The 288,358-nt window shown below is 46.8% G+C and overlaps 1 protein-coding gene and 1 long non-coding RNA gene across 4 annotated transcripts; one reads left to right on the top strand and one right to left on the bottom strand.

The window, feature by feature from the left end:
* Positions 1 to 7,968: 7,968 nt before the first annotated feature.
* LOC142847767 (uncharacterized) lies at positions 7,969 to 215,081 on the bottom strand. Of its 2 annotated transcripts, none has more exons than XR_012910300.1 (4): positions 214,855 to 215,012; positions 129,207 to 129,291; positions 126,855 to 126,928; positions 7,969 to 8,197 (listed from the first exon to the last, which is right to left on the bottom strand). It is a non-coding gene; the product is annotated as an uncharacterized LOC142847767 (long non-coding RNA). The 2 variants fall into 2 exon arrangements; XR_012910299.1 differs by lacking the exon at positions 7,969 to 8,197 and adding an exon at positions 124,871 to 124,989 and having other exon boundaries at positions 214,855 to 215,081.
* Positions 215,082 to 215,190: 109 nt separating this feature from the next.
* Spry4 (sprouty RTK signaling antagonist 4) lies at positions 215,191 to 229,892 on the top strand. 2 transcript variants are annotated; one of them, XR_012910298.1, is made up of 3 exons: positions 215,192 to 215,381; positions 225,540 to 229,174; positions 229,273 to 229,892. XR_012910298.1 is itself a non-coding variant. In XM_075968791.1 (2 exons), the coding sequence occupies exon 2, from the start codon at positions 225,587 to 225,589 to the stop codon at positions 226,487 to 226,489; it is 903 nt and encodes a 300-aa protein (XP_075824906.1). In that variant the 5' UTR covers positions 215,191 to 215,381; positions 225,540 to 225,586; the 3' UTR covers positions 226,490 to 229,892. The 2 variants fall into 2 exon arrangements, 1 of the variants encoding a protein (XP_075824906.1); XM_075968791.1 differs by having other exon boundaries at positions 215,191 to 215,381; positions 225,540 to 229,892.
* The last annotated feature ends 58,466 nt before the right edge of the window (positions 229,893 to 288,358 follow it).

Raw genomic sequence — 288,358 nt, forward strand, 5'->3', positions numbered from 1 at the left:
TTTCGCTCATCCAATCTTCCATTGTAGAAACTGTGGCTGTTTCTGGGACTTTTTAGAGTAATTACAGGAAAAAAAAAAGATATGAAACCTGAAAATCGAGCTCCACATAGCAGGCAGAGAAGCCCTGAAACTTCACCAGCAAAGGTTAAAAGGATTCAGGAGGGTGGAAGATGGGATCTGGACTCAGGATCCCTAGCAGGCTATGGAGGCCAGAAAGGTTTTGGTGGCATCGGGGTATCTTTACTAAGTGGGGAGGTAGCAGCAGGGTGAGGGGTCAGGGATCACCCTGGAGCTGGAGCTCCAGACATTTGTGAGCCACCCTAGGTGGGTGCTGAGAATCAGAACTCAAGTCCTCTACAAGAACGGTCTAGGACTGGAGAGATGGCTCAGAGGTTAAGAGCATTGCCTGCTCTTCCAAAGGTCCTGAATTCAATTCCCAGCAAGCACATGATGGCTCACAACCATCTGTAATGGGATCTGGTGCCCTCTTCTGGCCTGCAGGCATACACAGACAGAATATTATTATACATAATAAATAAATAGATAGATAAATAAATAAATAAATAGAATGGTCTAGGCTCTTAAATGCCAAGCCATCCTCATCCCCAATGTCTTAGAGTTCACGAGAGTTGGGCTGAGTTAGGAGAGTACGGTACTAGCATGCACCTGGCCCTGGGTTTACTCTCCTGCATCATATAAACTGGGCATGGTAGTTTATACCTGAAGTTTCAGTACTCAAGACGTCACGTATAATCCATGTCTCTAAAGAATTAACATGAGACAGACTAGCCAGGTTCTCTGAGAGTCAGTTTTGCTCAGCGAATAATGAGGTTCCATAGTGGCTAGAGATGCTCTCAACCGCAAACTGCTATAAACACTGTCATAACAACTACGAAAATAGCATTATATTTATAAAGACAAGTGTAATATTAAGTTGGGAGCATTACCCCAGCCCCTGGTCTGGGGTTGCATTGGTCTGGACTCCAACCCCCAGTCTGCCAAGTGCTTGTACTCCAATTCCCAGCCTGCTAAGCACTGACCCCTCTCCAGGGAGGGTCAGGACCACTCCCACAGGGTATTTAGGCTCATGCTGGGAAAAGGAACACGTGGTCTCTGGGGTTTGCATGGGCTCCTCTCCCCACCTTGCTGTCCCTGTCCACCCAGAAGTGTGGCATTTATTAAACATGGACATTTTTGATTGGGTCTAATCTGGTTTGACTGGAGTTCTTTGTGCTGATAGAGAGGCTCTTTTTAAGAATTATTTTTAACAACAAGTGTCCCCCTGACCCTGTGTCTGTGTCGTGTATGTGTGTATGTGTGTCGTGTGTGTATGTGTGTGTCGTGTGTGTATGTGTGTCATGTGTGTGTGTTGTGTGTGTGTGTGTCTGGATTTCCAACTCAAGGTCTCACACATGGAAGGCAAGTATTTCACTATTGAGCTAGAGTCCCAACCCAAAACATTTTTCTTTTAAAATTCTTTAAAATATTTATTTTGGGTGTGCACATGCACACATGTGTACCATTGAGCCTGTGTAGAAGTCAGAAGGTAACCTGTGGACTTTCCTTCTACCATGTAGGTCCCAGGGATTGAACTCGGGTTGCCTTTATTGCTAAGCCAGATACGAAGCTAGATCATCAGCCCAAGATATTTGTCTATTTTTATTAACTTATTTTTATTTTACATGTATGAGTGTTTGCCTGCATGTGTGTCTTTATACCACATGTGTGCTTGGTGTCCCAGGAGACCAGAAAAGGGCATTGAATCCCCAGGAACTGGAGTTACAGACAGTTGTGAGCAATATGGTTGCTGGGAATTGAACCCAGGTCCTCTAGAGAAGCAGTCAGTGCTCTTAACTGCTGAGCAATTTCTCCAGCCCCAAGATAGTATTCTTTACAAGAAGTCTGAAGTTGGAGGGTTTCAGGATTCATGAAACAGCTCATCCCCTTATTGAAGGCTATGGGGGGAATTGTGCTTGGCATAAATAGGCTTCTTCTACGGTTAGAGACTTGCTTCAGATCACAAGATAACCAGGGCAGCCTGGGCATCATCATTCCTGGTGGCTGAAATGCAGCCACGAACACGAACGCTTCTTCCCAAGGCCCTGCTGATCTGAAAACATGAGCTCAGGACTCAGTGACGAAGCTAGGCGGGGTCTCTGCTCTAGGCAAGGCTCTCCCTCTAAGAGTGGAGACTGTGACTGTATTTGGTCTCAGGGCCTTTAAAGAGGTTCAAACCAGGTTGTGAGGATAGGCCCTGTTCTAGTTCGCTTCTCTCTATGCCATGATAAAACACTGACCAAAACAAATTTGGGTAAGGAAGGGGTTATTTCATCTTCTAGGTTACAGTCCATCATGCAGGAAAGCTAAGGCAGGAAGCCATGGAGGGATGCTGCTTACAGGCTTGCTCACGCTGGCTTGCTCAGCCTGCTTTCTTATATATCCCAGATCTGCCAGCCAAAGGAGTGAGTTACCACACTCATTTTATTGAAGATCTGGGAATCTACATGCCATGCGGCTAAGGACTTCTCAGGAAGAACCTTGAGTCTTGGACAAAGGAACACAAAGCATACATTCCTCATGTCCTGTGATTCCACCCATATTGGTTTTTATGCTGCATTACAACTATCAACTATCCAATAACAAGTTTCTCTTTTTCTATTCTTTTGAGAAAGGGCTCTACTATGTACCCTAGCTGGCTAGGCACTGACTAAATAGGCCAGACTGACCATGAACTCACAGAAATCAGGCTGCCTCTGCCTTCTAATAGCTGGAATTAAAGGTGGGCATCACAATGCCCAGCTAACAAACAACTTTCTTTGAAAGACTCAATTAGATTCTTCTTTCCATAGATTTCCAAAGCCCTAGCAACCCCCAGTATTTTAATGGCTGCACATATGCACGCACACACAAACACACACACAATGAATGAGCTGACAGTTCCCTATGATATTGTATTCTTCCAGAGGGCAAAATTATAGGTAGTATTTACATGACCCCAGAGGCTCCGACATGTAGGATCATGAGCTTGGTGAATGAATGAATGAATGAATGAATGAATGAATGAATGAAAAACATGATCTCTAGGAGCCTATCTTATGAGCCCTTCATTTTGCAAATAGTCAAAAGCTAGCAATTTACTAGTTCTTTCTGAATGATGACTCTGGCATCTTTAAGTCAGCTAAGGGGTGAATTTTTCTTCTCTAAAGAGCCTTATACATTAGGAAAGCTTTACTTATGAATATAAGAAGTGTTTTTCTTATATTAAGACATTTTATTTCTAGAAGTACTTAGAATGCATGATAGTTAATGAATACTACATGAGCAACTGATTAAAAACACAGGACATAAAGTTCTACTTCCACCGTGTGATTTATTTTTCCTTTAAAAATGTGTTTATTTTCAGGTTTGGTGGTAAATACCTTCAATGCCAGCACAAGAACACAGTGGACTACATAGCAAGCTCCAGGCCAATCAGAACTACACTAAGACTCAGGCTCGCCAAGTAGTAGCAACAATAATGATTAAGACTTATTTAGAACTTTTGAGGCAGGGCCTCACTATGTAGACCAGCCAGGCCTGGAGCTCACCATGGAGGATGGACTAGTCTCAAACTTGTAATCTTCCTGTATGTCCCTCTCAAGTGCTGGGATTATAGATGTATCCCACCATGCCCAGACAGATTCAGGAATTAAATGTTAAAAAAATTAATGAATGATTAAAAGAAAAACTTAGCTCATAGAAGGGAATGTAAGCATACTGGAAAGTAGAAAGTGGGCGCAGTGGGGGTGAGGGGACACTGGGGCACTGGGGACAATAGGGGTACTGGGGCAGTGGGTATAGTGGGGGCATTGGCTGCAGTGGGGGCCCTGCAGGGGTACAGTGTTTGACTGGCATTCATGAGGTCTTGAATTTGCTCTTCCTAGCATCAGAAAAAGGAATTAAGTTACTTCAATAGAAAATTGATGTTTGCTTGTTTTAGTGGTACTGGGGAGCGAACCCAGAGCCTTAGACACACGCGTGACAGTGCTCCACAGCTAACCTGCTTCCCTAGGCTCAATGTTCCAATTGTTATTGGGAAAACAATTCACAAAAAACAATGGCTCTAGTTTAGAAGCGATGATAGTGCTTCTTTTTCTTTCTATAGACAGAGAAATTTTCAAATCAGTAAGATGTAGACAAAAATAATAGCTTTAAAAATGACCAAACTTACTTACAGGGAATGCTTAGAGAAAAAAAAAGTCATTATTGTTTAGGAAGGTTGGAACCTGAGGCAGATGGTACTCTATTACTGCCCCCTTGCCTAATCCTCCCCCACCCCCCAAAAAGGAGGGAAGAGAGACAAGGTTGGATGCCCACCTTAGGGAAATATTAATTTAAATATTAAAGTTGCCACGAAGCTGGTAGGATCCGAGGTTTGTTGGGGCCTGTGTTTGTGATGGGGCCAGCGGCCCTGCTGAAGTCTGAGGTGGAATAGTCTTTCCCTGGCACTATTTGTTGTCTCTCAAAACTGTGACTGTCCAGTCACTTTAATCTCAGAAGGCAAGCTATCATAAAAACACAGGATTTACACATAAACGTCAGATACTATGAGCACTGTTTGCAATAAAGCAAAGTAAACGTTCAAATTTTATTAATAGTGGGTTGATTAAATATATTAGCATAGTCACAATAAAATAGTAAAGACTGACTTTCACATAAACCTAAATGCGTTGAAAGGGCAACTTCTCCAACGTGCCAAGCGAAAAACAGCAAGCTGTAGAAAAAGGTGCATAGAAAGATGCTTCTGTTTGTATAAGAAAAGGGGGGAGGGGCTTGGTGGAACAGGCCTTTAAAAGGCACTTGGGAGGTGGAGGCAGGTGGATCTCTGTGAGTGGGAGATCAGCCTTGTCTACATATGGAGATCCAGTCAAAAGAAAGAAAAAAAGCTACAGTGGTATGCCGGCCTACTCACAGGGTCTTCCTGGAAAAATACACAAAATGTTGTTACTGTGGTTTCCATCTGAAAACGATCTTGTTTGAAATTTTTACTGTGATTGTGAATTTCTTCAGTAATAAAAAAGTATAGTTAAAGTATAAAAAGCCACAGGCTGCTTCCTCGGAAATTCCTCAAATGGGGAAAATTAAACTCAAAATGTTAGAATTTAGCACTTCCTCCTGAGAATGCACTTTTGAAGGAGAGAGAGGGAGAGAGAAAGAGAGATAGCCAACAAAATTACGAGTCTCTGGGAGGAAAATTTGAGAGCTGGCTTTTATGAAGGACTATATTGGAACCGGCCGGGTTTGGGCATGGAAGGTATACCGGAACCTCGAACTCTCGTCCCACTCTCTCCCTGACCTTAGGTGCAACAGGAGCAGGGATGGGGGGAGGGTATATATGAGGTAGGGGGAAGGGGCATCAAACAGATGCAGGGACCTGGGGGTCAGGATGTTGGCAGCCAGAGCCCACCCGGGGCGCTGGAAGCCTATTGCGAGTGATTTAGGAAATTGCCAGCCTGGGGCTGCGGGCAGGAAAGCCGTGATTAAGGGCGAGGAGAAGGGAGGAACACATTTGGACGCAGGCCGGAAGGGGGCAGGAAGCTGTGCTCATAAAACAATCTGACAATTACGTGTCAGTGGAGGAGAAGGGCTCTGGAAATTAGTGGCTGCCTCGGGCAGCAATGATCTGCGAGAGGAAATTCTATTTGGTGCCAGGTGTTTGTCCCTCCACTTTTGGGTTCAGTTTGGGACTATGGATTTTATGCTCACGTGCTGCAGGAAGTGATTCCCCGGAGCCTTTATAAAAACTCCCCACTCCTCACAGCCCTGGTCCAGCATAGCGCTCCACCCCCACCCTTGCTGACCCGGCCAGGTGCTCACCTGCAAAATTCTTCAGTATGCCCAGGCCCAGACAGGTGAGTGGCCAAAGATGGCAGAGCAAGAGTTAGAACCAAGACGTTGTGTCTCCAAAGCTTCACATTCCCAGGGTCCTTTTTGTCCGGATCCGAAGGGAAAGGCTTTCTAAGCAGCCTGTTATCCCAAACCAGGAGCTTCTTCACCTTGTCTGTGAGCCCTACAAGATCCACCCCTGCTCCTGAAGCTCACTGGGGAATGTGAGATGCTGGTTTATGTTCAGATCCACCTGCAAGTCTTTCCTGAACCTTGGCATGATTTCTTTTGGGTTTGCTTCAGGCAGACACATACTCTCAAATCTTCAGGACCAGAGGTATTCCCAGCTACACATTTGACCCAGTCCTAATGCGATCCTGCCCTTCCTCTTGCCTCCCACCCTAGCCAGGGAGATCCTCTGTATGGCAGGAGTGTTCAGAGGCCCATAAGAGAATCTGAAGGCCGCAGAGGGGCTCCAGTGTCCGGCCTCTGTTGAGCACTACCTGTGAGACTTTGGCAAGTCACTTCACCATTCTGAGGCAACTCTGTAAGGAGGGGCTGTCACGAGGAGCAAATGACAGTGTGGCCCAGACTTTAGTGCCCTGCCTACATGGCAGGAGCATCCATCCAGGTAGCCCTGCTTTGCTGGCAGAAATCAGCACACCTGATTTCAAGTCCTTTTCCCTTAGTGGAGTTCTCGCAAGAGGAGGAGAGCACAGGGCTTCCACCTACCCCGACTACCATGCCTCCAGCTCACTTGACTCTCATTCAAGGAGCTCCATCTGCTAACATAATGCTTTCTGTTAGATCTTTATAAGCGTAGGTGATCTCCTTAGCCACTCAATTACTGCACATTTACTATAGACTCGTGGCTAAGACAAGCAATGTACACGAGACCTCCAGAGCTAGAATTCCAAGCTCAGATTCTATCTTTGTAGTTGGGGTGTTACTTGACACCACCGAACCTTATTTCCACATCTAGAAAACTCATAACAACAAAGATAGATATTCAGACTATTCATCTATCTATCTATCTATCTATCTATCTATCTATCAGAATAATATATAGTTACTATGTGTTTAGTTTGGGGTAAAGATTGAGTGACAGCTGTTATTGATTTTTTTTATTGTTATTATACTAAAATGTGAGCAACCACCTTGGACACAATTATTCACTTACAAACGAACAAGCATGCAGAGTCGTTAGAAACAGATAGGGTTAAATATAGCGGGTGTCTGTGTGTCTTGACAGGAAACGTTTTGATGAAACAGAAACTGGAGTAGTGAGTAGAACCAATGAGGAGCCATCAAGAGTCCTCCTTTTCGTAAATGTCATTGAGAAACAAATGCCTGGCGGGTGAAGAGTACAGGAGATGGCTGAAGATGGGAAGAAATCCGAAAGACCAAAGCTGTGGAGTTTCCGTTAACTGGTTCCATTAAAAAAAAAAAAATTCTAATACGTTTCTTTCCAGAGACTTCTCGGGAGTGAGGACACACTTATTCCTTAGGCAACTCCTTTCCAATGTCTGTGGCTACATGAAAAGACTTCTAGGTAATGTGTACACCTCTGTGCCCTGGCATCTTTGCCAAATACGGAGATCTCCATCAGTCCCCACATTGACAACAGTTCTTCAAAACAATATTTCATATACAATAGAGCATTCATTCTTCATGTTTCCTACTACCTTGATCATAAGGTTTTCTAATAATCACAGCCCTACCCTGTGTCTTCAACACAGGATTCAAATAAGTTCTTGATTCCATAGAGATCTTCATTAGTCTCCCATGTTGACTGAATTCACCAACAATCCAGTGAGGCATTCAAATAAAATACACAAGGGGCCAGAAGGGGGCAGTGATGGGGCAGGGCTTGCTGGAGAAAGACAAATGCTGGCAGTTACATCCTAGATGGCTTCAGGACACGCAGAAAACATTTGGATTGAGCCCAGGAGAGGGTGCTACCTCCTTCCAAGACAGATGCTCCAGGAAAGCCTGGCAGGGTCTGTCACCTGAAGGAGGCTGGAGCCAGGGCTCCCGGACAGCCCTTGCAGGACTGCTGACAACAGGTCTCTTGCATGAACCTCCTCTGGTACAAAGGGCTCCTCTCCTCATCTAGATGGGCAGCAGGCAGGAGTCTAAGGAGCATGAGAATGGCAGAACAGATACGAGAGGACACAAAGGCGGACTTCAGATGAGGATTCTTGCTCCCTTCCTTGTTGACACAGCACTGCTGGACCTTGGCGATGGTGTGGGAAACCCTCTTTCCCCATACCTCTCCCGAGGCATGCCCTGCGGCTGTTTGTTATTGTTGTTGTTTTCCAAAAATTCAGAGCTAGGGGTAGAGAGCACAGGTCTCACCTAAATCCTAACTTCTTACTTTCTCCAAGCCTGACACCCTCCCTAGACTCTGTGGTATGTCTAGAAGAGTGGTCTGTCCTCTCTTTGTGACATTCCTGATGCTTCTTCCCCAAAGAGCCTCAGCGACTCCCCTCACTCCTCAAGAGTATTTACTTTCTGTCCATACCTTAGTTGGCAATAATCATGACTGTCTTGGTAACAATAAGAGGGAAGTTCTGCCCATAGTGCACACACAACGTAGAACACCTCCACCCCCAAGCTGAGTATCCACCTCCTTCTCATTTGTCTTTTGAAAGGTCACGTGTCCTGCTCTTTCTGAACAGAAACTGAAATAACCTAAGAGGTGTGAGCTGTGAGCAAGAAGCAAAGAGAATGCCTAGCTGTGGTCCACTTGGGAATCTGAGCTAAAAGCAGCGTGGGCTGTGCTGCCCGAGGAGTAAATGCAGAAGGGACTACTTACACGGTTCGATGTTCATATACAGCAAATGCAGCTCTGGGTGCGCCTCCTACACATGCCCTGGCAGCCGCCTTGAGTGTAAGACGGATCTGCTGTAGCAATGCTTCTAGCAACAAAACTGCCAGCAAATGTCTGCTCATGGAAAGTGGCTAAATAAATGTTGATGCACCTACTACACAGTGGAATACTGTAGATTCACATAGTAGTGTAGTCGGCACATTTATATTATTTTAGAAGATCGCAACAATTATAATTAAAATTAAAAAGCAATGGAGTGTGGTGGTATACACCCGTAATCCCAGAACTAGAGGTCAAAGGAAGGCCATTGAAAGTTCGGGGCCTGCCTGGTCTACATAGTGAGTTCCAAGGTCGAAGCAAGCCCTTGTCTCAAAGCAAAATGTAAAATATGTATTTGTGGTGCTAGAGATCAAACACACAGTCTTGTACATACATGCTAGGCAAGGGCTCTATCATTGAGCCGTACACACCCAACAAAAGACATTATAATATGCAGCATACTCTCATTTATATGATATAATTGAGATTTTCCATAGATGATGAATGTTATATAAACGGAGTGTCTTTCGAAAAAGGGGCTTTACACACATGGAGATTTTTCCAGCAGACACCCTGAAAGCTGGAATTTGCACTGCTGGAATCTTCTACCCATTCTACTTCTGTAATAACACGAAACAGCCTCAAGGAGTGGAAGGCACCTCCCTCAGCTGCCAAGAAGAGACTCTGTTGCATCTCTTCATCCTTGTCTGGCTTTGCCTAGCTTCCAAGAGACAGAAACACAAGTACAGAGGACAGTGGTGTGTACAGGGACAAGTTCCTGGCATCGTAGAGGGAACCTGTGGGCTCAGGTCACACTAGCCATTCAAACACCCTTCACCTGACGGAGACTAGAACAGACTTCCTGGAAGAAGCTGCAGGATCTTGGGGCAACTAGAAGTTCTAGGGCTTGTGGGTAGGGGTGGGTACAATGCTCCCAGTAGCTGAGAACGACACCATGGAACACAGCACTGTATGCCCTCAAGGGGAAGTTAGCCAGCTGAGTTAGCTAAGATTAGGGTCATCTGTGAAGATCTGCAACCCTCAAATGAAGCAAAATGAATAAATAAATGTTCCTTTTCCCCCTCGCAGGAAAGGCCTTGGTAACAGTTGGGATGACGACTTCGCCCAATCTCTGGGTACTCCATCATTCCTAAGTTCAACTGAAAAAGTGTGTCTGTGTTTCAGACATCAGGACAGAGGAAGAGTAAAGCACACACCCAAGGTCTCTTCAGAAGGGGCTGCTACTAGGCAAATTCATCTACTCTCATGGGTCAGAAACCAGCTTCAGCCTACCTAGCTGCTGGAGAAGCTGAGAAGTGCAGACTTAAGGCCAGGTGGCTGCAGGACCGGATTGGCATGGAAGTCCTGGTATTGCTCCGCCAAAGGTAGAGGACACCGGTTCTCTATAACACGGATCTTACAGATCCTGTTCTCTTCCCCACCAACCAGCTCTCTAAAGATTAGCTTGTCATCCCACCACCTCTGCAGACGGCACAGGTCGGAAGAGCATCCTGCTTTGTCATAGATGTCAATGAGCCCAGGAATTATTTAGAGACAAGTTTTGCTAAAACACTGACATTGAAGACAGTGCAACATCCTGGAATTTTTCCCTGTGCTCTTCCCACGCTGACATTGGCTCTAGAATCCTGAACATAATAGGTAGGATATACTAACTATGTGGGACAGGAACCATGCCATTCCCACAATGGTTCCATAATAAACGTCAATGGGATACAGTAAAACTGGTCTGTGATGTCATTCACACACTATTTCCTGCGAATGAGACAATATGCACGGGAATAGCATGCTATTTATGCTATGGGAAAAGCCCATGGGGCTTCAGATTTAGGTTCCTTGCAAAAGGAATTTGCCAACTGATTATACTGGGTCCCTGGGGACTGGCACGGAAGAGTTAACAGTCATGAAGGAACTGGGGCTGCAGAATTCCCCACAGTTAGGAAGCACTGATACTCTACTCCCCGCAGACAGTGACTCGCTGCCCAGGTCCAGCTGCAACCAGCCTTCAGCATCACCAGATCGACGCTTACAGTGTCTCAGCAGAGGGGACTTGGGCCTGTCTGCCCAGGCCGAGGCTAGCATTTTCTGACAGCCTTCAGAGACATTGAGGGCTCTCCCCTAGGCATATGGAGGAGGGGGTTCTTTTATGCTTCCCTGCCTATACGCCCCCAGTCAGTAGCAAAAAGCTAAATGCTTAAACTCTGAAGTTAAACCTTCATGCTGTCATCTCTTGTCTTGTTTAAAAGAAAAAAAAAGTGACTTTATGGTTCTTCGATCAATACATAACAGAGGGCGAGAAATAACGAAAATAAAAAACATTAGCAGGAAGTCAATAGACAAAACAAGGCCCTTGCAGATGACTCAGAGGTGGGCTCTCCGAGCTTGCTGGCAGATCTCTCTGGGAACCACACAGCACTCATTGCTTTCGGCTGGAGGCTCCATGGTCACTCAGCTCCAGCGTCTACATCACTTGACATTGACCCCACCTGGCCCTAGCCTCTTGGACCTTGGCGAGTGCTGTGGTTATCCTTGCCAGAGAAGGTCACAAGTTGGTCCTTCATCCTCATCTATGTATTGACCTAGGTGGCCTCTTCCCAGAGCATCGACAAAGTTTCAACACACCCCAACATCCGTTCTTCTTATACCTTTTCCACAAGGCTTCTGTTCCCACCATTCTCTCCGTCTCACTAAATGGCCAGGGTGTCTAAGGGCCTTCTGACCTCACATCCCACTTCAGTCCTCCCGCACTTCCTACTGGCCCTGACTACAAAGCCACTTCTAGACTCTGCCACTAGCCCTGAATTACTACGCAAGCTTTAAAAATGATCCTCAGGGACTGGCGGGATGGCTCGTTAGTTCAGAGCACTGGCTGCTCTTCCAGAGGACCTGGATTCAGTTCCTAGCACTCCATGGAAGCTCACGACTGTCTGTAACTCCAGTTCTAGGGGGATTCGACACCCTCATACAGACACACATGCAGGCAAAAATACCAATGCACACAAAATAAAAATAATTAAAATGGTCCTCACCAGGGGCCCTGGCTCTACGGACCTCAAGGACCTCATTTCACAAAGAGTAAAAGTCGAAGCATCATGCCTTACTTGACCCAGCTCTCTGATCAGCCTCCTACAACCCTCCTGCTTCCTGGCTTCACCTCTACCTTCTTGCCAGGGCCAACTAGGCAGTGTGTCCGAGGCTGTGTACTGAGTTATGCCCCCGTCTGCAGCCTTGTAAGGACAGCCCCCCCCCACTGATGTTCTTCCCAGATTCCCTTCAGCAGACTCCTGTACCCTTCACCCTGCTTTCCTTCCTACCCCACTTGGTAGAGAGTACATTTCCTTTCTCCAGTCTGGCCCTCGCCGCTGGAATGTAAGATCCATGGATACAGCATTTTTTTTCACTTGAGAACCGCGCCTGGTACAGAGCGAGCAAATATTTTAAAAATGAATAATGTCGTGTGTAGCCCAGCTAATATGCAGCTTAAGGCAAAACAAACAGCAACAATGACAGAAAACCAAGTCACCTATAAGAATATGTGTGATGTCTTTTTTCATAACTGCCCTTCTGAAAAACAGTTGTGGGGCTGGCAAGATGGCTGAGGGGATAAAAGTGCTTTCCACCAAACCTGATGACCTGAGTTTGATCCCTGGGAGCCACAGGATAGGAGAGAACAGACTCTCACAGGTGCACCATGGCAGGGAGGCCATACCCCAAGTAAATAAATATAACTCTAAAAAAATATGTTAAGGGATGAAAAAGAACTGTGGGTGAAAGGGATTCGGATGTGCACGGGGGGATCGGGAGTTTGAGCCCCGTCTGGCCTACACAGTTGGTACATACTAGCCTGAGCTACACGTGGAGACGGTGTCTCAGTGTTCTGCCTGCATATAGGCTTGTGCACCCAGAGAGGGCACCAGATCGCATTTCAGATGGTTGTGAGCCATCATGTGGTTGCTGGGGATTGAACTCAGAACCCCTGGAAGAGCAGTCAGTGTTCTTAACCTCTGAGCCATCTCTCCACCCGGAGACTGTGTCTCAGAAACCTAAGGTCAGGGGATATAGTTCAGTGGCGGAGCATGCTTGTTTGACACGCATATAGCCCTAGGTTTGATTCCCAGCACTGAGGGTTAAGAGAAGATGGCAAGAAAGAGAAAGAAGGAAAGGGAGCAAACCCCTTGCTTGTTGAACATAGAAAGAAAGTTATTAATTAAGCATCTACTTAATTAGAAACATTAGTAGATGCATTAAGTATCTACTGCATCTCAGGCACCGTTCCAGTTCTGGAGATACAGAATCAAGACAAATGGTCACCGGGGGGGGGGGGGGGGGCTTAAAGGAGGAAGCAGAAGTCCTACAATGAATAAATAGATAATTTCAAAGAGTTACTAAGAACATGTATTTTCAAGAAAGCCTAATGAACACCCACCTGCTTTGTTCATAGAGGCTTTTGAGTCTCTGGCCCTTCCCATCCCACCTGAACTCAATATCAAAAACATATATTTGGACTTTTATATAGTAATGCAAGCTACGTATCAGAAAATAGCTAACTTATGTCATAGTAAATGACAGGCTCCACTTTTTGTGTGTGCATGTGTATGCCAGAAGTGGGTATCCCGTGTCTTCCTCTATCGGTCTCCACCTTATTCTCTGAGACAGTCTCCGACTAAACCTGGAGTTCACAGATCCTGCTAGATTGGCTGGCCGGCAACCCCCTGGGCCTTCCGCCTCCACCTCTCCAGCACTGGAATTATAAATGTGCATAGTCATACCCAGGCTTTTACACTGGTTCTGGGGACTGACTATAGACCTTCTGTGTGGCAAGCACTTTACCAAATGAGCCATTTCCAGCCCTAAATGATGAGCTATACATCAAAAATAATATCCTGGGCGGAGAGTGAAGCTCAACTGTAGAGCCCTTGTGTGGCACGCATGCAGCCTTAGATTTACTTCCCAGGACCAGGGTGCAGCGATACCAGGGTGGGAAGGGACTGTCTGCTGCACAAAGACTTAATGATTGGCAGTTTCCTCTGTTATGTGTCCAGGAGACACCCATTAGACACGAGCAGATGAATTCTCACAGGGTCTTCACAATCAAATGTCTGTGACTCCTTCTGACCTGTGCCTGTGCCTGTGGCTATCTCGGGGAACCACTGACAAGTAGCATGCTTTCGTTATGTTGGAATCGCTGACTATTCCATGTGGATTCCTTGGCTCACAAAGCTGAATGAAAACACAGAGCCCCTTAGAATAAAAATAGATGTGCTTGGAAATCGCAGGGGACTCAGCTTCTGCTGTTCCTCATGGTGGGAACCCACACTGTCATTCCAGTTTCCTATACACTTGGCAGGACTCTGTGTCCATTTGGAATAGTAATTCCCCAGATTTCAGTTTGGGAAGGAAGGAAAAAGTCACTGCATTCCACCAGCGTCGCTCAGCAGAATCTCAAAAATCCAAAGCTTAAATGTCCATATTCTCCCAAAAGAAAGGAAGGGCTCCTGGTGACTTTACCTGGCTAAGAATCCGCCAGGGCAGACACTCCTGCTCATTGGACAGAATTCTGGTTCCTGCATTAGGCGTCCTCCCTGACCCCTTACACATCAATTTTTTTTTTCCGAAGTCCAGGTCCAGCAGCCTAAAACTTCCAAGATGTGCAAATCCTTTCTGCTCCTCCTCCGCCTCTGCATGCTTCCTGGAAACGGCAAGGCAGGACACCAGCTCGCCCTCAGAGACCCTAATCTTCTGTCACAGTCAGACAGAGGGTATGAGTCTGTGAAGGCGGGAACAACAGGGTAGGAGGCCGAGGCTCTCACATGTCATCAGGGAATGACACAATCCTAGGGTTGCTGAAGGCTGACAAAGCTCCGAGTCCGTGGATCCAACTTCCCTCGCCTCCATTTTTGGTTGGAACAAAGGGAATTGCGTGCACACAGTTACATTCCACAAGCAAGTCATTTCCTCTTCCTGTGGGAAGGCAGGAGGAGGAGAAGAGACACACCACAGAAATTCAGGACTGTGGTGAGACCGCCATATCCTCCTTCCCTCCCAGGGCTCCCAGCTCTTCTCCACTTAATGCAAACATTTACAAAACTCATACATTCCTTGTAGAGATCCTCTGTTTTCTCCAACAAAATAATGGAAGGATTGTATTTGTAACTATAGCGTGAGGTGCTAAAGATAGACCCTGGGTTTTCACAAATTCTAGGAAGCTCTCCACCACTGAACTACATCCCAGCCCAGAAGAATTTTTAAATTCTCCCCTCCAAATTTATTTGGCTCCACGAAACGGATGTCTAAGCAATCCTTGGGAAATGAGAAAATTTAAGGTGCAGATTGTTTTCAAATGCAATAAAGCTTTAATGAACAATAAACTTAGGAACTATTTGAGTAAAAACAATGCTAGCCATTGTTGGTATCGAGACATTGACTAATTTAAAAGCTGCTAGTTTATTTTCGTACAGTGGAAAATATATCATTTCCCAAATACATTATATTTATAAATACCCCATATTTGTAATGGTTTTTTCTAAGATGAAATATGGCCATACATGCTTAAAACTAATTGACTCTGAGCTCTGAGCCCATGGCACCTCGCAGAGACAGCAGACTGGGAATAAGTAGTTCTCTCTAAAGCAAGACCACTAACTGTAATGGAGCCTAGAGTCACCGTAAATGCCAACTAGTGAATGGAACTTGAGCAGAAGGCCAGACCATTGGGCCACCCTTCCCAGCCAGAAGGCTCTCGGACCAGTCGGCTGTGCCTGCACCCTCCTCACCTCCCTGCTATAGGGAGCAGTGATCCCACCACTGTGGGTTATATTTCAGAAGTGCTCTCTGTCCCTGGGGACTCTCCCCCAGGCTGGCCTTCCTAAACCACTTGAATCTCATTTCTTCTGCAGCTGATTCCCCCCCCCCCCAAGATGTTAACAATTTCTGTGGAACCATCTGGATGTTATTAAGAAAGTGTCCCGAGTCCTCTGAGGCAGCTGGCTGTGGCCTCTTGCCTTGTTTCCTGTGTCCTGGATGTCTTAAGTTGACTTTCATAAGAAATTTGGAATATTAACTTAAAAAAAGAAACAGTCGGTATTTTTCAGCATTGAGCTCTTGCAGCTTCATTTCCCCAGTTGGGACGTCTCATTCTGAGTTCCCATCTTTGGCCCCTGCTCTGGGAAGGATGAAGCTCATCTATTTTAAAAACAGAAGGCGCCCGTGGTCAGGGGTGAACCAGAAATCCAATCTTCTCTGCTTTCCCTACTTAGCTTCTCAAAACCCCATTACGTTCTTGCTGCTTTACCACCTTCAACAGCCACTACCACTGCTCCAAGCCCAGACCCTGGAATCCCCCTCTATAAGGTAAACACCAGTTGGTTGAATCCTAGAATGCTTTCTCCTAGCATATGGGTGAAATTCATTCCAAGAAAGAAGGGAGGGAGGGAGGGACACGGGGGGGGGGGAGGGAGCCAGGCAAGTGACAGGTCCCTGAAGTGTATGCAGTGCTAATGTGAGGAGCTGGAAGACAGAATATGTCACTTTTTTTCTACCCACTAGCCAAAAGCACCTGGATAAAGATGTCCCATGGTTTCAGTTTACTAAAGTGGGGCTTGGGCATTGGCTTCCCTCATTCTTGTGTATGTGTTCATCTGCTAAGCCTTGAGTTTCAAGCCTTGACCATTTGGGTTCCTCCATGCCTATAAGACACTCATGCCCATCCGTCTTTTCCTATGCCATCACCTCAACCAACTCATCAGCCTTGAGTTCACGAATGAAGTCAGTATTAGCACTCTGTGAGGTTTCGCTGGTTGGTAGGGGTGCTGCAGATTGAACCTAAGGCCTCATGCATGCTAGGCAAGCATTCCACTACTGGGAAATTGTGTCACCCAGTCGATGCTATGAAGTCACCCATGAGCCTGGAGCAACCATTTTACTTTGAAGCATAAGACACAGCAGGAACTTCATGGACTGCCTGACTCTCTCCCTCTCTGTTGCTGGTGGGACCAAGCGAATTACAGACGGGAAACGGACCATCGACTCTCCATTTTGAGTCCCTCAGAAGGGAGATGGTTGGGGCTTCAACGTTCCTGGCTTCTCTGTGACAATACACAGGAATTTAGTGTCTCCCACAAGCTTTGTAATAGGTACTCAATAAGTGGTCTCACACCCCAGTATTCCTATTTTAAGGTAAATCAAGGTATAAAAAGAATTAAAAGAATAACACAATGAGTCAGTTATCAAAATATTTTCAAATTTGCCTGCCCCTAATATATTTGTTCCAATCCACTTGAAATTAATATAAATATGATATCACTTTCTCCCTAAATACTTCCTTAAATAATCTCTAAATAGTTCCACAGTACCATTATCAAATCCAAGCTAAATTTAGCACAATTAATAAAAACCCAGAGACAGAAACTGGGATTCAATCTGAAGGTCAGAAAAGCAAAACAGCCATTCATTGGCTCTTAACTCTACCTCAGTTCAAAATGGCGATCCAGCCTCCAGGAATCCTCAGAATGAGCCTGAGCCTGAGCCTGAGCGCTGTCTCCTCCCATTTTATATTCCTCTCTAGAGCTAGGATTAAAGGCGTGCACCACTACTGTCCAGTTTCTATGACAAACTAGTGTGGCTACTGGGATTAAAGGTGTGTGCCACCACTGCCTGGTCTGTAAGGTTGACCAGGGCGACTGTTTTACTCTCTGATCTTGCAAGTTTTATTTATTAAAATGCAAATGAAGTATCACTACAAAATTTAATATGAATGGAAAGAAATTAATACACAATTCACTCAAATTTCTTCAACGGCCATCTCAATGAACATCTTTTCTAGGGATTTGTATATTTGCATGTGTGTGGTAGACACATTTATGCACATGTGTGTGCAGGTGTGCTTCACCCGTGAGTGCCCAAGTGGAGGCCAGAACTCAACTTCAAGTGTCTTCCTTGATCGTTCCCCCCTTTTAAATGTTAATTTTGATTTGTGCATATGTGTGCGCATGTGCATAAGGTGGGAGTGAGTATGTGTGCATGTGAAGGCCGGAGCTTGACACCTGTCAACTACTCAATAACTCTCCACCTTATCTTTTTAAAACAGGGTCTCTCGCTAAACAGCATTCGCTGGTTGGCTAGAAGGGCTAACCGTCAGTCTGGGGACTCCCCTGTTTCCCTTCCCACTCCACCAGAGTTGTGGGTGGTTTTATGTGCCGGGAAACTCAAGTCCTCATGATTTCAAGGAAGGCACCTGGCTGCCTAAGCCATGTTTCCAGCTTCTACCTTATTTTTTGAGACAAAGTCTCTCCCTGAACCTGGTGCTTGCTATTTCCTAGGCTTGCTAGACAGTGAGCCCCCAGGATCCTTCTGTTTCTACCCTTCTAGTGCTGGGCTGCAGGTGCATGCCACCATGCCTGGCTTTTATGTGGATGCTGGGCGATCTGAACCTCAGCACAAGTGAGCACACTGAATCAACTCTCTAGGTCTACAGTGCTTTAAGAAAAAAGCATATACTTCAGAGACCAAATGTTCCCTCTTCAAGTGTACAGTTCATGTTTCTAGAACATTCACAAGGCATGCTACCAAAGCATTTCATAACTCCAGGAATAAAGTCTGCATCCTACTTTCTTCTTCCTGGTACTTGGCACCAACAAATCCACTCTGCATTCTGGCGCGTGCATTTGCATGAAGCACACATTCAAGGTTCTTGGCATGGCTCCAGAGATCACCATGTTTTAGCCAGTGTCTGTTACTCATCTTGACTTCTGATTGTGAATTTTTTTTTGAGAGGAAGGGAGGAAGGGAGGGAAGACGGGAGAGTGAGAGAGGGAGAAAGAGAGAGAGGGAGAGAGAGAGAGGATCTCGAGCTCTGAATTGCTAAGTTGTCAAGGATAACCTTGAACATCATCTGGATGATTCTTCTGCCTCCACCTCCCAAGTGCTGGCTTGACGAGCATGCACCTCCCTGCCTGGTTTTATATAGTACAGGGATGGAATTCATGGTTTTGTACATCCTAAGCAAGCTGTTCATCAACTAACCTAGATCCCCAGCCCAGTAGGAATCCTTCATTCCTACTTCTCACTAAATAGTCATGGATATGCCCCATTTTATCAGTTTATTGCTTGATAGACATTTGGATTGCTCTATAGACTGTGTTTGTGTTTGTTTGTGTTTGAACCAGGATCTAATGAAGGGCCACACGCTACATTTAGCTGTCATGACACCTAGTTTCTTTTAATCTACATTCTACATCATTAATTCTAGAACATGAATGCAGACCCTGTAACCTTTTCCTATCTGTTTTTCTCTTCAGCGGTGCAATTGTAGAAAAGCATAGGCTGGTGGCTTCGGAGAGTGTCCTCGTAGACTTGTCTGCTTTTACATCCTAGTGTGCCACATCAGTACGCATGTGGCATCTAATCAGTGACCCTAAGCTCCGCCGTGGGTTAGTTAGCAACATTTCCCACTGGGAAGACACGAGGGATGAAGGGAGATGCTAACGAAGCCCTCTAGCATCACTTGTGTTTATCAGCAAGTGTAGAGATCACGAAGCTGAAAGCAATGGACTCCATTACTCCGCTGCCCACAACATCTCTGCAGATGGTCATGATGGTAAAGTTTTACTGAACTGTTTTTAAGGAATTCGTTAACTCAAAGCAACTCTGAAAGCGTCCAGTGGGGTGGCCTTCTTATGTCAAAGGACCAAAGTCTACCCTCAAAATGTGCCAATGCCACTGATTTCTGAACATGGGTCCTAGAAGAGTCATGAAATTTAATGGCATATGTGCGGTCCATCAGTGACTCCACTTTTTCTTACCTCCTGTCACCTTTCCTCACACCATAGGTTACCCATAAATAACCCACAGTCCTAATCTTGGGAAGGTAGACTTGAGAACTGGGTTTTCCATTTCCTTGTACTTGGTCTCTTTGTGAATAAATTCACTTTTGTAGTGATTGGCAGACTACAGGGTAATGTGAGATTCCCCTCTGTAAGCTGTGACTATGTTTTATTACCATTGGCTAATAAAGAAGCTACTTCAGCCTATGACAGGGCAGAATAGAGCAAGGTGGGAATTCCAAGCAGAGATAGAGGAGGAAAGAAGGTGGAAGGAGATAGACACCTGGGAACCTTACTGGTAAACCACGAACCTCATGGCAAAATACAAAATAAGGAAAATGGGTTAATTTAAGATATAAGAGCTAGCTAGTAATATGCTTAAGCTATTGGCCAAACAGTATTATAATTAATATAGTTTCTGTGTGATTATTTCAGGTCTGGGAGGCCAGGAAACGAACATTAGCCTCTGCCTACAAAAGGGTAGACAAAATGGGCTTGGTTCAACAATACACATTTTTCTTTTGCATAATAATAATCTAGGCAATACTGTGTGAATATCATTTTCCCAGTGGCTCTTATCACCACCATCTCATATGGATAAGTACTCTAGATTAGCACTTTGCAGCTGAGCTAGATCTGCAACCCTCCAGCAATGATTTCAGCTGCTGCAGTGAACACTGTCTGAACCTATTACCACCACAAGATTCATTGTGCCAACATCATGGAGTGTACAGTGTACTTAGACAAATCAAGATGAGTATGATGTCTCTAGCTGTTCTCTGTCTCTGTCTGTCTGTCTCTCCTTTTATCCATCCATCTATCCCTCTCTCCTCCCACACAAGATCTTGATATGTATCTTGTATCAGTCTGTCATTGAACCCCTGGTCCTCATGCCTCAGCCTCCTGAATTCTGGATTCCAGCTATGCCCCTCATGTCCACTTTCTGGGCAATTTAATCATATGGATCGGCCTGTTATTAACAAAAGCATCATTATGCAGCTCATAACTGTATTTTAAAAAGCTCTAAAGCCAGAAATCTGACTCTGCTGGCTCTATAAATTCCTCCACATATATACCCTGATATTCTGTGAGAAGAAGAAATGAGAAGGAGGGGCATTTCCCCTAATCATCCCATCCCTTTCACCAACCACTCTGAACTCAAAAGATGTTTCTTCTTGAGGCTCAGTCTTGTATAGACCTCACTGGCTTAAATTCACTATAGTCTGGCCTGGCCTTGAGCTCATGAAAGATCCAGCCTACTCAAAAGATTCTTAGGCACTCAAATGCAAGCCAGATGTAGTTGTGTACACTTCTAATTCTATCTGATCCTTCCTTCCTTCTTCCCTCCCTCCCTTCCTCTCTCCATCACTCCCCCTTCCTCTCTATGTCTCTCCCTCCCTCCTTCCCTCGCCCTTTCTCTTTCCCTCCCTCCCTCCCCTGTTCTAGGGCTCAGTCTGGGGCCTCATATATGCTCATTCTACCACTGAGCCACACCCTCAGGCTTTTCTCTCTCACTTTGTACCTGTTCTTCTCTATCTTAAGCTCCTACCCCAGCGTCCCTTTGCCAGGTTTGCCTTCCCTAAGGCCACGGACACAGCCAGCCCCTCCCGTGACCTGTTCCCATCATATCCTGTGATTCTCCACAGAACACAGAAACCTGACAATTATACAACTTCAGTTGGTAATTAGATGCCTTGTGTGATCTTCCCCTGGTGGAACAGAAACACCCAGGGCAGTAACCAGGGCTTTTTGCCACATGCCTTGTGCCAACACACACAATGTGTGCACATAGTGGGCAATCAAGAAATGTCTGTTCCTCAAATGCACAAATGAGGGAATTAAAAGGAAGAGCTAACTTTATTACTGAACACGACTGAACAGAACGCAGAATTCATACATAAATGAATACAGAATCAAGTTCATTACTGACATGAATAATTGGAAACCCCATTTCCTGTTCTCATCATCTTTCCTGGGGTCCTTGAAAAGATAGTTTGCATAGAGGAAATTGCACTTTTAATGACAAATTTGGGGACAATCTGCTCAGAATAGGCAGGAATTCATAATGAAATTAGGCCTGCTCAGACCACTCTCCTCCCACTTCCTTCCCTCCTGGCTTCAGCTGGCATCCTCCACTGCAGCAGCAGCAGCAGCAGCAGGAGCAGCAGCAGCAGCAGCAGCATCCTCTGCATGCTGTCTCTTGTCAAGTTCATCAAACTGGCACTGAGCAGGAGAGCACCTGACTAGGAGAGAGAAAGAGTGCTTCCCTTGGGCCAGCATTAAAGATGTGTATCCCCTGAGTTATGGGTATTTATTGTCCTCCTAAATGGGTCCTTAAACCTCCCTCACAATCTAACCTCAGGCTAAAGAAGCATCTAATTTCACAACCAGAGTCTATGTACTTGTGTTTGTGGCAAGGTCTGAGGCGAGGCTGTTTTTTTTTTTTAAACTTGACTGCAGAGTCTGTCCTGAAAAACTGAAAGAAGAGCAGTAACACCTCCACAGACATCTCCAGGACTGGATTTACCCTGAAGTTGAGGTAGCACCACAGAGCTTACTTAGTGTGGGCCCTGAGAACCTGATGCACCCGAGGATTCACCCTGAAGACTCTCTTGCCAGCCCATGAGGGAAAAGAAGGACAAACCTATCAGGAAGTTTCAACTCTTTGGTTTTAACCAGACAAAGGGGCATCACAGCAAATGAAACATTTCTGCATCTTCAAACTCAAGAGAAATCTGCCTAAAACCCCCACATACCTGGGCGATCTTATTTTCTTGTGAAACTCTGGTTTTGGCAACACGCTAAATTCAGAACTTTGACACAGCAATGACCATGGTGACCTGACATTGAGCTGTGTTTTTAGTCCCTTTGCTAAGTGCAGGAAGGTGCTGCGGCTCACTGGGTTCAAGTCCCTGCTCCATCACTTTTTGAGACATGGAGGATACATAGCCTTCTACTCTGTGTCTCTGCTTAACTAGAATATGGGCATATTTCTAATGCACCATGTAGATAATATTTGATACCTCATGATCACACCAAAAGTTTGGAATGGGTGTGACGTTCTTACTTTCAACAACAAAATAACAACATATATATATAATGTTAACAGTGGTAGAAGCAATTACTAACATTTATTGAGTACTTACTGTGTGATCAAGAATAAGCTAAGCCCTTTATATGAATTATTTTAAATATCAAAATAGCCCTTGAAGGTAGGTACTATAAAAGCTTCCATGTTATCCATGGGGAGACAGAGGTGCAGAGTAATTAACTGGCCAGTATACCAAGTAAATAAATGGTAAGGGCAGGATTTACATTGTGGGGGTGGGTGCAGGTGGTGCCAGCAAACACCAGGAGTAAAGCTTGGTCCATCTGACTGTTTTCTGAGTTCTGAATATCAACTGCCCCTTCTATGAGGCTCTCAGCCATCTGGGAGCGAGGGGAGAGCCTAGGGAAAGCAAGCACGAGAAGAAAATGAGAAAACTGTGATCGTAGAGTTTCCCATACAATTACAATATGGAGTACACTGTGAGAGGGTTCTAGAAAGGGCAAAGTGCCACTCGGTGAGGCTGTGAGTTACCAGCAGGAGCCCTCAGGGAATTCCAAATGCGAGGAGCAGAGTCAGAGCAGGGGAGCACAGGGCTCATAGGACAGTGACAGGGAGGAGGGGATGCCCATGAGCCTGAGAACCGCACTAAGAACAATGCACGTTTTCCACGGAGCATTTAGTTGCCTTCAGGGTCTTACACTGAGGGAGCAGGTGTGAAGGAGGAACAGAGAACCAGCGCAAGTAGGATGCTTAGATTGATGACACCCAAGGAAAGGAGACAGTATAGGTGGGGGAGCTTCTAGAACAGTCCAGACAAGAGGCACATAGGACCAGAACGAAAAGGTCATCAGAGAAACGAGAGAGAAGCTTCCATCTGTATAACACTGGAGAAGGCTGAAAGGCTCAGTAGTGAGACAGTGCTGGCTTAAATGCCCATCATCACACGGATCCCTTCCCAAAGGCCTTTGAGTTAGGTAGCATTATCATGGCAGCAAAACAGAATGGAACGAGGTTCTGAAAGATAAAGGAGTTCTCAGGGACCGGGGTGAGGGGGAAACAGCCAGAACCGGAAGTGGAGCTGCCTCACTGCAAAGGATCCGCGCTGCTATTGAGGGAAGAGGGGGAGCAGGAGATGAGACGGGACGCTGGGCTTCAGGCTCAGGAGGCCAGAGGAGTGGCAAGGCCATTAACACTAAGTGGTAAGGATACATACGCAGAGAGAGATGGCGAGGGAAAGGGGAATAGGACATACTGCTGGCATCACAGAGTACATACTGCAGATACAGGAGAAGCTGAGCTGGGAATGAAGAATAATCTTTCTGGTCAAAGCCACAGGGATAGACGAAATCAGGAAGACTGAGAATGGAAAGAGCTGAGCCCTGAACCCCAGGGAACCCCAATTGCTAAGGGCTTACTACGGAACCAGAGGAAGAACAGACCTCAGAAAGACTGGGGCAGAAGTTCACGAGGAACAAGTTTCACAAAGGGTAAATTGGTCAACAGAGTCTAATGCAGCACAGAAGACCGGAAAGACTCACGGGGCTCCCTGAGGCTCGCAACTAGGATGTCACCAGTGGCCATGGTGAGAACTCAGTGAACCCTGCCCTTCAGCAGAGGCCACCTCTGCAAAGGATGGCAGATGGAGGAAATCAAAGGCCCCCTGAGACTTCTGCTGGCTTATTTAATATGTGGTGTACAAACATGTTTATAGGTGGAGGGGAAGAAGCCCACAGAGACAGAGGAACTTAATCAACAGGAAGGACCAGAAGTTCCGGGGAGAGGATGGGAGGAGGAGGGAGAAAAAGAAAACACTAAGATCAGCAACTAAAATGCATTCAATAGTTAAGATGAACAAAGACGTTATGATGTTATAAATAACTGTCATATAGATGAAGAGAACAGAGATTAAAAAAAAAACCCAGCGACTCTGTGTGCACACATGCAGGCATCTGAGTACACTCCAGTGGAGTCTGAACTAGAATTTGTAGAGCTAGGCTCAGTCTGGTAAGCTAGCACATTGGGTGAGCTATCATCACTGGTATGTGAAGAAGGGGTAGAGCAGAGGTATCCTGGGGCAATCTGACTTGCCTGGTGGTACAAAGAAAGGCCTTCAGGGAGAAGTTAGAATACGGTGGTAGGGAGAAATTAACAGAAAGGCATGGAAGGAAATGCACAGGGTGGCAATGAGGCACAAAAGCTACCACACACACCCCCAAAGATAGAAGGGTAGAACAGGACATGAAGCAGTAGCAACCAACCACGGCCGTCACAGGCCGGAAGCTTCTCATGGACTTGAGGCTGGTACCACAAAGCATAAGTTCGTTAACAAAGGTTTCACAGGGAAGATTTGGTTAGAGTAGCATCCTAGTCTTCAATTTCCCCCAGATCCCCACATAAGAACATGTCTATTCTAAAATGGAAGACTAGGAGGATAGCAAAGAGATACTGGGCTAAATCAAGACTGAAGTCCAACAATGAAGATATTAAATTCTGTGACTCCAGGGGTAGCACTGGGGCAGATGGCGTCATGACGTGGTAGCCGGTGGGCTTGGGTAGCCCTGTTTTATGCATTGTTCTTAAGCCCATGCTGCTTGGTGCCTAGAGCTTGCTTCAGCAGGCGTCCCAAGTTCTTGGCATCTGTATTCCTGGGGTCTCTATCGCATTTTAAGTTTTGTCCAAAAAGCTTTATGCATAGACTACTCAGGAGCTCCCTACAGGGAGTCTGCTGTGGCTCCCTGTCATCCGTACCCACAGGTTTCTCTCTCGAACTTTCTTGACCCCATCACTTCTTTCCGCATATCTGCAAAGGCAGCACCAGGCGGCTCATGCTGTCTTAGTTGCTTTTCTATTGTTACGATCAAAACACCATGACCAAGGCAACTGACGAAGAAAAGCGTTGAGTTCGGCTGATGATTTCAGCCTACAGATGCCAGTGTGTAAGGAAGACCTTTGGAAGTGCCATACACGGAAACCTACTACTGTAGAAGCTTCTGGAAATACACATGTATGCATATATAAAAGGAGTTGTCCTAGAAAAGGGAGAGCAATGCCTCTCACGGACACCACAGTGTGGAGAATGGATGAGGTCCTGAATGAATGTGTGCATTACTGTTGTGAGCGTGGCCATGCCAAGGACCCTAATTGCCTCAGATCCACAGGTCAGGCTGTGAGAAGTGGCAAAGCCTTTCCCTGGGCTGAGGGTGTTGATGACCGTTGATCTTTAGCTAAAACCAGTGTGTGGAGAAAGTATTACCTGAAGCTTTCTCCTCCCAGCTGACTGTAACCTGAGGCTGCTCTCTACAGAGACTTCCCAATTAGTTTAGCCCACCTGGTTCAATGTAAATGCTAAATTCACTGGGTTTCCCAACTGCTGTTGGTACATCACCAGCAGATCCCATCTCCCACTTGATCCCAGACTTTTCTGTATGAGTGTCTGTCATTTCTTCATTCCCATTTACCCCAGTAGGCCAATCCCTACCCAAGCCATGCAGGCCATCAAATAAAAAAGCTCAGTGTCAGGTCTGGGTTACCTCTCTTTAAAGTCTTGGTCAGTGGATTCCCCAAACATGACAGGCCATTGTCACTGTTCTTGGTTATGTTCCAGATCTGATAATAAGATCCAATTGCTGAAAACAGCACTTTAGTTATAGGATGTGGAGGAAATAAGGAAGCTTACCAACCTGGAAGCTGCACCCCTACTGTCTAGCATGCTCTGCATGCTAGCAGGGAAAAGTCACCAACAGTCTTACCCAGCTATGAACCTTGCTATAATAACTGACCTAGAGAGATATGCCTACCTGTGCAATAGTGGCATGAATGTTATCGGACCAACCATTTTCTGATATAGATTTAAGGCCTGCTCCACACGATAGAATTCATGGTTAGTACTGTTGAGTAGGCCAAAATATCATGACTAGCTAGGTCACATGCTCCAACTGAGAACCTAATACTGCTATTAGGACATAGCACTAAATGGCCCTCTAAGTTCCTGTCTTCACACCATAGATTAGTACATTTCTTACTCCTAATTAAAGAGTAAGTGGATGGGACTTAGTTCAGAGATCTAGGAATGAGAGATAAAAGACTGAAGTGCTCAGATATAAATGCAGCATCTCCACTGCACTCCCCCTCCCAAGGCTCAGAAATCACTTGATGGAGGAAGGTCATTGGTTAAGTAATAAAGAAACTGCTTGCCCTGATAGGATAGAACATAGGTGGGTGGAGTAAACAGAACAGAATGCTGGGAGGAAGAGGAAGTGAGCTCAGACTCGATAGCTCTCCTCTCTGGGGCAGCCGCGATGAAGCAAGCCGCCAGGTCAGACATGCTGAATCTTTTCAGGGTAAGACTGGTGCTACACAGATTACTAAAAATGGGTTAGGCAAAATATGAGAATTAGCCCATAAAAGGCTAGAGCTAGTGGACCAAGCAGTGTTTAAATGAATACAGTTTGTGTGTTGTTATTTCTGGTGTAAAATAAAGCTAGCCGTGCGGGAGCTGGGTGGGACAAAAAGCAAGCCCGCAGCTCCCACGACAGTCACTGTAGCAGCAGGCATAGAAAGACTGTAAGATGCAGAGGCAGTGGATGGCTACAAGAAAACAACGTGTTCCAGACACAAGGCAGTCACACAAGTGAACTCCTATGGTTGTGAGAGTGCGTACAAGATCAACATGGAGTGGTAAGCACAAGCCCCACCTCTGACTGGGGGGCTAAAAGGAGGAGAGCCCAGTTGAGTGCAGGCCTCTGCTATACCTACTATGCCCCTGTAGAAAGCCACAAATCCAAGACTATATGGGTGGCATAAATGGGACTTGATAGGTTATTTTAAAAAAAAAAAAACAAAATTTGGTGGGCAGGGAAAATGGAGTTGAACATGGAGAAGTTTGGAGAAGGGGTGAAGAAAAACACCTTGTGGAACTTTCACATAACAAATGAAAAAATAAGCATGAAGAAGGAAGACATCAGTATAAAATATTTTTTCTTAAACATATTAGGCAACCCAAATCAAATATTTTCCATCAGATAAACTCCATCTTCTCTGTGTGTGTCTATCTCTGTCTCTCTGTATCCTCTCTCTCTCTTTCTATCTCTCCCTGTGACTCTGTCTCTCTCCCTCTCTCTCTATGAAAGCATAGTATATTGAGAATATTGCACCATAGCAGGTTGCTCAGTGACCCCAGTCTTCAGTCTTTAAGGAACATAACTTAGTGAACTGTTTTGGAGCAGTCCTGGATCCCTAGCCCCCAAATTCTACAGTCCTACCATTAGGGTCATCCAACACCCTTTCCCCCTGACCCACCAGAAAACCATTACAACACTATTTTACTTCTAGGTAACTGACTTCCAGGGATGGAAAACAAAGAAAAGCTAACGTGGACATCCCTGTATAGCAGATACCAGCAAAAGGCCTGGCTTTGGTTCATTTTTGGTTTTTTTGTTTGTTTGTTTGTTTTTTCTGAAATCTTCTGAGAAGAATGAATGAAGAGACTTGCCATTCTATAGTTTGAAAGAAGAGGGGTAAATTGCCTTTTGTTCAAATATCCATGTTCAGAAGTCTTCAGCCAGCTCTGAAGAGGCAGATCTCTTTAGTCTCAATCCTGATCAACCCCAAAACCTCCTCTTCAGCATTCCTTGTAGTACTGCAAGCTAACCATAAATGCTCTTCACATTACTGACCTAAAAATGACCCCCTTCAACTCCTTCCCCCTCTTTTCTATTTTTTAAGATTTATTTATTTATTTGTTTATTTATTTTGTATACAGTGCTCTGCCTGCATGTATCCCTGCAGGCCAGAAGAGAGAGCACCAAATCTCATTACAGATGGTTGTGAGCTACCATGTGGTTGCTGGGAACTGAACTCAGGACCTTTGGAAGAGCAGGCAGAGCTCTTAACCACTGAGCCATCTTTCCAGCCCTCTTTTCTATTTTTTGTGTGTCTGTTTTCTATAATGCTGTACCCCAAACTTGGGTCCTTGGATGGCATGTTTTCTATAACGCTATATCCAAAACTTGGGGCTTTGGCTGGCATGTTTTTATAACGCTGTACCCCAAACTCGGGGCCTTGGATGGCATGTTTTCTAGAATGCTGTATCCCAAACTCGGGGCCTTGGATGGCATGTTTTCTAGAATGCTGTATCCCAAACTCGGGGCCTTGGATGGCATGTTTTCTATAACATTGTACCCCAAACTCGGGGCCTTGGATGGCATGTTTTCTATAACATTGTACCCCAAATTCGGGGCCTTGGATGGCGTGTTTTGCCAGCCGTTTGCCACTCAGCTGCACTCGCAGCCTCTCCTTTTTGTTCTGGGAGGCATATGATTCTGGGACGAAGATGATTATATTTTAAATTTCTGTACTTGAAGTTAGTATTTACTGTCCTCACATGGCAGAAGAGAAGGCAGTCCACAACCATTCTGACTTCTCTCTGGCTGCTTTATCCTTTCCTTTGCCGTAGATGGCTGTGCTATCTGGGCGCAGTTTTCTCTCTGCTTAGTCTCCTCATTGGAGGTCACTGGATCTCATAAATGGTTAAGTGAATGCAGTTTACTGAACATCTGCCATAATTCCTTCAGTTGTTTTTTCTAGTTCTTACTCTGTGATTCTTCAATTGTACCCTAGAGAATGAGAATCAAGTACACAACCTTCCGAGCCTAATATTTCTCCATGTAGTATATGCTGTTTGTTATCTTATTCTTTTAAGATCTTAATTTGAATGCCTAAATTCCTAGTTCTTGTCCCCTAAGAGGTGACAGCTGATGTTTTGTTTGGCTGTGCACACCTGACTCTGCCCTGCACGGAGAGACTACCCCATACATGCACAACTCAGAGAGCTGCAATAATCTTGTATAGAGTTATGGAGTTTTGAACACTTCTGCTTTCGCCTATTCCGTTTTGTAAGTATAGACTTCCTTCCAACCATGTTTGCCAACTCTTGTTGATATATCTCCCCTGACCCCGAGACAGTCTATGTTTGTTATCTGTGTGAGTTGATGTGAGCAGAATGAGTTTAGTACTATTGGAAATGGTTCGTTGTTGTTTTAGTGGGAAGACTGACAAAGACTGACAGAGATTATTTTGGCTGCGGGGTTAATAAATGTTATCAGTGGTCAATGGTGGCAGCAAGGAAATCAATCACGGAGCGGCAATAACGTGCCGAGAGAGAGTTGGCCACACGGCTTGTACAAAGGTAGAAGAGATGGAGAGAGGTAAACAGGGATTAGGTCTGAGTGTGAAGGTCAAATTAACAGGACTCACTAAGGGACTAGACGCTGAATGAAAGGACAGAGGACTTTGAGACATTCCTGGGGTCAGAGGGAGCACACACTTTGTCTTTCAATAAGACCCACAAGGTTCAGGCAGAAGCTGTAACTGAGGTAGGCTACAGTGAACGATAAATACTAAGTTTGAGACACCAGTTAGATATTAAAGACAAAAGATCAAGAATGTGGCTGGATCTATCCCCTGAACACTGGAATTCGGGGCCCTGGAGATCAAGTCACAGAGCTGAAGTCTTCATATGCGGTATAGAACAGAGTAAGGTTCGTCAAGTTTAGTGGAAGAAAATAGGACTTAATAGTAGACACTCACCTAGCATGCCCAAGGCCCTACATTTGGTTCCCATCATAGAAAATAATAATAATAAACTTTTGTTATCCTCCTCCTGATCATTATTATATGAAAGGAAAGGGCCCTGCTGAGAAAAATAAAGATGAAGAAATGTGGTATCAGGAACAATCTTGGATTTTCCAAAATTTTTGATCCGAAAAGAGTTCAACAAAAGAGAAAGGCAAAGAAGGTCCAGTGAAGCAGAAAGAAAAGCCCTAGCAGGGACAGCAGCGTTGGGAGGAGCGGCACTGCTGTGTCCTTACGGACAGTCACAATCACGACACAGGGCGACTACCATCAGAGTCCTGTCTGGAGAGGGCTGCTGAAGGGGGTAGGCCAAGACAGCAGAAAAGGAGATGATTTTGAAGGTTTTCGTTGAGTAGGAGAGATGTGGACAGTGGCTGAGGGGGACCAGGAGAGAGGAAGCTCCTTCGGTTTACTATCAGAGCCACCAGGGCAAATCTGTACACTAACAGGAGACCTTCACCCCTTCCCTGCGCTGTGTGGGCACAGCTGAGTCTGCATGCAGCTGCCTGTTCTTGGTTCCTTTTTCCTTACTCCATCTGTCCCCCCAAAAGAGAAAAGGACACAACCACTATCTTCACTGAAAAAGGCTCGTTAACTATGCAATCATCAATGAGAACCAAATCTCACTTCCTACTGTTATCTGATTCTAAACCACCACCTTGTGAGTCTACATTTAACACCTGTGTAAAAAATTAACCCTTTGTATACACAGCAGAAAGCTTTACATAATGAGGGTGTTTCCTCTGGGTGAGAAGACAGTCAATCCTTTTAGTGACAAATCAGAAAGGATTGCTGGGCAGTGGTGGCTCACATCTATAACCCCAGTACTCGAAAGGCAGAGGGCAGGTGAATCTCTGAATTCAAGGCCAGCTTGGTCCACAAAGCAAGTTCCAGGATAGCCAGGGCTCCACAAAGAAAACCCTGTCTCTGAAAACCAAAACCAAGCAAACAAAAACAAAATTACAAAGGATTTTTCCAAAAGTGTCACTTGTACCTAAATTCACACTGTCTCTGTTTTTAATAATACTGAACATATTTTTAAAGATTATAAAACACAGACCATAGACAAAGTTTCTTGCGTCTTCCAGGCTTCGTTAAGACCATTGATGCATCTGCTTTCCACTCCTGTGCTCAGGGACCACTCTGAATATTTCCCTGCAGCTAATACGACACAACCACTTTAAGATCTACCTCAGCACTGGGAAGTCATGAGCACAAGTGACCCGAACTGGCCTCGCTATCTGTGCTGCGGATGTGAAGATAGCCCACACCTCCGGCAGCTTCCGGCTACCAGGGATAGCTAAATTGCCTAAGCAGGTGTCCGTGCAAAGTCCAAAAGGTTAATAATGAACAGCGCTGCTTTATCTGCGGCCAGGAAGGTGGACTCGGCATTGTCAGCACCGGGCAAACACACAGCAGAGCGTTTCCCAAGAGAGATAAGTCAGAGGGAGGTGTGCCTGCTACGAAAACTAGCCTTCTTCCTGTCTGCTGCTTTCCCAGGAACTAGCCTTATCTGGCCACAACAATCACTCTCTGTCCCTCTGCCTTACTTACGTGAACTAACAGTACTCTAAACAAGGGCAAAAATTAGACATTTAAACTTCTTCTCAAACCTGGCACAAGATGGGCAATCCTCCTAATCCATGGGCCACGCCTTTAACATAAATTAGAAGGGAATACTGGCTTAGCATGCAAGGGCTCGAGTTCAGCCTCTAACACCATCAAAAGAAAGAAAGAAAGAGAGAGAGAGAGAGAGAGAGAGAGAGAGAGAGAGAGAGAGAGAGAGAGAGAGAAAGGCCATATTTCCCATCTGCACTCAAAGTTTTGAGAGCTGTGACACTGGTTTCTAGATGTGACATGAAGAGACATTTATTTAAAGGCCGGACTCCCCATTGTTCTCACATTAGGGTCTAGAATTTTCCCAGTGATAAAGCAACAGAGGGAATAGCTACTTCCTAGTGGGTTGCATGATTGTGGACGCTGTCCCAACAGGCAGAAGCATCATAGCATTAACCCACGAAGACACTGCAAAATGAAAAACAGAAAGGAGCACTGTGTTTACAAGTTAAAAGGAGATGAGCCTGATCAGCATCCCCGTGCTCACCTAGGCTCTGCCTTGCTCCGAGGAAGCAGAATGTGTCCTCTTGCATAAAGCACTCTTCCTTTCTAGGTTTTCCAGTCCCTTTGTATGTGTGTGCATGTGCAGGGGCTGGGGGTGTTGATATAGGGTGCTTTCCTCAATTGTTATCAACCTCATTTTGGGGGATGGGGCTTCATTGAACCTGGAGCTCACCAACTGAGCCCCACTGGCTGGTTGCAAGCCCCTGTGGTCCTCCTGTCTTCATTTCCCCAGAGCTGGGATTACTATGTGCACCACTACACCTGGCTTTTCCCCCTCCTCACTTTGGAGACAAGGTCTCACTATGTAGTAAAACATAGACCTGATTGTCCTGATTGTCCTGACTGACTTAAGTCAGGCTGGCCTTGAACTCACAGTCTCTCAAGTGCTGGGATTAAAGGTGTGTACCACCTCACCCAGCACATACCTGGCTTTTCACGTGGATGCTGGGAATGAAACTCAGGTTCTCATGTTTGTTCAGGAGGCTCTTTACTAACTAAGCCATCTCCCCAGGCCCTTCTCTGGCATCATTTGAAATAGTAACTCTGCCATACTGGCCTTTCCATGTGCATGAATACACAGCAGGTATGAGACAGGCCCAGCGCACAGAACATAAAAGGCAGCACATAAGAGAAACAAGTCTGGGTAAGAGCTAAGTCTTTATTTTCCATGCAGAAAAAGGAAAACTAAATCCTACCATATCCTACACAAAAAAATTCTTTATCATTCTTTATGACAGAGAAATCTACCTATGAGAACACAACCATCCATCCCCTCTATAAGAAAGGAGAGGCAGATATGAATAAGATGCTAGGAAAGAATCTCTTTTTATTGATTATTTTTTGAGCTCTACAGTTTTCTCCGCTCCCCTCCCTGCCTCTCCCCTCCCCTTCAACCCTCTCCCAAGGTCCCCATGCTCCTACTTTACTCAGGAGATCTTGTCTTAGGAAAGAATCTCTTGCACAAACTAAGAAACACAGTGTCAATCAGGCCTAGTGGTACAGGCCTGCAATTCCAACTGCTCAGGAGGCTAAGATAGGGCCAAATGGTTTGAAGTGTGCTGAAATTCAAGGCCAGCTTAAACAACTTAGTGAGACCTTGTGTCAAAATTTAATTAAAAGAAAATGTTTAAGAAAGGGTTGTAGTCATGCGGGGGTGGCACAGGGCTTTAATCCCAGCACTGAGGAGGCAGAGACAGGGGGATCTCTGTGAGCTCGAGGCCAGCCTGATCTACAGAGGGAGTTCCAGGACAAGCTACAAAGAAAACAAAAGGTTGTAGAGAAAGGTTGTACAACTCAGTGGTAGAGTTCTTACCCAGTGTCCAGGAGGCCCTAGTTCAATTCCCAGAACGGGGGAACAAAACAAAAAAGGAAGGTGTGTTGGTATAGCCCTTTAACCTCCACACTCAGAAGGTAGAAGCCATCCTGGTATAAACAGTGAGTTCTAAGTCACCAGAGCTATATGGCTTTCTCTCAAAAACAAAACAAGCACACAAACAAAGAAAAAGCAAACAGGACAATGTATAAAGGAACAGTATATTAATTTGGCAACATGAAAAAATTTGTCTTTATGATAACTTAAAATATAAAAGACACGCAAGCAAGTGAGGGGCACAGAGACTGTTGCTATCCACGATTCCTTAAGAACTGCAATCGGCAGGAAATACACAACTAAACACAGACATGAGGAAGTTATGTAACCAGCAACTTACTGACAACACCAAAATGTCCTGTATACAAACAAAAAGGAGCTTATTAGAATTTTATTAGTAACCTAGTATATGTAAGCATTTAAAAATGTATTTGTGACTTATAATTGAAAAATATTTCAAGTATTATAATACTATAATACTGAGTGCTCACAGAAGCATGGAAAGTTGCTCAGTTTAATTGGTCTGGAGGACAGTTTCTTAATCTCTGGCCTACTGACTCCACATGGCAAAATCCACATTGCATGAGGTTAAAGCATGTTTCAAAAGTGTACACAGGGCTGGGGTGGGGCTCCCTGAGTGGAGTGCTTGGCTAGCGTGCAGGATGCCCTGAGCTTGACCCCAGCACTGCACGAAGCAGGCATGACAGCACACAGTTCGAATTGCAGCACTCAGGAGGTAGAAACAGGAAGAGCAGAAGTTCAAGATCATCTTCTGAGACATAGCGAGTTCAAGGACAAGCTGGCTAGAAAGCCTGTAAAGGGAGGAAGGATAAACGAAGAGGAAGGAAGGAGAGAGGAGGGGGAAGAATGCGCATATACAATGATGCTGTCTAATAAACTGTTAAAGTAAAAGTAGGATTTTACACTGTTATGGATTAATCAAGTGTAAATAAACTGCACACACAGAAATGTCACCCAGTAATTGGTTTCTTATAGAGAAAGAGGGAAAAGGATTTAACTATGAGGCTTCATGTCTAAGGCTCAGAACAGCGGGGGAGGGAGGAAGGTATTTTTGTGTAGGCGGAAATATTTTACAATTGGGAAACAGCAAGCACAGGATGTCTCTGGGTCTGGTGAGCCTGATGGATCCTATTCAGATTACTGCGTGCAGGCCAGTGCTCCAGGTAAGCTTGGACTGATACTTCTGTCTCATCTGTACTTCTCACAATACCTGCCGGAAGTGCAGGGAATGTACCATCCTTTGATAAGGAGCCGGCTGGTACAGCCCGGGCCCTGTTCCAGCCTAGAGACAGGATGTCCTCTAATGCTTTGTCCCAGTGACTCACACAGCCCTGGGGTATAAAAGCCATGCCAAGCGGCTTTCTGGGTCTCTTGCCACTCTGAAAAAGGGACACATGCAGGTGAGACTCCATCACCCCCAGGCAGCTTTTCTGAGCCTTAATGGACCAGGTCGTAATGAACTCCAGACGCCTGTGGTCCCTCTATCTACACTTATCTTGGGTAATAAATCCACTTCATGTCACCCACCGTGTGCATGGGTGCTCGGTCTCACTAAACAGAGCAAGCTGGAATCTGGTGTCTGGGCATGTTTCCCACCGAGATGCTCAGGAAGAATGGGTAAAGACACAGAGGAGAAATGAGACACTGGCCAGGGCTAACTCCTGAAGGATTTGGCTAAAGCAAAATACGGGAAAGGATATTCACTCGTGTTCAGCAGACGGCAGTGCTGTCAACCTCATAGGCAAAGGGCTATTTGCAACTAAATGTTTTTAGCAGATAGGAAATGTGATTAGAATTTTTCTCACTATTTAGATGTGTCAAGAAAACAGCATCAAAGAAATCAAAGAGATGAAGACAATAATTAATGTGAAACAGTAGAGTATTCTTTATGTTGTCTTAGAACAGCACATTTGACCAAGCTATGTGCTGTTAAAGAATTCAAGCAAATCCTATTCCAAGAGCCAGGTGGTGTCACCCTCCCGTGGGTATACAGTTTACCCCTAATAAAAAGCTTCCTGCACTGGTTAGGTTTTGTTTGTTTGTTTATGTTTTTTGTGAATTCGATACAAACTAGAGTCATCTGAGAAGAGGGAACCTCGGCTAAGAAAATGTCTCCATCAGGTTGGCCTGGAGGCAAGTTTGTGAAGTATCTTCTTATATTCCGTTGTACTTGGTGCCACCCCTGGGAAGGTGGTCCTGGGCTAATAAGAAAGAAAACTGAAAAAAAAATATGGGGAGGCTGGGCATGGTGGGATCCTAGCACTTGGGAGGTAGAGGCAGAGGCAGGTGGATCTCTATGAGTTCAAGGCTGGCGTAGTCTACAGAGTAAGTTCCAGGGCAGCCAGGAATGTATAGAGAGACCCTGTCTCAAAAAACAAAAAAGCAAACAAAAAAACTTGGGGAGCAAGCCAGTAAGCAGCATTTCTCTGTGGTGTCTGCTTTACTTCCTGCCTTGATTTCCCTCAATGACAGGCTATGATTGGGTTATATAAGTCAAACAAACGCTTTCCTCTCCAGGCTGCCTAAGGTTAGTGTTTTATCATCATGGCAGAAATTGGTCCCAGCGTGGGGCATTGCAGTGACAGACCTGACCTCACGCTGTTTTGGAGAGGACTGGGGAAGAGTTTGAAACTTTGAGCTGGAAAAGCCACTGGGTGCTCAAAACTTAATGGGATTATCTGTGAGAGACTGGAAGAGAAGTGCAGACAATGGAAGACGGGCTTACAAATTTCAGAGAGAAGCGAGAGCCTCTCTCTGCCAGAGCCATTTGTGTGATAGCTTGTTTTAACTATCTGTGGTTCCTGGACAGATGGGGCTGAAGAATCAGCTGTGATGAACAAGAGACCAGTATGTTTCCTGAGAGTCAGCATAGAGAAGCTGTGACCTTGAGTGGTCAGGCTAGGGCTCAAGTCAGCAGCTGACCTGTTGTGCAAGAATCTTCTGCATCATACTGGTTTGGGCAGCACCAAAGCAGTAAAACTGAAGGAGGTGGAGAGCAGCCTAGCTTTAGCACTGTGAAAGGCCAGGACGAGCCGTTAGTTAGTTACTTAGTTAGTTACTTAGTTAGTTAGTTAGTTAGTTAGTTGGTTAAGGTGTAGGCTCAGTTGCAGCAGGGACTCCAGGACTAAGGGGGTCATGGAGGGAAGCTGAGAGTTGGTACAATGGGCAGGACAGGGCGGGGGTCCCTGGAGAGATCGTGAAGAGATGCAGCCCCGGCTGCGGTGGAGACTCCAGGATCCTGGAGATGCCGGGACTGTGCTAAGGATGACAGCTGATGTGGAGGAGAGCAGACTGGACACGCTGTGTGTGCTGTGCATGATGGAGCCAGGGACGGGGAACTGCCCAAGCCCTTTGGAGCCCAGGAGATCATGAGTCCCAGACGCTGGAAACTGGGATTTTTTTACATTGCAGGATTTTGGGTTTGCTTTGATCAGACTGTAATTGTGCCCTGGGGCTCTTCCGTCTTGGAAGTAGAAAGCATGTAACTTACTTTGGATTTTATAGGAGCCCACAGTCAAAAGATTTTGGGTATTTTGAAGAGTCCAAGCTTTTAAAGTGTTTGAGTTTTTGAAAAGTATGGGACTTTGACAAGTTAGGAAGTGAACTGTGATATAGAAATTAACATGAGATCTTGGGGATGAACAAAAAAGGAAAGATTTTGATTTAAGAGTTATGTGTTTGTGTGCCAGGCTGACAAGGGGTCACTTCCCTTGACGTCATGGACCAGGAGCAGTTAGGTTAACATGAGCATCTCTGGTTTTGGAAATCTTAGGTATACTCTACCTTAGCATGGTGATCACTAGATTTCAGCAAGAGAGCTACTGGCCAATACTGATCTATGAAGAATATCAGTCAGGGACACTTACTCCTTAAGAGGTTTGCAGGCTCTCTTTCCCTGGACAACATTTTAGAAAGCAGTCACTCCGTGACCAAGAATGGCAGGCTCTGCCCAGACATGGGTGAGTGCCCATGATCCCAATACTTGGGAGATAGGCGCAGGAAGTTCAGAAGTTGGAGATCATCCCTAGATACATAGTGAATTTGAGGAAGACATGGGATGCATAAGATGCTTCCTAAAAAATTAGAAGTCGGGCTGGGATGTGGCTCACTTGGTAGAGCGTTTGCTTTGTATTCAGAAAGCCCTGGGTTCCCCTAGCACCATAGGAACTGAGCACGATGATACACATCTGTAGCCTGGGCACTCCAGAAGTGGAGACATGAAGACACGAAGAGTTCGAGGACAGCTTCAACTGCATACTGAGTTTGAGGCCAACCTGGACTATATATGAGACCTTGTCTCAAAATAATTACCTAATTAAAATAAATAAGAAGGGGGGGAGGACAAACCTAGAGCTCCAGGAAAGAGTTCACTGATCAAGCACTGAATAAATTAACAAATCTACAGACTTCCAACGGTAGCGAGTGATCTGAAACAGAGGGCACAATCAGCAGTGACCAATGGGAGGGACACATGGGACATCGTGGTGGCATAGGTTTATATGAGAAAGCACCAAATGAATGCGAATCGGAGAACCAGTCAGATATGAGACCTGGGGACAGAGTGTCTATAGCAAAGCAAAGGACCCTGTGCAAAGTCCTAGCATGAGCAGGAGGAACTCGAGCAGAAAGCGCATGCATGTGGCTGGAACGGGAGGAAGGTGGGTATCAGTGGATGAGGATAGAGAAGTCAGCAAGAACCAGGTGAGGTAGGATGCTGACTGCAGTGGTGTCTAGATGCAGAGGAAAGCCATGGAGCCATTTTCCAGCAAGGGTACCACAACCCTTGGTCCAAGTATCAGGAGGCTGTGTTGCAGTCTACCTGTTTAGACCCAAAGATAATGCCCCCCCCCCACACACACACGCACGCACGCACATGCATACAGCAGGGCAGAGCCCTAAGCAGAGAATCAGAATGCCTCAAGACCCTGAGTAGAAAGAATAAAAGGAAGGAAGCGGCCTCAATGCCCAGACTGTCTATTTCGTCCGATCCTCATGCAGGCCCTATGGAGGTTGGCTCATCTCCATAAGGGACACGTGGAATCTGACATATTAAATAATGCGGGGAAAAAATACATACAAAACCCCACTTCTTCAAGCTCATTCCCTTGTTCAAGGCCCCACAGCAAGCAGCAAAACTTTCTTTTCAAAAAGAAAGTAGGTCAGGGTTCTTCTGTCTCGTAGCTGGGGGCACACTGGGCAGCCTCCAAAAGCAACTGCCCCACTTGGAGGTCTCCATTGAGCAATTCCAGTGATGTCAGCAACAGGGGCCCCAGGAGCAGAGAAATTTCTGAACCTGCCCTCACCGGTGGTCTTCCTGGTAACTTTTTCAAACCGTTCCTTCCTGGCCTGGGCTTTATTTATCCCACGTGTTTACTTTCTATACCGCCTTCTCCCAAACAGAGTTCTGTGTTTCCAGGTCACCATGTCCCATCAGGGCACACTCCACAGATGTGGGTGGCACTGGGAGATAAAGCAGGCCGTCCCTGCCACCCATAACAGGGTTGCTCATTCGGCTGAAAGTCATGAAACGTCTACAATCGGTAGGATCCGATCTTCTGTGAAGGTCATGTCCATGGGCAGGGCAGGCTCTCCCAACTTCTACCCCCAAGATGCCTCTTGCTAACAGACACAACTTGATGGGGGGGGGGTGTCAAAACAGTGTCCCAGGCCCCGGAGAAACCTGCTTCAATTTCTTGTTTTTCTTCTGAGGGCACCAGCAATTTCGTTCCGTTTAACTCATTCTCAGGGTCTCTCAGAACAGTCTGCTGCTGTCATGGTAACGGGGATCAGCAAGGCTGCTCTCTGAGGTTAGGGCTCTCTATGGCCCACTGCCCACAGGGTTCTGGCCCTCAGCCCCAGCAGGTCGGCCTGATCCAGGTCAGCCGCTTGCACACTACCAAAATCACAAGGGCTGACTGAAGTTTCAGGCAAGATTGATGTCCCTCATTCCTCTACCAGATCCCAACAAATTAGAAGAGTAAAAAGACTCCCTAGAAAACCAAACCACAGACCTTTGAACTCAGCCTTGCTAAAACTAAAATTGATCTTTTATGCTTCTGAAACCACAAGCAAGAAACTTGGTCTCTGCTGGGTTGATTTCTGTAGCCTCTTCCACAGGACAACTCATCCCTCAGCGTCCCGTGTTGGGGCACCCCGGTACTACAAGGCTGGCATCCACAGGGGTAGCCGCAGTGATATTGCTGAAAACAGTGTTAGTAAAACGGGGTACATGCATGGTCAAGGGGGAAACCTTGTGTGATCTTATTAATTTTCTTAGTATGGACTGTTTATTGTACTGTATTCCCTGAACTTAGACCAAGTACCTGGCACACAGTAGGCCTTCCCTGCTGGCTTGTTAAATTAACCAAAACTAAATTTCCCAACCTCTTAGACCAAACCACCTTGCACACAGTAGGGCCTTCCATGCTGATTTGCTAAATTAACCAACTGGATTTCCTGAGTTCTTACTGTGTGTACACCAGACACTGTTCATTTTACACACAGGTATCTCCAATTTTACAATAGGATTGCTGTAACATATATGAGAACACTCAATTCCCCCTTATCACTTGCAAGGCCTTATCACAAACATCTGATTCAAATGATTCTCATGACAGCCCTAGAGCAGGACCTAAAATGATACGTGCTTACAGCTTAACTCCCGGGACCTGTGAATGACAACTTATTTAGAGAGGAGATCTCTGCAGATATAATTAAGGGTCTCAAGCTGACATTTTCTTAATCAATCATATCTTAAATCCAATGACAAGTATTTTCCAGGACAGAAGAGGCTATGTGAGGATCAAAGCAGAGAACAGAGCTGAGTTTCCACAAGCTGACGGCTACCTGGAGCCACCAAACTGCAAGAAGCAGAGAGTTCTTCTCCCTGGAGCCTCAGAGGGGTTTTGACTCCGCCCTAGGAAAGAGACACAAACCCTATCTCCTTCCCCAAAAAACTGGGCTCTAAAGATGAAGTGATTAGCCAGGGCTCACAGTGTCGCAGGGAGCATATGGGGCTATGAACCCAGTGCAAAGTTCTGGCTCTTACCTCCTATATTCATTCCTGCGATATGTTTATTAATCACTTTAGATGCTGGGGGTGTGGCTATAAACAAGAGTTTAAGCTTCACATGAAGCTTATGAGGGAATTAATGTTCCAAGGGGCGAAGTATTTGTCTAAGGCTTTGCAGTTGGTGGAGCTAAGATTTGAACTCAAGTATCTGCTTCCAGAGACTGCCTTCGACTCAGTAAAGCCAAGTGGGAGCCAGGGCTTCATGAACCAGAACAATGAATGAATGAATGAATGAATCAATCAATCAATCAATCAATACAGGGAATGAGAAAGTGTAGTGGACACCAGCTATGGTCTCCTATCCTGAACCTGTCCACGAGCCCCATCTAGTAGTGATATAAAGAATGGTAGGTACATGACTGGGCATCAACTGGTCTACCATGAGGCAGGGGCGGAGACCCTCCTCTATCTGTGCTGCCAGGATGACCCAACATCTGGGAACAGCAGCCGTGAATGGGTGGACACTGATACCACCCTTCCAGGTGGAAAACAGGCTCAGACATTTGACCTAACCCTGCCAGCACCCAGGGCAGGTCTGCTCCTATGTTCATCCAAGAATAATCTGTATTCCACCTGGGAAACAAAATGACTTATAAAGTGAAAACAGACGCCACTTTCCAGCTCCAAGGGCTGCAGTTTTAAGTAGTGTATCTGTATTTTCAATGAAGCAGAGATGTTGGGTCCTGGGACTTCCGACACCTAAAGACAAACACATTTGAGAGGATGAAGGTGCCAGAAGGAACCAGAAATGTGTGTTTTTAATTTATTTTGCTTCCTCGGAGACGAAAAAAAGCTACACGAAAAACGGAAAAGAAAGAGAAAAGGGCAGCTTAACCTGAACAAATGTATAATTTCCTTTTCTGAATTGAACTTTAACTAGGTCAGTTGTAAAAACAGAGGGGACAAAATGCAGACGGGTAACAGAGAGGGGGAGGGGCAGAAGAGCAGACAGAGAAAAAGAACTAAAAATGAGCAGCGATGAGGGGCAGCGACTTAAGATAGGGAGGAAATGGCAGGCAGAGGCTAAAAGTTACCACAAGCAGGCAGAGAGGAATCACTGCACCACAGATAGTGCTTTTCTGTGTGCATTTCCCAAATGACCCTCCACCTGGGTTCTGGCACCCCTCCCCGTGGCCTCTGCTCAGGGGACTGGCTCTGTCAGTCTACCGAAGGGGCAGGAGGCTATCAGTTTACAAGAGAGGAAGCGGAGCGAGGGGAAAGAAAGCAGACAAATTACTAAATGAGGAAGCCAATTACCCAGGGCACCATACTTCAAGCTGTCAGCAGGCCACCTTTGGACAGAGCGGATCAGAGACTTCGAGACTCTGCTGCCATCTGGCCTGTCCAACAAGACAGCCTAGCAGATACCCCTTGGCACATCGACCTCAGCTTGCTAGCCTCTTTCCACACAAGAGGCCAGCATCATAGCACCACTGGGTTCAAGAAGCAGAGGAGCCCTCCAAAAAGAGCTGCCCAGGAGTCACTCTGACTTCCGATACGAACAGCTACAGGCTGATCTGGAGCTATCTCTGATTTCCCTAACAGAACAAAATGTCAAAGATCAAAAAGCAACAGATGTTTGGATGATGAAGCGGAGGAGGGTAAGACTCCGTAAAGGGCTTCCTCTGACTGCCAAGGACTACTACATGGAAATATGCAGCACTTGGTACCTTTAAAAAAATTCTATTTTGCCGGGTGGTGGTGGCGCACGCCTTTAATCCCAGCACTTGGGAGGCAGAGGCAGGTGGATCTCTGGGAGTTCGAGGCCAGCCTGGTCTACAAGAGCTAGTTCCGGGACAGGCACCAAAAGCTACAGAGAAACCCTGTCTCGAAAAACCAAAAAAAAAAAATTCTATTTTATAGATCACATTTCAGTTTTACTTTATTTTAAAATTCATTAATTCATGTTTGACCAAATCTCTGTGCAGGAACCATCAGAAGTCAGAAGAAGGGGTTGGATCACCTGGAACTGGAGTTCCAGCTGGTTGTAACACACAGCGTAGGTCGGGGGACTAAACCCAGGTCTTCTGCAAGAACAGTGAATGCTCTTAAGCCCTGAGTCATCTTGCCAGGTAAAGCACCTGGTGTCTTCTAAACAGAAAAGTCTTTGCTCCCAGTGAGACTCTGACAGTCACTGATGCAGAGGCAAGTCAATGCCTAGTCTAGCCAAACCAGCCAAGGGGATGCAGCCATACAACAACAGGTTGGCAGGGCAGGATGGGATGTGGAAAGCCAAAGACAGACCATACCATCGTTCTGGACTTACCAACCCCCATGCTTCACTTCGGGCAATGCAGACTCAAAGATCCACTGTGTTCTGATTGAACGTGGGTTGAAGGGCACTCTCCTTCCTGCATTCCAGGCATGTCCCGTTGATCTCCCCTTTTCCATGACAGCCCGGGAAACCTCTCGTCACCTTCCACATGCTCTCCTTCAGCTCTCCATGACTTCAAGACTCCCTCACAGGTCTTTCCCATAACCTGTTCCATTACATAGCAGTGGCCTGGACCTCCCTCACTTTCCTCCCTGCGGCTTCTCAACCGTCAAAAGCTTTCAAATAAGAATGATGCAGACCCCCATTTAAGCTTTGTACCTGTTTTAACTCTGCAGCTGAATGAAGGAAACAACTGGAATCAAACCACATTGCCCCTAGAACATTCTCATGAGGAATTCTAGCGTCTTCCTAGACAACAACAAGGCAAGCACCATAGCACAACTACACTGCAGTTCCTGAGCTGTGGAACCAACTTAACCAAGAATGGAATGGTCAGGAGGGAATCCTGTCTGCCAGCTATTAACAAATTCAACTGTGTGTTAAGAAACACTGACTTCCTATGAGGAAGGAGGCTGTGTATAGTATCAGTTGGGTCGTACAGCAAGCAGGCTGTGGGAAAAATCCACTGGCCTTATAGTGAGGTGCTGTCAAATTGCCTGCCTGCCTTCCTTCCTTCCTTCCTTCCTTCCTTCCTTCCTTCCTTCCTTCCTTCTCCCCTTCCTTTCCCCCCATACTGTGCTCCACAGTCATCTTCAGCATGTGTCTATCCTAATACCTCCACACCCTCCCTGTAGACTGGGATTTCAGACCATGAAAAATAACTACCAGTAGATGAGGTTCATGGTGCACTCCTATCAAGCCCCTGGGAGGCTGAGGCATTTGACGTGACATGAGCTTCAGGACAGCCTGGCCTATAGAATGAGTATGTGTCTCAGAAAAAGAAAGTATCCCTCTCAGGCTGGGGAAATGGCTCATTTGGTTAAATCCTTGTGAGGCAAGCTTAAGGGACTGAGTTTGGATTCCAAGGGCTGAGATTAGATCTACAGATCTCAATGAGGTGGCATGCATCTGTCATCCCAGGACTCTAGGGCTAAAATGGTCAGGATGATGGGGCCTTCAAGGTCAGCCTGGGCTTAGGTACAGGCTCTAAAACCTCACTAAGTTGCTCAGGCTGGCCTGGAACTCACAGTCCTTCTGCCTCCATCTCACAAATACCTGGAATTATAAACCTGAGCTACACAGTCCTCTTTTGTCCATACTTTGACCCTGTCTTTTAAGGGAAAGCAGAGCGGGTAGTGAGATGAAAGGTTCAGTAGGTAAGGGGCCACAGGGTGGAAGGAAAGAGGGTCAGCTCTCAAAGCTGGTCTCTGACCTCCACACACACAAAATAAATAAATACAAATATATAAATAAATGCATTCAAGGAGAGAAAACAGAAATAAAGGGGAAAAGAACAAGAGCAGGAACATACAAACAACAACAAAAACCACCGAAATTTCAAAACCACGATGACAGCCGTCATCGTTTTCTGGGTTATGTAAGCCAAAGGCAGAAGCTGAAAATGGAAAGAGAGAGAGAGGAAATCTCCCAGCCCGGACGTGGCTCACTGTGGACCACAGCAAGGCGGCTTGAAACCTCCTCCAGCTAATGCAGGCTCTGGGAGTCATCAGTACTGGGGCCAGCCTGGGCTGGAGAAACGCCTTTGCGGAGAGACATTTCAGCCTCTCTCTGTTCTCTTGATTTATAGAAAGTAATTTCTTAGAATAGCCCCAGCAACTGATACCAACAGGAAGAAAACCCTCCAAAGACTGAGGCCCTTGTTAGTCATGGTCTCTGCTCCATCAGAGGCTCTGCAGGTCTTAAGTTCGGGGACTATTTTTAACCACCTCAGCTGGTCACCTCTGTCACTTGTCATAGGCAGCCGGCTTTGTCACTTCAGGGAGAGATTAATGAATGGGCGGACGTCCAATCTGTTCTATTGAAGCAGAAGACCCAAAAAACTCCCATACAAATACAAATGTGTGGGTTATTGGCATAAACAAGGGGTGGGGCTGGGGTTCCGCTGTATGTGATGGAGCCAGGTTTCAAGCTGATGTCTTTAACTCAGAGCCTGGACACTTCATCAGCACAGGGAGAGGCCTTGGCCCTACTGAAGGAGGAGAAAGAAGAGCATAGGAAGATGTGAAAATCTTACCTCCAAAGACGGCTAAGGCAAGCCAAACCTAATGATTTGGAAATGGACAAAAAAGGCAAATAAAACTGGGAACAAGTGCTATGGGTCAACACAGTTCCCGAGTGTGCTGTGGGTGCGTGTGCTTTGGAAGCTTGGTCTCCACTGTAGAACTCTCCGGGGCAGAACGCTTATGGGGCAGACTGTACTGAAGATACAGCTCAGTCACTACAACATTTGCCTAGTATGAATGGAGGCACCGAGTTCCATTCCCAGCAATGGATACACTACCAGACGTAGTCGTGAACGCCTCTAATCTCAGCGCTATAAAAGTAGAGGCAAGAGGACCAGAAGGGCATCCTTAACAACACAGTGAACCTGAGACAAACTTGGCTATAGGAAACCATGCTTCAAAACACTATAATAAATAATAAATAAATAATAAAAGAGGTGGGAGCTACTGGAGTTGCATGGATCAGAAGGGATAAATGCTTCTCTTTTCATTTCACAGTAAACTACTCTAGGAGAGAACACTGTTACAAAGAGAGGCTACCCCACACGGCCCCTTCTGCACATAGCTGCTTCCCATACTGATTTCTATGATGTACTGATACAACCAGGGGAGCCTATAGCAATAGAAAAAAAAAGCACCAAAAGGCTCCCCTGGCAGGTTTGTTACAGTAAACTCGGTTGCCTAGGAGACGTCTGTCAAAGACTACTGAAGATGGGAAAACTGATAACAGCACGTCTTTTGATGTCATCTTTGAGAATCTCTAAACAAAAGCCAGGTGTTATGGCAAATGCGTTTAATCCCAGCACTAAGGAGGCAGAGGCAGGAAGATCTCTGTGAGCTTCAGAGAGAGAGAGAGAGAGAGAGAGAGAGAGAGAGAGAGAGAGAGAGAGAGAGAGAGAGAGAAGGAAAGGAGGGAGGGAGGGAAGGAGAGAGGGAGGGAGGGAGGGAGGGAGGGAGGGAGGGAGGAGGGAGGGAAGAAATAGAGACTCTGTAAATGGTATGGTTAGAAGTGATCATAGCAGAGGTGTTATCGACAGGAGAATAATTCAATCTGCTTGTCCTAGTCATTTAAAGACCCTGACATTGCCAGTGACCTCTCTCTCAGCCTTGTCTCTTCAGCATCAAGCTCACTGGATCAGGGTACCAAGTCCGCCATATACCCATTTACTCATCCACAGGGATAATATGTTACAGAATATTGTAAAGAAAGTGAGGATGGTTGAGATAGAATGAGCAACTTGGGCAACAAATGATCTACTGATCTATCATTGGGCAGCACAGAGGCTATGACAGTTTGGAGGACTGTATGGAAAACAGCCTGCTTTGGGTTGACCAGAGATCATCAAAGAGACTTTCTAAATCTAAAAACGGAACCACAGTCTTTATTCAGTGGAGTGAGAGAGAGCTGGATCTCCCCGATGACAGCTTGGACTAGAACAGAAAACCAGTTCTATCTACATCATGCAAAGGAGTCCAGTGCCTTCAGAAACACTCCCCTGAACACAGAGTGACTACAGACAGTAGATTCGGGGTTTTTTTTTATTCTGTTTTATGTCTTATTCTGTTGGTGTTGCTGCAACAGCACCACAGCAGGTCTCATTTATAAACAACAGAAATTTGTTTCTCATAGTTCTAAGGGCAGGAAGTCCACAATAAAGGTGCTAGTGGTTTTGGTGTCTGGCAAGAGTTGGTCTCTGTCTCCAAAATGATGTCCTGCTGCTGTATACTCTAAAGCAAAAAAAAAAAAAAAAAAAAGGCAGGCAGGCTAAGCAGGCTACATCTACATCTTCATTGGGCAGAGGAATAAAGGAGGTGAACACATTCTTTAAAGCCCTAAAGCCCTCTCATCTCCTAAAGGCCCTCAAACACAGCTGCACCGAGCAGTCAACTTCAACATTTAAATTCAAGGCCACAGGAAACAAACACACACATGCATTCAATACCACTGCCACACACAGACACACATAAGACAGCAGCACGCACCAGCTTCAGCAATGTCACAGATGCCAGTCAGAGATCAGCTTCAGGGCAGTGTGAGGCTAGAAGGAAGCCAACCAGAACGTAAGCAGGGACGAGAACATGGCCTACTAATGCAGTCTTCCATGGCTCTGCTCACAGCAAACCATGATACCTCAAATGAATGATAAAAGACACACGCTCCCCAGCTGTGTCTTCAGCAAATGCTACCAGGGGCGACTCATTTTCCTCCAAAAACCTGAGCCTTGAAGTAGCTATTTTCTTTCTTATAAGGTCTCTATTTTGCTCTTTCCTGGTACAACCAACTTACAGTCAATTGTCAAAGTTTAATACGATTATATTAGGGAGGGCTAAGCATCTCAGGGTGCCAGCCTTGCTCCGGATGAGTACTGGTTTGTCTTTTTTTTTTTTCAGATGAGTAATTAATGAAATTAAATCCACATGCTTTCCAAGGAGGCATGTACAGGGGTATTCTTCGCTACACTGGGAACAGACTAAATGTCCATCACATACAAGCAGTTCAGTAAATGGTAGACCAGAAAACCCAAAAGGCACTGCGCGGCAAACTAGAGAGAATAAGGTACCTTAGGACAGAAAAACAGAGAGAGAGAGGTCTCCAGGTCACTTTGCTGAGTGACAAAAACAACTGGCAGAATGAAGCCATGCCATTTACATGTCATCATTCCTCCCCAGTAAACAAAGTGATGTCTGATGTGTTGAAACGTCCCTGTACATCAAACCTTGTCAGGAGACAGCAAACAAAAACGCTAAGACTAGAGCATAAGGAGGGCCCTGGGATCCAGGCTAGGCACAACACACTTGAGTCTTTCTTGAAATGTTCCGGGATTGCTTATTAGAACAATGTGTGGGGCTGGGGAGATTGCTCAGGGGTAAAAGCACTTGTGTAAGCCTGGAGACTGGCGGTCTAATCACCAACACCTATAATTTTTTTTTTTAAAGAAAGGTCAGGGATGCACATGCCTGTCAATCCAGCATCCAGGGATGGAAACAGGCAAATCCTGGAATCTTGCTGGCCAGCTGGCCTAGCCAAATCAACAAACTTCCTGTTCACTGGGTGATCCTGTCTTAGCACAATAAGGTAGACATTGATAGCGAAGAAACCTGCTATCTTCCTCAGGCCTCCTCAGGCACACATATGGGCACGTATACCCACACACTCACATGCATGCAAAACATGCGTACACAAGCATATGCAAATACAGCTTATGAAATTACAATAATTTTGAGATGTTAAGACACTTAACAAAATAGTGTTAGCGGTTTGTCCTAGCGATGGGCTACTCTTCCCAGCACACACAAAAGAAGCAACAAAAAAAAGAATCAAATTAGTTCTCTATCTATCACATTCATTTATTCATTCAATAAATATTTCCTAAGCACCTACTATGTACCAGCCCTGTTCTTCAAGGTCTGGACTGAACTATCTATAATTTCTTTGTTCTTTGAGTCTCCCCGTAGCCCATCTCCTAACCTTGGGGACTTTGAAACTCAGGGACTTCCACACGTGTGAGGCCCCAACCCTCTCAGGGTGTCGTCCTTCCAGACACTGCTCCTCTTCAACTACCAGAGCTCTGAGCCTTTGCATCACCTCCCAACCGGTCCCTTATGTCATCCCCTCCCTGATGAGGGCATTTCAAGGCCACGGGGGCTATCAATGGGAAGGAGCATTCTTCACAACTGTCCCCAGGGTCCCACTGTAGAAAAAGACACCGTAAAAGGGAAGTGTCATGTGGGGAAATGTCCCCACACCTGTCATGAACAGAAACGGATAAGGATGCTGAGGACAGAGCTCCCAACAGCCCCACCCAATCTCCTGCTTGAGTTCTGCTCTGGCTACAGACGGCTAGAACGGCTCTAACAGTGTGGTCTTGTCTCTACTCTCCTGGCCCAGACTTGGATTCGCACTGACTTTTCAAAAGGTTGATGGAGCTTGTACTGAATGCTCAGTTTCTCTTTATTCTCTTCCTTTCTTTATTTCTATTTTTCTTCTAAAAAAGGCCTCATGTCGCCTAGGCTGCCTTGGAAATTGCTATGGAGTCAAGGATGGTCTTGAACTTCCCATCTTCCCAAGTGCTAGGGTCCTAGGCATAAGTCACCAGGGCTATTTTGTGCTTCTGTGGTACTGTGGATTGAAACCAGTGTCTCGTGAATGCTAGGTAAGTACTCTACCAACTGACCAGCACCCCAGTTCCTGGAAGCTCAGTTTCTATTAACCTCTTTTTCTCCAATTGTCTCCCAGATGGGGAAAAAAAATTGAAAAGCAAAAGCAAAACCCAAACTGCCCAGGGGTGGTTTGGCAAGCTTCAATTTCCTCCCAGGGAGAGGGAAAGTACCCGGGAAAGGGTTAAATATTAACACACTTCCCTGGAAGGTTCTTTCTAGCTTGTTAATGGAACCCAAGTCAAACCTTGGCAGGGATCAAACATTAGCTCATGACAGGTGTAGGCTTCCTGCTGGCTGCTGCAGCATTTCCAGCGAAAATGCCGGGGACATGGGGACCACTCCGTGACACAGCAGGATCGAATGGATTGCTTTGCAGACAGCTCTTCCGGCTGGAATAATTCTCTGTAACAACTTCCTTGACACGCTGTCAGATGGCCTGTTTCCAAGGTGATGGCCGATGCCTGGGGACATAATAGACATCATCTGTGGTCTTCCGGAGATGCGGTCCCCAGAACGGCCCTGCTGCATTCTTCTGGCACTCGTCAAGCCGCTGTCTCTATGAAACCGGGGCCCTGTGCCTGGCTCCCCAGCAGCCTCTGCTTGTATCCGCACCAGAATATTGTTCCCTTTGCCTGCAGGACTGGATCACAAACTCGAATGTCTTTGGGAGCCAGCCAGACAAAATAAATGACGGAAGTCCTCTAAATGACAACTGGAGCACACCTGCTTGTCCAGGGAGCGGCCACTGGTGGCTGCGGGTCACTGGTTTCAGCTTCAGGATGCTCTGAAACAGAGCTTCTTTGCAGATCTCTTCTGGCTGAAATAATTCCATATGCAATGTCCCGAGGAGCTCTCAGGATGCTGTGTGCTGCGCCCAATCCTATCTCCTAGAACCCTCAGAATATGACCTGACTGGGGGACAAGAGTCATTACAGATGTGATGAGTTAAATCAAGATGAGGTCATCCTAGTCTGGGGTGGGCCCTAATCCAGTGACCAGTGTACAGGTAGGAGATAGGAATGAATGAATACACCGAGAGAGGAAGAGGCCACGTGAAGACAGAGGCGGCAACTGGAGCTTTATTATCTACCAGCCAAGGAATGCCAAGAACTGTCAGCAACTGTCGGAAGCTGGGAGGAGCAAAACCTTTTATGAATGGGAACAAAAGCAAACATGTTTAGGAACTCTATATGGCAAGATCTTTCATTTGTATAGTTAAAAGCACCCTAAATCTATGCTGGACCCTTTCAAATCACTGTTGCCAGAGGGATATTTAGAAAGTTCAAATCCTACAGTGATGCTGCTCACCACCCTAGCCTCCCTTACTGATGCCCTACTATACTTTAAATAAAGACACCATCAGTAAAGCCGCTGGGTCCTCTAGACCTTGGCTTCTGGTTCTAAGTCTTACTCTTACTGGATTCCTCTGGAGATTCCCGTGTCCTCTTTGTCTCATTGTATGCACTGGGCTCTAGCCCTCAAATATTTTCATGTCTTCCCCACAAAACATATGCACACACACACACACACTCCCTCTCTCTTCCTCAAAAACACTTGTCCTGACTCCTCGTCTAAAGTTAGTCAGATGTACCCTTTTAGATACGTTCATGGTGCCATCTCCCTTTGAACCTGAGCACCTCCTACCAAAATGTGTGATCACTTGACGTCATCCCCCAGTGAACTGCAAGTGCCTTCCCATCATGCTCTACACAGTGCCTGCTGAACAATCAGGTTCCACAGAAGGCAGAAGGCGGTCTGGAGTGTCCCTCCTCGCAAGCCTGCAATGTCCTCAACAGCCATTGCCCTACGCCATTGGTGTGTACTTCCCTTGTGATGGAGCCTGGAACCATGATTGAGTGCCAGCCAAAAGTCAGGAGAGAGCAGCTTTGGACAAGAAGGCTACAGGGCAATGATAGGCCCAGTTTCATAAGTCTCTCACTACAGACACCATATTCCCATCACCACAGACACCATAGTCCCATCACCACAGGCGCCATATTCCCATCACAGACGCCATAGTCCCATCACTATAGATGCTATAGTCCCATCACTATAGATGCTATAGTCCCATCACCACAGGCGCCATATTCCCATCACTACAGACGCCATAGTCCCATCACTATAGACACCATAGTCCCATCTCTACAGACACCACAGTCCCACCACATGAATTCCCATCTCTGACTTAAAACCCTGCTCAGATAAGTCTAAACTCAAGATTTTCTCAGTTGTTCTCAGACAAGAACAATTCCCCAGCCCAATCTCCCAAAATATGTGTCACCATGTGGGGACAGTTTTTATTATTGCACCTGAGATTAGGTGGCAGATGTGGACTGCTCCTGGCCTCTCATACCTGGACCAAGGATGCTGAGGAATGTCCTGCAAGGCACTGATGACACAGCACCTCTTTCCTCAGCAATCAGTTATCCAACTCACAGAAGTGGCACCACAAGGAAGCAGCATACCACTGCCATCCTTCAAACAAGGGCCTGCCCTCCCACTCATAGATGCATGCCATGGGCTTCGGTCAGTTCCATCCCCAGGGCATTCCGGTTGCTCTTCTTTCCATAGAAGAGTCTTTAACCATAATTAATGTGCTTTTAAACTTTGAAGACCACAAAACAGTTTGCTCTGATTCCAGCAATCTCTTGTCCAGGCCCCCAAATTCCCTGTCCTGCCCATTGGCCTAAAGTAGGAACTGTGTGACCTCAAGGGACTCCCAGCAGCCCAAAGAACGCAGGAAACGTGTGGTTAATCACTTCAACCTGCTTCACCAACGACTCTCTGAGGCCTGTTTATTGTTCCACCGTTTGGCTGCCCCGGAGTTATCCAAGACCAAAGTCTTACATTTATTTGTAGAGTAAAAGAAGGTATATTTTTACTCTCACGTCCCTTCCAAGTCCCTGAATTAAATTAGTGTGAACTTTCCAGAATAAATTCACCTTTGAGCAGAAACGAAGCATGGAAAGTTCCAGCCAGAAGAACACCTTATTGGAAAGCCCGAAGGATGGCTGCCTCTCCAACACTTGCTGTCGCAAAACATAACAGCGTTGGCTAATACAAAAGAGCCTCTTAGCAGGGTGAATGTCAGCAACTCAAGCCTGTCTTCCAGATCCTTCTTCTGTAGAGTGTACACACACACACACACACACACACACACACACACACACGGAAAGGAAGAGAATGGAAAAGGCAATACATGTGGCTCTAATCTGCACCATGTCACCGCCTAAGATACAAGGGAAGAATGTTTATCAGAATGAGTAGGGGGAGCCACTAATAACACAAGGAAGACCTCGGAGTCTCTTGCTCCACCGCATTCCTGCTGGACCACAACTGTGGGCTAATGGCATATGTCACCGAGTCAAACTTCACATGTTCCGTGGATGGCCTCCTTGGGTTTCCCTACAGAGAAGGCCTCAGAACTGGCCTGGCAGTTTGTCCTGTGGGAAGGGGAGGGCACTTGGAGTGTGCTTTGTCCCTTACTACTCGACATGGAAAACTATTTTCCAATCACTTCCAACCCCTGTGAGGTCCCAAGCCTGGGCAATTTTGTAGCTTGTGCCTTTTCACAAAAGTGCAGCCCTCAATGTACTTTGTCCCCAGAAGCCTGAAAGGCTGTGAACTAAGGTAAGGCGGTAGGAAGACCAGTATGGGCGACGGTTGTCTCTGTGATGATACACTGAAAGGCTGTGAACTAAGGTAAGGCGGTAGGAAGACCAGTATGGGCGACGGTTGTCTCTGTGATGATACACTGAAAGGCTGTGAACTAAGGTAAGGCGGTAGGAAGACCAGTATGGGCGACGGTTGTCTCTGTGATGATACACTGAAAGGCTGTGAACTAAGGTAAGGCGGTAGGAAGACCAGTATGGGCGACGGTTGTCTCTGTGATACACTGAAAGGCTGTGAACTAAGGTAAGGCGGTAGGAAGACCAGTATGGGCGACGGTTGTCTCTGTGATGATACACTGAAAGGCTGTGAACTAAGGTAAGGCGGTAGGAAGACCAGTATGGGCGACGTTGTCTCTGTGATACACTGAAAGGCTGTGAACTAAGGTAAGGCGGTAGGAAGACCAGTATGGGCGACGGTTGTCTCTGTGATGATACACTGAAAGGCTGTGAACTAAGGTAAGGCGGTAGGAAGACCAGTATGGGCGACGGTTGTCTCTGTGATGATACACTGAAAGGCTGTGAACTAAGGTAAGGCGGTAGGAAGACCAGTATGGGCGACGGTTGTCTCTGTGATACACTGGCCTTGCTCAAGCGTGTGCCAGAGCCTGGGTTCCATCCTCAGAGCACCGGGTGGAGCAGAATACATTCAGAAAACTATTGCAGTACAACCCTCACGAGAAAAAACTGCTTGCAGAACACTTCGTCGTTAACTGACAAGTCAGGTGCGATCATTCACACCCATTATCTCCATACTGGGGAGACTGAGGCAGGAAGCTATTGAGTGACTGGCCTGAGCTACCTAGGGAAAGCCTCTCTGAAACCAACACAGAATAGATGGGTGTGGTGGTGCACGCTTCTCACCTCAGCTCTTGGAAGGCAGGGATGAGAGGATTACCACACATTTGAGGCCAGCCTGGTCTACGGAGGATGTCCTAAGAGAGAGAACTACATGGTGAGACCCAGTCTCAGACAAGCAAACACCCTACTAGAACACGGACTTTCCTCTAAGCTGACATTGTCAAAGGTTTCAGCAGCAGCACAAGGCTGCTCTCCTCCTCCTGATGACACACACGGAGTCTCAGGCAGAACACACACATGAAAGGGAGGCAGGAACTGCTCCAGCAGCACCCGGTCTCAGGACCAGCTTCTTCTCTGCCAGTCTATGTCCTTCCCAGCAATCTTCTGTTATCGCATGAGTTATCTGGAATAGCTGCTTTCAGAATGAATCTCTTCATCTCTCAACAGACACGTGCCATCATTGAGCCCGACACATGACTGTAGTGACGCACAAAGTAACAGCTACCAGGGATCCTATGTGGGGGCTGCCTTTCACTCTGCTTGATTCTGTGTTGTTTCTTCTCGAAAAGGAGGTTTTACTTTTTTCTTTTAAACAAGAAGTCTTTAAAAAAAAAAAAAAACCAACCCCACCTTCCCTTTCCTTCACTTGAATTTGATTAAGTAACAGTGCATGAGCAAGAAGCTCCTCCAACTAATACACTGGTTCTCAACCTTCCTAATGCTGTGACCCTTCTATACAGTTCCTCGTGTTGTGCTGACCTCCAACCATAAAATGACTTTGTTGCTTCATAGCTTCATAACTATAATCTTGTTACTGTTACGAATTATCAATGTCTGTGTTTTCCAGTGGTCTTAGGTGACCCCTGTGAATGGGTCGAGACCCACAGGTTGAGAACTACTGGACTAATACATACTATGGTGCTATAAATGGTCCCGTGTATCATACCTACTGTTTTCACTGATATCATTCCTAGGAATAGAGGGAGGTTCCCTGTGATGACAGTCGGCCATGAAGGGTCCAGGCTCAGGCACGTGCTGAAAATGGCTAGGCAGAGATTCTATCTCTCATACCATGTCCCTAGACATGTAACTACCATCTGACACCAAAGAAACCCACAGGAAGCTCTATAGAGGGCAAGATATAGGCTAATGAAACCTGATATCATAACCTACAGGCAATTAGAACACTGGGTAATTTAAACTTGTTGATAAAAGCATTTAGTTATATTCACAGAGTCTCTTGTTTAGTTTATACTTGCGATGGGAAAGTCTCTTTAAACATCTTTCTTCATCAGAGAATGGTCCCCTGAATGCACATGATCACCAAAGCAATGACCACCAACTCTGATCTGTTACCCTGCCAACGAAGCCCATGTGATAGGGGGAGTCATTTGATAGGCTTCTGGAAGCTTCTGTTCCCTAAAACATTCTTAGCATTCTCCTTTAAAAAGCACAGGGCCAATTGAAGTAGCTGAAAATGTGGTTTTTTCCTGGCCGGCACTGAAAAATAATATTCCAGAGGCCATGCATTTTCTCTTCCAGCCCTCATTTCAGTGGGCCCAATACAGAAAGCACATTTGGATTGGCACATGGGTTGAACTATTTTACTTTAGAGAAAGAAAAATTGAGCAATCTTGGAAGAACTCCATATTCTTCTTTAAAAAAAAAATTTAAGTTCCTCTTGAAAACTAGTTAGGGCTTCAAGCAGGAAGGAAGGGCTTGGAACAGCTGTCCCCGAGCGAGCTGGGAGAATGTTAATCACTGTCCCTTCTCTCCTTCACTTGGGGACCAGCGCACATCCCAGGCCGCAGCAAAAGGAAACTGCACACACTTGACTTTTGAGACAGTAGTAGCCTACAAGCCAGATCTGAAACACAGTCCAGCCCAGAAACAAACCCCAAGGCATCAAGAGCCCAGAGGGTCAGAGATGGACTGACTAGACATTTGAAAAAGTCATTTCGCTTTGACTAAGGCTCCCCAGGAAAAGAGCAACTTAAGAAAACAGAGCAAAATGAAATTTCCATATACACAGGCATCTGTAACTTTAGCCAAGCATAGTCCTTGGCAAAGCAGACGGTGCTGAGCTGAACATAAATGAAACACAATGATTTCTGAATTTTGTCAAGTAAGAAGAGCAAGATAAAGAGAAACAGACAATTTGTAAATTTATTTGAATAAGATAAACAATGATTCCCCGTGATGGCTATTCTTGGTTGTCAACCTGACTATATCTAGAATTAACTAAACCCAAGCAGCTGGGTACACCTGTGAAGGATTTCTTTTTTCTTAATTAAATCATTTGAAGTGGAAGAGCCTCTTCTAATCCTGATCTTTTGAGGTGGGAAGATCTACCTTTAATCTGGTCCACACCTTCTGCTGGCAGCCTGTGTAAAGGATATATATGGGAGAAGGAAGCATTCTCTTTGCCTGTTTGCTCATTCTCTCTCTCTCTCTCTCTCTCTCTCTCTCTCTCTCTCTCTCTCTCTCTCTCTCTCTCTCTGTCATTAGAGCACTAGAGCCTTCTTCTTCAGGACTCCAGCATAAACCTAAAGACCAGCTGAGACATCCAGCCTCAAGGACTGAATAACTACTGGATCCTTGAATTTTCTGTCAGAAGACAACCGTTGTTGAACTAGCTGGGCAACATCCTGTAAGCCATGCTAATAAATCCTCTTTCTAAATACATGTAGACTCATTCTATCAGTTCTGTTCCTCTAGAAAACCATGACTAATAAAGATTTTGGTATCAGAGGTCATTCTATAGCAACAGAAGTATGAAAGTAAATTTTTTAAGTATCTGGAATAATAGGCTTCCCAATTTGTCAACACCTATAGTTACTAAAGCCTCTTCGGAAAGCTTGATGAAACAGTGTGAGCTACTTACAAATACATGCAAATGCATTTGATCATCCTGGTTCACAAATTGTTAGAGACCATAGATTGGGTGACTCTGGTTATAAAACTTTTAATAATTTGTAGAATAATAAGGAAAAAATGCTGCTGGCCAATTGCTCCTATCGTCTCTGGATAAACGATGCTGCTGGCCGGTACTCCTACCGTCTCTGGATAAACTGGCAAAGGAAAGGAATGAGTTCTGTGATAAAATTAACCAACTTCTCTCTTCTCACAATATGGAGAGTGAGAAGTCTTCCAACAGTGAAGTCAGTGAAAAAACTGACAGGCTTCAGATGCACATAAGCAGTCTAAAGGTTTCTAAGTGTGACCTGGAAGAGAATCTCCTCTTCGGCCCACAGAGATCAAGTTGCAGGAAATTACACCAAAGCCTTTATAAGGTTGGTTGAGCCAGGTGTAGTAGCGCACTGCTTTAATCCCATCACTTCGGAGGCAGAGGCAGGCAGATTTCTTGTGAATTTGAGGCCAGCCTGGTCTACATAGTGAGTTCCAGGACAGCCAGGGCTATGTAGAGAAACCCTGTATCCAATAAAAAAAACAAAAAAGACTGGCCGAATTACCTTGAAAATTCAAGTACCAGCCTTGAAGGGCATTGGCGGCATTAATTGGTAAAGAATAGGATCCTATAATTTAAGAAGGAGATGTGTGGAAAAAACCTATTTAAGCTGAGAACTTTGAACCCTCAGTTTCCCAAGGGTTTATTTCACCCGAGGAAGTAATCTCTTCACCCTCAGCAGAAGAGTAACTCCTACCCCCAGCCCATGAATTATTGCCTGTTCTTCCTTTGGCTGAAGACATGAATCCTTTATTGTCTGCCACACAAGCAGTGATGTCCTCTGAAGATGCCAGGAGAGACAACACTGAAGCCCTCAGGACCCACCACTAGCTTCCCTAGACCTAGAACCAGACTGAAGGCTAAGCAGGCTCCTGGAGGGAGGTAGAGAGTGCAAGCCGTGAGGAGCTAAGCTACAATACTAAAGAGCTTAATGGTTTGCTAATTCATTCAAGCAGAAGTCTGGGGAATGTGTGAAGGGATGGAATTTAAGGGTGTGGGATAATGGTAGAAGGAGCATAAGGATCGGACTGGGTCCTCTCAGTGCAGATTCTAGGTTTAATATAGAGGCTCACACAGTTGGGTTTTTTGTTTGTTTTGTTTTGTTTTTAAGGTACCAAAGTTTATTTGTATGGTTGAATGTAGCATTTATCAAAAGATAACCTACGGAAAAGGAGATGGAGATGCCTGCTATCCCTTGACTTAGTGTTGATGTGGGGATGTTAAGGCTCAGGAAAATTGCAGTGCTAGAGAGGGTACCCTGTGTATAACCTAATCCCCCACAATGGGAAGGCCCAGGTAACATGCCCGTCACTAATCCTGTAAGGTGTGACATGGCGAGAGGGGCACCAGCACAGCTGAAGGGCTTCGTTGTTGCCCTCTTCCTTGTGCCACACCTTAGGGTCCAAGATGCTGCTGCTCAATGCAGTCGGTTTAACTGGGCCCCCAAGGTAGCAGGGGCCAGGTGCACTGAATGGCCAAAGGCAAGGCGATCGCAGTTGTATGGGCAGCACAGACAAGTAATGTCCATAAAGGCCTAATCCGAAATGGTCAGCACAGGCAAAGCGATTTTATGGTGCTGTGACTCAGGGGTGGACCTTTGGTCCTGGCAAATCCATCGTGGTGTTTCCAGGCATGAAAGAGGAAGAAACCTACTGAATTTTTGTTTGATCTGTGTAAGCAGAAACATTCTCAAACAAATGAAAGAAAGGCTACATTGGCTAGCGAAAAAAGGGAATCTCAGCCGTGAATCAATGCCCAGCCTTGAGCCAGTTTGCAAGCCTAGAACCCCTTGAGTGAAGGAGTGCCAGGTTCCCCTGAGAAAGAACCTTGATAAGACACCTAACGCTTTTACTGTTAGCCTTTCTCCAGTCCTCTCTCAGAAGGACCTCTGGCCTTTTACAATGGTAACTGGACACTGGAAAGAAAACAATCAGACTTTCCCGGTCCTGTTGGATACTGGTTCTGAATTGATGCTGATTCTAGAAGACTCCAAGAAACATCGTGACGTTGTAGTTAAAGTGGAGGCTTATGAAGGTCAGATGCTTGGTGTAGTTTTGGCTGAAGTCTAACTCACCGTAGGTCCAGTGGGTCCCCAACCTTATCCTGTGATTATTTTGCCAGCCCCAGGAATTGTCCATCATCAAAAACTTGAAAAGATGCAGGGAGAGCGGAACAGGTACAGACTAGGACAGATGGCAATCGAGTAGTGACTTTAGTGACTCTAATTGCAGCTGCTGTACCAGATGTGACGCCCTCACTTGAGCAGGTTAACACATCTCCAGGTACACAGCATGCAACTATTCATCTAGCAGGTGTGCTTTTCTTAGTGCCTGTCCGTAAAGACCACCACAAGCAATCTGGTTTCAGTTGGCAAGGCCAACAGAACACCTTTACAGTTTTACTAAAACTCTCCAGCCTTGTGTCATAATTTAATTCAAAGGGGTCTTGGTCGTCTGTCTCTTCTGCAAAATATCACATTGGTTCACTACATTAATAACGTTATCCTGATTGGACCAAGTGAGCTGGAGGGTAGCAACCACTTTGGTCCTGTTGGTAACACATACGCACATCAAGGAACTGGAAATAAATTCAAACCAAAATTCAAGATACTACTTCCTCAGAGAAATCCTTAGGGGTTCAGTGATGTGGGGCATGCCGAGAGAAAGAGAGAGATTCCCTCAAAGGTGAAGGCCCCTCCCACTACCAGGAAAGAAGCAAAATGTTTACTGGGCCTGTCTGGATTCTTCACATGGCTGTCACTCCTGCTTTATATCAGGTGACAGGCAAAGCTGCTACCTTTGACTGGGACCTGGAGCAGGAGAAGGCTCTTCACATAGGTCCAGGCTCCTGTTCAGGTTGCTCTACCACTCAGACCATATGGTCCAGCAGTCCCAGTGATATTTGAGGTGTCAGTGACAGACAGGGATGCTGTCTGGAGCCTTTTGGCAAGCCCCAATAGGTGAACACAGAAGAGATCTTCGGGATTTTGGAGCAAGACTCCGCTATCATCCACAAACAACTAGTCAGCCCTTGGCTTGCTATAGGGCCTTAGTGAAAACTGAATGCTTGACCATGGGCTACCAGATTACCATGTGACCTGGCTGTTTATCATGAACTGTGCGTTATCTGACCCATCAAATCATAAAGTAGGGCACGCATAGGAGCAATACATTATGGAAATTGTAGATGCATCGTTGGGCCCAAGTAGGTCCTAAGGGCACAAGCAAGTTGCATCAAGAAGTTGCCCAAATGCCTATGGCTTCTGCTCCCCTTACAGTGCTGTCTGCTGGACAAATGGACAACTAGAAAAAAAACCATACCGAGTGAGGTAACCCAGACCCAGAAACAAATACAATGTGTACCCACTCATAAGTGGCTTTTAGACATGAAGCAAAGAATGACCAGCCTACAATTCACAATCCCAGAGAACCTAAACAAAGAAGACCCTAAGAGAGACATACATGGATCTACCTAGGAAGGAGAAAAAGACAAGATCTACTGAGTAAATTGGGAGCATGGGGGGGGGGGCTAAAAGTGGGGTAGAAGGGGAGACGGGAGGGAGGAAAGGGAGTGAGAAAAATGTATAGTTCAATTAAAAACAATACAATATTTTAAAAAAACCCACTGTCTGTTGACAAGCGTGCACCTATATCCTCCTGAGCTCATGAGGTGTGACCTATGATCCACTGACTAAGGAGGAGAAGACAAGGACCTGGTTCACTAATGGTTCTGCATGTTACATCATCCAGAAGTAGACAGCTGCAGGATTACAACCTTGCTCTGGGACAACCAACCCTTAAAGGCCCTGGTGAAGAGGCACCTTCACAGTGGGCAGAGCTTCAGGCAGTACACGGGGTCATACATTTTGTTCAGAAGGAGAAATAATCAGATGGGTGATTGTTCGCTGAATGATTGGTCAGGGACTTAGAAAGAACATGGCTGGAAAATGGGTGGGAAAGACATCTAGGCAAGAAGTATGTGTGGATAGATTTCTCCAAATGAGCGAAGGATGTGGAGATATTGGTGTCCCATGTACATGCTCCTCAAAAGGTGACTTCAGAAAAGGAGGAATTTAATCATCAAGTCAATAGGATGACCCATCCTCTGGACATTCAGCCTCTTTCCCAAGCCATCTCTGTCATTGCCCAATGGGCCCATAAAAGAGTGGCCATGGTGACAGAGATGGGCCTGACAACACGGACTGCCACTCACCAAGGCTGACCTGGGTGCAGCACCTGCTAACTGCCAGATCTGCCAACATCAGAGACTAACAATGAGACTAAAACGCTCCCAGTCCAAGGTTACTTTTTCCATACGATTGTTTGGATGTAGTGCTAGATGTACAAGGATATGCAATGAGTTGCCACTATTTATAACAGGGAAGTGGTCAAAAAAGGAGGGAGGGAGAGACAGGGAATTGTTAGATAAGAAAATTTCCCTGGCATACACTATGGAAAATGAAGAATAAGACTGCTTTGTTTAAGGATGTCTTTTATGTTTAATCATGTGTATGTGTGTGTGGCTGTGTGCAGATAGCTGGACATCCATGCAGATGCCTTTGGAAAATGAAGGCATCAGATCCCTTGGGGCTAGAGTTATAGGTGGTTGTGAACTGCCTGGCATGGGTGCTGGGAGCCAGGCTCGGGTGCTCTGGAAGAGCAGTATGTACTCTTAACCTCAGAGCCATCTCTCCAGCCTCTCTCCCTATTGTTTTATCACAAATGTGCAAAAACTCAATGTGCAGGTAAACAAACATGAACAAATGGCATGCATGGTTTGCTCCGGGGATGCAGGTCTCGATGACGTTGTTAAAGCAGCAGCCAGAGGCATCTTAGAAACATGGGTTATGACAGATTCTCTCTACCTACCATCAGCATCCTTAAAACAAACACTCCTCAGACACGGAACAGCAAGACAGGGATGAGAGCTGTTCATAAAGTACATTGGGACACAAAAGACAGGCAGAGCTCCATGGGATTTGAACACATCAGACAGGGCCCAGAAAACTGCAGTCATGAATACAATCAGGACAAGAACTGGAACCACTTTTCTGGAAGATGGATTTCCTCGGGCATCTGGGTGTCTGAAGCCTGTAAGCCCCAAGTCCACAGACCACCACCCCAGAACTGCAGGGTGTACTAAAGAAAAAGGCTTAAACTGGCCTGACCAGGCACCCTCCACCCAACAATACTGCAGTGAGACTCCGGCTTTAAATGGTGGGTAGGAAGCTGATCGGGAGTGGGGTGGGGGGAGAACATTAGGAAATAAAATATTAAAAAATGTAAATGTGACGGAAATTGTAAACAGCCTGAAGCTCCTCTCCCTCCGGGAACAGCTGTGTCTGCTAATCCCAGGAGTCCTCGCTGCGATCTCCCTTCCTTCCTTCCTCCGTCTCTCTCTAATAGCTCCCTTGTTCCTGCTGGACAAAACTAGCCCTTTGTGGCTGCTCTCAGAACAACATTAAAAACAGGAATGGGGAAATTGTAAACAGGAGGCTTCTGGCCTACAGGCGAAGACACACACAGGCCTCTGAGGCCTACTTCATGCTAAGCAAAGAAACAGATCTTTGTTGCTAAAGGGATTAGGACTGTGGGCCTCTGGAGGCACCGCGGAGGCCTTCAGCTGGCCTGAAGCAGGGCCTTTGTAAAGAGACACCTCCGTTAGAGGTCTGGGAGCCAGCGGAAATCACTCATGCTCTCTACACAATCTGGGTAATGTGAGAGGGTTGGCCTGCTAAACGCCTCTGTTGAGGAGGGTCCTATCTCCTTGAATAGTAAATTCTTTAGCAGCAAAATAGAGGGTGGTATAATTACCTTCACTGGCTTTTTTTTTTCTCTTTTGGTGGGGTAGGAGATGTCTTCTACCTTTAACCCTTGCTGGGAAGAATAGTCAAGAACCGTGGGACACCAGCTCCAAGATACTCCTTGGTCCGATGGTGCAGGTACATGATCCAAGACATGAAACTCTTTGGCATTTTGACATCTGTGACCACTCTGAGCCCATCCTCGGTAGGATGCTGCTTGTTCCTGTCTTCACGTCATTTTGCAGCGCTGAAGTGGATGCTCCTCCAGTCTGTCGACCTGGTTTCTATCTAACCCGAGTTCACATTCAACTTCAAGAGGGGCAGAGTCCTCCCACTGAGGCCTACAGTCTCCCATTCTTCTCTCTTGCTGCTGCCTAAGGAGTGGCTAGAGAGTAAAGGGTTACTTACTTTCACAGGTGACCAGGGTGTTCTGTGCCCAGCAGAAGAGGTAAAAGTTGGGGGGGGGGGGGGTAATTGGTTTGAAACAGTTCTTATGACATCTAAGAAGAGATTTTTATCTACCTGTGCTTCAATGACTTTTAAGGATTTTTTTTTTGTACATTGATGTTTTATCTGCATTCATGCCTTGTGAGGGTATTGGGTCCCCTGGGACTGTGATTACAGACAGTGAGCTGCCATGTGGGTGCTGGGAACTGAACCTGGGTCTTCTGGAAAAACAGCCAGTGTTCTTAACTAATAAGCCATCTCTCCAGACATCTTTTAAGGATTTTTTTAAGTTCATCAGTGAATTCTCCCAGTGACCTGGTCCAGTCTGGCCTATAGGCAAGAAAATTTCCTTGATTAATAGCTCACTATGGGCAGCACCATGGGTTGGTAATCCTGGGTTGTATAAGAAAGCAGGCTAAGCAAGGCAAGGAGAGCAAGCCAGTAAGCAGTAATTCTCCATTGCGTGTGCTTCTGTTTCTGCCTCTGGTTCCTGCCCTGACTTCCCTCAGTGGTGGACGGTAACATGGAAGGATAAGCCAAATAAACCCTTTCCTGGCTGAATTCCTTTTGGTCATTGTCTTTGTCACTGTTCTATTGTTGTAAAGAGACACCATGACCGAGGCAGCTCTTTTTTTTTTTCTTTTTCTTTTCCCATTCCCTGCTCTTCCTCCCCCTCCCCTTCTACCCTCACCCATGGTCCCCATGGTCCCCATGGTCCCAGTTTACTCAGATCTTGTCTTTTTCTACTTCCCATGTAGATTAGATCCATGTATGTCTCTCTTAAGGTCCTCTTTGTTATCTGGGTTCTCTGGGGTTGTAGACTGTAGGCTGGTTTTTCTTTGCTTTATGTCTAAAATCCACTTATGAGTGAGTACATATTATTTTTGTCTTTCTGGGTCTGGGTTACCTCACTCAATTGTTTTTTCTAGATCCATCGATCTGCCTCCAAATTTCAAGATGACGTTATTCTTTTACCGCTGTATAATACTCCATTGTGTAAATGTACTACATTTTCTTTACCTACTCTTCAGTTGTGGGGCATCTAGGTTGTTTCTAGGCTCTGACTATTACAAATAATGCTACTATGAACATAGTTGAGCACATGTCCTTGTGGTATGATTAAGCATCCTTTGGATATTGCTGGGTCTTGAGGCAGATTCTTCCCTAATTTTCTGAGAAATTGCCATATTGACTTTCAAAGCAGCTATAAGTTTCCACTCCCACCAGCAATGAAGAAGTGTTCCCTTTACCCCACATTCTCTCCAGCATAAGCTGTCATCAGTGTTTTTGGTCTTGGCCATTCTGAAAGGTGTAAGATGGAATCTCAGAATTGTTTTGATTTTCATTTCTCTGATGGCCAAGGATGTTGAACATTTCCTTAAGTGTCTTTCAGCCACTTGAGATTTATCTATTGAGAATTCTCTGTTTAGGTTTTTACCCCATTTTTTGTCCCATTTTTTTTATTGAATTATTTGTCTTTCGATGTCCAGTGTCTTGAGTTCTTTGTATATTTTGGAGATCAGCTCTCTGTCTGATATGGGGCTGGTGAAGATCTTTTCCCATTCTGTAGGCTGCCAAGGCAACTCTTATAAGAGAAAACATTTAATTGGGGGCTTGATTACCATTCCAGTTCATTATCATCATGGGGGAGAGTATGGTGGAAATAGTATCAGTAACTGACAGTATATCCTGAACGGCAGAGAGAGAGAGAAGAGGAGAGAAGAGAAGAGAAGAGAAGAGAAGAGAAGAGAAGAGAAGAGAAGAGAAGAGAAGAGAAGAGAAGAGAAGAGAAGAGACTGGGCTTGGCATGGGCTTTAGAAACCTCAAATCCCTCCCCAAAATGACAAAGCTCATGAATAAGGCCACACTACCCCAACAAGATCACCTCTTAATCCTTCTCAAATAGTGTCACTCACCATGGCTAAGCATTCAAAGGATAAGCCTATGGGGGCATTTGTATTCAAACTACCACAGTATTTGATATCCTGGTATTTGATCATATCGATACGACCAAACTAGGACTTAAATAAATAAATGATGGTAAGGGCTAAAACACTGCACTAGAGAAAGAAGACAGGAACTGGTCACAGAAGGACGGAGGGAGAAGTGATGGCTGGTAAGGAGGGTTACAGGTAATGGCTGGAGTACTCAGTAAAAGCAGGGATCTTGTCTCTCGTGCTTCTTTCTACAACCCTATGAATTGAACTGCTCCTGGCACACGGTATCATTTATATAGAGATGTTAAACAGTATCATTTATAGAGAGATATTAAATAGTATCATTTATAGAGAAAACAGAAGCAGATTGGGCTAGAAGGTTTGTATTAAGAAGCAAGAACCAAATCGGAAGACCTGGTAAGGGAGACTTTTTTTTTTCTTGTTTTGGTTTTTCGAGACTGGGTTTCTCTGTACTTTTGGGGCCTGTCCTGGAACTAGCTCTTGTAGACTAGGTAGGCCTCGAACTCACAGAGATCTGCCTACCTCTGCCTCCTGAGTGCTGGGATTAAAGGTGTATGTCACTACTGCTTGGCTTTTTTCTTTTTCTTTTTTCTTTTTTTTTTGGGGGGGGGCTTTATATATTCAGCCAAGGTCCTGGAATTTTAGCCTGTGAGAACTAAAAGTCACAAGCAGAAGACAATGCAGGCAGGTTAGTGTCAAGAGGGACATCTCATCAGGCCTGGAGTCAGGAGGCTTCTGGATTTCTCAAACATAAAACATAACTCTCAATTGACTCACTTTGTCATAACACATATTATCCAATGTGGCTACAGTTTCTGAACCTACAGGCAGTAGAAGTGGTGGGTTCAGGGCATGGATTCTGACACTTGTACCTCCATCATCCTCTCGGCAGCTGCCCCAATACAGGCCTTGTTCTCAGCAGAAGGCTGAAAGAGTCCAGATAGCCAGACAGCAATGACCATAAACAGAAGTCAGCTATTAGGTACCTCTATGCATGGCTTTTTCTTTTCTCTTTTAAACAATACCAAACATTACCAGGAACTTCCCAGCAGACACCCCATCCTATTGTGTCCATTGGTCATGAGATCATTACAAAACCAATCATTGTCAAGGGCATAAGATTACATACCTGGCTCTAAATAATAGATTTTTTTGTTTACATCAAGAGAGTCAGTGAATGGGAAAAGATCTTCATCAACTCCACATCTGACAGAGGTCTGACCTCCAAAATATACAAAGAACTTAAGAAATGGGTCATCAAAAGAACAAATAATCCAATTTTAAAAATGGGGTACAGTCCTAAACAGAAAACTCTCAACAGATAAATCTCAAGTTGCTGAAAGACACTTAAGGAAATGCTCAACATCCTTAGCCATCAGAGAAATGCAACTCAAAACAACTCTGAGATTCCATCTTACACCTGTAAGAATGGCCAAGATCAAAAACACTGATGACAACTTATGCTGGAGAGGATGTGGGGTAAATGGAACACTTCTGCATTGCTGGTGGGAGTGTAAACTGATACAGCCACTTTGGATATGAGTATGGCAATTTCTCAGAAAATTAGGAAACAAACTTCCTCAAGACCCAGTAATACCACTTTTGAGTATATACCCAAAGGAAGCCCAATCATACCACAAAGACATGTGCTCAACTATGTTTATAGTAGCATTGTTTGTCATAGCCAGAACCTGGAAACAACCTACATGCCCTTCGACCAAAGAATAGATAAGAAAAATGTGGTACATTTACACAATGCAGTACTATGCAGCAGAAAAAAATAACATCTTGAATTTTGCAGGCAAATGGATGGAGCTAGAAAACATCATTTTGAGTGAGGTAACCCAGATCCAGAAAGACAAAGATCGTATAAAGCAAAGAAAAACCAGCCTACAAGTCACAATCCTAGAGAACCTAGACAATAAAGAGGACACTAAGAAAGACATACATTGATCTAATCTACATGGGAAGTAGAAAAAGACAAGATCTCCTGAGTAAATTGGGAACATGGGGACCATGGGTGAGGGTAGAAGGGATGGAGAGAGGAAGGGAGTGGAGCAGAGAAAAATACATAGCTCAATAAAATCAATAAAAATAAATCTAAAAAAAGAGAGTCGGTAATGATATATTACTACTTGAAGCCCTTAAGAGGCCCGAGATCCAGACCAGAGGTGCTAGAAGCCTGACCAGTGATGGTAGAGGTTAGGAATGGAGGTGTGAAAACAGATTCCATGCTCGTTTAGAACATAATGTTACTAGAATTTGGAGTTGAGTGTGTGTGGTGGTTAACACTGTCAGCTTGACAGTATCTAGGGTCACCTATGAGACAAACATCTGGACATGTCTGTAAAGGCATTTAAGACTGGATCAGCTGGGGCGGGAATACATTTGAACGGAGGTGGTAACATTCCATGCACTGTATGCAAAGAGGAAGATAAGTAGAGCATCAGTGTTCATCTCTCTCTTCTTCCTGACTATAGATGTCACATGACCAGCTTCCTTACGCTTCTGCCACCAGGACTTACAGGTAGACTGTAACCCCTTAATCCTGCCAACTGTGGGCTCAAATAAGCACTTTCTCTTTAAGTTGCTTCTCAGCAACGGGGAGAATGAGCAATATAGTGTCAGAGAGGAGGAAAGCGAAGTGAGGAAGACTACCCTCTGATGTGGGATTCCCTTCTGGATGCAATGAATATGCTTTATTACCATTGGTTACTAAAGAAACTGTTTCAGCCAATGGCTTAGTAGAGTAAAGCCATGCAGGAAATCCAAACAGAGATAGAGAGAAAGAAGGCAGAGTCAGGGAGATGCTATGTAGTCAACAAAGGAGAAAGACACCCACCGGACCTTTACCAAAAAGCCACAGTCTCATACAGATAGATACACAGATTAAAAGAAATGGGTTAATTTAAATGTAAGAGTTAGCTAATAAGAAGCCTGAGATAATAGGCCAAGCAGTGTTGTAATTAATATGGTCTCTGTGTGATTATCTGGGTCTGAGCAGTCAGGAAACAAACAAGCAGTCTCTATGTACAGCCCTCCTTCTCATTTCTGGCTTGGAAGACTGGATACCAGGGGTCACTAAACAGAGTACACAGCAAGGGGGTGGGTTTGGAGAAAGCCGGTTGGGGCCGGCTCAGTTAAAGAGCCTACATTAGGACAAAGATACCAGGCAATCAGTGAGCATCTTCCTAAGTCAACCATCATCCTAGAGCGCTGCTTCACAGTCATGGGTCTCAGGTTTTAGTAGAAACATTTGTAAATCTTTGAGAGACTCAAAACTGGAAAATTTAACAGCATGTTTTTTTTTTTTAATAGTCTGGAGCCCAACAGACCTGTCCAACCTTCCCCCACTATTCCCTGAGGGCAATTCCATCTGCTGTGCCTGCTAAATTTTGGGGAAGAGGTAGAACAAGGAGATAGCCATCAAAGACTCACCAGCATCTATCAGGTGGTCCAGTCAGCTAGTGTGGAGCCATCCCTAGGGAGACGGTGCAATAAGACAGCATAGGAAGGCATCGCTGCACTGGCTGGGTGGAAAATCCTTGCAGGTAAGAGGAACAGAGTAAGTGGGGTAGAAAAAGGAGAGCTTGAAGTCTCAAGTGATCTCCCCAGGTTTAATTCAGCAGGAGTCTAAAGACCCAAGGATCCCAAGAGAAAGTGCTGGGGAGTTGGGCTGAGATGCTTCAGGGAGTCCCACTTCATGCCGGGGCAAAGGAAGGAGCCAGAGGGCAATGGGCTGAAGACAGGATGATGGGAAAGTGAATACATCATGAATAGACCACCTGCGTCCGAGGGAGAACAAGGCTAGATGAGAGTTAGAGGGGGTGTGAGGGGAGGGGATGCTGACATCACCCTTTCCAGAAGAAAAAAGTTGGCAGTGGCAGGGCTCTAGAGAAGTGCAACAGAGGCGACAAACAGAACCGAGGCCAAGGGACGGTGCGAGGAGACGCAGAGGGTTGTGATGCATCGTTTAGGCAAGCAAGAAATAGCCAGGTCCGCAAGGGTGTCACACGGGAAGGGACAGAGAAGCATGCTAAGAGATCTGATGGCTGTGACAATGGGACGGGAGAGCGGAGAGGCTAAAGGGGTTCAGCGTCCCTTTCTTTTTCCTTTTGAGATGAAGGCTAAAGTAAGAAAGGGAGTGTGGGCAGGTTACCACAGGTCCCCAGCTTAGAAGAAGAAAGGGTGTTGGGCAAAGCAAACCCTAGAGGCCAGCAAAGGGGAAGAACGGGCTGCAGTTTTGAGGTTCATGTTCCCCCTGGCACTGTTGTGAGTAGAGAGGGGAGGTGGCCACTGCCTCCCATGAAGGCTGGAGAGGGTCGGACAACTGTCCCAGGGCCTCCTCCAATGCACAGCCAAGCTTGAATACCCACTTTGGGTATTCCCTAAGCACAGCACACTCCAGACGCATCTGCCATGACTAAAATGGCCATCAGCACAAAGAATGCTATCTTGCAGAGCAAGTGGTTTCATGAAAGCTGGGGTGCGTGGTCCATTACTGGGGCACCTATCCCTGAGGAGAGAACGAGTGGGCTCTGCCACACACAACTGACACAGTGTCTCCTGTAGCCAAGGCCTCAAGCTTCCTTTAGGACATGTTTAACAAAGCAACTTTTGCAAATTACATTCACTCATTCATTCATTCATTCATTCACTCATTTGTTCGTTCGTTAGTGTATGCTTGTTTGTATGTATGGCCTTCTCCATTTTCCCACCCGTATTTTAATGAACTTCCTGATCCAATAATTACCTGATTACCTCTTCTATGTCTTATTTATTTTATGATAAACTAATTATGAAGCAAAAGAAACAGGAAAAATTTTAACGTGGGGAAAGTGTGGACAAAATGTACTCTCTCAACACTAAGTGCTGCCGCAGTAACTAAAATTCCCAGGTCTCCAAAGTTCCCCAGATTTTAAGAATAATAGAAACCTGGGTATAGTCCTTGCCCTAGAAAAATCAATAACCTTTCATGGCTTCCAAACACGGGGACAGCAGGGGAGAACCCAGGCAGACGAGGTAGGCGTGCGGGCATTCTCTCACCTGCTTTGAATTACATGATTCAATCCAGCACACATCTCCCCAGAGGGGATGTGGGATCTTCTTTAAAGAAAATGCTAAACACCCATCTGTCAGAAACAATATTGGTGTACTGAGGTGTAGAGATGGAGAACGGAACAGACCCTCCCTTGAGGCTGCTGCCTGTGAGGACTGGTCCTGTCTCTGCCAGCTGCGTGTACTCATTACCCTGATCAAGGGCACACTGCACAGCAGACAAAGCCACCCACGCAGGGGACGTGGCAGTCATGTCCTCATGAAGCTCACGCTCTTCTGGCAGAGCCATTCGTAAGCATAATGGGGCGGGGTTCTAAGCAGAGACTGCAGTTGGGGTACAGGGCTACGTCAAGCTCTGGTTGAAAGGACAAGCCTTTCGTGTCCCCAGCCTTGCATCCTGTCGTACCCTGCTTCCCTGCCTCGCAGACACATGTCACTCTACGAAATCACATCTGTGAGTTTGTCCGTGCATCCATCGCATATGCTGCCAGACAAGGAGCTCTCTGAAGACGAAGGTGGCCTGTCAGTCATGACAGATGCTCAGCGTCTAGAAAATGTGTGGCACGGGGTGGGAGCATGCTTCATGGTCATCATGACTAGGAGGTGGTGGTGCACATCTTTAATCCCAGCACTTGGGAGGCAGAGGCACGTGGATCTCTGTGAGTTCAAGGCCAGCCTGGTCTACAGAGAGAAACCCTGTCTCGTGGCAGGGGAAAAAATTATAGCATGCATGGTTGGCACTTTTATGCTTTATCTAGTTAAGCATGTACATGTACCATGTCCAACCACTGAACCTCGGATAACATACATTACTTCATTTATGCCTCACAAAAACTCTTAGGGTGGGGAGTATGATGATAGACTTTGATTGTCAATTTGAAAAAAATAAGAAACTCTTGGGTCAAATAAGGCATTTTGTACACTGTATGAAAACAAGCATTCATGAATGAGGAAGAGTAACAGATGGGGCATTTAGATCTTTAAAACCCAGTACAATTCCATAAAATGAACATGTAAATGTTGAGATGACGACATTAAAGACCAGAGCAGAATGGGAAAGGAAAGAAGGAAGGAGGGAGAAAGGGAGGGAGAGGAAAAAGGAAGGAATGAAGAAAGGGAAGGAGGGAGGGAGGGAGGAAAGAAGGAAGGAAGGAAGGAAGGAAGGAAGGAAGGAAGGAAGGAAGGAAGGAAGGAAAGAAGGAAGGAAAGAAAGAACGAACATTTATGTATGGCTGGGGCAATATCTCCTAATGTAAAGTACTTGCCTACCATGTTTGTAGGCCAGGGTTCTATCCACAACACTGCATATACTAAACATGAGGATACACACAATGTAATCCCAGTACTTAGGGGTGGAGCCCTGTGACTCACGAGTTCAAGCTCCCCCTTGATTTCATAGCCAGTTCAAGGCCAGCCTGGGCTACAGGCGTCTGGCAGAAAGAAAGAGAGAAGTGGGGAGGGCAGCGAGGGACAGGAAAAGATAGGGATGGGGAGGAGAGGAAGGAAGGAAGGAAGGAAGGAAGGAAGGAAGGAATTAGGGAGGGAGGGAGGGAGGGAGGGAGGGAGGGAGGGAGGGAAGGAAGGAAGGAAGGAAGGAGGGAAGAAAGGAAGGAAGGAAGACCAAGGAGATGAAAAAAATCTCTAGGTACATCTATGACAGCATTTCTGGGGCAATTAGATAATCACAGCTCTACCCTAATCAATAGATTGATTTCCTTGATGAATTTAAATACATATGACTGAGAGGTGGGAAGGGGGACTACCCGGAGGAAGCTGATTATCATGCTATGTTCTTCAGCTGGATCTCACCCTGCTCCCCGCCTGTCGTCTGTCCATCAAGGAGTGAAGAACAGTTTCTGCCTGCCACATGCTCCTGCTGCCCAAGAGCATGAGGTCAAGTAACCATGGCCAGAATGCTCTGAAACTAGGAACCAAAAGAAATTTTCCCTCCAATCAGGAATCTGACCACAGCGGTGCAACCTATCTAAAACAGGGAGGTACCACCATGTCCTCCCATTTTACATATAGTAAACTAAAGATGACTCAATTAACTCTTGATAGAACAGGGAAACGAGGAGCTGGACAGATGGTTCAGCAGTTAAAAACACTGGCTGCTCTTCCAGAAAACCTGGGTTCAATTCCCAACAACCACTTGGCAGTTCATAACTATCTGTAACTCCAGTTCTTGGGGATCAGATATCCTTGCACAGACATATATGCAGGCAAAACCACAGTGTACATCAAAAAAATAATAATAAATCTTAAAAAAAAAAAAAACAGGAAAATGAGGCCAGCTCCTATCCTTGAACCAAAACACTAAAACATCTCTCTGCTCTTGCTGAGCTTATCGTGGCTAAGTATCATGCACACATGAGAACCTCAACAGTCACTGGATTGAATACAATCTGTGCAGAAGAAGAAGCACATGGGAAAGGATGTAGCCTAGAATGTGGAGAAAAGGCTAGAAGGGGCTTCATTCTGGTTGGTATGGAAGTACCCAGGCTTCCTCCCAAGCCTCAGCCCAGCGGGTCTACTCATGTTCTCTGGGAGTTACTGATAATCATCCGCCAGATCTACTCTGCTCTTCTTGGGGAACTGAGAGGGTGGTGATTCCTCCAGAGCCCACATTTCCCAGACTCCTTTGCAGTGAGGGTGCCCAACTGTGGGAGAAAATAGTGCATGAAAATTTTCTATCACTTTCTTAAGAAGAAATGACTCCCCGGGACAGCCTCTTCTCTTACTCCTATTTTCTGAGTGATCATGAAAATGTGATGTCTGCCAGCTCTGACCACACAGATGAGCACAAAACCTAGGGGAAAGTGAACGACCAGATGGATGGGATTCCAGCCCCACAGTGACTCTGCAGATGGACGTGCCTCCCAGGCTGGGGTCATCTGCCGTGGTGAAAAGAAAATACAGAGCCAACAGGCTAGCAGCAGACAGTCAATTAGGTCATCTACCACAGAAACCCCTGTGAGGGCAGTTTTGACGAAGATGACAGCCTCCAAAACATGAGGTGTGATCAAATTCTAGATGTAGTTTCCATATATAATTCAGTAGATTTCTTCATAAATCCTTAGGGTATAAAGCAAAAACAAAACAAAAATAAAAAACAAAAAAAAACTGTCAAGGAGACCAACCAACATTTTTAGCCTGAGTACCTGGCAGGATGGAGTAGCCACGAGCTGAGGTAAAAGAAACCTTGGGGCTAAGTCTGCCTTGGAAAAAGATCAGAAGTGAAATCCTGGAGGTGGAGCCAGATGTGGAGGTGCATGCCTGTGATCTCAGCGTTTGGGAGGTGGAGATGGGATGGCCACAAGCTGGAAGTCAGCCTGATCTAGGCAGCAAGATCTAGACCAGTGTGGACTCCACAATGAGGTCATCTCAAAGAGCAAAAAGCTGGGCTGGGGAGATGGGTCGGTTCATAAAGTGCTGGCTGTTCCAGCATAGTGACCTGTTCCATGCCCAGAAACACTCACTTTCAAAAGCCAGACATGGAGACACGCATTTGTAAGCCCACTACTAGAGTAGGCAGACACAGGAGAATCCCTGGGACTCACCGAACAACCAGCCTAGCCTACTTGGCAGAGTTCTAGACCAGTATGAGACCATGTCTCAAAAGTGGAGTACATCCAAACCTTCACATGTATGTGAGCGGTCATGCACAAGCACACATGCACAAACATACCTGCGCATCCCAACAAACAGATAAGAGCAGAAGTTAAAGGTTAAGGCTGCATGGGTTTGAAGTATTTGTTGGTTTGCTTGTAGACAGTTTCACTGTGTAGCTTTGGTTGGACTGGTCTCATTACACTAGCATGAGTATACAGCTCTGTGCTATATAGATCAGGATGGCCTAAAATTGTAGCAATCTTTGTACCTCTGTCTCCCAAGTGCTGAGATTCCAGGCATTCATCACCATACCCAGCAATACAACCTAGACCTGAAGCCTGACTCTGGCACTTCCAAGACTCTGCTCAAGTGATGTGGAGCCTCCTTGAGTTTGTGTTCTCACCTGTAAAGCAAAGGCTGCCTCACAGAGTTGATGGTCAGATGAAACACAAGAATTTCAGACTCTTACAATGTTTGAATTTTCCAAAGGGCCCAGAACATTTAAGACCAGGAAAAGAAATCGTAGCCCATCACCACGTCTGTTGATCCCATCTCAAATCTCACTGGATCCCCTCAAGATTTTCAAAGTGGAGACATGGTTCTCGGCTGCAGCCCCAGCCCTTTGGGGAGGAACCACACATCTGGAGGACCATGCTCAGAATTCCTAATAATGAACACACTTCAGAGCACTGTATAATCAAGGGGAAAATTAAGAATCATGTAAAACAGGCCCCAATTCTGTCTCCTCTTCCAAATTTGATATCAGCATCCAAGGCAGGCACTGGGGTTTGGACCACAAGTAGCTTAAATCCCATCCTCTCCCTTCACAGGTTCAGCTAACCCCTCAAGCCAAATAATCTTAAGCTAACCACACTCCCTAATTCTCCCACCACCCCAAACCAATGCAATCAGTTCCTAGATTATAAACTGTTGATTGTAGTTGGCTATTGTCAACCAGCTCCCAAATAAAGCCACAGAGACTTATTATTAATTATGAACGCTTGGCCTTAGGGTTAGGCTCATCCCACTAGCTTTTTTAACTTAATTTAACCTGTTTCTATTCATCTATGTTTTGCCTCCCAGCTTTTTACCTTTCTGTGTGTTCTACTTTGCCGTTTCTTCCAAGTCTAGCTGGCAAGCTGGAGTCTCCCTGCCATCTCCTTTTCCTTCTTCCTTTTCCTCTCCCCAGCCTAAATTCCTCCTCCTATTTATTCTCCCTGTCCAGAAGTTCCACCTATATCTCCTCACTTGCTATTGGCTGTTCAGCTTTTTATTAGACCAATCAAGTGCCTTAGGCAGTCAAGGTAACATAGCAACACATCCTTACATAATTAAACAAATGCAACACATGTTTACATAGTTAAATGTTCTGCAACATAAACAAATACAACATGTCTTTACATAGGTAAGCAAATGTAACACATCTTTGCAAATACTCCTCAATGGTTCAGCTTTAGAGACTGACAGATACAAAACAAAGGTAAGTTGGAGCTATTCAAACCCATAAAATAGACATCAAAGTGGTTATAAAGTCCTAGCTCTCAACATGGGGTACAGTTAATGAAGAAAAACAGAAAGGGATAGTTCTGAGCAATGTTTTGGGGTATACTTCCCAGGTTCAGCTTTTCTCTTTTAAGAAATGAAAGTAATGTATGACAAGAACTTTAAATCTTTGAAAAAAGAAATTGAAGAAGACACCAGAAATGGAAAGATCTTCCATGCTCTTGGGTAGGTAGAATTAACATAGTAAAAATGGCAGTCTTACCAAAAAGCAATCTACAGATTCAATGCAAAGCCCATCAAAACCCCAGCAAAATTCTTCACAGACTTTGAAAGAATGGTACTCAACTTCATTTGAAAAAGCAAAAAATCCAGAATAGCCAAAACAATCCTGTACAATAAAAGAATTTCTAGAGGTATCATAATCCCTGACTTCAAACTCTACTACAGAGCTACAGTACTGAAAACAGCCTGGTACTACCATAAAAACAGACAGGAGGACCGATGGATCCAAACTGAAGACCCAGATATTAATCCACACACCTTCGAACACCTGATTTTTGACAAAGAAGCAAAAAATATCAAATGAAAAAAAGCATATTTAACAAACTGAATATCAACATGTAGAAGAAAGAAAATAGATCCATGTCTATCACCATGCACCAAACTCAAGTCCAAATGGATCAAAGACCTCAACATAAAGCCAGCCACACTGAACCTTATAGAAGAGAAAGTGGAAAGTACACTTGAATGCATTGGCACAGGAGACTACTACCTAAATATAACCCCAGTATCACAAACACTGAGAGAAACAATTAATAAATGGGACCTCCTGAAACTGAAAAGCTTCTGTAAAGCAAAGGACACGGTCAACAAGACAAAACAACAGCCTACAGAATGGGAAAAGATCTTCACTAACCCCACATCAGACAGAGGTCTGATCTATAAAATATACAAAGAATTCAAGAAATTGGTCATCAAAAGAACAAATAATCCAATTTTAAAAATGGGGTACAAACATAAACAGAAAACTCTCAACAGACAAATCTCAAGTTGCTGAAAGACACTTAAGGAAATGTTCAACATCCTTAGTCATCAGAGAAATGCAACTCAAAACAACTCTGAGATTCCATCTTACACCTGTAAGAATGGCCAAGATCAAAATCACTGATGACAACTTATGCTGGAGAGGTTGTGGGGAAAAGGGAACACTCCTGCATTGCTGGTGGGAGTGCAAGCTGGTACAGCCCCTTTGGATGTCAGTGTGGTGATTTCTCAGAAAATTAGGAAACAACCTTCAAGACCCAGTGATACCACTTTTGGGTTTATATCCAAAGGATGCTCACCCATGCCACAAGGACATGAACTCAACTATGTTCATAGCAGCATTGTTTGCCATAGCCAGAACCTGCAGACAATCTAAGTGCCCCTCGACCAAAGAATGGATAAGGAAAATGTGGTACATTTACAAAATGGAGTACTAAACAGCTGGAAAAAAATGACATCTTGAATTTTGCAGGCAAACGGATGGATCTAGAAAACATCATATTGAGTGAGGAAACCCAGACCCAGAAAGACAAACATCATATGTACTCACTCAGAAGTGATTTCTAAACATAAAGCAAAGAAAAACAGCCTACAAATCACAATCCCAGAGAACCTAGACAACAATGAGGACTTTAAGAGGGACATACATTGACCTAATCTACATGGGAAATAGAAAAAGGCAAGATTTCCTGAATAAATTGGGAGCATGGGGACCTTGAGAGAGGGCTGAAGGGGAGGGGAGATGCAGGGAGGGGAGCAGAGAAAAATGTAGAACTCAACAAAAATTAATAATATATATACATACAAATATATACATATATGTATATATATATATGACTTTTCATGCTTTGTTCTTTACAAGTAAAACTGTGGGGTTGAGGGTTGATACTTTAAAAAGAAAGAAAGAAAGCCACAGAGAAAAATGAGTCAATAAAACAAGAGAGATGAAGGGCCACAGTCAGGAAGGAAGACAAATCCTATTTGCAGACAGCATGCTCATATACTTAACAGAACCTAGATGATGTCACTAAAACCCTCACAACCCAGTAAGTGCTTTCAACAAGGGAGCAGGATACAAAATTGTAGGGGGAGGCTGCTTGTTCATTCCCGGCTGCCCAGAACTGAAATAACCACTCAGAAACTATGTTATTTGTAATACTGTTTGGCCAATAGCTTAAGGATATTTTTAGCTAGCCCTTATATCTTAAATTAACCCATCTCCATTAATATGTGCATCACTACGTGGCTGTGGCTTACCCAGTAAAGTTCTGTCTGGCATCCAGCGTCTGTCTCTGGCAGGACTACATGGCTTCTCCCTCACTCCACCTACTCTCCATACATATATATCTTCCAGTTTGTCTATATTCTGTTAAGCCATTGGCCAAAAGCAGCCTCTTTATTAACCAATAAAAGCAACACATATACAGAAGGACTTCCCACATTCCAAAATCAGTACCTTCTTCTACACCAATAAGGACGTGGACAAGAACAAATTAAAGAAGGGATCCCATCCACGTAGCTTCATAAAGATAAAACGCCTAGGAATACAACTAAGCAAGGAGGTTAAAGACCTCTGCTGTGAGACCTTTAAGACATTGAAAGAAATTAAAGGTAACACTGAAAGATAGAAAGGCCTCCCGTGCTCATGAAGTGGCAAAATTAAAGCTGCAAAGAATAGCTATATTGTCTCAGGTGACCTGCAGCTTCAAACACAATCCCCATCCAAAGTCTACTGACATTCTTCATAGAATGTCATAAGAAAGAGAAAAAAAAAAAACCACTAAAACTCACACAGAGGCACAAAAGACCCCAAAGAGCCAAAGTAATGCTAAGTAGAAAGATCTGCTAGAGGCATCACAGAGCCTGACCTCAGAGGACACCACAGAGCCACAGTCTCTGAAACTGCATGGGGTAGCACAGAAAGACCTGCAGAGCAATGGGACAAAACAGAGGATCCAGAAATAACCGGATCACAGGGCTCCAAAGTATCAAACTATACACTGGAAGAGACAACCTCTTCAGGCAATGAGCCCGGGAAACCTGGATAGTCACATGTGGAGTGAAACCAGACCTACAGCTCTCATCCTGCATAAACACAAAATGGGTCAAAGATACTTCTTAATGTGTCTGGGTGTGGTGGCACATGTCTTTAATCCTAGCATTCGGGTGGCAGAAGCAGGAAGAATTCTAGGAGTTGGAAGACAACAGTTCTACAAGTAAGTTTCAAGACAGCCAGGAATACACAGAGCCAGTCTCTCCAGTCTGTCTGTCTGTCTGTCTGTCTGTCTGTCTGTCTGTCTGTCTCTCTCTCTCTCTCTCTCTCTCTCTCTCTCTCTCTCTCTCTCTCTCTCTCTGTGTGTGTGTGTGTGTGTGTGTGTGTGTGTGTGTGTGTGTGTATGTGTAAGAGTTTTTGTGTATCATGTGCATGCGGGGGTCTCAGAGGCCAGAAGAGGGTGCTGAGTCACCATGGCTGTTCTGGGGACCAAGCCCTGGTCTTCTGCAAGAGCAGCAAATGGTCTTTACTGCTGAGCCATCTCTCCAGCACCAGGTCAAAGACCTTTATGTAAGTCCTGAAACTTTGAAACTGCTAGAGGACAGTTTAAGAAATAACTGGGAACAAGCTGGGTGATGGTGGTGCACACCTTTAATCCCAGCGCTGGAGAGGCAGAGGCAGGCGGGTCTCTGGGAGTTTGAGGCCAGGCTGGTCTACAAGAGCTAGTTCCAGGACAGGCTTCCCCCGCCCCCACGTACACAAAAAGGGGGGGGGGAGGTAGGAAGGAGAAAGAAGGAGGAAGAAAGGAAGGAAGGAAAGAAGGAAGGAAGGAAGGAAGGAAGGAAGGAAGGAAGGAAGGAAGGAAGGAAGGAAGGAAGGAAGAAAGGAAGGAAGGAAGGAAGGAAATAACAGGTAACAGACTTTCTGCCAAATGATCCAAGAGCACAGAAAATAATGCTGAGAACTGACCATAGGGTTCCATGAGATTAAAACACTCTGCACAGCAAAGGAAGCCATGGGCAGAGTGAAAGCTTCACCGTGAGACAATGTGAACACAAACACAGCTCACACCGCTCTCGCCACAAAGGGAAAAGGGACAGTTTATTTGAGAGCCATATATGAGCAGCCACGGCTCAGGAACACTGATTCAGGTCATACCAAATACTGTGTTCCAATCTGGTCGTGGTTTCATGAAGTTTTTATAGAAACAGAACATTAAAAAAAAACATAAATTAAGGCAGTTTGCGAATGCATGGGTGGACACAGGGAGATGAGTAAGGCTGAAGTGGAGACACCTCTGTCATACACTCAGATCCTGGCTGATGCTCGGGGTGGATTTGTATATCCCAAAGGATTTACCTCACAGTCATGAGGATGTTGAGTCACGCGCAGAGGTGTTCAGTAAATGGCAATTGAGGGAGCTAAAGATAGCCCAAGATAATTTGGCTTCCAAAATCCAGCTCTCCGCAATCATGGTTTTAGTCTATCAATAGCCTTGTAGAGTTGGCACCAGTCTCCCCCCCAACCCCCGCACTGAACTTCAGCTCACAACACATAATTAACATCTAAAATATATCAAGAGCTGGAAAAAATTAAATAACAAAACCCAATCTAATGGTCTGGGGCACTCACTAGAAGGTTCTCGAAAGGAGAAACGCAAGTGGCCATCGGGGCCATGCCATGTGAAACTGCTTTAAGATTCCCTCTCAGCCCTGTGACAGGGGCTATTGTCACAAACACAAAGGACAGCTGCTGGATGTGGTCACTCAGGCCCTTAATCTCTGGAGGCGGAGGCAGAAGGAACACAGAATGGTCAGCCTAAGTGACATTGGAAATTTCAGGCCAGCCAGGGCTATGCCGTGAGACCCTACCACAAACAAAATACAAAACCCAGACAACAAATGCGGCTGAGGGAAGAGGAACTCTTACACAAAACGGACAGGTCAGATTGTGAACTGCCACGGTCACTACAGAAGTCAGTATGGAGTGCCATTAAAATTAAATTAAATTAAAAACCACACAAAACCAAACAAACAAACCCCAAAATTATTTGATCCAGTTATGCCATTCCCCAAAGACCCCCAAGTCATCACTAGCACATCCATGTTTGCTGATGCATGAGTCACAACAGCTAAGAAATGAAACCAGCCTAGACATCCACCAATGAATGGATAAAGAAAATGCAGTCTAGAGAAACAGCGTGGTATCTACTTGGCACGCGCGTGCACAGGGACATGAAAGGAGGACATCAGGGGTCCACTTCCATCACTTTCTCGTATTTCCTTGTGATAGGGTCTCCCACGGAATCTGAGCTTGCGGATTTTGGGCTAGGGTCACAGTCAACAATTCCCAGGAAGCCTCCAAGCTTCACCTGCCTCCCTGAGCACCGGAGCTGCAAATAACTGCACCTAGCATTATATAGGGAATCCGACGTCAGGTCCCAAGCTTTGCACAGCAAATGCTGTTACACACTGAGCCATCTCCCATCCCTTCTATTCAGAGTGTTATGCACTGAGCCATCTCCCATCCCTTCTATTCAGAGTGTTATGCACTGAGCCATCTCCCATCCCTTCTATTCAGAATGTACTATCCCGCACAGATAGATATCTATTAATACTGATGAAATGTGAAACTGGATAAGATGCTAAGAACCAAAAGAAGTAACAGGCAGGCAACCAGGGTCTTTTCTGTACAAGGCACTATTTCAATGACCTGAGGAGATACTAGGATAGAGTACAAGCAATTCACAAGTCCTATCTGGGGAGATACTGTTTCCTTGTAGATGCGATCTTGCCCTATCCTCAGCAAGGCTAGTTTGTGCTTCTCAGGAAAGTGATGAAAAAAATAGGGAGAAAATTTTCTTCAGAGTTTACACCCTGTTGGGAATGAAAAGACTCTGGTAATTAACGCTCTGGGTAAATACACCAAGGAGAACACAGCTACCTGATACGGCATTAGACAAAAGTCACATACACACACCAGTTGCGTCCCGCACCCTACCTCCCCCACACCCTCTAGCACACCCCAGAGGCTTTGAATAGGATGAGCTCCAGGGAGAGGGAAGCAGCAGGGAAGATTCTAGGCTTTCAGTGCCTTGAGTAGGCCAGGAGAGCCCCAGGAGTCTAAAGGAGAGAAGCAGCTCTACAGGAAAATGTGGACCAAGGCAGTGGTGGCCCACAGGTCCTGTAGACAGAGACTGGACTGGGTGATGTCCATTCTAGAAGATGCCATCTGAGAGATGTTCTCCGGGGACTCAATATACTAAGGGGCTGTGGAGATGAGAGTACTAGATCGTGTAGCAGGGCTTTAAGACAGGTGGAAAAATCTGGCTACCACAGGTAGGTAACGGGATCTCGAAAGATAACTCCGTGATAGGAGATGAACGAACCGTGCCTTCAGGACACACAGCAAGCAAAGAGGAGCTGGAGGAAAGAGAAGAAATGAATGAGAGGGCGGCAACCCAGACACAGGAAAGACTGAAAAGGTAGCAGGGGTCACGGGGAGTGAGAGGAATGCTACACACAGATGGTAGCATACTCCTATAGTACCAGCACTCAAGACGCTGAGGCAGGAGGATGGCAAGTTTGAGGCCAATCTGTGCAATACAGAAAGCTCTTATTTCAAACTCTCTGCCAAAAAAAAAAAAGGAAAAAGAAATTATACATGTGAATATTACCTCAATAAAAAATAATAAATGCCCTCTGAAATGTATATTAATCAATAGAAATTCTTTTGTAAATGCAGATTCTGAGCCATTAAGTGCTTGCTGCTTCATCTAGAGGACCAGATCCCAGCAGCCATGCCAGAGTTTCCAAAAGTCTGTAACTCCAGCTTTGGGGGATCTGATACCTTTTTCTGGTCTCCATGGGCATCTGCACACATAAGCACACGCCCATACACAGAAACACACATATGCATAATCAAGAATAAAATAAAATTGTTTTGAAACTGCAGATTCTGATTCAGGCAGTCTGGGCAGGGCACGGGATTCCAACAAAGCCTTCAGAGGTGATGATGAGGACAACGACGGTGATGGTGGTAATGATGATGACGGTGGTGGTGGTGATGGTCAGGCAACCACAATCGAAAGCAGCTAATGACTAGAGCCGTGCCTCCCAGGAATACATGCGCGTATCTAGTAAAATATACAAAGATTTTGTATAATGTATGCCTGTGGGAAGCAGCAAGCTACTAGTTAGGAAAAATTCCAGGTTAGGAGAGGTATTGTGGTTGCTCCCTCGCCTTAAAGCACGGTGCTGTGCTGAGGTCATTTACTCCTCGGACAACTTGACAGGGAGGTATGTGTGTTCTCCCCCACTGTCCCAGAGAGGACACTGTGGCTCAGAGAGGTGGGCCATTTGTGGCCAGTGAGCAGCTCTGGCCAGTGTGCAGCAGGCTGGGGTATCTGCGTTCTGATTGCTCAGTGCTGCCTCTGCTACCATTTTTCCCCCTCCCAGAGCTCAGCACAACATCTTTGCCAGTAGTATGGGAATTCGAATTCACTCAATTCTGTTTTATAGATCTGGACGTGCACACCCATTTCCAAGAGGGCAAACTGAGGTTTATCAGAACTACATAGTCTGGATTCAATGTTCACATCTCCCTAACTCCAGATTCAAGCCCATCTGCCCTAATGCTCACTGAGGAGGCATTGCTAACACAGACTTTGTCCCAAGGCTGAGTAACTTCACACCATTTGCGGCACACATGCCCCACCCCCGCCCCGCAACTCTGCTCTCGGTCTGGCGGACACATGCTAGAGTTTAAAACCAATCCAGAGTTTAACCTGTAATCTTGGTGTCAATTGGTGGCTAATAGCTGTCGTGTAATTGTAAGAAGTGCATCAGACCACGGGCAGGTGTAGGCAAGCCACAAGAAGCATGTGCTATACATCCTGGTCTTCTGGAACTGTCCACCCCTAGATCATATATGAAATTGTATGCAGAATGCCACAGAGCCTTCTTAAGACCAACCTTTGTTTCAGATGTCACAGCAAGGAAGATGCTATAAATAACTCACGGCAGCTAATCAATCGTTTTGCTTTGTTTTGTAGCCAAGACCTGCTCATATGGCACTAAACCAGTGCCTAAAATACTGTTATTTTGCAAGGAGAGCATTACAGAAACAAGGGATTACATGTAAGACAAATGGCGCTCCAGATTCCAGCCTCCATCCCCTTTCATGCTAAACGTGGTATTTTAAATTATGACTACTTTTCTCTTCCACCAGAGGCCAGGTTCTCTGACCCCCCTTTCTTGTCAATCCCTACCGCTCTCTCCTCCTCCTCCTTCCTGGTTTCCTGGGTAATTTCTATGCATGCTTTGGCCTGCACCCCTCTCTTTCCTGCCTAGCACATGACGGGTAGAGCAAGATTCTCCTGTCTCCTCCAATGGAGACTCCAGGCCTTAACAAAGCCTGCCCATCTCACACAGGAGCTCACTGGGCAGCACTCCAAAGAGGAGCTACAAGGCATCGACAAGGGATGGGTGGGACCCAGAAAGATCTCGAGCTCTGCTGTATGTCTGCTACCCTCTCCAGGAGACCGGTGAGGAAGTGCAGCGATGTGAAGTCACGCTTTATGACGGGGTGGGTTCAGCCCTCAGATTGGAGCAGAACTCTAACACCAGTGCTGGGTTGGGACTTCCCTGGGGTGGGGAGAGTGGGGGAGCAATGAACCATCTCCAATCAAGGACAGAAAAGGGGGGGAAGGAAGGAAGGAAGGAAGGAAGGAAGGGAGGGAGGGAGGGAGGGAGGGAGGGAGGGAGGGAGGGAGGGAGGGAGGGAGGGAGGGAGGGAGGAAGGAAAGAAGGAAGGAAGGAAGGAAGGGCGGGCTCCCATATAAATGTCAGTCAGTAAGTAATGTCCAGATCTCAGCTCAAATGGCTCCTCAGCCTACTGGGATGTTACCCTGACACACCAAGGATGACCGTTTACTTCTTTTAACCTCCCACACACAAGACCAAAATGTCTGGAGAGAACAGGAGAGAGAAGGTCCTCTAAGGTAATTGGGATCCTGATGCAATAGGGATCCTGGCTCTGGCCCCATACATGGAGACAGAGAGGTCCATCCAAGGCTTTGAGGGCCTTACAATGACTTGAAATCTGCACAGGCCCCCCTTCATCATCCACACACGACACGTCGGGTGACCGCCCTGAGGAGCAGCTGCATTCCTTACTTCCGTGTCTAGGAGGTCCCTGGGGGAGACAAAGGAGTTGAGCCATCCCAACTCAACCCCTTGGACAACACAAGCCTCTGTGTCTCTCAAGTTTAAAACTCTTTGTTTATTCTTTCATAGCTTTATTAGGGCTTCGCTGAAACACGAAACTATATATATTTACAGAGTCCCGGGTGATGATTTGATGTACGCACACGCTCGGTGAGACGAGGACCACGTTTGAGTCAGTGAACACAGCCATTACCCAACATGCTTTGCTCTCAGGGTAAGAATGCTCAGGGTCCATTCGCTCACCTTCGTCATAACAACACTGTCCAGTGCCGTCATACCCCACTGCGCATTACACATGTGAATCAGTCACCCAGAGCTGGGTGTGCCCACACTTGAACCACATCTCCCCAGCTCTCAGCCCCACTCAGAAACCCCAACAACTGCATTCTACTATTTCTCCTTTAATAAGGTCTCATGTAGCCCAGGCTGGCCTCAGACCTGATATCTTGAACCCCTGATGCTCCTGTCTCTACCTCCCTACTATTGAGACTGTAGGCTTCCACCAGCATGCCTGGCTTGTGCGCCGCTGGGACTAAGACTCTGAATTTTCTCTAAGCCTTGAGTTTTGATTCCAGCTTTGCCCAAAGAACCTGAAGAAAAGTCGGCCTTCCTCTGCCTTCCTCCTTCCAGGGTATTTCAGGCAAGTGAAACCAGGTGGCCTGCCTTCGAGCCCGAGAGCACTGAAGCCCCCTCCCTGCTTCCCCCCACAGCTGCTGCCTTTGTCTATCAAAATAAATTCCAAATCCTGTGTCACATCAAGACAGACTCACATATCAGCACATGTGGGGTGAGGCTGAAGGACAGACAGCAGGGGCACAGCCACCTCAGAGGCAACAGAGGGCTGAGGCACCAGCGGTTGTTTTCACGGAAGGACATGACCCCAGAGTCCCTGACATGCCACTCAAACCAAAACTCCACGGCACCTCTCTCCTTCCCTGCCTACCTCACTGTGACAGTTCCCCCCAGGGAAAGACTGCCTCTGCCCAACCACCTTCTAGTCACCCCCTCACGTTCCTGCCTCCAAAGAACACTTTGGTAGTTGCCACGGTGTTCGACGGAACGAAATGCTGCATACAGAATGTTTAAAAATAGTAACCAAAACCGAAATGTGTACCTTGAACAAATCATCCCAACAGATGGGACTTAGAGCATTTATTATCCTTCTCTGGTCTGGGACTTTTCAAGCACTCTGCTTGCAGCGGGCCAGGCCTGGAGAGTTTGATGGTGCCTCTCTGACCAATCACATAGTAATGAAAAGACCTCGGTGGCTGGAGGCAGTAGCTTTGCGTATGGATTTTAATTACTGGGCCCTAGTTTTGCCAAGAAAACACAAAAGGCTTTTCTGGCTGGATGCTGAGGTGCAGAGGGAACACATGGGCCGGGAGGGTAGGAGTATAACCCAGAGCAGGAAGCCCAGCAGACACCCCCCTCCACCCCCAGCTCCCCCCACCTCTGCAATCTCCCGCGAGGCCTGTGTACCAGCCTCATCCTAAGCCCTTCGTTCAATGTCTCAGGAACAAAGGACATTCTTAATAGACAAGGCACAGCCGTCCTGGACTGCACATATCCCTGGGCTGTCTCCGAATTGGCCATTTTTTTACCCCTGTGGCCTTCCCTTGATTTGAGACCAAAGCCCTTGTTGTCTCTTCCCTTACTCATAGGTCTCACCGATCCTGGGGTGGGGGACCTATAATTAACTTTTGGCTACCCAGAACTTATTCTTCTGTCTCTTTCCTAGTTGAGCCATCCTTGCCAGTATGCAAAGCTGAGGCAGGAGTATGCCTCAAAGCAGGAAGATGTGACTGAACTGTGACCAACCTGCCCAATTAACCCCTCCTGCCCTGGTGTTTGTCTCAAGGATGGGTACTCGATCCAAGTCTGGCACCTGAACGAGGGGGCCAGTCCACACTTTTTGGGATGGGTCCGCCAGCCGCATGGCACATTGGGCACCGACTCTCCCACCCACGGCTTTTGCTGGCCTTCAGACAGCAGGCTGCTGCTCAGTGCTCCCCGGCTGAAAACCTCAGTCAACACAAGTCAGCACTACCCACTGCACATTTGGGGAGACACGTTATCTCTCCGAGTCAGGGTGAAAAGTATCGTTCACAGTTGTCATGGAGAGGAAGAGATCTGAAAAGAGGCATCCCAGGGGAGACAGAACTGAGGAGAGAAAGAAGGAAGCTACCAGAGTGGGCAGTTGTCCTGGTGAACAAGGCCATTCCGGAAAGAATCCACTCAGGACGTTTTTAAGGACTATAAAGTTAATAAGTTATTTTTGTGTTTGCATTGGCTCCAGTTGGGCTTCCTATCAATTTACAAATAAAGTCATCCTGTCTGGCAAAAATAAGATTGGAGACAAGAGTTAAAATTGCACAGCCCTACAAGGACCACACTCGAGACAGCCTCCGAGGGGGCCCAGAGATCGCGACCCGAGCCAAACAACGCAGAACTGGAAGAGCTGCTGGAGACAAAGCATCGGCCCCACCACCTTCGCCAGCTGGTCACGCACAGGTGTGCACAGACGTCCCACAGCATCCAAGTGACAAGTTCATCTTCTCGTTCGCTGTCTCATGTGTAGCTGGGGTTCCCTAAGGCCTTAGCTGTAGACTGAGCACTGTAGACCTCCCTCTCAAATGTTCCCCTGATGAAAGCCTCTTCCCTTTCTTTGTATATGACTGGCACCTCTTCTGTCCCTTCCTGCACGGATGACCTCCACCTCCTGTGACAGTCTCTTTCATTGCCTTGTTTGATTGACACTTAGCAGGATCCCGGTTCCTCCTGCTCACAAGCCTGCCCTTTCCGTTGCTCAAAACCTTTTCTTCTTGAATCTATGCCTCCTACAGACATGGAAGAACTCTACACCACTCACCCCTGCATCCTTTAACTTCAGGACACCAGTCACCTGCCCATCCTTCTCCATTCTTCCTCTATTTTCACAAGTAGTTCAAATACATTAAAAACAACTTTAGCTTTTTTACACTCTGCCCACAAGTAACCCCCCCCACACACACACACTTCTCTAAAATCAATTTCTCAGAATTTAGTAATCTTTATCTGGTTAATCAGGTGTTTCTTCCTATGGTTAGATCTCAGCTGCCTGAAATATTTTTAGTTTCTCAGAGACAGGGTCTCAGGCTGGCCTCCAACTCCTAGGGAAAAGCAATCCTGCCTTGGTCTCCCAAATGGCTGGAATGCGCCACCAAACCTAAGGTCCATGAACACTTCCTAAAGACTCAGAGTGGTCGTAGAAAGTGCATTTAATTGTCTATTTCCTGCAGACTCCTTAGGTGACATGCTCAGTTATTTTTGCTTCCTGTGACTAAATTCCCCCATTTCTGTGACAGATTAATGCCATTTGTGAGCGTTTAATGTTAGCCAAGATCTGGCAATTCACAGATGGCAAGTTTCATGCAAACGTGAAACAAGGGTACTACTCTCTGGAACCCAGCGTGCAGTTGGAAGCCCTCAAGAATGGCAATAATTATCTTTACATTCCTGTCGGAGCATCTTGTGAATTTCCAGGTTGTTGGAGAAAGATCTGGATGAGACTCACAAACTTGTTTCCTGGTCCAGGTGAGACCGTATATTAGGCGGTTGAGCTAGGGAAGGGGCAGGGGTGATTCAGATATAAACAAGTGATACCTTTATCATATGAAGCCCCTTTTGCCAAACTCTGCAATTTCTCATGAGTAACATTTGATTGGCAGTGTCGTCTATTACCAGAAGTTATTCTGGGGTGAGAAACAGGATGAAAAAAAAATAGATATTTACATTAGGTCCAAATTCTAGGCTTCTCTTAATACCATGATTAACATGACTAGGTTATCTTCTCTACAGATCTTTCTTCGGAATATTCAGCTTCAAAATGACAATTTATCCTGGAGCAAACAATGTACCTTTCCCAGGCTGGCATCTTTACTCCACTGGGGACCAACTTGCATACCCTCACACACCTCCACTGCCTCCTTTTCTCTCTGGCCAACACTGCATCTGTCACGATGACACTCTCCTTCCGAGAGTCTGAGATCTGGCTTCCGGAAAGGACAGGTGACCCAACCCTGCAAGGTATGGCTGTCGGCTCCCAGTGCATGTTTAACTGCTGTAGAAGAGTCAGGAAAGAGCGGGGAGACCCCGACTCTTCACTGTCTTCTCTAAGCTGAGATATTTGCTCGCTGGACATATATGCCTGGAGTCAAATATCAGAACACTGTGTGACCTTCATGGCTCATTCAGAAAAGGTAGTGACCTGTCAAGAGTGTGTATGCCAATGTTTTGTTTGATCCATCACTCAGCCCATCTTGCAATGTCACCTTCCAAACAAGAATGGCTGCCTTAGCTTTGACCTGTGGCCCTGCTTTCCCAATGGTCAAAACCAAGAAGTGGACTTTCTCTAGCCCAGAAATTTTCAATCTGTCATCTATGGACCACCTGTAGCAGACTTTCTGGGGTAGCTAATAGAAAGGAAAGTCCCTCGACCTGCTCCAGTGTGGCCACTAAACACACTAAAACCTAAGGGACACTGATCTGAATTTCTTCAGTGTGCCCTCAGTCTAAAAAGGGTTGGGGTGGGGGTGGGGTCTTCTTCCTTATGCTTCATCGGCTCTCCTACGATCCCAGTGATCTCATGGGGTGCCTCTTCTTTTACCCCCAAGTCCCCCAGGCAACCTTTTTCCTAAAATAAGACGAGATTCAGGAACCCGGGTGCAGGGTTCCTGAATGACCGTGGGGAAGTACTTGAAGGGTGGACTGAAATCCTCCCAGAGAGAAGATCCAGTGAGCCTTCAAGGAGACAAAATCAGGCTACGCTGGATCCTGATCCCTCCCATCTGTTCCATTTAGTCTTCATACTAAGGCCACACCCACATCAACACTGCGTGGCCAGTGAATCCCACGAGAGCAGAGTGCGCTACCTAGCTCCACGCAAACTCACGCTTAATGAGAAGACAGCAGCTGGCAACCAGGGTGACAGGGACATCAAACTCCTTCCTCCTTCTCCTGTTCGGCCACCCCACAACCGTGCTGCGCAGTTTAATCCCCTTACTTGATCAACTCTTGCACCACAGTTTCCCTTTTGTGTGACTTTAGCCAAAATCCATTTGATTACAGCTGTATTATTCAGTTTCTCTTTTGTGCCTTTATCTTTTCTGATTCATGAAGTGTAAAATGTCCTCCCTGGTCATAAGGGCACAATCTGTTTTGCTGAGACGTGACAGTTAGAACCGAACCTACGAGCACTTGCCGTGAATGGCTCAATCTCTTCCCAGGTACTTCCTCACACAGGCCTCTTTTTCTTTCTCATTAACTTTATTTATTTTTATGCATGTGGTTATTTAGCTTGCACACATGTCTATGCACCAGTCATGCCAGGTATCTATGTAGTTGAGAACAAGGTTCCAGACCCCTGAGACCGAAGTTACAGACAGCTGTGAGCTACCACGTGTTGTAGGATCTTTTACTCTTTTGGCTTTTTGAGGGGCCCACAGACCAGCTCCCAAATAAATCACACAGATGCTTATTAGTACTTATGAATGTCCAGCCTTAACATGGTTTGTTTCTTGCCAGCTTCTCTTATCTTAAATTATGTCTACTACCTTTTGCCTTTGGGCTTTTATCTTTATTTCTGTATCCCTTACTTACTTCTTTCTCCATGACTTGCCGTGCAGCTGGGTGGCTGGCCTCTGGTGTCCTCCTCTCGTTCTCGTGCGCCTTTCTCTCTTTATACTCTCTGCCTGCCAGCCCCGCCTATCCTTGCTTCATCTCTTTATTAGGACCATCAGGTGTTTTAGACAGGCAACTTACCACAGCTTCACAGTTAGTCAAACGCAGCATAAACAAAAGTAACACACCTGAAAATACTAGTCCCCAATAGCCATGTGTGTACTGGGAATTGAACCTGGGTCCTCTGAAATAGCAGCTAGTATTCTTATCAGGACCATCTCTTTAGCCCCTCACTCAGTCCCCTTGAAGCGGAACGGACCAGGACCCCTAAGGATACTATACTCCTCAGTTGCTTACATCCCTGGTGTAAAATGATGCGGTATCTGCATGCATCCTTTCGTGCTATAAATTTCTCATAATACCCAACATGAGGTAAATGCTAATCTTGTTTTAAAAATGACAAGGAAAAAGTTGGTGTGTTTTCAGTCTAGATTTAATTTTTCTCTGAATGTTTTCCATCCTCAGTCGTCCGAATCTGTGATGGTGGGAGCCATGGATACGGAGGGCTGACTGTACTATTTTTATCACCTCCAGAAAAGTGCTGAGGGCTGTCTGATCACAGGTCTGGAATCAAAACCCCCGGTACCCCTTCTCTCTGCCGCTGATGGTGATCTTTGCCACTGTGGTTATCTGGCACCACACAAGTAACTGTCCCTAAGTCCAATCTCATAGCTGACCTAAGTCAAGCCACGACGAGAGTGGGCGTGTGGTCAGCCTCACCACCCTGGGCTCCTGGTCCCTCGACCAACCCTCTGCCTTCTGCAGGCTTAGCTCAGCAGGCCCCTTGCCACATGGTTCCCCATATCTAGCCGACACTTCCTCTCAGAATAATGCATGCCGTCTTCATGTCTAGCTTTCTTCCGAGCATCCTTGCCACAACAAGTCAGGAGCTCATTTCCGCTAATACTGCCCCTACACGCCTCATCCACGCCATCTACCCGAAAGCCCAGCTTCACTCTCTTTCATCCTGCCCTCTGAGACGTGTCTCAGAGCATCCCGGGAGACTCACAGTCCCCACCACAGAATCTCCACATGGGCCTTTCACACAGCTCTTCCTTTGAAGCCCTCAAATCCCCCAGTGGACACTTGTCTCTCCTTGGTAACTCTGTGTGGACTTTATTTCCTTCAGTCTTTGTCCTGTCCTTTTCAAGCCAACCAAGATCCGGGCCAAGGGACAAGGTTCACTAATTGGCTTTGGCACGCCACTTGTTTCACCACGACATGTGTCAGGCTGCCCATTTTATGGGGCTGGAGCCATCCCACCATGGTGGTGTCTCCATCCCAGGTCCTTAGGTGCTGGGACCGTGCCCCCACCCCAAGCCTAGCTGAACTCTGAGTGCTAAGTTGCCTTTTCCAGCTATCTCACTCTCCAGGCCTGCACATCTGGAACCATTCACAACGTGGTGGTTGAAATTTCCACTAATTCAAATGGAATGCTAGGGATGGAGGCCATGGGGAGGCCCTCGGCTTCCCTCAAGTCCAGGCAAGTCACTCTGCTGGAAGAAGAGCATGCATCAACAAACATCCTAGAAAGGGCTCCTCAGAGCAGAGCCCCGAACCTGGGGCAATGGAGAATGGAGAAGCTCAGCTCTGAATACGGTGGCCCTGAGGTAAGGCTGCGGGTTAAATGCTGTCCCTTCAAAATTCACCTTCTAAGAACAGGCGTGTGTGGCTGAAGAGGTGGCTCAGCTGCAGTCAGAGCACTCGGTCTTCCAGAGGATCAGAATTTAGTTCACTAACCTGTGCCAGGCAGTACAAAACTGCCTATAACTCCAGCTTTTGGGTATGGGATGCTTCTGGCCTCCACGGGCACCTGCACTCACGTGCACATACCCACATGCAGACAAACACACCCACACATAATTTAAAATAATAAAAGGAACTATATACATCTTTTTGTTTTAAAAATAAGAAGGCATCTCCTCCTTCCCTCTTTACTCCCACCCCCACTGCCCACTCCCCATCCCCGACCCCCGCATTATGAAGACACCATGAGAAGGTAACTGCTAGCTGGGAAGAGGACCCTCACTAAAACCCAACCACGTTGGCATTTGACCTTAGACGTCCCAACCCCCAGCTGTGGGAACCAAAACCTCTGCAGCTGACACTGGGCCTGTGTTCTTTTGTTGCAGAGACCAAGCCTATGACACAGATAACAAGCTCCAACGTCCTCGCCCATTTTACATGGTTCATTGGTACGAACTAGAATCCAGACACATGACCTGCTTCGTCTGTTCAGTCACTGTGCCTAGAAAGGCCATAGGTATTGGGGAAGGCAGCAAGGAAACTGGGGAAGAAACACATAAAAATGATTCATCCTCCCAGCTTCCCAATAAACATAGAATGATCACTTTATATAATCATAAATTCTTTCCAAACAGCATACTTACCTGTTTGTAAATGCATGGAATGAAAATCTAGAAAGGTACACACTGAGCAGACAGCAAGGGTCATCTCCAGAGTAGACTGGGAAAGAGGAGGGGGGAAGATACAGGATGTTGATAAAGGGAGACTTTCGCTGACGTCAACTATTTAATGTGTTTGTCTATACAAGGAAAACCACGCAGTCTTGTATTTATCTGTTGAACAAAGAAGGGAACAGAAGCAGTATGAGGGACGTGGGGGGCCCGACTTTCCTGTGTCGTATGGCATCTCTTCTCTATCCCTTTCTCTAGGGCAGGAGAATGGAGAGTTTGGAGGTTCTGAGTGTTTGCCCACAAATGTTATCTCCCTAGAAGTTGGTGCTATGCTCATCACAGTAAGCATGGCTTAGATACATATGTCCTGGTTAGTTTTGTTTGTTTTGGGTTTTGGGGGTGGTCAACTTGACACAAACTAGAGTCACTTGAGAAGGGGGCTCCTCGACTGAGAAAACACCCCCACCAGATTAGCTTGTGGTGCATTTTTTTTAAATTACCGATTGATATGGGAGAGCCCAGCGCACTGTGGGCAGAGACCCCTAACTGTGTAAGAAAGCATAGAGAGACAGCCAGTAAGCAGCATCCCTCCATGGCCTCTGCCTCAGTTCCTGCCTTGAGTTCCTTTTGCCCCTTTAGTCACGATGCTTTGCCTTGGCAACAGAAACGTAACTATGACAGTGTGCGGGTGTTCATGACTAAAGGATCTGGGGGAGGGGCAGAGCTCATAAAGAATGTTCTGTGAGAGCCTGGCCAAGAAAGAGGGAAACTTCAGGAATCTGGTGTCTCTGGATAAGTGGGAACATGGTACAAAGCAGGAAAGGAAGTCTGTATGGTTTCAAAGTTTAGATGGCTCGTGGGACTCTTGATGGAGCCTGGAAAGGATGCTGGAAGCAGAAACCAAGGTTCAGGACTTAAGAGGGAGATCATAACCCCTAGAGTGCATGTCTCTGTTCCTTCTGACCAACCAAGGCCCATGCAATCCCCTCAGAGACTCTGCCCTCCTACACTTAGACAGGGGTGTCTAAGGGGTGACTATGTCCCAGTGCCACACTGAGTCTCAGCAGAACATGAAGGCTGAGAGCACAGATTCTGGCTTCAGCTCAAATGCTGGTCCCATCACTTGGCAAGAGTTAAACAAAACCCACATGAATAGGAGGTAACCAGGTACAATCAAGTGACCTCACCCACACAGAAGGTATCACTCTAACTTCTAGAAACAATATGCTTCCACGAACACTAGAGTTGATCTTGAGGTCCCAGACTACACAACAGAGAAGGAAGGGAGCAGGCAGTCATTGTCTACCATACCCACCCCACCCCCAGGTCGGCAATCAGGCCCTAATTGCCATGCTGTTGGAAAAAGGTTTTATAGATTTCATTAAAGGCCCTAATTAGGTGGCTTTAACCAAAGAGGTTATCCTCAGTGGGATCAACTCAAGTAGGCAGAGGGACTGAGCTCTTCCAAGGAAGGAAGGAAGGAAAGAAGGAAAGACAGGAAGGCAGGAAGAAAGACAGGAAGGCATGAAGGCTAGCAGATGAACCCACAGACAGACTGACAGACTCCATCGGGCAGTGGGTTCCCTGTGGCTTTTCCCAAACATCCTCTCTCAGGCAGCTGTACATAGCCACAGCCACACATCACAATCTTTTCTCTGTATATTCCAGCCACTTCCCATCCAACCGTGCAGCCACCTAAGCCTCTGTATGAGACAGTTCTCAGATATACAATCTCCCATGGTTTTGCCTCTCTAGCTGAGTCCTAACCGAGGCTGTTTCTCACAGATGTTGACTTGGGAGCAAAATAAAGCTACTTCCTCTTTTCCACATTCAATGCTGCAAAGTATCCAAGAGCTGGCGCAAACAAAATCGAGTCGTCTCAATAGTTCTGACCTACAAAGTCACTGTGGACCTCAAATTAGTGACTCCAGCAATGCCGCTTCTGGGAGAAACTGCATTCATGCATGCATGCATGTAAGTGCTAGCCAAGTGCTCTACCACTGGCCTATATCCCCAGTGCCACTTCCGGAAGAAATATGAGTTAGGTCCTGTTAACTCCTGAGTGAGATAGGCCTCTAGAATGGTGGACAGGTCCTGCCTCATAAGGTAGGAGTGATATTCTCCTGCTGGGTAGCCATAAAAGTCACAAATATTCCTGGTGATGGAATCGGAATGATTGGAAGAAGGACTGGTAATGATGGCCCCCACTCAGAAGCACTTACGGTGTGTCGGGCACAATTACAAATACTCTGACATCAAACATATGACATGGTTGTAGAAAAAACGTCCAAGGGAAATGACATTCTCCTAGGGTGCCAACAGCCTCAGTCTGCCCAAGATTGATGAGTGTCCCAGTCAACACAACAATGTTCAGTGTTAAACTCAGGAAATCTTTGGGAAACCAGAGCAGCTGGCCGGTTGGCTTAGGCTGGCCACACCAACGTGGGCCCAAACCCTCGCTGGTCCATCTGGGAAGAGTGGCAACGTCTTTGAATCTTAGTTTCCCCATTAATAAAAAGGGTTTAACCAGCAGTACCTACCACCTAAGAGCGTGGTGGGAGATCAGAGGTAGAAAGTCCTTGACACATCCCAGAGGTGTATCAAGAGATTAAAAAAGGTCAGAAATCATCCATCCCAGAAAACTCAGGTTCTCCCGATCATAGCATCTCAGTGCTACAAAGTATTCAGTACATGTCCATCCTGGTGGCTGCAGCTGCGGGGAGGCAGAAGGAAGCCACAAAACAAAGGGTTCATTAAACTGGGCTAGACACGAGAGGTAGAGAGAGGTGGACTGGGAGTCTGAGGCCAGCCTCAGCTAGATGATGAGTTTAAGGCCAGCCTGGGCCACGTAGCAGTCTGTCTCAAACAACAACAGAAGTTCCATCAGTCTTCAGCCATAAGAAACCAACACAAAATGTATAAAACAACATTTTTTTTCAGTTAGGCAAGTTTTTGGACAAAGCAAGCACAAGACAGGGATTCCCTGAGAAAGGAGGAAAACAAAAATAAAGTAGCACCCTGTCCAGAAAGGAGTCCAGGGCCACTGCAGGGAGGAGGGAGTAGGCAGGTCAATGGAGGAGCTTGCTCGGGGAAGCAATGGTTCCTAGTCCACCCAACCAGACTAGAATGACCTCCGAACACAGACAGTCTTGGGTACTGTCTCTCCACGCGGATCTTTCCCTGCTGAGCCCAAATTAACTCCGGCAAAATATTGGCAAACTTCTCCTTTAATACTAAGTATTTCCGGCTGTGGGTTACAGGGTCACTGCTGCAATGCCCAGAGCTCTGTTGCCAGAGCATTAAAGCGGCTACAAACAAGATGTCAACAGATAGCTGTAGTGTGTCCCAATAAAACTTTATTTCCCAACGCAGGTCGCTGGACTGTGGGGCATAGTGCAGTAACCTCTGGTTTAGATAAACACTATTCTAGACTTACCCTAACCGTGCTGAAAAGCAGGCTCACAGGGATCACACTAGTTCCAAGGAACTCGCTACGTCCCAGACCAACAAAGTTCAAACAACAACTATGGAGATGCAAAAGTCCAGCATGCTCCAATACAGAACTCACAACATCCAAAGCCGGAGCTTGTCAGCTCTGCAAAGAAGTGGAAGAACATAGCCCATGGTGAGAGAGAAGGCCGTCGAAGGGAGCAGACCCAGAAAGGCAGAGGCCAAGTAGAGAGCCGAAGTTTCATCATGATGTTTGATGGGGCTGGAAGGTCAATGAATAGCCGACAGAAGAGCACACAGACACCAAGCGCACTTAAGAAGATGAGCTCCACAAAGATAAAGAGAAAGCAGGCAGGGACAGAACAGGAAGTGGGAAAGGTCACATCTGCAAAGAAAAACAAAACAAACTGGGTAAGCCTCAGAGCCGGTTAGAGAAAACGGGTTGATGAATTTAAAATCACAGTAGTGGAGCTAGCAAGACGGCTGAGCGGGTACAGGCACCTGCTGCCAAGTCCAGTGACCCAAGTTCAATCCTCCGGACACACACGATAAGAGGAGAGAACTGACTCTCCTGCAGGTTGTCTTATAAACACACACACACACATATACAGATGCGCAGATACACACACACACTTTTTTTTTTGCACTTAATACTTTAGCTATGAAGTGAGTTCATTAGTCAGAGGTGAAATAGTGAGCAGGCCTACCTTCAAATTTCTGACCTCACTTCCCTCAATGATGGACTTAGAAAATGAAATAAATCCTTTTTTCCCTAAGCTGGGTTCGGTCATGATGTTTTCTCAGTGTCAGAAATGAAACTAGGACACCATTAAAATATATTTTATAATATCAAGCTATGATTATTAGGAAAAAAAAGCAAATGGGCTTTTTGTTTTTGTTTTGGTGTGGTAGCACATGTCTTTAACCGCAACACTTGGGAGACAGAGGCAGGGGGATCTCTGGGAGTTTGAGGCCAGCCTGGTCTACAAGAGCTAGTTCCAGGACAGGCTCCAAAGCTACAGAGATACCCTGTCTCAAAAAAACAAAAAAAAAAACAAAAAAATAAATAATACAATTTCTAAGAATCATTTTTATTTTCTGTATGTGGGTCTTTTTCATGCACCACGTGCATGTCCAGTACCCACAGAATTCAGAAAATGAAGTTGAATCTTCTGCAACTAAAATTACAGACAGTTATGAGCTGCCATGTGGATACTTGGGGAAAAAAAATCTAGTCCTCTACAAAAAGTACTCTTAACTCCTAAACCAACCAAAATAATAGATCTTTTTCATAGGAGGATGAGGAGCAGCAACAGCTGGGCATGGTGACTCGGTCTGAAATCCCACTGCCTGGGACACAGACGCAGAAGGATCACCATTAATGTGATGTCAGCCTAGTCTACAAGTTCAGACCAGATAAGAACTGTGTGGTGAAACCCTACCCCAAAAACTAACTAAGTGGCTGGCAAGATGTCTCGGTGTATACAAGCACTGCTGTACCCGCCCACAAAATGAACTGGTGTTCAAGATCCCTGCCTGGAATTCACATACGTGCTTCTATAATCCCAGCACGCCTACAGTGAGATAGGAGGGAGACAGAATTAGCTAGACACTCAAGAAGGGGAAGCTAACCTGGAGCACCGAGTCCAGAAAAGCTGACCTCTGACCTCCACAGGTACTCTGTTACAGACACGTGAGTAGATGTGCCTGTACGCATACACACACACACACACACACAGAGAGAGAGAGAGAGAGAGAGAGAGAGAGAGAGAGAGAGAGAGAGAGAGAGAGAGAGAGAGACTTCAGAGTTCTACCACTCAATATACTCTCAACTTTGAGGTGGGATTTCTCCGCTGGAATAGCTAAACAACAAACAAATAAACAAACAAACCTTCTGAAAATTCTGTGTTGAGAAGGATTTGGAGCAAGTAGAACACTGAAGACAAGGACACAAATAGTGACAAGGACTAACAACACAGATTGGCATCTTCTCTGCTCATTTGTTGTTTAGTTTTTCTTGAGACATCCTCACATAGTCCAGGCTAGCCTTAAACTCCATATCCTGACCCCACTTCCCAAGTGCTGAGATTCTATGCATATAAAACATCACACTGGCCTACTGACAACTTACATGCGACCCAGGAATCCCGCTCCAGGGCATTTACCGGTAAGAAAGAAAACGTCTCTCTAGAGAGCCTCGGGTGTCAATGCTCTCGGCGTCTTCCGTCACAACAGCCAACCACTGAGAACTACTTACTTGTTTCTCAGTGGACAAGTGCGTATTATAGTACATTCACACAATGGATTCACACACACACAAAACACCACATTCAGTGAACTACACACACAGCAACACAGACGAACACCAAAAAGTATCAAGGGAACAAATCCAGCTCCAAAGCAGCAGACAGGGAGAAATGACAATTAAGATAGGGGCAGAAATCAATAAAACAGAAACAAACAACAGACCAGGCAACAGTGATGGCACTCGCCTTTAATCCCAGCACTCGGGAGGCAGAGGCTGGTGAATCTCTGTGAGTTTGAGGCCAGCCTGGTCTACAAAGTGAGTTCCAGGAAAGCCAGGGCTACAGAGATAAACCTTGTCTCAAAAAACAAAAACAAACAAAAATGATTGTAATGCCTTAAGTATCTCAATAACGCTGACCCCAAAAAGGTATATACTGGGACTGAAGAGATGGAGAGATGGCTCAGCAGTCAAGAGCGCACAGCTCTTGCAGAGGACCCATGTGTGGCTCCCAGCACCCACACCAGGGAGCTCACAAGGGCCTGTCTAGGGATCTGACACCTCAGCACGGGGATAGAGCATCTTTACATGGATGTGGGGGATATGCACTAAGGTCCTCAGGCTTATGTGGCAAGCACTTCACTGACTAAGCCATCTCTCTAGCCCGTTTTTCCCTTCCAAGACAGGATGTCTGTTTTTATTGTATATTTTTGCATTTGCATGAGTGCATGATATGTCTGTATGTTTGTGTGTATTTATGTGGGTGTGTAGGTGCTCGTGTGTGCTTGTGCAGATTCTTCAAATCTCTACCTCTGCAGGCATCTGCTCTCACATACCTATATCCATAACATATGCATTATTCTTAACAACAAAATAAAATAGACTGAAGTAATCAGTGAGGTCAAAGAAGACTGCAGGAGACTCCCCTAGGGAAAAACATTCCAACTTCTAAATTTAACCCTTCTCCTAAGCTTTTATTTTGGTTTACTTTTCCTAGTATGCATAATATGCTCATACATTAGCATACATATATAATTTATAAGAAAGTATTTAGACATTGAGATCTGTAGTCGGTTTTGTTTGTTTGTTTGTTTCTTTGTTTTGTTTTTCCTGCTGATAGAGACCCATTTAAAGCCCTCGGAGACTTCAGATTCCCCGTGGTTGGGCTTCGGCATGGTAGAAACAGAAGCCAAATGGTTAACAGTTCCTAAGATATGTCTAACAAGTCTGCTCCTTCAAGATGGAGAGGGAGGAAGAGCTTCAAGCCTGGGAAGAACCAAAGGAAGATAATTTTGGTTTTAAGATGAGTCATTTTAGTAAAGGCTAAAAAGAAAAGAATCAAAAACAAGAGTTGAGAGAAAAGAAATAATGGGTTTGCGGCAGAAGATGGTCTGGGAGTCGCAATGAAGAGCTAAGCCGGAGACAAAACTGCCAATGAGATGCGCATGTGTACACATCCAACATGTGTGGACACATCCAACAGAATTTGATGTGGCGTGTCCTCCTCTACCACTCTTCGCCTTACATTTTAAGACAAGTCTCTCATGGAACCTGGAGCACAGTGGTTCAGCTAGGCTGGCTGGCCAGCAAGCCAAGAGGATCCACCTGTCTCTGCTCCCTCAGCACTGGGGTGACAGGCATAATCTAGCAGCTCTGCTCCTGCGTGGGTGGCACTCAGGTCTCTATGCCTCTGTGTGTGTATGTGTTCATAAGTGTGTTGTAGGTGCATTTGTATGCTTGCCCATGTGGAGGCTCAAAGTTGGCATCAGGTGTCTTCCTCAAATCACTCTCCACATCTGTGGGCATCTGGTCTCACACTCACATCCCCTTATGCACACATGCACGCACACACACGCAGACACAAACATATAATTTTTTTAAAAAAATAAAGCGTATCAAAATCAGCAATGCCTCTGCCTCCTCTGTAATAACCAGTGGGCCACACACCTACAAGCCTCCACACGCATTCTAATCTGAATCTTTGGTCGCATACAAATGTAGCAGATGCTTTACCCACGGATCATCTCCCTGGCCCCAAGACTGGGTTTTGTTTTGCAGCTGATCTAAAATTCACAATCCTCTTGCCTCAACCTTCAGAGTGTTAGGCATGCGCCATCACACCAGGTCATTAGAACATGAAAGATGAAAGGGGATGGCAGCTTAGACATAGTCTTCGTCTTCGGACCCGGTCTGGAAAATCTCATTTGGAATGATTTGACTCTTCCACATCAAGGAGAAAGTAGCTAAGCCTCTAGCATCTGTTGTCTTTGTGGCACGAGGACCCACTTCACGGTCATCTGACCTGATCTCAGGTGCCCAGCAACAGTTAGCACAGAAGGAAATGCTCCGGCATCAAAAACCAAGCAAATGGAAAGTGGTGGGGGACACGGAAACAAGAAAAGTGGTATCGGGCTGGGGCTAATTTTGGCCCCAGTGGTCAGCACTAGCCTGGGTGTGGTGGCTGTGCGGGCAGGACCACCAGGGAGTACGGAAGTGAGGCTGGTGAATCAGGTTGAGATCTGACTCACCCAGGCCTTGAGAACGGGGACTCTGGGTCTGATGGCCTCCTCTCTGAGCAGCACCAAGGCCTTCAGGGACATCATTAGTGGTTGTGAATGCTTGCCCAGCACCCTCACAGGATGGCTGCCAGGCCTGCCCACACGCCAGTTGGGTAATTATGTCCGACTTACCTCCTGCAGATTGAGGGCGCTAACAGGGACTTCTGGACTTAATCTCCTATGAGCAAGGCAACAACAAGGCCTTCAGGACCTACTTCCTCCTCAACAGTTCAGATTTTTCCCCTCTTTTCTTCTTGGTGCAGGAGAACCAGGCAGGATTGAGAAGAGGCCGGCTGGAGACCACTTTCTCACGTAGCTCCCCAATCTAAAGTGTCTTCTTCCGGAGAAATGAAGGCAGCCTCTCTAGTGAGTGCAGGCACCTCTGTGCTTTCCCCCTAATTGGTAGCAACCCTTCCTCTGATTCAGAGGCTGTCAATTCCCCCCAGCTCTGGGGAGGGCACATCAGGTTCGCACCCCAATAGCTCAGGTAAAATGCTGTTTCAACAATGGAATGCCCTGTGACCTAAGGAGTAAAGACCCAGTTTGGAGAGCTCTATGAAACCAGAGAAAGACACGTCCCATCTCTGCTCATGTCACTGAGAGCACAGAATACAGGCCTGAAGCACAGAATAACATATTTTTCCTCTAAAGATGAAATTAAATGACCCATATGCAAAGAATTGCCATGCATTCTAAGGAACAACACTGCGTCTAATTTCCCCATCAACCCTGTAAGTTATAAGTTCTCTTATGTGAAGCGAGATAAGATATTTCAAAGGTCGATAGTTCTAGCCATGCTGCCTGGCTAGTAGCATTTAGGCCTTTAGTTTCTTCGCTCATAAAATGGAGCTAAAGGAAGGCTCGCTCTCATACATTATCTAGCAGGTTAGTGAGCTGAACATGGAGAGAATGGAGAAGAACATAAATTTTAGCTATATCAATTCTTATCATTTCCAGTTAAAGAAAAAAACTGGGGATGAGAGTAAGTGGAAGGGCATATACTTAATATTTTGTAAAATCCTGGGTTCAATTCCCAAAACAACAAAATTAATTAACAAGGAAACCAAGCCTCATCTGCGGTGCTACAGCTGATGAGTGCGGGCGTAGAGCTTAGACCCGTGGCTGTTTCTAGCTCGAGGAACTTGTTCTTCACCATCAAACACAACCTCTTCCATACTCGCCACCCTAGGGGACACTATTTGAAAAGGAAAAAGCTGGGGGGAAAAATAGCCAAGCTGGGAGAAAATAGGACCATCCTAAAGAATTGTGTGCACACCTCTTACGCTGAAACCAGCCAAGCAAAAGACAAATCTACAGTTGGTTTTCAATATTTAATCAAGAGAAATCCCTCCCATATCAACCCGGCTTGAATCAAAGTGAATCTCTTGTGATTAAAATCCTCTGCAGACTTGGGCAGTGCAGGAACTCAACTCTCATCCCCCCAAGATGCCTTTAACTCCTGGGCCTGACTAAGCCAAGAAAGGCAGTCAGGAGAGAATAGATTCCAGTATTCTGCAAATAAAGCTTTTTCTCAGACCACATGTTCACTTCCCTCAAGCACCTTCTACATGCCAGACCTGTGTTGACACACTTCTGGGTGGGTTGGGCACAAGCCGCATGAGAATATCGGTAGGGCTTCTCCTGGGATACCAATTATAGCCACCTGCAGCCAGGAGCAGAAACCCGGTTCTCCAGCTCATCAGAACAGAAGTTTCTGGCAACTTGTGATCTGGGCCAGGTCTTTCCCCAACTCTGCATATTCATTGCTGCAGCTGGACGCTAGCTTGTCTTCAAATGGAAGAGGTAATGGGGAATTTCTGCACAGATTAAATTATTCATGTCCATCGAACTACATAAGCGGCATTCAATCTCTATCTATGGACACAGCCTTTGCCCAGATCAAAATATTCGATCGAGGTCCAAACAGGAAACGCAGATATAAAATGGGTGACTTAATATACCCAGACGAAGGCCTAGGCCAGCAAGGTGGCTTGCTCCATTTTCTGCATCTAATCTACTCATAGAGAGCCTGTGTGTGTGCACACGCGTGCATGCATTTGTGCGTGTGTGTGTGTGTGTGTACGTGTATGTGTGTTGGGGTATTTGGGTTTGTTTTTTTTTTTACATCACAAGTATTGTAGAAAATATACAGTGAAAACCCCAATGATTCCTCCGAGAATTCACTGCCCTCCCTTATCCCCTTTGATTCCCTTGCCTCCTCTCCACAGCCTTTGAACTTCTGAAAAGACACTTTGAAGGCATGACAGAAAGCCGTTTTTCATTCATGCCCCTCTTTGATGATCTTGCTATTCATCGGAACCGTGGAGTCCACAGGATGTCGGTGGCGAGAGCTGAAAGTCAATACTGGCAAGGAAAGGCCCAGTGAGACAGCTTGAGCCATTCTGGTCAATGGAACGGAAGACTAGAGGAGGATGGAGCAAGACGGAGGGATGCAAGCAGAGTTTCTGGCCACTCTTGCATGTCTCATCTTCTTCAGAGTGGCCATTCATGAGACAGGCTGAGCATGAAGAGACCAGGAGCAGTGCACAGCCTGCAGGGGCTTTGATGAGACACTTCCCCCTGCTCTGACCTCCAACCCTGGAGCTCTTTGTCTAGCCTCAGATTTCTGCCATGCCCACCTCCTGCTTGGGGGGAACGCATTAGGGGTTTGGATGTTTCCACCTTTCTCTAGGTTTCCAGTGAATGATTCATTCAGTTCTGGGTTAACATGATCCTTAGGAGGGGCAGGGGACTGTGTGCTGAGGAGGGAGGGAAGGAGGCAGACACTGAATAAATTACTGGAAGCAAAGGCTTTTATAGAGGACACTCAGGAAGCCTAAGGCCTTCAAAGCAGCAACACTGGTCCCAGACCTAGGGTTAGGGGTGCAGTAGAAGCCAACGGAGCTGTGCAAACCCAGAGGGAAAATGCATCACTTTTTCTGAGATGCTGTAGGACTAGGGATGCTGAGATGAAGTTATGAGCACTGGGGATGGAAACACCTTCATGCAACCACAAATATTAGCTGCAGCAGATTCTACTACTCCAGGGATTTTTTTTAATGTCAGCAGGTAAAAGAACTCATCTGCTCACAGATATTTCCTGAGCCCTTGTCCTAAGCCCTGGGAGGGTATTAGGGAGTAACAGATGAAGGATCTGCCTTTGCCAAGAGTTAAGTTAAATGTAGAGCTTTACTTGCTATGTGTAACTATAGACTGCGGCATATGTCTTGAAGGATATTATGAAAACATATAATCCAAGCACAACAGCATTTGCATATGAACAGCAAGGAAATGCAGGTAAAAAGGGGGACATTTAAGCTCAGACCTGAAATGGGGAAGGAGCTAAAAGGCACAGCAGGAATAGCATAATATAAACTGGGGGCTGGGGGCGAGGGCAGACAGCATTTTATGCAAAAGAAACAGGACAGAAAACAGTATAGTTAAAGTGACACAGACTGAAGGCATCAGTGTAAGCAGAGGGCCCATCAGACACAGACTCAAACAATATGTACTGAGCCCCCACGACACCCAGATACAGTTCTGCGAACACAGCAGTGAACTTGGCACACAAGGTCCCTGGCCTCCTGGAGTTTATGCTCCAGATTCCCTAGTTGGGAACCAGATATCAGCAGAGCCACTGATAGCTCAAACTAAAAAGATTCAGTGAGGGCAGGGACGGTCCCACTTCACACACTAATGGGGAAGTCCATAGCACAAGCCTCCAGACTCAAAGAGGACAGCACCGCTATTCCTTAACTTCCCAGATACATGCTAGACAGATACCACCCATGGGAATACAGCAGATGACAGGTTAGCCCGAGTCGGACTAAGAGATCCACCCCCAATGATTGGAATCTGGCCTCCCCAGGGCAAGGTCTGGAAGTGTGCAGTGGCTCCTCTATGGGCCAATGGAAGCTCTGAAGATCGCTCTAGCAGACAGTTTGAGGCATGGGGTTTTTAAGTCCAACAATCTGGCTTTCTTCTCCCAGTCTCGCTACTCATTGCCTGGGCCCAGCACCCAATCTTTCTGCTCCCCAGCTCCTTTGACCTGTAAGTTCATGGTGCCTAGAACTTCACTCCAGAGAAGCTGTGAGGATTAGAAGGTTGAGGGCGTAGGGGATGCCTGGTGTGGTGAGGACACCCTGAGAACGCTAACTTAGCATCTGCTACCGTGGCTGATATAGTCTATCCCGACTGGAGGCGCCTACGTTAATGTAATTTTCATAAATCACACAATTACAAGTTGGACAATTGAGCACCATTTGCAACCCTCTCCCCTTTCTTCATCCACTGCCAGGGAAGCCAAGGCATAGCTCAGCATCCACCCGGCATAACCCCAGCACTTCAAAGTCACGAATGCTCATTTCTGAGAACAGTGTAGCAACCACAGGAAGCATGCTGCAGCGGGGAACAACTGGCTGTATGAGTCCCACAGGACTCGCTCGGAAATATCTTCCATTCAGAAAGACTTTGTGAATTTTCCATTGCAAATATTTAATATCGAATTGGGTTCTCTCTTCCGCCTCTGCCAGTGGAGTGCTCAAAATAATTTTAATATTAGCCGAAGCCAGGGAAAATTAGGAAAATAAATCTGAAAGTTTTTCTCCTCCTCTCTCCCCATCCATAACATATCCCAGTGCCCAAATTCAATGATGTGAAATCAAGCACGTGGAAAAGTCACTTGTACAACAGATGACACCGCTCACAGGCTGGCCGTACTGTTTCCACCTGAGGGTTCTAGGCTACTCTGAGAGTCCTTACGCTTCAGTTTCTTGCTCCCTAAGATGAGAAGATGAAACTGGGCAATGGTGAAGCACACCTTAAATCCCAGCACTCGGGAGGAAGAGGTAGGTGGCTCTCCATGAGCTCGAGGTCAGACTAATGTGAGCATCAGAAGGCCAAGAAGAAATACATTCTCAGTCAGGGCTGGAGTGAGCAGGCTTTGCGTCTTCCCTGCAAAGCAAAGATGGAAGGAAACATGTATGTAAACTTGAATCTACCAGAGACCAAACTGAACTGCATTTAAATGACATGTTCTTTTTTGTATTTGTTTGTTTATTTGGGGGGGGGGGGTATGCACAGGCCAAAGGACAACTTGCAAAAATTGGTTCTCTCCTTCTACTTGGTCAGACCCTGGGATCGAACTCCAGTCTTCTGACTTGGCGGCAAGCACCTTTACCCACTCAGCCATCTCACTAGCCTTTTGAATAGCACTTAAAACTGCTTCCCTTAGTTCTTGGGACTCCGATCCCCACATCAGAGTCAACAACAGATCACAATCCTAAACTTAACTCGTACATTCAATAACCTCTCTAGAGTGTGCACTCTTCCCTTTTCCCTCTACGCATGGAGGAAGGGGAAGTCTCAGGACTCCTGCAGCTTTCAGCCAGGGAGGAAGATTAAACCATAATGTCACAAATAGCAGTGATTCGGGAAAGGAAATAGAGGGGGCGGGGAGAAAACGAGTGGCTGAGACATGCCTCAGAAGTAGGGGTAAGTGTGTGCATGTGTGTATGTGTCGTGTGTGTATGTGTTGTGTGTGTATGTGTTGTGTGTGTATGTGTCGTGTGTGTATGTGTTGTGTGTGTATGTGTCGTGTATGTATGTGTGTCGTGTGTGTATGTGTATGTGTCGTGTGTGTATGTGTTGTGTGTATGTGTCGTGTGTGTATGTGTTGTGTGTGTATGTGTTGTGTATGTGTTGTGTGTGTATGTGTTGTGTGTGTATGTGTTGTGTGTGTATGTGTCGTGTGTGTGTATGTGTTGTGTATGTGTTGTGTGTGTATGTGTTGTGTGTGTATGTGTTGTGTGTGTATGTGTCGTGTGTGTATGTGTTGTGTGTGTATGTGTCGTGTATGTATGTGTGTCGTGTGTGTATGTGTCGTGTGTGTATGTGTTGTGTGTATGTGTCGTGTGTGTATGTGTGTTGTGTGTGTGTGTATGTGTTGTGTGTGTGTATATGTGTTCCTCTCCCTCTGTCACACACCTACAGGTTCTTTACTCAGAGAGAAAAAATTAGACCTAGTGCCTAAAGGTGACTAAGAGTCTTCCCATCTATGCAGTCTCTGCTCTTCCCTGAACCCATGTAGAAGCTGGAAGGATACAGACTCGGTGTACACTCCCAGTCTCTTCTCTTCACTACGCCCATGTGAAAGCTGGCAGGATACAGACTCCGCGTACACTCCCAATCTCTTCACTAAGCCCATGTGAAAGCTGGCAGGATACAGACTCCACGTACACTCCCAATCTCTTCTCTTCACTATGCCCATGTGAAAGCTGGCAGGATACAGACTCCGCGTACACTCCCAATCTCTTCACTAAGCCCATGTGAAAGCTGGCAGGATACAGACTCCACGTACACTCCCAATCTCTTCTCTTCACTACGCCCATGTGAAAGCTGGCAGGATACAGACTCCGCGTAGACTCTCACAGATGCCCCAGTGCACTACCGGAACCACCACAGTCTGAAAACAATCATGGTAGCAATCACAGTTTCATGAACACACTCCATACCAGGCCCAGGGTGGGGGCCTCCTCTGTGCCCTTCTCATAATCTCTGCACCATGGGGATGAGGATGCTGTTAGCACATCTGCATTTTATTAATAGGAAAACTCAGAGCCCAGAGAGGGCAAGCCCCGCTCTGCCTGGCTCATAGCAGGTGGGGCAAAGCTATGTGGGTCAAAAACATCTCCCCACCACCACCACCACATACACAGCTTCCCTGTGCTCTATGGGGACATAGTGTTTCCCCTCGTTTACACTCAGATGACCTACCTGCACCGGCCCAAGTACTGCTAAACTCAAGACAACTTTTGTTTGACCTGAGACTACTTTTCTTAATGATTTATTTCTACTTTATGTACATTGGTGTTTCTACAGACAGTTGTGAGCTGCCGTGTGGCTGCTGGGAACTGAACCTGGGTCCTCTGGAAGACCAGGCAGTGCTCTTAACCACTGAGCCATCTTTCTAGCACCAACACAAGGCAATTTTTAAACAAGGATTTGTTGCTGACATTTAAAAATGGAAAGAGTTTACAACTGAGAATATGGCCTAATGATAAAGCACTTGTCTAGCTTATACAAGACTATAAGCTCAATCCTAGCACAAAAAATAAATAAAACAAGAAAGAATAACCATGATTTAACATATAAATCTAGACACCTGATTTCTTTTTAAAAGTATTACAGAAACCAGTGAGAGGGCTCAATGGATAAGGACACTGGCTCCCAACCAAGCCTGATGACCTCAGTTCAATCCCCAGGACCCACATGGTAGAAAGAGAAAACTGACTCCAGCAAGCTGTCCTCTGCCATGCCCCTGAAATAAATAAACAAAAGTTAAATATCATAAATTACTGGGGCTGAGAATGTAGCTCGGTTGGTAGAGTGCTTGCCTAGCATGCACAAAACCCCAGGTTCAATTCCAAGCACTACACAAAATTAAGAACTCTTCTAATCCTAGTACTCAAGACAGAAGTCTCATTCAGGTCATCCTCAGCTACATAGCTAGTTCAAGGCCAGCATGGGATATATGAACCATGTCTCACAAAAAGATGGGAGGGGGGCACAGGGTGATTATCACCAGCTGTGATGACCTATAACTATATTCCCTGATATTCAAGGAAGCTAAGGAAGGAAGAGCCCAAGAGTTCAAAGTCTGCTGTGGGAAGTCCTTCTGTATATGTGTTGCTTTTATTGGTTAATAAATAAAGAAGCTGCTTTCGGCCAATGGCTTAACAGACTAGAGCTAGGTGGGAAAACTAAACTGAATGCTGGGAAAAAGAAGGAGGAGTAAAAGGGAAGCCATATAGCTGTCGCCTGAGACAGACACACCAGAACCTTGCTGGTAAGCCAAAGCCACATGGAGATATACAGATTAATAGAAATGGATGAACCAAAGATACAAGAGCTAGCTATCAATATGCTTAAGTGATTGGCCAAACAGTAATTTTAAAAATATAGTTTTTATGTGATTATTTCAGGGCTGAGCAGCCGGAAACAAGTAGTCTTCCCTACTACACACTGGTGTACCAAAGAGGTCGACTATATCCATGTAAAACCTAAAAAAGATTTAAAAGGAATTCTAGACACAAAGAACAGAGTTAAGCATGGCTTTTTGGTAGCAGCATTTGATGTGGGAGTGTCATATATCAATCTGTTGATTTCATTGGTTAAGCAATAAAGAAACTGCTTGGCCTTCATAGGTTAAAACATAGGTGGGTAGAGTAAACAGAACAGAATGCTGGGAGAAAGAAGCTGAGTCAAGGAGTTGCCATGATTCTCCCACTCCAGGCAGACGCAGGTTAAGATCATTCCTGGTAAGCCAGCTCGTGGGCTACACAGATTAGAAATGGGCTAGTCCAGGTGCGAGAGTTGGCCGAGAAAAGGCTAGATATAATGGGCCAAGCGGTGTTTAAAAGAATACAGTTTCCGTGTAATTATTTTAGGGCATAAGCTAGAGCTAGCCATGTGGGCGCCGGGTGCTGGGGACGCAGCCCTGCCGCTCGTAATACAACAAGCATTTTCTTGAGCGGCCTCTGGTAGATGATTCTTTTAAGAGAAGGCTTATTGACTCAGTGGTAGCAGCAAAAACTATAACTCCTTTAAGAAGGCAGCCTGGTTCCTCAGCACAAATGGATCTGCCTCTTTTGGGAGGTCTAACTATGGAGCATTTAAATGGGGTCTGCAACTTGCTTAATGGCAACATAGACCTGCTGTGTACCTAAAAATGAAGTAATGTACATGGCTCTCAGAGGCAACGAGCATGCCTCTGCCATGTTGGACTAGGCGAAACAAGCAGGCAGGGCTGAGTTGGCCCTAGCCACACCTGCCTAGCATTTTTTAAAAAGGCACTTCTGGTCAGAAAATAATTACAGATACACAATAAAGAGATTCAGATAAACAAGACCTCTAAATGGGTCACAGTATTAGATTAAATATATAGGCTTGGTAGAGAGAAGAAAACGAATATAGAGAGTTATGCAAAGAAGTAAATCATTTAAAAAAAACAAAGTCTTTAAAGAGACAGAGTACAGACAGTCATAGATTAAAAGGAGTAAAGAAAAATAAGCTTCATAAAGATCATATATACATAGAGAATGTGGATTATGTATATTATTGTGTTTTCTTTCAATTTTTTTGACTGTGAAGGAGCTAGGTACAAAGAGACATTTCATTGTATAGGCTGCTAAGCCTATATATATATGTTATATATATATTATTATAACATATATTTTAACGGTATCTTGGCTACAAATTTTGGATCTAAGAATTTGTAGCTTTGGAAAAGATATTCTTGTTTTGTTTCCACAGAGGATAAGAACCAGAGGATTGCTTCCAGACTAATGTAGTTTGATGGACCAAGAAGACCACCCCAAAAGGTCACTGTGAACACCCCCAAAAAATTACTTCACCCAAAAAAAAGCAGAAAGCAGTTTGGAGAAAACTATGCTCAAATTCCCAAATATTGTTTATAAATGTCTGTAAAAGTTTATATTTAAAGGGGGATATGCAATAGAGATTTGCATTGGTATGGATCTTGGTTTATTGATACAAGTTTTAAAATCATTTTTGTTTTATAAATATATTTCTGCTCTTGATTAAGGTATTATATTTGTGCAGCTCATTTAAAATATAATGTATAATTAAGAAATATAGGTTAATAGATAATCATCTATAATAGTCAAGCTTGTAATCATGTCAGTTATGTTTTCTAGATATATAGAAATATATTTCAGTTAGATAGGTATTCTTCAAATCTTTCAGAGACCTTCAGAATATGGCATCTAAAATGTTCTAAAAACTTAGGAACTTAGGTAATATTATATCCTTCTGGAGTCTTTGATGGAGTTGAAGAATAGATTGTTATAATTAGTTTTCCTTAGTTATAAGAAAGGATAAAGTAGATATAAATATTCTAACTGTAATTCTTGCTTGATACCTGTCTTGGTATATGTAATCTTACTATGTTAAAGTTAAAACCTTCTTTTTATTTAGACAGAAAAGAAGAGGTGATGTGAAAAGTCCTTCTGTATATGTGTTGTTTTTATTGGTTAATTAATAAAGAAACTGTTTTGGCCTGTGATAGGGCAGAATAAAGATAGGCAGGAAAACTAAACTGAATGCTGGGAGAAAGAAGGTGGAGTCAGGGGGACACCACAGAGCTGCCAGAGGAGAAAAACACAAGTTGCTAGCTGGAACCTTGCCGGTAGGCCACAAACCTCATGGCAAAACATAAAATAATAGAGATGGGTTAATTTAAGAGTAAGAGTGAGATAGAAATATGGATAAGCTAACAGGCCAGGCAGTGTTGTAATTAATACTGCTTCTGTATGAATATTTTGGGTCAGGGCAGCGGGGAACAAACAAACAGCTTCCCCCTACAATCTGGACACCATAGAGAGACCTGATCTAAAATCAGACATATATGTGGGAGGGGTGAGAGGCGAGAAAGAGAGATTTGAGAGATGAGTCAACAGATAAACATACTTGCCACCAAGCCTGACCAGTCCAATCCCCAGATCTACATGGTGGAAGGAGAGAGCTGATGACTGAAACTTGTCTTTAATGTGTGCACATGTATGTGATGTGTCCACATTTAATGTGCACACACTGTCTTAGTTACAGTTCTATTGAAGTGAAGAGACTTCATGACCAACTCTTATAAAAGAAATTACTTCATTGGGAGTTTGCTTACACTTTCAGAGGCTTTGTCTTTGGTCATGAGGGCAGGAAGCAGACAGGCATGGAGCTAGAGCAGTAGCTGAGAGCTTTCTATCCTGATCCACAGGTAGCCAACAGAGAGAAAGACTGAGTCTGGCATAGGCTTTTGAAATATCAAAGCCCATATCACCCCCAGTGATACACTTCCTCCAAGAAGGTCACACCTCCTAATCCTTCCCAAACAGTTCCACTAACTGTGGAGCAAGCATTCAAACAAATAAGTCTATGGATACCATCCTCATTCAAACCACCACACACATACAATGAACAAATAAATGTAACTAAAAAAGAAAATCAAAACACATACAGATCCTCTGTTGCCATTGGTTGCAGATCATCACAAAGCCACAGTGCTTTGAGCTGAGACTCTGCCTCGGGAAAAGGTAGAAGAGAAGGGCAAACGACCTGAGACTATCTTCTGACCTCCACATGTATGCTATGGCCCTCTTACACCCTTGCACACAAACATGCATACACATCACACACACACACATAAAAATCAATACTTTAAAAATTAAAACTCATCACACTGATTTTATTGCCTGCTTGTATGTCCATTCCTGGGACATACCCTCTATGAGAGCAGGAACTGGGTGGTCAAGGCTGAGCCTACTCCTAGCTCACAGAAGATGAGGCTACAATTGGCTTTGACCTTTGCTGAAATAGCTAGCTTAACCATTCTCAAGTCCATCCAAAGCCCCTCCATACACTCCGGTACTCACTCTGTGGGTCTGTGCAAGAGCCCTCGGCCCCAAGACCCAAACCTTGGATGACTCCTGGGAGACAGGCAGCTCCAGTGGGGGGAAAAATGTCTCCAGTGAAACTTTTCTTCTGCCTTGGGAGAAGTATCCTGTGCCGCTGTTTTCCCATCTTGTGCTGGTATCGACCCTGGGCCCAGCTACCCACTAAAATAGTACTTGCCCTCACTGCCAAGAGAGGCACAACACACCCTCTATTAAACAGTAACAGAACACTCACTGGGCACCCCACCCAGCCTGCAGTTCAGGGCCAGCTTTAGAGTCTCGTCAGGGTAGGACAAGAACAACAGGCAGGAGGAGGAGATTTCGGGGGCTGAAAAATCCTTTGGATTCTGGATTTGACTGTAGGGTTTGTTTTGTTTCCCGTTCAGTACTAGGGATTGAACCCGGGGCTTCATGCATGCTAGGTAAGGAGATTTTTCCAATGCCCCAGCCCTTCCTAAGAAACAAGTATCTCTATTGGTATCCAGGATGGGAATGGCAATTTCATGCGGTGAGGGGAGAAAAATGTGGCTTTCTAGTCAGAAAATGAACTAGCTGAGGCATTTTAACTTCTGAGAGCCACCTCGCTATCCTCCATGGACTGTGGCCTCTCATTATCCACAAAGGAGATTGCCCAATACCCTCAGTGGATACCTGAACCCACAGGTAAGCTTCAATTCATATACATACGATGGCGTCCCCCATCTTCCCACCTATAATAGTGCTTTATCTTTAAGCCAGGCAAAGCAACATATAAAGAAAAGCAGCAGAAGCAGAACTATAACAATGCCCTTCAATAAAAGTAACCAAAAGCGTAATTTGCTTATTTCTAGAATGGTCCATCTGTTACTTGTAAACTTGTAGAAGGAGCGCGGGCAGGCCCGCTTTTCGTCCCACCCGGCTAACGCTTTATACCCGAAATAACAACACGGAAATTGTATTCTTTTAAACACTGCCTGGCCCGTTATATCTAGCCTCTTCTTGGCTAACTCTCACATCTCGACTAACCCATTTCTAATAATCTGTGTAGCACCACGAGGCAGTAGCTTGCCAGGTAGGAGTCTAGCCTATGTCTATATTGGGCTGGAGCTTCATTGCATCTGACCCACTTCCCTTCTTCCCAGCATTCTATTCTGTCTACTCCACCCACCTAAGGGCTGGCCTATCAAATGGGCCAAGGCAGTTTCTTTATTAACCAATGAAATCAACACAAACAGATTGACAGATGACAATACTACATCACGAACTGAAGGTCAGAATACAGGAAAAGCCATGGGTAGAGGGAGCACACTTTGTAACTTGAACCACTGGGCAAACCATAGTGGTGCTCCTTACACAAAATCTGGTTCTAACTTTAGGCATGAAGGGCTGTGGCACCGTAATGGGAAGTGGGGAAACCACGCCTACAGAATGGGGAGCAGGAAGGGTGGCCGGTCCTCTAAAGAACAGACTTGCCAAGGGACTGCAGACTTCACTGAACAGCTAGCACGCAGATACATGCTGGGGTGCTAAACACACCTAGTAGATGATATCAAGGTTGGTGGGGCAGGGTATACCCAGAGGAGGAACAGATGCTGGACATCTTTTGTTCATCTATCACACATGGGTCCCAGATTTTCAAAACTCAAATTATTTATATGGTGATGGTCTTTCCCTTGGGTCCAGGGAACAGCAATGTGTTTGCTTGATTTCTGTGTCTGTAACCTAGAACTCAGCATCAGACTCCATTTTTTTTTCTAGATTGATTTATTTTATATTACTTTGTGTATGCGTGCTTTGGTCACATGTATGTCTGTGCATCATGTGTATACCTGGTGCCTGAGGAGGTCAGAAGAGGATGCTGGATTCCCTAGAACTGGAACTATAGATGGTTATGGGTCACCAGATGGGTGCTGGGAAATGAACCTGGGTCCTTTTCAAGAATGTCACCATGTCAGGTAGTCCTCGCCTTTCCTTCCTTCCTTCCTTCCTTCCTTCCTTCCTTCCTTCCTTCCTTCCTTCCTTCCTTCCTTCCGTATGACAGCATCAGCATCATTGGGCACAGAGGATGCTCAGAGGGAGGCACACCGTTTCCTGACTCCCTCTCCATCACTGACCATCAGCACCCTAAGGCTAGAGCCTTGGCTGTTGTGAGCACCTGGCAACAAAGTGCACAACAAACACTTAGGACCGAGCAACACCGGTGAATGAAAAAGGACAGACTGACGCCAAGGAGGAAGTCAGCTGACGGCCTCTTATCCCTCGCAGACACGTACTCATTAAGAAAGGAGTTTCTGGCGCGAAAATCCAAGACTAATCTTCACAATTATAAACCCAAGCTTTTAACCAACTTAGAAAAAGAATTCTAACCAGAGAGGCAGTCCTTGGAGGGGACTTTGGGGCTGAGCAGGCCTCTGAGGATGGCCCTATGTGGCCCCAGTTAAATGTCCTCATTGCTATCTTGAATCTCTCACCTAACTCTGACAGGGAAAGGGGGGGCTGCACTTCTAAAGCCGCTCCTCAGGGAACAAGCTCACTGCATTATTGTGCCCCAGATGACAGACCAAAGCTCTGAGCATGCACTATCTAAACTCAGGGTTTCATCCACTGTGGCTGCAGAATGGCAGCCACAGGGCAGGAACCTGGATGTGTGGCCTTTGCAGAAGGAAAACTGGGTCCAAACACAGCTACACTTTGAGAGATTTGACAGAGCCTGAAGAAAAGGCCTACAAGACGAATCATGGAAAGGGGAGGGGCATTATGGAATAAGAGCCAGAGCCAGAAGGGTAGAAACCAGTCTGTCCTCACCCCTGTAGGTCATTAGTGTGTTTGAGATGTAATACCGCTTTAACACCCCGACTGAAGAAGGCATGAGGGGAGAGACACAAGAGACGGGTGGGAAGGGAGTTCATTTTGGAGGAAAGCTGCTCCGTGGGGAGTCACCTCACTGTAGGGTGCTGTCACTTTGTTCTAGAAGATTCTTTTCTTAGGCATGTTTTCCGTTTCCCCCTTTGACAATTAGGTCTGGGTCTTCCCAGCACCTCTCTCTGTCCCTCCTTTCCTGCGCTCCCTCAGGGGTCTCCCACACTTTCTGGCTTCCAAGAGCACCCTGAGGGTATCTGCCAGCAGGAAGCCAAAGCGGGAGGAAATTGACACAATCCCTAGATGACATAAGTCCACTGACACGCTGCCAACTCAGCCTATTGAACATGCAACTGAAAAGCCAGCATTTCATTCAAAGTAGGTCACCTCCGAGCCTTGTAGATGTCAGCTGGCAGGTCACCACAGACCTAGAATGCGGAGCCAAGTAGTTAGTGGTTTTCCTTGGGGACAAGCTGAGGTCACACAGAAAGATGAGAACTAAGAGGAGCTTGTAAGAACGGGTAAAATAGAACAGAGTAGGTAGGAGACACTCGTGGGCAAGCTGGGAAGGTGAGCCTGTCGAGGATGTGCAGCCTGTGGGTGCGCGCCCTGTCCCGCTCACATGACATCTGCCTCTCTAATCCCACACACTTACTCCTCCTTGCTGGATAGGCAGCAGAGCCTCCACGGAGGGACAAATGCCCCTTCAGGGAGCAAGCCATCTAATTTGCTCATGTCCTCATTTTGACCGAGCACTGTGTCAATCCGAAAGCTCACATGGAAAAAAATGTCTGGAGACTTCACAGGTATGGGAGAAAAAAATATGGTAACAGTGAAATTGTTGAGTACATGGCTCTGGGGTCAGCCACATTTGGGTGGACACTAGGTTCTAGTTCTTGTTTATTGTACCCCTTAAGGAACTTTTCTACATTTGGCACGCTGAACTTTCTTAAGAACGGTGTTATCCAGCCTCGGTTTCTTGTGAGGACTGCAGCACACGATGCAGCTTATGATGAACCCGGCACCGAGTTCGATATTTGGGGTTGTTACAACATTCCAATTCCTACTGTTACTTGGGAATACTCATAAGCGTGAGGTTTCCTGGGAGCTTGAGAATATACCTGAGTTTAGTTCATAACATGACCCATCCATGATATGAGGATACCCATGCCTCATGGGCATACTTAGAAGTAACTGGCAAGACACATGTTTTTCATGGTGTTTTACATCCTCTATCATTTTCCCCTCTTGATCAACAACAGAGGAATATGAACCACAGAATAAAATGCTAAATAGGCTGTAACAAGCTGAACACCCACACAAGCTCATCTCAAATTCTGCTTCCTAGAAGACCAGTGACAGACTGTACTAAGTGGTATGTGGTGGGGCAGGGGTGAAGACCCCTTGTAGTCAAATGCGTTCAGAAAACTACATCTGACATCACCCTTTTTCAGCTTTTGGTATGCACTGATAGTCCGTGAGTCTTGGAGTAGGGGCTGTGGCATGGAACATTCTCTCTGTGTATCTGGTCTTGGTCTTTTGATGTGCACCCTGCAGGATGCTACTGTTGCACAAGCTTTGAGAAAAGCTCATCCGTGTTCAAAAGGCCTGCAGGGTCAGTGTCAGGCAAGCTGCTGGGTCAGCCCTTGATCCTGTATATTCAACATCATTAATTTGTTGCCATGCTGATCAGACATGAAAATGATGCTCAGCTGCATGGGGAACCCAAGAGGAGAGGCAGTGCCAAGATAACTGTGGTCTAACTACGGGGACAGTCCATGAGAACAAAGCGGGTCCCGTATGCGTGACATTAAGAGCAAAACAAAGCAATCGGGATGGAAGAAAAGAAGGAAAAAGTCAGTACCTGGAAAAAGAATGCTCAGGCCTCTAATCTCAGATATGCAGGAGGTCGAGACAGGAGGAACAAGAGTTCAAGACCTGACTGGGCTACGAAGAGAATGTTAGACGAGCCTGGACAACCTAGTGAGACCCTGTCTCAAAATAAAAAGTGTATTTAAAGAACGAACAGCACAGCTTAGTGGTAGAGCACTTGTTGAGAAGACACAAAGTCCTAGGTTCAATTCCCAACATCAGAAAAATAACTGTTAAAAAAAGACAGAAAAAATAAAAGACAATGCCGTGTGTGGTGGCTTATGCCTGTGGTTCTAGCACACACATCTGAGTCCAGGACAGTCTGGGCTACAAAGTAATAACCTATCTCAAAAAAAGAAAAAGAAAAAAAAACTAAACAATAATAACAGAAGGCTGAAATACAAACAAACCTGGGGACCTCTAATGACCATGAAAAGAGAAGACAAAACTGGGTCCATTGTCATGGTACCTGAACCTCTGGATTATGGCTTATTCAAAGCTGCAACTAGCCCCTTGCCCCCAGTCCAGGAAACATGCAGTAAATAGCCCTCTAAGGTCCACTTGCTAAGGTTTGATCCCCAGGGGTAGAACTACTGAAAGATGCAATGAACCTATGGGGAAAAGGCTTCTGGGAGGTCCTTAGAAAGAAGGGACGATAGGACCCCTGCCTCTTTGTTGTTGTTTGCTTGCTTGCAAGCTTCTTGGCCATAAGGCAAGCATTTCGACTTACTGCATGCTCCCATCATTACCAGCTAGCACTGTCCACAAAGGTTCCAAACAAATCATCATGCTGAGGCGATGGCTCAGCAGTTTAGAACACTGGCTGTTCTTGCAGAGGAACTAGGTTTGATTCCAAGCACCCACATGACAGCTAACTAACCACCTGTAACTCCAGTTCCAAAGGATCCGATGCCCTCTTCTGACCTCCACGGTGGGCACAAGGCACATGTGTGACAAACATACATGCAGATAAAGCATTTCTATACAAAAACTATTTCTTAAAAAAAAAAAAAGGTACCCTCAACCATGGCCTAGAACCTGAGTCAAGCCAAGCATACTGATACATGCCTGTAATTCCTGCACTTGGGAGGCTGAGACAGGAAGATCACGAATTGGAGGCCACTCTGTGTTTAATGAATTTAAGCTCAGTCTAAGGTACAAGTTGGATTCTGGCTCAAAGCAGGTGGTGGATACAAAGAGCCAAAATATATTTTTTTCTTTGTAAGTCCAATATTTCAAGTAATCTGTTATAGTAACAAATTTTGTTTGTTCCTTAAAAAAATTTTTTTTAGTGGCCTTGGTGTCTCACACCTGCAATCCCAGCACTTGGATCACAGTTGAAAGCTAGCCTTGGCTACATAGTGAAACCCTGTCTCAAGAGAAAAACAAAGTGGGGAAGAGGAGGGAGCTCAATGGGTAAAGGTGTCTGCTGTCAAACCTGACAACCTGAGTTCAATACCTAGGACCCACATATGGGAAAAGAGACCCAACTCCCACAGGCTGCTTCCTGACCTCTCTGTACACGCTATGCTGTGCCCACTCCACTCCACCCCCATACGCAGAACAAATAAATACACTAGAAAAAATTAAACTACACCATTAATATTCCAAATTGGTAGTATGATCAAGCAGATTCAGGTTTCCAAAGACGTGGCACTTTTAAGAAGAGCATAAAAATCAATTACAGATTTCTCACCTTTCCTACTGTGAGACGACTCCTGGGAAGAAACGTCTACCCATGGCCTGGGGTACCAAGCTTAGAGGTACACAGATAACTAAGAAAAACTGTTAAGATGCAAAGGTGCCCCAAACCGTTGGTCCACAGCGTTGTGGAATATTCTGTTACACTCTGTGAGGCTGTGTCACTGTGATTGGTTTAATAATAAGCTAAACAGCCAATAGCTGGACAGGAGGTATAGGTAGGACATCTGGACAGAGAGAGCTCTAAGAGAGGCAGATCAGCAGCCAAAGAGAGCGAGCAGGATGGGGAGTACAGAGTAAAGGCAACCGAGCCACATAAAAGAACACAGATTTTAAAAAAAAAAAAAAAATGGGTTAATTTAAGTTCTAAGAACTAGTTGGGAACAAGCCTAATCCAAGGTCGAGCTTTCATAATTAATAAGAAGTCTCCATGCCATTTTTTGTTAGCTAGCGCCCAAAGAAAAATCCATCTACACCACAGAGATTATAGAAAAGAAATAAACAGATGAGATGCGCAGAAACCTGGGAGAGTCCGACCTTCTGATGGCACAACACCTTCCCTGGAGAAGATGTAAACAGCCAGACCCCTCATCCTAATGTCCCAATGACAAAACAGGGCACCATTCCAACAGTGTGCATTCTGGGAAACCAATGAATTTACTAGGCTTACTTACAAAGCAAAGAAGGGAGACTATAGGCAGAATCGTGGATGGCTTGAAAGCAGCCACACTGGAAGGACTGCTCCCCACAAAGACAACATCTCCCCAATGGTCTTGGAGGAGTTTCTTCCCCTTGTACTCCCCCCCTACAGTGTAAACAAGCCCCTTACTGAGCCCCAAGGCCTTGTGCAATGAGAGCAGAACTGTATACAACTGGCTGGGAGGAGCTGAGAGTAGCTGGATGCTCCAGTGTGGGCCCCATGACCCTCCCAACTCTTCTTCTGTGATGTCAGGTCAAGGGTCAATAAGCTCAGCTATAATCTTTTGCGTGTGGGCACAGCTGTTCTAGTGAAGACGGTGGCCGTTTGACTGGGAGGATATTTATACATACCCTCCACACAGACAAGTGAGGGAATACAGCATGCCACGGAGATCCAAGGAGAATTCACTGCTTCTCCAGCTTCATGTAGGCGTGTCCAACCTTCTGGAAGGTGTCAACTCAACAAAAGGACACCACACCCTCATCCCTACCATCAGGAAACATAGACTACCAAACAAGTGAAGTGCCTGACATCCCCAAACTAGCTGAGTCTTTTCAAGGAAGTAAAGAAGTCTAGCTCAGTCAAGCTACCACAGAGGCTCAAGGTCATTCTGAATTAAAATGTGGTCTCAGAGCAAGGAGCAGAAGCATCACTTGCTAGAGAGATGGTCTCCTGGGTGACTCACAGCATGTCAGCCCGGAAGAAGCATTCCTTTGAGATATTCAAGGTTCTGTAAGGGAGAAAATCAAATATCATGGTCCCTCTGCAGCCAGAAAACCACTTCAACTTCAGAAAAACTGCCTTTTGAGGCTATGTGAGTCTGGATTTCAAGGTCAAGGTTGTGAGCATCTTGTTCTAAAGACCTGTTCATTCTATATCCTTTCCGAGGTTACCAGTGGAGAACAAAGTAGAAGAAGCCATGTCCAGAACGCATAGACGGACAAATTAAAGCATAGTTATCATTATATTTTAACAGCGGTAATTGACAGAAATCCAGAACCACCTAGGAGGCCAGCTTCTGGGAGCTTCTGGGCATGTCTGTGAGGGAATATCAGCCTGTATTACTTGAGAGTGGAAAGAGCCATGGGCAGCACCACTTAAAGGAAAACACAAGTTCTAACCCCAGCATCCATCTCTGCTTCCTCACTGCACTCAGCCACCCCATCCTACCACCACATCTTCCCCGCCACGGTGAATGTATCTCACACTGTGAGTCCACACAACCCCTTCCTGAAGTCGCTTCTGTGGGTAGGTCCTGTCACAGGAACAAGACAAACTATCAATATAGTGGCCATTTCCCCTTTTTTCCAACTTTTATTATATCTGTTTGTGTGTGTGTGTACACATACATATATGTGTGCAATGTGTTGTGGTGCCCATGTAGCCAGAGGACAACTTTCTGGGTTCAGTTCTCTCCTTCTACCACATGGGTCCCCGAGACTGAACACAGGCTATGAGGCCTGGCAGCAAGCACCCTTACCCCTCAGTCATCTGGGCCACTCTTCCCTCCCCCAACTCCCCTTGGCGCTGGTGAACAAGCACAGGGCCTGTTACCCCAACCCCATGACCATATTCCTTACTAACAGATATATTTGTCAAGTACTCAAGTGTAGTGCCTATACACTGTAAAGTGCTTTTTAAATCCCTTGTCTTACCCAGTCCTCATAATAACCCTGTAGGATAAGTGCTATAATTTCCTTCCCCCACTTTACAGATCAACCGAAGACTCCAGCGTAAAAGAGCTCAGGTCTGCACAGTTAGCAAACGGGGCACTAGGTCTCTAAACCAAGTTCAAGTCCTTGACCGCTAAGACCCATGCCTATCTCCCATAGAGGAAATGACTTGTTTCCTTCTCTGTTCACTGCACAGACAAGGCAGTCTGAAAGCCTTCAGGTTCCCCCCGGGCTCACCACGTTGTCGAGGATATAGTCAGGCTGCTGGCCGGCTGGCTCAGACACAGGTGCACCCGGGATCAGGCCTCAGGCCTCCATTACGCCGTGTTCATTACACAGGAAGACTCCGAGGTCATGCTTTCAAATCCCAACCCTTTCCTCATTATCTGCCCCCAGCAGCCGCGTTCTTCCAAGTCCTGTATTGACTCGCTTTGCTCCTGGCTGCCGGCCCATCTCCATTAGATCCCAGACATTTGAGTAAAGTACACAGCTATCCAGTTCTGACTGAACGGAATTGACTCGCCATCCCTCCTCTATAATTTTGGGCAGAGTCTGAGAGGATTTAGAAGGTGTCATTGACTTGGAATTACAGTTCATTGTTACAGAATGAATTTCCGGACTCTGCTGAAGAGAGCTGGGCACCCCACCACCACACACACTTACACAAGCAGCTTTGTTCCCATCAAAGTGTCCCTCTAATTGCACCACGCACATTCGCTCAGGACTGCGCCGATTCTCAAGGCAGAGCTTTATCAAAGGAAACTCGGCTTCCCATGGTGCATCGCGTCCGCGCCTTCACGTGGGCATCGATCCCGGCCGTGCATTCTAGCTTCCGCTACTATCACTAACTTCTTTACTTCAAACTCTTTGCAGGCCTTTGTCTGATACAGGGCGGCCAAGTCTTGCAAGTCAGGCTATTATTTTGCATAGCAGAGAGCTAGGCTCTTCGCCCTGCTGAGGTGACGTAAATGGTCACAGACCGACCGGGTTGATAGCTGACTGACTGTATTTTCCATAGTACACATCTGTCACTTGCCCAGAGTGAATTTGCTCTTCTAGATATGGGCACTCATTAGAAGGAGGGACTTGGGGGAAAGCCCTAAGCCTGTGGAGATCTTGGAGCAGATGGTGCTGAGTTAAAAACAAAACAAAAACCATAACATTATGGCTTCAGTCTCAGAAGATGTAACAATAAAACCCACTCCCGAGGTCAGCCTAAGCCTCTAATCCCCTGGCACAGCTGGAAACACAAAAGCTCCTTGGAGTTCAGGCCCCCAACTCACCTGGTGGGACAATAGACAAGACAAAGGCCCCTTCCTCAGCTGCCCTACTACCTCTTGCTCCATCTCCCAAACCACTTAAGGAGAATATTACGGGTGTTCAAACTTAGCAGAAAAATCGGATAAAACTGTACAATTTTCTTACAATGACTGTAACAATGAAAAGAAAGACATAAAAAAAAAACCTTTAGAGATCCCAGCTAGAAAAAGCAAGGCATTTTCTCCAAGTATAATTTTTTAATAAAACTGTTAAAATTTTTAGTTTTTAAAATTTACATTTATTCTGTGTGTGTGCACAGGCAAAGGACATCCTGAAAGAGCTGGTTCTCTCTCTCCACCTTGTGTGTGGGTCAGACTGGGCCATCTCACAGACTCAAAACTTTTTTAACTTCTAGCTGCTAACAGAATGCTCAAATTTTTATCAGTCTTTCACTCCCAGCACTCAGTAGGCAGAGGCAAGTGGATCTCTGAGTTCCAGGCCAGCCTGATCTGCTAGTAAAAGGCTAGTCAGAGATACACAATGAGACTTTGTCTCAAAATAATAAAAATTCATTTTTCACCAGAGCTGACTGTGATTGTGCCAACCTGCAAGCCCAGCCCACAGGAAACAGAAGCGATGAGGTGGAGAGTTTGAGGCTGACCTGGGCTACACAGAAAGACAAAAAACCTGGGTGACGCCTCTCTGGCCAGAGCCTTCACCAAAAGCGCCCTGTAGCTGTAGTTCGGCTATTTGGCACTCTCTTCGGATGCCTTCTGCATGGCTGGCTAATTTGACCACCACAGTCTCTAACTGGCCTTCTAGCAGAATTTCCCCAAACCACACAGTAGGAAATAAAGCAATACCAAAAGGACAGCCCCAGGACACAGCCAAGTTCAGAAGGGAACAGGGCCTGGTCCAGATTCCCTCCCCTTCATACTAAAAATGAGGCTGAAGTCACAGTGAGAGATGTGTCACTGCTTAGCAGGGGGACAGTAATGTACTCTCCATTTTTCTAAAAATCTAGAGGAGGAGCTAGGCGATGGTGGTGCGTGCATAGAGGGGGAGCCAGGCGGTGGTGGTGCGTGCATAGAGGGGGAGCCAGGCGATGGTGGTGCGTGCATAGAGGGGGAGCCAGGCGATGGTGGTGCGTGCATAGAGGGGGAGCCAGGCGATGGTGGTGCACGCGGTTAACTCCAGCACCCGGGAATCATAGGCAGGTGGATCCCTTTAAATTAGAGGGGAGCCTGGTCTACAGAGAGAGTTCCAGGACAGCCAGGACTATAAATAAATAAGGAAGGAAGGAAGGAAGGAAGGAAGGAAGGAAGGAAGGAAGGAAGGAAGGAAGGAAGGAAGGAAGGAAGGAAGGAAGACCCAGAAACTGAAGATTAAAGGAGCAGAGCTGAAATGTGGGTTGGTGGGACATGAGGCTCCAAGTTCAATGCCCAGATTCAATACAAACACACATGGGGGAAAAAAATGGGTTACTAGTAAAGTGAGCGGGACTTGATCAGGATTGAGGGGACTAGTGGAGACTGAGGTGCATCGCTCTACTCAGGCGCTGGCCAGACAGGGCACCAGGCAAATGTGTGATAGGGAACGCACGCACCCTGTCCTTTGCCGAAATCTCAAGAGAAGTCAGCCCTCTCGGATGCCAGCATAGCTCCCACTTTTAAATGCAGGCTCGGAAGTTTGAGGGGCAATAATCGGGCGCTACAACGAACATTGCGGACCCTCAAGCTCAGCCAGTTCTTTAACCTCAGGCTTTCGTTGTTTTTACTAGCGACTTTGGGTATTTTATTTAATCTTTTCATGTCTCATGTTTCCCATCTGGAAAAAAAAAAGATATTTTGCAGCCGGGCGGTGGTGGCGCACGCCTTTAATTCCAGCACTCGGGAGGCAGAGGCAGGCGGATCTCTGTGAGTTCGAGGCCAGGTCTACAAGAGCTAGTTCCAGGACAGGAACCAAAAGCTACGGAGAAACCCTGTCTCGAAAAATAAAAAATAAAATAAAATAAAAAAAGATATTTGCTTCCAGGACTACTGTAAAGATAAAAAAAAAAGTGGGGCGGGGAGACGTTCCCCCAGATTCTGGGGTCTGCAGGAACATGGGATTCTAACACTGGTCCACAGTGGAACTACAGTCAGGCCCCCACTCATGCCATTTGGCTGGGGTGGACAGAAAGCAGCCAAACACACCAACCAGGGCACTGTAAGAATCTCCTTGTGATGAGAAAGCATGGCATAGTCTTGTGTCATGGTGACCTGAACAGGACTGGGAGACCTACACACAGGCTGGCTGCCCACCCCAGGCTTCGAAGAGAAAGCACAGGCCTTCCTGGTAGCTTGCAGCACCAGCCAGAAGGCCACTGTTACAGTGAACAGAGGAACAGTAGAGAGAGAGAGAGAATAGTTCAGACCTATGGACAGAGGCAAATTTAAAGCAGGAGAGGAAGGGAGTGGGTCAAGATGGTGAGGGAGCTGACCCCTTGGCCAGCGGCAACACACAGGAAGGCCAGCCTGGTACTTTATCTGGGCAGCACAGCAGAGATGACCCTGTTGATGAAAGCATAGGTGAGCCAACCCTCAGGACAGGAGTGTGGAAGACCTAGCCCTACCCCTCATCTGACTCATGGCTGCTGTCCTGGCAAGGTGCAGGGCCTGCTCCTCAGAATGTTGCAGCTGGTGGGGGGCAGGGATGGCTCTCCCACTTGGGCAGGGGAGGGATTCCCCCCCCGGGATTTCCCCCCAATCAACATGTGGGGCAGGTGGGAGAGCTGATCCGGTGATCCTAAGAGCAGGAGGGCCATCCCTGATCCCTGACCCCCACCAACCGCAACACCTGGGAGAGCAGACCCCCCATCTCGCCAGGACAGCACCATGGAGCCAACATGGTTAGCACAGGTCCGAAATTGTGACCATGGGAAAGCTGTCCCCATTTCCCATCTGGCAGACCAACCCTACAGCTGAACAAGGCCAGACCCAGGGTGATGACTTGGCCTGCCCCAACATCTACCCCATCTATGATCTGCTGGAGCACATGAAGGAACCTGACCCTCAGACCAAAAGCTGCAGGATCTCCACAGCATAGGGTACCAGCACAATATCCAGGAAGAATCCTAGTGGGGGCCCAGGCATCAGTTATATCATGGAGACCAGGGGCCTCAGACCAGATCAATGAACACTTGCAAGTAGACATGTATGGACCAAGGGGTATACGGTGTGACTTGTTGGGTCACATTGCAGCTTCCATTAAGAGATTTTTAATTCCTTCCTCTTTTTTTGTTTTATTTTTCTCATTTTATTTTCTTCCTTTGTTTCTCTTGAATTTTGTTTTATTGGGGTGGGGGGAGTTCAGGGGCAGAGGGCAGATTCAAAGGGATTCATTCCCTAATGAAGGAGATCAAAATACGTGATGTGAAAAACACCTAGGATAAATAAACTTTATTTTAAAAAAGAATTTAAAAACATACATATAGCTAGGCGGCGGTGGCACATGCCTTTAATCCCAGCACTCGAGAGGCAGAGGTAGGTAGATCTCTGTGAGTTTGAGGCCAGCCTGGACTACAAGAGTAAGTTCCAGGACAGGCACCAAAGCTACAGAGAAACCTTGTCTCAAAAAACAAAAACAAAAATACATAAATGTGTGTGACAAAAAAAAAAAATACATAAATGTGTGTGTGTGTGTGTGTGTGTGTTGAACAGTGTCTAGCACATGGAAACACTATACTTTTTTAACTATTACCATCTGTGGTGGCGTGAACAAGAATAGCTCCCACAGGCTCATGTATTTCATATATTTGAACGCTTGGTCATTAGTGAGTGGCGCCCCTTGAGAGGGATTAGGAGGTGTGGTCTTATTGAAGTAGGTGTGGCCTTGTTGGAGGAAGTGTGTCACTGAGCATGTGCTCTTGGGTTTCAAAAGCCCAAGTCAGGCCCAGGGTCCATCTCTTCCTGTTGCCTGCAGATTGGGATGTTGAACTCTCAATATCTTCAGAGCCATGTCTGCCTGCATGCAACCAAGCTCCCTGCCATGACGACTAAACCTCTGAAACTATAAGCCAGCCTTTAAATGCATTCCCTTCTAAGAGCTGCCATGATCATAGTGTCTCTTCGCAACTACAGGACACTAAGTAAGACATCATTGTTACTTTGCAAGTGCGGTGTAGAACAGTTCTTTCTCAACCTGTGGCCTCAACCCTTTTGGGGCTCGATGACCCTATCACAGGGATCACATATCAGATATCCTGGATATCTGATATTTACATTATGCAGACCTACGTGGGATGCTAGGTGCTCTCCAAGGCACGCCCATGGCCACTCTCCTCCCCTCTCCCTCCCGGCCTCTCTCTGCTTTCCTCCCTCCCTCTCCCTCCTCTCACATGCACACACATGCACACGCATGCACACACAGGACTCACCCTGGAGATTTTCTGTCAGGCAGGTGGAAAAGCTCGGGATGCCTTCGTAGTCAGCACTTTTGGTCAGAGACATTCTGGGCACAAAGAAATCAGGAGAAAAGTCTGACTCTGCTCAGAAATTCCCAGAGTTTTGGGCTTAGGGCTACTGTGATAGTAGTTGGGCTATGGGTTCCTTAGGGTTAGCCATGGCTGGGTATTTTCTTAACGAGTCAGGCAACCCACAGCTGAAGGGTTATCTGAGAGGCCCTGGCTTTCTGAGTGGATGTAGCTCTACAAAGAACAAACCGGTCCCTTGTTCTGTGATTGTTTCTCACCAGTCCGTGCAAGCCCCCCATCCTTCCACATACTGCAAAGCATTGCCTCAGGCCCTTCCTTCAGTTCCTACTGAGCTACCACTTACACATCTGCTAGCACTTAACAACAGGAGGCTTAATTAAAAGGAGAAAAAAAAGGGAGGGAGAAGGCGGAGGGAGACAGTGACTAGGAAATGGAATTGTATCTCCAATCTGTATTAAACTCTTCCTTTCCTCGTTTGACTCCTTTAATCTACCCTAATTTCTTCCAGCTGCTGGGCTGTCCATCCCCAGAGAAACAAAAACAAACAGTTAGGAATCACTGTCTTTGGGGTGCTTCACATTTATACCTCTCAATAATCCGATAATACTGATGTAACTAAACCACTTCCGAGGGTGATGAGGAACCCACACTCAAAAAGGGAGGTAATGAATCTTCCCAAGCCAGCCAGTCCACGGTGGCTCACGCCTTTAATCTCAGCACTTGGAAGGCAGAGGCAGGTGGATCTCTGTGTTCAAGGCTAGACCGTACTATATACAGAGTTCTAAGTTTCTTTGGTTTCTCAAAAACCAAACAAAAAATTGTGCCCAAGATCACACAGCTTGTAGCTGATAAAGCCAGGAGTCAAAAGGAATCTATGCCTCCAAAGCTCATCAGCTACCTTTCCCATCTGCTTGAAACCGGGCTTTTCTAGTATGTACCCTGGGCTGGAAGTCATGGGAAGGAAACCTCAGTCTATGGCCTCTGCTTAGTGGACACTGTGTCTTGCTTCCTTGGACATAGGTCTCTGTGTACTCTGCCTCTAAAAGGATATTTGAAGGTAAAAACAAGACCAGAAAAGTGAAGGTGACATTTTTTAGGAAGATGCTACCAAAATCCACAATGGCATAATCAGCCTAAGAATCGCGTTTTTCAAGACGTCTGAAATACATTTATACAGTAATCTTTCCAGTCAGATATGTTTTCCTCATTTCCTTGGGGCTTTTTAAATTACAGAAGCAAAGCAAGCTCATATGGAACAGTCAAGTCCACCACATAAGAATGAAAGCAAAGATTCCTCCAGCATGTTCTAATGCCCCAGGTCTTTCTGGGTCTAAGGGATTGCTGTTGGTTTCGATTCTCCCTTCTGAGGTCCAGGGCCTCATGCATGTGGAACAAGCACTCCACCACTGAGCTACACCCATAGCTCTAGGTTTGCTTAAGAATATATCAATGCTGGACGGTGGTGGCGCACGTCTTTAATCCCAGCACTCAAGAGGCAGAGACAGGCGGATCTCTGGGAGATCGAGGTCAGCCTGGTTTACAGAGCAAGTTCCAGGACAGGTTCCAAAGCTACAGAAAAAGCCTGTCTCAGAAGGAAAAAAAAGAAAGAATACATCAATACAGTGTGTGACTCTGTGTGTGTGTGTGTGTGTATGTATGTGTGTGTGTGCTCCCAAGTGTGCACCAGATGTCTGCCCACTTGTAATTGGGCACACAGAAGCTGAGGCAAGAGACTGGTAGCAGTTCTAGGCCAGCTGGACTTCATAACAAGGCTTTCTCAAATACAAAACAAACAATAGCACATATCCATATCTATAAATTTTTGTTTCTTGAAATCAGAATCTTACTCTGTAGGAATTTTGGGTTGGTTTTTGTCATTTTCTAATATTGGGGACAAAATCCACAGCGTCACTCATTCCACGTGAACACCCCACAGCCCTGCCATATTCCATGGTTTCAAATCTTCTCATTTTGGACTGGAGAGATGGTTCAGTTCAGTGGCTAAGAGCACAGGATGCTCTTGCAGAAGACCCAGGTTCAATTCCTAACACCCACATGGTAATTCACAACTGCCTGTAACCCCAGTTCCAGGGGATCTGACACCCTCACACAGACATACATGCAGGCAAAACACCAATGCACATAAAATAAATGTTTTTTTTAAAAAAAAAAAACAGCTCATTTTGCTCAACGTTGCATTTACTTATGTATCTCCACACTGATCTGCTCAGAGCCATCTGTCTTCTAACCTCACACAAGTAACTGCATTATATGCATGGATTGAGATCTACTTACCCAGTTTCCTGTCGAGGAGCGTTTGGCTCAGGACTCTTTGATGTTGTAATGGCCATGGACTATGTTAAGAATCGCTAAAGGGAGCCTATGAGGAAAAAGAGAAAATATTTGTCACTTGTGTCTCTGGTCAGGGGTTAATTTCCAAACCATGTAAGGAACTTCCATAATGCAATAACAACAACAACAAAAAGAAATGACAGTCCAATTTAAAAGCAGACATTTCTCTAAAGGAGACACACCAATAGCCAACAGCTATATGCAAAGATGCTTGGATAGGTGAGTGTCGTGGCATACACCTTCAACCCTAGCACTTGGGGGGTAAAGGCAAGAGGATCCCAAATTTGAGACCGGCTTGAGCTGCACATAGAGACTCTATGAGGATGAGGAGGGGGAGAGGAAGGAAAGGGGTAGAAGGAGGAGGAAGAGAAGAGGAGGAAACAGCGGCAGCAACAGCAGCAGAAGCCACTGCCTTACCAGAGCCAATCAGCAGAGCTATTATAAAGCAACAGAAAACAGCAAGTACAAGGGAAACTGCATTGCTGGTGAGAATGATAGCAGGCCATGGAAAACGGCATGAGAATGATAAAACCTTAAAGCTAGAACTACCCTTTTATCCGACAACCCCATTGCTTGGTAAATCTAAAGGCACTGCAAGTGGGATCTTGGCCTGGCAAGAAGGCTCAACAGGAAAGGACACCTGCTTTTGTGAGCCTGATCTGAGTTTGATCCTTGGAACCCATGTAAATAAAGACAAAAGGAGACAAATGTGGACTCTGACCTCCACACATGCACACACACACACACACCCCACATCAATACAGACATACAGATACAAGATAGATAGATAGATAGATAGATAGATAGATAGATAGATAGATAGATAATCTCAAAGAGATATTAACACCACGTCATATTTTCAGCAATGTAGAGAACCACATACCTATACCTACAATCCCAGCACTCAGGAGGAAGGTAGAAGCAGGAGATCAGGAGTTCAAGGCCAGTCTGAGCTAGGTGAGACAAAGCCAAAATAAAAGAGATCTGCAACAACCTAAATATCTATTTAGGAATGACTAGTTTCCTTTGTATATACTATACAGATAAAATAGAATTGTATTCAACCTCACACTTGTAATCCCAGCACCCAGGCCAGATGGGTGGGCAGGCAGGCAAGAAAGCAGAAAGAAAGAAAGCTAGGCGTAGCGGTGGACACCTGTGATCCCAGCACTAGGGAGACGGCAGCAAGAGGCTTCTCAGTCTGATGCTAGCCTGGGCTACACCATAAGTCCCTGTCTCAAAAATAAGGAAACTAGGGGGAAAAATTCTCTAGCTAACAGTACACATGATTATTGTTGAGTCAACTTGACAGAACTAGAGTCACCTCGGGGACCAGGCTCTGGGCATGCCTGTAGGGGGCCATTGTCACCTCAGTACCTGAGGTGGGACAAGTGCCACTTCCTGGCTGGGATCCTGGAGAGGGTGGGGGACGTAAGCTGAGCAGAAGTACCCATTCTTCGTTCTCTCCTGCCTGTCTCTGGATGCGGTGGGGCCAGGTGTTGCCTGCCGCGTGTGAAGAGAAACCACTTCTCCCTGAAGTCGCTTTTGCCAGGTGTTTGTGAGAGCAGCAGGGAAGAGCTCTTGCCCCATTAACCCAGAAACACATCTGAGTTATAGTCATTGGTATTATTACTGAAATGGAGCATTTGTTCAGCTTAATAAGAGTCAATTCATATAATGTCATAAATAATAAAAGATGTTCCCAGGCGATGGTGGCGCATGCCTTTTAATCCCAGTGCTCAGGAGGCTGAGGCAGGCGGATCTCTGAGTTGGAGACTGGCTTGGTCTACAGAGTGAGTTCCAGGACAGCTAGAATTGCACAGAGAAACCCAGCCTTGAAAAACAAAAACAAATAAAAAATGTAAAAGAAGACAAAAGAGAAGGAAGAACTAGGACTGGAGCTCAGAGCTCAGCCAGTGCGGTCGTCCCTTGTCTTACTGCTGCAGGAAACTAGCTGGCAAAGGCAACTAAAGAAATGGAGGGCTGGGCTGAAGAGATGGCTCAGAGGATGAGAGCACTCATCGCTTCCAGAAGACCCGGGTTCAATTCCCAGCACCCACAGGGCAGCTTATAACTATATGTAAATTCAAGATCTGACATCCTCACATAGAGACATACATGCAGACAAACCAATGTACATAAAATAAAAATAAATTTTTATAAAAGAAAGAAATAGTGTTTATTTTGGATCACAGTGCAAGGGTACAGTTCATCATGTCAGTATGCCATGGAGGCAGGAGCTTAAAACGGCTGGCCCTGATGGGAGGTCAGGAAGCAGAGGGAGGCTGGTGCGGAGCTTGCCTTCTTTTTATTCAGTTCTGAACCTTCACTTAGGGTGTTTCTTTGAACCTCAATAAACCCAATCTAAAGACTCCCTCCCAGACATGCCCAGGTTGCTTCCACAGTGAATGTAAGCCCCATCAAGTTAACAATCAAGATTAAGCTAGCAGGCTCTCGATTTGATTCTCAGCACCCCACAGGGAAGAAAGATCTAACAGAGTAGGCATCTCCTGCCTTTGAGGAATGGCTATTTCTAAGCATACACATTCATAAATGTGTTATCTGTCATGTTTTCATGTTAAGAATTACAGTAAGACAGACAAGACCACCGTACTCTGAGGGAGAAGTCCTGAGAAGAAACACACGCGCCCAGGCTAAGGAGGTCACGATGAGAAGTCACAAAGGAAAAGGCAACCTAGGTGCGGTAATGGAATCTCATGAACACATCCAGGATGCTCCAGGAATTCAGAGAGATCGATACTAAGAGTAGGGATGGTGAGACAGCTCAGTGAATTAAGTCAGTTGCTACGAAACCTGACGACCTGAGTTCAGTCTTCAGGACTCATATGGGGAGAGACCCAACTTTTGCAAGTTGTCTTCTGACGTCCACACTCATGCAGTGGCACACATGTGTACGTACACACACACACACACACACACACCACACACACTGGGAGAGACAGAGACACTGAGAGAATCAGAGACAGAGAAATAGAGATAGAGAAAAACAGGGACAGGGAGAAAGAGACAGGGAAGTATCCGAAAGTGATGGAAGAAGGCTGGAATGTGTCTCCTAAACATCCTGCCGTGAAGATGAAGTGCAGAAACAGACTGCACATTCTCGACGGAGCCTCTTGGCTGCCCCTGCCTGTTCATTCAGCCCTCTATAAATGGTCACTCGTGTTACCTCTGGGTCTCAGATCCAGAAACACAGCTGTGGCGTGAGCAGTCACACAAACTGCTTCCTCGCTTTCTCCCCTTGCAGGTATATAACTCGGAATGGAACGGCTATAGAACACAAGAGATGGACACCAAGTCCTTGTAGAAACTGCTTTCCACAGTGGTTGTAGCAACAGGAGGTGGCAGGAAAGAAGCGATAGTGGCAAAGGAGAATGTGGAAAGGACTGGACACACATGTGGGAAGACGTCACGATGGAACTCTTTTTCTGTTTATGTAAAAACTGAAAAGCAAAAAGGTGGCTGAGTCATTTTACGCTCTTGCCAGGACTGCATCCAGATGAATACATACCTTCTGCCTCGTCAACACCAGTAAAGTCAGTCTCTTTCATTTCTGTGTATTTTTTTTTAGTTTATTTATTTTTATTTTATGTTCATTGGTGTTTTGCCATGGTTATCAGGTCCTCTGGAACTGGATTTATAGACAGTTGTAAGCTGTCAGGTGGGTGCTGGGAATTGAAGAACCTGGGTCCTCTGGAAGAGCAGTCGATGCTCTTAACCACTGAGCCGTCTCCAGCCCCTGGTTTTTATGTATTCTAGTAGGCATGTCTTGGTAGCTCATTATGTTTTAATTACATTTCACTAATAACCAGCAAGTTAAGCATCGTTCCTAATATAGACTTCTTTTTTCCTTTTTGGTCTTTTTGAGTCCGGTCTCCAAGAGCCTCGAACTCACAGAGATTCACTGCCTCTGCCTCCGGAGTGCTGGGATTAAAGGCATGTGACACCACTGTCCGGCTTCCTAGTTAGTCTTAAATGAAGTGTCTTGACAAATCATTTCACCAGGGCTGTGACAAACATCTGACAGAAGTGACCGAAGAAAGGAAAGGCATGCTTTGGCTCACAGTCTAAGAGGACACCGCGTCAGGAACAGGGAGGGTACGGCAGCAAAAGTGGCCCTAGCTACGGCAGCAGGACGGTGAGCTGTCGGTCACATGACACAGTGCCAGAAGCAGAAAGAAATGAATGTGTTCTACTCCCTTCTTTATAGTCCAGGATCAGGTCACAGGATGGTGCCATTCACATTCAGGGGAGGGTTCCTTCCTCAATTAACCCTCTCTGGAAACAGACACGCCCAGAGGTGTATCTCCTAGGTGCCTGTAAATCCCACTAATAATAAAGATTAATTATCACAGGTAGCACCCGACGCCCGTCTGTGCTCTCTGTGCTACCATACAATTCGTGAACTTGACAAGGGGTTGGAGATTGAAACACACAAAGACACACAGACAGAGACACGGGTCATCCTTGAAACAGGAATGCCCCAAGAATGCTCCCTTTATTGTGTCCAGGGGCAGCTTATATAGGGATAGCCATGCTCCAGCCATACACAAGAAACCACTCCCCTGCCATCAGGAACTCCTGAGGGTCTCATACTCAGAGCAGCTGCAGGCACTCAGATCAGGGGAAAACAAGTTGTATACAAGAAATTCAGGATCTGGGGGTTCACAGCTCCCAACAATCACATGATTTTTAGTTAAGTCTTCTCATTATTTCATTTTTAAGGCATTTTATATATTCTATACATAAATCTTTCATGAGAATTACGCTTTAAGAATATTTTATCCTAGTCTGTCATTTCTCTTTTCAAGTATCTTCATGATGTTATTAAAAGTAAAAAAAAATTAGCCTTTAAGGCCGGGCAGTGGTGGCACATGCCTTTAATCCCAGCACTCAGGAGCCAGAGGCAGATGGATCGCCATGAGTTTGAGGCCAGTCTGGTCTACAAGAGTTAGTTCCAGGACAGGCTCTAAAACTACAGCGAAACCTTGTCTCAAAAAAACAAAACAAAACAAAAATTCACCTTTAATCCCAGCATTTAGGAGGCAGAGGCAGGCCAACCTCTGTGAGTTAGAGGCCAACTTGGTCTACACAGTGTTCTAACACAACCAGGGCTACATAAAGAGAATCTGGATTTATTGTTATTATTGCCATAATTATTATTTTTATTTTATGTGTGCAGGTGTTTGCCTGCATTTATCTCTGTATACCATGTTATACAGTGTCCACGGAAGTCAGAAGAGGGCACTGGATCTGGAACTGGAGTTAGAGTGGCCAGCTGTCATACAGGTGCTGACTGAGAACACAACCAGGGTCCTCTGTAAATACAGCCAGCGCTCACTCCAGAGCTCTCGGCTGTGGAATAATCCTTACACAATGAAAATATGCTGCCCTCACTGTCAATAAAAGCTGACTGGCCAATAGCTGGACAGTTTCCTCTGGAACCTGCATTGGATCCCCTGGAACTGAAGTAACAACTGATTGTGAGCCACCATGCACACACTGGGAATTGAACCCAGGTACTCTGCAAGAACAACAAGTGCTCATAACCACTGAGCCATCTCTCCAGTCCTGAGCACCATTATAAATGCCAGGAGTGCCAGGCAGTGGTGGCGCACGCCTTTAATCCCAGTACTTGGGAGGCTGAGGTAGGCGGATCTCTGTGAGTTCCAGGCCAGCCTGGTCTACAAAGAGAGTTCCAGGACAGCCAAGGTTATTACACAGAGAAACCCTGTCTTGAAAAATAAAAAATAAATGCCAGGAGTTTAGCAGTGAGGAGGGAAAGAATTCCAGGTGTGGGGCTTAGTGGCACATACTCTGTTTGAGCCTCGGGAGACAGAGGCTGGAGGATCACAAAGTGCTGGATGGAAGGAAGCCCAGGCTACTCAGGGAAATCCTGTCTCGAGAAAGTGTTGGTAAGATGGCTCGGTAGGCAAGAACACTTATATTGCAAGCCTGGAAACCTGAGTTCAAATCTGCACAACCTATGTAAAAGTTTGACATAGCCCCGGCTGTGTTTGCAATACCAGCATCTTAGTGGGGCAGAGACAGGTGGAACCTGAGAGCTCCCCGCAGACTAGCCAAAACGGCAAGCTCCAGGTTCAGGAAAAAATCCAGTCTCAAGGCAATAAGGCAGAAAACAGTGGAAGACACTGTCCACACACATCATACAAACAAGGAAGAGGAAGAGGAGGAGGAAGATCAAGAAGAGGAGGAGGAAGCTCACCCAGGGCTTACCTTTAACTGAGAAGATAAGCAAGCCAAACACTTGTGTGTGCCCTGGTGATAGAGAATCAGATGACCTGAGGAAGTGAGCTGTAGGTGGGGATCCTTCCACAAGACCTGATCAGGAAGAGGAAGTGGTGCTTGCTGAGATGGGAATGCGCCAGGGTCTAGGTGGAGGGGAAGAACAAATTCTTTGAGGTCTGACTGTGGGATGTAGCTCCTGGGAGTGCCCGGGAGAGCTGAAACAGCACAGTAAACAAATTCCTCAAAGTGGCAGGCCAGGAGTGCTCTAGGAACTGGGGAGGCAGTAATGCCAGCGGGTGGGACTCGGTGCTAGAGTGCTTTGTGTGATGACGCGCAGATCCCAGTTTCTGATGAGTCTGAGCATATTAAAAAATAAAATAAAGGCCAGGCGACGGTGGAGCACGCCTTTAATCCCAGCGCTCGGGAGGCAGAGGCAGGCGGATCTCTGTGACTTCGAGACCAGCCTGGTCTACAGAGCTAGTTCCAGGACAGGCTCCAAAAAGGCACAGAGAAACCTTGTCTCAAAAAAACCAAAAAAATAAAATAAAATAAAGGAAAAAAAGGAGGAGTAAGGGAGAACAAGAGAGCAAGGAAAAGAGAGAGGAGATGAGGTCAAGAGGTAGTCCAAGTAGGGCCTTGGCGTTACTGTAAAGACTGGCATTGAGTTTGAGTGACATGTGCACCCAAGAGAAAGAAGGCCAGCCATCAACCTCAGCTGTCTTCCTGGATTGCTCTGTTATGCCCAGATCACGGAGTCCCCCCAAAACCAACTAGGAGACCGAGTTCTGTATGTAAAATCAAAGAGCCTTTATTCTTACACAAGTTTGCAAACTCAGTCTCCCCGTGTGTCCAATTGGAGTGATTGGAGAGCCCCAAACTCAGTTGGGGTTGGGTTTTTATAGTAGTAACGATAGGAGTGAGGGACTTCTAAGGTTCAGGATCCCTGGTTGGCTGACATTTGTCTAGGGGTGTCCTGATGAATAGCGATGGGTGTGTGCTGGCAGTGATCCTATCTACAATGGTTGTAATGTCAGGAATTTCCTTTGGATGGTCTGTTCCTGGGTGGTGCCATCTTATGGCTTTTCCTAGAACCTGGTGTTGCCTGCTATGGCAGCTGTGCGGCCTGGGCCCCACACTCTTCACCTTAGTTTTTGAAACATGAACTCTGAAGCTCATGAATATCTGGCCAGCAAGCCCCTAGATCTTCTTGTCGCCCCAGCTTTGGGATTATAGGCATGACCTGACATGCCAGGCTTTTTATGTGGAAGCTGTGAATCCGAACTCAGACCTTTATGCTCAGCAGCAAGCACTGTACCCACTGAGCCAGCCACCACTACTGAAAGACTCTGAGCGGCGGGATGTAACCTGATGACATTTCAGAAGTTGAAAAGGGCAGAGTCAGCCACAGGCACAGTTCAAACTGACTGAGATAAGATAGACAGGAAATAGTGGTGATAGATACTTGAGATCAAGATGGCAGGATGGAGGGGTAAGGTTTGGAAAGATTCCACACTGATCTGCTGGTGGCATTGAACGTAGGGGACTGGGAGACAAGGGTCAAGAAAGAATTCAAGATCTGATCCTTAAGTACCTGGTAAGATAGATACCTCCTAAGTCTGAGAAAGAAGGAATCAGACCTTACTAAGTTTGAGATGTTGTAGAGCTGAGATAGTGAAGCTGTGAGCATGGTTAGGTGCAGTGTGGAGCCATCGAAGCAGTTAAAGATGTAAGATGTAGCGTTGTCAAGGCAACAAGAGCAAGGAGAGGAGACACTTCAGCACATGGAAGGACAGAAGGAAGACAAAGAGAAGAGCTGAGAAAGCTGCAGGAGAAGGGGCAGGAGAGAACAGTGGGGGGAGGCAGGAGAGGACAGTGAGGAGGGGGGACAAGAGAGGACAGTGGGGGGACAGGAGAGGACAATGAGGGGGGACAGAAGAGGACAGTGGGGGGGACAGGAGAGGACAGTGGGGGGACAAGAGAGGACAGTGGGGGGGAAGGAGAGGACAATGGGGGGGACAGGAGAGGATAGTGGGGAGGGGGACAGGAGAGGACAGTGAGGAGGGGGACAGGAGAGGACAGTGAGGAGGGGGACAGGAGAGGACAGTGAGGAGGGGGACAGGAGAGGACAGTGAGGAGGGGGACAGGAGAGGACGAGGAGGGGGACAGGAGAGGACAATGAGGAGGGGGACAGGAGAGGACAGTGAGGAGGGGGACAGGAGAGGACAATGAGGGAGGGCAAGAGAAGACAGTGGGGGGGACAGGAGAGGACAATGAGGGAGGGCAAGAGAAGACAGTGGGGGGGACAGGAGAGGACAATGAGGGAGGGCAAGAGAAGACAGTGGGGGGGACAGGAGAGGACAATGGGGGGGACAGGAGAGGATAGTGAAGAGGGGGACAGGAGAGGACAATGAGAAGAGGGACAGGAGAGGACAGTGGGGGGGACAGGAGAGAACAGTGGCGGGGGGACAGGAGAGGACAGTGAGGAGGGGGACAGGAGAGGGTGAGCCCTGGGAGCCACGTGAAGAAGTGAATAGTCAGTTGTGCCAACTGCTGCCGACAGGTGACACAGAGTGAGCCTGAGAAGTGGCTGCTGGATCGGGCAGGGATAGGCTGAAGGGCTGGCAACAGCTGGGCTCTTTATTTAGGGAGGTGTGAGGAAGGACCAGGACAGGGACTTCGTGCCTCTCCCAGGAGGCTTTGGCCCTTCTGCTCAAGGCTTGCTTCTTCATGTGTGGATTCTTCTGCCTCTTTACTGACTGCCACACTGAATCCTAACCTTAGGAAACCTTCCCATGCAGGCCACCTCCTCACACTACCAGGTGCCTGCTCCCTTTCCAGACTAGGCCCGGTGATACTTCCCTTGGGTGTGTATGTTGGTACAGACAGCAACTGTGTCTGTCTGTGGACCTTTGCTTAGGGGGTTGGAGTGGGGACAGGAACTGTGTCCTTTCAGCTGCGAGTGCATCACCTAGCATGTGGCCTGCTGTAGAACAGCCGCACAGTCAAGAAAGACACTGGGAAAGGGAGGAGGGGAAAACGGCTCAGACACACCTGATGACAGGGATGAGGACCAGGCCGACGTCCTAAAATCCTGCCTGTTTAGACTGCTGCTTCCAGCAACGCCTGGGTGGACTCTGTGATTAGGGACTGGGACAGCCACAGGGCCACAGCTGTGGAATGGCAAACGTCTGGCTCTCAGGCTTGTTTGGGGGGTGAGACAGGGGATGCCATCTAAAGCTCATTTTAAAAAGTGATAGGGACAAAGATAAAATGGTAACCCTCAAAGGAAGACTAGGAAGCCGATCTGTAGTAGCTGATCTGTTGTCTGGAGCTAGCTAGTTCCCATCCTAGACTCCCTTATCTCAGGACACTCCCTCCAGCCATTGTTTATTCCTTTCAAAGCATTGACCATCAAAGCTAGACGTTTGCAAATTTCTTTTCTGCTTATCAGCTGCCCTCCCCTAGTCAGTTGAGTCCCCTGAGGACAGGAACTTGGTACTTAAGTCACACCCCTCCCAGGCAGAGGGCCCAAATGCTTATCAGAAAAGTGTCCAGATACCTGCCGCTTCGGGGAATGCAGTCAATTCCAGCTTGTCTGCTACAGTGTTTAAACCCTACAGCGCCGCAAGTTTTCATTTCAGCTTCTGCAATGCTGGGATTCAAACCCAGGGGGCTCCTGTATACTCGGGAAGCACTTGACCACAGCTACAGTCACAGCCTGGAATGGAGCCTGGAACACAGTGTTTGAACTGGAAGTGTGAGTCAGGGTGTGTGTGGGGACCACACTCTCTCAAAAGATCTGGGAAACACTCTGTTCCAAGTCTCTCTCTTCTAGTATTTGCTGGAAAATCCTGATCCTTAACATATTCTGGCTCACAGACCCGACTTCAGCCTCCTTCACATACTACTCATGCGTGGTCATCATCTCATCTTCCTCTGAGGAGCCCTGACGCCTTGGATTGAGGGCCAGCCCACTCTTGTATGACCCTATACCCAATTAAGGGTATACTCCAAGGCACTGAAGCTAAGACTTTATATCCTCGGCCAGAGAGATGGTTCAGAGGGTGAGAGAACTTGTTGCTCTTCCAGAGGACCAAAGTCAGTTCCCAGCATCTGCATCAAGCAGTTACCACCTAGAACTCCAGCTCCAGGATCTACAATGCCCTTGTCCTAGACAGGCACCTGCTCTCACACACACACATACCAGCACACAAAACCACACACCTACACATAATTAAAACATTAAAAATCTGCTTTAAAACTTTATATTCCTTGCAGGGGTTACAATCCAACCTATAACCACCATCCCCCCAAGGACCTGGCCATAGCCTATGCATGATCTACTTGGCTCACTTACCACACTGTCCTGGGATTTACATGTTTGTGTATCTATTTTGAAGCAGGGTCTCATTATATAGGCCTCGCTGGCCTGCGACTCAGAGATTCACCTGGCTCTGCTTCCCCAGTGCTGAATTGAAAGGTGTCTCCCACCGTGAGGATAAGTGCTAGGGTTACTTTTAAATTCTCCATTGCACCAGGAAAGACAAAGGGACTTCATCGGATGTGCGAATTCAGCTGCACGGTTAGTGGGGAGAGTTCTTGGACTAGTGATGTGGGATGTGGGCAAAAGAAGAAGCAGGGCAGGGTGGACTTCCTGGGTGGAGGCCCAGGGCTTCCCAACATCAGCACATGCAAAGCGCTGGCAGAGCCATGACAACGCCGACTCCGGTTCTGTGAGTTGAGGATTCTTGGATTCTTCTGCATTTCAGCTTTTTTTTAAAAAAAAAAAAAAACAATTTATTTTTATTTCATGTGCCTGCATGATGTCTGTGTGAGGGTGTCAGATCTCCTAGATCTATGAGCTGCCATGTGGGTGCTGGGAACTGAACCCGGATCCTCTGGAAGACCACTGAGCCATTCTACATTTCTAACATGCTCCTGGGGCTTGCAGCTGGTGCTACATCTGGAACCACCCTTCATCAGGGCAAAAACCAAGTCTTTGTGTCACCCGGGGGCCAGCCATCCTTGAGGTGGTGGCGCACACCTTTAATCCCAGCACCTGTGAGGCAGAGGCAGGTGAATCTCTGTGAGTTCAAGGTCAGCCTGGTCTACAGAGAGACAGAGTGAGTTCTGGGACTGTAAGGACTACTTGGGAAAACCCTATCTTGGAAACCCAAACAAACAAAAAACAGAACACCTGAACCTATTGGTATTTTCTTCCTTTGAAAAGTCCCTTTGTCAGGCCAGGCTGACCCACACAGGTTACCTAAAAGTTCCTATCTATTTCCCACCTGTTTGTTTAGGGAGGGGAGTTGCTCCCTCCCTGCATACCAGAGGTCTTAGCTGAGGCCTCAGCTTTGTGGAGTTAAGGAGGGACTGGCCTGAGGAGGAAGCGGATTAATCCTCTCTCCTCCCTCTCCTGCTGGCCCAAGGGGCTTCCTGAAAGGAAACGCATCTGTCTGCCGCCTCTGAGGGCAGCAGGGGATAAGGCCCTGCACGTAATGAGGTTGGAGGTAGGGATGCCATTTAGCAACCTTGGCTTCTGGTCCTCCTTCCAATTAATCATCTCCAAGTCGTGACCATCCCAGGCACAGCCCCAGACCCTGAGGTCAGCTCTCCATCAAAGGCGACCAAAAGGCCGAGGAAGTAAAGGCTTGGCTCCAGCTGCTCTGGAGGCTCATGCAAGAAAGTCAAAAGATGCTGTCGCCTGCCTAAGCACATGGACAGGGTCATCTGAGAACGACATGGTATTTCTGGAGTGGGTGGCAGGAAGGTCGAACAACCACAGCTCTACATTTCCACACTCTCTTTACGCACAGCCCAGGAAAACCTGGACATGCCACTTCAGAGACACTGGTTTCTTAAAGAAACAGGAACCTTGGACTGGGGGATATGGTCATTGGTAGGGTGACGGCACAACATGCCGCTTGAGGCCCTGAGTTCTATCTTCAATGAGAAACACGCGCGCGCACGCGCACACACACACAAAATCCCACACGTGTGCATGCTCCAGATGTTGTGTGGCAAGTGGAACAAGCACACTGTCAGTTTTCTACAAAAGGCTGGGATGACAGCTACAGCTACGAAGGGAAGTAGGAAGGAAGGCAGCAAGAGAGACAGGGCTGATCGGAGAGAAACAGAACCAGTTGAGGGGAAGCGAGACACCTTCTCCACTGAGAACTTAGGGGAAATTTTATCTTCCAGATCTTCCCTGCACGCGGGGCTTTCTCCCTTGGCCTTGGCGACCAGCCACTGGGAACAGGAATGGGAGGGTGAGCCAAGCCCCAGAAGCTGGTGACGATGAAGTCCAGGGGGCTCGGGCCAAGCTCACCACTGCTCCTGCTGCACCCGTGCCCATGAGGGACCCAAGTGAATGCAGAGCCGAGTGGCCGGAAGATGCACAAAGACATCTGGAGGAGAGCTGGGAAGAGATATCTAAGATGAGACAGAGGATTCATGGCAGGGCATGGCCCAGATCCCCCGGCCCTCCTGGGGAGGGAGAAACAGGCTGGAAACACAGGACATAGCAGATGGCCTTTGAGCTGACCTAATTCTCCTCTACTGAATGAAGAGTTGGGCTAAATGCCCAGGCCCTGAGGTCTCCAGGGACAGAATAGGAAAACGTCTAGGCACAGTCTGTGCGTGCCTTAATTCATACAAATACACACATTTACTTTCAGAGCCTCGGCCTTAGAGGTGGTCTTAGAACCACAGGGAGGCTGAACAGATCTGGAAAACTTACAATAGCTATGTGCATTTGATCAAGTGGCTGCTTTTTTTCTTGTCCATGCTGGCTGGGGACAAAACACGGGGTCTTGCCCATCTGAGGCAAAGTAGGCAAGGGTGAGACTGCGGAGCTGAGCAACACCCAGCTTTAAGAGAATAACTTAACCTCTGAAGATCATACGGTTCCCTTGCTGAACTGTGTTGGGGGACCTAGTGAACCACCTCCACTTCCAGCCTCCTATACATAAACAATCAACAAAACAAACAAAAACCAAGAAAACCCACTTATTAAGTATTTACTTAGAAACATTTCTAACACACGCTTCAAACCCAGGACTTGGGAGGCAGATGCAAGCAGATCTCTGTGAGCTCCAGGCCAGCATGGTCATTATAGCAAATTCCCGAACAGCCAGGGCTATAGAGTGGGACCCTCTCTCAAAATCAAACAAAACCAAGGGCTAGCGATGTAACTCTGGGTAGAGTACCTGCCTATTATGAGAAAAGCCCTGCATTTGTCCTGGGCGTATGTACATGCACACAAAGACACAGCTTCAAAACACTATCTGGAGAAAATAGGTAGAAAGCATCGCCACTGATGGAGTAAAACAGTAACACCTACCCTTGCCTAGGAGAGAAGTTCTGAGCTCTGCTAATGTCTTAAAGCAACTTGCTGTGCCTCCCTCCAATGTACAATTGCATAATGTGCCCACCCAAGTCACTAATGTACCATATTTAGCCATGCATATAAGTCTACGTTCAAGCTGGGCAGTGGTGGCACACACCTTTAAACCCAGCACTCAGGAGGCAGAGGCAGGTGGATCTTTGTGAGTTCGAGGCTGCCCGGTCTTCAGAGTGAGTTCCAGGATGGCCAGGACTGTTACATACAGAATGCCTATGTCGAATGCCCCTTGCAAAAAAAAAAAAAAAAAGTATGTCACATGCAGATGAACATATTGCCGAAGAGAAGAGACTATAAGTGTGGGTAAAAGTCAAGTCATGGAAAGTGTCTTGGCCAGGACAGCACGGGGCACAAAGACCTTTCTGTGGATTCTCCACACTAAGGTTCCTATGCACGCTTGACACCACAGACTGGTGCCTTGCTTCCCAGAATGGCAACCTTCCCACTGCTGCCTGCCACCGCCTTTATTGGCACGGCTACTAAAACACCTTAGGGTTAAGCTCATGACAAGCTAACCGAGTTTGGGGAGGAGGCCAGGAACCTTGCTCCTCACCTTCCTCTTGGCTTACCTAGCAGTCACCAGGGTCCTGTCCCTGTCCATGGCTCAAAGCAATCAATCCCCTCACTCCATGGGCAGGGCTCTGGGTGGGGCCCTGGGCTAGCTGCTGCAGAGAGCTGCCCCTGCTCCTTCAGGCCATGTTACATGGAAATAAAACACCAGTCTGTTCAGGGGCTGCCCAGCACATTATGAGGAGGAAGCTATAAAAGCTGCCAACATGGGTTACTTTAAGCATTTTCCTCCTCAGACACACAGGGAATGAGGTGCTGCCTTCTACTCCCCGGACCCCCAAAAGGCTGTGTCCTGCCTGTGTTTACTGACATCCCAGACTCTTGGCTGTCCTAATTACACCAAAGTGATTCTCCCTTTATACCCTTCATAGTCCCTGACCCGACTGACTGGCTGCCCGTAGCGTGCTGCTCCCAGACCGTACAGCCCACAGTCTTCTCAAAGTCTGACTGGGGAACCAAATAAAAAGCTTTTTATTGGCACTCAGGTTTATGTGCAGCAGCTCAAAAGCCTTCTTTTCTTGTGTCACACAGCTCCCATCTGAAGACGTTTTGTTTAAAGTGCCACACTCTCTCTATACTTCCTGTAGGATGGAAGCTGGGAGGGGTCTGGAGGATGGTCACTCTGACTTCAAGAGACTGTACAGGGCAGGCAGAGATGCAAGGTGGCCCCAAGAGACCAGAAGAGACAAGCGATGCTGAGAGTCTTGGCAACAAAGTGCACTGCTGAGCTTCCCCCAAGCAGCTGGAGGCCATGGTGCCATACGATTTTCCACAAGTCCCTGGTGGCATGTTATCCTTGAAGTACAAGACAGGTTGAAAACCTGTTTCTTCATCCATAAACCCAGGGAAAGATCTTGGAGAGGAGTGGCTACCGGAATGGCTACCGGAATGTTTCCTGTCATCACTGGCACATTGAAACCCCCATTCCAATGGCTAACTCATTACCACTAAGATAAATTGCACGCTAGGCCAGTCTTGGTTCTGAGAATAAAGCAAAATGGTCTTTCCTTCAGGCCCAAAGAATTCTCAGTGTGAGAGTAAAAGATCATATTTAACACAAGTGAAGTCCTTGCTACAAGGATTGTGCAGGTGGACGATGCGATCAGCACAGAGGAATAAAAGGCTACTTGGTGGCACACTCCTTTATTCCCAACACTCGGGAGGCAGAGCCAGGCAGATCTCTGATAGCTTGAGGCCAGCCTGGTCTATAAGATCTAGTTCCAGGAGAGCTAGGTAGAGCTGTTACACAGAGAAACCCTATCTGAAAAAAAAGAAAAGAAAAAAAGGCAGCTTGGGTGGTAGCTCAGGGGTTAACAGCTCTACAGCTCTCTACCAGAGGACACAGTTCAATTCCCAGCACCCACATGGCAGTTAATACTGTCTGTAACTCTAAGTTCTGACATCCTCACACAAACATATATATACGGCAAAACACCAATGCACATAAAATAAAGATAGGAAAGAAAAGAAAGAGAAGCAAGCTGGGTAAGGTAGCATGTGGGAGGTAGATGCAGGATGATCAGGAATTCAAAGTCACTCTAGTTACATCCTACTTAGGGAATCAAGGCTAACCTGTGCTACAAAACATAGTCTCAAAAATACCCAGAAAGACAAATATTATATGTACTCACTAATAAGTGGCTTTTAGATATAAAGCAAAGAAAAACCAGCCTACAATTTACAATCCCAGAGAACCTAGACAATAATGAGGACCCTAAGAGAGACACACATAGATGTAATCTACATGGGAAATAGAGAAAGACAAGATCTCCTGAGTAAATTGGGAGCGTGGAGATCATGGGACAAGGTAGAAGGGAGGGGGGAAGAAGGGAGGGGAGCAGAGAAAAATATATAGCTCAATAAAAATAATTTAAAAAATATGTGCCCAAAATATGAGTTAGGGCACATGCCTCCCAGGCAATATTGTCACTTTGTCACTAAGGGAAAGTGACTTGTTATCAGTTTTCTCAAGAAACGCTCAAATATGCTGAGCATGGTGGCTCATAGCTTCGGAGAGCATAAGCAGCCAGATTTCCACGACATTGAGGTCACAGTGACAGAGAGCCAGGCAGGGGAGGGCTGCAGAGTAAGACTGTCTCAAAAATGACAACAAACAAGAAATATTGAACATGACTCCAGCAACCTACAGGGAAAGGAACTGCTTGATTCAGCTTACTGTGGTCAGATTTATATATAATAAAATTCACTTCTTAGTAAAATGTCCTATGAATTTTAAGAAATACTTACTAAACCATAGTCAGGGTGGAGAATATTTCTACAGTATCCAAAACTTCCTTTGGGGTCTGCAAGATAGCTCAGGGGTGAAGATGGTTGTAAAGCATGCACTCAGACACACAAACATATGTACACACATACCTACACACACACATACACAAGTATACACACATATATATGTATACACATACTTCCACATACACATACATACCTATATACACACACAAAAAAAAACCCACTAAAAATAAAAGCTTAAAAGGATTTTTCGTGGCAGCACACTCCTTTAATCCCAGCACAAGGGAGGCAGAGGCAGGAGGATCTCCGTGAGTTCAGAGTCATTCTGGTCTATAAGAAATGGTTCCAAGACAGGCAGAAATGCTATATAGAGAAACCCTATCTCAAAAAACAAAACTAAACAAATAAAATTTTCCTTCAAGGAGGCAGAAGCAGGAAAAGTCAAGAGATAGGCTACAGATCGAGTCTAGCCTGGGCTACAGAGGAAGATTTCATCTCAGAGAGATTGTTTCTCCTTTGTGGCTTCTGTCACCAGCCCTTCTCCTGCAACTCCCTGGAAAGCAAGCGCTCTGTGTTCTTCCCATTGTTCCCTCTGTAGAATCCGGCAACCATTGAGTGTGGAGCCTTGGACTAGGACTTCATAGACGTGTCTGTGCATTGACCCGATCCTGGGGCTTTACAAATTTATCTACAGCAGGGCACAGTGGTCTAAGCCTGTAAGCCAACACTCAGGAAGCTAGGGCAAGAGGATCTCAAGTTGGAGACCAACCTGACCCAGTAGCGAGTTCCAGGTTAACCTGAACAACTTACTAAAACTCTGCCCAAACACACAAGGAGTCAGACATGGTGCTTCACGTCTTTAATCCCAGCACTCGGGAGGTGAAGGCAAGTGGATCTCTGAGCTGTCCAGGCCAGCCAAGGCTACACAGTGAGACCTAGCAAAACAGAAAAAAGAAAAGGGTGGGGGAAGGCCAGGGAGACAACTCAGTGAAAAAAGTGCTTGCCTTGCACGGTGAAGTACGAGGACCTGAGTGTGACAGACGGGCACGTGGCGAAGATGACCATGCTGGAGCATGCTTGCAATTCCATTCCTGGGAAGGCAGGGACAGCTAGGTCCCCAGGGCTCACTGGCCAGTCAGCCTACCCTACTTGATGAGCTCCAGGACAGTGAGAGACCCTGGCTCAAGATAAGATTAAAGTATTCCTGAGAAATGGCATCTGAGGTTGACTTCTGGCTTACAAACACACACAGACGAATAAACACCACCCCGCAAATACATAGTCTGTAAAAAACCTGACCTCTGAAAAGTTTTCCTGTTGATAGTCATGAGGTATCCTATGTGAGCCACCAGATCACATATCATGCCTCAGTTTCCCCTGTAAGCCAGGCCTGTCAATGTGCAGGAGAAAGTCCTCACTAAAAGAGCAGGGAGAGGCTGGGAAGACAGCCCGGTCATTAGAAGCACTTGCTGCTCTTCCAGAGGATCCAGGTTCTATTCCCAGCTCCTAAGCATCTGTCACTCCAATCCCAGAGGATCTGATGCCTTCTTCCCACCGCTGTGAACAGCAGACCCATATGCAGCACACAGGCATACACACAGGTAAAGCACCAATACACAAAATATAGATAATAAAAAGAAGATTTCAGACAGGCTTTCCTGTAACCCAGGCTGGCCTCAAACTCACTATGTAACTGAGGATAACTTAAACTCCTGATTCTCCTGCCTATGGCTCCCAAGTGCTGGGATTACTGGTATGTACCACCATGCCAGGCCCAAGCTCTGTCCTGAGGCAATTTCATTTTAATAGGGAGAAACTAAAATTAAAAAATTGATTTATAATTAATATACATAATTACTTCATAATTGATTAATTTATATTAACACAAACTATGATTAATAAATAAAAATTTAAATACTTCATATCATAGTGATATTTCATTTGTATTTTAGTAAATAAAGCTTGCCTGAAGTTCAGAGAGAAAATCAGCCTTACAGACCAGACAGTGGTGCACACCTTTAATCCCAGCACTAGAGAGGAAGGTAAAATGGGAGGAGACAGCCCTCATACACAGTCTCTTTCTGAGATTCTTCAAGGCAGGGTCACCGTTTCGGACTGCAGAAGAGGTAGGAGCCAGTAGCTTGCTGTTTTGCTTTTCTGACCTTCAGGTTGAACCCAATTTCTAGTCTCTGGGTTTTTATTAACTGTGCTACATCGTATGTTGGGAGGAAGTGGCATGCAGAAAACAGTGGGGCAGAAGATGGGGAAGGGGAGTGCCGGGAGGAAGAATGACCTAGCCAAAGGGGACCTTAAGAGCAAAGTCTCTAATACCTAACGGTACAAGGAGCATGTGAGGTAGCAGCTGCTACCTCACTAGGGCTAGGGGCTGCTACAAGCCACCAAGGCGAGATGGAAGCCACGTGCTATGTCTTAAATTATACATGGGGGGGGGGGACCATGAGCCAGTTATACATGGAACATAAGGCAGGAGGAGGATCACAGGTTCGAGGCCAGTCTGCTGCACTGAGTGAGGTATAAACACATACACACACACACAGAAGCATGTATCTCATGGCATAAGGATGTGAGTATATTAGATTTTGTTCCCCTGACACATCTCGGCAGCACACAGCCTAGCACACAGTCAATGAGTACCTTTATCTCTCTCCTTGGAGAGAATGGCAGGTTGTCTCCGTGCAGCGTCCATCAGGATGTCCCTCAACACAACTCTCCAAACCACGCAGTGTTCCCCAAAAGAACCGAAGATATGCAAGATGTCCATCTAGACTTCAGAACTGAATATCCCCTTCAAGAAGGAAAGATACTGCCTGTGGCCATGATGCTCTTTGATCCCAGCACTCGGGAGGCAGGGCAGGCGGATCTCTGTGGGTTTGAGGCTAGTCTGGTCTACAGAGTGAGTTCTAGGACAACCAAGGCTACACAAAGAAACCCTGTCTCAAAAAACAAAGAAAAGATACTCCCTTCAAGAAAGAAAAGCCCTACCTGAGTTGTGGAGGAAAAGACAAGGAAAACAGAAATCACCCCTTTCCTCTCTTCTCTCACGCTGAGTTGGCCATGTTCTCTTTGGAGGACTCACTAAACAGTAGCCAGGGGAGCTGGAGAGATGACTCAGTGGTTAAGACCACTTACTGCCCCTGCAAGGGACTGAGGTTCAATCCCCGGCACCCATGTAGTGACTCACAACCACCAGTAACTCCTGTTCCATAGGCTGCTAAGTCTAGTTCCAGAAGATCTGATGCCTTCTAACCCTAGGGGCTCATGCATGCATGTGGTACACATACACATAAAGTAAATACATTCAAAACAAAATAAAGCAGCCAGCTATCTGCACTGCCTGAGCTAGTTTGGGTTCAGGAAACAGAGGCTCCAGTCTGGATGGCCCCCGGCAAAACTGACTGGCAATGGCGTAAGAGCCAACCTCATGCAGCGATCTGGTGACGCGGCTCCATGAGGGAGAGTGTTGCAGTCATCTGAGTATTCCATGACCCCATGAAATACTACTGCCTTCCCCCCCCCCCCCGCTCCATTTGACAGGTTCATCATATCCCAGAATGACCTCAAAAACTCTGTCCTCCTGCCTTAGTCTCCTGAGAGCTGGGATTACAAGTGTACCCCACCAGGCCCGACTGCTATATCCTACTTTGATGGTTTTCTGTAGTTTACCCAACCTGGGGTCCAAAGCCTACACCCTCAAACTGAGATGGTACACTATTCTTCTTCCCCACATGGTGCATGGAAGGTTTCCGAACACCCCTCCTCTTGTGGCAGGCAACCTCTTCCCGCCCCCTCCTGACTGGGGTCTCTCCCCCTCCTTAGAACAGATACCACCGAGAAATCACAAATTAAATCCATTTTGAAGTTCATTTTCTATCGCTGGTCCCAGAAGGCTTGAGCTTTTTTGGAGTTTTCTTCTCTGATTTTGTCGTGGGGTCTCACTATGGTCACTTGGGCTGGCCTGCAACACCCTCCGTAGACCAGGCTGGCCTTAAACTCATAGAAATCTGCCTGCCTCTGCCCCTCGAGTGCCGAGATTAAAGATGTGTGCTATCACATCCAGCTGGATTGATTTTCTAGTCTGTGTGATGGGGTTGGGGATGATGCTCCCTGATTCAGCCAAATGAGCAGTCCAGCAAGCTCCAGAGATCCTCCTGCCTCTGCCTCTCTAGCACTGAAACAGGTTCACACTGCCATGCCTGTTTTGGGGAGTGCATTGTCCTCACGCTCGAATGGCAAGTACTCTACCCACTGAGCCACACAGCCCACCTACAGGACCTTTCTACTCTTTCCCTTGTTTAACTTCACTGAAGTGGGTAGGAAAGACATTCCTGGCCGTCGGACAGGGGAAAATTGTGGCGAAACAAGCGAATCCAGTGGAGGCCCTGCTGGTCCCCATCTGTTCCAAATCTTCCCCGCACAGGATGTCATGTCTAAAAAGCAAGAAAAATGTTCCTTCCTCTTCCAACATTCGGCAGGAGCTTGCATGCAAGGAAGAATGTCTGGTTACTCTGTGGGTTTTCATCTGCCGTTTAACTCGCTTGCTGCCAAGCTATTATACTAGCTCCTCCGCCTACTTCCCACTCGCGGTGGCACGGCTCACCACCAAACAGGGGACCATCCCTGCTCTGGCAGGGAGCTGACCTCCCCTCTGTTTCAACAGCCCCCTCACAAAGGATTTGTTCTCCTAAACCAGGCCAATGACTTTTACAGATTTCTCTGCTGAAGACCGGCCAGCGAGCTGCCTGGGCCCCCACAGGAAGTGAAGGCAGCCCACCAGGGTTAAGGGAGTGGGTCTCAGAACAGCCACCTTCTGGTACTGTATCCCCCGCCGCCTCCTCCCCCCCCCCCCCAGCTTGCTTCTAGGCACTTGCGTGCAGATGTGTGCAGGCAGTCAACTCCCGGACACTGGACCAGGAAGGATGTTCCCCAATAGCTTCCAAAAGCCCTGACCGCTGTGTTTCCAGGCCTGGGAGACCGATATTTATAGGAAGGGCAACCAGCCAAGCAAGGCCGGCTCCAAGTTTATTTGAGCTAACTCTCTCTTCCCGTCTTCTGTAGTTCTTCAAGTTAAACGGGAAGACATTCTTCCCTCTATGGCTTGACTTTTCATACAAGGATGAAGGCTCTGAGAAACGCTGCCCAAAAAGATGAAAAAGGGACCTGGGGGCCCCACCTCACCCTCTTTGGCGAGAGCCCCTAGCCTTTGCCCACTAGCCACTTGTACCTGCATCCTCCTGCCTGATACAAGCTCCCTGGCACACACTTCATTGCATCCCCTATAACACAGGGGCCTCTGCTGTCCTCCAGGTGGGCAAGGATCTCTCTTACCCCAGTCCAGATTGTCCTTCCTCACTGTCCAGTCACCTCCTTCTCATAGCATCCTACAAGGTCTTGCAAGATCTATCCCCTCCCCACCACACACACATACACACTGTCCTACAGCTATCACACCCAGACCTTCTCTACAGGCTACCTCCTGCTTACAGTCCTCGGGGACTTTGCACAAGCACCTCAAACACCTACCTTCTGGGGTACTTGAAAGTCTAGGCCTCTCACATCACTGAGGTTCCGCCCTCCAGAGACCTTGCTAACCCTCGCTATTAAAAAGCATCCCTGGGGCCAGGGACATGGCTCAGCAGATGAAGGCACTGCTGCTTGAGTTCCATCCCCACGACTCACATAGTGGAAAAAGAGAACCCACTCCTATGGGTTGTCCTGTGACCTCCACATGCATGTCACATACAAGCACACATCACACAGAAACAAAATAAATAAATAGTTTAAAAAAAACAAATCCTTAAACCAGATATCATGCCTGTAACCCCAGTAATTGGACAGTTAAAGCAGGATGGATACAAGTTCGAGACCAACTAGAGCTACTACACCTACTATTTGGGGCCACCCTGGGTTACAGAATAAACCCTGTCTTAAAAACAAACAAAACAAGCACCCTGCTACCCATGGTAGTATATACTCCTAATCCCAACACTTAGAAGGCTAAGAAGATGTCAAATTCAAGGCCATGGGTAGCAGGGTACAGCCCATATTGGTTTCGAATCTCACAGCAATCCTCCTGTTTTCGTCTTGCACCACCACACCACACCCAGCTTCCCTTCTTCTTAAACAGGGTCTCCCTATGTTGCAGGCAAGTTTTGACTTCCTACACTCGAAGTATTGCTCCTGCCCCAGCCTCTTGAGCAGCAGGCATGAATCACTGGGCCCTGTTTGACTCCACCCCACTCCCAATTTCCATCTCCCCCCTCCCACCCCTGTGCTGGATAGGCATACAGTAAACCAGAAAAGGCCGGCTTGGAAGGTGCTCCCTTCTGCTTGAATTCAAAGCCCTTCTAGCCTCACTTCCCACCTCTCCTTTCCAGCGGCTGTGAAGACTCTAAGAAAACCTATTAGGTTTGCTTTGGGGTCGGGGGAACAACTCTGGCCTGGGAGAGGATTGCTGCTGAGGGTGGGGGAGGCAGGAGGAAGGGATGGAGAGAGGGAGATTATGCCCTAGGGCTGAGCCTTGCTGGCCCCAGCCAAGATGAACAACAGACCTGGCAAATGGGTCCCCCACATCTAAAGGGTAGGGGACACTAACATTCAACAAAGGCAGCAGTGGGAAAACCAGAAGCTAGGCAAGCTCCCCACTGCAGGAGCTGGCTGCTTCTCCAGGGGAACCAGAAGACAAGAAGGCCAGCTCCTGTCTCCACAATTCTGGGACATTCAGGCAAGAAGAGTAAGACTTTTGGACAGACAGCCAGTCTGGACCGGCCTCTCCCGTGGTGATGAGGTCTTCCCTAGTGAAGGGAGAACGGCACTTGAGAGCTCAGCTATAGACAGAGCTACCTTGGCTGCCATCCACAGTAGCTGTACCATTTGTGAAAAGTTACAGCAAAGGTACATCAAGGCCTCCCAAGTCTCATGTTTACCCCCCTGCACACCGCAGCGCTTGCAGAGTGCTGAGGGCAGGGTACCACTGGAGGCAGGCGAAACTGGAAGGATGAAGCTAGCTGACAACAATTCTCAGCCCCTACCTGCAGCCTTGGGACCACGGTGTGGTGGGGCTGGGTTAAAACACAGGTTTTTAAGGCCATCCGCAAACGTTCTGATTCAACTGATACCTGCTAGGACTTAAGCATCTCCATTTTTTAAAAATCTTTATTTATTTATTTGTTATGTATACAATATTCTATCTGTGTGTATGCCTGCAGGCCAGAAGAGGGCACCAGACCTCATTACAGATGGCTGTGAGCCACCATGTGGTTGCTGGGAATTGAACTCAGGACCTTTGGAAGACCTCAGGCTCTTAACCGCTGAGCCATCTCTCCAGCCCCCAAGCATCTCCATTTTTAATATACTCCTCCAGGATGCTGTTGAATACTAATCTAATAAAGAAACTCTAAATTTACAGCCAGGCATGGTGGTGGGTGTCTTTAATTCCTACACTCAGGAGACAGAAGCAGGAGGATATCTGAGTTCATGGCCAGCCTGAAAGGTTTCCACACCCTGATGTTAAGTCTATCCACTGATGCAGTAATCCAAATCAAGCCGAATTAAAAATTAAAGACCAAGTTTATTGGGTAAAATATTCCTGGGTGATTTTCGCCGACCTCTAGAGGTGAGACTGGGAGAGGAGTTTGGGTGGGTCTCCAACTGGCAGTTGAGGGTCTGAAACTCAAGGTCACCCTCCTCTTTGCAGTGACTTCTATCCAGCATGGAATACAAGAGACAAGATCTCATAAAGAAAATAAATAAAACTGAAACACATGCTCGCACATGTGCACACACTCAAACACACACACACACACACACAGCTCTTTAGAAAGCAGTGTGTACTGACAAACACAGAAACATTAGCATGAGTGATGCTCTTGGACCTATTCAATTTCATGTCTAGGACTCTCCCCAAGGATACTACTCTCCTAAAATAGTGTGGGATAACACCAAGAAAGATGGTTACCATGAAGACAGTGATGATGATGATGACACAAGAGGAACAATCAAAATAGGATCTAAACATTTTACTTACTCTCTGAGGGTCAATTTGGTTTTCTGGGTTTCATTTACACAAAGCAAAGGAAATAACCCTAAGTTGCTAGCAGTATGTTAGGTGTATTTGTATGACTTCCCTCACCCCCATCTTTTTTTTTTTTTAATTTTCCCTCCATGGAAAGGCTCAGCTCTTAGACTTTGTGGACAGAGACAGGCAGATACGCCTGAGGAAGAAATCCACCTCTCATTTTTCCTCCACAAAACATGGAGGATCCTTCCCACAGTCTTAGCTTCTTTGCAGAGATAATAAAAGATCTTTTAAAACGACCCTTAAAGAAAGAAAATAAAACAATAATAATAACAATAATAATAATAAAGAACTCCCTAAACTCGCCTTGAGAATAAAAATAAGAAAACACAGAAACATGGATGCTTTTTGATCTGACACAATAAAGTAGAACTGTTACTCTCATTTATTTTTCTCTTAACGTGCTATGAGTGTTTTCCCACATGTATGTCTCTGCACCATGTGTGAAGAACATTGGAACCCCTAGAACTAGAGGATTGTAAACCACCATGTGATTGTTGGGAACCACATTCAATCTTCTGCAAAAACAGTCTTTGTTCTTAGGTGTCGAGCCATCTCTGCAGCTCCAACAGCTTGTGTGTGTGTGTGTGTGTGTGTGTGTGTGTGTGTGTGTGTGTGTGTTTATACTCTCTGTGATGTGATACTTCGGACATCAGTATCTGAAGATGGCAACGGTAACTTTTAGCAATCAAGGACTGAAGAAAAGCGGCTTTGAGGTATAGGTTAGTGGAGGAGCACCTGTCTGGCATACTCTAGGCCCTGGGTTCCATTCCCAGCACAGCATAAGTAGGGGACCTGACATTTTGATAGCCCTCTCCTAAGCTCATGCACGCCTTAACTCTGAAAGAGAGGTTGTATAAAGGGCATTAGAGTATCAGGCCCCATCCCCAGTTCACTGAAATAAAGAATGGGAATAAGATTTGTAAACTGTAGGGGGCTGGAGAGATGGCTCAGCGGTTAAGAGCATTGCCTGCTCTTCCAAAGGTCCTGAGTTCAATTCCCAGCAACCACATGGTGGCTCACAACCATCTGTAATGAAGTCTGGTACCCTCTTCTGGCCTTCAGTCATACACGCAGGAAGAATATTGTATACATAATAAATAAATAAATATTTTTAAAAAAGATTTGTAAACTATAAAGAAGCTAAAATAGAATGCCTAAGGAATCTATTTTGCAGAGTGATCCTGAAGGGGTTTCAACACAGGCCAAGTAATCCTGGATATCTCCACAAAGTCCAACACTACATGAAGGGAACAAACCGAACCCAGGGGGAGGGGACCGAGGAGGGAATGTGGAGGTCAGTGTGTCAGAACAATCCCCATCTCCAAGGCTTCCCAGGGGAGGACAAGGACAGCAGTCATCAGCTCAGCTGCCTTCAGCCAATCAGAAGAGCAATCTCTCTGCTCCCTTCAGGTGACTTATGTCACTCACGAGGCATGGTTCCACATTTTACCCTGGAGAGGATGATGAGAGTCACTTGCCGCCTCAGGATTACATAAGTCTCTTCATTCTAGTAGGCTATTTAGAAAGGGAAACTAAGTGATTGTTATTTGCTTTCTTGTACTGAGGGGGGGCATACTTGGCTATATGGGCACGTGAGTGCATGTGGAGACCTAAGGTCTCCACTACGTGTCTTTCAACAACTGCTCTCCACCACAGTCTTTTGAGACAGGGTCTCCAACTGAACCAGAAGTTCTGCTAGACTCACTGACCAATGAGCACTTAGGATCTGCCTATCTCTGTTTTCCCAAGACTGGGACGCTAGGTGAGCAGACTCAGGTTTTTATGTTTCTGGGGATCCAGACTGAGGTCCTCAGGCTTTTGAGGAAGGTACTTTACTGACTGAGCCGTCTCAGCCACACGTTATGATTTTGTTATTACTAGTGTACTGGCTAGTTTCTTGTCAACTCTACACATGGTAGAATTATCTGGGAAGAGGAATCTCAATTGAGAAAACAGCTCCAGGAATCAGACTTCTGGCAGTCCTTGACTAATAACTGATGGAGGAGGGGAGGGTCCAGCCTACTGTAAGCAGTGCCACTTCTGGGCAGGCGGTCCTAGACGGCCTAAGAAAGCAGGCTCAGCAAGTCCTGAAAAGCGAGCCAGTGAACAGCACTGCCCCAGGGCTTCTGGCTCGGCTCCTGCCCAAGTCCCTGCCCTGGCTTCCTTCAAGGGACTGTCACCCATGATGTGCAAGGTAAGGGACGCTTTCCTCTCCAAGTTGCTTCTGGTCATGATCTTTATCACAAAAGAACAAAGACAATTAGTATTACTTCAGTTATTTCAGGTTTTTTTTTTCCTAAAAACCACTTGTTCAAGAAAATATGGAGAGCTGGAGGTGTAAGCTTGCCTACCACTATTATATTACAGTTTCCTCTGAGACGGAACCATTCCATTTTAAAGGGATGCTCCTTAAGCAGGAAGGTAAACAACGCAAAACAGCTTCAGGAAGTCCCTGAAACTGATCAGATTCAATAGACTCCTCTCTGCCAGAGTAAACAATAAAAGCTAAGAGTCACCCTCAGACCCAGCAAAGCCAAGCTGCAAGGACAGTTCTGGACCAGGCCAGCTGGGTGGAAGAGGTTTTGACCAACTGGAGCTGCCTGTAGGCTGTGCTGTATGCTCCAGGTTCCCAGTTTTGTGAGCTGTCACCTATACTTCTAGGGGCTTTGATGATGCAGCTGTCTGTGAGTCGCTTCTGCTTGTGTAAGTAACCCCTCACGCGTGTTCCTGCAAACCACCACAGTAAACCTCATTGGTTTGCCAAGCTGTCTGTTGTGGGATTTCTCTCTGGGTTGAGTAGACCTGTGTGCTGCATCTCACCAGAAAAAATTTATCACACAACAACCATGTATGAGACCCTGGACGTAATCCCCAACACTGCATAAAGGAGCAGAGGACTGCAAAAATAAAAATATCTACCTTAAAACAATCTTTATAAGTCCTCTGCATATAGCTCACTTTTCTCCCTTCCTACAAAGAATGGCTAAATCCTTATGTGTGCTTCCAGACGGCTCCTTCTACAAATGAATGGACATGTGGGCAGCTTCTTTTTTACATACATAAGATCATGCCCTATTTCTCTGCTACCGGCATCTTTCACTTCAAAAGCATGTCTGCATAGGCATTATGGTCACTGTCCCTGAGGCAGAGAGTTTGAGCAAAGACCTCTACTCAGTGGTGATGGAGCCTTAGCCAACTTACATAATATCCCTTTTCCCAATAGGAAAAAGTTCTAACAACAGAAACCAAAGTATTATTAGGAAGGCTTAATTAATATGATAAGTGAGCTAATTTCCCAAATGATGGCCCTGGGAATAGTAGGCTCACCTAAGTACCATCTGTATGTTGCCCTGTTTTTATTTCCTTTTTGCTTCTTTAATTACCATAGAGTAGTCCAGTACTTGGATAAACCATAACCTACCGAACCTGTCTCCTTTTGATAGACTCAGGTGGGTTTCGCTTTTTAGGGCAGTGAATACTATTTTTCCAGTGCTGGGGATTGAACCCAAGTCCTTGAACGTGCTATGCAAGCAAGCAAGCACATGCTACCACTGAGCTACATCCCCAGCCTTGCAGTCAGCACTTCTGAACACAGGTCCTTGTACACATGCGTAGCTATTATAGTAGGACCATTTCTAATGTGTGAATGGCTGCATCCAAGGTCAGGCTCATTTGTTATGAAACATGTTGCCAGCGTCTCCCCTCAAAGGCCACACTAATTCATATCCCTGCCAACACCTTCTGTGTGCCGGGTTCTTAACATCGCCACAACACTGGCAGCCCGGATCTTTGGCATCCTTTCTGCACTTGCCTTGCCTAAGTGAAACCTAAATCATAACCATCAACAATGCTCTGGTTAAAGTCCCAGGGACACCTAATCCCTTTGTCTCTTCTAAACAGAATTAGGCTTTTCGGCGCTTTGACAGGCCTTCAGTTGCCTAGACACGGTTCTGGGATGACTTTGGAAAAACATAAATAAAACACACTTGCTGCCTTCTCCTAACACCCTCCAGAGAAGCCCAAGGAGGCCTGCATGAGGCCCTGCTGTCCTGCTTTCTATCACACGCGAAAAGATTTGCAATAGCAGCTGGTGTTTTCCTGGGTGGAGATCAGAGCCAGCGATTGTATATAAACATTATCCCAGGACTAGGGGTGGGGGGAGCGCTGGAGGCTGAGGCTGCAGCATCCCACTGTGTCTTTAAAGGACAGGGCAGACATGAACACCCCCAGCCTGTCCCACCAAAGGCCTCATGAAAAGCGAGGAGGCACTATAGTCCCAGGCCAGCCCTATTGCGGCAATCAACACAAAAAGAACCAAGCTGGATGCTGGTGCAGGGCTGAGCTGGAACCTGGCACCAGATATAAGAGAATCCACACAGGTCTGAGAGACCAAGCTAGAATCTTGCCATCTGCTTTGCAAGGTTACACCTGCTCAGACCTTAGGATCGTAGCTGCTGTAATATATTGACAAGGGTCACTCTGGCTTCATCCATGGGGATCTGAGACACGCGGTGACCACTTCATCATTTGTATAGTCCTCCTGGAATAGAGGGGAACTGTGGGGGAAGGCCTCTGAGGGGGCGGGCCTCTGGAACTTCCAGGCAGGAATGTCAGTAATTCTCAGGGCTACCCCAGCTAAGCGCCGCAGACTCAAAGACATTTGTCTTCCAAACTTGTTTTTCAGGCTGGTTTATGGCTCAAAATCATTCACCTCTGATCATTCTGCTGTCTCCTAACCTCACAGCAGCTCAGAGATTCAGGCTGGGAGTGGGGGTGAGGGCGGGGGCACAGGGGCAGGGGCGGGACACAGAGTCCCTGAAAGGGATGGTCAGAATCAGTTCCAGAGACAATACCAGGACTGCTGAGGCAGGGTAAACCCCACGCCCTCTCCCTGTGGAAGGAGAGGCAGCCCATTCACCCTCACCTCTCAAAGACCTTGGTGCTGGCTAGCTGACACATTCGAAGTCCCATGCTGGAGTTAGGATTCCCTATCGTAGACATTAAGGACGTAGGCAGTCAATCGCCTGCCCTTGGGGGGCTTATACTCCCAGTAAGGGACATACCGTTCCCGTGTCTTGTTTAACACAACTGAGTAACCCACAGGCTAAAAGCGTCATGCCACCCTAAGTGGGCTCCATTGCTCTCTAAAAGTACACTGACCAGGTATGACAGTCTATACCTGTCATCCCACGGCTTCAGAGGTTGAGGCAGGAACATGGTATATTAAACATAGCATATGGCATTGTCGTCTACACAGTGAGACCCTGACTCAAACAACAACAACAACAAAGTAAAAGTCACTTCTCTGTTTGAGATAGGGTGTCTCTATGTAGCCCTGCTGTCCTAAAGCTCACTAGAACAGGATGGCCTTGAAATCACAGAGACCTGCTTGTCCTTGTCTCTATCCCCCACCCCAACCCCAAATACTGGGATTAAAGGCGACCAGCACAGCAATTAACTATGGATATTACAAAGAGCTAATCAGGTCCACGCTGGAGCTATAGGACCTGGGTTTTTTGTTTTGTTTTTTGATTTTTTTGGTTTTTCAAGACAGGTTTTTTTCTGTAGCTTTAGAGCCTGTCCTGTAACTAGCTCTTGTAGACCAGGCTGGCAGCCTCAAACTCATAAAGATCCGCCTACCTCTGAGTGCTGGTATTAAAGAACACACCTCTATACCCAGAAATAGTCACTCTCTTTATTTATTTATTTATTTTTGGTTTTTCTTTCTTTTTTTTTTAAATTTATTTATTTATTAAAGATTTCTGTCTCTTCCCCGCCACCGCCTCCCATTTCCCTCCCCCTCCCCCAATTAAGTCCCCCCCCCTCAGCCCGAAAAGCAATCAGGGTTCCCTGTCCTGTGGGAAGTCCAAGGAACCCCCACCTCCATCCAGGTCTAGTAAGTTGAGCATCCAAACTGCCTAGGCTCCCACAAAGCCAGTGCGTGCAGTAGGATCAGAAACCCATTGCCATTGTTCTTGAGTTCTCAGTAGTCCTCATTGTCCGCTATGTTCAGAGAGTCCGGTTTTATCCCAGGCTTTTCCAGACCCAGGCCAGCTGGTCTTGGTGAGTTCCCAGTAGAACATCCCCATTGTCTCAGTGTGTGGGTGCACCCCTCGCGGTCCTGAGTTCCTTGCTCATGCTCTCTCTCCTTCTGCTCCTGATTTGGACCTTGAGATTTCAGTCCTGTGCTCCAATGTGGGTCTCTGTCTCCTTTCATCGCTTGCTGAAGGTTAATATTCAGGAGGATGCCTATATGTTTTTCTTTGGGTTCTCCTTATTTAGCCTCTCTAGGATCACTAATTATAGGCTCAATGTCCTTGGTTTATGGCTAGAAACCAAATATGAGTGAGTACATCTCATGTTCCTCTTTTTGGGTCTGGCTTACCTCACTCAGGATAGTGTTTTCTATTTCCATCCATTTGCATGCAAAATTCAAGAAGTCCTTGTTTTTTATTGCTGAGTAGTACTCTAATATGTATAAATTCCATACTTTCTTCATCCATTCTTCCATTGAAGGGCATCTAGGTTGTTTCCAGGTTCTGGCTATCACAAACAATGCTGCTATGAACATTGTAGAGCATATACTTTTGTTGTATGATAAGGCCTCTCTTGGGTATATTCCCAAGAGTGGTATTGCTGGGTCCAGGGGTAAGTTGATCCCAAATTTCCTGAGAAACCGCCATACTGCTTTCCAAAGTGGTTGCACAAGTTTGCATTCCCACCAGCAATGGATGAGTGTACCCCTTTCTCCACAACCTCTCCAACAAAGGCTATCAGTGGTGTTTTTTATTTTAGCCATTCTGACAGGTGTAAGATGGTATCTTAAAGTTGTCTTGATTTGCATTTCCCTGATTGCTAAGGAAGTTGAGCATGACCTTAAGTGTCTTTTGGCCATTTGAAGTTCTTCTGTTGAGAATTCTCTGTTCAGCTCAATGCCCCATTTTATAATTGGGTTGATTAGCCTTTTACGGTCTAGTTTCTTGAGTTCTTTATATATTTTGGAGATCAGACCTTTGTCAGTTGCGGGGTTGGTGAAGATCTTCTCCCAGTTAGTGGGTTGGCTTTGTGTCTTAGCGACAGTGTCCTTTGCTTTACAGAAGCTTCTCAGTCTCAGGAGGTCCCATTTATTCAATGAGGTCCTTAATGTCTGTGCTGCTGGGGTTATACGTAAGAAGTGGTCTCCTGTGCCCATGTGTTGTAGAGTACTTCCCACTTTCTCTTCTATCAGGTTCAGTGTGTTCAGACTGATATTGAGGTCTTTAATCCATTTGGACTTGAGTTTTGTGCATGGTGATAGATATGGATCTATTTTCATTCTTCTACAGGTTGACATCCAGTTTTGCCAGCACAATTTGTTGAAGATGCTCTCTTTTTTCCATTGTATACTTTTAGCTCCTTTATCAAAAATCAGGTGTTCATAGGTTTGTGGGTTAATGTCAGGGTCTTCTATTCGATTCCATTGGTCAACTTCTCTGTTTTTATGCCAATACCAAGCTGTTTTCAATACTGTAGCTCTGTAGTAGAGTTTAAAGTCAGGGATGGTAATGCCTCCAGACGCTCCTTTGTTGTATAAGATTGTTTTGGCTATCCTGGGGTTTTTGTTTTTCCATATAAAGTTGAATATTGTCTTCTCCAGATCTGTGAAGAATTTTGATGGGATTTTGATGGAGATTGCATTGAATCTATAGATTGCTTTTGGTAGAATTGCCATTTTTACTATGTTGATCCTCCCAATCCAGGAGCAAGGAAGATCTTTCCATTTTCTGGTGTCCTCTTCAATTTCTTTCTTCAAAGACTTAAAGTTCTTGTCAAATAGATCTTTCACATCCTTGGTCAGAGTTACCCCAAGATATTTTATGCTATTTGTGGCTATCGTGAAAGGTGATGCTTCTCTAATTTCCCTCTCTGTTTCCTTATCCTTAGTGTATAGGAAGGCCACTGATTTTTTGGAGTTGATCTTGTATCCTGCCACATTACTAAAGGTGTTTATCAGCTGTAGGAGTTCTTTGGTAGAGTTTTTGGGGTCGCTTATGTATACTATCATATCATCTGCAAATAACGAGAGCTTAACTTCTTATTTTCTGATATGAATCCCCTTGATCCCTTTATGTTGTCTTATTGTTATTGCTAGAATTTCAAGCACTATATTGAAGAGGTATGGAGAGAGTGGACAGCCTTGTCGTGTTCCTGATTTTAGTGGGATGGCTTTGAGTTTTTCTCCATTTAATTTAATGTTAGCTGACGGCTTGCTGTAAATAGCTTTTATTATATTTAGGTATGACCCTTGTATCCCTAATCTCTCCAAGACTTTTATCATAAAGGGGTGTTGAATTTTGTCAAATGCTTTTTCAGCATCTAATGAAATGATCATATGGTTTTTTTCTTTCAGTTTATTTATATGGTGGATTACATTGATAGGTTTGCGTATGTTGAACCAGCCCTGCATCTCTGGGATGAAGCCTACTTGATCATAATGGATAATTTTTCTAATGTGTTCTTGGATTCAGTTTGCCAGTATTTTATTGAGAATTTTTGCGTCGATATTCATGAGTGAGATAGGCCTGTAATTTTCCTTCTTGGTTGGGTCTTTGTGTGGTTTTGGTATCAGGGTAACCGTAGCTTCATAAAAGGAATTTGGCAATGACTCTTCTGTTTCTATATTGTGAAATACATTAAGGAGTATAGGTATTAGCTCTTCTTGGAAGTTCTGGTAGAATTCTGCATTGAAACCATCTGGTCCTGGGCTTTTTTTGGAAGGTAGATTTTTGATAACGGTTTCTAGCTCTTCGCGACTAACAGGTCTATTTCGATCGTTCACCTGGTCTTGGTTTAGCTTTGGTATGTGGTACTTATCTAAAAAAATGTCCATTTCTTTTGCATTTTCTAGTTTTGTGGCATACAGGCTTTTGTAGTAAGATCTAATGAGTCTCTGAATTTCCTCTGTGTCTGTGGTTATGTCCCCCTTTTCATTTCTGATCTTATTTATTTGCGTGTTCTCTCTCTGTCGTTTAATTAGTTTGGATAGGGGTTTGTCGATCTTGTTGATTTTATCCAAGAACCAACTTTTTGTTTCATTGATTCTTTGGACTGTTTTCTGCGTTTCTATTTTGTTGATTTCCGCCCTCAGTTTGATTATTTCCAGTCTTCTACTCCTCCTGGGCGCGTCTGCTTCTTTTTTTTCTAAAGCTTTCAGGTGTGCTGTTAAGTCTCCGATGTATGCTTTCTCTGTTTTCTTTAAGTGGGCACTTAGTGCTATGAACTTTCCTCTTAGCACTGCTTTCATTGTGTCCCATAGGTTTGAGTATGTTGTCTCTTTATTTTCATTAAATTCAAGGAAGACTTTAATTTCTTTCTTGATTTCTTCCTTGACCCAGGTGTGGTTCAGTAGTTGACTGTTCAGTTTCCATGAGTTTGTCGGCTTTCTGGAGGTAGGATTGTTGTTGAATTCTAACTTTAATCCATGGTGATCTGATAAGACACAGGTGGACACTGATATTTTTTGTATCTGTGGAGGTTTCCTTTGTTTCCAAGTATGTGGTCAATTTTCGAGAAGGTTCCATGGGCTGCAGAGAAGAAGGTATATTCTTTCCTATTTGGGTGGAATGTTCTATAGATGTCTGTTAAGTCCATTTGCTTCATTACCTCCAGTAGTTCTCTTACTTCTCTATTAGGTTTCTGTCTGATTGACCTGTCCATTGCTGAAAGAGGTGTATTGAAGTCTCCTACTACTAGTGTGTGTGGTTTGATTTCTGCCTTGAGTTTTAGTAATATTTCTTTTACATACGTGGGTGCTTTTATATTAGGGGCGTAAATATTCAGGATTGAGACATCATCCTGACAAATTGTTCCTGTTATGAGTAGTCCATCTCAATCTCTTCTGATTGATTTTAGTTTGAAGTCAGTTTTGTTAGAAATTAATATGGCCACACCTGCTTTTTTCTTAGGACCATTTGCTTGAAAGACCTTTTCCCAGCCCTTTACTCTGAGTAGATGCCTGTCTTTGTGGTTGAGATGTGTTTCTTGCAAACAGCAGAATGTTGGATCCTGTTTTCGTATCCAATCTCTTAGCCTGTGCCTTTTTATAGGTGAATTGAGACCATTAATATTAAGTGATATTAATGACCAGTGGTTGTTTACGCCGGATATTCTTATTGTTTTTGGAAGTAGAATTTGTGTGTCTCCCTTCTTTGAGTTGTGCTAGTGAAGGGTCGCTAGATGCCTGAGTTATTGTAGGCAGTGTTGGCAATGTTGGATTCCTTGGGTTGCGGTTTTCCTTCTATTACTTTCTGTAGGGCTGGATTCGTGGCTACGTATTGTTTAAATTTGTTCTTATCCTGGAATGTCTTGATTTCTCCATTTATAGTGAATGAAAGCTTGGCTGGGTATAGTAGTCTGGGCTTGCATCCATGGTCTCTTAGCTTCTGCAGTACTTCTATCCAGGACCTTCTGGCTTTCATTGTTTCCATAGAGAAATCAGGTGTAAGTCTGATCGGTTTATCTTTATAAGTTACTTGGCTTTTTTCCTTTGCAGCTCTTAGTATTCTTTCTTTAACCTGTATATTTTGTGTTTTGATTATTATATGGCGAGGGGATGTTTTCCTTTGATCCAGTCTGTTTGGTGTTCTGTATGCTTCTTGAATATTCAGAGGAATATCTTTCTTTATGTTGGGAAAGTTTTCTTCCATAATTTTGTTCAAAATATTTTCTGGGCCTTTGAGCTGTGACTCTTCTCCTTCTTCTATTCCTATTATTCTTAGATTTGGTCTTTTTATTGTGTCCCATAATTCCTGAATTGTAGGGCCCTGGTCTCCCTTATTCCTGTGGTGCATTTGTGGGGACAGTTTATTATCTACCAGCTAAGCTTCCTGTGTGTTTCTGTGTTATGCCTGCCCCGCCTGGTGGTTAGCTGCAGGGCATTCATTCCATTGATAATATGGTAATTTCCCACCTGCCTGGGTGGAGATCCTTGTGCTGCAGTCAGGTAGATAAAAACTCCCCCAACGCTGAATAAAGTGGCATTCGGCTGATCTCCTTCCGAATGACCCTGGTCTCTCTGTGTCTTCTTTTCAATCTCCAGGCCCTTGCCCGACTCGCGTTCGGTACAGTGGCGCGCGAACTGTACCGAGGGTGTAACACCAAATCGGGTGTTACAATTGGAGGCCCCAGCGAGATGATCATCGGCAACTAGACCCATCTGCGAGATCGGGAAGTAGGGATCCCTGAGAGGTCGCCCTCGGGAAGGCTGGCCAGCAGGTAAGAAATTGTGTGGCGAGGGTGAATTGGTTATGGGTGCAAGTTATTCTGTTCCTGTGTTAAAGGGCCGGTTAACAGGCCAGTTGTTAGGTCTTTTGGAAAATAAAGGCACCGGTATTAAAGTTGAGACAGCAGAGGAGATCATTAAGACAGTTTTAGAGTTTAGTCCCTGGTTCCTACATGCAGGGGGTTTTAATATTACTGATTGGGAGCAGGTAAAGGCTGATCTTCAAAATGCACTGAAAGAGTGAGGGCCACAAGAATTCCCCATGGCGATATTTTCACTATGGCGCTTGGTCAGAGATGCTCTTCTCAGTGATGATGTTTAAGTGAAAGAGCAATTAGAGAGTTTAAACAAAACCCTTGAGGAGATTCAGGAAGTAGAATCTGTGAGTTCTATTAAGAGTTTTGAGGAACAGGAAGTTACAGGAACAGGAAGTATTAGAAAGGATATAGAAGAAGAAGAAGAAATTTTAGAAAAGGAGATCACACTGATAAAAAAGAAGTTAGAAAAAGAGGAAAGGAAGGAAGCAAACGGAGATGTCTCCATGAGACCGCCTCCGCATAATCCTTGCACTACTGCTTCTGCCCCTATGGACTTAGAGGCAGAAATCCGAGAGATCCGGGACAGGTTAAATAATCTAAGTGGAGAGAAGCAGATTTATCCTGTTGTGGAAAAGATTGATCAACAGGGACAGAGGGCCAGGCAACATAACCCTCTGGCTTTTAAGGATATTAAGCAGTTGAAAGAAGCAGTTGTAGACTATGGAGCTCATGCTCCTTTCACGGTAGCTTTATTGGAATCCTTTGCAGACCTCAACCTTATACCCAATGACTGGATGCAGCTTTGCAGGGCTTGTCTTTCAGGGGGAGATTATTTGTTATGGAGAGGTGAAATGCAGGAAAATTGCAAAAAGACTGCGGGCAAAAATGCTGAAGCAGGTTTCCCCCAGAATAACCTTGACATGTTAACTGGGGAAGGACAATATGCTAGCTTGGAAGCACAAATTGCTTATGATCCTGCAATTTATGCTCAGATAGCTGCAGCGGCCGTTAAAGCTTGGAAAACTTTACCTAACAAAGGATCACGAGAACAGCTTTCAAAGATCCTTCAAGGATCTTCAGAACCTTATTCTGAATTCATTGACCGCCTTCTACAGGTGGGAAGCCGCATTTTTGGGGATGTGGATTCAGCTATGCCAGTCGTTAGACATTTGGCCTTCGAAAATGCAAATAAGTTCTGTCAGCAAGTCTTACGCCCCCATAGAGATGGAGATTTGAATGATTTTATCAGATTATGCAGAGACATTGATGGCACCCACGTGATGGGCCAGGTCATTGTTTCTGCCCTCAAGGAAGGTCAGGGTGGAGCTAGACCTAGGAATTGTTTTCAATGCGGAAGGTCGGGACATCTCAAAAGGAACTGCCCTGCCGGTAAAGGAGCAATTAATCAGCCTAGAAGAAATCCAGGTGTTTGCCCAAAATGCCAAAAGGGAGTTCACTGGGCCAACGACTGTCACTCTAAGACGGACAGTCAAGGAAATCTTATCCCCAGGTCAAAAAACGGGGGGAGGGGCCTGCCCCGGGCCCCCAATACACAAGTGTACGGGGCCATGAGCGGAGCAGCAGCTCCCATCAGATTCATTCCTCAGAGAAATGCCTCACTGTCAACGACCTTGTACGAGGCACCTCAGGAAGTGCAGGACTGGATCTCTGTACCTCCGCCCGAGTAGTGTTGACCCCACAAATGGGTGTGCAAGCCTTGGGGACTGGAGTATTTGGACCTATCCCAAGGGGTTCAGTAGGTATAGTTTTGGGTAGAAGTAGTTCTGCTCTCAAGGGAATCAAAATTTTACCAGGAATTATAGACTGTGATTTTACTGGAGAAATTTATGATTGAAGCTGGTATGGGAGTCCTTGTCATCCCTCAAGGAGCGAGAATAGCTCAATTAGTGCTTTTGCCCATGTTTCGCTCTACTAATCCTTTCTTTAAACAAGAACGAGGGGACAAGGGACTTGGCTCCACAGGATCCCCTGGAGCTTATTGGGTTTCTAGTCTAGAGAATCGCCCCACTCTTACTTTAACAGTCAATGGGAAAAGGTTCCAAGGCCTTCCTGATACAGGGGCTGATTCTTCAGTGATTGCTAAAAGGCACTGGCCTGCATCCTGGCCTCTACAGCCAGCCTCTACTACCTTGCAGGGAGTAGGAACGGCCAGTTCTCCAGAGTGCAGTACTCAGTATTTAGATTGGGAGGACGAAGAAGGCCATAAAGGCATTTTTAAACCATTTGTCCTGGAACACCTTCCTCTTAATTTGTGGGGAAGAGATGTTTTGCAAGCTATGGGAGCAGTTCTGACCACTGAACCTGTGCAGCGTATGCTATTGAAGCAGGGCTTTGTCCCTGGTCAGGGTTTGGGCAAAAATCTGCAGGGGGATGTGCAGATTTTAGCAGACAAGAAAATAATACAACAGTCACCTGGACAGCGTGCAGGGTTAGGAAATTTTTCCTAGGGGCCATTGCAGAGCAGCCAGAAAGCATTCCTATAAAATGGAAAACTGAAAAACCTGTTTGGATAGCGCAATGGCCCCTGAGTAAAGAAAAATTACAGGCTGCTCGTACTCTAGTTCAGGAACAGCTAGAAGCAGGACACATAGTGCCATCTACTTCTCCCTGGAATACCCCTATCTTTGTTATTAAGAAAAAGTCTGGTAAATGGAGGTTATTGCAAGATCTTAGAGCAGTAAATGATTGCATGGAAATTATGGGGGCAACTCAACCTGGGTTGCCTCAGCCTGTAGGTATTCCTGCAGGATATTATCTTTTAGTTATTGACCTGAAGGATTGTTTTTTCACCATTCCCTTGCATCCAAGAGACTCTGATAAATTTGCTTTTAGTGTACCTTCTATAAATTTCAAAGAACCATACAAGCGCTACCAATGGGTAACACTGCCCCAGGGTATGGCCAATAGTTCTGTAATTTGCCAAATGTTTGTGGCACGGGTTATTGCCCCTATTAGGTATAAATATTCTCAACTGTATATAAGTCATTATTTGGATGACATCCTATTAGCTGGACAGAACCCAAAAGTAGTCCTTGAGGCTTTTGCTGACTTGCGAGAATGCCTAGCACATGCTGGGTTAGTTATTGCTTCTGAAAAGGTACAACAACAGTTTCCATATCAATACTTGGGGCATCAGCTGTTGCAGACAGGAGTGAAACCTCAGAAGGTAACTCTTCGCCTAGATAGACTACAGACTTTGAATGATTTTCAAAAGTTGCTTGGAGACCTAAATTGGGTCCGGCCCAGTCTGGGAATTCCTACTGGAGACTTAAAACCACTTTTTGACATTCTGCAGGGGAATCCAGACCCAACCTCCTTTCGTGAGTTAACACCTCAAGCAAGGCAATGTATTACTCTAATTGAAGAAAAGCTTGCCTCTGCTCATATTAACTATATTGACTATAGTCAGCCACTGCTGTTGATAATTTTCCCCTCCAAGCATAGTCCTACTGGAGTTTTTTGGCAGCAAGGACCCATCCTGTGGGTACATGAACATGTGTCGCCTGTAAAAATTGTTATCTCTTATCCATCAGCTGTGCTACGTGTTATTCAGAAAGGATATAAGCTTAGTTTGCAAACTTTTGGAATGTTACCTGATAAGGTTATTACACCTTATACCCAGGCAGAAATAACTTGGTTACAAAATTTTGCTGAAGATTGGACTTTATTTTTATGCACTAATCCCTGCAAGTTAGACAATCATTATCCTTCTGATAAGTTAGTCACCTTCTTTAAAAATCATCCGGTATGTTTCCCTAAAATTATTTCTTTGCAGCCTCTGGCAGGGGCACGAAATGTGTTTACTGATGGATCTTCCACCGGGAGAGCTGTAGTAGCCTCCCCTCCTGATTTTGATATTCAGTCTGTTAATACTAACTCTGCTCAGGTGGCTGAATTGGTTGCTGTCCAGATGGCCCTAGAGAAATATGCTGATATTCCATTTAACCTTTTTACTGACAGTCAGTATATAAGCAAAATTCTTGCACCGTTGGAAACTGCAGCTTATATTGCCTCTGTATCTCGAGTCCAGATGCAGTTATTGGCTATTCAAACTTTGCTTTGGGCCCGATCTGTACCCATTTACGTAGGGCATTTGCGGGCTCATACTGACCTCCCTGGTCCTTTGAGTGAGGGAAACGCTTTGGCTGATCAGCTTACTCGTCAAATTTATGTAGTTAGTCAGGAATCTTATGAAGCTGCAGAAAAAGCTCATAATCGTTTTCATCTCAATGCTGGATCTTTAAGATTTCATTTTAAGATATCTCGAGAGCAAGCCACTAATATTGTTAAAAAGTGCTCTCTGTGTACAGAACTTTTAACTGTTCCCCATTTGGGAGTTAATCCTCGTGGGCTTGCCCCTAATCATTTATGGCAAATGGATATCACCCATGTTCCTTCTTTTGGGCGCATGCAATATGTTCACGTAACCGTAGATACATATTCTCATCTCATTTTTGTCTCAGCTCACACAGGAGAAAGATTACGAGATGTTAAAAGTCATTGTCTCCAGGCTTTTGCCTACATGGGAGTTCCTAATACTGTAAAAACTGATAATGGACCAGCCTATACTAGCACTGGCTTTGCAAAATTTTGTTCTGAGTTTTCAATTTCTCACAAAATGGGTATACCTTATAATCCTCAAGGACAAGCTATAGTGGAGCGAGCGCATCGTACTCTCAAAGCCTATTTGCATAAAACAAAAAAGGGGGAATATGGTTCCACCCCCAGAGATCATTTATCTTTTATTTTATACATTTTAAATTTTTTGACTGTTGATGCTCAATCTCATACCGCCGCTGACAGGCATTGGCGGCCAAATTCTTCCGGGATGCCTCATGTCAAATGGAAGAATCTATCAGATGGCACCTGGCATGGTCCAGATCCTGTACTGGTGTGGGGAAGAGGGGCTGTTTGTGTTTTCCCGCAGGATGCTGACAATCCAATATGGGTACCTGAGCGGCTGGTGCGTGCTGTGGATTTTCCTGTCCAGAAGCCTGAAGACAGGACAGAGCCGAGAGATCAAAGAGATTCTGGCTTGTCAACTGAAGAGTTGCGGGTTTCCTGAGGAGCTGGCTGCGGTGGTCCGAGTGCCAAGGATTGTTCCTCGCCCGTCTACCTATCTACCCATCCCATGATATCGGCAGCCACAGCTGTTGCTGCCACAGCAGCCAAGCTGCTGGATTTTTCATTAGTCAGTCAGTTGCTTCCTGCTAGCACAAAGGATACCTTCTCAGGGCAGGTTGCAAATGCCGTAGCCATCCTAATTGAGCTAAATTTACAAATGAATATTGCAGTTAATTTTGCTTTTGGTTGTGGTTAAAGACCACTGCTAGATGTCACAGTAATAAGCTTATTGCTGTTGTTTACGGACCCTGAGGTGTACAATTTACAAATTGGCTCTTAAAATTATTCTAGTTAGCTATACCAGGGTTATTTTCACCAGCGCTGAGACCTTACTTAAAGGGCTCCAATTTGGGCAGAATTATTAAGGATTGAGCAAGCACAGTCTCCTTAAGGGATGCTTACATATGCTGGAGCATCATCTTCATGGTTATGATGCCAGAGCCAAAGGCAAGCCCAGGTCAATGTTGCCATGTGGCAAGTCCTCTTAGCTATTGCCCCAGAGAATCTTTCAGCACAAATCTGGCTGAACTCGGTGATGGATGACTAGTGAGCCAAAGACGGGAAAGGCTTTTGGGGGGCTGCCTCAACCTAAGACAGGAAATGTGTTTTGACCTGGATGCTTTCCCATGACGGGTAAGGGGTATTGCCTGACGTCCAATGCCACCCAAGACAGGCCTAGTCATAATTTTATACAAAAGGGGGACCTGTAGGGCCCTGGTCTCCCTTATTCCTGTGGTGCATTTGTGGGGACAGTTTATTATCTACCAGCTAAGCTTCCTGTGTGTTTCTGTGTTATGCCTGCCCCGCCTGGTGGTTAGCTGCAGGGCATTCATTCCATTGATAATATGGTAATTTCCCACCTGCCTGGGTGGAGATCCTTGTGCTGCAGTCAGGTAGATAAAAACTCCCCCAACGCTGAATAAAGTGGCATTCGGCTGATCTCCTTCCGAATGACCCTGGTCTCTCTGTGTCTTCTTTTCAATCTCCAGGCCCTTGCCCGACTCGCGTTCGGTACAGTGGCGCGCGAACTGTACCGAGGGTGTAACACCAAATCGGGTGTTACACTGAATGTTTTGTGATGAGAATTTGTTGGCTTTGCAGTTTTCTTTGATCAGAGCATTTATTTTCTCTATGGTGTCCTCAGAATCTGAGATTCTTTCTTCTATTTCTTGTATTCTATTGATTATGCTTGTTTCTGTAGGCTCTGCTCATTGACCTAGATTTTCCATATCCAGCTGGTCCTTAGTTTGTGTTTTCTTCCTTGCTTCCATTTCAGTTTTCAATTCTTGAACTGTTTCCATTACCTGTTTGATCGTTCTTTCTTGGTTTTCCAGGGTATTATGTACGTATTTACTCATTTCTTCAAATTTTTGGTTATACTTCTCATCCATTTCTATAAGGGCATTTTTCACATGTTGTTTAAGGGATTCTACTGCTTTCATAAAGTCAATTTTTTCCACTTCTTCTGTGTTAGGATGTTGGAGACCTTCTGTTGTAAGATCATTGGGTTCTGGTGTTTTCATGTTGTTTTTCAGATTTTTGGGTGAATTCTTTCCTTGGTGCCTGCCCATCTCCTCCTATCGATGGTATCTAAGGGGTCTTTTAAAACTGGTTCAGGTTTCCCTGCTGGCCAGGGGCTCCTCTTACAAAATGCCCTTGCTCTGTTTCCTGGTTCCTGCCGGGGGCCAAGATCCCTCTCACCCCTCAGAAGGGTCTTCAGGAATAGTACCCGGCTCCTCCTTTGCCAGGGACCTCCCCAACCGAAGGCCTACCTCTTTGGTTTAATTGTAGTGAGGCGATCTGTTCTCGGTGTTGCGCGGGGTCCCTGCAGCCTGCTTCTGCTGCTGGGACGGTTCCCACCGCCAGCAGCCTGTGTCCTCTGCTGCCACTCCGGTCCCAGTCGGTCCCCGCTGGCTGCGCTGAGCGTCCTCGGCCGCCTTCCACCGCCCGGTGTTCCCTTTTTGTGTAGTAATATGGGCAGCGGCGGGGCTGCGTCCCCAAAACCCCAGCCGCCTGCCCGGCTAGCTTTACCCAAAATAATTACACAGACACTGTATTCTTTTAATCACTGCTTGGCCCTTAGCTCTAGCCCTTACTGGCTAATTTTGATATCCCAATCAACCCATCTCTAATAATCTGTGAGCACCGGTCTTACCGGGAAGAGTCTAGGTCGGAGCTTCATCGCGTGTGTCTGCCCAGGAGCGGGGCATGGCGTCTCTCTCTGAGGCGTCTGCTCCGGAGAGGAGAGCTGTCGAGTCTGAGCTCACTTCCTCTTCCTCCCAGTGTTCTGTTCTGTTTACTCCACCCACCTAAGGGTGGGCCTATCAAATGGGCCTAGCAGTTTCTTTATTGCTTAGCCAATGAAATCAACAGATTGATATATGACACTCCCACATCATTTTTGGTTTTTCAAGACAGGGTTTCTCTGTGTATCTTTTGCTGTCCTGAACGCACTCTGTAGACCAAGCTGACCTTGAACTCAGTGACCCACCTGCTTTTGCCTCCCAAGTGCTGGGATTAAATGTGTGCACCACCATCACACAGCAAAGTCTATCTTGTAGCTTTAAAAACCTGTTTAAAAGTCAGCCTGGTTGACAGATTGGGTTCCAGGACAGCCAGGGCTATACAGAGAAACCCTATCTCAAAAACAATATAGATATAGGCACTGTCTATCTAGAACAATGCTGAGGCTGCCCTCAGTCCACAGCACACACACACATACACACACACACACACACACACACACACACAAAACCAGGTGTGGGGCTGGAGAGATAGCTCAGAGGTTAAGAGCACTGGCTGTTCTTCCAGAGGTCCTGAGTTCAATCCCCAGCAACCACATGGTGGCTCACAACCATCTGTAATGAGATGTGGTGCCCTCTTTTGGCAGAACACTGTATACTTAATGAATAAACCAGGCATGGTGGTACATGCCTCTAGTTGTGGCACTCGGTAGAAGGAGGAAGACAAGTAATCAAAGTCAGCCTCAGCTACACAAAGCCTATGATCAGACTCGACTACGGAAGAGCTCATTTCCGGGGCTCGAGAAGTGGCTTGGCGGTTAGGAGCACTTACCGCTCTTACAGAGGACCCTGGTTCGATTTCCGGCACCTACATGGTAACTCTCAACCCTGGATAATTCTAGTTCCGGAGGATCTGATGTTCTCTTTTGTGCCTCTGAGGGGATCAGGAATGTGTATGTATTACACATACATACATGCAAGCAAAATACTCAGGTATAAAATAAAAAGAGGAACTCTAGTTAAAAAGAAATTAAGACCTTCTTTCAAAAAGAAGTAAAAAATTGGGATGATCTGAAACAAAAAGACCTGGGACCAGAGCAATGGCTTGGGCCATGGGCACCTGCGGTGTAAGACTGCCAACGTGAGCTCGCTCCCCAGGACACACACAAAGGTGGAGGAGAGAACTGGCTCTGGACTTGTCCTCTGACCTCCACACATGCACCACGGCCCATGCACCCACACACAACAATAACCGTAATAATAAACAGCGATGAATGTTTAAAATGTCATTGGGAAAGAACAATATAAGCATAACAGCAGTCAAGTTCTAAGAAACGGGAAAGCTTAGAAACATTGCAAACGTGATAGCAATACCACAGACTTGTGTCTCAGGGTCCCCTTCCTTTCTAGGGGTCCCAGGAAGGGTTTCAGGAACCTCCACTTTCATTTTCTCATTACAGACGTGGAAATGGTTGCAGGAGCAAAGACATATGAACGTTTAAACCTTCCTAAAAATGATATGCTCGCATCAGTGAAGCCTTAGCCTTCGTCTGTACCTAGCACCTGTTTGCTCAGTGATACTTTCCACACAGACCATGTCAGGCACCAGGTGTGGTAGCTTCTGCCTGCAATCCCAGGGAAGTGGGAGCCAGTTCAAGGCCAGCTTAGTCTACTTAGCAAGTTCTAGACCAGTCAAGGTTATACAGGGAGAATCTATCTCAAATAATAATTAATTACTTAAGAAACAAGCAAACAAAAGACAATAATATTGACCAAGCCTGGCATTTTTATTGTTTTAATAAAACACCCTCCTGGAAAGTAGGAAACTTTCGCCTGGGGTATCTACCACCTTGAACATTTCTTTTTCAGGTTTCCACTGCCCATGAAGCCAGGATCGTGGACACCCATCTGCAATGGTCTGGATGTTCAGTAAGAAGTGCAGCACCCTGACAAGACTTCCCTTTCTGGATAATGCTTTGTGGAGGCAAGCTTAATCATGTTTATTATATGGGCAAAACAAAAGCAAGAGGCAGAAGGAGTCTCAGCATGAGAGGCCATGATCAAGGTGAGAGGGAGAAGGGAAATGAAGGAAGGCCCCTCCCAGGACTACAGTACCCACAACCACGTCAGAGGTGTGTCTGGCCCTGCTCTGTGGACCTGAGAAGACAAGATTGCATCTCCTGGGCTGCAGACTTGAGAAACTCGTGGACGGTGTTTCATCCATGCCCCATCGAAGAGGTGGTCCAACATCAGGAGGTCTGCAGATCGGCCTGAAGCCCTCCCACCTCCTCTTCAATAGTAACATGGTAGTAGAGGGCCTCCCCTGCGCCTGGAACTGTGTAAATACATGGCAGACATCTCATTTTACCCTCCCAACAACCCTATGGCTTGGCACCGTTACCCTGCTGCTGGACACTCTGAGAGGTACAATGTCTTGCCCAAGGTGACAGGTATTGAGAAACCAGTAAGTCGGGGTCTGTCTGGCCCCAGGGCTCAAACTCTCCATCCTGTATCTTCCAGCCCCTCCCTCCCTGCTTTGCTTTCTCCCTCCCTTCCTTCCAGCTGTTGTGTCTTTGCTATGTAGTTAAGGATGACTTTAAAATTCTAAACCTCCTGCCTATACCTCGCAAGCTCTGGAATGGCAGGCCTGTGTCACCAGTGCTGGGGACCAAACCCAGACTCTGTGCATGCCAGGCCAGCCTCCTACTAACTGGTCTACATTCCAGCTCTCTGTCCCACGTTCTTTTGTCCTGTTTTCCTCTCTTGATTGCTTTTCCCTTGTATGCTCAATGATCTCCTCCTCTTTACCCCAAAGCAGGTCCAGAACCTTTGGTGGGATCGTGGGCCACTTGGGAGGCTGAGCTGGAAAGCACTGGGCCCTGCAGGTGGAGGAGACCCTGCTTCTGGGGTTTCTGGGGAACAAGAAACCACCCTCCATGCTGCCTGCCTGCCCCAGTCAATCGAAGCCTCCTTCCTTTGTGATTTCTCCTTGCTGGCCACTGGCCGACAGGAAACCTCCTCAGGAGACTGGAGGTGACCTTGGCAGGGCACTCACACATCCAGTGCCTGTTTGTCCAGTGGGGGAGGGAGGGCAGGCCCAGCCTCTTGCAGGGCTTGCTGTGGACTATCTGGATAAACACAAAGTGTGTGGAAAATAACCTTGAAGAACAAACTCGAACTACTGGCAGTTCTCCACTCCATCCTATAGCTTACATCCCAGATCAGCATCGAAATCCACTCCCATCTGAATTCTAGGTGAGAGTCCCTAGCACTCCTGCAGCAGTCTTGGTATATGGTTAGACCAAGAACACTGGGGGAAAAGCCAGGCAACAGGACTCAGAACTCGTTCTGCAATTGTCACCCCACTATTTCATCCCTCCTCTGTCACCCCACTATCAACACCTTACTAGGACCTTGGCTGGTCCTGGGGTCCTGACTACGTGTGTGCTTCACGTAAACTTTTTTTCTTCCATTTTATTCCTTTATGAGAAACACAGATTCAGACTAGTAAATTACCAAAACTTAAGAGTCACAAAACTGCCAGGCAGCGGTGATGTACACCTTTGATCCCAATACTCAGAAGGCAGAGGCAGATGGATCTCTGTGAGTTTAAGGCCAGCCTAGTCTACAGAGCAAATTCTGAGACAGCCAGGGCTACAGAGAGAAACCCTATCTCAGAGGTGGGGGGTAGTGTCACAAAAAAAGAAGATGTCAAATTCAAGGTCAAATGTCAGTCTGGACCACACTGGGCTGTCTTTATAACAGGCTCATGAAAGCTACTTTGGCCAAACAACACTGACTCCACACTTGGGTCCATGTGTAACCAAAAGCTGGGCAGAAGCCAGGCATCTCCATTTTGTCCTCTCGATTTTGTCTCCTTTACTCTGGGGCAGTCATCTGATCATTACTACAGGTAGGCATATGACTCACTTGGGGACATCCATTTAAACCACAACAGTTATCTAACCCACTCAGCCCCCTCCGACATTGAAGGCAGAAGCACAGTAACTGAGGCATCAGACTATCAGTGTTTCCAAAGCCCTGCTCCGGAAGGTCAGTGTCCACAGGTCTCTAGTCCATGGTCACCTTGGATTCCAGGAACGGCAAACTTCACAGACCCTGGGGTGAGATCAGCCCTGGGAAAGGAATGATTATCTTCTGAGGTGCAGATTGCTCCCCTCAAACACTAAGGACTTCATTGTTCTTATTTTAACAAGACCACTTTGTGCTGGGCAGTGGTGACACATGCCTTTAATCCCAGCATTTGGGAGGCAGATCTCAGTGAGTTTGAGGCCAGCCTGTTCTACAGAGTGAGTTCTAGGACAGGCAGAGCTACACAGAGAAACCCTGACTCTAAAAAACAAAACAACAACAACAACAACAAAAAACAAAACCCACCTTGCAGAACCAGAACGCAGATCACACTTTGACCAAGGCTGTTCAACCTCTTCTGTACTCTGTAACAGACTGCCTGTCACAGCCTCTCTTATCCGAGCAGAGAGAAATCCACACGGTAGATGCAGGATAGGTAAACTACAGTTCCATTCCTCCAATACTTAGAACATCTGTCCTATAATGAACACTCAATAACTATCTCGACTCCTGAACAAATTAACCTGGCTGAAAATTTCTCATCAGCCTTTCCAACTATCCCTTGCTCTAGACTGTAGAACCGTATCTTCTCTTTTCCATTTCTGATGCCTTATTCCTCGATGCCACAGCTGAAGACAATCTCGTGAACACAGTACAGTATGACAGTACTTGGTCTGGGGAGGTGCTCTGGGATGGTCCGGCACCTGCTCAGCCTGGCCCTGGGTTCCACTCTCGGCCTCTCTGCCACTCAGGTGCAACCTGCTGGATCCTGATTCACATTCCCCAGATTGTTGGGCAGAGGAGTAGAGGTCTATGGTCTCCACAGACCCCACTGAACGGCAGCCAGAGCAGACACTTGGAAATAAAGAGGGAGGAAGGGAATCTAAGCGGGGTAGGAGACACCATCAGGAAGAAAACGCAAGCAAAAGGCAATTTGGATATCTGCCTGCGAATAAAAGAGAGGTTGTCGTTTTCTCTTCTGGCTCCTGTTTGCCCTATAAATCTCAGTTCGCTAATCCGAGTGTTTTAATTACCGCTGTATAATACAGCACGCTGTGTTGGGCCTATCATAAGGAAATTAAAATGAAGGTGGGGGGCTGAGGGATCTAGGCTGTCCCAGTTCTCCCCTTTCTCTTGTTTACAGCAATCCAAAGGTGTTTCTCCCCCTTCTGCCATAAACACAACACGGGGTTTTCCAGAATCAAAGATTCTACTTCCCTCCCATTCACAAGAAGGAACTGAGTCTAAGGCTGGTTTCAATCATGCTTCTCCTGGGCCAGCAATCTCCTTCGCCAATGTGACGAAAACAGAAGAACCAAATCATGAATCAAACACCAGCTTCTTTGTGAAAGAAGAGCCCCCAGTGTGAGGAAGCTTGCTGATTCAGACCAGCAGAGAGAGCCAGGAGCATGACTGTAACCCCAGCACCCAGGAGATGGAGACGGCCATTTAAATATCACCTCGTCTACCTACCGTACTAGCTGCCTGGTCATGGGCAAACCACCTAGCCTCTCTGAGCTGTGTTCTTCACAGAGCTCTTGGCACAGTGACTGTGGCCACACAGGTGCAGCACAACACAGCCCTACACCAGCCTTTTCCCATCGCCATCCCAACTGCCTACAGCAAGCTTCTTCCTAAAATCCCTGTGCCGTCCTCCCTCCAGTCCATCCAATCAGGGAGGCTTCCTGAGCACTGTAGAAGAGCTAGCTCCTCCCCTCCATTCTCTCACACACTGCAGCTCCTGTTCACTCTTCATTTCTCTCATAACCTACAGCCCAGCCTGCTAGTCCCCAAACATACATATATAGACACACGTGCCCACACTGGGACACGTGGTACACAGATATGTAATTTGGGGATCTTGTTAACCTCCAAGCAGAATTCAGTTTTATTGACTGTTATCGCTAAAACTTATGACAATGACACCTGGCATGTACTTGGGTATTTAATAAATATTAACTCGGGCTTTTGCAGGAGATCCAGGTTTGATTCCCAGCACCCATACCAGGTAACTCACAGACACCTGTAACTCCAGTTCCAGGGTATCTGAAGTCATCTAACTCCCACACACAGGATACACATAAACTCATGTAGATGTGTGTGCACATACACGCTACACACACACACACACATTCACACGTTAAAAGCATACTAAAAATTTTAAGCCATGCATGGTGGTATGCACCTTTAGTCCCAGCATTTGGGAGGCAGAGGCAGGTGGATCTTGGTGAATTCCAGGCCAGCCAGGGCTGTTATACAGAAAAATCCTGCCTCGACAAACAACAACAAAAAATTAAATCTCTAAAGAATAAAGAAAATAAATATCAACTCTATGAGTGCACAAGATCCATTTTTCTCGTATTGTCTGTAAAGCCCATCTAAGCCCAAAGGTTTTTTTGGGGGGTGGGGTGGGGGGGGTTGTTTATTTGTTTCAGACAGGGTTTCTCTGTGTAGCTTTGGAGCCTGTCCTGGAACTAGCTCTTGTAGACGAGGCTGGCCTCAAACTCACAGAGATCCGCCTGCCTCTACCTCCTGAGTGCTGGGATTAAAGGCGTGCACCACCGCCTGACACTAAGTTATTCTTCAACTGGGTTCTCACTTACCTAGACCTGAGTGGGGACTCTGACTCCTGGAAGTTTGCTCTAGTTTGGGCCTGCCTGCTCAGTGCCCCGACACTAACCGGTACCCTCTCAGGCTACATCTGGGGAACGATAATCCAATGGCTGTCTGTGAGCACTCGGAATGTCCGTGCCTCTGTGACTAGCGTTCTATAAAAGGACAGGTGGACACACTGAGCCCCAGTCTGGAAATCCAGCAACAAATGTGCTCCAAGCTGAAGAATGACAGCTGCAGCACACAGGAGCCAAGGCGGGCTGCAAATCCCTCTGCAACTCCCCCAGCACCAAGAACCCTCTTGTCTTTCTGCCATGACTGAAGACAAGCAACTGCAGCCCGAGTTCCAGAGTGCCTGGGTGACGTCCTCATGCACAGACCCAGGGGATCCTGGGAGTACAAGTCTCACCCCAGGTTCACCAGTGTTAGCTATATGACATCACCCAGTACCAACTGCTCATCTCTTAGGAGCAAATGAGAAAAAAGACACAGCGTCTGGCATAGTGCACGGCACATGGTAAATACCTAACGTTAACTGCTCTATGTGATGCCACTGGTACCCAAAATCAGTGTTCTGGTGGAAGCTTCACCCCAGCCCCTGGCATCCATATACCCAAAGAGTCTGAAATGTTGCTCCATACCAAGTCCCCTCCCCCATCTCTCTCCAAACCCTGCCGCATCTCACAAAGCCTGCCAAATGACCCCTCCCCCATAGAGGCTCAAGACCACTCCCATAGGGTACTTAAACTGCCCCCACAGAAAACAGATGCATGGTTTTCCGGTCTTCTTTTCCCATCTCCTCTTTCGTGGGCTGGAAAATCAGGAGCGTTTTTTATCCATTAAACCTGGGCTTTTTCTAACTCGGTTTAATTTGGTCTGATCTGGATTGCTGCCCCGGCGGAGAGGCTTATGGGGTGCAGAAACTTTTCAGTCACATCTCACCCACCTCAGCAACTCTTGTCATTGCTCCTAGAGCTGGGAGTCTGAACGGAGTTCACTGTGGTACAGAGGCTATCTAACCTCAAGTCCAGCACCAGGCAACTGTTAAAGGGACCTCATCATTTAAGTAAAGTGGAAGGTGGGGGTGTACAGTTGTAGAGCATTGACTTGGCATACAAAGGATCAGGGTGCAATTCCCAACATCAACACACACAGAGTCAAGTAGAGGCAACTGCTCAGATTCCACACAAGGAGAAGACTTCATAAGGCTGGAAAACTGTAGCTCCAGTTTGAGAGCCTCAACCACCCACGTCAGTTCTCAGATGGAGGGGCACAAGGACTTGCCCAGGTACCCCTGGAGGTTGAAGAAACAAAAGACCCGACAAATATTTCCCTGTAATCTGTTTGGCACCAATTTTGACGAGCTCAAGATTACTGAAGAGGGACCCCACCAGTAGTCAGAAAGTGATGGGAAAAACGAACCAGGGCTGGGAGGGCTGGTCCGGTTCAGATTCTGTCTTGGAGCCTTTCTTGCCAATCCATACAAACAGCATCACCTACCTCAGGGTTTTAACAAAAAAATTAAGGGCAACACCTTGGTTTAGCACAGTGTCTGGGTAATCAGCCGTTGCTTTTAATAGTCTAGAAGTCTTCCAGAATAAACAGTAATTGCTGCACAAGAACACTATGTACAGCTAAGGCAGCCCCTTCCGAGAGCACGGACCAGGCAGGTCCACTCCCTTATGGGTCAAGCCACAGGTTGAGAGGGAGTACTAAATTAATCAGACAGTTCCTGAGATCCTAAACCGATGACAAGAGGCTTGGGACCAGAGGAGGTGAAGTGGCAGCCAGGCACCGGAGACACCTTAACCCACACGAAATCTTAAGTAGAGGATGCCAGTTGCCTGGGTAGGTGTGTTCCCCATGAAGTAACTCAACTTGACGTAGTCTTACTTTGGCTTGGCAACAGAGACGACCACCAGCTCTTGGGACCATTATTTCTAGAATGTTTCCCTAGCAGTGTAGATCAAAAATGAGGTGCGTAGCTCTGACCAGTTGTGGGAAGGAAGAAGCTGTGACTTCCCACTACTTAAGTCATCCCCGCGTGCCTCAGTTTCCCTCGACATTAAAGCCAAGGACAGCGACCCCTGCTTAGGCTTCGGTGGGGTGGTAATTCCCGAGTAGGGCACCCTGCAAGAGCAGCAGCAGCAACAGTGCAATCGAATAGCAGTGCGCGCCCACGTGGACTAAGGGCCATCCCTGGCTGCAGCTGCTGCAGAAAAAAAAAGTTCCCCAGCAAGCAGCTGGATCGGGGCTGGGATGTTCCCACAAACGCAGGAGGTACTCCCTCCTAGGTTAGCGGGAGCCCGCGCAGCGAGCCCTGCTGCAGAGCCGGAGCCTAAGCGGCCACGGGAGCGCAGGAGCCCCGCTGTGCTGGGCCCGGCGGGGGCGGCGGAGGCGGAAGCGGGGGCGGCCGGAGCGCGGTGGGGATGTTTAAAGGAAATTTACAATCATTTCCTCTCTGTGGTTTGGTGACAAATCAACAACATCCTGTTCTTTTGTGAGACTACGGGCGCCTGCGAGGCGGGGGCAGCGCTCGGCTCTTAAAGAGACAAGCACAGGCCCCTCCCCCCAGCCCTTCCCGGTGCCCACCCCCACTCCAACTCTGTACTTCCAGCCTCCCCTAAGTGCCGCCTCCGGGCAGGAATACCTAAACTGCTTCTCCCCTCCCGGGGTTCCCGGCCACGACCTAGATTGTGACCCCTCCTCTGGAGTGTGCGCCCCCCCAACCAGGCCGCGGGGAAACAGTGGCCAACCCCACTGACGGTTGTTGCCTCCGGAGTTATCTCCCACAGAGGGGATGAACGGAGAGTCCAGGGTCGCCCTTTCCCAAGCGGAGAGCAGCTCGTCACGAGCCTTGGACCCCAGGATACTTTTTAATCCCCTTCTGCCAATCCCCTTTCCTCAAATTTTCCAGCCCCCAAACTGTGGATTTATGGTTAAAATGTCGATGTGCGTACACGAGGTTTATAAAACGCCAAGGCAGAGAGAGACTTTCCGAACTGTAGAAGTAATGAGAATCAGATGCTTAGGATCAGGGGGAAAAATACAAAACACAAAACACTCAACTGCCCTCCTGGGATTCTGTTCATTTAGTCACTTAATAATTATTTTCTACTAAGTGTTGGTCATCACTCTGGTCCACTGTACAACAATGATGTAGCAGACAGGGTCCTTGGCCCCAGGATGCTAAGATCTTTTCAGGTTTTAAGGATGGGTATGGGTAGGCGGAGTACTTCACATCTGTAGACTAAAGTGTTCATCAGAACAGGTATTCTCTGTAAGAACTCTGAGGTGGTCAGTTTACCTAAAACGAAAATCCTAGCCTATGCTGGGGGGGGGGTTGCATGTCTTTAATCCCAGCACTTGGGAGGCAGAGGCAGGTGGATCTCTGTAAATTGGAGGCCAGCATGGTCTAGAGAGCTAGTTCTAGAACAGCCAGGACTGTTACAAAGAGAAACCTTATCTCAAAAAAAAAAAAAAAAAACAAAACAAAAAAAAAAAACAGCCCTAAAAATCTGCAAAAGGGTTCAAGCAGTATGGTTAGGAGAGAGCTGGAAGCTGAGATAATACCTCAGCTGCCCTCACCCCCCAAAGGACAGCCCCAGGATCTCCCATGCCTCTTGGTGTCCTCTCTTGATGCAGATTTGAATTATTGAAGAAAAATGTCTAAAACCCTGGTTCTCTAGAGACTGAAGCTGTACCCAGGAGAATTTGCTTGGCATAGCTGGAACTCTAGCACTGTTAACTGAACTTGGTTCTTACCGTACAGACTGTGATCAGGGGTTCACTGGATCTCTTTGCCTCTTTCCCAATGTGGACATTGGGAATAAATCTTTTTTTGCAACTATTAATTTGACGGCTTTAATAGCTTTCTCAAAGACAACTTGCCTAATTTGACTTCTTAAGGGTGCAGACTTGGGATCCCAAATTAGTTCAACAGTACCTCAAAAAAACAACTCACATTAGATCTAGGGAGTCAGAGCTCCCAGTAAGAAAGCCTAGTCACTGAAATTTCAGGAAGGCTCAGGGACATGCTGAAAGACCCTCAGAGAGGACCTTTCCTCTCTGATGAAGACCCCAGAACCAGGACACTCCGAGACCAGGCCACAGGATGCAATTAGCAAGAGGTTTATTGAGTAAACACAGGTACCTGCGGGCAGCAAGTCTTTCGGAGGACTTGCGCCCCTGCCAACTGGAGGACGGGCTTTTTATAGGGAAGAGCAAAAAGCAAGTTTACAGAAGCAAAAGCGTGGTTATCGATCAACCGGAATGAGGCGGGGGCATGAATGGTTTCCCCTCTTAGCATGGGTGTCAGCAAGAAGCAAGTTTACAGAAGCAAAAGCGTGGTTATCGGAATGTGGCGGGGGGCATGAAAGGTTTCCTCTCTCAGCATGGATGCCTGGCAACAGTCATCCTGTTCCTATCTTATAACTAACCTGCTTTGTTGACATCCTATCTTATTGACATCTTGCCTTGCAGTCTTCCTATCTCTATCTCCTGTTCTCTCAGGCACCTGGGATGTTCTTACGGGAGCAGGCTGGCTGCTGATCCGGAGATTTGTTTAAAACAAACAGGACGTTCCCCCGGGAGCATGCTAGCTGCGGGTTTTGAGGAGGGGGTCTGTAGGGTCTTTCATTTCCCCCTTTTTCTTTTGTTAATGAGTTAAATCTTTTACTCAAAGCAATTACAGAACCTCGGTATCTTGTTGTGGTAACATGTGATACTGATGGGTCAGTACTAGGGCCTGAATGACTGACAGCCTATCTTTTATAAACTGGACCAGGCGGTTTAAGATGCAAGGCCCAAACAGGAGAATCAGAAGGAGGATAATCAAGGGACCCATCAAAGAAGACAATAGAGTTGTAAACCAGGGAGACTTATTAACCCATCCGTCGAACCATCCTTGTTGTGATTCGAACAGCTTTGTCTCTGTCTTAACCTCTCTCTAAGCTTGGTCATGGATCTTCTAACCAATCCAGTATGGTCAGCATAAAAGTAACATTTTCCCCTGAGTGTAGCACAAAGACTCCCTTTCTTTAAAAGCAACAGGTCCAGGCCCCTCCTGTTATGGAGCACCACCTCTGAAAGATTTGCTCAGACAATAGCCATATGAAAACTAGTACAACTGATGGGACAAAATAACTTACACTTTACAGAGCAGTATTGGGAGAAGATAGTAGAACATCTCTAGGGTGTGCAGAATAGCTCTTAACAAAATTATCTGAATGAGGCTTGAAAGTAACTACATGGTAGACATTGTGAACCACTGTAGACCCGAGAATAGCACCCAACACTGTGGCAATAATAGTCTATTGACTACAAAGAGCTTAACTCAGCCCTAAGAAACACATGGATGCCTTCTCATAAGAGGCAAGTTCAGTATTATGAATACAAATCTCTTTTGCTGTAGACACCGGGAGTGTTGTTCCTCAACTCCAGAGAATGTGCCGGAGAAGTCAGTTTCGGTCCAGCTGGCACCACATGGCATTTACGGGTTTCCATTGCATCCTGTAGCATCAGCTTTATCCAAATGTACAGGGTTGTGTCCATTGTGAGAACTTTAACAAACAATGAGAGAAAATGCAATACAGAATGACAAATGTTTAAAACAAAACAAAAAGCCCTAAAGCCAGAGGACAGCGAATGAGGACATAAATATCTTTTTGAGACTGACTTACTCAGGCTTTACATTTGTAACTACAGCATTAAAAAAAAAGTTTTAACATCCCATTGATATCTATTTTATCATATATTAAACCATATCTGTTTATCTTTTGAAAGCCATATCATTTCATAACCCCACAGATTAAAACAAGATTTTCCTGTAGAAAAACAAAACCTATCAAGAGGTAAGGAAGCTTTAGGTGTGTTTGCTTTTTCTCTGAAGTTATCTGCACAAAACGGTCTGATCCGGAAAAATCTCAAACTGTAAAAAAATAATTCCTGTCAATAAGTCCCAGACACACAGTGGAGGAACAGAACAGAATTGCCTTTTGCTTCTGCTGTCTGATATTGTGCTTCAAAAGACCCTAAAGAAAAATGAGCAGAGCCCTGTGGGTTTCTGACTCTAGGAAAGAAGAGCCTAAAAGGTGATATAAGCCCACCTTATAGCGGATGTGCCTGCCCTGTGTAAGCCTTGAGCTCAGGATTTCATCACCAGGGTCAGCCACTGTCAGCGGATACATGAGCAGCAGCTAACTAGCCAGGCAACAGAACTAGTGGCAGCGATTGCCGGGGTGTTTTGAACCCAGGACAGGACAGGAGGGAGGGAGGTCTGTCCAGTCATTTTTGCTGGTCTCCAGGGCCAATTATGTCAATTTGTTCTTTTAGAATCTTATTTATCCTATCTATCTGACCTGAGCTTTGGGGTTGGTAAGCTTAAGTTCCAATTGATCCCCAATGTCTTGGCCACACCCTAACTTACCTGGGCAACAAAGGCAGGTCTATTATGGGACATGATTACCTTGGGCATCCCAAACCTTAGGATGATTTTTTTTTTTTTTTATGATCTTCTTAGCCATTACATTGGATGTCTCAATCTTGGTCAATGTATGATGGCTGTCTTCTTTGGCAAATGTGTGGCCTCCTGGAGGCTCAAAATTTCAGCAGATGTCAACAGTCCTTTTTGTCTGTATATTGCTTTGAAGCATACCTGCTGTTAGTATAGACGTTCCCTCTGCCATCTGTAGAGCTTGTATCAAAGCCACAAGTTCAGCGTTCCAGTCGGGCCGCCATCCCTGAAGGGAGGTTACTGGCCCAGATCATTTGCTTCCTGTCCACCAATGTTGCCCCCGCCTTCCGCTTACCTTCAGTCTTGTGTACCTGCTTAGCTCGGACCGCCAGCCTTGTGCCCCTGGCAAGCTTCGCCCTCATTTTCGGCTCTGCCTGGCACAGCTTAGCCTGCCATTTTGCCATTCGCCTGTCCTTTATGCAGATGCTGGCAGGATCCATAGTCCATCGACGTCAGCCCAGCACAGGAGCAGTAGTCTGGCACAGGAGGGCACCTGTGGTAGCATGGTGACTGCTGTATCACAGTCTGACATGGGTGAGGGGAGCAAGACTGTAGAGTGAGCAGTCAGAGCTCATGCAGGCTTTAGAGCAAGCACAGCACCAAGGCAGTTGCTAGGAGGTGAGGATTTCTTCAGCGGTGATAGCAGGGAGAGGTGGTCATCCTGGTGAGGAGGGCGTGGTAGAGGCAGAGGCAGACAAGCAGCCTGCGTCTCCTGCAGAACTGAAAACAGCAGCGAAAGCAAAAGTCCCTCGTTTGGTCAACAAAAGGCTTTGGTCATACATTCAGAAGTGACCAGGGAGGAACGAGTCATTTATTTGTCTTTTTCCCAAATTTCTAGTTCGTAAGGTGTCCAATTTGTATTCTTTACTCAGTTCCAGTGTTCCTCTTCATTTGTCTTTGATCTTCTGTTGCCCAGGCTCCTAATCTGTCTGAGTCCTATCTTTCTTTTGCTTCCCGCCTCTCTCTCTCTCGCTTCCCTTTCTCTGTCCCTCGTTTAACATTTTTTTTTTTTGGTCTCTCCAAATTTTACTAGGTATAATCTTGTGACCTATCTACTTGCTGTAACTTTTTCTTATATCTGATGTTGCCTGTCCTATGTAGGCCATGGCTACTGCTGTCTGCTGACCTCCAGAGGTTGGGTAAAATGCCTGTAAACTTTTATTAATCATTTAAGGAGCATAGATTGTAACTGGTCCTGGAGAACCTCTCTTACCTTGGCCGAATTAGTGGGGTGCCTTGCAGCCCCCCCCTGAGATTTGCCATGAGCCCAGCATTTTGACTGTCAGTTTCTCCCTTTAAGAATTAATTAGACATTATCATGTAGAAGAATGAAGATAGATCCATATTTATCTCTATGCACAAAACTGAAATCCAAACAAATTAAAGACCTTAACATAAAACCAACAATATTGAACTTTTTATAGAAGGAAAAAAAAGTTTAAAATTCATTTTCAAACACAGCCTCAGTGGCATAGACATTGAGAGAAACAATCAATAAATAAGATTTTTAAAACTGAGACGCTTTTTGTATAGCAAAGGATATAATCAACGGAATGTAATATCAACCTGTAGAATGGGGAGGTATCATGAGACATATAAGGAACTTAGGAACTTAATCCTCATAAAAACAAATATTTCAGTACAATTATGTCACAGACCAAAACTGTAAATTCTCAACAAATGAACTTGAAATGACTGAAAGATATTTAAAATTTGCTTAAATATAACATCCTTAATCATCAGGGAAATGCAAATTAAACAATTCTGAGATTTTATCTTATTCCTGTAAAACTGACCAAGATTAAAAATATCATTTGACAATTTATGCTTACAGCTACTTTGAACATTAGCATGGTGGATTTTCAGAATTAGATAACATATTACCTTAAAAACTTAGCGACATCCTTTATATTATCATTGACAGAATCTGAAAACAACCCGAAATGCACCTTTTTTATATTAATAATAAATGAGAATCTTTGCCATGTTTTTTTTTAAAATAGCCATAAACATTATAAAGAGTCAAAAGGGCCATTTTAACTCAACCTCATCATTCAGTAACACCCCTTTTGCCATCGTAGTGGGGTGAGAGGCTTTAGCAGGTCTTTGCCTTGTGGGGCAACTCGGGGCCCCCACCTTATCACAAGCATTGTGAGCAGACAAGTGTTAAATTCAGATCTAAACATGGGCTGGCTTAGAAGCTCAGCTGGGCTGTTCATATGGCCCTGGCCCTGTGCCAGGCCTTTTACAGCAATAGTTCTTGAAGACAGTGTAGTCCTGCATCCATCTAAACAGAGCTGGGAATTTACTTTCCTCTGGACACACTGCATAGTAAGAAATATAGAAACCAACAATCTGTAGGTTTTTTTTTTATAAGCATATTATTTTAAAGTGACTTAATTTAATTTTCCCAATTTTTAAACCAGAGGCTTTTACCTGGATGCAGCACATGATGACTGGTATAGAGCATCCCCGGAAGACAGATGTTATCAGGGCTGGTAGGCCCTTTTAATGTCAGCTTACTCCATTACCTGAATCCACATTCACCATTTACCAACAGCCACAGGGATATTTACTTGCAATCTCTTGCCCTACTGCCAAAATGGAAAGGTCCAGGTTCTTTAGGGGACCTTTGCTTTTTAATAGGGTATCCGACCCCAGAGAAATAACCTACTGTAGGTTCCCAGGCTTACTGGGTCCTGTGGGGAGGAATTAGCACCAGCTTGGACCCAACTGGCTGGCATGTGTCTCCACAGGAGGCCTTAGTTCTGTGACCCTGGCGTTAGCACCAGCTACTTCCCCTGGGCAAGGGCCACAGATCTTTGGCACAAGGTTTTACATGGCATTTGCAGATGGGGGCTGCCATTCAATCTCTAGCACCTTATTTTCCAGGGAAAACAAGCCTTCTCCACAGGGAACCCCACTGGGGATCCTCCCAGGACCTGGCTTCAGTCTCAGCTCTGTCCATAGTGAGCTCCTAGTTGTATAGCACAAGCTTCCCATACCCCACCTCAGTACTCACAGCAATCTAGCAGCTTTTCTCTGAATGGGATTCCAGAGGCCCCAGGAGGAATTCCCTCCAGGGAACTTGTGAGGTCAGGATTGGTCCACCGTCTGGAAGCCTCAACTCAGTTCCTCTTTAGCCCTCACACTGCCAGTAGCAGCTGTGAAGACCTTTGCACTGGCTGTAGGGGGAGGGAACACCTTGGACTGTCTAAGGCAGCCCTCCTCCCCCAGTCCTCCCCTGCGGTGCTGGTGGACTTCAGGTCAGCAAGAGAGGACGTCACTCTCAGCACAGGGATTTCAGGGGGGCCATGGCTGCCCCCTTCTCTGACTTGGGCCAGGGTTGCTGCCATGCCCTGCCCTGCGTCCTGCTGAGAAGTTTGCTCAGAGGCTGGTTGCCCGCCTAGGCCTGGCCCCAGGCTGTGCCGCAGGAGATCACAGCCCTGTTCCCTCCCCCCCTTGCAATAGCAAGCAGGGCAGCTCAGCAGCACAGCCTCAGCAAGGCACAGCCTAGAGAAGTAAAGGAGGGGCAGACTGTCAGCGTTCCTTTTGGATTTTCATAGAGTTGGGGTCAAAGAGGTGGTTATTTACTGCCCCATGGTACCAGATTTAGACTCGAGTACAAACAGATATACAAAACAAAGAACATATTAAGCACAAAAATACACACAGACAATGCAGATGCGCCGGCGCAGATTCGGCGTAATGCCGAATTTCAGACGGAGACAATGGGAGTCCAGACCTCCCTTCTCCAACCAGATCCACGTATCTTTCCGACACGGGTTGAGCCCCGAAGGCTCCAGACGCCCCTGGAACGTCTTCCAAAAGGCTGCGAGGGAAAGTCCGAACTCGTCAGTTCCTTTCTACCTCGCCAGATTCAGAGCACTCAGATCTGAGCGTACAGAGCTTAACAAAGAACACAAATGACACAGACACAGACTAACGAATGGGTGCTGGCCAGCTTACCTCCCGGTGGTGGGTCGGTAGCTCCTGGGTGAAGGTCTTCAATTCCCGGCCAACGCACCAAATGAAAGACCCTCAGAGAGGACCTTTCCTCTCTGATGAAGACCCCAGAACCAGGACACTCCGAGACCAGGCCACAGGATGCAATTAGCAAGAGGTTTATTGAGTAAACACAGGTACCTGCGGGCAGCAAGTCTTTCGGAGGACTTGCGCCCCTGCCAACTGGAGGACGGGCTTTTTATAGGGAAGAGCAAAAAGCAAGTTTACAGAAGCAAAAGCGTGGTTATCGATCAACCGGAATGAGGCGGGGGCATGAATGGTTTCCCCTCTTAGCATGGGTGTCAGCAAGAAGCAAGTTTACAGAAGCAAAAGCGTGGTTATCGGAATGTGGCGGGGGGCATGAAAGGTTTCCTCTCTCAGCATGGATGCCTGGCAACAGTCATCCTGTTCCTATCTTATAACTAACCTGCTTTGTTGACATCCTATCTTATTGACATCTTGCCTTGCAGTCTTCCTATCTCTATCTCCTGTTCTCTCAGGCACCTGGGATGTTCTTACGGGAGCAGGCTGGCTGCTGATCCGGAGATTTGTTTAAAACAAACAGGACGTTCCCCCGGGAGCATGCTAGCTGCGGGTTTTGAGGAGGGGGTCTGTAGGGTCTTTCAATGCTTAGTGAATAGCCAAGTAGTGATGTCACACTCCTTTAATCCAGCATCCAGGAGGCAGAGGCAGGTGGATCCCTCTGAGTTCAAGGCAAGTCTGCTCTACATAGCAAATTCTAGCCTAGCTGGGGCTACACAGTAAGACACTGTCTCAAAAATAGATAGATAGATAGATAGATAGATAGATAGATAGATAGATAGATAGATAATGGATTTGAAACCAGGGACCGAGACAATCTGAAGTTTGAGTTTCAGGACAGCCAGGTCCTGAGTACTTAGCGTCATACAATACTCCATTAACATCAACCACATCTCATCTAACTTAACATACAAGAGAAACTCCCCAATAAAATAGATACAGTGATTATTCCCACTTTGCAGATAAGGAAACAGGTACAGAGAGAATGTGGAACTTGGTCAAGAGCGAGTAGCTAAGAAGGCCTCTAAGAAGAGGCATATTCAGGTGACAAGGGTTGTTAAGGACAGTGCAGCTGAGAAGAACACGGTGTCACTAGTCTTGTCCCGGATACCAAGGGTGTTGGTTCCAAGTGACAGAGTTCAGCCCTATAAAAACAGCCCCCCCTCTTTTGTGTCCTGCTGATTCTCTGGATCCATCAGAGATGATCTCTCAAACCCTGAGATTCTGCCTCAGTCAGAGAAACCATTTGGCAGAACAAAGAGGAAACAACTGCCCTAGGAATAGAAGACTCCCTGGCCCTTCACATTCTCTGTCCTTTTCAGCTGGTCACCACCTTCCCATTTGTGCAGGGGCCTGAGGCAGGGCCCAGGGGAAGGTGTGGACAAGGGGAAGTTCCTGGAAGGAACTGTCTTCTTAAAGCAGAGACTGGAAGAAAAGGAAGAATGCACATTTGAATAGGGTGGTTAGTGAACGCAGAAGAGAGCCTGGGTGTGGTGGAGAGGCTAGGTGTGTGTGGTGGTGCACACCTCTGATTCCAGCACTTGGTGAGTCCAGCCTGGTCACTAAGTAAGTTCCAGGCCAGCCAGATTGAAATGGTGAGACCCTGTCTAAAAACAGATCTGACCAGAAGGAACACAGGAAGGCTGAAACAGGAGTTCCACACCAGGAACAAGCTGGATGTGGCGGCTGGCATTCACCTGGAATCCCAGTGCTCCTGCAGAGAGATGGGAAGCAGGATTTAAGAAGCAGGAAGACCTGCAAACCTACAGGAGGCAAAGCAGAGCAAAGACTCCTGAAAACTGAACTGTGACCTCTTCACTCTTGCCACAGCAGGCATGCATACAGGCACTCACAGACACACCACACACATAAATACACAATAATGTGTCCTGTTTTGGTTTTCTTTGTGTAGTCTTGGTGGTTCTAGAACTAGCTCTTTAGAGCACGCTGGCCTAGAACTCACAGAGATCTGCCTGCCTTGGCTTCCTGAGTGCTGGGATCAAAGGTGTGCACTACCACTGCCCAGCTCGGCAGCATTTGAACACCTGTGTAGCTGGTCTCCCTCTCTCTACCTACACAGTACTAGGATTACAAGTGTCCACGATCACACCTAACTTATGTGGAAGCAGCGCTACTGCCTACGTCCACCTGAAAGACATCCTTGGGGGTCTCTCGGAGCCTCTCAGTGACCTATCTGGAAAGTGGGAACAGAATCTAGTTATTTTCAAATCTGGATGGAAACTACATTTGCAAGGAATAGTGTCCAAAACCACTGGGGACGAAAACCAAGGCTTTGGCAATCTAAGCAAGCACCCTACTATGATGAAATCATTGTTTTAGTTTTTAAAAATTTTTATTTTACATGTATGTGTTTTGCCTGCATGTATGTCTGTGCACCACTTGTGTGTCCAGGGCTTTTGGAGACCAGAAGAAGGCATCAGATCCTGTGATCTAAAGTTACAGAGAGTTACAGGCTGTCATGTGGGTGCTGGAAATTGAACCTGGGTTCTCTGGAAGAGAAGCCAGTGCTCTTTACTATGATGAAATACATTTTAAAAGGCCACGGTCATTGCCAGCTTAAGAATTACCAGTACGAGACCCCAGACAGTCATGAACCTCACCTTACATCTGAGAGAGGAAACAGACTGAGCTAAGCATCTCACACACTGACTTGGTCTCTGGGAATAAAAGTCATTCAAGGGTCTGTGCTCACCCAAATCCAAGAGTGATGGGACTATTATTTATTCAAAAAATATCACTTTTGACCTGGTAGAGCACTTGCCCAGACTGCCCAAGGTCCTGGACTTGCTAACTAATATCCAAACAGGGTGTGGTGTGGCAGATGGATCTCTGAGTTCACGGGGTCTACATAGTGAATTCCGTGATAGCCAGGACTACAAAGTGTATCTGTTCCTACTACTGGTAGTTTATGTGCTGGGTGCTGGCTGATACAGAGCAACACAGACAGATAAAATCCTTTTGTTTTCTTTCTTTTTCCTTTTTTTCTTCCTTTCTTTCTTAGAAACAGAAAGAAAAAACTGCTAGCTCCTTTCCAATACATTTTGGAGAAAGTTTCTCTGAGAATGGGAGGTTTAAACTGATGGACCATTAACAGCATAACAAAGCAAAAGCAATTTTCCAGGTCACCGGCTAACTCTAGAGTACCACTGTTTAAAACTCAGCTCTGGGGGAGGGACTCCAGGCTGGTCCCGGAGAGAAGGGTTTGTTCCTGGCTGCTTGGGAATTGGAGAGATTGCCCATTTTTACGCCCACTAAACCCAGTAAACAATATCACACCACAGCCTGGCTTGTGTACACACACATTTTTAATGGGTTTGTGTGAAATGCAGATTTTGGAGAAGAAAGTGCCTGTCTGTCAAGATCACAGCCAAAAGATTCTCTTTGGCTTCAGATTTAGGGAATGGATCCCTGCTCTGGCTTCATTGGGAGATCTGCTGAAATATAACACGCTCTTAAATATTGCCTAAAGCCACAGATCATGTGTGTGTGTGCACACACACAAACACACACAGAGAGAACCTTTATCCAGCTGTGGTGTCGCGCTTTATTGATTCCCATCATTCCAGGTGATTAGAGAACAGAGTGCTTGGGTAATGGCAGCTTAGAGGGGACCTTTCTACTATAAAAGCTTTTCCGGGATCCCCTTTGCTGTGTGGGAGACAGGGACAATAAATGTTGCCGAATTCTGTAGGGAGATAGATAGGCTTTCTCACCTCTCAACCTTGCTACTGTTGTTGTTATAGACAGGGTCTTTCTACATAGTCCTGGCTATCCTGAATTATTAGTATTGTCATTATTATTATTGACAGGGTCTCTCTATACAACCCTGGTTGTCCTGGAACTTCCTATCAGACCAGACCGGCCTTGAACTTAGATATCCACCTGCCCCTGTTCTCTCCCGAGTGCTGGGGTTAAAGGGTAAAGGTGTGCACTACCACTGCCCCGCAGTTTTGTTTTTTAAACTGGGTCTGACAATGAAGCTCTGATACTCACTCTTGAGGTAACTTGGAGTGGATGCTAATTTACAGCAATCCTCCTGCCTCTGCTTCTCGAGTGCTGGATTTAGGCACACAGCATTAAGGTCAACTAGTATTTCTGGTTTGCTTATTTGATTTATTTATTTCCTATGATGCCCAGGCTGGCCTTGAGATCATAGTAGTCCTCCTGCCTCTGCTTCTCAAATATTGAGATTTCAGGCATGAGCTATCAAGCCCAGTAAAGTTCCTTTGACCTACTGACTAAGCATCTCCCAGGGCCCTGTCAAATACACCAAGCTGCTTAAAGAACACAGGCGGCCCAGCTTAGGATGGCTCAATGGTTTGCTTCAAACTGCAAAACATTCCAAAGCAATATAATATTTCTACCAAATAAGTAGGAAACATATTTCCTCCTTTCCTGAGCTGTCAGTATGCAGACAGATCTTCTCATGACATGGGGAAGTTACCAGCACACCAAGGAGCTGGTGCTACTGTGATCTTCAGGAAAGTAGGTGTATTGAGTGTGCCTTCAACCTCCAGTGGGTTTGTAGGAATGGAACCACCACCATCAGCTGGGAGTCTACATATTTTTCAGCTTTCCCAAGTAACAGTGTTCTCCAGAAGAAATCAAAATTAAGGTGGGAGAAAAATCTCTATTTTAGACCATCATTCTAATAATATTATTATTTTGTTGTTGTTCTGGTTTGTTTGTTTTTTCAGAAAGTGTTTGTCCTGGAACTCACTCTGTAGACTAGGCTGGCCTTGAACTCAGAGAGTTCTGTCTCCCTAGTGCTGGGATTAAAGGCCTAGACACTTCCCTGCCTATATTCTTATAAAAGGTAATTCTAACTTGCTAGGTGGGAATACTGTAGCTCAAGAGAACTTGCCTTTTACTTTCAGACCCTGTCTGATTCCCCACACCAGCAGAAGAAACAAAAGAGGAAAAAGACAACCCAGTGGAGTCCAGACCAGACTCCTCACTTCTGAGAGTTCCTGCCTACCTGCTGGCATCTAATCATTTTCCTGATTTCCTGTTTCCTAGAAAGAGAAATTTAGGTGGTAAATTTCTCAGCTTATGTATCTGGAAAACTACTTTTATTCCTTAATCTTTATTTTCATTTATTATTCTTTTTCGAGGTAGACTTAAGCAGTCTGCTCACCTTGGCCTCCAGTAGTTGGGACACTCAGCTTGCACTACTGCAATGGAATTCTTCACTTCGTATTTTGATTGATAGTTTCACAAGGTACAGAATTCTAAACCTTACTTTCCTGGCTTGACCACCACTGTTCCCAAGACGTACGAGGGTTGCCAGTGTCCAGGTCGCTGAATAACAAGTTTCAGGGCTAGGGAGATAGCTCAGTTGGTAGCTCGAATGACAAGCTCCTTTTGTTAGCTTCCATGTGGGGGCTGGGAGTTGAACCAGAGTTCTCTGAATGAGCAGCAAGTTCAAGTGCAGTTAAGCCCCGAGCTATCTCTTCAGTCCCTGCTTTTGTACAAAACAAATGCCTCCCTTCTTACTATGCCTCCGAATACCTGGAGAAACAACTGGGCCGTTATCCTCATCAACACCAGGGGGTAGTGGCTTTGTCTCTCCACCAAGCTCGCACAGCACCTACTGGGTATCCCCACAGTATGGCTATTGGTTTACACTGCTGGCTCTTCTGATAGATTATGAGCATGAAGAATTGGGAATTCATAGCCATAGTGAGTGCCACTCCACAAATATGTGTAGTTAAACAAGAATGAATGAATGATCATTGAGGATTTTTTTTTACTGTTTTTTGTTTTTTTGTTTTTTTTTTGTTTTTTGGTTTTTCGAGACAGGGTTTCTCTGTGGCTTTGGAGCCTGTCCTGGAACTAGCTCTGTAGACCAGGCTGGTCTCGAACTCACAGAGAGCCGCCTGGTCTGCCTCCCGAGTGCTGGGATTAAAGGCGTGCGGCACCACCGCCCGGCTTTTGTTTTGTTTTTTAATGTATCTGTGTCTCAATTAGGAGTGACTACAGCTGTGTTGAAACACTATGACCAGAAGCAACTTGGGGAGAAAAAGGTTCATTTCACTCACAGTTCCATTTAACAGCTGAAAGCAGTGAAGGCAGAAGCTCTAACAGGGCAGGAACCCTGTAGGAGGCAGGAGCTGATGCAGAGGCCATGCAGGAGGGCTGCTTACTGGCTTGCTCCTCATGACTTGCTCAGCTTACTTGCTTATAGAACTCAGAACCACCAGTCCAGAAATGGCATCACCCACAATGGGCTGGACCATGCCCCATCAATCACTAATTAAGAAATTCTCTACAGGTCTGCCTACAGCCCTGTCTTATAGCGACATTTTCTCAACTGAGGCTCCCTCCTCTCAGATGACTATAGCTACGATAGCTTGTCTCAGGTTGACATAGAAGTAGCCAGCACAGTATGTCATGTGCATACATGTGTGTCTGAGTGTTTGCCTGTGTGGGCATGTGTATGTGTAAGCCTGAGATTAACACGTGGAGTCTTCCTCAATAGTGTTCCACATGTTTGATTGAGGAAGGTGTTTCAGTTGAACCCAGGCTTTCTGATACAGCTTGTCTGGCTAGCCTGTTTGCTCTGGACATCCTGTCTTCACCTTTTAGGAGTTGGAATTGTGGGCAGGCCACCACACCCACAAGGACATTGGTCCTCATACTTGTCACCTCAAGTGTTGTAACCACTGAGTTCCTTCCCTACTATGCATATACACACATATGTTATATGTATAAATGTTTTGCCTGCATACATGTCTGTGTACCACACATGTGCCTAGTGCCCTCAGAGCCAGAAGACAGTGTTGGATCCCCTGGAACTGGAGTTACAGACCATTGTGAGTTGCCATGTGGCTGTTGGAACCAAACCCATATCCTCAATTAGAACAGCCAGTGCTGTTAACTCTGAGTCACTGCTCCACCTGACCCCACCCTGGGTATTTTTTACTGGTGTATATTCACTCTATATTGACGGTTTCATAAAGGTATTTTCATACAAGTATATCATGTTCTGTGAGCTATTTTTTTAATGAAATGATACAGTCAAGTGCCAGGTTGGTAGCACATGCTGGAAGATTGATGCGAAAACACTGGGTTTAAAGCCAGCCCGCGCTACACCTCTCAAAGCACAAAGACATAATCAGTGAGAAAGTGTTTGACAAATGCCCTCACCAGTTGGCACATGGTCCTTCGAAGATTCAGTGATAGGGAAAAGGGCTGCTCTGGGAGACAGATATGCCATTGCCATATTCAAGGCACAGAAAAAGCCCTTACAGTTTCTTGTTCAGAATCTGTCTCCTGTGAGGACAGGGACCAGCTCTGCTCACTGCTGTTCCCTCCAGAAAATAAAGATAGCTTAATAAAAACCTGATGAATGGGGGGGGGGGGGCAGGGCAGGGGAGGCACTTGTCTTTCATCTCAGCACCTGGGAGGCAGAAGGCGGCCTGCCTGGTCTGCATAGAGAGTTCCAGGCCAGTGCTACACAGTGAGACCTAGGCTCAGAAAAGGAAGGGAGGGAGGGAGGGAGGGAGGGAGGTAGTGAAGGAGTGTGTATCTCAGTAATAGAACATTTACCTAGCCTGCACTTCAGGTACTAGGCTGGATTCATCCTCCTGCCTCCAACCAAAAAAGTTAAATGAACACCTAATCCAAACAAATCATATGTATTATGCCACCAAGAAAACTGACAGGAGGGCTGTGGAAATGGCTTAATATGAGAGCCTGAGGACCTAAGCTACGGTCTCCAGTCACTGTTTGTCAGGTGTGGCTACATCTACAACCCCACGGCTAGTGAGGCATAGATAGGCCGCCGGTCCCTGCAGCCAGCCAGTCTGGCTGAGTCAATAAACTCAGGTTGAGAGAGACCCTGTCTCAAAAGACACAGTGAGGAGTAATTAAGGAAAACATCTCACGTCAGACTCTAGCCTCCACATATAAGCACAGATGCGGGTACATGCACTGACATGTGTATGAACACTTACACATTAACAGACGACTACACACACATGGACACACACACACACACATGTACTCCCAGAAGCACAGAAAATCTAACAGACAAAAAAGTTCCTATAATGTTTTACCATCCTGGGAAGAAGAGGGGTTCAAGATGAAAATCCAGGTCATCATCTCTCTCCTTCTCACCCCTACCTCTAACAGCCAACCAAAACCTCTCAGTACCCCTCTCCTCCCCAGCCCCATCCCCCACCCTGTCCAGGTACAAGCAGTCCCCTTGGATTACCTTGCACGTTAATTCCTAGGACTGTCTAGCTGATCTCCTTCAGTGTCTCTTTGCTTGGAGGTGGCTGCTAAGGAGGGAACCAGGATCTCCTGCATGCCGGGCTAGTGCTTGGCCACTACACTGAACTAGAGCATTAGCCTGAGCTTCTGCTCCAGTCTGTCTCTCAATCATCTGATCTCCTGCCTCCTCTTCCTCTGCAGCAAATGTCATACAGGCCCACCTTCTTCTTCCTCTGGTCCTCTACTGGACCTTCATCACCATATTTTCCTTTATATAACGCTCTCTCCTTTGGCCTAATGACCTTGATCTCTGTTCTCTTTGAAGTATCACTTTTGTACCTTCTGTTCAGTGCCCAAAGATATCTTCTAAGGTTCCTAATTAAATTATAGCTCCTCTGACGGTTTTTAATTGCAGAATTATTATGAATAATTTTGCAGTGCTGGGGATTGAACCCACAGTTTTTCGCTTGCTAGGTTATACCCCAGAATTGTTTATTTGTTTTTTTGAGATAGGATATTGCTATATAGCCTAGACTGATCTAAATGTTGCAATGCAGTCTAGGTTGCTGCTGCCTCTCAAATGCTGGGATTACAGGCAAGGCCCACCACACCCAGTAAAAATTACTGCTAGTGCTGTCTAGACTCTCTCATGGGCACATCAGCTCATTTACACTTCTCGTTCTGCTGATGCAAGCTGCCTGGTGTCTCAACAGAACAGAGCTAGCAGGATGTATAGCAAATGCACCTTATCCAGCATGTTCCCCGCACCACTTGCTGGCCCAGTCCACCTCTCCAGCACCAGCTGATTTACATTTATTTACTTGCGTACTCGTCTCTGGTTTTGTTTTTGAGATGGAGTTTTCCTGTCTGATTTCCTAGTGTTAAGCTTACAGGAGTGTACCACCCTGCCAGACCCAGATCTAGTTAATGCTTTCTTCCTCTAAGCTACCTTCATTAACAGCATCAGGACCTCCTCCTCTTCCCAGCTTTAAAAATCTAAGTAGTGCTGTGGAATAATCCTGTACACTGTGAATATATGTTACTCTCGCTGGTTAATGAAGAACTGACTGACCAGTAACTAGGACAGTCCAACTGAGAATGCTGGGAGGAAGAAGGGAGGAGTCAGAGGAGTCACCAAGAGACACAAAGGGAGCAAGACATGCGGGTGGACAGGTAAAGTCACGAGCCACGTGGCAATACATAGATTAATATAAATGGGTTAATTTAAGTTGTAAGAGCTAGTTAGTAATAGGCCTGAGCTACTGGCTTATAATTAATACAAGCCTCTGTGTGGTTATTTGGACCTGGTGGCTTCAGGAAAGAAACGTTCACTTACAAAGTAGTACTTATTGCAGCCAATTGAGTCATGATGGATGCCTTAAGCAAGTCACCACCAAGTTGACTTAGGTTTCCTTCCAACTAACCTTGGGATTTCTTGATGGCAAAGAGCTTATAATGTCCCATTATTCTATTCACTCGTTTGTTTGTTTGTTTGTGGAATAGGGTCTTAATAGGTGGACCCTAATAGCCTTGAACTCATTATTTGGCCCTAGAGATCTTTGAAGTCATGATCCTTCTTCCTCGGCCTTCAAGTTAATTTCTTGGACTACAAGTATATGTTACCACCAGGCCTAACATGTAATGACTGGCTGAGGTTTACTGCATAGGCTAGGTTGGCCTTGAACTAGAGGGCAATTCTCCCACCTCAGCTTTCCAAGTACTGGAATTAGAGGCACAAATAGCTAAAAATGCCCTACCCTGGTAGATTAAAATTCAAACATGACAGCATTCAGCAAGCAATGAGGAACAAACACATCTGGGGTAAATCCTGCTGTAAATTATTGACTATGTATTTTGGGGGAAAGTCATTCCAAGCCCCCGAGCTTCAGTGCTCTTCTGTGTACACTGGGCTGTTGCTGCTGCCACCGCTGCCGCCATGTGGGTTGTTGTGATGATGGAAAGGGTGATTTGTGCATCATTTTGATGTATACAATTCAGTACTCATGACCCGTTAGGGTTCTCACCGCTTGGTTAGTTGGCAGAGACACTCCAATCCCTGATCTTGGATTTGAACTTTTGGCCTTGACTTTAATTCTTTTAGTTACAGAGGGAATCTTATGAACAAAGACTTTCCCCCAGGCCCTGCCTCTGTACCCACCCTGGCTACCCAAAGCATACATCTGTAGGCAACAGCTGGAGACCAATGTGCCATTCAGGTACATCTCAGGTCCCGCTCTGTTGACCTCCGTCCTCGGCATTTCTGGATGCAATGCCCCGTGGTCTGACGCGTTTGTTCTGTGAGCCTGCCTGAGCCTTTATTTATTGCTGCCACGGTAGTGCAAAGGCAGCGCATGCTCATTGTTTTTAAGAGGTACTAGTGTACAATAGTGGAGAAGAAAGAACAGAAGTCTTAGTCCCTACCCCAATTGCCATTCCTATGCTTTAGAAGAAGCCAACTAGTAGTTTCTCCTGTGTATTCCCAGAAAATATTATGGTTTTAGAAACACATGCATACACACATACATATATACATACACACACACACACACACACAGAGTGCAATGCCTTGTTTTAAATTTCCTAAATAATCCATCTTTCTCCTTTTTTCATCCCCTTCTCTCTCCCTCCATCTCTTCTTCCCTCTCTCTCCTCTCTCCCTCCCTTCCCACTCAGTGTATGTATATGTGTATACGTGTGCATGTGTGTGTGCCTTCAGCGCAGGATGAACTCCTGATGCTCCTAGGATCACAAATGTGTACCTCACACCCCTGCCCTGCAACACAATTATCCTGAGCATTTCTCTATATCCACATTTCACAGGTCCTCCACCCACTGGTTAATGGCCACAGATTTCGTCAGCACCCTCCAGATGGGCATCTATTAATAGACTGCTGATACTAGAACATTCTAACGAACATCCTTACACGCTGAGAGCTCTGCGGACTAAGTCTTCGATGCTTCTGTTTGCTACATCAGACTAGACACTAGGAGAACCTTCTATTTCCGTTCTACTTTCAGGTTCTGCCCCTTGGACGCGGAGCTCAATAATGCGTGCACTTTCTCACTCAGTGGTCAGCAGCGGGCCTACGTCCCTCCTCACCTCAAAACAGAAGAAAACGGCCATGGGGCTGCTGCTTCCCAAACCTGCTCTGTGGTGTGTCACAGAGGCAGGCTTCTCCCTTTCTCTGGAAGCAAGGGGGAAATCCTGGACGTGTAAGAGGAGCACTTCAGAAACCAGCTGTGTTCTCTCAGGTGAGCCAAAGGAAGGCCCTGAGAAGGAAGGAAGCAGCTTTTGGTTCATGAGACACAGTCCCAGCTGTTCTGTTCCCAATGGGGCCAGAAGGATATGAATGTGACAACGAAAAGGGTGTTGTGACGCGCTTCAGACAGCGGCTCACAGGGAGTCAGCAGTGACGTGGCTCTATTGTCCCAGCCCACATCTGTCCACTACAACGTGTCCTTTCCCAGGCTAAGGACAGGATGGCCCACAGGAAGTAAAACTGTGACACTCAGCTCAACCCAACTCACCACGCCCACCCCAATCCCCACCTGCCAGCTCTGACCACATCCCAGAGAGGCTACAGGGCTGGGGCGAGGCTAGAGCAGAGGCAAGGGCTGGGGCTTGGGAGCTCACTGACCACCCTGGGACCTTTGGCGAGTCATCAAACTATCTTGTCAATAAAAAGCCACACCAGCAGTCCTTGAGAGCAGGATGTACACTAAGTGCCCAACACAGGACATGGAATTGCATAAGCAGTCAATAAATATTTGATATTTGCTTCAGTGCTATTTCCTTCTGACCTCACACTGTACTAACTCAGAGGAGGTGATCAGCAAGACAGTCATCATTAATTTACTCCTGCATCGTCAGTCTTGGAGATGGAACCCAGGGCCTCGTGCACGCAAGCCATGTACTCTACCGCAGAGCTATATTCCCAGCCCTTTCCTTCCTTTTATTTGGAGGCAGGGACTTGCTAAGCTGCCTCAGATGGCCTTAGACTCCCGCACCCAAGGGATCCTCTTGCATCTGCTTCCTTCACTGCTGTAACTTCAGGGTCCCGCTGCCATATTTGGTTAGTTTCTGTGTTGTTTGTTTTTGTCTGTTTTGGGACAGGGTTTCACTGTGTATCCCTGGCTGGATTGGAAAACTATGTAGAGCAGGCTGGTCTTGAACTCACAGGGATTCTACTTCCTTTGCCTCCCAAGTGCTATAACACCCAGAAGTGTAGGTTTTTGTTTGTTTGTGTGTGTGTGTGTGTGTGTGTGTGTGTGAGAGAGAGAGAGAGAGAGAGAGAGAGAGAGAGAGAGAGAGAGAGAGAAACCATCACACATATAGTCCAAATAGGCCTTGAACTTGGTATATATTTAAAGATAACCTTGAGGGGTTTGGAATTTAGCTCAGTAGAAGAGCGATTGCCTAGCAAGCAAAAGGCCCTGGGTTCGGCCCTCAGCTGGGGGTGGGTTGGGAGACAAAAAGATGTGGAAAACAAACAAAAAACCAATAACAAGGTAACTGAAGACGGCCTTGAACTTCTGCTCTTTCTGCCTCCACTTACCAAATGCTAGGATTACAGGTATGTGCCACCATTACAGACCTAGTCTATACAGTGCTGGGGACCAAATCCAGAGCTTTATATATTAGAGGCAAGTACTCTCCCAAATAGGCTATATCCCCAGCTATTCAACTCACTTCTCCTGCCCCTGTTCCTCCTTCTCCATCTCCCCTTTCCCCAAGAAGTTAAGAATATTCTGGATATTCTTCTTGCCCTGAATTATTCCTAGCACTCAATCACATAAGGGAAGTTTGGACTCAGTGTCCCAGAACACAGGCCTTTACCTCAGAGTTTCTGAAAAGAAACCCAAGGCTTTGGAAAATCAGAAAAATTAGGAAAAGAGAAGGATGCATTCTCTCGATGACTATAGAGAGAGAATTCACTGCATTGGAAACAGAAGGCAGAGGCCAGGCTTCTGCTTCCTCAGCCCCTCACCTCACTGGCTTATGCTCCACCCCCCAAAGCTTGCCTGCCAACCCTGCTGAAGTGGTCTCCACACCCAGTATTCCAGAGCACCACTGAAAAGCCGCAGCCTACCTGCACTCTGTGCTCAACACCATACACGGAACACTTGAGTTCACTCTCTGTGCCTGTCTGAGCTTTTCTGAATTCTGGCACTCTCCTGTTACACTCCTCTCTCCCATCTGTCCTTATGGCCTTCATTTCATCTCCAAAATCTATATGTTGGGTGGCTAGAGCGATAGCTCAGGGCTTAGGAGCACTGGCTGCTCTTCCAGAGGGACTGAGTTTGATTCCCATCACCCTCGTAGCAGCTAACAACCACCCGTAGCTCCAGTTCTGGGTACCTGACACCCTCTTCTGGCCTCTGTGGGCACCAAACATATACATGGAACACAGATATACATACCTGTAGGAAAAAAGATTTGTGCACATAACATAAATTTTTAAAAAATCCACACATTGAATTCATATGTAAAAGTTCTAGTCATTTGTAATCTAGAATGTGATCATATATATAGAGACTGTCAAGATGAAATTGTGAACTGTGTTAAAATGGGAACACCAGGGTGGGCCCTCAACCAATATGATTAGTGCTTTTCCAACAAGAATTAATCAGGACGCAGACAGACAGAAGGCCATGTGAAGATACAAGAGAAGACAACTATCTAAAGCTCAATGGAGAGAGAGTCTCAGAGGAAAGTAATCTAGTTAGAATCCTCAGACTTTTGGTCTCCAGAAATTAAAATTAGTAAATTTGTGGGGTTTGGTTTTGCTTTTTGTTTTTTGAGACGGGGTTTCTTTTTGTAGTCTTGGCTGTCCTGGAACTCACTCCGTAGACCAGGCTGGCCTCGAACTCACAGAGATCCACCTGCCTCTGCATGCACTGCCACCACCAGGCAATTTCTGGGTTTTGAGTCTCTCAGTCTGTAACGTTTTGTGATGGTGATCCCAGCAAGGTCACTCATCCCTAGAACACAGCCAGCACTCCCAAGGTGGCCCACATCCACCAGCCTCCAAAGCTTTAGCTACAAGTCTCTCTCCAGCTCCTGTCACAGGTCAATGTGCCCACACAGAGACCCGGGCACACCATCCGTCCACACCCCAGTTCCACATGAGGTGGCAATCTGACGACACTCCCCTCCCCCACTGTTCGCTAGTCCTTAAACTAGAAGAGGTCTAGAACCACAGACTTACAGAAGGTCAGGCCAGCTCCCTGCTTTGCACTTGTGTGGCCTTTACTGAAAAAGCAAACTCCTCAGAAATTTTGATTCTCCTTAGAAATTCAAACAAACACTCTTCCTAATTTCTTGCCCCTTACCAGCGCTATCTGTGTGGCTACTCTGTGGATGTTGTCTGTGGTTGCTTGGAGAGAGGGTCTCCCTATGTAGCCTAGGCTGGCCTCAAACTTGCAAGCCTTATGCCTCAGTTTCTCAAGATTACACTTCCACACCTCTCTCCACCCTCAGAGTCAACAAAAGAACATCAGCTTGTTTCAGAATCACCATCTGTTGCCCAGTGATTTACTTTGTATTCTGTTTCCCCCCACAAAGTAAATACTTTGACAGATTCTCTCTCTCTCTCTCTCTCTCTCTCTCTCTCTCTCTCTCTCTCTCTCTCTCTTTCTTTCTTTCACAGGGTCTCACTGTGTATCTCTGGCTGTTTTGGGATTCACTATGTAGATCAGGCTGGCCTCGAACCTGCCTCTGCCTCCTGAGTTCTAGGACAGAAGAAAAAATAAATATCCCTCGAACATGCCTACCTAGGACTATACAGCTCCATTAGCGTACTTGCCTACTGTACATGGAATCCTGGTTTGATCCTAGGGGCCACAGAAATCCTGCATGGTAGTACATACCAGTGATCCCACCCCTGGGCCAAAGAGGGGTTACCAAGTTACCAAAACCCTTTTGGCCCCTTCCAATCTCTTCCTTACATGGTCCCAGGTTAAAAAAAAATCAAGATAGGGCCTTGGTTGTCCTAGAACTCTCTGTGTAGACCAAGCTGGCCTTGAACTCAGGGATCAAAGGTGTGTGCCAACACAAAGGTTTTACCTGGGAATGGCATGGCATGGCGTTTAGCATCCTCCCCCTCTAGAAAACCTTCAGGCTCTTCAAGGATATCAGTAGTAACAATCCTCGTGGTATTTAAGATGGTTCCCGGCTTTAAACTCCCTGCAAAGACTGTTCACAGATCTTAAAAGAAAACGCAAAGTATTAACCACAGCCTTCAAAGGCCTTCCATGACCAGGCCTTTTCCTGTCCTGGGCCTTCTCTCAGAAAGTCAACCTCCAAAGTCAGGGAGTCCCTTTCCATTTCTCAGGCCAAGCTCACTCTCCCTCTGCCCCAAAGGCTTCTCCTTCAGGCCACTGATGCACCTTGTCACTCTGGGTCTCAGCTGAGTCACCAGCTCTCTCACTCTCCACCCATCCCCCAGCTCAGTCTCTTGTTTTACTGCCTGAGAGCCTGTCACTCTGAACAAACCCTGTTTGCAGCCAACAAACGCCCTGCCTAAAGGGAGTGCTCACAGCACCCAAACTAAGTCAGGACTGTCCCATCCTTGACCCTCCTGCTTCCACCTCCCAACTGCCGGGTGACAGACATGTGCCACCTCACTGAGCCCTCTCATATTTGCTCCAGCAAGTCTCCCTCCCCTCCCCACCCCTGGAAAATAGCTGTGGAGTCAGATGGGGCAACACTCAGCTTTTTATATTGGCGTCAGGAATTCAAATTCATGTCTCTGTGATTTCTCAGCAAGTGCGCTAAACCTGAGTTATCTCTCCAGATCCTTGGTTCTTCTTCTTGCTGTCTGAGATGTAGTCTCATGTAGTCCAGGCTGGCTCAAAATTGACAGACAAGGCTGGCTTTGAACTCTCAACTGTCCTGCTTTCACCTCCCAAAGGCTAGGATGACAGAACAAACAAGTCTTCTCATGTTTGCCTGGGACCTCAGTGCAGCACAGGCAGTTAAACAACACCGGAAGTATTGCGTAATCACTTTGGAAAGCTGAATCTGCATTCAACATACAACTACAGATTTATACACATATTCAAGGTATGTTTTGGGGGGGGTGCTGGGGATCAAACACTGGGCTTCACAGAAGAGACAAGTGCTTTACCACTGGGCCTTTTCCTAGTCCAAAAGGAGTACTTTTATATATATATATATTTATTTATTTATTAATGTGTATGAGCGATTTGCCTGCATGGATGCATAGCTGGTACCTACAGAGGTCAGAAGAATTCATTGGATCCCCAGAATTAAAGTTATAGATGGTTGTGAGCTTCCATGTTTTGAACCCAGGTTTTCTGGAAAAACAAGTGTTCTGAATCATCTCCCCAGCCCTTGTTCTTTTTCTTTTCTTTTTTAACCAATAGCTGGCATGCCTTTAGGGCTGAAGGGGTTTTGTTTATTTTCAGCGTGAGACAGGGAATTGTGTTGCCCAGGCTGGGCTCACACTGGCTGTGTAGCTACAGATCACACCGGTTCTGGTTTTCTGCGATTCTGGATCAGACGCAGGGTTTCCCGCATGCTGGGCAAGCACTTCTCTCACTGAGCCGCATCTCCAGCCCGGGGAAAGCTGTCTCTGAATTGGAACTGGCTATACAGCTATGTTCATTTTGTGAGAATTCCCAGGGCTGTACACTTGTGAGTGTGCCCTACTCTGAATGTACTTATGTTGAATCGCACGAAACTGGCATTTTTATACATGAGAAGTGGGTGGATACTGGCAGTCACATATGGTCCAACTTACACATTATACTTCAATAAAAGGATTACTTATGAAGAAAAATCTCTCTGATGGAAGCAGATTTGAAAAAAAAAAATCCCTGCCTAGCTGAACTGCTTTCTATATGGTTCTATAAAAACTGGTTTTGAGTAAATCAGGTTTGGTCTCCTTGGCAGGTGGCCAAGAGGCTAAGGGTCATTGTAAAATCTTCCCTGGGGCCCAAGGTTTCTGACTCTACTAAAGCCACCCCCCCCACCTCACCCCCTGAAACAAGGCCCAGGTCCACTGAAGGAGGCAGGAGCACCCTAAATGTGTAACTTGTTCCTCAGGCCTAAGGTGTCCAGGGGCCCCAAACATACAGAGTGATTACGTGGGGTCGCATGACTTAACAAACTCCTTGCTTGGCATTGTGAGCCTCCTGGCCTTCCCGATTTCCCCTGGTCTTGAAAATAGTTCATCTCCTTCCACCAAATCTGTAACACCCCCCCAGCTTTAACCCCTTCTGGCAGTCATTCCAGACTCTTCTCACTAGACTAAGCCTGATGCAAGCAAGGCCCTCCTCTACGGCAGTGACTGCAGCATCCTCAGGATCTGGCCTGGTGCCTGGTTAGCTGATGTGTCATGAATGGATGCGGGGTAGATAGAGGGTCCAATGTATCGCTGACCAGTCAAAAAGAAGCCAGCCCTCATTTCTCCACGGAAAGCCAAGCCTACGCCTGTGGAGCGTTGCTGACTCCTGGGTTCAGACAGGCAGTCCAGTCCTTCGGTAAGCTTCAAAGGGTTCCATTCTACTGTGGGAAGAGCCTGTTACGAAGGAGATGCTTACTGAACTAGCCTGTGCAATAGGGATCCTCAAGCACAAGACACAAATTACAGTGTGCTCACCTTTAACCCCAGCCCTAGGGAGGCAGAGGCAGGTGGATGTCTGAGTTCGAGGCCAGCCTGGTCTACAGAGTAAGTTCCCAGGTATCCAGGCCTACACAGGGAAACCTTGTCTCAAAAAGCAAACAAACAAAAAGACAATGAGGTTGCTGTGACTAGTTCACTCAAGACCACTCAACAATTGAGATGCATCCTCAGGAGAGTTCATTCAGGCATTCCATCACCTCAGAGTCTTAGGTGACTCAAAAATCTCCGCAATTTGTAAGCAACAGCAAAGTACTAGCTGGGCTTTGTTTCTCAATTTTACATATTATTATTATTGTGCATGTGTCTATAATGTGGGGGGGGGGGTGCATGAGGTACAGCACACATGTAGGGGACAACCCCAGAGAGCTATTTCTCTTCTTCTACCACGAGGCTTCCTGAATCAAATCCTGGCACCCAGGATGTTGAGGTAGGAGGGAACGGAAGCCAGATAATCCAGACAGGCCTTGTACTTACTCTCTGCAGCTCAGGCAAGTCTTGGGCCGGGGCATCCTCCTGCCTCGGCCTACCCAGTAGCTATGATTCCAGGCCTGTATCACCAGCGCCAGCTAAAAAGAGTGCTTCTTTACACACATTTACACTGCACGCCACTGCCCAGTTTGGCAGAGCGAAAAGAAAAGACCTTAGTGGATTCTTGGGGGGGGGGGGAGAATAAAATAAAATGGAAATTGTACTTTAAAGAAGTCCTCGAGATCAAGATATGGTGCCGCAGTCAAGAGTGGACAGGGTAGCTACTGTTCTTCGTGAAGACTCAGATTCGGTTTCCAGCACCCACATCAGGTGGCTCACAACCAACCCCTACAACTCCAATTCAGGGTACTCAATGCTTCTGCCCACCCCACCCCCAAAACCAGGCATGCACAGAGTACACATACACTCACACATGTACATACACATAAACAAAAATAAATAAACCAGCATTTGTTTAGTGCTCTTAAGGAAAGGGGAAAACGAATGGCCGTAGCCAAGTCCACTATCCTCAAATTTTGCCCTCTACAGGGAACAACTAGAAGATCACAGAGAAGCTGTATAAATGGCTCCAGGCCAAGTCAACTAAAAAGCACATGGCACTTAGCACTTGCATGGCACTAGGCAGGAGACGGGTGTGTCTTCAACAGGAGCCTAAGAGACTAAGGACTAGTGGGCATGTTGACACACACCAGAATACCTATACTGGGGAGACTGTGGCAGGAAAATTTCCAGTTTGAAATCAGCCAAGGCTATATAACAAGACCTTTCTCAAATAACTGTCCCACTTCCCCCGCAAAACAAAACAAACCAAACCAAACAAACCAACCAAAAAAAAAAAAATCAAAACAAAAACAAAAAACATTCAAGGCCAGGACTGCAGATAATGTGCCTACTGTGTGCAGCACTGGGTTCCATTAGAGACTGGGTATTTAAAGGCAGTCACACTGGTCTTGAACTCCAACTCGATCTACTCCTGTTGAACCAGGCTATCTGCTAGCTCTCAATCTACCTGCCTCAGCATCCCAAGACTTGGGATGACAGATAATCTGCACCACACTACTAGGACTGCCCTGTGTATCCCAGCCTGGCCTGCATCCTGGACTTCTGGGCCACAGGGACACTTTCCCAGAGCCCCAGGCTGCACCCTCTCACCTGCAGTCTTACTTTGTATGTGCTGCTGATATTAACTATAATTACACCACTCTTTGACCAAGGAATGACTAGTTCAATGTCTCTCCCCTATTGAACTGTTCTAATAGAAGATGCGGGCACCGGGAGCTCTGCTTCTGTTGCTTAGAATTTGAGAAAAGCTGGAGAAACGTCCACGGAGCACAAAAATGTGGGTAAGAGAAACGACTTTGTATTACTCCCTCCTGTTCTTCTCTGCTCACACTGAGTATAGGCTCCACAAGGACGGAATAGTGTCTGTCTCTTCTAGCCCATAACCTCAGCACCTGGTAATGGGTTTGCTCTAAAGGAACTATGGAATAATTTTAATGGAATTAACACACACATAAGGCGATACCTCAGACTTCTTAGCTCTTCTCCTTCTTTTTGAGACAGGCTCTCCTTGTGTATAGTCCAGGCTGCCTTCTACTTCCCTGTGTCTCTTAGGCTAGCCTTGAACTCAGTCATTCTCTTGCCTCAGCCTACCCAGGGCTAAGACTGCCAGTGTTAGTACTCGGGCTTGTGTGCTGGCCTGACCTTGGGGTCTGCGTCCTCAGCTGTAGCCGCTAAGAGCACCACCTGTGCACAGTCACTATGTTCCCTTTCAAAAGGGCCCTGGCCTTCTCCCATCTTTTTCTCTGTCTCCATCTGTCTGTCCTTCTGTCTCTCTCTCTCTTTTGTCTTCTGCTACTCCTGTCCCCAGAGCCCAGGTCTCCCCCTCCCCTTTTTCCCATTCACTTTCCAATAATAATAATAATAATAATAATAATAATAATAATAATAATAATAATAATAATAATAATAATAATAATAATACCCCTCCACCTGCGCTCTGTCCAGCGGCATCTTTCTCTCTCACACCGCTGTTTTCTAAATTACAAAGGCCAGGACTAAAGGGGTGTGTCACAATGGCAGGCCTTTCCCACCAACCCCTGCCCCTTTCTTTTCAGCACTAGGTGTTGAACCTAGGCTGTGGCTGCCTGCTCTCCCACTACACTGTACCTCAGGTCTGTTTCAGTTTTCATCTGGAGGCAGCCTTCTCTAAGTTGACCAAGCTGGCTTTGAATTCACCCCATAGCTCAAGCAAGATTTAAATTTACAATGTTTCCACTTTTGGCTTTCTTTGTAGTTAGGATTCCAAGCCCATACCACCAACCTTGGCCAGGATACAGTTTTCCAAAAATACATTACAGGGTCTGGGCATGTAGATCAGCGCTAGAGATCTTGCTATTATGTATGTCTGAGTGCAGGGTTTGATCCTCAGCACCACAAACTACCATTACCACCACCAGACACGCATTTTAAAGCAATACAGATGAGCTAGGTGGTTGTGGCAAACGCCTTAATCCCAGCACTTGCGAGGCAGAAGCAGGCAGATCTCAGTGAGCTTGAGGCCAGTCAGGTGATTTACAAATCAAGTTCCAGGACACACAGGCCTTTCATTCTGGCATGAGGCAGGTGGATCTCTGAGTTTGAGTCCAGCAAGTTCTAGAACAGCCAGAGCTACTGAGAAACCCTGTCTCAAAAAAAAAAAAAAAAAAAAAAAAGAGGCAGTGGTAGCACACCTTTAATCCCAGCACTAGGAAAGGTAGAGGCAGGGAGGGGGGTACCTGTGACTTCGAGGTCAGCCTGGTCTACAAAGCAAGCTCTAGGAACAGAAACCATGCCTTGAAAAACAAATAGATAAATAAATCTAAGCAAGGTGGTAGTGGAAATGAGCTGAGGCAGAAGGAGTTGAGGCAGTTGGAGACTAACCTGGGCTACATAATAAAAGACTCGCAAAAACAAAAACAAAAGCCAAAGTAACAAAAAGGAGACCCCAAGGGTGAAAACACACTGAGGTCAGGGACAGCAAGCAGTAAATGCTCCTTTGTAAATGGCTGCCATTGAATTGGAACTGCTGCCTCTCCTCCCTCTTCAAATGCATCTCCTGGATGTTGATAAAAGGGGAGCCCAGAACTGAAGTCACTGTCTGGAGGTGATGAACTGCCCCGGTACCAGGGCTGGCTGGAATGACTTATCAACATAGGCAGGCTAAATGGTTGTTAGAATCTGATGCTAGCAAAACAAACAAATAAAAACAGGCAAACAAACAAACAAACAAAAAACCACACACACACACACACACACACAAAACAAAACCAGAACGTTATTTCAGAGGAAACCACTTGCATTTTTGGAATGAGCTGTCAGTTGACTTGGGACAAATCTCTGGCACGTGCGAAGCCTACCAGCTGCCCAACTGTAAGAGCAAACGTGAGGGCTTCTACCTTCTAAGAAACAAATGTTTTGATTCCCCTGTCATCTTTCATTCTGTCTTCCCCCCCCCCCCCCAACATCAGCTTCAGGACTGCTGTTGAGTTAAAATCAGGTGTTAAACCCGCTTAGCACACCTCATCCTTGCTCATCAAGTTGTGGCTGAAGACTTTCTGTTCAAGTTGTCCACGTGCCAGGCCTTTGCCAATGTGTGGTGGTGCCTCCACCCATGACGCCTCTGCTTAACACATGCTCTAAAACCTTCCGTGGACTCACTGGTCAGCCCTCAGTTGCAATTCAAAACCACAGGCTGCTTTCTGAGACACTTCCTGCTACCCAAATTGAAATCTGCCACCCATGGGGCTAGGAAGATTTAAAAAAAAAAAAAAACTTGCTTTGTGTGCAGGCTTGTTTTATGTCCACTTGGCACAGCTTAGAGTCACTTTATAGGCAAGAACCTCCATTGAGAGAAAGACCTCTATAAGATCACAGACCTGATTTTTTTCTAATTTTTTTCTTAACTAATAATAATTTTAAAAAATGATTGATGGGGGAGAAAACAGCCCATTGTGGATGGGGCCACACCGGGGCTGGTGGTCCTGGATTCTGCAAGAAAACAGGTTGAGCAAGCCATGACAAGCAAACCAACATAGCAGCCCGCCTCCATGGCCTCTGCAGTGGCTCCTGCCTCCAGGTTCCTGCCCTGGCTTCCCTTAGTGGACTGTGACTCAGGACATCTAAGTCAAATAAACCCTTTTCTCCCCAAGTTGCTTTTGTCATGGTGTTCCATCACAGTAATAGGAACCCAGACTAAGCCTGAAGAGCCAAGTCTGGATTCCCAGAATCCATCTAAAAAGCCACACATCTGTAATCCCAGTGCTGGGGAGACAGAAACAGGAAGGGCCCTGGGCCATCTAGCTAAGCAGTGAGCTCCAGGTTCATTTCAGAGAGAGAGAGAGAGAGAGAGAGAGAGAGAGAGAGAGAGAGAGAGAGAGAGAGAGAGAGAGAGCGCCTGTTTCAAAAACCAAAGTGAGAGGCTGGAGGACTGGCTTAGTGAGCAGTTAAATCTCCTGTTGCTCTTGCTGAGGACCCAGGTTCAATTCATATCATCCACATGGGAACTCACAACCACCTGTAACAGCACTCCAGGAACCTGGCACCCTATTCTGGCCTCCAAAGGTACCAGGCATGCACATGGTTTCCATACATACATGCAGGCAAAATAGTCACACACATAAGGAAAAAGAAATCTATTTCTTCAAAGGAGCTGGAAGAAGACACACAACAGTACGTCAGTTCTCCACACGCGTGTGCACGCCTCACCATATCCATACAAGTGCCTCGTTTCCATGACCTCCAAGAGGGCTGACTTTTCTCTCAGAGCACTTGCCAGGGCTCTAACTGCGCTCATTCTGCTGTGTCCTAAGACTGAGTGGGCTTCACAAGGGCAGGAAGAAGCATCTGTCCCCCCTGAGCCCCAACCACTGCAGAGAGCAGCACACAAGCAAATGGATTCTTCATAACTGCTGTCAGTGCCTCTCAGGCATTATGATCGCACAGACCCTGGGGATGAAGGAGGGGGGCACTGGAACTCCTCCCACTCCCCACCTTAGGCTGGGCATTCTCCTTCCTCAAGACAGGGTCAGAGTGGAGCCCTGTCTTCTAGTGAATTCTTTTACTGAAGGAAACAGGACAACATTCCTTTCCCCTACACCCTCCACAGACTGTTTAAAAAAAGGAGTCATTTATTCTCATCTTTGTAATCCAGTAAGGACCATGGGTGAACACCAGCCAGAAAAAGTGCCATTGTTTAACTGTTTAAATGACAAGAAACACGTTTCTAGGATCCTGATGGTGGAGAGGGGATTGGTCTCAAGGTAGAGAAACCTTGAAATTCAGCACAATTACTAGCCCTTCTGTTCACCAGGTACAGGACTTTTGGCCTCAATTTGTAGATCTGACAAATGAGAATAGTGATAGGACACAGGAAAGTCCCTAAGTTCTCCCTCCTTGGCTTTGGGTGGAGGTTGAGGGTCCGTGGGAATAGTCTGTTCTAGCTCCACGAACTGAGTAATCTCTGAGACGTGAGTCCGAGCGGCGAGAAGGATTTTTATGCTAGGACACAATGACCTTGAGCAGTCCTAACGGCTTGTGACAGAGCCCCAGCCCCAAGCCAGACCTCACCCGTGGGCTGAGTCGTTCCCTTGGTTCCTCCGACAACAGCCAAGCACAGCCTTATGATGGCGTAGGAGGAAAAAGATAGCCTCACAACCCATGAAGGCTAAACACCAGCAAGATGTACCTCGCCGGCATCAAAGCCACCCCAACTCCAGGCTCCAAGGAGACTACAGGCTTCCCGGTTACTGGGCGGAGCTGGGCCTGATGCTGGAGCGCCCAACTTCAGGAGTCAGGCCTAATGGAGGGGCTTCTCTTTTCACCGGCTTCTCCCCCCACGCCCCATCAAAGAACGGCTCTCCGGCCATTTCCATTCTCTGTGAGGCTCAAGACTCCTGTTATTTAATACCGTGGCCACCCCAGCAGCATCCTGCCAAGGCCTGCTCCACCCATCCACCTGGCCAGTTCACCACTGCTCCCTTTTCTTTTTTAGAAGGAACAATCGGGAAAACTGCCTTCTGCAACAAAAGGCACGGGGCCGCAAGATTACAAAGGCTAGCGTCTTCTTAGGACTGGAAGACGACAAGGGCGCGAGTAGTGAAAGGGGCACCTAGCCAGGGCAGCAGAGGGCGGGCGGAAGCCCGGGGCACTGCGGACATTACTCTGGGGCGGGAGAGAGGCGGGGTTGAGAGGTGAGGGCCAGGCCTCTGGCTGAGTGGACAGATCGCCCCGGGGGGTATTGGAGCCGGAAGAGGCCTCGGCCCAGATACTGTCCACACCCAAGAAATGGGAGGAGGAGTGGTCTGCACTTAGAGCCAGATGCACTCAGCAACACCCACCCTACCCTTTTTTGAAATAGACAAAGACATTTTCTTAATTTTTGGCAAATGCGGCTGGAAGGTCCCTGCCCCCGACGTCCCCAGGCGCCACTGATCTTGAAAAGAAGAAGGTTCCCAGTAGGGGTCCTCTCGCTCCCCCTCCCCATCGCCTGCGGCGACAAGAGATATGCTGATCGAGGTGTGTCCTCCCCCACCCCGCTCTGGGCCCAGAATCCCGAGGCCGCAGCGCCCCCCACCCTCTAGTCACACTGACGGTTCCTGCCCAAGCCCGCAGTGGCGTGAAGGTGGCCTTTACCTCCTCTTGCAGGCTGGGAGGAGGGTACAACCCACGCAGCTGAGCCAGCTGCAGCTGTCGCCGCCGCCCTCCATTCATTAAAAAGAAAAAAAAAAAAGGAACAACAACCTCCACCCCTCTTTGTAAAAGAACGACGGCCCCTGGAGGAGCAACAACCGGCCCCAGCAATCACGGGTTAAGCTCTTTTCCGGCCCCCCATTCATAAAAAAAAAAGAAAAAAAAAACGCAGCGCATGCGCGCACAGGGTCGCCTGTGCCCACCCATTCATAGAATCGCGGGCGGCGCGCGTGCGCAGTGGAGCTCTCTGCCCTCCCATTCATAAAAAAGCCATTTTCCCAGGCAAGGGTTGCAACATCGCCGCCGAGGCAGCGAGCTGAGCTGACAGCGGCGGAGCTTGCGCTGCAGGACTCAAGGAGCCTTACCGGCTCCTCTGACTGGCGTCTGCGGGTACAACAGCGACTGACCCATTTGGGTTTGGGGATTTACACCGACGTGGAGCGATGCTTGTGACTCTACAGCTCCTCAAAGTAAGTCCATAGCCGGTTTGGAGATCCGAAAGTACCCCCTCGGTACCGTGACGCGGCTCCCCTCGGGTTGGGGCCAATAGTACGCTATTTCTAGCCGCTTTGGTGTTCCTTCCCTCGGTCTGCGCCTCCTCGAGTCCCTGCGGTACACCGCAGCTACCAGGCGCACCCGGCCGGCACGGTGCTAGGGGTGTTCGTTGCCTGGCACTGCCGTTGCCGACCCTAGGCATTGCCAAGTCGAGCTTCCGCGCCCTCTGTGACTCTGGAAACCTTGTTAGTGTTCGGGGAGTTTGCCTCTGGCCTGGCCTCTTCTGCCACTGCTCTCCTTGAACGCTGGAACCCGCAGCCCCGGGCTCGCTTTGGAGCAACCGGTTGGGACTTGGGGGCGCCCTAGGTTTGGGCGGCTCGCCCACCCCCGGGCTCCGTGCCCACGGTGCCAGCTCTGCCGTAGGTCTTCCCAGCCTTTCCTCAGGGGCCTGTGTTCGACGTAGCTTTTTCTTTACCAGTTCCGAGTTGTGGCGGACTAGGTTTCCTCTCCTTATGCCTCTCCACTGGATGGTCAGCATGGGGCCGGCCAAGGACTGAAGCTTTTTTGCTCCCTCTCCTTGGCTAGGCGGTTCCAGACCGTCTGACCTTTGCTCGGCTGCCTCATTTTATGCTGTGCAACTACCTTGCCTCTTCTTTCCCTAGCCTCTTCTGGGCCCGAGGCTCCTTGGCCACCCGGTGCCCCCGTATTCGCAGGCATCAATCTTTTCCAGGTCCCAGAGCCCCTGGGCCTCTCGCTAAGGCTGTGGTGGGGGCTGAAGGTGCGTTTACATAACGCCGGGCGTGTGGGAGCTGAAGGAAGAGGTTGCATGCGTAGGAGAGATAAGGTGCCCACTTTCCCTCCTTGTTGGTACCAGACTTGATAACAACACGGAGAATAGAGGATAGAGACGGTATGTTCTAAAAAATTTGGAGTCGCCGGGGCCACGGGGGGAAGAGGGAGGACGGACTTGGCCAACCCGGGCAGCTGGAGCTTGGCTCCATCACTGGGGCCACGGCTGTGCCCAGTTTCCCCCTCAAAGCAGACGATCAAAAAGCATTTACAGTAGCTTCTCTTGGGCAAGAAGACGGTTTCTCAATTCTTTTGATTGGGGGCTGGGGGTTGTGGGCAGAGGAGGAGACTAGAAACATAAAGATGGTTGCATGATTTGAAGAGCTAAGGGATGGCGTTCTAGGCGACATGGGCTGGAGGGAATTGCGTGAGGAGTAGAGGGGAAAGCTGCTGGCTGGGCATCCATATTGTCAGGCCTGGCTCAGGGCAGAAGGCCTCCTACTGCGCAGGGAGGCTTCCTGGAACCCTGCGACGCTGCAAGGATTGCTTGGGGTCTTCAGACGCAATGCGATGGCAGTCTCTTTAATGTCACCAACCAGGGATGTGATTCTCCCCCATTTTGAGGGGGAGGCAAGGGAATCTGGGGAGGGCAGGAGCTCTGGCATATCCACTATGTAGGTGACCAGGGCTGCAGCCTTCGTGACAGGCCTCTACTCCGCACAAAGCTGGAAGGTGAGACCTAGAGCAGTTGGGAAATAGGGCTTTATCAATCTCTTAATAAGTTCCGTCTGGCCCAAGGCCCCACTCAATATTGCGCTGCTGGATTTCACAATGTTTGGAGTTCTCCAGAATCTTCACACACATGGAGCACAAACATCTGAGATTTTCTACTTATAACCCCACTTTAGTTGCAGATCTGGTGGCGTCAGGCAAAGGAAAGGACTGTAGTTGCTCAGGCTTTCTCTGAAAGAAAAATTAGAGGGTTGACACCCCTGAGGTTACATTTTTTTTTTCTATTTCCAGTTCTTTGGGAGGGTCCCTTGGCTCCAGGAAAATCCTCCCCATCCTTGCGCAGGTGAACCATGTTGGTGGTCATTTAGATTGCTGCAGTCTTGAGTGTACAGCTAGGTGGAGAGGCTTTAATCTCTTGCTTATATCTCATCAGGAATTTAGAGCTGAGTTCAGGAGTCCCTTCTTCTGGGACATTCATGCCTTCTTGCTGGATCCCACAACCTTTTCCACATTTCCCTCTGAAACGGTAGCCTCACCACAGTTCAGGTTGGTGGGAGGAGACAACACAGACTGGATCCATTCAGAGCAGATGGCAGGCTGGGTATCCACCGTCCTTTTTGCCTGTCTCACGTTCCAGAGTTGGCAATTTGGAAATCACCCTTTGCCCAGTTCATGCGTCTTTTTCACTATCTTGCGAACTTAGCACTATATGTGCCCAGAGGTTTGGCTGACTTTCTAAAACAACAGAAAACAAATGAAGGCAAATAAGTGATCCAAAATGAAGGGAAGAGACAAAACCCAGCTAACACTTCCAGTGGCTTTTTAAGTGTCACTCTGGGTCATGCATAAGGACCTTAAATTCCACTCACCGTGGCAACTTTCTGCCCTGTTTTGGACTCCTATAACATTTTTAAATTAATTTTTGTTTTAGAGGCAGGATCTCATTATGTAGCCTGGCTGTCCTGGAACTCGTTCTGTAGGCCAGGCCGGCCTCGAACTCAAAAAGAGCCACCTGCCTTTACCTCCCAGGTGTTGGGATTAAAGACTGTGTAGCTGTGCCCACTAACATTTTCCCTAAACCCGTGTTAGATAAGGCCTGATTGTTGGTTACAGGATGGCTTAAGAAGAAAAAGGCCCTCTTTGGGGTTTAATTTGGTTCTGAATCTAGGGTGTCTGTCCTGTGGTAGAACCAAGAACAGCGTTCCTTGTGCCTAGCCGAGGGAGGCTTCCGGCCAACCACTCGATCTATTAGGACATTTGGAGAGTAGACGGAACAGGTTTGTTGTTGGCTGGCTAGCTGGCTTGCTGGTTTTGAATGAAACAGGTTTTTTTTTCCCTGTAGACGCTAGCCCTGAACTCTTAAGTTTTTATTTTAATTGTTGTGTATGTAAATCATGTGCGTGCAAGCACACTTCCACGTGAACGCAGTTGCCCACAGAAGTCCTGCATTGGGTGCCCGTGGAGCTGTAGTCACAGGCTAATGTCGGAACAGCTGCCTAAAGCTGGCGCTGGAAACTCAACTCGGGTCCTCTGAAAGACCAGTCAGTGTGTGTGCTCTTAACCCTTAGCCATCTCTCCAGCCCCATAAACGTGGCTTTTTTTTTTTGAGGCGGGGTTTGTCTGGGCTGCCCTGTAACTTGATTGTATAGACCAACACAGACTGGTCTCCAACTCAAAGAGATCCACCTGCCTCTGCCTTCCCAGTGCTGGGATTAAAGGTATGCACCACCAACGGTCAACTTGGAGGTTCTTAATTTCCCTGCCTCTGCTAGGTTTGCAAATGCAAACCTTGCCGAGCAACAACAGGGCTTTTGTTTGTTTGTTGAGACAAGGTCTTGACTGGCCTGAAACTCCCTGTGTACACAAGCTGGCTTCCAACTTGGATCAATCCTCCTGCCTCTGCCTCCGGAGTGTTGACATTACAGGCAGGCTCCACCATACCCAATTTACAACAGTGTTTTTAAATAACACAGTGAATCGTGGCAATCAATTTTTGTAAGGAGATATAGACTAATCCTGCAGACGAGGGCTGGTAAGCATGGGTCTTGGTGAACAAACTTCTCCAAGAACCCGAGAGAACAGGGACAGCCAGTAGTAGGGCTGCTAAGCGCCAGGCTCGACTTTGGTAAGCTCGCTGTTAATCTTGTGCTCTTAGGAGGAGGGTCTGGTTTTAAAGACCCTTTGAATAAAAGGCACAGGAAGTACAGGGTGCTGCGTGATTTAAAAGGTGGGGGTACTGTTGGCTTTCACTGGGCTACCCTGCAGATCTGGGCAGCTGACTAGGTTGAGGAATGTGTCCACGACCTGTGGCCAAGCTTAAGAGGCCCCACTGTTCAGCTGTGATGGGGGCTGATCTTTCCAAGGAAGGGCCTCTAGTCGGTGGAGGAAGTGGGGAAGCAAGACTCCGCACAGAGAGCCACAGATGTTCTAGGTCTAGAGGAGGAGGGAAGGGGGCCCTGGGGCAGGTGGCCAGTTGCAGGGGTGTATTTTTCCTTGTCAGTCTGTTTCTGGCTGGGAAAGGGGGAAGTCATTTCCTGTTAAATTCCCAAGAGGAAGCTAAAAATCTATTGTCAGTTTTGTTTCTTGGTGGAGGGTTAGGGAGACATTAAGATCATGTTGATGACGTCTAAAAAGAAGCCTTCCCGGGGGTTGGGAGTCTGCAGGCTTCTGGTCACATTCTACACTTTGACCTGGCCTGTTCGAATGTGCGGTGCTGCTGGTTAGCAGGCCCCATCTGTTCTGTTTCCCTCCTTTGTGACTTGGCATCTGATCCCTCGTAATGGGCTACTGGGCAGACAAGTATATGGGTATACACACAGCAAAGCGCAGAAGCTTGAAGCTGGTTAAAATTGCCCAGATACAAGGGAAGGAAAAGGGGACTGAAAACCGGTGATTGGACAAAGGATGGAGGGGCGCTGTTTCCTTTGGTGATCCCTGACATGGCCAGCTGTGAGCTCTCTAGTGCTAGTGAAGTAGGGAGTGGGTAAGGGTGTGTCCTCAAACAAATTGAGCCGCCCAGAGACTTTCTGCTTCCTTCCTATGGGCTTCACAAATTGGCTTCCCCCATAAGACCCAGGGGGAAGTCCCTGGCTTTCCCTACCCCCCCCCTTCCCTTAAGGGTCTTAAAAGCAATAAGTCATCATCTGGCTATAGCTTAATTAACTAAACTGGGTTAGCGACACAAAGGACCAGGCAGTGGTGTTGCCGAGAGGTAGGCAGGCTCTCTGGCAGCCTAACGAGCCTTCTGTGGAAGAGCCCGCTAAGACTGAATGGACAGCACAGAAACTGCCCGTTCATTGCAACGGAGCTTCTTGCCAGGTTGTCATTCACTGACTTGTAGATTTTAAAGAACAACCAGCAGGTTTTCCCACTATTCCCCAGCTTCCCTTCGTAGGGGAAATCAAGGTAAGGGTGGCCAGGGGCTTTGGACGTTTAACTTTGCATCTTGATTCTTTTCGTGCAGCCTGTGTCCAGTTCCGTCTCCGCAGGTACAATGACAGTGAGGGTCAAGACAGGCAGCTCCGGGCCGCCAGACCCAGCAGCAGCAGAAGCAGCAGATCTAGGGGCTGTGGTGGGAAGGAGGTGGGGTGGGTAGCTTGCTGAACCATCAGCCTCACCATCTCCTTGCTCCTGGCCTCTCCCCTTCCTTCCCCTTCCCTCCATACCTGCACTCTATCATCAGAGATGCCCCAGGAACCCCAGAGTTGAGCTTGTTAGGGAGGGAATCCCTGTCACACCAGGATTTCCTTTTCTTTAAGGTTTGTTACAGTGAAATTCTGTAAGGGAAATCCATGGGGTATTGATGAAAACCCTTAGGAAAAGAGGGACAATGTGACAGGAACTATCTGGAGTTATTTATCTGCTACTGAACCTCTCCCCACCCCCCACTCTGCCACAGCTGGTGGCTAATGGGGTGGAGTTGGGCTGCTGAAGGGCCTGTGGCCAGGAAGATGATTAGTACTTGTATACTTCTTCATGAGTCCCTGTGGATAGGGAAAGTGTCCTCAAATCATTGTCAGGTAGGGCTCCATGTCTGTTTTGGTCACAGTGGTCCCTGTTAGAGAGGAGTCCTGTTGTGAACACATGTCTCTTGCTCTACCTCTTTCAAGTGCCTCCCCGCCCGTGTGTGTATGTGGGGGGGAGTCGGTATGCATGTATATACTTACACTACACGCATGTATACTACACACACGTTCATGGGGACCAGGAGAGGTCGTCATCGGATTTCCCCATATGAATGATTTGTGAGCCATCGTGTGGGTGTTGGAGGCTAAACCCAAGACCTGCAAGAACAGTGAGTGCTCTTAGTGAGGAAGCTGTTTCTCCAGTCCCTTTGCCTTACCAATGGAGGTGGGCATGGGGTCTTTCATTGAACTGATGACGTGACTGGCCAGTGAGCTGTGGGGATCCTCCTGTCCCCACTTCCCCTACCCTGGGGTTACAAATGTGACAGCTGTGCTTTGGGGATCAGAACCTAGGTCTTCCTGCTTGCGAGGCAAACACTGTGCTGACCAGCCATCTCCCCAGCCCTGCCCTTTCATTTCTGTCTCCAGAATGGGAGCGCTTCCCTAAGGTGTTGGTGAGGATTAAATGAGAAAGTAAATCACTGTAGGTGCAGCAGAGAGCCTGGCACCAAGAAGTGTTCTTTAAGTATCAGTCACTTGTAGTAACTAGCTATTATTATTGCTGCTGTTGTTGTTGTTGGAGGGGGGGGTGAAAGTTCCTTATGCTAATCATCCAACTGTGAGGTACTTCCTAGGCTAAGTGCAGGGTTGGCCTCACTTCCATCCGGAATCTTCCAAATTGACCATCAAGCTCTTTCCAGCAGCTTACTGAGGCAAAGCCTCCTGTCCCATTTATATTATATAAATCTCTTCCTTCCTTGGAGGAGAAGCCGAGGGTACCTATTAAAGTGCTCTTAACCCCTGCAAGGATGTGCAAACTGAGGGGTAGAACTGTCTGGGGTGGAGACTGATCTTGGAAATGGAACTCAGACTTAGGGTTTTTTTGTTTTTGTTTTTTTCCTGGGCAGGGAATAGACCTGGGATTGTGCTGAGGGGTTACCATACAGGCAGTTTAGGAACTTGTTTTTCTTTTTTCAGCCATGGCAATTCAGCAGAAGCTCGCGAGGTCCGGGGCAGGCCTAAGCAAGTGGGAGCACTGGCGCTCCGAGATGGTGCCTGGAAGGGAGATGCCTTTTTAGACATGGCTTCTGGAACCAAACGTCAGCTGTGCGTGTGTCCTGAGAGAGCTGAGTCATTGGGGGCCGAGATCCTCACTCTCTAGGCTGGCCTCATTTACTAGCCCAGATGTTGACAGCTGCCTCTGGAGGGTGATGGGGCAGTAGCCTCACTGCCTCCGGTGGCTGCTCCAAACTAGCTTGCTGATGGGGCTTTTGCATGATTTGGAGAGTCTGCTTGCTGGCTCCCAGGCCTGCTAAACATCCTTGAAAGTTGCCTAACGCTTTTTGCTTCATCTGCAAGAAATGCAGCTGTTTTTAGAGTCTCGGTAGTCTGCTTGGCAAAATAGAGTGTGCAGTCAGTTCGCCTCTCTGCTTTAGAGTACCTCTCCTTTCTCTAGGCCTTGGTCAGCCCTGCACTTGGTCCTGAGATAAAACCCTAGCTACAGGAGTTAATATGTAGCTATGTGAAACTTCCACAGGCAGTTTGTTGGCAAGTAGGGCTTTCTGAAATTGGGCTCATACTGTCATTGTCCACGGAGGAAGGTTCTGGCTGAGACACTCCCTTGGCTAGCACCCGCAAGTCTTATCTGTGACACTTTATATTATGCCAATGTAACGATGTTTCCTTTAACCAAAGACCCCAGAACTGGAAGTTGGGGCTTCTAACTAGACTGGTCAGGTGACTCCAAACTTGACATTCTTCTAGAGGCAAGGCCTTGGGAACTTCTTGGAACAAATTTATTAGCTGAAAGGTAGTGTTAGAGAGAAGATGCTCTCCAGGATGTGTCTATACGGCCCTGGCCTCAGCAGTTCACCTGAAGCTGCCTCGACAAGGGACCATTCTTTGGAAGGCCTGCCATCTGGTTGAAACAAACTAACTCAAAGATGAGCTGAACTGCCTGCCCGTGGTGGCTCTTTCCTTTAATTGTAGCAATTGGGAAGCTAAGGAATAGGGCTTCAGTAGCCCAACCTAATATATTAAGTAAGTTTCAGGTCAGCCTAAGATGAAATGTGAAAAATCATGCCTCAAAAAAAATTTTCTTTTTTTTTTTTTTGTTTGTAAAAAAATGTTCTGATTTCACTGAAAAGAACATTGTGGCCCCTGCCACTATGTAGACTTTATCCAAGACAGACAGGGAAATAGTGTAGACAATAGTTTGAATGGGAACTTTCTGGTGACTGACCCTACTCGGAAAGATGTGATGTTTTTTGCATTTAGCAGCATAGATGTTGCGCAGACTAATGCTGTGGATATCCTTCTTTCTCTCCCTTTCACGAACTTTCTATTTAGAGCTAGCTGTTTATTTCATGCGGACTAGAAGCATCCAAGAAAACGCTTCAGCTATTTGTAACCAAACCCTTGTCTCCAAGCCGGGGCAAGCATAGTTGTGAGTCCCATCAGCCTCCTCCCTCCACCACGGCAAACACTTCACCATACAGGGAGCCAAGTGTCACTCTCCTGTGATACTGAGATGGACTTAACAGTCCCAGCAAGGGGGGGTAAGCGGAACTAGAAACCTACTTCGCATCCCCTTGGCAACACCTTTGATGCTAGATAAACTTAGTTGAGAGACAGGAGCTGTCATTAGCATCTTGAGAAGGCATTTACAGAAACACCACCCTTAACAGACACTTCTCAGTGTGTGCTGTCTTAATGAGGGCTCCTCTGCCCCTGCTCCGTCTTTCCCTCCCCCAGTCCCTTGAAGTTCTTTGTGGAATCTTCCCAGAGTGTATTCTCTTCCTTTGGATTCCAAATTGTCTCCTTTGAACAGAGGTCTTGGCCTTCTGCTGCTATTTCTTTAAATTGATCTCCCGTCCGAATTCCAAACGTAAAGGTCAGCAGGCAAGGAAATGGCACTTCTAATAGAAAACAATGTGCACTTTCTAAATTTGAACCAAGCCGTTTCCGCTCTTTGATTTAAGTGACTTCCTGGGTTTCCGTGTCAGGCGCTGCTGTTGAATCTCTGGCCGGATGCCAACTTAAAATTGCACTCTCTCAGTGAAATTAGAAACTGATCCAGGGTTGCCTTAGCTATTCTAGTAAATAGCATTTAGTCTGAATGTTCGGCTCAGCACTTGGAAATGGGTGATGTGAGTGCCCCTTGAGAGGATTTCCCATGCAAGTTGTCGGGAGCTCACCTACCCAGGGCTTATCTACTGCTGGAGGTTGCTGTTCTTGGAAGCGGGAGTAATAGGTTGATGTCCTGGATGAGCAGGCGCCAGATGCAGCCCTTCTCTTCTTTCTTTATCCAGCTGATGAACTCGAGGGAGCACACAGGAACTGTTGTATTGACCACGTACACAGTCCTCAGTGCCCGGGATGGTTCCTCCAGGACTGGGAAATGCTTACGTAGGATGTCAAAGTGGTTGTATTTTGAGGTAGTGACGAATTATTTAGTGCTTTCTGTGTGCAGGTATCAGGTGTGTGTTTTCTCCCTTAATCCTTGCAAGAACCCCTTTTTACAGCCCCAAAATTAAGGCATAATCCTAATGCTTACTACTACAGAGGCAGGCAGATCTCCATGAGTTCAAAGCCAGCCCAGGACTACACAGTGAGACCCTTCACCTGCCACGATCCCCCCTACCACCACCACCACCACACCCACACACACACACCCACACACACACACACACACACACACACACACACACACTCGGGAGTGAGATGGTTCAGTTGGTACAGGTTCACAAGACTTGAGACCTATGATCAATCATTTTCACACATGAAGGTGGAAGAAGAGAGAACTGATTGTTCCCTCAGAAGTTTTGTCCCCTGACCTACACATACATTAAAAATAATTTTAAGCTGGGCAGTGGTGGCGCTCGCCTTTAATCCCAGCAGGGCCAGACAGATCTCGGTAAATTCAAGGCCAGCCTGGTCTACAAGAGCTAATTCCAGGACAGGCACCAGAGCTACACAGAGAAACTCTGTCTCAAAAAAAACCAATAAATAATAATAATTTTAAAAGAAGTTGTAACTTGTTCACAATCAACACCATTATGCCTAAAGTGTTCTGTTGTTTTAAGACAGGCTCTCGCTCTGTAGATCAGGCTAGTCTCAAATTCACAGCTGTCTCCCTGTTTCTACCTTCACAGATTCTGGGATCATAGGCATATGCCACCATGCCTGGCTGACCCACCCTTTCCCCACCTGGTGATGCTGGTAACCAAAGCCAGAACCTTTGATGCGTGCTAGGAAAGCTGTCTTCCACCAAGTTGTACCTCAGCCTAAGAGATGTTACTTCTACCAGTATTTTTCTCATTATTGACAATTTAAGCCTTGGGAATTACTAGGAAGTTCATTGAAGAAATTTGGTTCCCATTTCATTTTAGACTCCCAAGGCCTGATAGAAGGTTGAGGGGAGAGTATTAACAGGCCATGTATTGATGCTGGGAATCCATTTTCTCTTTTTTCCTTCCTCTCTCTCAGGGCCCCTAGAAGCCTGTCCATTGGTGCAGTCCAGGACTGTCAGCCTCATGGAGCGCCCGGTCCCACAGAGTACTGTCCCTTTGACTCCCAGCTCCGCCATGGTGCAGCCTCTCCTTGACAGCCGAGTGCCCCACAGCCGGCTCCAACACCCACTTACCATCTTACCCATCGACCAGATGAAGACCAGTCACGTGGAGAATGACTACATAGACAACCCTAGCCTGGCCCCCACCTTGGGTCCCAAGCGGACCCGGGGTGGGGTCCCAGAGCTGGCCCCTACGCCTGCCCGCTGTGACCAGGATGTCACTCACCACTGGATCTCCTTCAGCGGTCGACCCAGCTCTGTCAGCAGTAGCAGCAGCACCTCCTCAGACCAGAGGCTCCTCGACCATATGGCTCCACCACCAGTAGCTGAGCAGGCTTCACCCAGGGCCGTGCGCCTCCAGCCCAAGGTGGTCCACTGTAAGCCGCTGGACCTCAAGGGCCCAGCAGCTCCGCCAGAGCTAGACAAGCACTTCTTGCTGTGTGAGGCCTGTGGGAAGTGTAAATGCAAGGAATGTGCGGCCCCTCGGACGTTGCCCTCCTGCTGGGTCTGCAACCAGGAGTGCCTGTGCTCTGCCCAGACCCTGGTCAACTATGGTACATGTATGTGCTTGGTGCAGGGCATCTTCTACCACTGCACCAATGAGGATGATGAGGGCTCCTGCGCTGACCATCCCTGCTCCTGCTCCCGCTCCAACTGCTGTGCCCGCTGGTCCTTCATGGGTGCCCTCTCTCTGGTGCTGCCGTGTCTGCTGTGCTACCTGCCGGCCACAGGCTGTGTCAAGCTGGCCCAGCGCGGCTATGACCGTCTGAGACGCCCTGGTTGCCGCTGCAAGCACACGAACAGCGTCATCTGCAAGGCAGCCAGTGGTGACACCAAGGTCAGCAGGTCTGACAAGCCTTTCTGACACTTTGGATGAAAACTCGTCACTGCCCTTGGAAACATGGTCCCTCCTACCAGTCTCCTGAGGCTGACCGTAGTCATCTGTCCTCTCCTAAACCCTAGATTGAGAACAAACAGGCAGAGACCACTACCACCCAGCCTAGAGTCCCCAGAAGGATGAAGATGTACTCTGGGGTTTTCGTGTTCTTGAAACTTTCATGTCAAGCAACAGTGACAGCATCGGGGTGTGGTGGTTTTAGATGTGATTTCTTCCCATTTCAGAAGATGTGGACACAATCTGGAAGTTTGGCCCCTCGATGGCCTTCCCAGCCCTTCAATCTCTCCCTTCCACTTTGTCTCTGGCTCCTGCTGGAGCCTCCTAGCTGGGAGGAACAGCTCACGGAAGGTGGGATACCTCAAGGAAGACCCTCAGAGCCTTGACTTCTACCTTTCCTTCCTCTGTCCGTGCCTGTCGGCCTTGGCCTCTTGGGAAGGTGCACCGTAGCAATTCCTGCTGTATGTACTTGACAGTTGAGAACAGAATCACCCTGGAGCCGCAGGAGCCACTGGGCAGTGTGTTCCTCCTAGCTTCAGTCACTAACTTGGGGGTGTCCACTCATCACACCGTACTCTGCTTCTTAACTGAGTCACAGACTGGCCTGCCTGCTCTGTGTCCCGAGCTCTCTCTACTCAGATTCTTTGCAGAAACTCAATGAGTTAAGAGGGCCCTGGGTGACGCAAGTGAGACCAAATATCATTTTGCCAATGAGTCTGAGGCTGTGGTCTCTGGATCCAGTCACGATGTTTTTATATGTTTAATTAAACTAGATGCTAATGGTGTTTAAACAATAATAATACAACAACTTGCTTCTTTTTGGGCCACCCCCAGGAAGGGCTGATTTAAAATCTGGGGGCAAACAACCTCAAGGAGCATAATTCCCCTGCCCATCAGGAATGGCAGAGAAGAGGCCGCACCTCCCATTGGCAGAATGACAGTTGAGCCGAGCTGGGTTTGGGTTTTCTTCTGATTCTGCTGCTTGCTGTCATAGCCTTTGTGTATAGTGATGTGTCTGTCTTTAATGTAAATAGAGAGAGGATGAACAGAGTCTATTTTAGTGTTAGGAGGCCCCGGTGGGGAAGTCAGAGGAGCCCAGAGTGGGTGGGGAGCAGTTCTCTGGAGGGGGCGACTGGATTTGAGCCTCACTTTTGTGCGCAGCACAACCCCCACCCCTCCCGACAGCCCCCAAAGACGTAGCAACTCTTTCTCTCACGGTGCTAAAGGACCCAGAAAGTGCAGCACGTCCAGTGGGTAGGTACTTGTTGCATGCAAAAAGCTATAGTGTCTCTGGTCCTTGCCCCCAGTCTTTGTGTGGGGTTTTTGCTTTGTGTGATGTTTTGTCCCTGTCCCTGCCTCTTGATGTGAGAAATGGCCTGGGTCAGAAGAGATGCCCCAGGTGAAATTGGGAAAGCATTAGGCAGAAATGGTGTGTGTGGCATCTCTGGCTGTTCCATGTGGGACCAGAGCTGCCCCCAGGAAGGAGGCGAGCAGGCAGGTAGCTATGAGTGGCTTGTACCTAATGCTCTTTCTCAAGGATTCACCCCCACCCCTACCTTGGAAACTAGTAGTAACACCTTATGATTTAGAATAAGTTAACTGTAACCATAGGTATTTATTGGTTGGAAGAAGGGAGGGTTTTATTTTCAGCTTTATTTATGTAACATTTACTGGCTTGTAAAAGGCAAGTATAAAATACTGCATCTTCATTCTCTATGGCTAACCCGTATAGCTGCCCTTGCCACAGTTGCTTGCAGTGTTCTTGCACAGACCAGAAGGAAAGATAGAAACACATTCAGCCAACCACTTAACACTAATTGAATGTATTAGAAGCTTACTGAAGGGGCTGTGGATGTTTTCCTCAGATGAGGTATGTGGAGGGAAGCCCCCAAAATGGTAGCGCACACGAGCACCCTTCCTGAAAAACCTGGGAGCTTTGTCCAGGGTCCCTCCCCCCAATCTGTCTCCACAGGATAGCTAACCCAGTGGCAAGTTGCATTTTGGTGATCTTGGTCTGTACACCTCTGTGGACAGTTGGGTTACACACGCCGTGTATGTGCACGTTACACTTACATACATACTGACCCTCTACCACACAGACCCTGTTTCCTGGCAACCCCTCTCGAGCCCTTACTTTGTGTACATAGTTGTAAACACGGATTTTTATGGGTTTTGGTTTGCCTTTTTATTTCCACACCCCCCTCTTGTTTGGGCTTGTGAAGGATGTCTACAAAACTCCCCCTCCCCCCAGGAGTTTGCCTTGGGGCCCACTTGCTTGGTGGTAAAGGGAAGGGGTGAGGGGAACAGCCTTGATTTCCTCAGCTGTTGTTTTTTAGTTTTTGTTTCGTTTCTCTGCAAACACCTACAAGCGGGAAAGAACACAGAACAGAAAAGTGGTAGTGTAGCTGTCGAGTCCCCATCCCTTCCCAGGAGTGCAGGCTCTTGCAAACACTAAACATTTCTGTAGCTGCTTCAGCCTGGTGACTTGCTGTCATTAGCCGGTTGTTTGGCTGGGTCCTAGCTCTTCAAAAGTTCTAGCTGGTTCCCGTTTCTAGACCTGGGATTGGGTGGCAGTTGAGGATGGCATGGAAGATATTTCCTAAGAAGTACCTTGGCTATTTGGTTTGTGCATTGTGGGAAAAGACCAGCCTTCCTGTGAGCACACTGGGGTCTCGGGCTAGGCTAGCAAAGCCTTCCATGGTACAGTCAAGGCTCGTGAAGCCAATAGGAAGGCAACAAAGAAGAGTCCTCAGTGTTTGCCTTGGGTACTTAACAGACACAGGAGGTGGGTTTGTTGAGGTCGGGCAGGCTGCCCACCTGGATCACAACCCCAAAGGAGCAACACATGCAAACTTGGTCTGGGCTGAAACCCAGGTCATCCCTTTGAAGCAGCCTGGTCTCCAGAAATGTCTGAGGTGTGTGGGCAGCACAGATTTGCACTGTACAACTTACTAGACCATCCGAGGCATCCCCAGCCTCCCGGTTCTTGCCTTCGAGTAGTTCACGCCCTCCCTGCTCTGTAAGGTGAGCGTCCATCCAGCGTTCCCATTTCTGCTGTGGACGACTCTGCCGCTTGCGTTCTCTTGCTGTCCCGTGGTTGCTTTCGGGTCTGCAGCAGTAGAGCTGCTCCCCGTTGCCCACTCCACCACATTCATGTTTCATTTCCCCCCGCACTGTAGCCCCTTTCACCCCACCACAAAAGTTACCACAGAAGGTTTCCTTTGTAAAAAATATTTATTTTGAAGCTCTATTTTAATAGTATTTATTTTAGAAAGTCTACTATTGTAAGAGTTCTTCTGTTTGTGAAGAAAAAACAAGTTACAAACTGAATGTACTGATCTAGAAGATATCTATAAATATATATTGTTAAATATACACATGATGGCCATTCTCTTGTGTCGTCTTCCATTGCCTGACGTCCTCCCTCGGCAGAAGCTCCGTGCTTGTCAGGGCTCTTACGCCACATGAACACGTGCACACAATAGGCTGGGTGTCTACACTGGGGCGACCCTCACCTACCTCTAAGGTCACCTGGAAGCCACCGAAGAGTGCAGCACTGCTAGTGAAGCTGCCGGAAGCCGCGTGTGATGCAAAAATCTTTCCTGGGTCACCTGTTTGCACAGAGTGTCGGGTTTGGGTTTTCTTCCTATATCTTGAGATAGTCAAGATAGCCCATTAGCCCAGGTTAGCATTGAAAGTGTGTGATTAGGCCAGGTAGTGGAGGCAGAGGCAATCTGAGTTCCAGGACAGCCAGGGCTACACAGAAAATCCCTGCCTTAAAATACCCCCCCCCCCCAAAAAAAGTATCATCATGCCTGGCCGGTGTGTGTCAGTAATGTAAACGGACAAGAAGCTTCAGAACTAGGAAAAGCTGGGGGTGGGGGGGGACCAAATTTTGGTCCAGTGCTCCACTAATGAGACCTCAAACAAGGTCTTTTGACTTCTAAGGCCTCCTGTCCACAGAATGGCTTGTCTTTGTCCTTTGGTGCCTTGTCACACTCAGATCTGCCTGTCTCTGCCTCCTGAGTGCTGGGACCTAAGGCATGTCACCATTCCTGGCCTTGGTGTTTTTTCTTGGTCACAATGATGACATTTAGGATTCTTGGTAAAATCCAATCCTGTTCCTCATTGAGGCTTTGGAACATATGTCAAGGATCCCCTAGTCATTGCCCAAAGGACACAAAACACATTCTGCAGTGTAACCCTATCTACAGTAGGACTTGAATAATCTCAAATTCTGTTTCCTGACCATGTGACCTGTCTCACCTCTACAGAAGTAACCCTCTGGTTCCCAGTAGTGTCTCAAGCCTTGACTACTCAGAGTCCCTCATAATTGGTTGGTTGGTTTTATGTTGGGTCGGGTTTTAGAAGTTAATAACAAAGACACCAATTGAAGTTGCATTCTTAAAGGCCTACCCACCCAAATGGCCTTTGGGGAAAGGTGAAGCTGAGAGTCTCCAGAAGAGAATTCTATGACTGCTAGACTATCCTCCATCTGGCTTTGGCCCTCCTTAGTTCCCAGTTACAAATGGCTTTGGGGTGACCCCAGAGGTTAGTCGCTGCATTACTTTTTGCCTGATGCTATTGGCTTCGGGATGCAGAAATGGGTGTTAGGTGGAATTGCTACTCACACAGAAAGTAAAAATGTAAATTGAAGCCTCTGCAGCTGTACTTGGGGAAGCACTGCATGGAGGAGCTGGAAAGTGTCCCAATGACCAAATATAAAAGTTGAATCAACCCTCTTCCCGTCTGTAACCACACAGTACTCTTCGAAGAAGGAATGGGCTGGGCCTTGGTGCTAGCATATTTGCCTGGCTTGCGGAAGGTCCTGAGATCACTTTCCAGCACTGCCCCCTCCCAAAGGGCTTGGCTTGGTGAGGGCATCTCTGATCCATTAGAATATTTCCCTGTGCCCCTGCAGCCTGGTACCCTGGTCCAGAACCCCCAGTATACAGAGCTCTTAAGCCGTCTACCTAGCCTAGGTAATTCACAGCTTGAAGTGAATTTAGCTTCCCAAAACATGAACCCCCAGAAAGACCCAGGCAGCCTGCCCCACACTGGAGGTGCTGCCAGATAAAAGCCGGGAGGACATTTTTAAGAGACTTGAAGTTTATTCATCGGAACTTTAATAAAACAATATGTCCAAGGCCCGAGGCAGGTATAATTTTCATAATTTATGGGTCTCTGAGACAGGAAGAGAGCTCAGGGTTTTATTGTGTTTCGCACGATAAATGGCATTCCAATTGTCTGCCCGGTGTTCTTTAAGGCCTCTTGTCTGGCGGCAGTGCGGCCTGCTGGAGCCCACCTGGGCCCGGAGGCCAGAGGCAAGGGCTAATTATGGATGCATCTGGATGCATTAAGCAGGAGATGACTGAAAAACTCCCTGGGCTCTACTTCCTGTGCCCACACGTGTGCTAACAGTAACTGCTACAAGCTTGGAGCCTCACTCCTCTCCCCTCCCGGCCTGCTCCTCCCTCCCCCCACCCTCCCCCCAACATCCCCTCTGCTGGCTGGACCTGGAGACTCGCAGGAGGTGACTGAGGACTCTGTGCCAGCCACACAGCAAAGGGTGAGATCCCGATTGGAGCTGCTGTAGACTGGATGCTGCTAAGGAGCGTCAGGTAACTAGACAGGCCCCTGATGAAATAGTACAGAGAGCATCACTGGGGAGCATAGATGGGACGTTGTTGTTTACAGTCTTGAAACAAAGTTATAATTGGCCTCACTTGACAGAAAATCAAGGTTCAGATGGGTAGATTTACCAATGCACCCTCAACCCAGCACTGAGAAGTGGCAGACGGGACATTTTTAACCGAGAAGGTCTTCCAAAGTCAGTGCACTAGATGTTAAAGTCTTTTCAAAGTTTTAGACCCTGTCTAGAGAGCCTTTGGGGGTTCTTTCCTTTGTCCTCAGAGGCTCCTCGTCACCGGTTCTTCCATGACAATTTGTAGTGTGGGCTGTTCTAACCAGGATCACTGTCCACGAGACAGGATTTGAACCCAAGTCGCAACCACTGAGCCCAGCAGCCCCCATTAAAGCTGGAGCGCTGGCTCAGCAGAAGAGTGCTTGGTTTTGCAGAGGACCTGAGTTTGGTTCCCAGCCCCACATGGCTACTCATAGCTTCCGGGAGAACCGACGCCCTCTGCTGGCACCAGGTATGAACCTAGATAGATGCACGCAGAAAACACATACACAAAAAATTAGAAATAAACAACACTATTAAGAACCCATCAATAAGCCAGTTCTGAGAACGAAACTGTAGTCACACAGCACTGTTCTTTACCCTTTCAGCATCGGCAGCCCCCTCCCAGCACCCGCTAGGCTGCTGCAGTGGCCATTTTCCAAGCACCACACCTCAGGGTGACTAAAGCCCTCTGCTTCCATCTAATGGAAGGGCCAGTACCCAGAGTGGATATGGTCAGGGTCTTGGGAGTCTGAGAAATGGCTGCCTTGCATGGTAAGGACTAGGAAGTTACTGGTCTACCTGGCAGGGACTAAGTAGTTCAACCATGACCATGTACACTCTGGGAAGGCAAAGAAGCGAGTAATTGCTCAGCCTACAAAACTGAATGCCTTAGTAGTCCCATCCCGATGTTGAAGAAGTCTCAGAAGCTGGATTCTGGTGGTAGCGGAGGGCGGAAGAGCCTGGCGGCGGTGGCAACATTGATACACTTGTGAAGAAGTGAAAGCAGGCAGGCCATGTAATCTTTTTCCATGGCACTTTTTTGTTGTTTTAAATCTGGGCCACCTGTTTGGAAGATGGGTCTTGGTTCCTCAGTAATTGTTTCTGGAAACACCCTCGCAGACATGCCCAGGGCTGTATCTCCCTGGGTTTACAGATCTCAAGTTGACAGTCAAGAGGAACTGTCCAAGCTGGAGACGTGGCTCAGCTGTTAAGAGCATAGGCTGCTCCTCAGGGGACTCAAGATCAATTCCCAGTACCCTCATGATGGGCAACTCCAATCCAGGAGGATCCAAACCCTCTTCAGGCCTCCCTAAGGACCAGCTGTACATATGCACCTGCTGCACAGGCATGCACACAGACAATAGATAAATAATGTAAATAGATAATAGATAATGTATTTATGTACATGAATGCTTGGTACCTGTGGAAGCCAGAGGACATTAGTTTCATTGGAACTGGAATTATAGGTGGTTGTGAGTCACTATGCAGCACCTTATTTTTAATTTATTCTATACCTTCACCATCCCCTCTCTCTGCTTTCCAGACCACAAGCCTCATCTACACTGCACCCCTTTTCCTTATGCATGCCTTGCTGCAGGAACCCTGTGACAAAAACCAGGAGCAGTTGGCCCCCTGTGTGTGTGTGTGTGTGTGTGTGTGTGTGTGTGTGTGTGTGTGTGTGTGTGTGTGTTGGATACACACTGTCAGGATGTTACTGAGGGGCACAGGAAGACTTGCCAGATGGTGTGTGAATTAGCACAAGATCCTAGATGGATGGTGTGGAATTCACCTTAAAGATACCCAAGAAAATCAACAGGAGGAAGCAGAAAGGACTGCTGTCCTTACAGACCACAGGTTTGCCTGGGTTGTATAACTTAAGGCTCTCACTCAATAGTGACCATTACCTTTTTGTCCAGGCCTTCGCTGTTTCCCTTTTTAAATCTTACATTTCCCTCTCCTCTTGAGTGTGGGCCACTGAGTGATTACCACCTGTTGTGGAATAATCTTTTGGCACACTGTGAAGATTTGTCACTCGGATTGGTTTAATAAAAAGCAAAATGGTCAATAGCTCGGCAGAATTTTCAGGGCAGAGAGGAGGCTGAGAAGGGCAGAGATGCGGAGGGTCACCAGCCAGAGACAGAGGAAGCAGAAAAGCAGGATGGACCTACATAAATGAGATGAGCAAGCCTCAGGGTAGTATATAGATAAATAGAAATATAAGTTATGCCTGGCGGTGGTGGTGTACACATTTAATCCCAGCAAGAGACAGGTGGATCTTTGTGAGTTCGAGGCCAGCCTGGTCTACAAGAGCTAGTTCCAGGACAGTCTTCAAAGCTACAGAGAAACCCTGTCTCAAAAACAAACAAAATAAGAAAGAAAGAAATTTAAGTTATAAGAGCTAACTAAAAATAAGCCTAAGCTATCGGCCAAGATTTCTTAATAAGTTCCCTTATCATTTTTTGTGAGCTGGCGGTCCAAAGAAAACTCAGCTCACACCCTCCCACAGAATAATGAAGGGGGTCGGGGTGGGGAAGGACCAGCCAGTTCCCTGTGGAGCCACTTCACAAGTGCAGCCTTAGCCAAGTGACAGAGGTCCACGCTCAAAACCTAGCACAAGGACACTTCACTGCTGGTGTTCTTCCCCCAAGCTCATAACCTTGGTCTAATAATTAGAAAACAGCAAATAAACCTAAACACTGGAGCATAGTCTAAAAAACACCTTCCCACTGCTGCTTGGGTGTCATGGTTCTGAAAAGCAAAGAAAGACAGAAGTCAGGGAGTGGGGAGCCATGGCAGCGCTGTGTGAAATAGTGTCCTGACCAGACCCGGGAACTGGGGGGAGCCTCTGATGAGAAGATGATGAAAGTGGAATAGAATGAGTCCCATGTGCAGTTAGTTTCCTGTTTCAATACTGTGCTGTGGTTACTAGGGAAGGGGTAAATAAATAGGGGGTTTCCTTACTTTCTCTTGCAAATTTTTAAAATCTAAAATTATTTCAAAATATAGGTTGGGGCGATAGCTTATCTCTTAAAAGCACTGACTGCTCCACCAAAGAACCTGGGTTGAAGTCTCAGCACCCACATATCAGCACACAACAGGGTGTTAACTCCAGTTCCAGGGGACCTGTCACCCTCTTCTGGCCTCTATGCACACACTTGGTGCACAGACAGATATGCAGGCACAACAGCCATTGCATACATAAGACAAAAATAAAAAATAATTCTAAGCCTTAGAAAATTTGTAAAATAAAAAGGAGTTTTAGAATAAAACAGCAAAACTTTTGAGCTTCGTTGAACTTAATGTGAATGACAGGTTCTTTACCAATGTCCCTAAGACACTGTACTGTGCTATCCACCCTTTGCTGCCTGGCTATGCCCTTCCAGCCTACCAGGGTGCTCCCTGCCTTGGCCTGACACCTACTCTGGCTCCCCTCCTCTCTCTGACTTCCTCCGTGGCATTTCTGAGCCGCCTTTGTCCTCTTGCCCCACAGCTCTCACCTAGGTGTCCTCCTCAAGCCTGGGCCTTTCTCGGTGCTCATGTAATTACATATGTGTTCAGTATTTACTATCTTCCTCTCTCCAAGGGAGGTTTTATCCACTGCCTTGTCTGCAGGCTGTACGTTTTTCTGACTCCTTAGTTACCTCCAATTTCTCTCTCTCTCCTCTCTCTCTCTCCTCTCTCTCTCTCTCTCTCCTCTCTCTCTCTCTCTCTCTCTCTCTCTCTCTCTCTCTCTCTCTCTCTCTCTCTCTCTCTCCTCTCTCTCTCTCTCTCCTCTCTCTCTCTCTCTCTCTCTCTCTCTCTCTCTCTCTCTCTCTCTCTCTCTCCCTCTCTCATCTGACAGCTTTCCTCCCTGATTAAATCCCCCTTTTCAACAAGTCTATCTCCAATTTTCAGCCTTCTGTGTGTGACCCAGAGTTCAATTAGAGTTTCTTACCCGACCATGGGTTATCAGTGGCTAATCCACTGAGGAAAATGAAACCACCCCCAACAACCACTGACTGTGAACACTTGAGGAGTGGGGCTTCCACATTTTCCCTCTCCTGACTACCTGGGCAAACAACTTAGCTGGCATCCATTTCCAGTTTTCGTTTGTTACACAAGATCGTTCCAGTCACTGGCCACCAGACTGGGGTACAACTAATCCATGATTCGCAGGTCCAGAGTTGCGAGATTGGAAGAGTCTAACGAATTCCCTCATTGGCCCTGTGTTCCTGGATAGTGATTGGCTCAAAACAGACACGTGACCCACCACTGGCCAGTGGGGTGGGAGAGGAAATCTACCCGCGAATTTGGGCCAAATGTTCTACCATAGAGCCTTATAAGCCCAGTGCAAAGTTTCATCACCTTGAGACACAGGAGACGAAACGAACACTGTGTTCTTGTAACAATAAGATCGTAATCTTAATACCATGAACAAGCTGGTGTGAAACTAGAAGCAAAATGGATGACCAAAAAAAAAAAAGGAAGAATCTCAGGGCTTTAAACAAAACACAGCAAGAAGTTAGCTAGTCCATTAGTCATTAAACCTAGTGCCTTCTAGTGATACAAAGGAAGAAATATTTTGTGTCTATTAAGCCATTTTGAGCTGGATGTTTGTCACTGGGAACCAAAGTCACTCTAGCTGATACAACTGGAATGCTGTCAAGCATCATGGTGGTGCACAACTTCATCCCAGCACTCGGGAGGCAGAGACAGGCGAATCTGTGAGTTTGAGGCGAGCTTGGTCTATTTAGCGAGTGTGAGTGTGTGAGCAAGTCGGGGTGCATGCGTGGTCAAGAGAGCAGCTGTGAGATCCAGTTCTCTCCCTCCACCACGTGGGTCCCCAAGGGCTTGGCAAAAAGTGCCTCTCAGAAAAGCAGTCTTACTTACCCACAATCTCTATTTCTTTACGAAGCCTAGGTTTAGAAATAGCCTAGGGATGGGAAGCGTCTTTTAAAAATTACTTATAGGGGTTGGAGAGATGGCTCAGTGGTTAAGAGCACTGGCTGCACTTCCAGAGGACCTGGGTTCAAGTCCCAGCCCCACATGGCAGCTCACAACTGTCTGTCGCTCCAGTTCCACGGGATTGAACCCCCCCTACACAGACGTACATGCAGGCAAAACACCAACGTACATAAAATAAAAATAAATAATTAAAATAAACAAACAAATAAATAAAAGTTGCTTATAATCACAGAATTTTGAAAGTAAATCTCTACCATGTATTGAATTCAGGGTCAGGCAGGGGTCCATAACACCCTGTCTCAAAAACAAACTAAAAGACAGTTACTATTCCATCAAGCACTATCTATTACATGTGTACAACCTGTTATATACGTCGATCATACAAAAAAGAACTCGTCCAGCTCTCGTCTCGGCTGAGTAAGGAACCCCAGCTCTCGTCTCGGCTGGGTAAGGAACCCCAGCTCTCGTCTCGGCTGGGTAAGGAACCCCAGCTCTCGTCTCGGCTGGGTAAGGAACCCCAGCTCTCGTCTCGGCTGGGTAAGGAACCCCAGCTCTCGTCTCGGCTGGGTAAGGAACCCCAGCTCTCGTCTCGGCTGGGTAAGGAACCCCAGCTCTCGTCTCGGCTGGGTAAGGAACCCCAGCTCTCGTCTCGGCTGGGTAAGGAACCCCAGCTCTCGTCTCGGCTGGGTAAGGAACCCCAGCTCTCGTCTCGGCTGGGTAAGGAACCCCAGCTCTCGTCTCGGCTGGGTAAGGAACCCCAGCTCTCGTCTCGGCTGGGTAAGGAACCCCAGCTCTCGTCTCGGCTGGGTAAGGAACCCCAGCTCTCGTCTCGGCTGGGTAAGGAACCCCAGCTCTCGTCTCGGCTGGGTAAGGAACCCCAGCTCTCGTCTCGGCTGGGTAAGGAACCCCAGCTCTCGTCTCGGCTGGGTAAGGAACCCCAGCTCTCGTCTCGGCTGGGTAAGGAACCCCAGCTCTCGTCTAGGCTGGGTAAGGAACCCCAGCTCTCGTCTAGGCTGGGTAAGGAACCCCAGCTCTCGTCTAGGCTGGGTAAGGAACCCCAGCTCTCGTCTAGGCTGGGTAAGGAACCCCAGCTCTCGTCTCGGCTGGGTAAGGAACCCCAGCTCTCGTCTCGGCTGAGTAAGGAACCCCAGCTCTCGTCTCGGCTGAGTAAGGAACCCCCGTTGTCATTTTCACCTCTCTCTGAGCGTCTCCCTGCAGGTGTGACTGAAGTGGGTCAGTGACTGTACCTGGAGCCCTGTCCGCCTCCAGACAAGTGTCACAACATCCTCCACGGGCAGTCTTTATTTCCACCGGCAAGTCTAAGGAATGGAGGCGGGAGGCTTGGGGGCTTGGCTAACTGCGTTGGTCAAACCATTCCCTTCCTTGAACATAACCCCATTTTCCTCACAGGTGGAGTGGGAAGGACAAAGAGCGACACTCCCCAAACCTTCCAAAGTAGATCACGGGGAATGTTGTTTTGTAAAATCAGAATTTTATTTTCTTTGTAATTCCAGGAAGAACCGGGTTGGGGGGGGGGTTCAGAGCTTAAATAGATCTCAAATTAGAAACAGTCTGTCCCCTCCCCAGCTACACAGCCCAACAAATCTCTCTCTTGTGGACTTTCAGACTGGAGCCCTGCCAAAAATGTGAGCAAGAATTCAACCCATTGTTACTTTAAATATCCTGTGTCACAGGCCATCTAGGAAGGGCTAAGTATGGGAATTTTCCCTCTGAGGTCTGGGATAGAGATATAAATAACTCATTTGTTAGATTTAGTCTTCATCCTGCCTCCCATAGCTTCGGTGGCTTGAATAAGATAGCCTGGAAAATAATGGTCCCCTGAAGCTTGGTGGGGAGGCCACGGGCTCCTTGTATCAGGAGTGTTTCTTGCTCTCTAAGACACCTTCTTGCCAGACCAGCTGAGAGTCCTAAGCTCACCCCAAACTTCTCTTGCAAGTTTAGTCTGGCTCAGGCAATATGGTATCGACCTTCAAACTTTAGAACAAGTTGAGTTTTTTTTCTATTCTTTCCTTTCCTTCCTCCTTTCTTTTAAAAATCTTTCTTGTTTATTTATTTTAAAACACAGTCTCCTGTAGCAATGGCTAATCTTGAACCTCTGATCCTCCTGCCTCTACCTGGTGAGGGCTGGGAGTCCAGGCATTTGTTAGCTTCCTGAGCTGGTACATCTGTCACTTGGTTAAGAAGGGAGGAGCCCTATGCCTGTGTTCTTTAACACTTCTTCCCTAGGCAGGGCCAGCTGGCGCAGGCCCTGAACTGGTGGCCTACTGAGACAGTTTGCAGTCTTCCCTCTGATGTCTCTGGCCCAAGGGCACAGCTTGGACAGAAACCCAGGGAGTCCGGAGTGATTTGGGAAGCTCCTTACGGAAAAGGAGGGACCATGTGGCTTATTCTCCTTGCACGGGATAGCCGAAGATCTGTCATCTGAATCTTGTGCTGGAGTTGGGTTGATCAACTCGGAGTCCTCCCTGCCTGATGATAACGGGTGACCGAGTTCCAAGATCTACACAAGGACAATCATCACACAGCAAGACAAGCACAGATCAAAGACGGGGCGAAGGACTTGGGTAGGGACTGAGCATTCCAGGGCTCCGTATCTCACAGTTGCTCGCTTGGTGCTAAGGGCCTAGACATTACAAGGCACAAGCCAGGCTTTGGGGCTGTGTTGTGGGAGAGACCACTGTGGATAGGCCTTGTGGTGTGGAGCAGTGGTTCTCAGACTTCCTAGTGCTGCGACCCTTTAGTACCGTTCCTCTTACCGCGGCGACCCCCAACCGGAAAATTATTTTCACTGCTACTTCATGACTAATTTTGCTACGGTTATGAACTGTAATGTAAATGTCTGTGTTTTCAGACATTTTTAGGCAACCCCTGTGAAAGGGTCATGTGAGGCTCCCCCTCCACCAAAAGGGGTCATGACCCACAGGTGTGGAGAGAAGGAAGCAGATGAGAACTAAGTAAGAGATGTGTAGGAGAGATGGCTCAGCAGTTAAGAATACATACTGCTTTTGGAGACCTGAGTTCTGTTCCAGCATCCATGTCAGGCTGTTCACAGTCCCCTGTAACTATGACTTCAGGGGACCAGACATCCCCTTCTGGCCTTCAAGGGCCTACGTGAATGTACACAAAGCCACACCTTTATACATATAATTAAACATTTTTAAATACAAGGGCTCTTTTTTTTTTTGTTTTTTTGTTTTTTTTAAAGGTAATCCAGGCAGCAGTGGTACACATCTTTAATCACAGAGCTTGGGAGGCAGATCTCTGTGAGTCTGAGGCCAGCATGGTCTACAGAGTGAGAGAATGAGTTTCAGGACAGCCAGGGCTACATAGCAAAATCCTGTCTGAAAAACTTTAAAAACAACAACAACAAAAAGGTAAGAAATAGATGCTCAGGCTAATTTTAGAGTGAAAAGCAGCACGGAGACATTAGGTTTAACAACAGGACAGAGGGGATGGCTTTGAGTGGTGATCAGGGATGGCTTCTCTGAGAAAGTGGTGCTTGGATTGAAATCCTGAAAGAAATATAAAGTCTGGGGCACTTAGCATAGCCCGTGGGATTCCCGTGATTAGCTCCCCAGAGCTGTAAGAGGAAGGAGGGAGTTTGCAAAGAAGGGAAAGAGAGAGGGGGAAAAAGGAGGAGGAGGAAAAGTTTGAGATCTGAACCTTCTAATAAAGAAATGCTCTCCCTTTGGGACCAATTGAGTCCTGGCCTTCAGCTGCTCTTCCCTGTCTAGAGCCTTCTAATTGAAGTGACTAAAAGCCTTGCCTTGCCTAGAGGATCAGAGGATGGGATTTTCACCTGTTGGCCATTGACGGCTGTGTATTTAAGCCTCCATGGTGCTATTAAAGAAGGGCTTTTGTACCAGTGATTGGAGGTCTGTGTGTCGGTCTGTCTCTGCGTGTGTTTCCTCAACCTCCAGCCCCTTGCCCGAAGCTCGCAAACTGGATTCTAGCGCATAGAGTGCAGACGGGGGGTGTGTGTGTGTGTGTGTGGCAATCTCCTACTGCAAAGGAACATGAACACACGCACGTGCGTGCGCGCGCGCACACACACACTATAAAAGGTGTTCAATAACAAATCTGTAGGAATGGACCACCTAACACACACACATGGCTAGGGTGAACAAGAGCCACAAGCCCAGGGTTTCTCAGAACTGAAAGAAAAAAACAAAACAAAACAAAAAACTAAACAACAAAAAAAAAAACCTTCCCTCTAGGGCAGAGGCCAGGGCAGGAAGAAACTGCTAGGCTCCTGGGAAGCCCTTCAGAAGGGAGGGCACCAGACAAATGGCCCAGATAGAGATCTCTCTGTGAGTGTTGTTTTCTTTCCTAATGACAGTGCCTCTGCTCCCTGCTTCAGCTGAGCTTCCTTTGACTGCAGGGGAGACTTAACACTCCCAGCTTCCCTATCCTCAGGGACCACCAGGATGGTAATCTACAGACAAAGAAATGCCTGAGGTGGGGAGGGGTCAAGGGGAGCTGGACGGAAAGGTCAAGGCAGGAAGCTTCCCCTTGACCCCGGAGCACCCAGGGCAATTGCAACTGCTTGTCCTTAGGTCAAAGCTGCCAAAACAAAGTTTAAAGTGTAAAAACAAAGTGAGAAGGTCACACCACGGAAGGCTTCTCTCATGAAACCAGGGCTGAGTTAGGTAGACTTGGCTAGAAAGTTCTCAGTTACAGGAATATGAGAAGAGCCGGGGATTCCCAATTCAAGGCTAGCCAGGGCTGCAGAGGGAGATCCTGCCCGGAAAATGTGGGATACACAGGTACATAGCATTCTCCAGGCACTTCCATCCCTTCTTGAAACATGGCTTGGTTTGCTTGCTTGTTTTTTTTAAACAATTCAGTCTTGGGGCAGGAGAGATTGACTCTGGCTAAGAGAGCTAGCTGCGGTCCCTAAGGGCCTGGGTTTGATTCCCATTGCCTATATAACCTCAGTCCCTGGGAATCTGACACCCTCCTCTGGCCTCTGCAGGTACTGCGTGTATGTGGTACACTTATATACATGCCGTATATACGTGATAGACTGTATTGATATACATGCAGTTAAAATAATATATATATTTTTTGAGACAAGGTCTCACTGTACAGCCCTGGCTGGCCTGGAACTCACAGAGATCCACCTGCCTCTGCCTCTCTGGTACTGAGATTGGAAGGTGTTGACCCATCATGCTGAACTCAAGTTTTTTGGGTTTTTTTTTTTTAATTTGTTTGTTTTAAGCTGGTCCTGGTGGCAAACGCCTTTAACCTCAGCATTTGGGAAGCAGAGGCGGGTGGATCTTTGTGAGTTCCAGGCCAAAAACACAGCTCCCATCTCAAAAAATAAAAAGAAAATCTTGTGCTTATTTATTCTTGCCCTCCCTATTTTTCAACTTACACCTGACTTAGCAGCAAAAATTATACCAGAGAATTCTATGGGCTGCTTTCACGTGTGTCCAGAATGCTGTCTACTCTCGGCACCTCTGTTAAAAAACGGATCAGCATTCTGTGTGTTAGCAAGCCATGACTCATCCTCTCTCATCTACTTCTTTCCTGATGGTCTTCCTGTCTGTGGCCTCCTTCATCCCCACAGGCATCATCTGTTCAAGAGAAAGGGAACGGGATCATCTTCTGCAGCTGGGTACCACGGTGAGATCGCCTTGTCCCTCTTGTATGGGTCTATGCATCTGTGAAAACACAAGCTCCTTCCTTCCCTGGGAGAAGCAGGGTGCATAGTCTCAGCACTATGTGCTGTGCACTCACCATGTTGTCGCAGCTGATTATTGAACGTTCCATCTCCTTTGCCGCGGTTTAAATGTTAAGTGGCCGGTCCCGAATTCATGCTGAAACTTAATCTCCGGCACAGTACAAGTAAGAGACGGGGCCTTTAGGAGATGGCTGAGTCCTGAGGGCTCCTTCACCAAGAGTGGGATTAAGGCTTTTATAAAAGAGGCTTCACGCAGCAGTCGGCTCTTTTTGCCCTTTGCTTCCTTCTACCTGGGAGACCATAGATTCTGCCCCCTCGGAGCTCCAGGTGCCGTCTTAGAAGCTGAGCCTGAGTTTGGATTTCGGACCTCCCTTCCAGAGCCGTAAGAAATACACTTCTGTGGCTTAGAAATCACCTTCTCGGGTGTTTGGTCATAGTAGCTCACTCCCTGCCTGCCGCTACTAAATGGCAGGATGGTCTCTGACACCTAGCGCAATGGCGGTCTGCAGAGCCGGACGTAGTGACCGCGTACGCTAGCACGTCTACTGTGTTCCTTGTGCGTGTCAGGCCAGGTACCAAACTCTTGACAGGGTAAAGCCTCTCGACAGACCCATGAAGTGTTGCGGGGGGGGGGGGGTTGCCAGTTTATAGATAAACTGAGGCTTTTGAAGCATGGACCAATTGCCACCCAAAAGTAAGTGCTGAAGCTAGAATCAGAGCTGAACTACCGGAAGGAAGGAATGAAACAATCGGTTTGACCTTACTATTGCCTTAGCCGACACCGGGCTCAGGGGGATTAGTGTACATTTGTGTGGAGAAGGGCAGGAGGGGGCTAATAAACTTGCAAATCGCCCACCCAATCCTCACCTCCCCCTGGCTCCAGCCTAAATAATACAATGGCAGTTAATTGTTTCCTGCTGGGACTCTATCTCTTTGGCAATCAGGCACCCGGCCTGGGGTGGGGGAGCAAACCTCATTTTCCTCCTGAGATTGTCATTGTTCACTTCTGGGTGAAGTTGGGGGTGGGAGATAAGAGCCCACGGGTTTCCTTGAGTCTCCACTTCCGACTCCAGCAAATTCCTGCAGTGCGTGTTCAACAGCAAAAAGCCACCTGTTGAATAAATCATGAAGCCCCGAGGAGCTCTCCCTGGGCCGTCACCCCGCCGTTATTTCAAAATTAGAAGGGGAAAGAGAAAGAAAAAAAAATTCCACCTCTGTACTCCACACTGGGGAAGTTTCCACTTGCCCTGCGTTTCAACCTCCTTCGGGGACGGAACCTGCTGCTAACAGCACCCAGCAAGAAGTGGTTTGGAAACCAACCCTGAGCAGCCAGCCTGGCCATTCCATTGGGGCCCTGCTGGCCAAGGACAGGTACTGAAAATAAGTTTAACAGATCTTTGGAAAGACACGGGGGGACTACTTAGCCAATGAAGAAAGTGCGGGTGGTCCAAAGAACATAGATTCTCGGGGCAGCCCTGCCCCGTGGGTTCGAACCCTGCTTGCACTTAGACCCATTGCTGGACTTTGTTTCACTTCTCCCATCTGCAAAAGAAGCCTTCATTGTCATCTTTCATGATTGGGGCTGGCATGGAGAGGACGGTGGCCGCACGAGGCCAAAGCTAAGGTTCTGGAGAGGGAGCTACCTTAATAAGGCACCTCCTTCTCTGATAGGAGCCTTTTCTTGAGTCACTGTTCTCCAGGTCATGGACTGTGGCTTCTCTACCCATCCAAATTTGCTACCACACTCTGGGGAGCAGAAGTTACTTCCAAGCCCTTTTGGGGTTACAGAGTGGTTTCCCACTGGTCCCCACACTGAACGCAGCACAGGCTTTCAATATTATATCCATTCACGATGTACTCGCTGAGCTTGGCCTCAGGCCCAGGACTCCGGAGACTGTCCTTGGAAAGCCTGGCCTTTGAGCTAGGAAGACAAAGCAAAAGTGTGGCTGAAGGTAAGGTGTTCGTGTTCATTACCTAAGACAAGCCCTGATGGTGGTTTCGCAGAGTCCCCTGCATAGAGGTGGCATGAATAAGCATACATTATCTGTGGAAGTGAGAACGGCACCTGCCATGCCTGCCCCAGAAGGGGAAGCTTGTCCTGGTGTAGACCTCTCAGAAGAGCAACAGCGTGGGGGACTCCACCTTCTGGGCAGGAATGCTGAGACTCAGTGTAGGAGTCAGGCTTCAAACACTGCCCTTCCTGACTCCGAGCTGGTGTTCTTCCCCCCGTGGGGTGGGGAGTAAACACCAGTTATTCCTTTCCTCTGAGGAACTGTGCATGGTAACTGAGGAATTGTGGAATCAGACTTTAGACCAGTGGTTCTCAACCTTCCTAATGCTGTGACCCTTTAATAAGTACCCCATGCTGCGGTGAACCCCCCTGACCACAAAATTATTTCATTGCTACTTCATAACTGTAATTTTGCTACTGTTATGAATTGTAGTGTAAATATCTGATACGCAACCCCAAAGGGGTTATGACCCATAGATTGAAAACCACTGCCTTAAAGGATCAAAATACCAAAATGACAGTCCTTTTTAAAACAACAACAACAAACAAACAACGCCCTCACACATTTATTTCGTGTGTATGTGTACGTGTGTGTGCATGTACCGTGGAGTGTGGATTGATGTCAGAGGACAACCTGCAGGAGCCGGTTCTCTCCTTCCAGGGTGGCGTCGCAGGGATTGAACCCAGGTTATCGGGCTTGGTGACAAGTGCCTTTACCAGCTCAACGTTTAATTTTGACCCGGACAAGTGACAGACTAGAAGCTGTGATGAAGAAAGAGAAGCAGGCCAGGCAGTGGTGACACACACCTTTAAACCCAGCACTTGGGAGTCAGAGGCAGGTGGATTTCTGTGAGTTTGAGGCCAGCCTGGTCTACAGTATGAGTTCCAGGACAGCCAGGGTTACACAGAGAAACCCTGTATGGAAAAAGGAAATAGGCCAAATCCTGCAGCTCAGTCAGTAGCCTGACTCCGCAAGTTCCAAGCTGGTTCCAGATCTTGTCAACGCTCCCTATACCTCCATACACGTGTTGTCTTCTGGCTTGCACATACCCGGGGTAACTGCATGGGCTCTGGAAATGAGAAGCCTGTTCTGTATGAAGAGAAGTGAATTTGCTGGACCCCTCACACAGAGCCACCTCTCAAGACATCTAGCTAGGGGGAAATCCGGAAAGCAAAGAGCGCCCGTATGGTCAAAGTGCCAGGCTACTTGCCCTGCCTGCTGCCCATCGTCCCCTTCCTGAGTCCCAGGCAGCTGAAGCTACACAGTCTTAAAATTCACTCCTTCCCAAAATCGAGACTATTTCAGGATTAAGCAGTCAGGAGGTCATAAAATGCAAAGAGGAAAAGGAGCGTCCAGCCATTGTAGGAACCTGCCATCAAGGGAAGTAACAGTGTCTGTAGGTCTGTCTGCCTTTGGGGAAATGGGCCATAAATCACTGCCTTAAGGGCTGGTGAAAGGCTACAAGTTATTTCCAAAAAGAAAGTCTTGGGCTTTTGAACTCTTTAAGAGGCAATAGCCTTCAATTGGTTGACCGGGCTTGCTATCAGGAGTGCAAACAGAGCCCACTGCACCCAGCTGGGAGAGTGAGCCCTGCAGCCAGGTTCAGCCACTGGGGCAGAGGTTCCTGTAAAGTGTTCCCAGCCTCCTTTAAAGGTGTGTGTGTGGGGGGGGGGGGGTGTCATGTACTTCCCCAGTCAACTCCACCCTGAGGATTGCTTTAGAGTAGAAGGCAGAGGGACTAGCCCTGTTTAGTGTTCCTTGAGGCTAATGTGGATTCTTTGCCTTTCCTGTCCCTGCTTCCTGCCTTGGGCAATGTCTTCCCTGGTTCTGTCTTAACTGTCACTTCATCCTGGGAGGGTCCCCTGACCACCTGGTTCCTCAGCACACGTTTCTCAGTTTTACTTTTGATGCTGGGGAATCCAGGGCCTCACTCCAGGGCACCAAGCACTGAGTCACGCCCCCTGGTTCTCAGTTTTATTTTATTTAAAGGACTTCCAACTGTCTGAGAGCTGGGCTTCCTATTACCCACTGGACCTTTAACTCCAGAACCCATGGAAGGCTCTTCTTCAATCTTCAAATGTCAGGGGTGGCTGGGGGAGACCTCAAAAGGTGGGGGGTGGGGGACTTCAAAAGGTGGCGTTTAGACAAGGACTGGGGTAACAAGTACGAGGATGGACAGGCCTTGCTAGAGCTTGGTTTCTGGGGGAGAGACCAACTCAGGTCGACAGCCCTGAGGTGTGGATACGTGGGATCCATCACTTCACCCAGCCCTGGATACGTGGGAGCCCATCACCTCACCCAGTACTGGATACATGGCATCCCATCACCTCACCCGGCCCTGCATACGTGGGATCCATCACCGACTGGGGGAAATAAAGACACTCATGCTGGATCTCAGGGACTCAAAGCCTTAGTGAAGCAGGTGTTCACACACAACTCTTGTCTCGTGCCAAAACCACAGGTCTCAGACCTCAAAGAAACCACCTACCCTTATCCCTCTGTCCCCACCCACACCCCTGCCAGACAGTGGTGCTAAACTTTCAACCCACATTCTCATCTGCTCCTCTGGGAGACCTGGGGAACCGGGGAGCCCTATCTTATCTGAGACAGGGTCAGTGTTGCTGAGCTTTCCTTCCATGACAGCCACAAGGCTTCTTATTCATTTAAAGTTTTGGGGTTTTTGTTCATCATGAGTTCTTTGGTGTTTGGGGGTTGTTTTGTTTTTTACATTGGCTTTGATTTTCTAAAGCTATTACGTTTACATTTTTTAAAATATTTTTTGATTTCGTTTGTTGGCTTTTTTGAGTTTGAGGCTTTTTTTCTGTATAGCCTTGGCTGTCCTGGAACTCACTCTGTAGACCAGGCTAACTTTGAATTTACAGAGATCTGCCTGCCTCTGCCTCCCAAGTGCTGGAATTAAAGATACCCAGTTATTAATTATTTTGAAATTGTGCTTTTTTTTTTTTGGAGTACTACATGTCAAACACAGAACCTTGAGCATTTTAGGCCTGTGTTCCACCACTGAGCTACCTTTCATTCTCCATGAATCCACTTTTTTGTTGGTGTTTGGGGACAGGGCATCCTGTGTCTCCTGGAACTCACTATATAGACAAAGCTGGCCTCAAGCTCAGAGATCTTGCCATCCCTGACCCCCACCCCAGTGTTACCGCCATCCTCAGCCAGAATCCACTCTGCACAGCTCTGACACCCTGGTGGCTCACAGTCAGGGCCTTTTGACCATGGTACTCCTCTCTTCCCTTTATTATGAAGGTTCTGGATAGCAGACCCATTGTCTTTGTTTTCTTTCTGCCTCCCGCTACCCTGCCCCCCAGGATCCTGCCATCAATCCTGTCTTTTCCCCTAACGCACCCATTTGTCTTTGGGATATCTCTTAACTGATTCTCCCAAGCCAACTGTGGAGTCTCACGATCTCTTCCTGTGTTGTCTGCGGCATGCAGTCTGCCCTCTCCTTGCATGGGTCTTTTCTGGATTTATCTTACTCTCTCCTCCTAGATGACCCTTGCTGAGGTCAGTACTGCCAGAGAGAGAGTTCATCTTCTCTGGTTCAAATGCCCTCCTGTCCAGCCTTGTGTTTTCTTTCTAATCAGTGATCAAAAAAAAAAAATGGGTTTCAGGTCCAGTTAATGGTAAGTGTGCACACTTAGAACCCAGACTGGCTGCGCTAAAATCCTGCCATTTATTAATGCACGACTTTGGGCAAATCCCTCAACCTGTTCCCTCAGGTACAACGTGGTGATAATCCTAGAGACCTTAACGTAATCTTCTAGGGCATTTGAGCCATAGAACCTGCTCACTAAATGCCAACTGTGATTATTAAGTCCTTAGTGAAGGTGGTAGTTGTTGTTAGGGAAATTAATGTACTAGGCATTTATGGGATATGCTAGAGAGGTAGATACAGGTCACAGCCAGCTAGGCACAGAGCTGAGCTTGGTGAAGAGAACAGAAGAAGATGCAGGGTGTGACAAGGCAGGAGGCAAGTGAACATAGAAGTCATGGTGGGATGAAGGCCCCACTGTGTGTGTGTGTCTGTGTATGTCTCTCTGTGTGTGTCTGAGTGTGTCTGTGTGTCTCTGTGTGTGTGTGTCTCTGTGTGTGTGTGTGTCTGTGTATGTCTCTCTGTGTGTGTCTGAGTGTTTCTGTGTGTGTCGTGTATGTGTCTGTGTGTATGTCTGTGTGTGTGTCTGTGTGTCTCTGTGTGTGTCTGTGTGTCTGAGTATGTCTGTATGTGTCGTGTATGTGTCTGTGTGTATGTCTGTGTGTGTGTCTGTGTGTCCTGGGACCTGTTGACACCATTTCTTCTTTCTGGAAACCAGAGGTAAACTAGGCAAACTCAAGGGGGAAGATTAAGTGGCCATGCACCCGAAGCTTCTCCCCAGGGTTGGCCAGTCAGGGACTTCTTGACTTCAGCTACTTTGCTAGTGGGATGTATGACAGGCCCTCCAGGTCTTGGGTCAGTGCTGAGTGCAGGGTCCAGAGGAGACTCGAGCAAACCCTGGGTGGCTGTGCATACCCTGCCTGCAAGAAGTACATCTGGTCAAGGCCCATGAGAAGGCCATCCTGACCAAGAATCTCTGGTGATGGACAGAAAACCCAGGACCCTGTAAACAGAGGTCTTTCCTAGACAGAAGGCAGCGAGAGGGTGAACTGTCTTTGTCCCACCTTGTCACAGCCTCAATCTCCTCAACAAACTTGGAAAAAAGAAATCTTCCCACTACAGAGACCGCACATATAAAAAGAGTCACCTCCCAGGGTGATGGGGTGACTGAGGAACCAAAAGGTGGCTCCATTTGGCCCATGCTGTTCCCACCCTGAGGGACCACCTGGCTCCAGCCCTCAGAAGTGCCATTATCACCTATTAGCATCTGGAGTAAGTGAGTAGGTTTTAACGTTGGAGGAAGAGGCCTTTTGGAGGCTGGGCTGCCAAGGCTGAGGCCCTAGGGAGGCCTGGGAAGAGGCTTCAGAAGGGTCACGTGGGGTGTGGGAAGACAGGAAGGCCCTAGACTAAAGGGTACTTTCACAGATTCCCAAACACTTCCTGTCTCCAGAGGAGCTAGGATGTGGTACTTCCTGACTCTCTGTGCCTTGGTGTTGGGGCCAAAAGGGGCCCGGCTGAAAGATGCCGGTCACTGTGTGCACTGTGAGCCAGTCGTCTTCCTCAGTGCTAAGGCTCCAGTTTTGTTCTTTGACAAGACAAAGGAAAACCAACCTAGAGAGTTTCTCCCTGGCCCTCCAGGGAAGAGATGCCACAGTGAGCTCCAGGCTACCTGCAACTTCTATTTTATTTTATAAACAGGGTCTCCTGTGGCTGAGGCTGGCCTTGAACTCCTGATCCTCTTCCCTCTTCCTTCCTAGTGCTGGCACTACAGGTGTGTGCCAAACAGTTCTAAGTCTAGAGAAGAAGAAGAAAGAAAGAAAGTGGAACTAAAGCAGAAGGAAAAGTGACTTTGGGACAGACAAGGGGAGCAAGGGCACTCTAGGTGGGAGGAAAATGTCCCAGCTACTATTTGCCTTTAGTTCTATTAGTAATGATCATCATCAAAATCTTATCAGCTCAGTATTTACTTCAGCACTTATAACGGAGACTTTTAGCGCTGGAGAGATGGCTCAGCGGTTAAGAGTGCTGACTGCTCTTCCAGAGGACCAGGGTTTGGTTTCTAGCACCCACACAGGGCAGCTCACAACTGTCTGTAATTGTAGTTCCAGGGGATCTGACACCTTCACACAGACACACATGCAGGCAAGACACCAATGCACATAAAGTAAAATTAAAAATGAATCATTAACAGATTTTATTTTTATTCTGTGTATGCGTCTTGTGGAGGTGTGTACTCGCGAGTGACAGTGCCCGCAGAGGCTGAAAGGAAGCACGGGACCACCTGGAGCTGGCGTTACCAGCAGGTGAGAGCTGCCTGATTTGGGTGCTGGGGTGTGAGCTGAGTCCTCTGCAAGAGCAGCAAGTGCTCTGAACCAGAGTCATCTCCCCACACCCAGGTCTACTTTAAAAAAAAAAAAGATTTAAAATTATGTGTGTATGTGTGCATGTGGGTTTGTGTCCATGTAAGTGTGGGTGGTTGCAGTGTTCAGAAAAGGGTGTTGGGTCCCCTGGAGTCGGTGTTACAGATGGTTCTGAGCTATGTGGCATGCATGGGTTCTAGGAACTAAACTTCAGTCCTCTGCAAAAGAGTCCCTTTTTAAATGTTTAACTATAATTGAATTTCGTTTTCTGAGATAGGGTCTTACTGTGTAGCCCTGAATGGCCTGAAACTCACTCTGTAGACTAGGATGTACTCGAACTCACAGAGATCAGCCTGCCTCTGTCTCCCAGGCACTGGAATTAAAGGTGTGTGCTACGATGCCCAGCCATAGCACATAGTACATATTCTTAACAGCAGAGATCTTTCCAGTCTCAACAATGGGGGCTCTTATAGAATTCTGCTCCTTAATCTTTAAACCAACCCTAAGAAAGATTTTTTTTTCTTTTTTACTGTCACCATTTTAGCAAAAAGTTAGGTAAGTCTCTGAAGGTATTTCCTAATTCACCCTTTAAAGAGACCATAGTTAGTGAGTCGGTCTGCTATTCACTCTGGGACCAGATGGGGACTAAGCAGGGCCAGTGGCACAGGGGCAGTCACAGCATTCACAGGGGACATGAGGGCGGAGCTGCAGTCACAGGACAGCACAGGTGGAGTAGCAGGATGCAATCCCAGCTGACTAGTGGGTGCCCTGCCTGCTCCATTCCAGCACGGAGTAAGTGGGGGAGGGCGGAGACAGGAAGAGTATTCCAGCTGATAATATGAGCCTTGGTGGACAGGAACAGGGGCAGGGGTGGGTGTGGAGGCTGTTTTAAGGAAGGAATAGGGCAGGAAATATGTGGGTGCTAGGCCGGAAGAAATATTGAGGGGTATTATTTTAAGAGTCCTCTCTAGGAACTAAAGAGATGGCTCAGTAGTTAAGAGCACCACACTGAGTGACTCATAATTGCCAGAAACTCTAACTTCCAGGGGGTCCAGCGCCCCTTCTGGCCTCCAAGGACCCCTGCAGGCACGTGGTCAGGCAGACGACATACACATAAAACAGGCACATAAATCTTTTTTAAAAATAAAGAGAACTTGTGTATGTGTATGTGCGCGCGCGTGCGTGCACGTGTGTGTTCGTGTTTATCAGGCACATGCACACCTGTGTCTGTTTGCCTGTGGAGGCCAGAGGTCAGCCTTGGGTGTTGTTCCTCAGGGCCCAGCCGCACATCTTGTTTTTGGAGACAGGATCTCTGCCTGGTACCAATTAGGTTAGACTGGCTGTCCAGGGAGCATAGAGGTCTGTCGTGTCTGCTTCCTAACCCATGCCCAATGCCTAGTTTATATAAAGTCAGTTCTGAGGATCAAACTCAGGTCCTCAAGCTCATATGGCAAGCACCCTACTGGCCTGGACAGCCCCGGTTTAAAGTCAAAGCATTAATAATCACCTCTTTCTTCCTTCCTTTCCCTCCCTCCCTCCCTCCTTCCCTCCCCTTTGTTCTTTCTTCCATTCTTTCTTTTTTTTTTTTCTTTCTTTTCTTTGAGACAGAGTTTCTCTATATAGCCTTGGCTGTCCTGGAACACAGTCTGTGGATCAGGCTGTCTTCAAATGCAGAGTTCTGTCCACCTCTGCCTCTGGAGTACTAGAATTAAAGGCATGCTGCATTGTATTTGACTCTGCTTTCGCCTGTTTTCAAATTATGCAGACAGATCCAAGTGTGCCACTTTAGAAGACAGAGGTCTTTCCAGAGGCTCCTGCACAGTTTGAGATTTTCTCTCCAGTGCTGGTTCAGATGGGGGTGGGGGTGGGGGACAAATGCCCTTCCCCCAGGCAATGACTGAAGCCATGGGCTGGAAGACCTTGGGTGATTTTGGTCACTCAGGAGACCCAAACACTCTGGAAGCAGGCTCAGTGCCAGTTTCAGAACCTGAATGTGGAAGAGGCATGTGGCTACCTCAGGGACTGCCAGAAGATGGTGAGGGGAAAGGATACTTCAGACAGTAGAAAATGCCCACCATCCCGGCACTGAATCCTGCACCTTGCATCCCATCTCTAGGACTCCAGTTATCCCGACGCTCGTCAGGGAGGTGTCAGCCTTTGGCGATGGTGACGATCCCTTTTATTACTTCATCCCCAGTGTCTGGCATTATATCACCACGGATGCCTGCCCACTAAACACGAAAGTCTTCACCCTGTCAGAGAACTCTTCATTCATAAGTTCGTTTGTTTGTTTTTAAGTAGGGTCTTACTATGTAGCCCTGGCTGGCCTGGAACTCACTCTGTAGACCAGGCTGCCCTCCAACTCACAGAAATCCTCCTGCCTCTGTCTCCCAAGTGCTGAGATTAAAGCCTTGCAGTATCACTTCCTGCCATATAAGATTCTTAAAATACTGAGTGACATGCTGGGGAACAGTTTGAGGAAACAGGTTAACTCCTCCCTGAGATTTACACGGGACAGTGGCAGTGGTTAGTGGCCAGGCTGATTGCTTTCCCAGGAACCTCTGTGGGCTAGTTGCCCTTGGCTGTTCTTCCACTCTGAAGGTGACCTGAAGGTGACCGTGTGAGTCACAGAGTGGGGTGGGAGTTAGGGTAGCAACACTGGCTGTGTTGAACAATGCCTTTCTGTCGAAGATTCCCGTTCACTGAGTATGACTCATTCTGTCTTTATCAAACAAGCTTCCGGTCTCCTTTGGGTCTCTGGAGCTGCGTGGCACAGACTGTGTATAAAAATATTATAAAAATGGTAATTAAAAAATGGGAGTGGAAGGGATGAAGGGCGAGAACGCTTAAGAACACACATGACTTTCCTTCTTCCCTCCGCTTCACAGGAACTCAAAATATAGATCTCTAAGCCATCTCGGGTCTTTCAGACAGGACCCTCAAGCCAGGAGGGTGGGGATATTTTCCCAAAGCATCAATATTCGTAGAATACCTCTGCCATAGATAGAATTGTTCAACGAATTGTAAAATTCCCAAAGACGCTGGGGCTGCTCCCTAGGAGTCCATCTTGTAATCAACCTGCCATGTTTCCATTCTTGGTTGTTGTTGTTGTTAGTCTATATTAGACTTTATCTTTAATCTAATTTGATTTGCTGCTTATTATATTGTTGTTGTTGTGGGTATATAACATATATGAGTGCCGGTGCAGGTGTGACGTGTGGTCAGAGGACAATTGTAGGAGGAGTTCTGTCCTCCCACCATGTGAGTCTTGAACTTAGGTCCTTAGGCTTGTCAGCAAGCACCTTTACCCACTGAGCCAGCTCACCAGTCCAGTTTTATTTATTTTGTAGGAGTAGGGTTTGAACACAGGACCATGCACTTACTAGGCAAGAGCTCTACCACCGACCTATATCTCCAGCCCTCTTTTGACTTTTTGGGACAGAATTTTACTAATTTGCTCAGGATGGCCTTGAACTCATTTTGTAGCTGAGATGGGTCTTGAACTTTCCATCCTCCTGCCTCAGCCTTTGAAATAGCTGGGATCACAGACCTGCACAACCATGCCCATCTTAGAATTTTTTTTTAAAGAGAAGTTTTGGATTAATAAAGAAATTAAATAGGAGGCTCCCATACAACCTTTCTCCTTCAGTAACGTGCTCACGGCTGGGTAGCTTTATAAAGGAAAGGAGTTTATTTAACTCACAGTCCTGGAGACTGAAAGACATAGCACCTGCATTGTCTCCAGTGAAGATGTCACACCATTTGGCATAATGGCGGAGGTACAAGTGACAGTGACAGATCTCATTGCTAGGCAGAATGTCAAACAGGCTGGGAGTGTCTAAACCCAGTTTTTCATAGCAGCCTTCTCATGAGAAGTAACTCCTATGTCCCTGAGACCTATGCTCCCAGCAACCGAAGGAACTTCAAGTAGGCCCCACCCCTTAAAGGTCACCCCACCTATTCATACATCACACTGGGAACTTCAAACATGCGAACCCTGGGGAAGAACCAAGTCTACAGCTTGGAATTTCAGCTTTATATGGATAGTACACACTGTATGAGGAATGGAAAGTTAGCGGAAGACGAAGCTGGAAATATCTCCTAGAGAGCTGGGTAACACACAAAACACTGGAAAATAAAAGATGTGATTATAAAGAACAAAAGGCGGGAGGCGGTGGAGGCACACGCCTTCAATCCCAGCACAGGCAGGTCTCCGTGAGTGTGAGGAGGCCAGCCTGGGCTACAGAGCGAGTTCTAGGACAGCCAAGGCTTACGCAGAAAAACCCTGTCTCAAAAAAAAAAAAAAAAAAAAAGGCAGAAGAGCAAAGGCCTGGGAGGTGGATAACTGTGCATGACTAGAACAGAGAAAACGGAGCAGAGACCATGAAGGCAACAACACAATGGGCTGGGAATGGAAGCGAGGCTGGGGATTGAGGATAAGAATTTGCTGTTGGGCTGTGGCACCCACGCAGACTGCTGTCTGTGCAAGCAGGGAGGAGCCCAGAACCTCTGCACACTGATGGTGTTGGGTTTTTTTCTTTCCCTTTACTCTTTGGGGTGCCCGCCACCCAGCTCCCAGATAATCACATTGAGACTTAATCTTTCTTATGAATGCCTAGCCTTAGCTTGCTTATTTCTAGCCAGTTTTTTGCAACTTAAATCATGCCATTTACCTTTCTCTATCTCTGTATATCTCTTCTCCTTATTCCATGTCTGACTGTGTGGCTGGCCCTGGCATCCTCCTCTCCTTCTCCTTTTTTCACTACTCCCCCTTCTTGCTCTTTCCTTCTATTTGTTCTCTCTGCCTGGCAGCCCTGCCTATCCCTCTTCTGCCTCACTATTGGCCATTCAGCTCTTTATTAAACCAATCAAGTGCTTTAGGCGACAAAGTAACACAACATCATAGAGTTAAACAAATGCAACAATAACAAAAAAATGCAACACATCTTTGCATCATTAAACAAATATTCCGCAGCAGAAACAGCTGCAATGCATCTTTAACTAATACTCTACAACACACTGGCAGTTGTGAAGGAAAAGGGACAGGGTGGCCCCTAAGAGGATGATCCATGTGTTTTACAAAATTCTTATATTAGTTAATTATTTATTTTACGTTTCTGGGCGCTTCATATGTCTTTGTATCACATGCATGCAGAATGCAAGGAGGCTAGTAAGGAAGAGAGAATTAGATCGAGCCCCTGGGACTGGAATCATAGAGGGATGTGAACTGCCATATGTGTGCTGGGAATTGAACCCAAGTCCCCTGGAAGAGCGGCCAGTGCTCTTAACCTCTGAGGCATCTCTCTAGACCCTGAAATCTATATCTTTTGCTACCTCAAGTCTGAATTTTGTGAGACCTACAGGAGAATCTGTGCTTGTCCCCACCACAGCCTCCTGCACTGGGCAGAGCAGAACCTGGGGTAGCGGAAGCAGCAGCACTCACCCATGCAGTTGGGACTGCAGTGTAGCCTATGGAAGTCAGGTGGCTACTGCTTGATGTCCACCTCTCAAATCTCCTTTGTGGATAACCCTGGATAGACACTATCCAGAGAAGGGAAAACTGGGGAGTGTAACTCCAGCTTCTAAGGTGACAGGTTCAACGTCACCATCCTTCTGTGTCCCCAGCACTTGGGAGGAAAGTTGAGAGTTCAAGGTTATCTTCCGCTACAGAGTGAACAAAAGGTCAGCTTGGGCTACGTGAGATCCTGTGGGGAGCAGGGTGGCAGGGTTGAGGGTGAGGGTGAGATGGAAAAAGAGAGAGGGGAGAGGAAGAGCAAGGGAAGAAAACTCAGTATCATATATTGAGATGAAAAGATTCTGTTTGTTCTGGGATTTTAAACCCAGATGTTGTAGGAGGCTGCTTGTTCATTTCCCAGTCACCCAGACTCCCAAAATAATCACACAGAAACTGTATTAATTTGCTTGGCCTACTAGCTCTAGCTTCTTATTGACTAGTTTTTGCATATTAATTTAACCCATTTCTATTAATCTGTGTATTGCCACGTGGCTGTGGCTTACCTGCAAGATTCTGTCCACCATCTGTCTCTGGCAGGGATACATGGCTTCTCCTCACTCCACCTTCTTTCTCCCAGCATTCAGTTTAGTTTTCCCTGCCTAGCTCTGTTCTGCTAAGCCATTGGCTGAAAGCAGCTTCTTTATTCATTAACCAATAAAAACATCACATATACAGAAGGGCTCCCCACAGCACCCAGGATCTCAAGTACACTAGGCAACACAACTAGCGACATTTTCTTATTCCTTTCCAATTTCGTGTGTATGTATGCTTGTGTTTTTGCACATGTGTAGTAAGTCCTCCTATGTGCCTGTGGAGGCCTGAGGCTGATGTTGGGGCTCATCTTCAGTCCCTCATCTTCCTCCTTATTCACTGAGGCCAGGTCTTTCAAGCAAATCTGAAGGTACAGATAGTCAGCTTGCTCTGGGTACCCATGAGGACTCCTGGGGCTGGAATTAGGGGCAGGCTGCCATGCCTATCAAACTTTTTGTTTGTTTTTGTTTTTTTGAGACAGGGTTTCTCTGTATAGCCTTGACTGTTCTGAAACTCACCTTGTAGGCCAGGCTGGCCTTGAAATCAGAGATGCACCTGCCTCTGATTCCCTGGTACTGGGATTAAAGGCGTGTACCATCACTGCCCTGTCCCACCGGGCATTTACACGGTGTCTTAGTTAGAATTACTACTGCTGCAATGAAACACCATGACCGAAAGGCAAGTTGGGTAGGAAAAGGTTTATTTGGTTTACACTTCCACATTACTGTTTGTTATCAAAGGAAGTCAGGACAGGAACTCAAACAGAGCAGGATCCTGATCCTGAAGGTGGAGCTGACGCAGAGGCTATGGAGGGGTGCTGCTTTCTGACTCCCCATGGCTTACTCAGCCTGCTTTCTTATAGAACCCAGGACCTCCAGCCCAGGGATGGCGCCACCCACAATGGACTGGGCCCTCCCCCATCAATCTCTAATGAAGAAAATGCCCTAGAGGTTAGCCTACTACTCCATCTTATGGAGACATTTTCTTAATTGAGGTTTCCGCCTTTCAGATGACTTCAGCCTGACATAAAACTATTCAGTACACACATGGGTTCAGGGCATCTGAAATCTGATCTTCACCGAGATTTCATCCTGCCCAGTTCATAACCTGAGCCATCTTCTTAGCACCCACCAGATATTTTTAACAAGAGGAATATTCTGAACAATGCATGAAAATAGGTTCCCATCATGGCGCATTGCTGAGAAATTCCAGAAAATAGGGGACAAGAAGACAATAAATTTAAAGACAGGAAAAAGTAAAGAAAAGAAAAGAAATGAGTTTCAGACATCAGATCTTTCGACAGCAGCTCTGACTGTTTCAAGAAAACAAAGACGGGGCTTCAAAGTTCTGAGGAAAAATGATTTCCCACCCAGACCTTTTCACTGACAGTAAGGACCAAATGAGGCATCTCAGCACAGACTGAGGGACCAGCAACTATGACTCACAAGGCAGTGCGGGATCCAACGGTACAAGGAGGGAAAAGGATTCTGGCACAAGGCGGGGACCAACCAGGCAAGCAGCTGGCTGGAGGCTTCACGGGCACTGCTGGTGCCTGTTGGCTTCTGTGCCCTATGTTCAATTTCTAAACAGTGATGAGAAATACTTAGCATATCAACAACAGACAGGACAGCGTTACCTCCAGAGAAAACATTAGTTATGAGGTGGGGAGTGGATAACATTTTAGGGTACCATTTGACTTAGCCGGGAATAGCTTTCCACAGCCATAATAATCTAAATGCTGCCTTCTGGGCTCATGAGCATTATACCATACTACACTGATAGGTAGGAAGGGGTGGATGAGAAAGGATAGAGAGGCCAAAGGAGCAAGCCCTGGGTCCTGCTCTCCACTTCTGAGATAGCCATTTGCCTTTGATGTATTCCATGTCAAAGAATGATCTAGGGCTGGGGTATATCTTAGAGGGAGAAGTGCAAAGACCTGGGCTCCATCCCCAGCAAGGCAAGAAGACAGCAGCTGCTGTCCAGCAGGAAGGAGAATACGTACGATGTTTAGAATGATGTGTATAGTCACAGTCAAGAGAAAGAAACCAATGAGAATGTTAAAAATTGAAGAATTTTAATTGTAAGTTCAAGACCACAGCAAGTTCCAGGACAGCCAGGGCTACATAGAGAATTCTTGTCTTGAAAAACAAAACAAAATTTAAAAAATTAAAAATCAGGTCATGGCAGTCCTGTGCTGTCAGACATACAAAGCTAGTAAAGAAGAGAGAATTTGGGGCTGGAGAGTTGGCTCGGTAGTTAAGAGCACTTTTTTTTTTTCTGAGACAAGATTTCTCTGTGCAGCCTTGGCTCTTCTAGAACTCACTTTGTAGACCAGGCTGGCCTCGAACTCAGAGACCCACCTGCCTCTGCCTCCTGTGTGCTGGGATTAAAGGCGTGCACCGCCACTGCCTGGCTGAGCACTTGTTCTTGCAAAGGACATGGATTTGATTCCCAGCATCCACATGGAGGCTAACCACCTCCTTGGGGAAACATGCATGCATGTGGTACACAGACAGACATGCTTGCAGGCAAAACATGCCTATATGCTAAGTAATAAAATAAAATAAAAGAAAGAAAGAAAGAAAAGTAGAAGAGCGAACTCAAAGACTTCCAAGTAGTAGCTCCAAGGGAGGAAAATCTGGGTTTGTGGGAGACTAGGCAGGGGCCTGGTATTTTACAGCACATTTCACAACACTGTGGTCCTTTGATTCAAACCAAATGTTGAACATAAAGATTAAAGAAAGAGAGAGAAGGAAAGAGAGAGGGTAAAGGGGAAAGAAACAAAGAAAAGGATGTTTTCTTATCTAGTTCTCCTAATTTATTGGTGGGTTCGCCAGCACAGGAAGGCAGAATTGTAAGTGTAAAGGGGTTGGAGCTAGGTGCCTGGTTTCATACTCTGGCCCTGACACCCACTGAATGAATGGAATGGGAGAATCTGTCACGAGTGTGTTTACAGTCATTTGTTAATCTACGCATCCTTCTAGACTTCTGAGGAGTGGTGGGAAAAAAAAAAATCCCAGTCCCCACTTCCATGGTGGGCCGCGGTGTGATGAGGGGGAGGCAGATGAAACCAGCGGTGTGTCCAGGTCACGGACACAGTGGCAGTGTAATTAGTACAAGAGTATAGTTGAAGAACATTCTGAACAGGGCAGTTGGTTAGTATCTGTGACAATAATATTTAAACTAAGACCTAAAGGATGACAAAGGGCACTCTCCTAAGATCTGGAGGAAGAGTGTCTTCCATAGGGCGGACAGCAATTGCCAAGACCTGAGGTGTGAGGGAGCATGGTGTGTTCTGTGATGTGTCTGCCCCTGTGAGATGTGGGCAGGGCTCCACAGACCGAAAGCTTTGTGGCTTCTTCTGAATGTGGCATGGCCGATGAAGTTCAAAAGCAGACGTGAGAGTCAGTGTGCAGCTTTCAGACTGCAGGGAGGAGAAGGTGACCACAGTGGGCCAACCTGAACTCCAGGGAGGAGAAGGTGACCACAGTGGGCCAACCTGAACTCCAGGGAGGAGAAGGTGCTGACCACAGTGGGCCAACCTGAACTCCAGGGAGGAGAAGGTGACCACAGTGGGCCAACCTGAACTCCAAGGAGGAGAAGTTGCTGACCACAGTGGGCCAACCTGGACTCCAGGGAGGAGAAGTTGCTGACCACAGTGGGCCAACCTGGACTCCAGGGAGGAGAAGGTGCTGACCACAGTGGGTCAAGTGGGAAGAAGACAGTGAGCCATCACTTTAGGGTCCCCATGACAAACCACCACAGACATGGAGCTTAAAACACCAGGAACTTAGCCAGGTGATGGCGGTGCACACCTTTAATCCTAGCACTCGGGAGGCAGAGACAGGCAAATCTCTGTGAGTTCGAGGTCAGCCTCAAACTACAGAGCGAGTTCCAGGACAGGCTCCAAAGCTACAGAGAAATCCTGTCTTGAAAACTCCCTCCCTCCAAAAAAAAACAAAAACAAAAACAAAAAAAACAGCAGGAACTTGCTGAATGGTGGTGGTGCATGCCTTTAATCCCAGCATTCGGGAGGCAGAGGCAGGAGGATCTCTGTGAGTTCAAGGCCAGCCTTGTCTACAAAGTGAGTTCCAGGATAGCCAGGGCTGTTATACAAAGAAACCCTGTCTCAGAAAAAAAAAAAAAACCAACAACAGCAAAAACAAAACACCAGGAACTCAGGACCTCATCCTTTCACAGCTCTGGAAGGCAGAAGGCTGCTATTTTGGGGCCTCCTGGGCTTATAAAGCATCAGCACTCCACTGCCCACCTGTCTGCACCTGGCCTTCTCCCCCAGGTGCCTGTTTTTCTCAACTGTCTGTAAGAGCTTTAGGGCCTGTCCCCTTCTGTGAGATGATTTCATCTCTGGATTCTAGCCTTAATTATGTCCCCAAAGACAAGCTTTTCACAGAGGTGACATTCGCAGTTCCTGGGGGTGGTGAGCAGTGGGGCCTTCCCTTCGAGGGAGCGTACAGCCCGCTGCGGCGATCAATGAGGAGTCACACAATAAGTGAATGACGGAACACAGTGGGCTGGAGCAGGCGTGGCTGCAGAGGTGGAGAGAGGTGGACAGGTTGGGTTGATTGTATGTTCCTCAAGGAGCACCACAGAAATATATACTAATAAGTATACGTGTATACATATACACACATACATACACATACAGACATGCGTCTAGGCATATACTTATTTATTCTGTTCTCTTCAACATGTCTCTGGGGGTATGCACATATAGTGTACACACATGCCTTAGCTGCTGTTCTGTGGCTGTGAGGAGACACCATAACCGGGGCAACTCTTACAGAAGAAAGGATTTAGCTGGGGACTGATTTACAGTTTAGAGAGCGAGTCCATGGTCATCACGACAGGAAGCAGACAGGAATGTTTCTGGAGCAGCAGCTGGGAGCTTTACATCCTGATGTAGGCAGTCTCCAAGACACAAAGCAACACTAGGCCCGGCTTGGCTTTTGAAACCTGCAAGCCCACCCCTAGAGACACACCTCCTCCAACAAGGCCACACCTCCAATTCTTCCATGATGGCTCACCAGCTGGGGACCAAGCACTTAAATATGTGAGCCTATGAGGGCCATTCTCATTCAAACCACCATGGCACATAGAAGAAGAATTTGTCTCTCTTGATGATGGGAGCTGAGACTCCCTAGCACTGTGATTGGTGAGCTAGACACCAAGAGCGTTACTGTAGGATGTCAATATGGGCCTGAAGACTTGAGGACTTGGAAACCCTAGAAGAGTTAATGATTTAGGGGATGTCTGAAGGCCAGAAAGACTGGAGTCCCAGGCAGGTAGGAGGAGTCCCTTCTTGGGCAGCTTTGTGTGTGTTTAGGCCTTGGAGTGACTGGACAAGGCTCAACCACACTGGGGAGGTGTGATGGTTGATCTTGGTTGTCAACTTGATTGGACCAGGAATCAACTAAAAGACACACCTCTGTGTGGGTCTGTGAGCATATTTCCTGGAGAGATCAGTGGAAGAAGGAAGACTCTTCTAGTAAGAGAAGCATCTTCCAACACCAACCAGATAGAAGGAGGCCTGAAGGGAACACTGGTACGTTTTTGCTTGCTTGCCTTCACCTCCTGCTGATAAGTACATCTGCTCTATAGTTGCTGCAGCTGCTACCCCCATTCACCGGGATCAGTGAAGCCAGCTTCTCTGGCGTTCTATCATGGACTGAAGACTAGTGGCTCTCCAGGAACCGCCCAGGCCTTCAACACCAGCTTGGAGTTGCTGAGACTCAGAAGCTGCTGGATTCTCAACACCTCCAGGGCACAGACAACCACTAAGTACCACATAAGCCACTTTGACAAATCCCCTTTGTGTATTCATCCTCCTGGCTTCGTGTCTCTAGGGAAGCCTGTCTAACACGGGAGGGCAATCTACTTTCCCCCGTCCACAGATCAAACACTGGTCCCCCGCCGGGAACATCCTCACAGACACACCTGGAATAACGCTTGACAGTCTGTAGCCCCTTGGAGAATTGCCCCTAAGATTAACCAGATAGAGAAACGGGGACTAAAGGACTCCACAGTCCAAGAAGAGGTGTGAACTGAGTGGCCCGAGTTAGGGTCAAATGGCGGGGGTAGAGAGGGACCATGGCAGAGGTGAGAGGCCAGGGACACTGGCCCACTGGAGAACAGCCAGGTGAGGCTTCAGTCAAGTTCACCTCTTACAAGCTTTCCTCCTCCCCCAACCTTGAAAGTATCTCTTGCTAAATGCAGGGGACCATTCTCTCCTGGAGATAGCGCCGTTCCCAAGCAGATAAACCAGGACAAAGCCAGTTCCTGGACACTGTTGTCTGCCATAAGAGTGGGCTTTTTGGACCATCCTCTCTTACTCGCCTCCAGTTCAAGATTGACAGTGAACACCCACCTGGCATTGGTTGCCATGGTATCACTCTGAGTGGGTGGTTTCCACACCAGTGAAATTGTGAGCCCTTTGGCTGCCCTGAGAGTTCCTCACCCTGATATTTTCTTCCTATGTGGAGTCAGGGTGCTCTGAGAAGTGACTGTGTGAACCCATTCTGCAGACTTTGACCTCAGTCTTTGGAAGAGTGATTTTAGCAAAGTCTGTCCTGGGTAAAGGCACTATTGCTGTCATCCACTGCTAGGTAATAAGGAATCTTCAAAAAAGTAGCTTAAGGGACTGGAAAGATGGCTCAGTGGTTAAGAGCACTGGCTGCTCTTCCAGAGGACCTGGGTTCAATTCCCAGCACCCACATGACAGCTCACAACTGTCTGTCACTCCAGTTCTAGGGTATCTGATGCCTTCACACTGACAGATCTGCAGGCAAAACACCAATGTATACAAAATAAATAAATATTTTTTTTTTAAAAAAAACGTGGTTTAAGTAGCAACATTTGTGCTTTCATAGTTTCTGTGGGTTGGGGAAATCAAGAAACAGCTCTCACTGGGGTCCTGGTTCAGTCTGTGTCAGGTTGCTATCTAGATGCAGTCAGGGGCTGCAGTCATCTGGAAGCTTCCATGATGGCTCACTGTCAAGGTAGTTACTAAGAGAGCTTTGTCTCTTGCTGGCTTTGAACAGAGGACTGATTCTTTACCATCTGCACCCTCCACAGGTCTCCGTGAATGTCTCCACAATGCGGCAGAGGTTCCCCCTACAGAGAGTGACCCCACTCCAAGAGCCAGAATGAGGAAGAAATGGCAAATTGTCTTGTGCTCTGCCTCTGAGGTCACACCCCACCATCGCTGGCCGTGGTATATTAGAGTGTGTCAGTCCAGCCCGCACTAAGAGGAGAAGGACCCAACACAATCCTAAATCAAGGAGCATCAGATAATCGGCACGTGTGCTATGTCCAGGTGTTCTGGAAGCTGGTCTCAGGCTGAGGAGGCTCTTGGAACCCTCATTATACCACAAGGATGGATGCTCAGACCATGCTTGCCCAGGAAGACTGAGGAGCCACGGGTTAGGCTTGTACCTGTCTGCCTCCTCATGAGGCGGGCGGTAGGAACATTGGTAGCAGACAGCACCAACAGTGAGATAAAAACTGAATTTGCTGAACACACTGCAGAATATGAACATGTTGAGAACAAGGGCACTGCCTGCCTCGTTCCTATGATGTATCCATTACACAGAAACAGGTCCTCCAGTATCTGGAAGTGGGATAGGCACAACATGGCATGCCTGTAATCCCAGCAGTCAGAAGGCTGAGGTGGGGGGACAGGGATTACACGTTTGAAGCCAACCTGGGCTACACGGCGAGACCCTATCTATCCCCAAATAACTCTTCTTTAGGAAGAAATGAATTGCATTTCTCACTTTGATCTTCTAAGAGCCCAATAATGTAAGTATCATGATTATTCCCACTCTGTAGATGGATAAACAGACCCACAAGGAGATGCCATTTCCCAAAGTGACATGGTTCATACCGGTAGCATTGGCATGAGAAATCAGACTGACTCTGAACGGCCATTGAGAGATGGACAAACAGCTCATCCTTGTGGGACGAACTAACCATGAGTTGCCTTGCCCTAACAGAAGCAGGATGAGGCTTGAGTTGAAGCCGAACACTGGATAATCCAAAACCCATTTTCTTTCAGCTCAGAAAATGCTGCCACAGACGAATTCTTGAAAGGCAACTACACTCAGACTGTGTGTGCTTGGCCCTTATCTTCACCCAAGGCTTCACGCGCTCTGGAAGGAAATATATATATAGACAGGGTCTCTCTATGTAGCCCCAGTTGTCCTGGTACTCACTATATAGATCAAGCCGACCTCAAACTCACAGAGATTTTCCTGCCTCTGCCTCCCTAGTGGTGGGGCTAAAGGCCTGTGCCACCACACCTGCCATAGATTTTGTTTGTTTTTATTTTATGTGTATTAGTGTTTGCTGAATGTATGTCTGTGTACCACAATTGGAGGATTCAGCCTCTACTGGATCTTAGCGTCCCTGAGCAAATTTGTCTGATCCACTGTTGGGAGCTATGGATCCCTGGCCCCTTGATTTTCTTTGAGATGCTTTGCCTGCTGGAATGAACTGAGCAAAGCCCTTGTGCCAGCAGCTGCTCTGAGCACGAGACCTCACCTGCAGCTGCTCCGAGCACGAGACCTCGTCTGCAGCTGCCCTGAGCACGAGACCTCGCCTGCAGCTGCTCTGAGCACGAGACCTCGCCTGCAGCTGCCCCCGAGCACGAGACCTCACCTGCAGCTGCCCCCGAGCACGAGACCTCGCCTGCAGCTGCCCTGAGCACGAGACCTCGCCTGCAGCTGCCCTGAGCACGAGACCTCGCCTGCAGCTGCCCTGAGCACGAGACCTCGCCTGCAGCTGCCCCCGAGCACGAGACCTCGCCTGCAGCTGCCCCCGAGCACGAGACCTCGCCTGCAGCTGCCCCGAGCACGAGACCTCACCTGCAGCTGCCCCGAGCACGAGACCTCACCTGCAGCTGCCCCGAGCACGAGACCTCACCTGCAGCTGCCCCAGCACGAGACCTCACCTGCAGCTGCCCCAGCACGAGACCTCGCCTGCAGCTGCTCCGAGCACGAGACCTCACCTGCAGCTGCCCCCGAGCACGAGACCTCGCCTTCAGCTGCCCCAGCACGAGACCTCGCCTGCAGCTGCTCCGAGCACGAGACCTCACCTGCAGCTGCCCCCGAGCACGAGACCTCGCCTTCAGCTGCCCCAGCACGAGACCTCGCCTGCAGCTGCTCCGAGCACGAGACCTCGCCTGCAGCTGCGCCGAGCATGAGACCCTGATGGCAGGCTGGTGGGCCTGCAGCTGAAAGATCCGGAGAGCTGGCGTGGCTAAGGATTTCTATATAAGCTTTCCCTGAGGACAATAAAGCTTGGCAATTGGCGTTCTTGTATCAAGGATGACCCGTGTCCGTGTCTCTTTCTCCCTGCGTCTCTCTGTCTCTGTGTCTATGTGTTTTTAAATCTCCAGGCTTAGTTCCCAACTCACATACTGGTCCTGTAGTGGCACGGGTATTATAGGACCGTCAATTGCTACAGGACCATTTTGGGTTTTTACAATCCACCTCTATTTCTGTCTCTTTTCTTCCTTCAGTCACACAAATCTAGATTTGCAAACAGCACATTTCTTCCTGTTATGTCCTGAGGAGCACATATTTTTTTAATTCAACACATTGACTTATGATTCATGACGGGTGGTTCCATGCCCGGCATAGCTGAAAGCCGTCACACGGCAGCTTGGGTTCCCAACTCACGTTCTGCCTTAGACATACCCAGCACTGCTGACTTCTTAGCAGAGCCTCTTAGCCACACTACAGCCACAGATATGCCACCGTGGGACCAGCGGATGCACAAATGGGTGCAGAGCAGTGCTGGCAAGGCCCGCTTCAACTTGCCACACCCGCCAGCTTCACATACGGCTACAGCCTCAGCTCTGTTCCTGCCACCTGGTGCATGCTGGATTCAGTTTCCATTGCAAGAGCTCACAGAGCCAATACAGGGTTCTTCACTGAAGAGCCAACCAGACTTCAGCAAGCTCAATCCAGTGTTGTCACAGCTCAAAGGACAAACTGGCCCGAGTCCCATGGGTTGAATCTGATTTTATGTTATTGCCATGTGTGTTGTATGTGTAGGTGTGCACATATGTGTGTGGTGCATGTGCCAGTGCATGTATGTGTGTAGCCAGAGATCAACTTTCTACCTTATTATTTTTATTATTATGCATTTATTTATATTGTTTTCCAGACACAATCTCCCCATGTAGCCCTGGCTATCCTGGTACTCACTCTATAGACCAGTCTAACCTCAAACTCACAGAGATCCATACATCTCTGCCTCTCTAGTGGTGGGCTAAAAGTGTGTGTCACCACACTGCCATAGATTTTATTTATTTTTATCTTATGTGTATTAGTGTTTGCCTGATTGTGTGTGTGTATCGCATGCACGCAGTACCTGTGGAGGTCAGAAGAGGGCATCAGATCCTTTGGATCTGGGATCATAGATGGTTGTGAACTGCCATGTGGGTGCTAGGATTTGAACCTGGGTCCTCTGGAAGAGCAGCTGATGCTCTTAAGCCCTGAGTCCATCTCTCCAGCAGACTCCTCCATCTCTTTTTTTAAAATACAGGTTCTCTTCACTGAACCTGGAGCTCAGATTGCTAGGAAGCCCCAGGAATGCAGCTTTCTCTTTCCCAGTCCCTCACTATGTTGGGGTTACAGGTGCACTCAGCGATCACACGGGTCCCGTGACTCCAGACTCAGGCCTTCGGTTTCACAATAAACACATCACACTTTCAGTCATCTCCTAGCCCCTATGGACATTAACTTAAAATAGCAATCTCCCCCAACAAATTAAAACTGCCAATCTTAGAAGGGGGAGCAGGTATGACATCTTGAGAAGTTCAGATACCTAAGAACTGGAAAAGCTGACATCAGCTGGGCCAGATCCCCAAGAGAACAATGAACAAAATCGGAGTCTAGCCAGGTGTGGCGGTGCACGCCTTTAATCCCAGCACTTAGGAGGCAGAGGCAGGCGGGTCTCTGTGAGTTCGAGACCAGCCTGGTCTACAGAGCTAGTTCCAGGACAGGCTCCAAAGCCACAGAGAAACCCTGTCTCGAAAAACCAAAAAAAGAAAAAAAATCTAAACAAATAAAATGTAATAAATGAAGATCTGAGTCTAGGTTGTCCCTTATCGTACTTGGGTGAGACAGGATTTTGCCAGTCTGCTAGTTTCCATGTCCCTCACACACTTGTGTTTTGAATGCTTTTCTCCAGTGAAGACCAGGGAGTGGAGGCTGGCTGGCTGGAATAGGTTAATGGAGGCTGATCTTGCATTAGTTGAAGCTATGCTCTGCTTTCTCGTCCACCACCACATGGGAGTCTCCACATCATAGGTTTGCCACCGTGGACTCCGCCCACGTCGCCTCGCCACAATGGGCTAAAATCCCTCTGAAACCATGGGCCAAAGTAAATCTTTCCTGTGTAAGTTGTTTCTTTCAGACATTTGTGATGGTGACTTAAAAGAAAAGAATGTGGATTTTTACAATATGAAACCTCTTATGTATTAAAGAGTGATGAAGTTGCCTTCCAGTTTTCCTTTTATGGGAAAAAAAAATTCTTTTCTTACTCATGTGTGCAAATGCAGGTGGGCATTCTTTCCAGGTCAATTCCTTCCTCCCACCGCGGGTTCCTGAGATCAAACTCAGGTTGTCAGCCTTGCTCAGCAAGCAGTTTTACCCCTGGAGCCATCTCACCTCCAGGCTTTCTTTTCTGAAAACTGCTGCACACTCGTCTACCTGGAGCTTAGAGGATGCCCCGACCTCACAGATACCTTGCTGTGCTAGTCTGCTGGCTGAACCATCTGGCGCCTACAGACTTTGGATTTGGGATTTCTTCCAGGATTCAGGCATAGCTGGTCAGTCAAAGATGAACTGTAAGAGAACAGAGAGTAACTAAGGCCCATGTGACCCATAGGATCTACATTGTAATCACGAGGCCCCCCAGTCAGATGAGATCTGAGCTGGACTTAAGGAGTCTCCCTGTGGGTCTATGCCACCCTAAAAGTTTTAATCTAGCACAGAAGTTGGTAAAACGTGGCTGGAAAGATGTACTGATGTCCCTGTGTATTGCCTGTGACTGCTTTTCCTTTGAGAAGGCTACACCGAGGGGTTTCAGGCTAGACCATGGGGCTGGCAAGCCTAAACTGTTTACAATCTCCCCTTTATGGAAAAAGTTCCTGTGCTGCCTAGTTTTAGTTTTCTATCAACTTGACACAGGATAGAGTCACTTGGGACCAGAGAACCTCAACTGAGGAAAATGATCCCACCACCCCGGCCTCTGGACAAGAATGTGGAACATTTTTCTTGACTGATGATTGATGTGGGAGAGCCCAGTTCACTGGGCTGTCCTGCCCCTGAGCAGATGGTCCTGGGTCCTGTAAGAAAGCAGACTGAGCAAGACACAGTGAGCAGCACTCCTCCATGGCCTCTTTTTCTGCGTCTAGGTTTTTGCCTTAAGTTCCTCTCCTGATTTTCCTAGATAATGAACTACAAAATGAGAGATGAAATAACCCCTTTTCTTTCCAAGTGTTACTTTTGGTAGTGCTAGTTTATCATAGCAATAGAAACCGAAACAGAGCCAACCAAGGAACCTCAGAGAAGTCAAACATCAAGAAAGCACAAGGTATGCCTCAAACTCACAGAGATCTGCCTGCCTCCCTGAGTGCTGGGATTGAAGGCGTGTGTCACCATCACCTGGCTTGCTAATGGTCTTCATCTTTGAGTTTCCCAGTTCTAAAATACCAGGAGAGGAATCCTATTGGCCTGGATCATCCTTTTAAACTGACATCTTGGAGCTTCCAAGTCAGACTGGAACTGTCCACACACCCCCACACCCCCACCCACCCACCCCCGCCTCCGCAGCTGCCACCCTGCCACCCAATCAGGAGCCTGTCTCTGGATCCATCACTGGGACCAGAAGGACATTGTTACCTGGAGCAGAGGGCATTGCTGCTGAGCAGAGGTGTTATGGAGCCCTGGCTTGGATGGGGACAAGGCAGCAAGAGCCAGCACCTGACTACCACAGCTTGTGAGGGAGCTGGACACTTCTCCCAGCTGAGGGCAATCCTCCTAAGCACGGTGATCCACAATAGAGAGCCTGCACCTGAATGTTCAGCATTTCTCTTGTGAGGGCACCCAGGCACTTGCGGGGGGGGGGGGGAGAAGTGGGGACACACTGGATGGGGACATGGACACATACGCCAGGACAGCCCTATCAACTGTGGCCCCTGGTGGGATGCAAAGGTCACGATCATCTGGTCTAGAAAAAGAGGCAGGAACCAGCTTGACAGAAAACATGTCTGAGTGAGTGATGCCACAAAAGAATTGGCCATGAGTTACTCTCCCTACCTTTCCACCCCAGACCTCAGTTTCCCCACCGACGGGGCTGCTTCTCAGAGTGGCTCCCAACCCATGGCTTTCTTAAAGACCTCTTGCTGGACCACAACCCAGAGCTGCTGATTCCATGGGTCTGGGCTAAGGCCTAAGAATATGGACTTGTATTTGGAACCAGCTCCCAGGAGATGCTGACGCTGCGTGGCTGGACCACACTCTGAAAGCCTTGAGTCCATCATCGGCAAGACTCCTTCCAGGTGGAAGAGGATGAGCCTGGCGACCCCCGGAGTTAGGTTTGGTAAGCTTCCTTGGCAGTGTGGAAAGCATGGGTTATGGGACAAGGAAAGCTGCTCCTGACTTAGCCCTCCTCCCCTGAGCCTCGTGAGGATCAAACCGTGTCCCTACCGTCGCCCCCTTTTACGCCTCACCCGCACAAGGAGCATGTTTCCAGAATCCCGAGGTCCAGAAATACTCAGCCACCTCCCTAGCCTGCTGGAAAATGTTGACTTTCTATTTTTCCCCTTGGCCAAATTTTGTGGGTAGCGTGGCTCCCCGACACGTAGGCCACACAACTGGCTCTCTCAACTCACTTCCTCAAAGGTGATCGCATGTTGGTCTGCTGTCCATGATAAACAGCTCAGACTGGACAGCCCTAACCCAGGGGAAGCCAGCCTGCTGTGGATCTGGACCGTTCCCTCTGTGCAGATAGAAGGCAGTCTGGCCCAGGCTGAGGCCAAGCCACAGGATAAGGGAGGGAGTGGGGAGGGGAGGCACAACTCAGAGCTCAGGTCTCTGATAATGCTGCAAATTGCCCCTGCCTGCAGGGCCCTGGCAGCCGGAAGGAGACTGAGAACTGGAACTCTGAGTGACAGCTGAGTGGGGAGACACCCTGCGTCATCCCACTAAGTCAGTAAGAGGTTTCTGAAGCAGGTGGCTCAAATTCCCTTGAAAACCCAGAATAATCCCCCATTTGAAGTGTGTGCGAATCTTGTTGTCACCACTTAGTATTAATGGGTAGGCACCACCAAAGGGAAAAGAGCTTTTCGGTTGCATTTTTTTTGCACATTGGCTTGACAAGCTCAATAAAAGCTTAAACAAATATTAAAACACACACACACATACACACACACACAGAGTCAGGGTGGTTTAAATTAACTTCTCAAGCACTTTACCTACCGTAGGAAGAAATTATAATAAAACGTCAGAGCAAAAATAAACCTCATGTGGAAATAAAAATAGAACATGAAACCCTCTTACAGCTAACTGCTCGACATGATTTATTTCACAACAACATATCATTGCGCGTGAAATGTTCATAGCCCTAAAGTGGACTTGGGCTTTAGGAATGTTGACTTTGAAATTTTCTTATTTTCTGTTTGGAGTCTGTCTTTCCCAGAAATCTTATAGATACCGACCACTATAAGACAACCCTCCCCCAACAAAAGACTTTTCTTAACTTTGACATAATTCTTCCACAGAATATGTGGCTTAGCGTGTGACCCAGGGTTTTATTTCTCAAGGCGTTCTAGCCCTCATCCACTGCCTGGGCTCCAGCCCCAGAGAAGGAAAAGAGTGGGCTTAAAGATAGAGCAGGATCTGCCCTGGCCATTCTGAAATCTCAGAGGTGGAGTAAGCGAAGGAAGGCTGAGGCTTGTCAAGTCCTCCCATCTCAGGCTTAGTTGAATCGGATATACTGAGATTATCTGGGAGGGGTTCTTGAAGATTGCTTTTATGCACAAAATAAAGAGAAGGAAGGCAGGGGAAGGAGAGAGAAAGAAAAGAGGGGAGGGGGAAAGGCAGGGGTTGAGGTAGGCACTTCCTGTCCTGACCATCTTGAGTAGGTCACACTGATACACCCCTGCTTTATAAGCAGAGGTGGGGTGGGAACCAAAAGACCTTGTGAGCCTACATTTCCCCCCTTCCCTACAAGATTTATGTCACACCTCAAAGGCAGTGTGCTGGGGAAGGCTTTCCTAGCAGGGCGTGGGTGGAGCAGCCTGGTACAGCTCCGTATCTGGCTCCTAGCAAGAGCTTCCAGGGGGACCTAAGCTGGCCTCAGAAAAGCCAGCCTCTCCTTCTTCCCATGCCATGCTGAGGACTCCTATGGAGTGCTGTAGCCCCAGAGACAGGAACCCCGGAATAGCAATGGATGGAAGCCAGCCACCAGTTCACACGAGTACAGACACACACAAGCGTGTAGGTAGGCGGCTCCATATGTAGACTCATGTTGACCAGTTAATCATGACCTCCCTAAGAGACTCGGAGATGACTCATCATCTGGCAAGGCCTGGACAGCCATGGCAGAGACACAGGCCCAGGAAGCTCTCCAGAGTGGCAGGGGCTGTCATAGAACCCGGTGGACCGACCCATTGTGAGGAGGTCCAGTCCAGAGGGCAAGGCCAGACTGAAAAATGCAACTTATTTCTCTAATCTGCTTGTGCTGATTGTGTGAGAAGCAAATACCAGCAGACCTGGGGGAGGGGGGGGGAGTTTCTGTTTCTTCGACTCGGCTCTGAGCCACCGGCCCCAAAGTGGAAGGAAAAAGAAAGGGAACGGATTCTGGGACTGTTTTGTCTGGCTCAGTGGACCCTTTGCCTCCTTAGCCTCTGGGAAGGGGGTGGGGGTTATCTGGGGGCCCCTCTCCGCTCAGGACCTGAAACACTCCCTTCAATTTCCCACCAAAAAAAAAAAAAAGTTCCAGAATCGGAAACTGGCCTTGGCTCCCCAGGGCAGAAACTGAGAGCTCAACTCTAAACCACTTCCTTTGCCTGGTAACAATGCACGAAGGAATTTCCACAAATCCCTTTAGCTGTCATGGCTTCCGCTCCTGGACTTGGGCAAAGACAGCCGGGGACATTCCAGCCCTGAGCCGGCACCGCACGGCGTTTGATCTGTTTGGCTCCTGAACCAGCCTTGGAGAACCTCCGTGTTCATTTCCCTTCTCTGTGTTTCCTCCAGGAGAGAGACACCAGGGCTGACCAAGTGTGGGAAGAGGTCCAGCACAGTTTTTGCAAAGTCCCAGAGGTCTCTTCGAGCTCCGGAGAATAGAGAGGCTACACGGGAAAGGGCCCAGGGAGGGCCCAGGGAGGGCCACATGGACTCAGCAAAACTAGAAGTAACACAGGCCGGGCTTCTAAGGAGGCTCCACCACACTGGTCGCTGTGCCCCAAGCTGGTACCTGAGATTCCCTGATAGCCAACGTTCCCACGCCCTAAGCAACCTGAGGCAGAATAATTGTGAGTGTGAAACCTCGGGGTCCCCCATTCCTCACGAGCAGTCCCCAGGCCTGTGTGCACAGATCACAGTTTCCAAGCGGACTGTGTTCAAGTTCATCCCCTCCGGTCTAGTGGAAAATCACATTGCCAATCTGCGTACTCCCCAGGGGCCTCTGAGAGATCACTGCCAATTCCCAGAGCATTGGAGGCTGGAATGCTGGGTCTGAGCAGAGGTCGGGAGGAATAAAGTCTTGGCCCTCACTCACAGACCAGCACTTTGAGCTCAGAAACACACATTCTGTTTGGTGCAGGCATGAAGGAATCGTCTTCATTTTTGAAGCCTCAGTTTCTCTATGCAAAAAAAAAAAAAAAAAGAAAAGAAAAGCCAGATGGTGGTGGTACAAGCCTTTAATCCCAGCACTTGTTAGACAGAGAAAGGTGGATCTTAGTGAGTTCGAGGCCAGCCTGATCTACCAAATGAGTTCCAGGACAGCCAGTTACACCGAGAAACCTTGTCTCAAAAAACTAGTGAAAAAGAAAAGTAATGCATATGAACTAAATTGTGCACCCTCAAAACTTGTTGAAGTTCCACCTCTAGTGCAATTATCCTTGTACTTTAAAAATCTTTCTTTCTGGCCGGAACGATGGCTCAGCGGTGCACTGGTCCTGAGTTCAATCCCCAGCAGCCACATGGTGGCTCACAACCCTCTGTAATGAGATCTGGCGTCCTCTTCTGGCCTGCAGGCGTACATGTAGGCAGAAGACTGTATACACAATAAATCTTCTTAAAAAAATCTCTCATCTTTCTTCTTCTCTCTCTTTCTTTCTTAGGCTGTTTGAGGTTGTGTTTCACAGTGTTCTCGTGAGGTTTGGGAACAACTTTGTGGACCTGGTTCTCTCCTTCCACAGATCCTTAGGTTCAGAGGATTAAACCCAGGTTGTCAGAAATACTTAGCAAGCACTTTTATACCCATTGAGCCACAGGCTTGGCCTTAGCGTGGCTATACTAGGAAACTGTGTAAGGAGGAAACAGAAGTTAAATGGCATCAACGGGTAGGCATCCTTGGGAAGGGACTTCAGGAGGACACAGCAAAAACGTGGTCACCTGTAAGGCAGGAGCGAGGTCTCACAGGAAACCAGCCCTGCCAACACCGTGACTTCGGACTTGCAGCCACCAGAACGGTGATGAAATAAGTTTTTATTGTTTAACCAATGCAGTCTAATATATTTTATTACAGCAGTTCTAGCGAATTCATACAAAGGGGACAGACAGACTGTATCAGCGTTCTGTGACCTGAGTGTGCAGTGTGGTCCCTCAGGGACTAGAAGCCCCAGCATGCTGGGGATCAGTTCTTGTCTCTTTGCTGGGGCTTAGTTCTTGTCTCTTTGTCTGTTTAGTGGTACCAGCACCTACTTCAGCTGTTTTTGTTTTGATTTTTTTTGGGGGGTTTTGTTTTGTTTTATATATTGGAGCTCAAGGGCATTAAAAAAACTTTTTAAAAGAAGTTTCCTCTATGCCTGCCATGCTAACTGTATCGTATTTATGTTCTGAAGGACTATGGCGTCCCAGAATTCAAGGGCTTGCCCAGCTTTAAGGGTCCATGGCTTGGGAACGGTCTTAAGTACCAACATGAATGTTGCATTTAGTGAGTTTAGTGATGACATAGCCGTCCCCTGAGCCCCACAGGGCTGGGCTACTTACTTTCTTCACGTGACTGTGGCTTTCTCAGAAGCCTTTGATTCTAAAGTCCATGAGTCTCAGAAAGAAGGAGAGGAAGATGCTGAGTCACCCCTCCCCCCAAAAAAACTCCTCGTGGCCAGAGATTTTCTTATTGAGGGAGGACACCACTTCTACCACCTGGGAACTGAAATTAATGGGCGGGCTTCTGAACTTTCCTCAGAGGAGCTGTATAGAACCCACCTCCCAAATGGAGCTCAGATCTATTGTTCTACCTTATCTTTGTGTCTTATGTGTATATTAGAATTATGACCACTTAAACTCTAAAGTGAATTTATATAAAATGGGTGCACCGTTATTTTGAACTCAGTATTGCATTGTTTTCTTTTGGGACCTCCAGGACTGGCATTGTCTTGTTGTTTCTGGAAGGTCACCCCAGATCTTTCAGAAGGAGAGATGGAAGAAAGCAGTTTGCAGATGGGTGACAAACAGGACAGAAATCCCAGCTAGTGTGCAGCTCGAGCAGCTGACTTAAGGAGAGCTTTGTGAGACTGGCTGAAGCTTGAAATAATGTACTTATCACACAATTTCCATCCTACAGAATTTCTGCACGTTTACAACAGCCAGCTAGAGAATAGAATTTGCTTATAAAGATGCTCACATCTTTTTTTTTGTTGCTATTTGTTTTTGAGACAGGAACGATTTATGTAACCTAGGCTGTCCTCAGATCCTTAATCTTCCTGCCTCTATCTCCCAAGTGCTGGAAATATAGGCATGTACCCTCGTGCCTGATTTAAGGTTGTTTCATTTTGTTTTTATTTTTTATTATTACTTAAATTTTTCATAAGAGATATTTTAATCATATTCTCTCCTGCCCCAACTCCTCCCAGATCCTTTCCATCTCCCCACACCCAAAAGGGAAAGGAAATCAAAATAAACAACAAAAAAGCCTGTAAGATAAAATAAAACCCAAACAAAAGGCACACCACACACACACACACACACACACACACACACAAAGCCCTGGAGCTCCTTTCATGTTAGCAAACCGCTCCTGGGCACTGGCCTTCCTAGAGTGTGGTAGATACAGCTAGTGCATACAGCGTGCCATTGGGAAGCTATCACCACTGGAAACAGCTTCTTGTCCACTTCCCCCTCCCTGTGATGGGGTTCTGTCTGGTTTGAACCTGTGCCGGTCGTGTGCATGCTGTCACAGCTTCTGTGAGCTCACGTGTGTATCAGCCCTGTTGTGTCTGGATGACACTGTTTCCCTGGAGTCTCCTGTCACCTCCGGCTCTCACAATCTTCCTGCCTCCTCTTCCACATGGATCCCTGAGACTTGAGGGGAGGATTTCGTTTTTTTCGAGACAGGGTTTCTCTGTGTAGCCGTAGCTATCCTGGAATTCAACTCTAGGCCAGGCTGGCCTTGAGCTCACTGAGATCCACCTGCCTCTGCCTCTGAGTGCTAGGATTAAAGGAGTGTGCCAGGACTGCCCAGCTTGAGGGGAGGATTTTGATTACTTTTCTCTTCCAAAAATGTTCAAAGTCCTTCCCAGCACCATTGACACTGCTCAGGAGGGTGACGCTTCTAACTGGACAGCAGCTCAATCTCTCCTTGTTCTATGATATAAGGCCTTACCATCAAGCTGTGGAGAGTAACCCATAGGCTAGACAATAGCCTTTGGCATTTGAAGGCATCTATGGGATCCCTTTGGCCCAACAACCTAATAAGATTGTAGCTCATTCCTGGCACTGGCGGTTTTACTTTGGACCATAAGATATCTAATTGGGCATTGTCTCCCCCATTATATATGACTCTATTTAAAGATATCTTTCATATATCTGTGTATTTTCGGATGCTTCTATAGTAGTAGGCATCTATATGATTTTCCAAAAGGCTTTTGTGTTAGTTGTCCCTCCCTATATTCCCCCCCCCCTTTACCCTTCTTTCCCATCCCCTCCTAGTTAATCCTCCTAGTTCTGGTTTTCCTTTTATATCTTATACCATCATATTGACTTCTACCTTTCTAGAAGATTTCCTCTTCCCCACCTAGTCCCTGTCTACTCAACCTCTGTGGCTATTCTAACTGAAACACATATATCCAAAGCTTAAGAAGCCAACACCCCCATATAAGGAAAACATACAATATTTGTCTTTCTGGCTCTGGGTTTTCTCACTCAGGATGACTGTGTCTAGCTCCATCCATACCAGCAAATTTCAATATTTTACTTTTCTTAACAGTCACTAACAATCCATTGTGTAGATGTATGACATTTTCCTTACCCATTTGTCAGCTGACGAACATCTAAGCCACCATTTCCAGTTTCTGGCTATCATGAAGCAGAACAATAATGAACATGGCTGAGCAAATATTTCTATAATAAGATGTAGAGTCCTTTGGGTATAGGCCCAGAAGTTCTTACAGTAGATTGATTTCCAGGTTCCTGAGGAGGCGGCACACTGATTTCGTTAGTGGCTGTACCAGTTTGCACTCCCACCAGCAACGAATGGGTGCTCCCCTTTCCCTAAATCCTTATCAGCATGAACTGTCGACTGTTTTATCAGTGTTGGCCATTCTGACTCTGGCAAGATAAAATCTAAAAATGGTTTTTAATTTGCATTTGTTTGAGGGCTAAGGATGCTGAACATTTTGAAAAGTGTTTCTTAGACATTTATGTTTAATCTTTTGAGAACTCAAGTGTTTTGTTCTGTACTCCTTTTTTTTTTAAATTGAGTTTTTGTTCTCAAGATCTTTGTATATTCAAGATACTAACCCTCTGTCACCTGCAAAATTGGTAAAGATTCTCCCATTTTGTAGGCTGCCACCTTGTTTAAATGATGGTATTCTTTACTGTAGAGAAGTTTTTCAATTTCATGAAGTCCGTTCATTATTAACATCATTTTGTTTTGTTTTTTTGAAGCAGGGTTTCTCTGTGTATCCCTTGCTATTCTGGAGTTCACTCTGTAGACAAAGATTCACATCATACTCAGAGATCCTCCTGCCTCTGCCTCCTAAGTGCTGGGATTAAAGGTGTGCGCCACCATGCCCAGCAAAATCTCATTTATTAGTTTCTATTCTTAGTACCTGTGCTGTCAGTGTCCTTTCCTGTGACAAAGAGTTTAAGCCTAGTCCCCATTTCCTTTTCTATTGTATTCAGGGCATCTGACCTTATGTTGAGGTCTTTGGTCAATTTGGAGCTGAGTTTTGTGCAAGGTGATATATACTTTTGTTCTTCTATATGCAACTATCCAGTTTGGCCAGCATCATTTGTTGAAGATACTGTTTTTTCCACCAGTGTGTATTTTTGGATTCTTTTTCAAAGGCCAAGTATCCACAGGACTTACATCTGCTCTTCAGTTCTATTCCATTGATCAACGTGTGTGTGTGTGTGTGTGTGTGTGTGTGTGTGTGTGTGTGTGTTTAATATCAATACCATGCTGTTTTTATTACTGTAGCTCTGTGATACAACTTGAAATCAGGGATCGTGATTCTGCTGAAGCTGCACTCTTTACTTTAGAACCCTCAAGAGGCCAGTAAGTCACCGCAGGGGCTGCACACACCTTGGGATAACTAACCAAGCTGACCCAGGGCTATGGGGATGTACTTTCTACTCTGAGAACTCCCGAGGTGAATGGCTTCACTTGAGGGGAAGCAGCAAGCACTTGTTCTGTTTTTCCTCGGAGGCTTCTGGATGCTGTGCATATCAAGGCTGATTTCAAACTTCAGTCTTCCTGTATCAGCCACCTAGGTGCTGGGGTTCTAGGAAGCGCTTCTGTGACCAGCTAAAATGCTCTACAATTTATTTTATTTATTTACTTATGCTGTGGAGGTGATCAAACGCAGGTCTTCACACATGCTAGGTAAATACTCTACCATACCCCAATTCTAAACTGGTCAAATATAAATAGCATTTTTAAATATAAATAATGCAGAGGAGTGCAATGTTCTCAGATGGAGCCACTCAGCACAGTCGCTGACACAAACCAACGCTTACCAAGAACCTCAGCTGGCATGCTCTTCTTTTTCTTTCTTTGGTTGAGGGTCTCAAATAGCTCAGACAGCTTTCACACTTAGGACAGTTTTTTGACCCAGTTTCTCAAGTGCTGGAATCCCAGGCATGCTACATGAATCTTCTAGAAGGATTTCTAAACAAAAGAAAAAGCTGAAATGATCAAGGAAACAAGTGCTAAGTCCAACTACATTTTCAAAAGAGAAGAAAAGCAATACACCGAGAGAAGACGTTTGGGGAGTGTTTAACTAACAAAGGAGGAGCGTGGAGAATATATTAAGTATGACTACAAATCAAAAGAGAAGAAAAGGGGTGCTAAACATGAGCAAAGAGAAGAGAGCACAGAAGAGTCCCGGTGACTGCTGTGGGAAATGTGGGAAATGACTACACGTGTTTTCATGTGCCCAGCCTCAGCGATGCGAGAGATACAAGCTTGTCATGGTTGCTCAAGCCTGTCATCCCAGCACTTGCTAGGCTGAGGCAGGGGGACAGCTACAAGTTCAGGTCAGTCTGAGCTACATACAGTTAAAGGGGTTGGGGGAGAGAAAGAGAAAGATTCTCTTTTTGAATAGCATTCAAAAGCCCACTACAATAAGAGAAAGAGATTTGAAGGGGGAAAAATAAAGGACACAAACTCAGACAAAATGAAGAGAAGACAGCAGCTAAACACAAAACAAAACCAACCTCAACAAAGGCACCACCACAAGAACAAGAAACCTGGGCAGCAGATGGAGAAGTTGGTGCCAGCTCAGCAGGCCAGTGTGCCACCTTCTAAGCCCAAGAACAGCAGAGCTAAGCAGCCAAGGAATTTGCAGTAATGATGGCTTCAATCGGCTCCAGGTTCACAGCACCTAAGTTCTCTGAAGTGGGGGTGGCCGTGGGGCTGAAGAGGCACCTGGTCTCCATCCACACAGAGCGTCTGCCTGAGCGCAATCCATTAAGTCCGTCACCCACGCCTTTGGTGTCCTCTTCTCCCCCAGGACCCCCAATTCTTTTTTATTTTATTTAGTTACTTATTGTTTTGTTTTTTGAGTCAGGGTTTCTCTTTGTAGCCCTGGCTGTCTGTAGACAGCCTTACTTTGTAGACCAGGTTGTACTGAAACTCATGCCTCTGCCTCCCAAGTGCTGGAATTAAAGGTGTGTACTACCATAGTCTAGCCAGGACCCAGTTCTAATACTGTTCTGCGGTTTTATTTTGTTTCCTTTGTGGTTTTTTTTTGTATGTTTGTTGTTGTTATTGTTTTGAGACAGGGTCTCACTGTGTAGTAGTTCTGGATGTCCTGGAACTCACTGTGTAGACCAGGAGAGTCTTGATCTTATAGAGGTCCACCTGCCTCTGTCTCTGAGTACTGGGATTAAAGGTGTGGAGCACTATACCCAGCTCCAGTTCTAATATTAGTCTATTGAATTACATCACATCTCCTCAGACATGGTGAGGGCCCAGCTACCTTTCCCAGGTGACCTCAAACTTCCCAGACCCAGGTTACTCCTGGGGTCCACAGTGGCTCCTTTCTTCACCTCCTAGCCTTGAGGTCATGGAAGAAGGCCTTTGGAAATGTGGGGTCTTGGGCTGCGGTGAGAGGTATTGTCAAGTCTCTCTCCCTCTCTCTCTCTCTCTCTCTCTCTCTCTCTCTCTCTCTCTGTGTGTGTGTGTGTGTGTGTGTGTCCTGCTTGTCTGGTGATGCACAACTTTAATTCCAACAGTCAGGCAGAGGCAGGCAGAATCACTATGAGTTTAAGGCCAGCCTGGTCTACATAGCCAATTCCAGACTGATCAGGGCTCTCCAGGGAGACCCTGTCAGAAAACAACCAGATGAAGAAATGACAGCACAGAGACTCAGCCCCACTGCCTTGAGCTGTACTTTCCACATGACATCCAGCTGCCAGCGGCAGAGCTCCCAGGCAGGCTGGGAGGCAACCCTGTGGACAGCAGGATCAACCAAACCAACTCAAAGGGCTACCCTGGGGCTGTGGGTTCACCACAATTCACAAATCTGCCAGAACAGTCTGCCTGCAGAAGTCAGAAACGGACCGAGTGACACGTCAGAGACTTAGCCAAACTTAGTGCCTTGAGACAAAAATACTCACTAAAATCAAGAGAAATTCTGAAAAGATCCAGCCCTCTTCCCTGCTCCAACTCCATTGTCATCAACTCTAGCCACAAAACCTCTGCCCCTAGGGAACTCCAAGTGTCTTCCTTCGTTGCGGGGTACCACACAGCCAGTACAAGAAAGCATTCTTCTGGGTGGGGTAGGGTGGGGTGGGGTGGGGCGTGGGAAGCAGGACTCAGCCCTGGCTGGCGGTGAGCAAAGGTTGTGCTTTCACGGTTCTCCCAGACTTTGGGAGGAGCAGAGAAGCATGAGAAAGGAGGCTGGAGTGTCTGGCCAGCTGGGGGACAGGGCAGCTCCCTCTCTTTCTGTGGACCTTTGATTTTTCCTTTTCTAGAACCCCCCACTTCTTTTTGGCTCTACATACATAGATACATACATTTAAATTAACTTTCTCTTTCTCCCTCCACCCCATGTGCATGTGTTTATATATGTGTGTGTGCGTGTGTGTATGTGATATGTGTGGTGTATCCTTGAGGTGTGTGAGTGTATAGACCTGTACACCCACACGCAAAGCCAGAGGAGGAGATCCAATGTCTCCCTTGCTCTCTCCACCTTTTTCCTTGGAGACAGAGGCCCTCACTGAACTGAAAGCTTAGCATTTCAGCCAGGCTTGGTTGGGGGATCCACCTATTTCTACCTCTCAGTCTTGGGGTTATAGGCAAGTGCAGTCATGCCTAGCTTGTCTCTCATGTGGATTCTGGAGATCTGGACTCCAGTCTGCACGCTCGCAAGGCAAGTGTCTTTATCCAGCAAGCCACTTCCTAGGCTCTCCATGGAAGCTGGGGGCGGAGAATCTCCAGTCCCAGCGCTTTTACTTACAAAGGGCCCTGCTTGCCTGCTGTGGCCTCTGGAGCATTTCTTTATGTCCTCTGTAACCAGGATCCACAGAAGATATGAACATGTCTCTGGTCAGGCGACAAATATCCAGTAATAACGTGTCCTTGTCTGTTGTTGTTTGAGATAGGCTCTCAGGCGGGAGGTCAGGATGGCTTTGAACTCTTTCTGTAGTTGAGACTGGCCTTGAACTCCTGCCCCTCCTGCCTCTACCTCCCAAGTTCTGAGATTACAAAATGGGCCACCTTGCCTGGTTATAATTTGTTCTTTCATTTGAACTGTGCCAGGCATTGCTCTAGGCACTGGACGTTCTTGTGAGGCTCTGTCTGAGCAGGCGGCTCCCTCCTTAGCTCTCTCCTCTCACCTGAGTGCCAAGTCCATGTGACAGTAAGATGCCTTTTTGGCCTTGTGGGCCAGCAGGGCAGCAAGTAGGGTGTTCTAAGCTAACTCAGACCTGAGTCCCATGTGCAAACGGTAGGACCTTAGGAAAATGTTTTCTTAGCCTTCAAGGTTTTATCTGTAAAGTGGGATTTTACTGCTGAAATAAATCCTATTGCTAATGATAATGTGGGCCATTATTACAAGAATGCGGTGAGTGTCTAATGAGAAGACATAGTTCTAAGGCTCATCCCAGGCCAGGATATTGTCAGTAAACCTTCGTTTGGGCCTAGAGAAATGGCTCAGTGGTTAAGAATGTGTGCTGCTCCTGCTGATGCCCAGAGCTCAGTTCCCAGCAGCCAATCAGGTGGCTCACAACTGCCTCCAACTCCAGCTCTGGGGTTACCCCCTAATTTTCTTGTCTTTTAAAGACAGGGTCTCATTATATAGCCCTAGGCTATTTGAACTTGTGGGGGTGGGAGGGGACCTTGACGTCACAGAGATCTGCCTGCTTCTGCCTCTGCCTCTTCTAGACTCTGTGTGTTCTCACCTTTGTACACACACACACACACAAAAAAAAACAACCTTCAGAAAATAAATTATAACTGGGCATGGTGGCTCATGCCTTTAATCCCAGCACTTGGAGGCAGAGGCAGGAAGAGCTCTGTGAGTTCAAGGTCAGCCTGGTGTACAAAGCAAGTTCCAGGACAGAGAAACCCTGTCTTTAAAAAACCAAATAAATAAATCAATAAACAAATTCTTACTTAATGCCTTTGTTAGGGTTTCTATTGCTGCAAAGAGATACCATGACCATGGCAACTCTTATAAAGGAAAACATTTTATTGGGACTGGCTTACAGTTCAGAGGTTTAGTCCATTATCATCATGATGAGACACGGTAGCATGCAGGCAAACATTAAACTGGAGACAGAGCTGAGAGTTCTACGCTGTGATCTACAGGTACAAGGAAGTACATTGTGTCCCACCTTGGGCATAGCTTGAGCACAGGAGACCTCAAAGCCCACCCTCACAGTGACACACTTCCTCCGTCAAGGACACACCTACTCCAACAAGGTCATACCTTCAATATGCCACTCCATACAGGTTAAGCATTCTAATAGATATGGAGGCCATACCTATTCAAACCGCCATGCTAAATACAAATCTCTGCCCCAAATGCTCCCTCTCCTGCACCATTGTATGGTGAACTAGTTCCCGAGCCATTGCGTAGTTTATTTCCTGTTTGTTCTCATGCTCACCATGAATGCAGAGAGGCATCTGGAATTGTACTCATCCTTAGGAGCTGAAATCGCAACCTCTAAGGCCATGTGTGGTGTCAAGGGATGGGACCCAAGGGCAAACAATCTCTCCAGATGGTTCCCATTGCTGGGGTCCTTGAAAAGCACAACCTAGGAAGGCTTTTTTTCATTTATGCCGTTGGACTATGTAAGAGAAAACAGTGCTCTCTGAGAGGATCCACTGTGAGATACCAGACCAACTCAAGGTTCATTCATTGTTCGCCTGATGTTGGCACACAAAGGTCAGGTCCTACGGTGGATACCTTCCCCAAAGGGAGAACAAAGAATGTTTAGCATTATCAATAATGCCTGCTCACAATCTATGTTTAAATCTCCATGTTTCTAGTGGGCATGAGAAAGTCATTTTTAGGATAAACATAAAATAAGTTCCCATGTTCATGAGACTAAGTTTTCCCAAAGGTCTTCACTCCTTTGGGTCAATTGTTATATATTTAAAGGCTATTTAGTGAAATAGCTGAGTAGAACATGATCTAATCCCATAGTCTCAGAGACATGTTTTCCAAACTCTTCCCAGCAACAACTTGATGTCTCATGCTGCACAGGGCACCACTCTACAAGTGAGCAAGCATATTCGTGTGCTTCAGACATTCAAAGAGGTTCCCCTGAACTCTCACGCCCTTAGATGTGCAAGGCAAAGAGAATGGAATACTGACAAGGTGTCTGTCTGTTGGATATGAAGATATGGGATTTCTCCATTTGTGTTGAGTGAACCGGGAAACAGGTGGTGGCCTGCTCCTCCACTTACACTGGTCCTGTAGAATAGGGAACTCAGAGTTATCCTGTAAAGCCTCAAGGGGACAAGTTGGGTAAAGACTCAGCTCCATAAGGAACTGTTTAGGCAGACTTTTCTTTCTCTCCTTCCAGTTCTTTTTTTTTTTTGTTTGTTTTTTTTTTTTTTTTTGTTTTTTCGAGACAGGGTTTCTCTGTGGTTTTGGAGCCTGTCCTGGAACTAGCTCTGTAGACCAGGCTGGTCTCGAACTCACAGAGATCCGCCTGCCTCTGCCTCCCGAGTGCTGGGATTAAAGGCGTGCGCCACCACCGCCCGGCCCTCCTTCCAGTTCTTAATAACCACAAAGAGGCTTAATATTAGTTATAAATGCTCAACTAATAGCTCAGACTTGTTACTAGCTAACTCTTATGTTTAAATTAACCCATTTTTTTTTATCTACCCTCTGCCACATGACTCATGACTTGTTACTCATTTTCTACACATCCTACTTCCTCTGCTTCTGCTGGTGTCTCTGACTCTGTCCTTCTTCTTCCCAGTGACCTTAGTTTGTCTGTCTTGCCTATACTTCCTGCCTGGCTACTGGCTGGTCAGCTTTTTATTTAACCATTTGGAGTGACAAATCTTTACAGGCTACAAAAGGATTATTCCACAGCAGAACTGTATGAATTTCATTAAATGTGACACCTCCCAGGACCTGGCAACATTGTAAACATCAAGTATATCATGTGCCAGCAAAAGTTCTGGTGGGTACTAGGTAGCTCAACAAGCAGTTCCATAAAGGTTCAATTTACATTAAAAATAAACCACAGGGACAGTGCAGTGTCCTAGGGGAGCCTTTACATTCACGGACATGAAGGGACAGGAAGAAGGAGTGATCACCCTCTGAGGTCCTTTTTGCTATGTGCTTCCTATTGGCCCAGTCCAGCTGGAAACCAAAAGGACCAGGAACCTCAATATGCAAGCTGCCATGCTTAGCCCCCCAGGTCACAAGGTGGTACGTAGGGGCAAAGATTGGGCCTAGAAGCAAACAAGGAGTCAGTTGTACCTTCAAGGGTGATCTGCTGATGGATGGAGACGCTTCCATTAACAGGTGAATCTAATAGAGCAACCGTGTGGTGTTTATTTGTGTCGTTGTTGTGGATAATATCCACCTACTGTGTACTTGTGATTCATGTCTTGTTACACTATAGAACTGATTTCCTAAATCAAACATTCTTATAAGATCCTCATATTATAGATAAGGAAATTTAGTCACAAAATATGCAAGCCAGGCATGACTATTCATGCCTGCACCCCAGAACTTGGGAGGCTGAAGCAGGAGGATTGCCATGGCTTTAGGGTAAGGCCATGTCTCAAAAATGAAAAAGAAAACGAAAAAGTATGTAATTGCCTCACAACACACACTTATCAGTGGAGAATGCAAATTTAAGTCTCATTTAATTGCTCCTCAAGTCTTCATTATAAAAAGTATAAATATATAGAAAAATCTGAAAAGGAAATAATTTGAACATACATATACCAGTCATTTAAATTCAACAATTGTAAATATTTTGCCATATCTATCTGTCTGTCTGACAGATGGGATATCTCCCTAGGACTTGTTGGCCATAGGGTCCCTAGAGGCCTCTAAACAGTACGGTCTACAGCTGCTGCTCTTGGTTGTTCACAGAATTAGATGGTCAGGCTTTGTTGCTGACAATAACGCACACTTCAGTTGCAAGACACAGAGAAATCAAACTGGAACCAAAGAGCAAACCTCCCCGCTGGGTGCTTTCACAGTGTCCTGGGGCTGGAGAGATGGCTCAGTGGTTAAGGACACTTGCTACTCTAGTAGAAAACCTGGGTTCGGGTATTGTCTTATAATTTTCTCTTTTTGCTTTTTGAGGAGCCCACCACCCACTCCCAAATAAACCACACACAGGGGCTTATTCTTAGTTTTGAATGCCTGGTCTTAGCTTGGCTTATTTCTTGCCAACTTTTCTTAACCTAAATTAACCCGACTACCTTTTACCTCTGGGCTTTTATCTTTCTTTATTTCTGTATATCTTTCTTCTTCATGGCTTGCTGTGTAGCTGGGTGTCTGGCCCCTGGCTTCCTCCTCCCCTTGTTCTCTTGTTGCTCTTCTTTCTTCCCTCAGAGTTCTCCTTCTATTTATACCCTCTGCCTGCCAGCTCCGCCTATCCTTTCTCCTGCCTCGCTATTGGCCCTTCATCACTTTATTAGACCATCAGGTGTTTCCGGCAGGCACAGTAACACAGCCTCACAGAGTTAAACAAATGCAGCGTAAACAAAAGTCACACACCTGCAAATAATATTTCCTAACATTCAGTTCCCGGCACCCACATGGTGGCTCACAAACATGCACATTGCCAGATCCAGGAGTTCTGATACCCATTTCTGAACTTCATGGGCACCAGGTACACACCAGGTACAAGCATACATGCAGACAAAACATCCACACATATAAAATAAATAAATCTAAAAGTTTTAAATAACAATAATTAAAACAAACAAACAAACAAACAAAAAGTCCCAGTTCTGGGGTCCTAATGGCCTTTGTTTTCTGAATGTCCTTCTGAGATAGTTAATGTACTACAGCAAATATATCCTTCATCTCAGGGATTTGGAACTGTATTATTTTCTATTTATTTACCTATTTACATATAATTTTTGAGGCAGGGTCTCACTTTATAACCCTGGCTGGCCTGGAACGTATTATGTAGACCAGGATGGGTTTGAACTCACAGGGATCTGATTGCCTCTTCCTCTTAAATGCCTAGATTAAAGGTGTGCTACCTGGCTCTGCTGGATTATTTCTTTTTCCCCAGTGCTGGGCTGGAACACATGACCCTTTGCATTCTAAGCAAGTGCTCTACCAAGAGCTGCACCCTGGAATTGGAACTAAGGGATGCAGTTTGATCTCTATTGTCTGCTTTCTGGAGACAGCAAAGTTAGGCAAACGCCCAGAGGAGCCAGCTGTGCCAGAGTGTCCTGGGGGAAAAACAGGGGCAGCTTCCGGAAGCTTCTTTCCAAGGGACCCTAGTGTCCAAGAGCACACTCCCTTTTGCACCTAAGCCAGCCTGTCATGGGCCTCTGCCAACTCGTATCCCCAGGCAGGGCTCACGAGCAGCCGGCAGAGGAAAGAAATATTTTATCGTGGACACTGTTCCAGCTGTTAGATAGCCATCCTTCACATCTGCCTTATTTTGTACTTTTCCTCGTGCACAATGCATTTCCCATATTTCTCACACTCGGGAGAAGGCTCTCACCAACCCGCTCAAGGTCTGTCACTGGGACTAAGTTGCCAAGAGCAAGCTGAACATTTGGGAAACTGCTCTCTCCAGCTTTGCTTATCTTTGGCTTCCTGCTCTTTCCCACGTGAAGAGCATTAACCGCCTTGCTGCCTGACAAGGGCAAGAGGCCAAGGACACTCATGCCCATAGACATCTCTGCCCGTGTGAACCAGCCTTGGACATAGGCTCGGCCAGAGCCTGACCTTGAGGCCTCTTGGCTGCTCCAGCAAAGCACTCTCTAGAACCCCTGGGGGATCAAGGCTTTTCTTCACAGCGGAAAGATTGCTGCCATCTTCCTTCTCCTCTTCCAGCTTGCACGGGCTCTTACGATAGTTACTCTTCACTGTCAGTTTGGCTGGACTTGGAATTAATAACCCAGGAGTCACATTTCTGAGGGTTTCAACCTTATCTCAAGTCTCTAACTTCTGGCTGTGGATAGGGAAATTCAACATTAGGACCCACTGCAGGGCAGAAGGGGCAAGGTGCTCTGCCATAGATATACAATCTGTTATGGGCTTGGGGGAGGGGGTGAATCCTACCAAGTGGATCAGACAAGACATCACGGA

The sequence above is a fragment of the Microtus pennsylvanicus genome, chromosome 4 (assembly GCF_037038515.1).
Source record: "Microtus pennsylvanicus isolate mMicPen1 chromosome 4, mMicPen1.hap1, whole genome shotgun sequence".
In the NCBI taxonomy this organism is placed as follows: Eukaryota; Metazoa; Chordata; class Mammalia; order Rodentia; family Cricetidae; genus Microtus; species Microtus pennsylvanicus.

Bases quoted from the DNA above. Each gene is read 5' to 3' on its own strand.
- Spry4 (XM_075968791.1), top strand. From the start codon at position 225,587: ATGGAGCGCCCGGTCCCACAGAGTACTGTCCCTTTGACTCCCAGCTCC.